The following is a 245,000-nucleotide window of genomic DNA, read 5'->3' on the forward strand; positions in this document are numbered from 1 at the left end:
GCAAAACTTCTGTTTGACCGAAATCCTACCATCACCATTCAGATGGGCAAAATCAGAGCAAATTACCAAAGCATGATAGCTCAGTCAGGCAGAAAGTCATACAGTTTACTGGAAACTGAGCTTACTGAGAGTTTAACAATATAAATTTGTGGTAAATGAATTTACTGAATTTCAGATCCCAGATGAACCTGAGATATGCGACAGTTAGGTTATACAATTCAGGACACTTTTGTGAACCTGGAGTCGGACCTTGGTAAGGTCGAAAGTGAAACACAGCAAATAACCCTATTTGTATTCCAGATAGGTTGGTGGGTGGTGGGTAGGTAGGTGATTAGGGAACAAAATAACAGAAAAGAGAACTCATGTTATGTCATGTCATCCTCCTATTGAAGAATTAAAACTGGCCATTACCAGACTAGGAGGGCAGTTTGGGGAGCAGCAGCTAACCACCATCAGGTCCCTGTGGACAGTGAGCAGGGACCAGCTCCCCATATCCGACTCTGACGGGGAACAAAAACAAAACACACACACAAAGTCAAACCAGGATTTAAAAAAAAATATAAAAAAATTTCAACAGCACAATATCTCAGAGCAAAGAAGACAGATGAGACCAGAGGAGTTGTTTACTCACTGGAGGTGAGGGATGTGACACTGCCTGTAGAGGTATCAATCAACAGAAGTTCCTGTGTGACGAGGAGTCCAACAAACAAACAAACAAACAAAACAACAAAAGAAAATTAAGCCTTGAACTATGAAAGTATAGTTCAGTTAATAGATACGGACACTTCTCAAAATGTATGGCAATCAGCAGTCTGATTGGGTTCCACAGAGTATGTTCTCCAGTACGGAGGTCCTACTGTACCTTTCGGCTCCGCTGGGGACAGGACACGAGGACACGCTGGCTGTCAGCCGACCAGCACATAGGAGACAGCATGGAGCTGTAGATCCCAGTGAAGCCATCTGCCAACACACACACACACACACACACACACAGGGCAGAAGAAAGAGACCAAAATCAGAGGACTAAGAATATTCAGTGGCTGTCTCACTATCTATCAAGGCATTGACAAAAACAGAAACTTCATATACAGAAGTGAAATAACTACCTTCCCCGGGTCTGTTAACCACATCTACAATGATGGAGGTCTTCTTAGTGTACCAGTCATACTATGAGGGAAAAAGATCCAAAAACTCAAACAAATTTGATATGAAAAAAGCCTTAACATACAGTGTGCATGTACACTTCTTTGCATCAACACATATACAGTATGCGCTTCATCCCATAAAAGTACATACCGGTATCCTGTATATGCCAGACAGGAAAGAAAATACACATACATGATAAGGCTGTGCAATTAATCAAATCAATTAATCGTCAATTATGACTTCCAACAATTATGAACACAATATGATCAAAATACTGTATAACAATTATCTTGCAGCATTCGGTTTTGCACAATGCTCTTGTTTTATCCAGCACATTTTTTCCACAAAAATAAATCACGCTGAAAGGCCTATATGATTCTAACTGTCTCACTAAATTGCATTATCCACACTCAATTCTCACTGGTATCTGCTAGACAACAAGTACCAAAACATGATTAGTTCATAGATTTCACATGTAAAATTAATTTTATACAACCCCACCCCTATCTTGCCTGTTCATAATTCTGAGAAATTCTTGAATTGTGTGCATGTGTGCATGTACACGTTTATGTTTATGTGTGTGGTGTGTGTGTGTGTGTGTGTGAGTGTGTGTGTGTGTGTGTGCATGCTTGTGTGTTTGCCTGCGTATGTGTGTTTGTGCATGTGCATGCATGCGTACATATGTCTACTGTGTGAGTATGTGTCATACGTATGATTACTGTGAATGTATGTGTGTGCGTGTGTATCTGTTTATGCACATGTGTGCACATGGAATGGGTTAACATGACCCCTGGAGGCAAACATACAGAAAAAAATTGGTCATCCTAGGCCCCACGGTTCTCAAGATATTCACAGAAAACTGTGTCTGCCCTACCCTCCTTTCAGGGGTCCAGTACAGCGGGGGGCTACAGATCAAAACGAAAAACGATGGTTCCATGCTATCCATGTGGGGTTACATGCCCACCAAGTTTCGGTGGTACCCGGTCTTTTCAGTGTCCCGGGAGTCCTTGTTGGTGTACCGTCACTAAATGTACACATAAATTATTTTATTGTAAGGCCCCCCATGAACGAAAGTTCACAAAACTTGGCATGCATTCCGAGGGTGTCATAATGATCCTACACTTTCAATTTCGTGCAGTTTTGACCATGTCAGCCGATATTGTGAGATATTGTGATGAAAACACCTAATTTTTTGCTTTTTAATTTTTAACTAGGTGGCGCTATACATGAAATAAGTGGCAATGGGATGGGTTGACATGCCCCCTTTAGACCAACATACAAAAAAAAGGTGGACCTCCTAGGCCCTACGGTTCTCGAGATATTCACAGAAAACTGTCTCCAACCACCTACAGGCCAGTTGGTGTATAGTAACATAAATTAATTTATTGTGTGGCCCCCCATGAACGGAATTCCACGAAACTTGGCGTGCATTCAGAGGGTGTCATAATGATCCTACACTTCGTGCAGTTTTGACTATGTTAGGTCACAGATACCTGCGATTACAACACCTCATTTTTACTTTTTTGTTTTTAACTAGGTGGCGCTATACATGAAATGAGTGGTTATGGAATGGGTTGACATGGCCCTTTGAGATCAACATACAAAAAAAAGGAAAACGACATACAACATACAAATCCAAAGGAAAACGATGATTCCATGCTATCCATATGGGGTTACATGCCCACCAAGTTTCGTCTACCCTGGTCTTTCAGTGTCCCGGGAATCCTTGACGGAAATTTGGACATGCAAAAAAGAAAAGAAAAAAAAGAAAGAAAAAATCTGACTAAAAACCCAGAGACTTTCTAATGTGGAGACACAGCACTCCATAGAAATGCATGGGGCTAGTTTGTCACGCCAATATGGCCGTTGTCTACACATATCCCACCCCTTCCTCTGCAAAACGTCGACATGTGAATACATTGAGCCAATCATGTGGTGTGTTGTGAAGACATCGTGCCAATCATGTGTTGTGATCTCGCCCGCTGGAGCAAGATTGGTAAATGGAAGCCTTGGCGACGAGCAGTTTGACTCAAAGACTGTGCCCGATGAGTGCCCATAATTCGTTGGTATATGGCCGCCGAGTGGAGGGACTTGCCTAAAAGGACTTTGCTAAACCTATTTGACCGCCGCTTCGCTGCGCGGTGGTCATAATAATCATGATTATGAATTTTGCCATGATCGAGCAGCCCTAATACATGATGACTCACCATGCATAGCCTGCAGCACTGTTGGTGCGGTCCATACACTCCACACTCAAGGTAAACAATTCGGCAGTAGTCAGGGCTGAGGCGAGGGGAGCACACTGCACTGGAGTCGGACAGCTGATCTGGTTAGACAGAGGGAGGCAGAGGACCAGAGTCATTTCTGCTTCAAGAACCTACTGCGATTCTAATCACTAAGAGACAGAGGTCAGTACTGAGATACCTACCACACTTTCCACTTGTCAGATCCACATAAAACAAGGACGACCTAGGTGTGTATAAAAGCATAGGAGAGAGTTGTTTATCTTCATGACTGACTTAGTAAAGCTACTTAGTAGTAATTACTTCATGACAGAGTAATATTGTAGTATAGTTACTGTAGTAACTATTGTTAACTAGCCTCAGCTAGTTAGGGACATCTGAAGGCCCATATAATAAGTGGTAAAAATACAAAATCTCTGAAACGCTCACTCCTAAACAGACACACACATACTTTCTGTTGGGGCAGTATCTCAGTCCCAGTCGAAATGGTTCATGCCACCATCCCACGAACACCACGCCCGTATCCCCAGGGGCCCAGAATGCCTAGCACACAAAAAGCACCATTACCCTCAGACATGACCTGACATGACATGATAACACCACAAGACATGAATCTTGAACACATATTTAAATCTTAATCTGAACACTTTCTCTGGATTAAATATCAAAATATTTTATGAGATTCAACATGGACATTCTAGAAGTCAGTGGAGTGACTTTTGAATAGAGGTGTGAATCGTCACTGATCTCCCGATGTGATTCGATTTATGATTATCATGTCAGCGATTCAATTCGATTCATATAGGATATTTGACTTGACGGAATGCATTAAGATACTGTATAGTTCAATATAATACAGTTTTCTATATTACTTCATATGGTTATGTTTTCATCCAAAAATAAAAGTAGTAAGATAGAAACAATCTTTTTTTATACAAAGTCTGAACACAACAGACAGTACTTGTACAGTAAAACAAATTTCCTGAGTAGGACAAACTTCACATGGAACTTCTATTTTCATATCATCAAACATTGTAAATAGAAATGTTGTTAGGCCTACATTTAGCCAACACATCTTTACAATTTCATGTCAACACTAATTACCATATGTCTGTAAAGAAATCAATTTTACATTTTCTACATAAAATTACATAGCACAGCATATTATAGGCTATATTGCCTGATGAAAGTGGAAAGCTAAAAGACATAGGCTACCGAAGTTGTGTGCAAGATCTGCTCCAGTGAAATCTATGTGAATGGACAGACAAGTTAATCAATCCTAACACTTGCGTGTGCACCAACCAGCAGAATATTCCACATTGTCAGATTTCGCTGGGCCTAGGAAAACAGCTACTACTACTTTTATAGTTATTGCACATCTGAAATCTCTCCATGATCTGACAAAAAGGCTCTATGGACACTGACGAAAAATAACATTCTCAGTAGCCTAACTAGACTCTAGATGAAACGGGTTAGGCTACCGAGAATGTTATTTTTCATTTGAATGTTTATACCACGGCCGGAAAAATTAACGAGCGACATCATTGCAATTATGGTCGGCCACTGCATCAATGCAGCATCGTCCATGTCCGCATCGTGATGCATCGATTTTTTGATTAATTTTAACACCTCTACGAAGAGGAACAGACATATACTAGAACAGACCTGTCCAGGAGAAATGTTGTCCGGAATGCCCTCCAGTACAGACACATTGCTGCCCTCGATGTCCAGCACACACAAAACTGGAGTGCTCTTGCTCACCAGGGTCTCTCCCCAGTCCTCATAATACACAAATTGGTCCCCCTGAAAGCACACACACACACGTGAATACATTTACAGCTCAAAACTCCCTGCCGTTCCATTTCCTAATGTCAACCCCAAATGCAGTATGCATCCTCCTTACCTTTACAGTTTCATCCTTCTTGCCCACCTTAATTCCCTCCTCCTCATCCCCTACAGGACTTGACTCAGGAGACTCTGTCTGAAAGTGTACATACAAAAACATTTCTGTTTTACATTTTTGTTACAGTGTACATGCACTGTGTAGATATTGTAATTACATGGGGAACATCTGTGGCTACAACTACAGTACTGTCTGAGACGCTTTAACACACATCAACCTGAAGACTTTATCCCCTCCGCACACAAACTCTGAATACTTACTTTAAATATGTGGTAAGTAAGGAGCCACTATTATAAGGTAACAGAAACAGTGCGGCATCCCAAACAGCATAGTATAAAGAACGGACCTTGAAGAAGGACTCTGCCTTGGGTCTTCTCTTCTCCGCCACATACAGAAGGTGAGTTTCAGAGTGGGACCAGACCAGGCTGCCAAACTGATCTACGGGAGGGACACCACAATCACTCACTGGGAATATCTCTCACTGAGAGACACAGCAAAACAACTTGCATCAAACCACATCAAATTAGAATAGTTTGAGCAGGGAAAATTTTTTAAAATTTCTGCCCTAATGCCCTGTGATTAACTATTAAATTGGAAGGTGTATGAACAACACCACAAACAAATCTATGTGTAGGCGTCGACTTCTCATTTCCTATTTCTAGGTAACTTTTAACTTGTGTCCTGAAACCTGTTGCTGGTGGAAACACAGCGATCAGGGATTCCTGTGGTTCAACAGGTGGAGTAACATTTTCAATACCAAGGTCAGATGTCCAATCCCTCGGGAGCTCAGCAAACACATTAATTACCTAAATAAAATAAAACACCATAAAACGCTAGGCTTCCGTATCACTCAATCACACACTGCAGGGACTGTAACACATGAACTATAGCTGACAAGAGGAATTGACTCTCAAGGTACTTTCCAAGTTCCAATATAGCTTATATATTAAATAGCTTTGTCAAGAGTAAATCAAATCTTAACAGTGTGTTAAATAACAATGGGGGGCATCTTCAGCTGGAAAACTTTTAACTCTGTCAAGGTAACCTTTTACAAGCAACTTCTGCTAGTTTCTACTTTTTGTAGCTCTTTTCTTAAATAAATGGGTAACCCCACAATGACTTAGCCTGGAAAAAAGTGAAGTCTGGTGACTCACAAGTGGGATTTGTTTCCAACACTGACAATAAACAGCATCAACAGTCAGGAAACAATGTATGTGGGTCTACCTTTGCAGTGAATACATTTCTGCATTTTTCCATTTGTTTTATGTTTGCAGGTGTTGCTGCTACTGTTTATCTCAATAAGTTTCGGTTTCGTCTTCCCCTCTCTATTGGCCTGACATTTTTCTTGTTTGAGGGTAAAGTGTTATGATATCCAGTGTTCCAGACTAGAACTCCTTGAAAGAAGATCTAGGTGGGCGGGGCCAGGCTAACAATGACTGTCAGGGAAATGCCTTTTGTCATTTAGTTCCATAGCGTTATATTCTACAAAGGCAACATACTGTAACAGGGCGATACCATTTACCATGCAGCTCTTTTCTGAGCCAAAGCAGCACTACAAAGTTGTGTCATAACTGAAGGGTCCATTGAGCCCAAGTGTGCATTTAATGTACACTGTGTGTATCTCACAATAAACTAAACTTCATTTTGGAGCAGTTCAATGAGAAGCTCACCGTCTTCATAGACTTTGCCATGCTTCTTCAGATCTGTGAGATTGAGACACTTCACCTTGCTGTTCTTGTGCCAAATCTGTCCCAAAGAGAGAATGAAACAGCCACAGGTCAGGGAAACTGATGATGGCCTACAGACAGGGTGCAGTCAAACAGTAAGTGAGAATAAGAGTTGTGTGTGTGTGTGTGTGTGTGTCTGACCTCCAGGAACTGTTTCTCCTCTCCTTTGATATTACATTCTCTGACCACAGCTTTCATGTCCCCTGAGGGTGAGTCTCTGCTTAGCAGCCTGAGGAAAGAGACATGGGACACTCGATTCAGACATACTCCTGGTTCTCTCTGGCAGGACACCGGTTTCTATGTGTGTGTGTGTGGGGGTCTAGGCAAGATAAAATACCCACACTCCCTTGATCTCTGTGCAGTTCCCAGATGGTCCAGAGAAGACAACGGACTGATCATCGTGAAACACAATGTACTGCCGGCAAAACTTCACCTGTTCGTTTCTCTCTAGGTCACGCTGACTCCATTCTTTAAGGAAGAGACAGACAATTTCTCAATACAGCCGCCAATGAAGGTGATGGATCAAGAAGCAAGCCTATTTGCAAGCCATCACTGCAAGCCTATTTGCGCTATATTGTGCCACTCAGCACAGTCAGTATAAACAGAAGACAGTTAAATTATCATCTATAAATAGAAGAATTGTACTTGAACATCATGAAAGGCATGCAGTTGAATGAGGACTTTTAAGTCAGGGAAAACAATTATTGGCACACAATAGTAAATGCAAACCACTAGTTTAATCCCCCCCCCCCCACACTTAGAAGAGATCAATTTTGGGCTCCACCTGTGTAGATGTTGCTGTACTTCCCGCCGTACTGAGTCGTTATCACTGGACCAATGTCAGCACGGCTTAGAGATGGAAACTGGCTTTGCTCCCGGAAGAGCTTGGCGATCTCATCAGGGTTCTTCATCACCTTACCATAAAAACGAGAAAGACTAGCTAAGCGGCTCACAGACACAACCCGTCTGGCGTGAAATGTTGCCATCCTTATCACTCCCTCGATCAACATAATTTGCTATAACCCTTGGCCGATTTTTGAAAGTGCACACTTGTCATGCCTTATGCTGGCAGTAAAATGACCCCTAAGGTGACGTAGGCTACCAATAGACTGTGCAATGTCTTTGGAGGTATCAGTCCGATAAAACGTTATTGCTTGCTAACTACGTGTTACTATTTCTATTTCAGTTTCTTGGCCTCTGCTTTACTGTCCAAAAGCACACATAAATTACAGTGGGCGACACAGGCCGGTCAAGTTCACGCAAAACCACAGGCGACAACGGGGCGTGGCATGGATAATGAAACATGAATAAAGACTAGCTATCTTGCTATTTACCAACTGATAACATTGCAAGACGAAAGGCATCTACCAATGTTACCAAAAATAACAATTAGTGTATCATAACACGAAACACCGACGGCACCACTATCACGTCACATAATGTTACGATAAAATGTGTATGGCTTGCTAGTAATACGCTAACGTTACAAAGAAAATGCCAGTGTCAACAACACCCAACAGGTAATGTTAATTGCTGACCGACATAGCTGCTTCGGCAACAACAAAATACACCAAACCTATTGTCTTGTGCTGGATTAACGCTTCTAAATAAGATACAACAGGCAATTCGCTATTGTATTGTCAAAGTTTTGGTCCTTGAGAATCTCAACCAGCGAAGAGCGTAGCGGAAAAGGATTGTAGATATGTGGAGCAGCGTAAAGCTCCCTCGAAACTAGACTATGGGTTCTGACAGCAATCTAATAGTCTCAAAAATGAAGGGGAAAAAATGTTTGTTTTTTTTAACTGCGGTCGATTGCAATTTCTATATTTACCTGGGTTGTCATGCTGCTGAAACCACTGCCACTGTCAACGATAAACTTTTCCGCCTCACGTCACCTAACACGTTCTGATTGGTTTTCGGGTTACAATATTTTTCCTGAATGCTTCAAAATAAAAGACCTATGTTAACCATTATTTACAGTGAATGTGCTGCTGCTTAGAGAACAGAAACAATCTGATTAATTTATCAGGGACCTTTAATAAATGGTGTATATGTACTTAACAGTTTCTGATAACATTGACCCTTTAGCCATCATTCGTTAGTGCTTTCAACCCTGTATTTTATTTCACAATAAAACTGCCACAATATATCTGTGAAGGTTCTCTGTGAAGCTACAACGGACCTGAATGTGTTCACCCAGTTACTTTACTTTTTACTTCAAATGGAACAACCGACCCATTATAGCATACAGGTCTCTTACATGAGCCTTGTCTATAAGCTTGTTTATTAAGTAGAAAAATAAACCTTCCTGCTCTAAAATTCCATGCAAATATATTAGCTTGTTTTACCGTCACAGTGCCATGGGTGATACAGTATTTAGCAAAATGTAAAACTAATTGTTTTGTGCTAAGACTGCTTGAAAAGTGAATCAATTAGCTGTGATACACCATGTTGATTCTTGAACCAATATCTTGACTAAGGGCCTGTTAGATGTTAAAGGAATTATCCGGAGTAAAATGCACTTTAGATCAATTTACGGATGATTGGGAGTACATACGTTGAGTTGACATCAAAATCATGTCATTCGGATGTGTTTTGAGAAAGTTCGATTTTACCGTTTTTAGTCAAAGCTTGTTAGCCTGGAAGTGACCAGGGCAAGTCATTTCGCCACTACAAAACGCTATTTTTATACCTCTTCTACAGTTCCAAACAACATTACAGTTACGTGGTAGTGAGTAGAGGGTCCCTAAAGCCAAACCGAAGTATCCCGAGCTACAAAACACTATTTTCGAAAGAAATACTGGACTATGTTTAAAAATAAAAAAAAAAAATTAAAAAAAACGCAACGAAATTGTGAATTTCCAGAGCGTGTTACTCCACACTTGGCAATCGACTCCTACGGACTTTCCCCTAAAGACGCCAGCTGCAGCAGCAACATTTCCGGAAAGGTACTGGCTTGATGAAATTCGTTCTGGACTCTATCCGACCACATAAAGACCCGGGATACCGGGTTTGTTTTTTAGGGACCCTCTACTCACTACCACGTAACTGTAATGTTGTTTGGAACTGTAGAAGAGGTATAAAAATAGCGTTTTGTAGTGGCGAAATGACTTGCCCTGGTCACTTCCAGGCTAACGAGTTGACTAAAAACGGTAAAATCGAACTTTCTCAAAACACATCCGAATGACATGATTTTGATGTCAACTCAACGTATGTACTCCCAATCATCCGTAAATTGATCTAAAGTGCATTTTACTCCGGATAATTCCTTTAAATGCCTAGAATGACATTTAATTTATACGCATGACAGTACCCTTTAAGTGTAATTTACCAACAGACCTAGTTTTATAACTTTACAACTAGTTTTAACTTCCTTATTACATTCCTTGCATACATCTACTGTGTGCACATACTATCAAACTGCAGACATGAACAAGTGAATTCTGAGGTTTTGAGCAAACCATCCTACTTGCTGATCAAACATTACACTGCTTCAATGATCGCATACAATATTTCAGTCTGAATACATACACGTTTTACTGAACAATGACCCCATGTGTCTATAAGTTAGAATTACAACTGGCATACAATAAATGGCACACTGCAGACAAAAAGCTATATCAAAACAAAATGCAAAGTGCACAAAAAATAAAGCCTTTAGGAGAGAAATATGTTTAAACATGGACAAAATGTTACCTATATTCTGTGCCTGCAACTTCTCCCATCCCTCACACCTTAACCAGATCAAGAATGAAGAACAAAATTGGACAGTAACACACAGCATTTACAAATGTTTTCCCGACTGACCCATCATAAGAGGATGGGTCAGTAAATGATTTTCAGTTGACTTCAAACCAAATGTTACAAGCCACAACATACTTTTCATTCATACTTATACAAAAATAATATTGGCTTTTGGATAAAGAGGCTTCTTCCCCAGCTACCTGTCAGGGTGAAGAATAAAAGTCTCTATAAATGATATACATGAAAACTTAGAAATAAAACTCACCCAATATGTCCTTTCAATAAGATGAGTAAGACGCATTAATATTAAAATAAGTTTCTGTACCGTTTGCAAATCTCAAAAGAACCTCAAAAGCGTCAATAATATCTGCAGTCATAACCTGCCTTTAAATGCCCATTTACAAGGGGTTCAACAAATGTTCATAAGTTCACAAACCATGATACTCTTCCGAAAGTTCATTATTTAGTGTGAACTGCATCATAAAGGCGGGAGCACAGCTAAATGAAAATGTACATTTTTTACATAAAATCCATAATGACCAGAGGCAACAAAGAAAACTGTTATGCAGGACAGGCCCGAGTGTTAGGACCAGTCTCAGGCGGCGGCCTAGACAGAAGAAGCAGAGAGAGTGGGAGTGGGAGGGGGAGCTGGAGAGGTCGTGAGCCTCTCTAACCCAGCTGCTTGCGTTGTTTGATGTGACTGATCAGGTCCTTTTGCAGTAATTCTTGTTTGGACTTGTCTGCCAGGGTCTGCACACTCCTATAATGAGAAACACAGATATGACTATGATTGTAACACACAATCCAGTGAACAATTCTCTTCATGCCATCATCAACATTGGTTTAATAAACATTTGTTTGTTAATGTGTCAACTACTTTGTGGCTGTGGTATCTAAACATAACACATGGACTGATTGACACACACACTTATCTAGTAACCATGACATTATGCATACTGTGAATAAGAACGCAACACTCCATAGATTCAAAACCACAAGTGCAATTTGTGTTAACACCACATCCGATCTATGTGTCATATCTCACACAACACATGTTAGCATATATTATATTAGCATATATTAGCATAACAGTTAATACAGGTCGCTGTCCAGGTCATTATACACTCTCATTAGCAGTGAAAAACATGAATTTTCAACCTTTTATCACTCAATACGGCTCTGTTCAGTATTGTACTGTATAACTCATGCATTGTTAATGGAGAGCCAAAGGCTACACATGACTCAAAGGTTATTGTAGGGTCAAAGCATAGTCATGCAGTACAGGCAAATAATACTAGGACACTACAGTCTTTGTCTAAGACCATCAGATTAAGAAGAATGCGCTAGGGGGGAAAGGAGAAAAGAAGGGAATGACTGCAGAAAGGTGAGGAGAGAGATAAAGAGGAGCTTCTGATTCAGCTATCTGAGTAGAGTTGCTGACAATAACAGACTTCTAAAAGGCTTTAAGTGACATAGAACCCAGCTATGCTCCCAGTTCTCAAGCCTGATGAGACGACAACCCTGACACTCAGCTAAGCCGGAGATGGTCCTGTCTCAGATGTAAACCTAATTTGAGGCAGTGGTGGGCTCCTGACCTTTCCGACCGCATCCCTTGGGAGCTTCCGAGACTCAAATATTCAACCACTGCCATCGTTCAACCTTTGATGCCTGATTTTGCGCATCTACACCAAACAAACAAATCTTGAAACTGCATTAGTAACCACATCAGGAAAACGAGTCAGCATTTGGCACCACACAAAAGGGACCATGCCAGAACACATCACACTGGGGCGCGTTTCCCAAAACCATAGTTGCTAACTAAGTTAGCAACTTTGTTGGTTGCAATGCAATTTCCCATTGCCAACCAACCAAGTTGCTAACAGGTTAGCAACTATGGTTTTGGGAAACGCACCCCTGGCGCGTAGGCCTTATAGGCCAGGTACCTACAGCCCTACTCCTCCTGAATGTAGGTCTGGCGCTGGGTGAGGACCTGAGACAGCTCTTTCTGGAGCTGACGGAACTTTTGGTTATCGGGCAAAGACTCAATAGATCTGACAAAGACAATGGAAAGAAAGGAAAGCTTACAGAGCTGACACAGAAAAACAGCAGGAAAGGGAAGAGGGTGGGAAACCTAGATGTGTAAAAAGGCTGCCACAGACTTTGGGAAGTGATTCTAGAAAATAATAAATTATATACTGAATGAAAGCAAAACATAATCAATACAATTTTTTATAGAAGTTTAAAAAGTTTGAAAAACATGTCATTAAATCTCCTGAAGTGTAGTTGATCTGCCACTATACTTTGCCACACACAATCATTTTTGTTTATACACAACCATTGTATTTCATGCACTCTTAGCAGGTGGACTAACCAGGTAGATGATTCAACATGATGAATAACTCATCCCATCACCAGTCATAAGGTTTTACATGCGCTTACCTGAGTCCATTGACAATGTCCTTCGTCTTGCCAAAGTAGATCTCATTAAGGGTTGAACGAATCTTATTTTCCATATCCTGAAAAGTTGGTTCAAAAAAGGTTTGAGAAAAAAGTAGTTTACAGTTATGACATTAAAAAAAGAGATGGTAAACACAATGCAAGTAACACTGCATTGAGATAAAAAATTATCCTCTTACTTCAACTAGACGCCCGATGTTAGCAATGTGAGGGGCGGAATCTCCGACGTTGTCATCTTTCTCCATCTTTGTGGAACCAAAAGAAAGATAAGGATAACTATAAAGAGCAGCTCAAACCAGTCCACAGAGCTAAATGTAACAGTCTAGAAACACATGACCTATTCTTGCACACTAAAACCAAAACATTTCCTTAAGTTGTGGCACGTTTGACATACAAGTCAAATTTTTCAGTCTAGTGCCAACACAAGGGATTATATGAAAGTATGTCATGTAATAACAGTTTTATTCTTTATTTATGAAAGTTTATACAGTCTGTTAACTTTGAGATAGTAGGAGAATATGCCTTCAAGAATGAGACATGATTATTTGAGGCGGTATGGCGTCATTGTTGATAAAGAGAACATTTATTACAGCTAACATTACCAAGTCTTTGGGCCATTTCCTTTTCTGTATGCAAATAATGTACATCTAGAGGTGTGGATGTCTGTAATTATTTTTGCACACATCCAGTATGAGATGTTACCTGTCTCGTGAGACTTCCCCCAAGGTTCATAGTGCCAGAGCCAGACTTTGTAGTCTGAAGCCACAACATTACTGTTGAGGTCAACTTGTAGTGGGCTGTGCGTCCACCGGATTTCTCCTGCCAAAGTGGAAGTGGCAAACAAGGTCAATACAACTTGCACAAGACTAGCGGAGTCTTACCGGCTCAAACATGTCTTAAGCAATAGACAGTAGTTTCAAAATCTACCATCAGCCGATCACGCCCTACCTGCACCTCCACGACGTGGATGGAATCCCAGCAGCCTTTGATTTTTTTAGACCCATCACCAGCCTTCTTGATGAGAATCACACCTGCAAAACCGTGATCCAAATCCCACAGATAGACAGATGATACACCTCCTTCAAAGTACCTGAAACATACAGGTGTTTCTTAGATTTGAATGAACTTTGAAAGAGATTAAACTTAATCCAAACAAAGTTAGTAGATAAATGAAGTAGGAAAGAAATCTCAGTCTGTGATTAAAGGTAGGGTAAGTGATGCTAGATGACGTTGCGTTGTTTATTTCTATGTTTATGTTTCTAAGCAGACGTTTGAAATCGCTTACCATGGCTAACCCTACCTTTAAAAGTAAAGGCTAAACTCTAAACTTGACATCCAATTGCTTTGTATAAAGCATGTATTAACCTTAGTAATGTTTGTAAATAGTTACTAATGACAGTTGTGTGTAAAATTGCAATTGGCATTATAAAATGCAAACTGATGGGCTATAGCTGTTGACTATTAAATGCATATCGAGATCATTGACAAGGAATACTCACAGATCTCGGTACTGATCAAAGGCATTGTTAGCCTCCACCTCCAGTTTGCGCAAGCGAGCAGATGGCATAGCACCATCTTCAATTGGTGGTTCATATTTATTACTCCACGGAGACCTGTGACATGAGGAATGAAAGGTTGTTGTATGAAATGTTCTGCACAAAAAAATATGTTTAACAATAAAAGTTACTGATAAAGATGAATAGGAAGAAACCCAAATCAGAGCCTGACACTGACCTATAGGAATCTCCATCTCTGTTGTAGTCACAGAGTAGGTAATCCTTGCCCACTGTCTTGTCTCTGGCAATCTTAAGGGGTTGGTCTACAGAGGAAAGGAGATCCTCACATAAGCTGGGCACCTGAATAAACAAGAGAAAACATTCTGAAGTCAGGACAGTTGACCACTAACAGAGTCTACAGTTATGGACAATGTATGTTTTAATGCTTTACATCAGGTCAAGTTACTTTATTTGTACACCTAGGTTTATTTGGTTGTTCACACAAAACCCACGGGGCCTGGGTTTGGCGGCGATATAGTTAGCAGAAAGCTACATCAAGGCGGGGACTCTGGATGAGACCGATCCATCTATCTTTTATTAATTAACTTCGGCACGACTCTCGGCCCTGTCATGTACCGGTATGTTGATGTTAGAATGTGTGTTTCAGTGCTGACTCATTCCATGACTGGTTAATAAAGTGGGATCCGGTGCTCTCATCCTTGTGTACTCCCAACTTCTATGTAGGGACGAAACCCGCTCCCTCCCTTTTTTAAAAGACGAGCTACATATAATTATGCCCTGGAGAAACACAGGCATCAGTCCTCCCCTCCCAAAACCAACCTTCCACTGAAGCATGAATCAGGTCTTGAATCACTAAATAGAAACCAAAACTGTGTGAGATTACTGTCTGGGGTCCCAGGTTTCACTATCTACAGGAGAACTGGAACCCCTCTTGCAAGTGGAATAACTGTCAGAGATTATCTTCAGAGATTTGCAGCTGTACAGTACGTGTTCTCTGGTCTTGTGTAAGATAGTTAGTTGGAATAGGAGAATGTCCATGATAATGCCATTAACTGTTGTGCATGTAAAGGGAAGTGAGTAGTTTTGCAATCAGAATCACATAAAGTTTGTGTCCCTATATCACTGTGTATTCTGAGCTTCCTGACATGGCTTTTCTTTTTATTTGTGTGTACATTTCTATATGTTTTTATGAGCCTTTTATATTGTCTACAGATGCAAAAAATCAATGTTCCTTTGATGTTGCCAAAGTAAGGAATATTCAATTTATGTGCATTTCTAATACTAATTTTTACAACAAACACGAAAACAAGAGATGACAGAAACTGTGACACCTCAATTTCTTGATTAAGTGTAATTACTACAATTCTTTGGAAAGTGTCTGCTGTGGGGCCCTTCATTTTTGTTTGGTTCCTTATTTTACTCACCAGGTCAATGAGATCACTGAGGTTCTTTTCAATTTGTTGAGGAGGCAGGCGCCTCATCAAATCCAGGGCGCAATCCAGCTGTTGATCATTCTGAACAAATATAACAATATTCTCAGCAGTGGAGCCAAGGGAGAGCTGACAGTTGAGACAAATCCATTTTTTGCTGATTAAATCAGATAGAAGACCGTATTGTACCATTAGGCTACCCAACTTGGAGACAAACTATTTACTTAAAGCTAACCTTCAAAAGAAATGCTATGCTAAGAAATTGCTATGCTGAGAAACTATAAAACATAGCCTACACTAGAGGAAACAACCGTATGTAATACTTAAATCATCCTTAACCTGCAAACAGACTAGAAAGAACGGGACGTTATATAGGACAATTTAGGTTATTTTTCTGATCAAGCAAACGTTAAATTTGCAATTAATTACATTCTGGCAACATTGACAACACTGCATAGTTCACAGAAAGGTCATTTGAGATGTGTATGTTTCAACAAAAAAAGGATTTCCCTAGCATGTAACGTTAGCTTATTTTATGGCAACATGTAAACGAACGCGCTGCTTGATACATTTTACAGACGTCCATACCAGAGGGTTAAAGATCTTTGTCCATACTGCATTGCATGTGTTTCAGACACCAAGTACAGTAACTTAAACTTTGGCTGCCAAGTTTGCGCCCACTCCTCTCATAAACGGCACACAAGCCTTACCATCTTTGCGGTTGTTGCTGTTGTCGTATCGAACTTGCGGTACTGCGATCTTCTGCAACAGATTCCCGTACGAGTTATTCTTGTATATTTGACAACTTGTCAACTCCGCACTTCAAGACCCAACCCAAAAGATTCACTTCCTCAACAGTGTGAAAGCGGGAGAGGTAAGGGTTAAATCCGGGTAACTAAATACTCAATATTTACTGACCAATCAGAAGGCATTAAATAAAGCATGGCCAAGTATGGAAGCAAGTTTACATTTTTTTAAAACAGTGCTTATGGGGCATACGATGAGGCCTTGCGGGCAGTAACTCTGCCCTGTTTATGTTCAGAAAATTATATCAGTTCAGAAATAATGACCCCCGACTTGTTTGGCTATCTAAGATGGTGAAATCAATCTAGAGACCTCATGCAGCCTATATTCTCCTGTAAAAAGTAAGATGGCAAGATGGCACAAAAAGGAATTCCCAGATATTCTGACATGCTTAATTTGAACTCCAATTTCAATGTTCCATAGTTCTAGGCTGCAACATAAATATATTAAATGCTGCCTGCCACTGCTGTTATTGGCTTCCCAAACGGCAGGTGGCAGCAATCTATCGGTGTTATTTCCATCATTTCTTCGGAGAAAGACAATGATGATAAAACCTTGGTTGGCTAAACTGGGATAGAGCTACTCCCTTTAGGCAGTGCTGCAAATATGTCTGAAAAAGAACTTGGACAAAAGTGGGATCGCTGTCTCGCCGACTGTGCTGCTAAGATTGGTAAGAGCTGCATCGATTATTTTCTGAAGTTATCGGCATCTGATTACAATTCGCGTCAAAACAGTGACGTGAGCTGGCAGGTAACTGTTAGCAATTTAGCCCATCTAGCCTCTAAGGGCACTCAGTTGAGGTCATGCATAGTCATATCAGGCGGTACTGTATAAGTACTGTATAATTGGTTTACGATAAGTTGACGGTACAGTTATATTACGATGGATTGTTTGTGTGTAACTAAATTCAAGATTAGTCAGACTAATGTCGGTTTGGCACCAAATCCATTTACCATACAACTAGTAGTTCTCTCCTGATCAAAGCTGTCATGTTCTAAAGATTTAGATGACATGAACATGACATTTATCAGTTGATATGGAACAAATAATATGCTAGTGATGGTTACTAGTCATAACATCAGGCAGATATGAATAGAAGAGACACTTGCATTACTTTTTATTTTTTGTTTGAACCATCATTTAACCAAAAAACGATGCTGAAAGAAGTGTTGAGATGCAGTTGACACCTGTGTGTGTGCCCAAGAGGAATAAAACTTTGATTAAGCTTAATCATTTAAGACTCTGCTAACAGAGGAGCTAAATACTGAAGAAGACTGGTTTGAAACTTATAGGTGGAGCCAGCAATAGTTACGGTAAACTCAATAGGCAAACAAATCCAGTCCGTCCAGCTGCATTAGCTGCAACAGATTAGTTGAGAACCATATCATTGATTGGGGTTATTCTATGCTACTTTGCTTATGATGAGTCATGTCTCTGGGCAGTATACTATTGACAGAATTTGCCTGAATATTAGAATGTCATGAAGTAGGCTAGTCTGGATCAGTTGTACCATTAGTACATTTGATCACAAATGTCCTCATTTATGTTATCATCTACTAATGAACTACCAAATTATTGCCAGGCTCATACGTCAAAATTAAGCAGTAAACAGAAATCCAGGCTGGAAATCCTTTTCCTATAAGTTAGTGGTATTCAACCAGTGTGCCGTCAGGCATAGTGAGGTATGAGAATGAACACCCCTGTTATAGCCTATAATAATGTGTGTGGAATAACATTACTTTATAATCAGTAACCATAAGTCAGTGTGCCATGCCTTGGTGTTTTGGTTTGCTCTTTGGTGTGCCTTAGCCCTAACAAGGTTGAGAATCTCTGCTATAAGTCCTTGCCTGATTAAAAATGCTAAATGTTGTTGAAACATTGATTTTGAATGAATGGTGAAAGAGAAAGAGGAGTGTGCAACTATTTTCTCCTTACTGAAATGGTCCTGGCCAGCACTTCTATTTGGGTGTGTGCACGTTCCTTCACTGTGTTAGTTTTACTATGATGACCAGCTTGTTGTACATTGTCCCTAATTTGAATTTTACATGTAGGCTGTGTAGGTCTCCTTATGATTAGCACTAGTTGACTTCAATACAGTTTGCACCATAGATTGCACCATATACCGGTAACCATGGTTGCAGTCACACGTCTTTCTAAAAATGTGCTTAAACAAGTTCCTTTTTTCTCCTTGTAGGAGCTGGTCTTGGTTTAGGAATCGTCTTTTCAGTTGTTTTCTTCAAACGTAAGTTACGCCCTACAGTTTCCCATTTAAGAAATGTTCTGGCAGTTATGACTAATGCAGTACCCTGCAACTCCCAAATGTAAAGCATGTACAGTATATCTCTTGCCAGATAATATTATAGGTCGCTATATCATACCATTTATAATTTTCTATCATATTAAACAAATTAACTGCAAATAAATTCCTTCAGGTCGCACATGGCCAATTGCATTTGGCACAGGAGCTGGCCTTGGCATGTCCTATTCAAACTGCCAGAATGACTTGAGATCACACTATCTCCTTTACAACACCATTCTGAAGGTTGGTGGTATGAAATTGCTTTGATAGTGACTAAAATGACTTTCTCTGTCATTAAATGATAACATTAATTCTTTTATTTTGGTCTTGTCTGTTTCTACAGAAGCAGTAGCAGTTGTTCCTCAAGGCGGTCTGCTATGTAATTTGTTTTTTGATCTCAGAGGCTAATTGTCATGCTGTGTACTGATCTGCCGTTCAACCCCTCCATGTGCCTGAGCAAGACAGACATTGTTTATTTAATACAATGATTTTTTTTCTTCTGAAAAACACAAGGACCACTGGACATATGCAATGTTATTTAGGTCAGAAATGTAACCAAAACGATGAACATATTGCCTGCTATGGTTCCAGTTTTACCTGCCAATAACATCATAACAGCTTGACCAGCTGTGAATGCTATTTTCTTTCTTCATTTGATGATACATTGAGTGAGAACTTTGAGTATGTGTGTGTCTGTTTGCATAATTGTACGACTATATTAAGTAATTCCAATTATTCCATCCTATCGTCCTGCACTAGAAGAGATGTTGAAGCTCTACACACTCCTCCATTGAATCTGTGGGGAAAGGAGGGATCTAGAATGCTATAATGTTTGTAAATAAAGGCTCTATTTCTCTCAAAGGATGTGGTCTTGTTCTGTTGCCTTAACTAAATGAATGACTACTCAGATGGATTTCACCAATGAATTTATTTTGATGTTCTCAGTTCTTACTTCGACGCATTGTAACCCTATTGAAGCCGGCATATGTAATAGTTAAACATGAAAGAGACCAATTAAAATATATATCCTAGTCTGTCTGTGTTGGAATGGCAGTTGTTTTGGAGTGCTGGGTTGCTTTTGATTAAATCAAACCCATGATGGATGATGCAATCTGGTTGTTCTAAGATTAATGCATTGATGCATTTTCTCACCTTCATCAAGACCATTCAGATAATGTTAAATTAATTAAAAGTTAATTAAGATGATGTTTTCTTTCATCTTTGCCTCATAGCCAAAGGAATTTATATTATGTGATACATTTTTTAAAAAGATCTAAGCCTATCCCAGATGGTTTGTCATGAAATTGATTGTATTTTTAGATTATTTCTTATATGACCAGTTTGTTTTTGTGAGAGACAGGTCGCAGTAAACATCTGAGGATTATTAAGAAGTTCAACTAAAACAGATGTGTACATATAAATGAAATTCCCAAAGTTAGTGCACACACCTTTCAAAACACAATATAACTTGCTCTTTTAAGTATAATGGTGTTACATTACTGGTGCAATCACAACACAAAGCTAACTAGTGATCAGTTGTGCACAACGTTTGCAGTTTTATTTTGAATGGCTTCATTTTCTGACCCCTTTAGGAGACATGTTGGCTTAGGTCCACACTGAAGTGAATGAATGTTTTATCGTACAAATTGACAGCAGCCGTGTACCAAAAAAAGCTCTCTTCTTGTAATGAAGAATTTGCATTGTTAGTGAATCCTCATCTCAATCCTCTCCCAAGTATGCATTAAGAGGTGGATGCTCAGACACGCTCCAAGCCCAAAAGCAGGGCACTGATCTTCCAGGCACCCTGAAGTGGCAGACACAGGGATTAGGGGGCCAGAGCGGTTACCAGGAAAGCCACATGAACGCAAGCCACCCATACCTGTAGAGCACTTGTAGGCAGAGGCACAGATCACAATTAGCAACATACAATGGCATGTTCTCTCAGTATCGGCTCAGCAGAACATCTTAGCTTTGCACATTTGCGTACACATTTTGAAGTGATAGGAAAGGGGAAGAAAATGCAAATGCACACAAACACACACTCACACCAAGCAGCCACCCACAGAATCACACTGCTTAAATTACCCGTTGGGTTGCAAAATTAAAAATTACTTGATTCTTTCCCACTTGTTTCCATTCAGCCTACTTCTCCCTCCCTCCTTCCCTCCCCTTCTCCTTGTCTTTCTCTCTCTCTTTCCCTTTTCATTCTCCCTCTCCCTCCCTCTTTCATTCTCTCCCTCTCCCTCGCCCTCACTTACTGTAGCCCACCTCTCTCGGTTGCCCTCCCTCAGTGAGTGTCATCGTGACACGCTGCTTTGAAATACACTGACAGACACCGAATTGCTCACACTGGTGCTAAGCCACGATGAAGCCTGACTACTGACAGGGAAGAGCTCCAATCTTTCTGACTGGGAGCAGAGCGCTGGAGAGACAGACAGTGATGCACTCGCAGCTCCATCCTTGCAAAAAAAACGGGGGAAAGAGACAGGATTACCAAAGCGTTGCCTCACTCTTGCTTTTTAGGAGTGTACCTTCCAACCTGTACAAGGACCTATGAGATGACTCATTTTACCTCAACTCCTTGAAGTAAGCCTGCCAGTTCCCTGGGGACCAAAAAACAATTGTTAGTTAAAAAAAAAAAGAATTTGTCTGCCCTAGTGAGTATTTTTTGCGACAGGAGAAGACATCCTTTTAAGAAAAGACAGGATGCAATAAAGCCTTGGTGAGAGAAGACAAGGGGAAACAGGCAGGCTTGTGTCTAATGATATGAGTGCCTCCACACTGCCTCGAGTCGAGGCAGCCTCAGGAGCAATCGGCAACCCTTACGGCAACTTCAACGACAACGCAGTGGCCGGCGGTGGCGGCAGTGGGGACTGGAGCATCAGTGGCAGCGGGCCATGGCTGCTGGCCGTCATGCTCTCCCTCATCATCCTCATGACGGCGTGCGGCAACATCCTCCTGATTGCGTTGGTCTTTGCACACCGTTCGCTGCGCTGCACCTCCAACTGCTTCCTGGTGTCCCTGTTCCTCTCCGACCTGATGGTGGCGCTAGTGGTGATGCCGCCGGCCATGCTGAACGTGCTGTGCGGGGCCTGGGTTCTCTGGGTAGACTTCTGCCCCGTGTGGCTCTGCTTCGACGTCATGTGCTGCAGCGCGTCCATCCTCAACCTGTGCGTCATCAGCCTGGACCGCTATTTGCTCATCATTTCGCCGCTGCGTTACAAGCAGCGGATGACGCCACCGCGCGCGCTCCTGCTGGTGGGCGGTGCCTGGGGGCTGGCCGCCCTCACTTCCTTCCTGCCCATCCGGATGGACTGGCACAGCTTGGGCCGCGGGGAGGGCGACCAGAGTGCGGCGCCAGGAATTGGCGCCATAAACGGGAGCTACCCGGACCCGCACTATCCGCCCTCGTATTTCCAGCACCTTCCGTCGTCTGGGGGTGTTGCAGTGCAGTGCCGGCTGCGGGTGACGCTTCCCTTCGCCCTGGTGGCCACGTGTCTCACCTTCTTCCTGCCCTCCACAGCCATCTGCTTCACCTACTGCCGCATCCTGCTGGCGGCACGGAGGCAAGCCCGCCGCGTGGCGGCTCTCACACACCCCGCCTATCCCCAGCACTCCCCGGGGGAGCCATCGCGACCAGCTTCCCCTGGGCACGCCGTCGCGGACGGGGACGACTACAGCCAGCCAGACCCACCTGCCTCGCGCCACGCACCGGTGAGCACTGCCTATGGGGAGGTGGGAAGTAGGGAAAGAGGGGGCATGGTGAAGAAAGGCTAAAAGGACAGATGCAAGAGAAGGAGAAAGAAAAGAAAATGTGAAAGAGTTTATGTGCGCCTTCTTGCCCGACTGTTTTGCACTTGAGTTTGGCCTTGCCTTTATGCTTTCAATTATCTTCACAAGATCCACAGCAGAGTCACAGAGATCACCTCATGAAAAATACAACTGTCCTTCAACTGGTGAATAAAGGCAGGAAAGTATACAGCCAGAAGTGAAAAAGCTTTTAACATAAATCTGTTTTGAATAAAAACACATCTCTGAGGTCACATGCAAAGAGAGTACAGGCAGCCAGGGCCATTTAATTGAAGGGGAAAAAAGTAAAAATAAAAATATGTTCATCCTTTATGCAGTGTTAGAGAGAGATGAGTGGTGGAGAAGATTAAGATCTTTTAGGATGGAGGGAGCACGATGGCAGTCATTGAGGACAGAAGAGAGACCTTGTAATGTATTACTCTACCAATAAATAATCATGGTCGGCTGGTGGGGTAGGGTACAGGGTGGGATGTTGGATATATGGTTCTGAGATGAATACAGCCCCGCCGTGGCACTGAAATCCCCCTGTCTGTCTCACTCTTTAATTCTTTTCCCTCTCTCGCTCTCTCTCTCTCTGGGTCCCAGCTGTCGGTGAATAGCGAGCGCAGGCTGGCACACCGGCAGGGCAGGAGGGCATTAAAGGCCAGCCTGACTCTGGGAGTCCTGCTGGGACTTTTCTTTAGCACCTGGCTGCCTTTTTTCATCACCAACATGGCCCAGGTAAGTGGCTGGCTTTAAGGCAACAAGGTGGAAGAATGCATTTTTGCCCCCCTGAGTGTCAACATTCATCACTATTTAGCAGTTCACAGTTCGTCAAAAAAAGACGAAAAAGGTCATGATCCTACCCGATCAACATTACATAGCACAATATCAAGCATTCCAGACGAACATTTAAAATGTCAGACACCATGTGTAACACCAAAATTAGTTTGAAATTGTTATTTTAAGGTCAAAGAACTGCATTGTGCTGCTTTTACATGTCTAAACACACACAGACGAGCTGCATGACAAAAACGGCTGTGCTCCTTTAAAGACAGTAGTTTTGCCTCGGCAGAAAATATCTTGAGATGTCTCAACCATGCTTGGTGTTTACTGTTTGTGTGATGTGCTGATCCATCAGGTGTGCGTGTATTGGTCCCTCATCATTTCTTTGAGGCTGTTTCCTATGTTGTGGCATGAGAAAGGAAACACAAAATCTGGTAATCCCGGATTACGAGGATGACCTTCATCTCGTCTTGTTAGCGTCTGTTTGTTTCTTCATTAGTACGTGCAAAGTGATCCAAACGGGGACGAATAAGCATTAGGCATGAATAGGCAGCTATTAGATTCTATAATTACACCCACCCCCTCCAGTTTTCAACGATCCAGTCATATCAGCTTCCATCTGCGTCCCCCCCACTCTCTCTCTCTCCTCTCCCACAAGATGAATCTCTCCACCCATCCTTCACAGTCAATGTGCTGTGTGAACGGCACATACACCCCCCCCACCTCCTTTTCTGTGTTGCAGTCCGTACTTCCTTCCCTCATCATTCTCCTTCTATCCCTGCTGTGAGCACATAGTAGGGGGGCCTATGTGTCTAATTTGAGGGCCTGTGGGATTCGCATGTTAATTTTTGGAGAGTATTATATCTTTGTTCTAGGGGTTTTGAAGGACCCAAATCAAAGGTCAAATTCAGAAAAGGTCAAATTTGGTGTTTTGTCCATAAACCTCACATTGCTGGTATTATAGCATAGGGTTTGGTGTCAAAAAGCAAACATATTCTACAAGGTAGTGTGCAAAAGTGAGCCACATAAACAATACAACATTACAAAACATTTTTAGGCTGATGATTGATCTCTTTAACAAGAAATTGTGCCTAAAATTCTCGAAATTGTCCGCTTAAAAAATAATACTTCAATATCCAATATCCTTGAGTGTAGGCCTAGCCTGCTTTGTCAGTTCTTGTCTACACCCATTCAGAGCACAAAGTGCAGAGATCTCTGTTAAATCAAATTTAATAAACTTTTACATAGTATCAGCTGAAGTCTATAAGGCCTTCCGTAGCCTATGTAAGTGTGAAGAAAAGAAAGGGTAAAGGATCAGATAGACAAACAGACAGGTGTGTGTGTGTGAGAGAGAGAGAGAAAGAGAGATACCAGCATGGACGGATTATGAACTTTCAGGCCCCTGGGCCCAGATGTATTAAGGGCCCCCCACTAATTGTTGTGGGGGACATTTTTTTTAAATTTATTTGATGTGATTTCCTGTATTCTGGTGCATTTTGGGGATGGCCAATACTTTAGTTCAATCAGATTCATGTGTTGATATGATGTGTTGATATTGAGGCAATGATTCCATGCAATGGCTTGGGCCCCCTGACTCCTTGGGCCCCTGGGCTTGGGCCCGGTAGGCCCGTGCAGTAATCCATCCCTGACTACCAGTGACAGTTGGCTGATGATAGCTGGCAGTGATAGAATTTAGAATATCGAATAACCTGAAGCACATAGTGCTCTGTTCTTCATGGTTGGTGATATTAGTGACCTTCTAGACTCCTACATTTGAGCAAGCACATTTTCATAGTTCATGGTGGCACATATTAGGTTATATTCTGAGGTACGTCTTTCTGTTAGTCAGGTGATGGCACACATATTCTAAAAGAAACAGATTTTGGGCTATGTATCCAATGGCAGATATGTGTAGACTGGTGAATGACCCATCACTAGAGACATATGCCAATTTTCTTGTTTTTGTCCATGAGAGAGTATGGAGATGGGGATCACAGATCAGCCAACGATTACATTGTTATAGTGCAGTTATTTTACAACAGAACAAAGCAGTTTGGCACAGGAACTGCTACAAATCCACCTGTAACAGTGATCATCTGCAGCATGCTAATATTCGCTACTAGAAATCATGTGAAGCAGGCAGGACTCAGTGTCTTCAGAAAAGACGTGATAGACCATCTTCTGAACCTGCAGCAACACCTGCAACTGCATCAAGTCCATCTAGAGGGACTTTGTACACTTGTTCAGCAGCAGCTGCTGCCAGCATAGATAAGTGCTTCTTCTGTCAGAAGCAGACAAAAGAGTGTCTTCATGAGGTGTCCTCTCAATCCAGGCAACCAACCAAGAACTATAAGTAATATTTTGAAGTCAATGACTTAACAGGTAGCCAGTGTAAAGATGCTAGGATGGGGGAAATATGTTCATATTTTTTTGTGTGTGAGCAGCTGCACATGAATAAGCTGTAAGCTCTTTAGACAGGTATTATTACAGCCAGCATAATAGCATTGAAATAGCATTGCAATAGTCTATCCTTGAGATGACAAAACATTAATTTCTCAGCGTCTGGTAAGAATAATGACTTCCTTATCTTTGAAATGTTCCTTAAATGGTAAAATTAAGTTTTGGTGATCTGTTTCATGTGATTACTGCTACAGTGTTAATCCGGCCCTGCCCCCAACGAACGCAACTTTCCACCTCTGAGACAGCTTAAAAGAAGTCTAGAGGACTCCTAACTCACTGACCTTACTGTAGGCTGCGCAAACCACAGGCCTTTTTTTTTGGGCAAGCCTGCATTCGAGGCAGGCCTTCTGTTGAAGAATTTTATATAAATCCTGCGCTAACAGTAATCCTCCAACCCCTTACCACAGCTGTGGATAGTGTGGCATGCTCACTCTTTGTCTCCTTCTTGCAAACTAGGCCTATAGCCCAACCATTTACGTCTTCAAAAAATAACAACTTGCCAGATATGCCTTCATATCTTTGGGCTTCATTCAGCATTTTGTTCTTCCACTGAAAATGACTCTTCTATATTTGCTGCCTGCTGCATCCTTTCTGTTTGTATTGATTAGAAAAGGTTTGACGTCTTGAGTTAATGCATTAAACATTGTTTGCTGGTAACCAGCCACAAATAGCCTACAGATTCTTGCGTGCGTACATTCTCTATTCTCTCCAAAATGTGCCCGTTCTATAGGCTGGCCAAGTGAGTAATTCTGCAGCATAAAGCAGATGTATTTGTTTATTGTACAGAAAAATAAAAATAACCTGTCAAGCAGTCAATTGACTACATTGCAGTCAATAAGTAGGGCAAATTACGAAACCAAAACGTGGGTCATAGTTGTCTAAGCCTCTGCTGTGAGGACAAACCCATGAACAAAGACGCATTGATATCTACAATAGAGGGGTTTTTTTTTTGGCGAAACAAGCTCACAGCCGAATGAGTCATAGCACTGAAGGGAGAGGCAACTGGCATGTGATCTCCCCACGGGCCAATGGATGTACAAGTTTTCCCCTGTGCCTACGATATTTAATCCAGTGTTTTGTCAAGTTGCAAAATGCTATTCGTTTTAACAATTTTTTATGATAGTATGAAGTACTTTTTGTATAGGGTTTCTTAATTGTTTTATACTCAATACTAACAAGTATTGCGTAAACTAACAAGGACCCCCCAATGAAAATCAAAGGCTATATTCTCAGCTGACTCGTCAAAAAGTGCGCACCACCTTATTATTATCTGCTGGTGTGTGACTTTTACTTACTTGCACATGGCTGCAAATTGACTTTTAATTTATGTATTTTCTGCCTGGGGCATTTTAAAATATGGATGTATGGTGGTTAGAAATATAAATATATGGAATGGTTGCAAATTATTAATTTTCAAACAAATAAGGCGTCAGTGGCGTCTTTGACATGAAGATCCCTGGAACTATGCTTCTACTAGCATTCTACCACACAGAGAGGTGTAGTTGTAACTACACAACTTTACGATAGTGGTTGCGAACGTTCGTTGCTACTATGGTTTTGGGAAACACTAACGTAGTGTAACGATGCATTGGACTAGGTCTATGTAAGTTCCAAATATTAATGTAATTCTGCGACATAAAGCAGATGTATTTGTTTATTGTACAGAAAAATAAAAATGACATGTCAAGCAGTCAATTGACTACATTGCAGTCAAGAAGTAAGGCAAATCAATTTACGAAACCAAAACGTGGGTCATAGTTGTCTAAGCCTCTATAGAGTAGCCTGTTAAAACGTTGCAGAAGCCTACCCAAGGCTACAGATTAATTCTGAACAGTTATTTCTCTACTGGCTCAATTATCACACCACTGTTTTGATTTGCGTAGTTGCTTAACACTGATAATAATGTAGACAGCAAATTTCGATTACGATTTTCGTTACCAGTAGTCAAGCCTTAGGCCATACCCAAGTAGCCTAAATCGAGGTAAATCGAGCTTTTTCAGAAGGGGCGGCAGGCAGAGCGATGTACAGTGGCTGAAAGTGGTAAAGCTTCACGCAGCTTCACGCCTTAATGCGCGACTGAAGTGGCCATTTGAAAGCGATGCCCACTGTAGGTCTTGGTCAATTATAACTCCCAGGTTTTTAACACTTGTGGATGTGGTCAGTGGAAGATCCACTATATGTAGCCTGTTTTGTGGATAGGATATCCCTAATCTTTTTGGAACCTAATGACTTCTGTTTTATCTGAGTTCAAAAGCAGGAAATTATTCGTCATCCATGTCTTTATATCTCTTATACATGTGTCAAGTTTGGCTTTCATCAGGTTTTATGGAGAGGTATAGTTATGTATCATCTGTTAAACAACAGGGGCCCCAGTACTGAGCCTTGAGGCAGTTTATTATGGACCTGTACAAATTGTTGATGGTTAGGAAGGTATGATCTAAACCAAGCGAGTGCGGAGTCTTTGATGCCTATCAAATTTTCAAGCCTAAGTAGTATGTCATGGTCTATGGTGTCAAAGGCAGCGCTGAGGTCCAGGAGGACCAGTATCGATACAAGGCTAGGTTTTTTGAGGGAGGGCTTAATAACAGATTAAACAACTTAAACAACTGCGGTAGCTACATGCCCTGATAGAATTATTTATAATCCAGAACAAAACATTATCCAGGAAGGGGAGACCAGTCTTAAGAAGGTGAGTAGCCTACAAATAGGGTTTAGTAGACTAGTTGTAGATTTTGATGAGGAAATTGTGGAGGTGAGATCTAATATGTTGTGTATATGTAAATGAATTAAATGTTGTTTGAGGTCTCATCTGTGATTTTGCTATCTTTCAGAAATGGAGTATGTGTATTTGGTGAAACTGATTGGTTATTGATCTTATCTCTAATTGTTTGACATACAATCATAATACTGACATACAATCATCACTGTTGAATCATCAATCATCAAAAAATCAATCATCACTGTTGAAAATAAGAAAATAACTGGTTTTGTGAACTTTATTCAACATAGCCAGTGATTAAGGTGAAATTTATGGTGTTAATTATAGTGAAATATACAATTTCACAAAAAATAGCGTTAAAACAGGTAAAAAAAATGGAGACATACTTTTTCTCCATGTTCGATAGGACAGAAAGACCACCACTCTCCAAAAATTAACATTTCAATCCCACAGAAACCACATAGGCCCCCTGACTAACATTACCTTCTCGCATTTGTCCTCATGCTTTGTGTCCTGTTGCTTTGTGTTCATATGCGTTTGTGTCTGTGTATGTGCATTTAAAAATACATCTCAAGGCCCCATAGTCTTGACCTATCCCACTCCTCCTCCCCATCACTTACCTATTGTCCCATCCTGCTCTCCATTCTCCTCTTCCCTCAGGCTGTGTGCGAGTGCGTCCCCGCCACCCTCTTTGACGCCATCACCTGGCTGGGCTACTGCAACAGCACCATGAACCCCATCATCTATCCTCTGTTCATGCGCAACTTCAAGCGCGCCCTGGGCCGTCTGCTGCCCTGCTGCCCGTCCTCGGCCGGACGCGTGCCCCGCCGGCCCTCACCGCCGCTCTCGCTCTCGCTGCGCAACTCGGGCGAGCCGCAGCTGCCCTCCGAGCCGGCGTCGCTCAGCTCCGACGAGCCCCTGCAGCCCGAGCCACGGCCACCGCCACCGACGCGGTCAACCTGCTGGATGCCGAGCAGGCTCGCATTGAGTTGCCCTTGCTGCTGCCCAATCAGGTCGACGTGCTGGATTGAGGGGAGGGGAGGGGTTGGGGTGTGTGTGTGTGTGTGTGTGTGTGGGGGGGTGGGCCCGGATGGATAGAAAGCTAGTGATGTACAGAGAGGTAAAAGGAGTAGAGGACAGAGAGAAGATGAGGTGGCCCTAGCCTCATCTCTTCCCATGACTGACTGGGACTAAGGAGAGTGTGTGTGTGTGTGTGTGTGTGGAAGGGGAGGGGGGGGCTAACTGGGAAGTCTGATGGTCGAGAGAAGCTGAGATGGACAGTGGGGTGCGAGGGGGGTTAGTTGGAGGGGTCTGAAGACAAACATAGGGGCTTTGTTTTCCTTTTTTGGGGGGATGATGTGGTGAGGTATCCAGTTGCCGTGGCATTATCACACCAAGACACGGGGAGGCAGGGGGGCTAAAAATGGGCTGTTTTTAAAAGATCTGCTGCCTTACTGTCATTAACATAACAACCACATAACCACACACACACATGCACGCACGCACGTACACACACACACATAAAATAGCACATACTTGTAAACGCATGCACGCACCCACACACCCACACACACACACACTCACACCCACACCCCACACTCAAGTCAGAGCAGGGAAAATAAACAGGCTGAAACCGGGCAGACAGCACTTACCACTGTGTTCACAAAAGGGCAGCTCAGTTGTGGTTTGACAATCTGTAATTACCACTGGCAGTGTGGTACACTGGTCCTCCTATGGCATACAACTACAACATAATACTGACTGTTCACATTACATGGCAAGGACTTTTGAAATTAAATTGTTGGCTACACATATAGTTAACTTACAGTACAGGTGATGATTTGTTTTTTTACAGAAATAAATTAAATTACTATAAAAACACACCAGGATGTTTCCCTGAACTATTGAATATTGTCATTTGTGTCTCGAGATGTCTTCACTGTGTGATCTGTCATTGGATGATGATAAGAGTGAGTTAGCCCAGTTCCAGCCAATGGGTGTGGGCGTCTGGCAGGTTTGCCATGGGGCATCTGGTCACACAACTTGTGTGGAGTTTGTGTTTGGTCTCCGTCATTGCTGTGCGAGAGTTCAGCGGTCCAGTTGGTGGTGTTCCAGTCCCAAGAGTTCTGTTCAGAGTCCTCCGCAGCCTCCCCTTGACTGGACGAGGTCTCTGCGTCACACGGGGTGTCCTCGTGAATGGCATCCTCGGTTGGACAAAGTAAAGAGTCATGATCGTCCCTTTCAGCACAGTGCAGGATCTCACCGTCCTGGTCATTGAGGGAGTCCAGCAGGTCGGAGATGTCTGGTATGTCCCAGCCATCCTCTGTCACCTCTGCGGCTTCACTCGGCACCTCACTGCCTAGCGCTGTCGTCGTTGTCGCGGTCCCCTCCTCATCCTGTTGCTGGTCTGTGGTCGCTGTGCTGCTCGTGCCTTCGCGCATCTCCTCGGGGCCTTGTCCACTTACTGGGTCGGACAGGGCCTCACTTGCACCAGGAACCCCCTGGGTCATGCCCAGGATCAGCGACTGAGACCCTGGCATCCTGCCTGCCCCCTCACGCGTGGGAACCCCTACCGCCACCAAGATGGTCTCCATTTGACGCATGTAGTCCAAGTGACCTTTCACCTGGGATGTAGTAGAACACACAGAAGCAAAAATTACAATAAATCAGTTATACACTGATCACATTTTACATTTCCATTCTTTGCCGTCCTCCAAGTTCTGGGTGCTACAAATCTCTCTTTTTCATAAAATTTAAGCCATTTAAGCCTTATGTCAACTAAATTGAGCTAAAATTATTGTTACTGTTATTGTAACAATCCCACAAAGGAATGTTATCTGTGCATTTCACAGGGAAAGAGCACTCAGTGAGCAGAATTTGTCATCGGGGTACAGATCAAGGTCCCCTGGCCTGGCAATTTTATGAGCCTGTGTTTCCTGCTAATAAAGCCTAATGGAGTCTTTTGTTTATGCTGAGGGAGTCACGTGATCTGTCTCACCATGTGCTGGCCTATGAGCAGGATGGAGTGTCCAAGCGGGGGTGTGCGAAACGCAGCTGAGAGCAGCTGTGCTGTGAACGGCAGCGGTCTTTAATTTTATCTTCCCCAAAAACGTGTAGTTTCGTGTACTGGTAGCGAATTAACTGCTTGTTTGTGTGTGTGGGTGTGTGTGTGTGTGTGCGTGTGTGTATGTGCAACACAGAGAGACGTTAAGAATCATATAAACTGTGAAAATGCCAAAAGTCTGGGATGACTGGACTATGGGGCTATATCAGGCATAGCTGAAGTCATATTAGTATGCAGCGCATGTCCGCAGTTGCCAGCGCAGAGGCACTTCACTTAGTCATGCCATTCACAAGATAACATTTGAATTACCCCTCATAGATAACGAATACAATGCAAAAGCTTTCACCTATAGAAAAAAAACAAGGACACGAAACAGGGCTATTGTAGCGTACACTTGCACTAACATTTGCCTTGCAACATCAGGTACTGAAAGAATTCACAAATGCTGAGAAGGTTTCCTGTGACAAACCAGAAATTAGTCATTTCTATATTTCATGAGTTGATTCAATCATCAACCAGATCTGTCACAGGCTCAGATAGAGAGGATGATGTGAAGATGCATTATTGAAAATTTTGCTTAATTCTACAATCCTGTTCCAAAAACAGGGACACTGTAAATAAAAGCAGAATGTGATAATCTGCAAATCTCATATGCCCATATTTACTTATAAAATGACTTGGACAGCATATCAAATTGTGAAACTGACAAATTTGACTATTTCATGAAAAATATAAGCTCATTTTGAATTTGGTGCCAGCAACATGTTAAAATACAACAAAAGGCAAAAATATATCAAAACAGAACAAAAGGCTTGGAAATTAGATTAACTGGCACCATAATTTGATATGAAAAGAGCATCACAGACAGACAGAGCCTCTCAGAAGTAAACATACGGAGGTATTCATCACTCTGTATAATCCTGTGGGCAAATAATGCAACAATATAAGAATAATGCTCTTCAATGTGACAATGCAAATAATTTGGGAATTTCATCTAGTGTGGTGTAGCCAGCCAGTCTGGTACAGTAGTGGGACGTGACTATGGGCACTGTCAATATCTTGTACAACAGAAGCGATGGCAAAATCTAAACGTCTAGCTTCTCTAGTGACAGCCTTTTTGATTTAAAAAAACTCAACCGAAGTGCGCTCAGGTGAGGGGAATGACTAGGCAGTCTAGACAAGTAGACAATACGACTCATTCTTCGTCATTCAATAATGAGGCAACAAGCGCCCTTACCACCCTTTAAAATGTTTAAAATGTTTCAAATTCTTATTGCTAAACACACCATCTTGACATAGTTTGAGACAGACAAAAATACTAAAGCCTGGCCGGTCTTCTGTCTGACTCACATCAACATTATCCCATGCATTAAAGGACTACCACATTTCACCGCTTGACTCAATGAAAAGCATATAGGCTACCGAACATGGACATCATCATAGATTACTTGAGTCAGGTTGACAATGAAGAAAACATTAAGCATATGCGTGGTTTCAGACAGAAATGACGTTTTGTGCCAACATGTTTGTAGGGGCACAACCACAGGCAGTCTTTTTGCTGAACGGAGGTGCATATCCCTTTCTTTAATTAATTATAGCACATGTTCCACCTTAATCATAGTCTATCACTGCAAGGGCATGCCAAATGTTTTTTCTTCCTTTCAAACTGTATGGCGTCACACACAGAGAGACAGCAGACACTGATACCGTTAACACAAAACTGAATTAAGAACGCACTTGCCACAGAGATGTTTTCAACTGCTGTTTTTTTAAGATTCAGGTTAATATTTAGCTTCAAATCTTATTTTTAGCTCTTAAAAAATGAGGTCTGGACCTCATAGCTGGCTATGAGCCTGCTAACGTGCATATGCACGGATCTCCTTGTCAGCTTAATCAAAAACTCAAAAATAGGCTACGAAGGAAGCCAAGATGAAATGTTGATGAAAAAAGGCATGTGTGGCGTGAGATACTGAGACATTTGTCGATTGCGAGAGTTGGCAACCTTGGTGACACTGTAGCCATCGAGCTTAGCCACAAATCACTATTGGGTTAAGGCAATAGTCGTCCAACTAAGTCATGAAATTGGTACATGACAATATCAAATAAAATGGCCATTACAATATGAATCACATACGATTAAGCTGTACACTGCTGTACTCTGTGTATGACAATACGTGTGCGCATTGTTAAAAAATCTGACCCCAAATTGAAAACAAAATCGATACAATGCAAGGCATGACATGACCTGTCCCTCCCTTTCTCGGGCATGATGCCACTTTTGCGTGAGAAAAAGGACTCTGCCAGAGACCAGGCCATTACTGTTGGGCTTGGAGCGCTTGCTGAGGCCATCACTCTTGCATGGTTCATGTTTCAGAGACCCAGCATCCGCTCACTAAATGATACAATCAAGAAGACAGCAAAACAACACCAACGGCACAGACATTTATCACGTGTCTGGGAGATCCGAATCGAGAGTCCCGTGGCCTGTGCCTCGCTGGCTCGCTCACTCACCACGGACGACAGGTCCACGTTGATGATTCGCGGATCGCTCAGGCTAATGGGCTGCAGGCCGGCCACCGACAGCTGGACAGATGAGCTCCGGTAGAGAAATCCAAGAAGCCAATCTCCCCTGCCGAGAAGAAATCAGACCGAGGAGATAGACAACCTGAGCTCCCACAATGCACCACCACTTCCATCTCACATTCTCTCTCTCTCTCTCTTCATTTCCCATCCCCCTCTCTTACCTGCAGTATCCGTTCACAATCTTCCCCGCCACTACCCTGGACAGCTGCTGCCACGCCTTGTCCGATCCGTCCACAGGAGCTCCCAGCAGTACCACGTCCTCCACAACACCTTCACTTCCTGTGGGATTAAGACACACTTTTATTCCCACTCTCTTCCTCACTCACGAAAAGGTTAGGCCCTCATTTGCAGCCCACATAGTGTGCACAGAGAGAGTGAGAGACAGTGAGTAAGGCAGAAAGAGAGAGCGCGAGAGAGAGAGAGAAAGAGAGAGGAAAGGATGGAGGGAGAGAGGGAGAGAGAGGTTTGGACGTGAAAAAATAATTGTCTTTCTCTCTAATTCGTCTTTTGTTCTTTGACATAATTTTCTTTATGTGAGCCAGCACATACGCACCTTGGTCGTTGGCCAGCTCTTGTAAACAAAAGTAGATGACTCTGGCACCTAAGCTGAATCCAATCAGGCTGACGGGCCGCTTCCCCTTGATGGAGAGAAGGCAATGGAAATAAATAGGGAAGCCATTTTAAAAGACTTCAGTCATTAAGAGCACACACATGCTCTACAAGCCACAGTGAATGCTCATATTAGAATGATTATCCATCATAATTATTCATTAAGAACAGTGGGAAGCCATGTGTGCAGCTCAAACAACTAAACCCATGAATTCACAGCAGGAAGAAGAAAGGCATGTGAGAACTTTAGCGTTTGGATCGTGACACTTTTTTTCCTCCTTCTCTGTCACTTCGGCTCTTATTCCCGCAGTGATAAAACAGTTGTTAGTCCCTGCAGATCACACTGACAGGGCTTTTATTGGGCTCGGCGGCACATCAGAAACATGCACCGGGAGGAAAAACTATTCCGACTGCGGGAATGCTAAGCTTGTGGGTGGTGGGTGCCGTGACAAAGTGTGGTGAAAAGTGTTATGTTACACAGTTACATTTGTGCTAAACGGCAGGAGTGGGGTGAAGGCTGCCATGCAGCATTTGTGAAAGACTTGGCAGTTTTGAGGGAGTGTTAGGGGCTGGAGTGAGACAGTCTGGGCATTTGTTGGCCTTGCCCACCACCCACCACCCCCCTCCCTCCTCTTCCTCCAGGCCCATCCCCACCCCAAACGTATCACAGGGTAAGTCTGTGTCCTTGCTGGCTGCTCAGAGAAGTCCTGAGGGGAATCAGAATAGGCCGTGTGACCTCCCACATGCTACGCTCCCATGACAACCATCATAACTTAACAGGAGCGAGGGGAAAAAATGAAGAAGAGGAAGGCCGTCTCCTGAGGAGATGAACGAGACGTGAGTGCGTCCGCATCAGCCTCGTTTGGTGCGGAAGCCATGGTGTGACAGCAAAATGTTAAAGAGGGAGGAAGAAAAAACAGACAGGAGTAGCTGAACAGAGTGAGTGACAAAAAAATAAATGAATAGAAAATAAATAAATCTATTCACTAAAGGTGGGTATTCAAGAGTGTTGTTATTGGAGTGCACCGTGGTTTACCTGCTGCCTGCTCCGAAGCACCTGGGCCAGGTGTTTGCCCACCTCGGCTGAGCGACTCAAACACACACTCCAAGGGTTGTCAATTCACGCTCGCCACAGCCAGCAGCGACGCAGGCCATGTCAGCGCAGTCACTATTCCTAAACCCACAAACACAGACACACACACACACACGCACGCACATGCGCACACACAACCAGACAGGAGATAAAAACCGACAGGATATCACTCAGCCAGCACCTGCAAGGTCTGGAGACAAAAGGAGCACAGCGCACCAGGATGAGATGTTCCGCCACGTTATGAGAAAAGGTAAAAATCAAGGTGACGCCTCAAGTGCCGGCACCCGAGGCAGTCGCCCTGCCTGCCACCGTTACATAATTGCCATTTTTTCACCACTCTTTTTTTCCCTCGCTTCCATGACAACCCTTTCGAGGCACTATGTCGGCTGCAAAGCCCACCTGACAGTATGGTGTATTTGAGAGCCTCCTGCGCCACGATGCTGACCAGGCCATCTACGATGGTGTCCAGCGCCGAGCCCAGGTCCCGCAGGAAACGAGACTCCCAGGCCAGGCAGTACTGCTCCCCACAAGCCCCCAGGTTGGACCAAGGGGCCTGGAATGAACCTGGGAACACACCGATATTGATATTGATCAGAAACATTATTTATAAATAACAAAAATATGTATTAATTCATTTTATTTGCATTTTATTTTATTATATTTGCATTTATTGTTAGAGAAATTTCACTGGAGAAAAATCTCCATTTAAAGTATTAGCAAAGCTGTGATTTCAAGGATGGCTATGGCATTGGTGAATGTAGAGACTCAAAAAGAGTGCATATTTATTAAAGAACCCCTATGCAACAATTTTAGCAAAAATGACATTAATTATGCAGGTTGAGAGTCGTTCTGATGGTTCTACAACACTTTTTGGGTCGTTTGGTGGGTGCTTCGTCTCCCCTTAGTGCTTTTCTGCGGAAAAACTGAATATGCAACTTTCTGGTTGCGCTCCGAACACATCCAGATGTAACTCAGCGGAAGTATCCAATCGCGCCTCAAAAATGTAGTCAGATTCAGATTCAGTTGTAGTCAGAGTTTCTAAGAAGACTGCAAAATGGACTCCGACTTGGCTTTGTTGCTGTTGAAATTGTAAGTAGCCTACCCTTGGGTGAACTTCGTTTTTGTAATGTGATTTGATAGTCTCTTGAACAATGTGTTTGCTCGACCGTTTTATTGTGAGCCCTGTATGTGTTTAGCTTGGTTTTTTGATTTCTAGCTCGTTAGCTAGTGGGGGTTTAGCGTAGCAGTCACTTGCTACCGAAGCTGCAGGGGGAGCTATGTTGTGAAAAATGCGAGCCCAAATCAGGCGAAAACCCAGAAACAGCAAAGGAATAACCAGACCTGCATAGGGCTTCTTTAAGCTAAGAGCCTCTGTTAAAATGTCTGTGAATATACCTAAGGCACCATTAAAAACTGTACAAGCACTGCTACCACCTCACAGGCATCTGTGCTGCTGTTTAGGTTAACCTTCAAAAATAAGGCTTCCACACTTGAAGCAATTTATGCACCTGGGTGTCCTTGCCCAGATGGGGACATGCGAGTGCCTCTGCCTCTCATGAATACTCTATGCTAATTAGCTGCCATGTAAACATCTGCCCGTCCCGACCGGCGGGGGTTCATCAGGCGGACACTCACTGTATTTGCCGCTGCACAGCCAGCCAGTCACAGCCACAGTCAGGTGGAGGTGCTTCCCCTGGCTCAGCGGCAGGAACTCAAACTCCTCGATGGCGCCGACACGCTTGTTCATTTTGTAGCCTAAACATAACAAAAATATTAACAACAACAACAACAACATCATCATCATCATCATAATCATCACCATCAGCAAAACACATTGGACACATAAAAAGGCTGTAAGACTGACCATGTTTTTAAACTGACAGAGGAGGGAAGATGTATGGAGAGACGAAGACTGATAGAGTAACCTAGAGAAATATAGTGAGAGGTGAAGTGTCTCTAAGAGTGGCTGGGCTCTGAGTCCGCTGAGTAGGCTTCATGGGGAAATGGGCGAGGAAAGATGAAAGGAGAAGAGAGGGAAGAAGGGACCCGTCTTTGTTGAGCTTACCGGTAAGTCCTGCACCTGCTGCGCCAAACAGGGACGCCATGACGGCGATGCCCGTGGCTGAGCCCAGCGCTGCCGCCCCGCCAGCGCCCAACACGGCGCCTGCACCTGCTGCCACTAGGGGCGCCGCCAGTCCACCCGTCACACCTCAAGAACACACACACACACACTGTATTTTAACTTCTTTATCCAGCAAATGCTTTTATCCAACCCAGAAACAACATTGCAAGGTTAAGTACACATGCTAGGCTAAGCACACATTTTCCCTTTAAACAGCCCAGCATCCTTAAACAATCACATATGCACAGAAGCATGTGTAAGAGTTCCAACAATCACACATTACACACACGTGTGTCCAGTGACAGGGCAATGATGTAACCGAAGTATACACAATATGAGCTTTAGCTGAGCTGCTCACAGAATAGAGGTCACGACGCCTGCCTATGGCTGATATGAATCTTTAATCTTAAGTGTGCACTGCAAACAGTAGTGAGACAGTGTGTAGGACTCTAATGCTCACCAATCACAGTGCCCCCGCCAACAGTAGCTAGACCAATCAGCAAGTACCGTCGCAGTTTACGCCCTCTCTCTTTCTTTTGTCGCCTTGAAGATTCTTCCCTGTCAAAAAAAGAAACAGGATTCAAGGGGGGAAGAGAAGAGGAGATGATGAAACGGCTGAACATGCACAAGACGAAGGCTGTCATTAGAAAATAAGACAATCACTTAATTGGGCTTCCAGAAACAAGCCAAGAGGCACACAACAGCCCTAAACCACTAATACTTACAGCTGAAGCAAATCCTCATGGAAAGCAACAAAATCACAAACAACCACAATTTAATTCAAATGAAACACCCGCGATTGCACAGCTACAAACATACAGATAAACACATACTGTGTGAGGGTAAATCAATTTGAACAGATATCACAACAATTGCACTCTATCAAAATGCTAATGAGCCATCGCCATTCTTGAAAGCACAGTAGCAGTTTCATGTTGTTAGATGTTGAAAAATAAAAATGACACCACACTGGCTATGAGGCACTATAGCAAGCACACATGAAAAGCGCACCAGAGCTGTCTGAGGAGATTACATGTGCTGTCTGAAGGTTGAAAACAACAAATATCATTAAAAAAAAACCACATATATTGAACCCGAATCCCCACTCCTCGCTCTTCTCATAAAAACAAACCCACATATATTGAACCCGAATCCCCTCTCATCACTATTCTGGAGACGTCTTTGCTCTCACTCACTCGCTTTCTTCTCCACTCTCCCGGAGACGTTCTCCTATGGTCTCCTCAAAGTCTTCCAGCTGCTGCGGTAAGACGCGGAGCAGGCAGCTGACGTGGCGGATCAGAACTCGGGCCCTGGCGTCATACAGACCTGAAAGAGAGAGGCAGCAACACGTCAAACAATACTCACCTACCTTCAAAATGCATAACAAATTATTAAAGCCTTTAGAGAGATTATGGACGGCACACTATTTCCATGTTGGCTTCATAATTCGCTTACCATCTTTCACAGAAAACGACACCAGGTCCTGTGGAAGATTGAAGACACCATTGATTTACAATTAAATACAATTCGTACAGGATACAAGTGACTGTAAATGTACATTTAAAAGCTGATAAAAAAAATACGTACTTAGTGTATACCACTATTTACAGCCACTTACAATATATGATATAAAATGTATAAATTGAGATCATGCTAATGTGAAAGAGGTCAGAGTTTTGGTAGGCCGGGCCACCTGAGTGATGGGCAAGGCTCCCGTGCTCAGCAGGGGCTCTTCCTGCAGAATGGAGAGGAAGGTGTCGCTCCCCTCGAACCCCAAGCCAGACAGAAAGGCTCCCATGACTGGCATAACAGACTCATCCAGGCCAAGCCATTGCACCAGGCCTTCCAGAAACTGCTCCCGGAAGCTCCTGAGACCACAAAATGCCACACACCAACACCAATATACACCCTCCACTGCAACCCTTTAACCATGCAGCTCAGTCATATCTTTTTTACAAGCCTTACATGGCCATGCAATGCAAGTAGCTCAGGTGAAAAGGGGCTGGGTTACTATGTAAAGTGTAGCAGCCAGTGAGATATTTTACCTCTGATGCGGTCCAGGGAACAACTTGCCCAGGGACACTCCGCACAGACCAGCATATGCAAAGCGCCCAGGTTCACTAAGTTGCCTGCCAACTACCCCATCTGATCCTGAGAGAGGCTGACTGCTATGATTGGGTTCAGCTTCCCCTGAATCTGTCAGAGAAGGTTGACAAATGGCTGTAAGATATTGATGTCCTGCTTTGATTGCAGGACATGTTGTGAGGTTAGGCAATACATTTGAAAACGTCAACAGATAAAGACAGAAAGAGTGAAACAAGTAACTAGCCTAATAGAGGACATGCATGCATAGGCGTGAGAAATTTAAAAAGGCAAGCAGGAGTATGCAAGTACCTCACAACTCTCAAAAAGTAGACTCCTGTTAGGTTAGGTCCGCATATTGACAGTGCATTCACGTGGTGTGGCAACTTATCATTTGGTTTGGTTACACATTAGCTCATTAGTTACATAACTCACTCAACTTTTAATCAAAACGTCCCTGTTTCACCGTTGATGGGTCTGTCTTTGGCCAAAGCCAGAGTGACAGATGGTTTACATTAACATTATATCTTCAGCCAAACATGACACAAATAACACACAATTATTCACACGTTTAATAATATCACATATCAAATGTTTAAGAAAAATTGTTGTGAATGATGACACGGAAAACATACGCCAACGTTCCAAATGTGCAAACCACAAGACTGAACGTTCAAGCTTCAATCTTTCGCAACTAGTCATGCCTTATAAAATTGTGACCATACCTGCAATTAATTTTGGATCAGTATCTGTCCTTTTGGGTGAATTCATTTTAAGCGAGCTGGGCCTGTTGATTACATTCACAATTGTTGATGTGTCCCAACATTGCAATAACTAGCCCCTTTGCTAACTGAACTGAACTGTAGCGTCAGCGGGGGAAGTTCATCAGAAACTTCGGCACCCAGCTTCCTCCCCTCGAACTTGAAGCCCCACCCCCTTCTTTGTTGTCATTTGGTAGCCTACGTGGTGCTGCTGCGGTAGACAAGAAAACAGTTTCAGTACATTTTCTGATTCGCCTACTTTGAGCTTTCTTGCGGTGGGTTACTTTATAGGCTACTTTATTTATATATATAGGCATTACATTTTTAAATTTAATATAGGCCTAGCGTTACCAATAACGGCCACCAGGTGTTACTAAAAGTCTTATGTGAAGATGTGATGTGCACGCGCTACAACACCTCATATGTTTTACATCTGAGACTTCAGAAGCACCAGGACTGCATAGCATTATTGCCTTGGTGTAACGAAGACCTATCGCCACAGAAAAAAACGCAATGTTTGCAATGGTGCAAATGAAGCAGAAACTAATTGTTAATTTATTGGATACAATGGAATCTAAATATTACAATTACTATCAGACAAACATAAGTTAATTGAAGTTTGTAGGCCTAGTCTAATACAATGTCAAACATTTCTTTCTGTGATATTTGGAAGTAAACAAGCCATAGATACAGACACATAACACACATTTTATATGTTTAGCCATCTTTAATTTCAAAATGGATTATCTTGTTAGGGCCGACTCTTTTTCTGAGAATCACCCTGTTCTTCTTATCAATGACATCCATCCTCATATCTGGCACCAAACACAAGTATGGGTGCTTGGGTAGTAGGATAAGCATCCAGGTTTGATTAAGTATGCACCTCATATATGGGCCCACATTCCCTCCCTGGAGCTATCATAACATCAATCTAGCAGTGGAGCTATGTGCTATGGATGTTTTGACATGTAATCCAGATGTGATCTAGCAGTCGGCCACATTAAGAGCATGCTCCCTTGGCAGTGTGGTTTTGTCTGAATAAGGAGATGCACATCTGAAGGGCACTGGTGACTCATCCTGCACTGCAGTCTAACCTGCCCATGTTATGTATTCATTGGGACTGGGACTGGGAGGCCATATATCTCTTTTGAAATATACATAAAGAAAGAGAGAATGAAAGAAATAAAGAAATAGAAGAAATGAACACAAAGAAATATAAAGAAAGACAGAAAGTCCCCAGTCATTTAAAATGATTTCCTATCATTTACCCCTGCCCTTTGTCTTTGGCTCTGACTCACTAACACCAGTTCCTGCCAGGCACTATCTCTGCTCTCACAATAATCAGCACCCTGATTGGCGTAAGGGAGTATATGGGAGGCATGGGGCCAACCAGAGGGGGATTACTGTGGAGGCGCAGCAGGAATCAGTACCACTAGTGAAGATCTGAGTGCTTTGCCAAAATAATTTACCGCATTGTCAGTGCAGGACTCCCAGCCTACACTATGTTTATTTAAGTTTCCATTGTTCATCCTGTTTGAATAGGGACAGCTCATATTATCCCTTCCTGTCAATTACTTCCATTGTATCTCAATTTAGAAACACTTTTGATATATCCTCCTGTGCTGTGTGCACAGCAGCTAACGATGAAAAGTCATAGATATTGCATCGCCACTGAGTCTTGGTTGAGAAGGCAGGGCATCTTTAGTGCCTCTGTGATCCCATTAAACTGCTAACTTACACGTACTGTAATGTTGTTTACATGACCTTCATATCATTGTTTTAGGCCGGAATTCAAAACAATACTGTTTATGAAGACTGGGCAATTAATTCACATATGAATATACAGTGCCTGTAGAGGTTTTATTTGTGGTGTGGCCTACTGGTTTGATGCTGTTAAAATACCAGGTGGGTGAAGCAGAGTCACCCCAACCATATATGTGTCCATTTGTTGACTCACAAAATAAAAATAACAAAACTACTAACACTTGCTTTTTCAGTATTATCATATCATCTCTAAATATTTTTACAGGCCGACTTAAAAATAGAAATGTCTTTCCCAAAAGGTGCTATTTAGATATTCATTTTATCCAAGCGCAATTCATCTTTCCTCAATATGAGAATGCTACACAGGCTTGTTGCCACACATGCTGTAGTGGTGAAGAGACCCAGCAGTTGTGTAAACTGTGTATCTGACACAGGAGGTCACGGCTGAAATATCTATTTCACAAATCTGGCTCCCGTCAGGTCTCATCTTTATCTGCCCCCGCGCATCATCCACTCTGTTGTTTATTTCCATTCCCACAGTAAACATAGAATGTCCAGCGCCCAAAGGGCAGGACGCTCGCCCCGTTCTCTCATCTCGTCCTCTCTGGGGAATAAAACTGACAGATCCCAGCACATTGGACTGTGCTGAGCTGTGCTGTGCTTTTTCTTTGGGGGGGGGGGGTCTATTCCCTGACTTCAGACATGTTGTAGACAGAGTTACTAATACTGGACAGGCCCGAGCATGCCCCCAGAAGGTTGACACAACCACTGTCAGACACAATGCCTCTCCTCTCCTCCCCTCTCCCCTCATCTTCTCTCCTCCTCTCACTTCTCATCTGTCAGCATGAACAGAAGTGGGGCTGGATGAGTCAGGTTATAAAGATCACCCCAGGGGCACCAAGAAGGAGGTATCGGTGAGCAATAAACACATACACTGTAAAAACGACAAGTCAAAATTGTTCACCTTACTAAGATTTTTGCATTCACTGACAATAAAATTGCCAGTAGGAACTTGAACTGTCTGTTGTGAGCCACTTGAACTCACTTTCAGAAGTTTCTGATGAAAAGTTCATCTTATTTTATAAATTAAGTTGATTTTACTTTGAAGTTGTAGTTGACACCCAGTCAGAGTGAGGTCAACTTATCTGCGCATGCTCATTTCAAATTTGTCATGGCAACCGGCTGCGACGGGGTTTCCAAGGATTTTCCCAGGAGCTCCCTTCGAAAGTTTGAATCCACCATCTTGTCACTTTGCTGGCGGTAACTTTCCCTGACGTCTCGTCGAAGAGAAGACAAATGTCCCTTCTAACGGGTAAGGTAATCATGCATTTTATATTTGTATTATATTTCATTGCGGGAAACAAAATCGATAAATCATAACCAGGCGAGGCGTTTATGACAATACAAATGCCCCCCACTAGCTAATCGGTTAGCTTATTTTGAACAGCTAAGCTCAATATAATTATTGTCCACATATTAATTGAAAAATGTGTGTTGCCGTTATGTTTGTTATACTCGATGAATGATTGCGTTGCTTTATGCACGTCTGCTTTGCTCATTGACATGAAAACGAAGCACCGGCGGTGGTTATAGTTTACATTGCTGCTCGTGACCATGCGCTGCAACCAGGGTAGTTTAAGTTAACGTTAGCTCTAACGTGCTATAACTGTGATGCAAAACTTCGGTTTGATACGGTAATTAACTAGATAGATCTAGCTTCTAGCATGCGACTTTTTGTGTGTTTAGCTCTGAAGCTCAACAGCATTAACGCGTGAACGGTTGAAGTATGTCGCTGTGTTCATTTTCTCCTCTTATTTTTGTCCTAGGTTTTCTATGAAGTGTTGCTTCTGCAGCTTTGCCAGCGCCAGTCAAGAGCGTCTGCTCAGGCACCATCGACTCAGGCACGGAAGAGGAGCTTACTGGCCCGTGTGTTTACAGTGACTGTGTATGTACTTTTAAAACACCTGGCCTTTAAAGTCACATTTGACTAGATCACATTGTAGGACAGCCAAAATACAAGAGAAATTCACCTTTTTTTGTGATCTATGTGAATTCCGGGAAATCTGCACACAGCAGTCTTTCTTCACTCACCTTGGACGCCATTTAAAAAAACATGAGACTGTGTGTTGCCCCTTCTTGAGATGTAGTTTTAAAACAAACAATCTAAAGACTTTTAGTTCACACAAAAGTAGGAAACACAAGCATGGTGATATCAGAACCTGTTTAAGAGCAGACTTAGAAAATGAGCCTATTGAGACAGATGCCTCTGACCAACCATTAGGTATCTGTAGTGAGGAAGATGCATTTCCAAGTAGTTCTGGAAATTCAGATGTCCAAGAAAAGGAGGAGAAAGTAGATGCTGAGACTCTTGAACACAGGGCTGCTGGGTTTTTCTCATTATGCAAACTGAATTACATGTTAGTAGGCAGCTGTACAGAAAATAGTTGAGGGGTTTAATGACATTTTACATCTTTCAAAATCCCCTCTCAACAAGGTATCAAAGCAGTGCTTGCAGAACACTGCATTGAATTAGATGATGGTGTTCTCAATAAGATTAATGATGCTGTCTTGGAAACAAATCCATTACTTGTGAGCACTGAAGGAAAGGGTGCATTGGCCACTGATCACAGGAGGAATCTTTTTTTTTTAAAGAGAAGTTCCCTGTAATTCAGCCTACTGAGTATACATATAAAAGAACCCATAAACAAACATTTGTTTATGTTTCAATCATCCAGGTTCTTGAAACTTTGTTGAGACAGCCAGATTTTGTGGAGAAGTTGGTGTTTAGTCAGGGGGACAACCCAGGTCAATTTTGCTCTTTTCGAGACGGACAGTACTACAAAGACAATGGTCTTCTGGGTGTGCAAGATGCAAGTATCTCTATAGGACTTTACATAGATGACCTGGAACTATGTAATCCTTTGGGATCTTCAAGAAAAATCCATAAAATTACAGCTGTTTATTGGATTTTGTTGAATTTACCAAGCAAGTTTCGCTCTTCTCTCCCCCTAATTCAACTGGCTTGTCTTGGAAAAACTGTTGATGTCAGACAATTTGGGTATGATGCCTTTCTTTATCCTTTGATTAAGGATCTTGGATTTCTTGAAAAGTCAGGAGTGTATATTGAGGCCCTAGATACGTTTGTAAAGGGAACAGTGTTCTGTGTCTGTGCTGATAACCTTGGTGCACATAGCTTAGCAGGTTTTCAGGAAGCTTTCAATGTCGAAAAATTCTGCAGATTTTGTTGCATCAGTCGAGACCAAATTGGAAATTGTGAGCCAAGGAACTTTCCACTAAGAACTGTGACACAACATGATTCTTTTGTGGAACAACTCAAGTTGAGTGATAAGCCTAAGCCATGTGTGAATGGGGTTAAATCATCCTGTGCTTTAAGTAAGTTGTCTTTCTTCCACCCAGTTACTGGATTTCTCCCTGATCTTTTGCATGATCTATTTGAAGGTGTTGTCGCAGTGGAGTTATGTTTGTGTTTGAAAGAATTGATTAGAAAAGGTTTCATTACATTCGATGGACTGAATAACCGCATAAAACAGTTTCCATATAAATTCTCTGATTTGGTCAACAAGCCACAGCCAATTACAAAGACGAGCCTTGCATCTGGAAAGGTAAACGGTAACGGACATGAAAACTGGGCACTTTTACGTTTGCTACCTCTTTTGATCGGGAACTATATACCTGAACAAGAGCCGTCATGGGAAATTTTAATGGACCTTAAAGAGATTGTGGAGATTTCGGTGTCTACTACGTTATCAGAGGGAACATTATGTTACTTAGGGGAATAAATTGTCTGACCATCGACAGTTGATCACTGGCACCTTTCCTGAATTTAAGTTGAAACCAAAGCATCACTTCATTGATCACTATGTGCATCTCACACGGTGCTTTGGGCCATTGGTGGATCTGTGGGCGTTTAGATTTGAGTCTAAGCATAGTTTTTCAAACAGGCAATCAATGATGCTCACTGTTTTAAGAATGTACTACTCACCCTTTCCACTAAGCATCAACAGCTCATGGCATATCTTCTTGACACCCAGCAATTGTTCAAGCCAAAATTGCATGTTGGTAGTGTAGATAGAGTGAAAATATCATCTTTAGATGAAAAGCTCAGGACAGTAATAGAAAAAAGTACCCAAATGAAGATGATGTGTCTCTTGCCAAAGAAGTACATTTGTATGGGACCCAGTATGTGAGGGACATGATAGTGTCTCTTGGGTGAATGCAGTGGACTGCCAGAATTCTTTAGAATACTACACATATTGGTGGACAAGTGGTGGAAAGTGTATTTTGTCACCACAAGGTTATCATCTTGGTACATGGAACATTATCGGTCTTACCAACTCATTGATAACTGTTACTCAGATTTAGAGATTCTGGATCCAGAGACTTTGAACGATTACCACCCATTGGCTGCATACCAAGTTGCTAGAACTTTGATGGTGACCCCAAGGACTTGGCTACTGCAGTAACTTGAAATGGTAAGCACCCTTCTGTTTGTATGTTTTCTTTCTTTGTATGATAATTTTATCATGTGTTAATGACTTGTTTTTAAGTGTTCAAGATACAAGTCATGGCCTAAAGTATTGGCACCCCTCGGATGTGTTGGTTTTCGAAGCGAAACTCACAAACTTTTGAAGGTGTTTTTATAAAATAACCAAACCAGGATATTTTCAATAGCTCAACAGAACTGAAACAACAATTGGTCGCCTCAAATTCAACACAAAATATCACCAAAATGCTGTGGGAAGTGAATACTGCACGGTCAAAAGTATTGGCACTCTCAATTGTGTCTTTGCAGTGTCTTTTGCAGTGATAAAAGCACACTTTTATTGTTAAAATCTACAGCTAAGGTTATGGGTAGTCAGGCGTCAGCTGTGCATTCCTGAGAAGTATAAGCCCATAAAAGGATAATAAACTCGATTCTACTTGAAGAAAACCTCATACTGTCCATATAAACCAACAGAGATGTATAGTGAGTAAACTGGAGATTTTTGTCCATTAGAAATGGGCTTATATTTCTCAGGAGTGCTACCACAGCTGATGTCTGACTACCCATAACCTTAGCACTTGATTTTAACAATGCAAAGTGTGCTTTTATCACTGCAAAAGACACCTGTTGTGAAACGTGCCAATACTTTTGACTGTGCCGTATTCACTTCCCACAGTATTTTTGGTGATATTTTGTTACATTTGGGGAAACCAATTGTTTCAGTTGTATTGAGCTGTTGTTATTTTATCAAAAAACCTTCAAAAGTGTGTGAATTGAGCTTAAAAACCAACACTTCTTGAGAGGCGCCAATACTTTTGGCCATGACTGTATATGGTTTCAGTTTAAAGTGTCGTGCAAATATCTGTTCTTCTTTTTTGTCCTCACAGGCTTTGTTGCTTCTGGTCCACATAAATCCCAAACTCGTCCGTAGAAGATTCGGCTGACCAAAGCTCCTGAAACTTTAGAGGAACTGTACAATGAACTGCGTCAAAACTTGAACTTGTGGGTGAATTCTGTATACAGTATGAAGACTCAGACTTTGGCCAGGCAGTTTGCAACCTGATTGACATAGCAGAGTTACCTTCAGAAAAGGCTGTCTTGCATATTCTGTGGAGCAGTGAGGACATGCCATCACCACCACCTCCAACACCAACTCGGTCATCCTCCATCTCTTCCCTTGACACAGCCAGCATTGGATCTCCAGACTCAATCCACAGCTTATCTTCAGTTGTGCGGACATATAGGAGGAGCGTTTCACAGTGGCCCCTCCGTTCGATACCATCATTCTCATATGATGTTGAACTGATACTCCGCAAGGGGGAATGAAACGTTTGAAATATTAGGGAAGGGTTTACATGTAACCAGAGATGTGAAAACGGAGATTCTGGACAAGTTGGCACAAGAAATATTTACTGTGAAAGCCTACCCTGACAAACATGAGTTCGAGACTGTTGCTGCTGAACTTGTCAACAAACATCCCTGCCTCAAAGAGCCTGGTGGTGGTACTGGATATGCGGGATGGACAACCAGCATAAAGTACAAGATTGGGAACTACAGATCAAAACTACGTCAAGCTGGATGTAATGAGGTTGGTGTCAACAGGAGAACAAGAAGAGAGGTGGTGGATGATCATGGTGTCAACAGGCGAAGAAGAGATGATGATGGGGATGGTGGTCCGGAGGGAAGGTTTTCTTTGAAAAAACCAAAGCGAGGTGAGGTCAACCATGTACCAGATCATCCTGAAAGCTACACTGAGGATGACTTGGAAGACCTTGAAGAAGAAAAACAAGGACATGGAGTTCATCAGCCAGAAGATGGACATCACATTCTCCTTTAGGAGAATGGAGATTGTAGAGATGGAACCCATGGTCTCAGAGGTTCTGGAGAGGTGGTCCGGTCTATTTCTTGAAGAACAGGTAAGGCATCTTTTTTTTTTTCTTGTATTTGCTGCATTTGTTTACATTTGTGTTATGGCTTTTTCATAATAGTGTTTGAAGGTTAATTTGTATCATGGCTGAGAGTTTGCAGTCTTAATTATAATAATGAAAGCACACAATCAGCTTGTTGTATTTGTAATGCATTTGTTTCATTCAGATTTGTCAAGAGTTCACTCGTGTGACCACCAAGGACCTGATGGGAACATTTAAAACTGCCCTTGATATGTTCACCCCTCGTCTGCTGAAATTATATCGTGCCAGGAAGGGCGCCTTTAGTCGAGAGATGGAAACCCTTTTGGAAATGCTTGACAAACAGGTTATTATATTGACTACAAGGCCTTTTGTTCAGTTTGTCCACTAATATTTTAAAACCATTAATCAAGAAGAATTATTTTTTTTGCATCAGCTACATTGGTGAGTTCCATCTTCATTGACTATTTAATACAGTAATATACAGTAAGGTATTTGTTTGTCTTTATATTCTTCCAAAACAGACATCTGACATCACAAGTCATCGCAGACAGGCAGCTGTGGAAGGTCTTCCCATATTTCTGCGGGAGAATACTGAGAAGCTTTTCTCTAGATGCTTGGTGAGTGCAGCTTGGAAGACCTTCAGCTTTTAATAATGTGTTATATAGCAAAGAAGAGGCCATACACAAATAGACATCACACTTTATTGACTAGTTTTCTACAGGACATTATTTCAGTGGTGTTTTTGTTTTGTCAGGCAACTGATTTAGATGAACAGACGAAAGGCATCAAGATGGATGTCCTCACAGTGCTTGATGATGATGACGCAGTCATTAATATTGCCCTCGTGTTGGAGGAAACCATTGTCCTGAAAGATATCCCAGACACCCCGACTGCGCTTGCGTATCTTTTTGGCCTGCTTTATGCCCTCAACATGGAGTTCCCAAAAGACATCAGGTATACCTTTGAAACTATCCAGCACATTTTCATGGAAATGTCCACCAATTGCTCACAGCGTGTCCGGAGCTTCAAGACCAAGCTGTTAAACCAGTGATTCATTTTCCATGGGGAAGATTTCTTTTATCATGTCTGTTCATTTATTATGTTTGGATATTCTTCACATAGACCACCGTATAATTTTTTTGTTCCTTTTGATTTCCCCAACTTATTGACATGTGCCTTATTTGCTCTGGACACAAGAGCTTTATTTTGACGAAAAACAAATCTTTTATTTGTAGCTGTCATAACTGTCAACAGACTTCAATATTGATTGTTCAGTAGAAGCTGTGTTTCACCATTACTGTTGAAGCCTGCATGTTTGCATGTTTGCATTTGTTTAAAGTGTGGTTCAGATAATATGCCATTTTCAGCTGTGGATTTACACACTTGTGAATACTTAGGCACTTAACCGTTTACCTGTCATCTTTGGCAATATTGCATTATTTGTAAGGTCTCAACAGGAGTCGGAAAGTAAAAAAAACAAAAACTGCCCATATACTGAAACCTGATTTGCTTTGGGCATAAGATTACTTGTTTACATTGTGGAATTGTAAAGCTGTTTCTGCCGAAGTGGTTCAAATAAACATGCATAAATTAACTGGTTTACTGTCAGTGGATGATTTAATGTGGGGGGTAATTTAAACTCAAAATAGTAAGTTATTACAGGGGATGGTAATCTGAACTTAAAATAGTAAGTTTTTACAGACTTGAAAGTTCCAGTAACTTGAATTAAAAAAACTTAGTTGGCAGAACTTGAAAAACTTAGCTGACACAACTTAATATTTGTAGTTCTTCAAAACGTAAAAAATTAAGTTGATGCCTTCAACTCAAAAATTCTGTGCAGTCGGTTGCCTTGAAATTTTGAGTTGAACTAACTTTTTCTTTTTTACAGTGTATACTCACACAGATACGCCTACACACATGAGGAGAGAGAGAGAGAGATGAAAAGGTATGCAGTGATAGATGGCACTGTGCAGCCAGCATATGGCCACATGCACACACACACACACACACACAAATGCAGAAACACACACACACATACAGACGTGGCTATTTGAAGTTATCTGACATGTGTTGTTTTAAGAAACTGGGATGTTTTCTGTAATCACATTTGCAAATGAATCTGTCTGGACAGGTCTCTGCTTTGCCACGGAGGGCCTGAGCGAATTTGGCAACCAATGAAAGGCTGTTTAAAATAAACACTGTCTCTTCTACATCCGTCCATTCATCTCTGGGAAACACACAAAGAAGATCATAAAGGGCGCTCACAGGTGCTCGTCGGTATTATATTTGGGGCATGCATATACAGTGCTTTCTGTGAGCACGTTCAAATGATGCTAAGAATTCAGAAGGCATTCTTGCCACTTCTTCTCTCCCACTGTGGTGGTGTGCATGCTGTGGGTCCATATGGTATGGAAAGGATTGCACACATGTGTTTGTAAGTGTGTGCATGTGTGTGTGTGTGTGCTTGTGAGGTGTGTGTGTGTCTGTGTGTGTGAGAGAGAGAGAGAGAGAGAGAGAGAGTGTATACAGTATGTGTGCCTGTGGGTGCGTATGTGTATTTCTGTGTATACGTGCATGTGGGTGTTTGGAGGAGTGCGCTAGTGTGCGAGTATGTGAAAGGCAGCTGTATTCTACTATGGGGAATGATGGGGGTGGGTGGTGCAATGAGAAAATGACTACAGGAACAACATGACTAAGGGAAAAGTAAAGGATATTGCAGCTGTACAGTATTGCCGCCAAGTCGATTCAGGAGCCGGGAGAATAGACGCACACTCACAAAACCCAAAAGGAGGACAAAGAACAGAGGGAAGAATGAAAGGGGAGAGCAGAGATCCGTGGCCTTATAAAAAGCTGCGCGCATGGAAACGACTGCAAAGAAAAGGAGGGCAGGAATAAAGAGAGAGAGAGAGCGAAAGAGTGCAGGAGAGAGGCAGGGAGGAGTGCAGAGTTGCATGCACCCCAAAGGAATTCAGGCAATGCTCAGACTGATGTAAACACTTCCAGTGACTGGGAAGCTTTACTTTAAGAAGAGAGAGGCTTTTGGTGTATGGTGTTATTAAAAAATCTGCTGCTGAGTGTGAGACTCTTCAGTCTGAATAGGGAAGGTTGATGTGTTTCTGACTCTGATGATTCATGTTGTTGACCTTTCCCTCAAACCGCTGGACACTTTCAGCTCCAATCACGTACCATTCCAAACTGGAAGCTACAGTAAACGTTTGACACTTACAAAAACAAACAAAGAAACGTACCAGAGTTCAGAACCTTCAGAAGCTTGATGAGGAGTATTTCTGTAATTATACTGAATATTTCTGTAAATAATACTGTTATTTCACTGATTCTGAAATTCATTATTCGTTGTCACTACGTCATAGAAACATTAGCAAATAGGGATAGACTGAAACTCTCCCAAAAAGACCGACAAAGGACTGTTTGTTGGAGCTCTTGAACCCTGGCTACCCCCTGTGCAGCACCAAAAAGCAATAAATCCAAATCTATCAGAAAAAAACAATGGCTCTGGTCTCCCACAGGTCACAACTGAAATGATTCTCTGGAGAGGGAGTCAGCTTCAGACTGAGTAGAAAGAAAACGCGAACACAAGGGCCACTGAGGAGCACTAAACTGTACTATATTTCATCATGGAAAGGTCTAATGCTACGCAGAGGGTGTTGGCCCCTTGCATGTTGGAAACACTGAGCGAGCGCTGCATTTAGCTGAGCACATTTTCCTGATCATTTCAATATGAAAACTTCTCAATGGCAACTGTTACACAGGCCTCTGTAGCAACACAAAGAATTAATTGTTGCTGTACTACTCTCTGACGTCAGATACGGATTGGTTCACTAACTTAATCTGAAATGTTTCATTATATTAATAATGGACAGTGGAGTCTAAAGCATGATACAAAGGTACAGGCCCGTTGTGGTCAGGGGGGAAGCATGTCATAATATATGGCTTCCCCCTCAATCTGTTCTGTTCCAGTGGCCCCTGGCATTCCAAGCTTAATGGGATATCCTGTCTAAATAGTCATGTCTGTACAATTCTTCGGGAAAAGTTAAGTCATTAATGCTATTCAACACTATTCTTTTTTTTTTTTTTTGTAATTAATTGGAAAGGTCTTTGAGTGGTCATGGTAAAGGGCTTTGGTAACATGCTATGTTTGGGTGTTGCTAGTGTGTGTCCATATGTAAAGTGGTGAATGTAGGGGGGAAAGGAGGAAATAAGGTTAAATAAAATAAATAAATGAAGTTTTAATCAATCAATTGATTAATTAACAAACAATCAACCAATCAATTCAATCAAACAAATAAACAGATAGATAAAGACAGAGAAGGGGGCAAGGAAAGGGGGGAGAGCTTGGGGTTATGGTTTTGTTGAATTTAAAAATGATAGAAAGGGAGACCAGATGATGGGATTCTGGAGTCCAGGATGTTAGATAGTGCCTCAGTGATTGTGACCCAAAAAGAGTGGACAGGTTGACAGACCCACATGGCGTGCAGATAGTCGTCTGTGCTACCTAAAGTGCATTGTGAACAAATATCTGTGTTTGTTAAGCCCATTTTAAACATTTTACTTTGAGTGATGTGAGATCTATGAATGACTTGTATGTGAAATACTGTGTAAGCTGTCAATTTGTGTTAGTGGTCATGGAAAATGTGTTATTGCAGATTTGTTCTCAATAATCAGGGTTGGGAGAGAACGCCAAGTCATTTTCCCACTTAGTTATTGGGAGTGTTATTGTTGTTTTTAGGTTTGTGATCAGTGTATATAGCTGGGAGGTTAATTTTTTGAAGTTATTAATTTTCATAATTTTTTCTACAAGTTCAGATGGTTGAAATGTGTTGTTGGTGAGGCTTGTTTTATCTTTATTGATATTGAATCATGAAAAATATAAAAATCATGATCCCACTGATGTCTATTCCATTTGAAACAAAATCTTCATTTCAACAACTCACGGTCACGTGGTGACTCGCCGGTATTCCGACACCTGGGGACCACATGTACACCCACTGGCCCCGTCACAGTATGGATGGGTGAACCTTGAGAGGAGGAAGGTGTGGACATTAGGGCTGAAAGAAAGGGAAGCTGTGGTGACGCAGGTGTGCAGGGGGTCAGAAGAAAGCAGGAAGACTGCGGGCATCTCGGAGGTAGCTAACGAGCACGGAGTCCGCTGGCAGGAAAACTCCCCTGAACTTCCCAACTATTTATAGTTTACTTGGACATTCTTTGTTTATGTCTGTTCCTTTGGCACATGAAGAAGGAGGAGGCTAAAGTGTTTATCCTTTCATGCGAGCAGAGATTTTGGTTTGTGTTACCAGATAAACACATACCCCTCCACACCTGTAGTACTTGGGCAAGCCACAACAGACAACCCAAAAATCTGTTCTTACCTCACTCTAGCAGGGCTGTAGTGGAGGCTAAACACAAGTAAATGCAGTTAATCCACCTCTGACATTACAGAAACAGAGTGTATCCATCTCTTATTAGAGTTTATCCACCTCTCCAAAAAGTTTATTCACCAATTGGAACTTTTAACATTCAAAAATCACACTGTATTATCCACATTCAAAATATGTACACTCTAAGAACCATCTAATACCACTGGTATTGTTATAAACATTGGACAATAACCTTGACCATCATCAAACATGTTCTGAATGCCTTTTTAAAAAAATCCGATGTCGCATGGCGCAGTCCACCTTACTGTGACCACAGAATTCATACTTTACCCACCTCTTATTTTACCACTACACCCCTGCATTCTAGTGTCCGTAATCTCTAATGGCCTTTTCGTGTTTTCTTGTAATCTTCTGTGTGAGATTGAATGAGACTGACCTTCACTCATGTTTGCTCATCCCTTAGTTTTATTTCAAACAAAACTGCAGTGGAATGCTTTCCTACCACCATCCCCAAAATCACATCACACACGACAAACAAACACAGCTAAATAAACGATCTGACCAAACAAATCCTAAAAAGCTCATTTTTATTAAGGTCTCAGGCTATTCTCCATATTTGTAAAGCCAAAGTGATAAGAATGGTTTTAGATGAATGATTGTTTGTTTGACAAATAAATGTGCTGCTCAGTATAAAACTTCATGTAAGAACTTTAAAATATTAATTATTACTGTTTTGTAACATTTTAGCTTACTTTATGTCTATTATTTGCTCAAAATCTGTAACATGAAAACACAACCATTAAAGCGATGTCCCATTTGCAACATGGCTTTTCAGAAATGATTCCTGCCATTCCCTACCCTGATTTTCCATTATGCCAGGGCAAACATAATTGGGCAAGGCCATTCCCTGGGGTCCCAGCACCATCCCCTCCTTACCCTGTCATACCCACTGGCAAGCACAGCCACTTTGAGGCCAAAAGCCCTTATAAGTGCTTCAATTAAAACAATGCATACTAATTGTTATCTTAAATGCATGCAATCAACCCCTATAATTAAGTTTGTGAAAGCATCTTCACCTATCAGATTAAGTGTTTAACTCTGGTGCTAATTGTACATTGTGAACACCATCTCCGTCTTCTGTTAATGTTTTCTGTATGTAACAGAGAAAATAGGGTTACACTGACTTTCTCATCCTCTTTCTCAGACTTAACTTTTATTCTTACCAAACGTATTCATTGCAATGGCATCACAAACCACCACGTGAAACAGGACAAAAGACGAGAAAATCCATTAGACACTTCTATATGTCTCTCTCTCTCTCTCTCTCTCTCTCTCTCTCTCTCTTCCAAAAGTTTATCCAGGTGCAGAAGAGCAATTGATTTATGCCTTTTGTGTGGCCTGCTCATGTCATGTACGGATCTGCACATATGATGTGAGTCACATGTGAGATGGGAGCTGCGTGTCAGCACAAGTTCACCGTGAGGAAGACCGCCTCAACAGCTCAGAGTTGTCTGGGTGGCCACTTTCTAGAGCATTCAATGAGTGTCATGCAGGTTGCACCTAGAAATAAAAAGGCATACTTTACATACATAATTACTGACATGAGTTTGACAGTTGTACTGGGGACAGCATATGCAGTATTACCCAACAGCTGCCGGATTGTACAATAAATGTTGTATTACTCATGGTGGCCTTTGTTGGTAGGTAGTCTGTATTTGCTAACTAGGTGTGTGGTCGGGTTCTGCTCCCAACACTAGCTGCTGTGCTGACTCAGCAGATGCAGAGATGTTTAAATCTCTTCTGGTCTTGCATCACTTGTAATTTCTTCATGAATATAGATTGACAATATTCCTCAATATTCAAATAATAGCCTATACTTTCAGCCTTTTAGTGAAGTGATTTAGCGAATAAATTATTCCAATTTAATTCAACCTTTAAGACACTCCAAATGTATTATTTACACCTCCTGAGAATATAGGCGCTCTATTTTTAGTCACAGAAGACACACGCAAGATCCTATTCGTGGTCAGACACCAAGACTACAGATGGAAAGATTATTTCTGAACGCCAAATGCACAAACACTTTATGTTCCTCAGTCAGTCCGGCCAAAAACATTACTCTGTCATGTTAACGACATGGATGCCTTCTTATTAATTGAGCCAGATGGGTTCAGATGTCCTTTAATTATGTACATTTTGAGGCGATGAACTTGGACGATAGCCTGCTGTTCTACGGTAGGCTAACGAGTTTAAGTTTGCCTCGTGCTTCCATTAATAAAGTATATGAAATAAGATAATGACAATGACCAACAACCTGGCACATGTCCAGACTGACGACGCTTGGCCACTGCCCTTTCTATACTAAGACGAGAGAGGGAGCGAGAGAGAGAGGGAGAGAGAACGGGTATGAATGGGTCGCGTTCAGTAGCCAAGGAGCGCACGAGAAGTTATGTTGTTCGTTTGATTCAAAGCGAAGGAAGGAACTTGGACAATCAGCCCCAGACTTCACAGAAGATTCATTTTATGATATAAAAAAAAAAGCTATCGGCAAAATACAACTCTTACGGAGTCATTAAGACTGGACTACTCAGCACTCTTCTGAAAATCCTGTTATGGTTTTGAAACGCACAATGTTTGACGGGGAATGCACAACTATGCTCTGAGCTGAAGCGACGGTTCGGGCAATGAACGTTTTGTCGTAGGGAGCTTTGTGGAAAATATTCTACGTCTCTGAAACTCTCATATAAATGGCAATGGGTTTTCTCACGCTATTCTTTGCCAGCGTATTACTGTGTAGGACTAATTCACAAACAGTACCTGACACAGGTGAGTCGCTTCAGGTCGGCTGGGTGATCGTGTGTGAGACTTTTTAACATGCCAGCATGCACTAAGGTGAATTATTCTATGTTCCATTCATCAAGTTTAGTCGAGATAAGAAAACAGTTATTAATTTGATTAGATTCTTCAGATTTGTTTCAACATAATGATCAACAAAGATAGCAGACGACTACATTCAGATTCAGTAAATACAAATTATGTTCCTTCCAAACATCTTCAAATAGGATTCCTGTAAGTTTGGGTGGTGCTGATTGGGTACCCCTGTGTAATTGAACTAATGTTGACATGAGATGTATCATCTCTATTTCTGTAAGTGAAAAATAATCCTAAAATATGCCATGGTGCTCATGAAACGGGTATGCTGTGGGCCAAAAATGTATACATACTGTAGACAGGGACCTTTAAATATTTTTATCAGACTGATGTGTGGTCTATGACTTTAAACTGTAAACACATACAGTATGGGCTATGGGCGTTTCCAAAACCTTTGGGCATATGTGTATACACATTTGTGTGTACACACACACACACACACACACACACACACACACACACGCACACGCACACGCACACACACACACACACACACACACACACACAACAGAGAGAGAGAGAGAGAGAGAGAGGAGTAAACAACTCACAGGTCCAGCCACTGTCTTATTTTGTAAATTGTCTTGGTGACACCCTGTCACAATAGTGGCATAAGTCTCCTCTCCAAACTTGCAACAGTGTCCAGTTCTCTGGGGCCCTCTGGCTTCTGCCTCGGATCTGCTCTACACAGAGATAAGCATAGATCTTTTCCCTGCAGTATTTCCCATTAGCCGTGACCCTTCAGAACACATATGCAAAGGTCAGTGATACCTAAAGGGCCGTTCTACATGATTAGCTGTAGATCACCGCACACTCCCCCCAAGGTACAAAGTTTGAAAGGTTAAGGACAGAGTGCACGTGTAAGGGGGCTTTTCCTTTGCGAACAAAAGGTTATGAAGGCCATAAAATTGTGGAATATTTCCAAAGGACCTGTTTCCCTGCACACTATCAAATGAAATAGTGTGATAAAGGTAGATATGTCATCTGTTGAGAAAGAACTGAACACAGCACAGGACCATTAAAGGAAGGTATTTGCTCTTTAAAGTTCCTCTGGAGTTCAAGTTGCATTTTTCCTCCTGGCTAAAAAGCACATAAATCAGGAGATTGCTAAATTGCATTTTATTTTCACATCCTACAATGAAATCAGCTAGTGCTGACTGTCATGAGGGTATTATAAATTTAATTTTCAACTTGATCCACATTCTGCTTTTGGATAGATGTTACTGTAAGTTGGCCCAGAAACAAAAGGGTGACTAATTGAATCCAAATGACCTCCCCTGAATTTGTATCCATCTTGTGAACCCAGATTCAAGACTACACACAAGTAATAAGGCTGTTAAAAAAGAGGCCTACATTTACTAATGTACACTTGGAAAATCTTGTGCATATTCAACTGTCAATACAAGAGGCATAGCAATGGGGCTGTCTGAAAACAAACTAAAATAAGACATTGCCAAGATTCCCGTGGCCTAGAAGATGCCCACTTGGCACTTTTGCCTGCAGTGCACCAGTGGGCAGAATGTCCTGGTATTTACCCTGCTTTTACGTAACTCTACCCACCAGCTCCCTCTTTCGTCCTGCCTCACTCTCTATTCCTCTCTCTCTCTCTATCTTTCCCTTTCTGTCTGTGTTACTATCGGGATCAGAACTGGAATAGTAAGAACATTCCATCTCTTCTTGTGTGGAACTGCCAAAAGTCACCTCCCTTGTCCCTCTGTCTTCTCTCTCTCCCCCTCTCTCCCCCTCTCTCCCTTTCCCTGCTCTTTCCTTCCCCCTCCTCCACACACCATTAATATCCAGTAGTCCTGCTGTTCTCCCACTCCTGATCCCTTTCACCATCTGTTTGTGTTTATTTTCACCTCTAATGTAGAGGCCGATTCCTGCCAGCAAAGCCATGAGACTATACAAAAAAATCACTATTGCCTTTACAAATATCTTCAATTCATCTTTCACCCCTCACTGCGCACCCTCTAAATCTGACACTTTCCCTGTCTTTATTTTTAGCATGTGTCTGCCCGCCTCTGATCCTTCTTAAATAACCTGTTTCCCACTCATTTCCGTCTCCCTTTCTTTCTCTCTTTCTTTCTTTCTTTCTCTCTCTCTTGCATTGCTGTTGCTTTACCTCTCCTAGCCCCTGGATTTTCCCTCCTCTAACGCCCACCCCATAAAATTTTAATGACTTTGTGACAGTTTTGTTCCAAGGAGGTAGAGGGTGAGAGCAAAGGAATCTGGCTGCTGTAGGAAGCTTATGTGCATCGGATTCCTGGTGTTTGTGGAAATGTGTGTGTGTGTGTGAGAGAGAGAGAGAGAGAGAGAGAGAGAGAAAGTGTGTGTGTGTGTGTGAGATAGAGAGAGAGAGAGAGAGAAAGAGTGTGTGTGTGTGTGTGTGTGAGAGAGAGAGAGTGTGTGTGTGTGTATGTGTGTGCATGTGTGGAAGGGAGGAGAACACTGGAAAATAAGGAGAGCAGGCATGAAGGATCTGGAGACTGTACGGAATAAAAGCAATATCTTTTTTTCTTTTTAAAAAAAAAAAAAACACTTACAGTATGCATGTGCACGGTGCATTGTGGGAATGTTTGTAGTGTTGTTTATATGTTTTTACACAGTAATAAGTGAGCGGATATTATGCACAACATTCCTGTAGGATAATGTTCCCATGCCTGGAGCTGCACATAAAACCGCAAACTACCCTTAAATGGCTCACAACTTTCCTACCATTTTACCATAATGAAGAGGCTGTAGTAACCTCCCTTGTTAAATACAGCGTGTTTGTTGTAGGCTGGCCCTATCCTCTGTCTTCACTCTCTCAGCATTATCTCTCTTTTCCACACCTTTCTCTCAACACCCACTCATCTTCCCTGTCTGCGCCCTCAATGGGTAGCGCTCAGTAAAGTCCATGAAAATATTATTACAGTTGCATAAAAATATGTGACTTTTTCGTGTTAGCTGCATACTTTCCACATTGCACACCAGCTACTTTATTTTATTGAAACTTTTATTCTGCTTTACTGTGGCTCACAAGCGCATGTTGTTTAGTGCTTTTCAAGTTGTTTATACAATCAACAAATTATCCAATGTAATGGGCAGTTAACGTCCATTTGTGTGCAACTGGCAACTTAACCTTGGTCTCATTTCTTCATCTTCGTTTCTTGTTTTCGTCTCCTTCTGTAGTGCTGAACTGCTGTGAGGGAGATGTGTTGATCTTGCTGGATGCGTCCGGCAGCATTGCGTCCTATGAGTTCTCGCACATGGTCAGTTTTCTGGCCGAGCTGCTGCAGCCTTTCTCCCTGGGCCCTGAGGAGGTGCGCTTCAGCCTGCTGCTGGTCGGCACCGAGCCGCGCGTGGAGTTCGGCTTCGAGACCCACCGCACCCAGCAGGCCTTGCAGGAGGCCCTGCGCCAGGTCAAGCAGCTCCGCGGGGACACCAACACTGTGAAGGCCCTGGAGATAGCCGGTGAGCGGCTGCTGCCTCAAGGGGTCCCGGGCGGAACCAGGCCCAACCTGCCCCGGGTCCTGTTGTGGCTCACAGATGGCGTGGACCCGGGACAGGTCAGCAAGCCCATGAAGGAGCTGCGCAACGAGGGTGTGGACGTGCTCGTGGTCTCCACGGGGCACGGGAATTATCAGGTGCTACGCGAGGTGGTGTCCGCACCTGTGGAGGAGCACCTGTACTTTGTGGACATCGACGACATTAACATCATCCTGGAGGACGTGAGGAACGCCATCATCGGTAAGTTCCTCAGGGTGCATGACTGCAGTGGGGTGAGCAGTGGAACTGCACAGAGAAAGCCTTTGATGTGTTTTTGTAAGGCTGTTCAAGCTCTGCGCGGCCACACACTGAACTCAGAGTCTCTGGAAAGTAGGCCACTGTGCTCCTCCGATCTGACGCTAACTCTTGGAGACAGTGAGACAGCGAGACAGTGAGACACAGACACGCGGAGACATGGAGACGCAAGGGGAGGCAGGCACATGGAGAGTGGCCCTGAAAAGAGAGAGAGCGAGGAGGTATTAATATAGAAATTATTCAATCAGCCACTCTTCCTTCCCATCAGCCCCCTCTCTCTCTCAGCCCCCACCCCTCCTGCCCCCCACTGTGCCAGACAAGTGTATTTATAGAGAGCATTTTCTCCTTGTGGAGATTGGATAACAACCAGGCCACACACATAAACACTTTCAAAAGATTTGTGTCCTGTGTACTGGGCAACATACGTACATAGTAAATTGTTTACATGTGCATTATTTTTAGGCAGAAGGTAAATATGGTATTGACCGCCTAGCAATGGCCAGAGTTACTTATTCAAGTGACAGTGAAACCCCTCAAGAGACGGTAATTCATCACCAAAGCATCCTCTGACAGTCTTGTCTATTTTGAGATGTGGGGTTCATGGCATGGTGTTCTGAATGCACTGCAATCCTTGTGTCTGACTACCCCCCCCCCCCCCCCCCCTCTCTCTGCCACACTTACTTCCCTCCCCTCACTCGCCCCCACTCTCTCTCTCTCTGTCTTATGTTCTTCTCGACTGTGTCTTCCCCCTTCTCGCTGTCTGTCAAATTTTCTCACACACACACTTCTCTTATCCCTCTTCCCTCACTCCCTCCCTCTCTCTCTCTCTCTCTGCTTGTTTGTTTGTGGCCACCCCCGTGTCAGAGATAATTAGGGCGGAGCGGCTGCAGGTGCGAGATGTGTCCACCCGCAGTGCTACGCTGCACTGGCGGCCCGTTCTGGCAGGCTCCGGCTACTATGACATCAGGTTTGGCCCTGTGCCCTCTGGAGCTGAGACTGGCCCTGCCGGGGGCCCCGGCACAAGCCCCGGAACCGGCGCCGGCCACCACCAGCGCATCAGCCGGCCCGGCGATGCCAAGACTGCCCAGCTCACGGGCCTGAGGCCGGACACCAAGTACAAGGTGACTCTGAGGCCGGAGTCGAACCTGGGCATCCTGAAAACCCTGACCACTTACTTCACGACGCAGTCAGGTGAGCTGAGTGGGAGACAAGGCTGTGTCCAGAAACACAGAGTGGAACAGGGAATGCTCAGAGACACAGGAAATACATAATAACGTATAATTGAAAACACATGGAATGGATTATTTAGCCATCGCTTTCTCTTGCTCACTTCCTCTCTCTTCCAGTTTAATGCTCACACCTCATCAATATATTTCTTTTCCCCATGCAGAGGTGCTGAGTCCGGCTACAGTGACCGTGTCAGAGTCCACGTCGAACAGCGTGCGGGTGAGCTGGGGCCCTGTGCAGCCGGACTCGGTACAGAGCGTCCAGGTGGAGTACTCGGCCCTTCCCGCCGGCAAGCTGCAGATCGCCAAGGTCAACAAACAGCAGAACTACACCGTGCTCCGGAACCTGGAGCCGGACACGCAGTACCTGGTGACCGTGAGCGCCAAGCACGCGTCGGGCGGCGAGAGAGCCATGTCTGTCAAAGTCTGCACCCAGGAAGGTACGCAGGGAGAAGGAGTAGTAGACCGCAGTAGCTTAGGCGAAATCGGGAGGCGAAATTCTCAAGCTGAAATGGGTTTAACCTCCACCACGCCTTTAATGTATTTTTGCTTGCTTCCCTCCCTTTTCTCTCTCCCTCCCTCTTTTTTGTTGTTTGCTCTTTCTCTCTCTCTCTCTTCTCTCTCTCTCTCTCGTAGTGTTGCCAGCCCTTGCGGATTTGCAGCTCACCACAGTAGGAAGTGACTCCGTCCAGGTCCAGTGGAAGGGAGCGGAGGAGGGGCTGCGTGGTTACTGGGTTACGTGGGAGGGAGATCAAAGCCGGGTGAGTCAGGCCGCCGCCCGATCCACCCTGTATCTCCCGCCCAGCTCCCTGTCCACCACGCTCAAAAACATGCCGCCGAGCGCCCGCGTCTGCGTATCGCCCGTCTACCGTACGGCCAGAGGGGAGGGTCTGTGCTGTACAGCCCACTTCAAAGGTTAGTGCAACTCCTCATCACCAAGACACTGGTGTTTGAATTGCAAGTTTCAATACTAGTGTGCTTTTTAAAAATCTATTGATGAATAGGATAAATGGAAGCATTATGTATTTAGCTGGTCAGTTCAAAGTTCATCAAAAGTCTGCACAAGAAAAATATCTTTAACTGTACATGTAGCTGAAGAATCATACATACAAACATAACATACGAAAAGATAATCAGACACGAGCCAAAACAAGTTTGTAATGTGCATGTGTTTGTGTGCAGATGCATTGACCTGGGGCTACAAATCATAGCCCATAAGCCCTCTTGCAGAAGCCAGCCAAGCATCTTGACATGGATGGGAGGACAGGGCTGGAGACGGGAGACCAGACCCCAGAAATCACTGGAGCACTTATCGCCAGCAGACGAGGCCTCTCCGTCCCTCACACAGCCGCACACATGCCTACACGCACGCCTGCGCACACACACACACACACACATATGTACATGCACACACCCACCCACGCACGCACGCACACACACACGTTTACAATCTGTAATCTGTTGCCTTTGACTGAAAACAGACCCTCAAACCTCAGAACTACCACTGGCATTTACTTTGCGTCACTTCAAACACACACTTATCGCACTACTGAGAGGTTCCGACTTCAGTAGCTATAGGTGCTCTTAGAATTTCTTTTTTTCGCAGGGAAAGGGGAATGTACAGAAAATGAAGTCTTATGGAACAGATTAAAAGAACAGAGTCTTTTGAATAATGTTGCCACAGTTAGCCAGAATACTCCCCATTTCACTTTTACCCACTTTGTAAAGGGAACAATGAGCAAAACCATGTTTAGAAAATCCTGTTCACACGACAGAATAGTAGCACATATGAAGGGATTGAAAAAAAGACTAGGGCCGCACATTTTGATGCCACTGTGGCTTTCCTGCTCACCAAAACCTCAGCACTTAGTGAAATGTCAGGGGTGGACAGTGGTTGCCCTCTTTTGAAAAACAGCTTGCAGATGTTCTTAGCCTAAAGATGTTACAGATGTTGTGTAGTAGAGGAAGGCCCTTGTTCCGTTACCATCCAGGCAGCCAGGAGCTAAGAACTAAATCAGTGGTCACTCATTCAGCTTCGTGTATATATATAAAGCCACAGAATCGTCTCCTTGTTCTTATGGAATATAAAGTTTTCAGCTGAACTGCAGGAATTGCTTTCTCATGTGTTTACAAATCTCTACTGCCTCCCTGTGGATTTGGCCATGATGTACTTTTTTTTACACCTTTGTAAATGTTATTAACTCTAGATACACATACACATACTACTGCTACACTAATCTGCTAAAATATTAAGAAAATTTAATTTCAAAATATTATGTTTCTGAATGTATAAGAGAATTAGCTCCTGCAAAAATCCAAATTCAAAAATGCCTGTTTCAGGGAAACAGCCTTGAGTAATGGGAAACTTCTGACTAGTATATGAATGGTCAATTCAAAAGGGAAAAAATACCTAGGAACAGTGGTGAAGTTGCTTGGCTTTTCCAAATGTGTTAATTGTAGGACTGGCATTGTTTTGGCATGCTCTTGTTTGTTACTGTCCTGCTATTCATAGGTTCTTATTATTTGCTGGTGCTAAGAGATATAAAAAGTCATACTTAAAATCATGGAACAGTACTAGTTGAACACACCTGTTTGGTTTTTACAAAGTAGAAGCTCTCATCACAGTAGTTTCACCTTCATTTTCTTGCATTAAACTTGACTGATGATTGCCTTTCTAGTGTGTTTAGAGTGCTTACATTAAAATACAGAAATGTGTGACTTGGGTTAGTGTGTACACTGTAAACAAGTGTTTAAGGAGTTGTTGTGTTTAGCTCATTCTGTCTATACATTAACTTAATGTTAACTCATATTTCATTTTGTGGAGTTTAATGTTAACTGGACTAACAAGCAAACTTTTCTATAGAAGTTCTCACATTATATGTGCAGTTAGTAGTAAGAGCATTTGTTGCTTATTTCCACAAGATCGAAAAACCACAGGCAGCTTTTGCCTTTTTGTCAGTGTGCTGTTAAAATGTCTTTTAACATTTCTTTGAAAGCTCCTCGATTAGATAATAGAGGAATCATATCTAAACTTCAAGCCAGGGACAGCCCAAGAGACTTGTTTTCCATTCCGCAGTCGGTTTTCTTCATGATAGCCGACATGTTGTAAATACAACAAAACAAAAATAAGCGAAGGAAAAAAAGAAAAAAAAGTACAGCTGCTTCTACAACACCCACGTAAAAATGGACATAAAGACATTCATAAAAATGCTGATTCGGTATTGCCAACATTCTTCTTTATTGTCAGATTGTACGTCATTCCAAAGAAGAGAAATGATTACTCATCTGAAGAGTCCAAACAGAAGAAAAGCCTTGAGGTTTGAGCTAGTTAAACCATAAGCACTTGCATGTCCGCTGGAGCATGCAATGAAAAAGTCCTGGAGGTAGGGCAAAAGCCATGACCGTAGCTTAACTGGGGATATACTCTAAATAATTGATCGTTCCCATCTGAAACCACCATTATGCAAACACATTCTTTAAATTCCCTTTCAATTTCTTAAATTCTTGCAGATTCTTTGGCTGAAATCAGGCAGAGAAAACTCTGATTGAAGAAACGGGAAGGAAAAAAAGAGAAGAGATCTGATTTTTAAAGTGCTGACTTTATGCAGACAACACTAGCCTGCCTGTAGCTCCACACAAAGCAATGAGGCCAGGCGAATACACTCTAAATACCAAAAATAATTCACACCATTCTCACTAGCCCTCACACATACGCACGCGCATGCACACACGCATGCACACACGCATGCACACACGCATGCACACACACAATTACACACATGATCTCCTGAGAGAAGCAGCGACTGGTCACTCCTCAACCTCAACACACACATGAAATCATCTTCCTGCACCTCGTTCTTTATGGGTTCCACATGGGAGGAGAAAAAGAAAAGAACTGGTCTCAGAGCAGCTGTTTCCACGCCTCGTGAGTGCGCTCGTAATCATTCAGCCATTGGCTTAGATGCTTAGAGTGTTGAGCGCGGGCACCAGGGTGACCTGCTCAGGTAAGTTCTGGTTCTGGTCATGTGACCCTTTGCCCTGCTGGACCTTCTGACGATGCCGCTCTTCCTGCCTCCTCTTCTTGTCCAGACGTTGCTGCTCCTTCCTCTGTTTGTTAGACACCTAAGGGAGAGTGGGTGGGAATGTGTGTGTGTGTGTATGTGGGGGTTTCGGTTAATTCAGGACTAATGGATACATTATTATTTTCAGGCAACAGAGCAAGTGGTTCAGTTATATTTCCTCATGGTTGCTCCTCAATGCCTCATTGTTTACGTTACTTGCTAAATTACAATATTCAGAGTATATCCCATAACAGGAATCACACACACCAGAAATTACTGCTTTATAATATAATGCAGAAGCAGACCTCTTACAATTATTCATTGGCTCTCAGCAACATGTAGTACAACATTCAAACTTGAAAGTGATACCTTGGCTTTCTGCACAGTGCTGCCATCTGGTGACCCCTTCTTCTCACTGCTCTCGGTGGCCATGCAGCGACACTCGGAGCCCTGCGCCTCACTCCCCAACTCACAGTGGGCAGGGCAGCCCTGGTTCCTGAGCTCGGGCTCCAGCCACTCGGCATGGCGCGGCTGCGTGGTGGCACTTGAGTGACACAGATTCTCTCCTTGACCTGCGATCGAAATGACATGCGAGTGAGGAGTTAAGAGGGGGGGGGGGGGGCGCCCCAAGGGCACGCCGCGGTGCGTTAAGGGCCGGGCTGACAGGCTGATTGACTAACCGTTGGCACTGGCGCTCCTGAGAGAGCTGAGGATCACATCCTCGTCCTCGGAGGGGGAGGGGGAGGCCGGAGGGCCCGTGTGCAGCTCGCCCAGGCCATCTCCAAACTCACGCTGCCGCCGGGTTTTATTCAGGTTCTGCCATTTCACATGCAATGAGGAAAGACAATTTAGGTCAACTACAGGGAGTTAGAGACAGTTACAATGGCAACCAGAAATCCTATCACAATCAGCTAAACTCCATACCTACACCAATCCTTGATATGGTTTTTGCATACATGTCACTGATTTTGATAGATTCTATACAAGCACTACAGGAATGGATACAGAAGGAACCAAAAAAAAATAGCAAGGAGAGATGAATAATAAGCAAAACATTCCATGGCTACGGACCTCAATACGTAGATGAGATGGGCTTTCAGAGTTGTCGCCTATGTGCCTCACACTGTCATAATGGTCTCCATACCGATAGGCAATATGAAGTTCTCGACAAAGCTGTTTCTCCGAGCCATTTATCTAAAAAAAAAAGCAACTTGATTAAGTCATAGATGTTACATATTCTAGCACGGTTTGGAATTTAAACAAAATGGTGCAAATATGAAATAAATAAAATAATGCAACATAAAATGTATCACAGAGACAAAAAGCGACAGACAGGCGGTGATGCTCACCTCCCACAGAGGAGCATTCAGCTGGTGGATAACGACTTTAACCTGCTGGCTGCGAGCAAAGGACACTATGGCGTCGTTCCCTGCAAACATCCCCGGCTGGGAGAGATTTGACACTACAATACAAAGAACACATCATCATCGTCGTCGTCGTCATCGTTTAGAGGTCTTTCATTTCTGGTACATTTCATCCCACACTCTCACAATAGCCCCTGTAATCTCACAGTGTTGGGTGAAGGGCACCTCGTCCTCCACAAAAGGTTCAAAGTCTTGCCGGTGGTCCATCATGTACTGAACGGTCTCCTGCCGCAGGCGCAGGTGACCTCGCGAGTGTCCCTCCAGTTGGTCCCCAAGAGCACGGAACAAGCAGTTCCTGGGGGAGATTGGGGTGGGTAGATGATTGACAGATTAGCAAATTAGCAACCCAGGAAACCCAAGCAAATCTTAACCATGGCACGGAAGGAGCCATCCTTTACTCTTACCCATCTCCAGGGACCTCTCTCAGCTTCAGGCCAAGGGCTTGGAGCTGGTTGGAGAAGCTGACAAACTCCTCGCCCTCATCCGCCCCTGGCGGGCGGTTTTTCCTGTCTTTGGCTAGAGCCCGGCGGGCCGCACGCTCATCACGCTTCCTCTCCAAGTCATACTTCCTGTTTCCTCTCACCGGCTTGGCAGACTGCTTCCTAGACATGGTGCTGCTCTCAGCCAATAGCCAATACTTGGAAATTACTTATGCACTGGGACAACCAGTAGAAACCAGGAAGAAATCACTCTGTCTCAGTCAAGTAATGATACAGGCAAGTAACGATAATGTATGGAAACCTAGAGGAGAGAAGTGGGAAGTGGAAATCAGTGAATTTACTAACTACACACCCTTTACATATGCACAACCTACCTCATTACTGCAAACAGTGTTCTGAAAGTATGCTACAAGTGGTATGGAAAAATAATAATATTATTTGTAGGCTATATCCTGAAGAATTTTATCAGGACGAGTCAAGTGTAAGAAAAACATGTACAGAAAACGCTACAAGGCAGGTGCAATTTCTGTACGCTATAAAACAATTTTAGATGCTTGCTTTGTGGAGTTAAAGTTTAAAAGATGACGACTGTTGACTGAATACGAACCACCTTGGTAGTGCAATTTCCACATGATGCAGCATAAACAACACAGCTTATACTGGCTCAACAGAAGGCAACTTGTCACTGAGTTGCTAAATAACAGTTCAGGATATCCGTACAGATGTGGCCTGACGATCGTACAACTAAGTTACTAACCATCTACGTACACAGTACAGTAGGCCTACACATTTCTTCTGTTTGCTTACCAGCTGTTATACTACGTCACAGAGATAAGTGAAACAACGTACGATACCAAACTTCTTTCTGCTACGATGTAGCTTAGGCCTGAATACGCTTACCTTAAATTACCATCCCCCTATTCATTCTCGTGTGTTTCTAATGTTAAATGTGGAAATGCATCTACTGTTGACGAAAACTATATAAACATGTTGTTCAGTCAACAACCCTGACATGTTTCAGTGCTGACGTTAGGCTTCTTGCTACATGACTAGCAACTTAGCTAGCTAGCTTGGATTGCTGTTTGGAACTGAAGTACTGCAAATAAAACACAGAATTCACACTGCCAATATACTTGACAGTAAATACAATAACAATAGGTCGTAGCAAATTAAATCAATTAAATATGATGAAAACTCACATTCTTCGACGAAAGCGAAGTCGCAAACAGTCCTGACGCAAAGTTCCAACTTGAACATGAAATCAGGCCTACCTAACTAGCTAGCTTGTTTTTAGCCACATACCAGAACTTCCGGTATGATTACGGTGGCCTCATTTGAACAATTTAAATAAATGGGTTAGGCTACATATTCGGTCTTATCTCTCTCGTTGAAGAGAAGGGCTCTTCAAGGAAATAATAACGAAAAACATACCATGTAATAAGTTACCACATATAATTCACATTTAATCACATCATCAAGGCCTATCAATTATAGGCCTATCAAAAAGACAAAATGGAAGAAAAACTAGGGATATTAACCTACCATTGCCATTTTACTTCAGAATAAAGTGATAGCCTAAAGTTTAGGCTATTATCTACAACTAGAAGCTACAAACTCTGTCTTTATTGTCGTCTACACTGTGCTCATCTCAAGTTTTGCATTGCCTTTAACAGACATGTGCCAATCTGACCCAGTCCTGTCTGAAACCTCACAGTGCTTACAATTATGGAAGAATTATGAGTCGAAGTAATAAAGATGCCTGGTTCAGAATATGCAGTAAGCCTATTTCCTCTCACTGAGTCGTCTCTGCACATCTTAGCCCTGAGTCCTCTTGACACAGAAGTTGGACGGCAGTTTGTGGGATACGTGCGTGGGTGAAAACACTTGAGGGGTTTTAGGACAATTCACTGATGGAAGCTAAAGAAAAGTAAGGCTATGACCATTCTTTAGGCTACATTCAGACGCGAAATTAATGTCATAATATAATGGGTAAGTTATGGGCTAGGGAAGTCATTCTCGTATTATGAGCGAAAAATAGCCTGACGAGCCAGACCCACATCAAGATGTGGATGCATTTAGATTTCTAGGCTAAGCAAGAAGGGGAAAAACGGAGGAAATAATGGGTCACTGACGTAAGGGGGGGGGGGGGGAGGGGTTAGGGGGGCTTAGCAGGTGCTCTCCAGGGTTCTGAAAAGTGTTGACGGATCATTTTGATTATACATTTGAACTAATGTTCAGTTGAAACGTTTTTCTGCACCAACTTATTTCAAACTTTGAACTCTAGTTTTACAGTGTTCTGGATATTTTGTCTTTTCATTTGATAAACATAGCCTACATTCCACATACTCTGACCCTGAAGAGCAATATCTCATTTTCAGGTAATGTGCATAGTTTGTTTGAGCAACATGTTACTGCAGTTGCCATTTTTGATTGAAGGCTATTTTTACAAAGATGCTGAAAGAGCCTCTTCCACTTCTTAAAATGTATCCAAAATAACTATTTCCCAATAAAAGGTTGATGCACATAGTGGTTACGTTGCTGCTTTGGACTAAATTGGACTGGAAAATTAGCTCGGCTCTGAATAAGCAGAACGAAATGGCGCAGAATCCAAACCAACTGCAACGAGAGAGAGATACTTGCAGAAGAGAGAGAGAGAGAGAGAGAGAGAGAGAGAGAGACAAAGGGGACACAGGGAGAATCTGTTTCCGCGTTTTTGCAAGCGTTTTTTTACAAGCAATGTGTTTTTTATTGCGTTTACCGCTGAGTCTGACATGATGTTGAAGCTCTAAAAGTAAATAAAGTAGCCACTCCGAATTCTTGCTCACTCCTTCATCCACCAACCCCGCCCTCTCTTTCATTCTATCGTCTCTCTCACGCACAAACGCACACATACACGCACACTCACAGCCAAACGATAGAGAAAGCCTCTGGCTGTGATGGCTAAAATAAGACGGTTTAATCATGACTCTGGCTCTAGGCGGTAATGCAGATGCGGATGCCTGATCTCAACTGGATGCAAAGGAGGGAGGATCTCAGACTCATCCTCCGGCATAATCAACATTCATTTTTCTGAAGTAGCGTACATGACGCGAAGATGCAGCGGCAGACATGAAAACGCTGACCCTATAGCCTATTCTTGAAAACCTCTTCTACAGAAATAGCATTGCGAATCAGTGGAGTTATAACCAAGCATTTGATAGGGGCCTGTAGCCTACTGGACACTCCATGCTAACCACTTTAAGGACCACAGGGAAAATTGAACTGACACCGGCTCATCTGTGTTTCCTTTTTAAATTTTGAATAAATTTGGAGCACAACAAAAAAATACAATAATCGCGCATTACTAATCAGGGTAGGACCAGTCTTTCCAGCTCCCTCCCACGACGTGCCCGGCACAGGACTACAGAAGCAGCGGTACGGCAGCATCAAGCCAACGCATATCTGGATGGGGGAGAGAACCGTGATCGCGAGTGTAATAAAAGGGGGACAGTGAGACCGGGCCACTCCAACCTATGCACCGTACGGACGTTTTCCAATCTGGCGAGCTCAGGACTGAGAGTCAGGTGCAGTGAGGGCGCATCAATGAGCGTCTCCTCTCGGGACAGAGAGCTCTGAGCTTATCCAGATCCATTGAAAAGACGCGGGCACGCAGGGGAAGAGGCAACGGCGAGTTAGGAAGTTTTGATGCATATGATCACAACCACCATGATTTTCATGATCCTTGGTGCCTCTGTTGTAATGGTAAGAGAATTTCCTGTATGCGCTTTTACCCTTTCACATAGAAATGCCCACCCGTTTGTCATTTTTTCAGTTTAAAAGAATTCAGCAGTCAATTGGACGGAATAGCCTAACAGAGAAGTCATGTGGCAAATAAATAATTAGCCAATGTGTAGGAAATACATTGGATCTCTATAGGTACACAGTAGCTTACCTACATCAATAATTACCTTAACTATAAATAAATAATCAAGTATCTTCCCTTCAGTATTTTTCTGTTTGTCCATTTCATAAATAATTTCTATATGCGTTTTCTGTAACTGTCCCCATGCTATAGCTGTCTATATAGCGGTTGTTCTGTTAGAAATAGTGCTTGTCATGTCCCGGTTGACTCGAATGGTTCTTTGCAGGCGATAGCGTGTTTAATGGACATGAACGCACTACTGGATCGCTTTCACAACTACATCTTACCGCATTTACGAGGAGAGGACCGGGTCTGTCATTGCAACTGTGGAAGGTAAATTTCAGATTATTATACGAGAGGGCCTACATTTTAATTGAACAAATGTTATCATCAGGCGCAGTGGCATTTCTCCAGCCAATAATAACAGTTTCTATAGGCCTGTCGCCGGACGATTCCTGGTGCTGAACCGTTTTCTCATACACTCTAAAGCGAACATGCATCTTATAGGCTACACACTGCAAATTAAATGTAAATCCACAATTATGTAGGCCAACGGACAGTAGGCTAAAAGACTATGATGGAATGGTTATTTAATAAAACGTCAAAATGAAGTCGGAGACCGGGATTTATTTGGCCTTGGTGTTTAGGAATGGGAATCTTCGTTTCTCTGCATGGGTTTTCTGCGTATAAAGGTGTGTTTTTCTGAGGTTGCTTCACGGATATGGTACAGGCATTTCGCACTTATCTGTTTGACAAGATGAGGGTTACGCAATATTGAGTAGGCTATTGAAACAAAATAGGAAAATATTTGCACCTATTATATCACAGGCAAAGGAATACGACGAGGCTAAAGAGTAGCCTATAGGCTACCAAGCGGAGTAGCTGTATGCAGGTATTAAAGCCTACTTTACAGAAACAGTTGTCTACATATTGATGAATAGGTAACCAGTGGATATGAAGAGTGAAACCTTATTTCAAACGACAAGACGGGTTGGCTATGTGAGTGCAGTGGTTCAGAGATAAGAATCATGCGTATAAACATCACTTTTCAGGGATTATGAGCTGGCTCACCTAAACTATTATCGGTTAAATTGTGTCATGGCATTCCTTGAATCTCCTATTAGCACTGTAACGATATATAATTAGGTACATGGCTAGTCTTTTTTGTCCAATAACCTTAATTTGACAATGCCGACTTGCACAAGTGGCGGTCAACCTCATTTTATTTTTACAGAGTGCTTAAAGAGTGCTACTTTATTACCTTAGTTTTAAAGGTAATAAAGTAGGTAATTTACGTTATAAATATGTAAGTTAACTTAATAAGGATTAATCCGGGTCATCCTTAGTAGTTTCCCAAAGAATGCCTAGATATTCTGTCAGTAAAACAGACTGTTATCAGAATAATGACTATATTGCTGGGCTGGTGCCTTCTTGATATGGTTATTGCATAATGGATGCTCTGATTTGATGAGTATTCACACAGATGGTGTTATACACTGCCTCACATGTTTGCTCCTTGTGTGCTTACTGACTGGACACAATGAAGCAAAATTGCCTGAGGTTCACAGATTTGTTCCAAAGTGTTTCTACTTGGGTTGGCCTAAGCTCAGAAAGTTCTGTATTCTTTATATTCTTGATCAAACGTTATCTATAGCACTGTTTTTGAAGCCTTAACCTGAGCTCAAGCAAAAAATCAAGCAATAGCCATACATAGCTCAGTATTAAGCTGTGCTGTCAGGTCAACTTATTTAGCAGATACTATTCAAACCCTTGTCTTTATCAGAAGGTGTGTTTTTCTATTTTTACAGTACAGTGTATATGACCTTCCAAATATTCAGCTGCTTATACATTTCTGTTTGACTTGGAGACCTGGACCTGGACTTTTGAGATGGATATCAGAGATGTGGGTCTCTGCTGTGTAGCTTTATGTACAGTAATATAAGTTGTTTCCCCCTATTTGATGACCCTGGCACAAAACTATAGCCAGTATTATTGGCCACAGATGGAAGGCCACTGAATTAACCCCTACATAGTGAGGTCACATTGTGCCTTAAAGTCACTATGACTATAACATGGCGAAGACATAACATTATGGTGAAATTCACATAATTGTCACACCCAGTGGTTAATAACAGAATTCTCTGACATTTACCCCTCTTTAAGTTAGAGGTGAGAGGGGGATTCCATGAAAAGTGGAAACCCTGTGCTTACTTTCTGTCCACATGAGGAAAGAAATAGTTAACACTATGGAGGGAAAAGTAAAAGTGCTTCTTCTGAAAGGATTTAAAAGAAAGGAACAACACCTTTTTCAATTCTATTCTATATTCTATAGAACTATTTAGCAAATCAGAAATGACAATGACTCAAAGCTTGATTAGGATTTTATGCATCATTTCAAGCAAAGAATATCTCCTTTTTACACAATGTTTTTACTCCAAATCTGGAAAGAAGGCATTGAGCATCACATAAGCACACATGTGTCTTAAAGCACACTGCAGTCTTAAAACACTACACTTCTCATTCTCATTCTGAACCTAATGAAAGAAAGAACATCTGTCCCATCAAATACTAATGTACTGCAAAAGCACCATCTTCTATTTAGAGAGGAGAAGAGGGGGAATGGGTCTTGGCCCAAGATTGCAACATCTCAGTCTTTAGTTGGGAGGGGTGGACCACACATACTAGGGAGTTTATTGAAATATGCTCTGCATAGGGTAATTCTATCAGCACTTCCCACCAAATTTCAGTGCTCAGTATATCTGATATGAGTGAAGGTTCATGTATTTGTGTGTGTGTGTGTGTGTGTGTGTGTGTGTGTGTGGGGGGTAGCTTCATCAGTAGCTCTGTGAGTTTTATGAGAAAAGTGACGTGAGCGTATTGCTCAAATCTGTGAATTGTGTATTGTGTACAAATGGATGTAGTTGGGTACACACACATGTTGTTGTTGTATAAGTATGCAGTCAGCGACAGATGTATCTTTACCCTGACACAGCCTCACACATGTTTTGGTTGAGACATTCTGTGTGTCACTGTGTGGAAACTCGTGTAGTGGAAACAGCATAATAATGTATATTAAGGTATAGTCTCAGCGAGCCTTTAGTTGTAAAAATGTGAGTTTGTACAGGTCAAAGAAAACTGCAACAGAGAGATAAAGCAACAGTTTCTGCAAAAGTTGAAAGTGTTCAGCAATTCATGACAAAGCAAACACGATCGGCAAGCAGTGACACACATTTGTTACATAACATTCTTCAAAGCTTTTAAAAGAAATGCTTGCGTTATTTTGTTACACTTTATACTATCGTAGCCTTTAGTAGTTCTGGCTCCAAGCAGCAGTTCCGGGCACACTTTGTTCATAGTTTTCTCTTCATGCTTCATAGGACTCCTCTTAACTGGTGTCTGTGTCTGTTTAGCTTCCTCTCGCTAAAGACTCGGGAGTATCTGTAACTTCTCATCCGAGAGAGAACGCTGGCTTTCTGACACAAGCAGATTAGTGTTTGTACCTGTCCTTAAAACCTCTCTCTTGCTCCTCTTTTCCTCTCAGTCATTTCAACATCTATTTCCTTGCTAGCCTAAACCCCCTTCAGTCCCCTCTGTGATAAATCACCTAGTCGTGTAGTAGTAGTAGTGCCTCTCAACTCCTCCTAACATCTCCACTCTCCACACATTTCAGGCACCATGTTCACTATGTGATACCGTATGATGGCGACCACTCCCTGGTGGACTCGTCGGAGAACTACTTTGTGAGCGACAGCGTGACCAAGCAGGAGATGGACCTGATGCTGGGCCTGCTCCTGGGCTTCTGTATCAGCTGGTTGCTGCTGTGGCTGGATGGGGCTCTGCACTGTGCCGTCAGGGCCTGGAGGGCCAGTCGCTACTACGGTGGGTGAGCGTTCCCGACGGGGTGGTGTTGGGGACAGACATGCTCATGGAGGGCAGAGACACACTAACAGGTTTTAACTATACTCCGGCTCTTTGTTGGCAAAAAGAGAATATTTCTCTCAGAGGTGAGAGTCTATGAGCTTTATCAAAGACCCTCTTTAAATAGCAGGTGAAGCTTTAAGGGATACTGTTTATATTCAAACTGATAGACTAGACCCTATAGGGTACAAGATTGCATACTTTTATGTTAGAGTGAAAAAGAATGGGGATTTACAGACTTGGATAAATACACTGCAATCGAAAAAAAAATACAAAAGTGAATTTCGAAAAATACAAAAGGACATTTATAAACTATGCAGTCAGAGAACTTTTGGGTTGTGTGCGGCTTATGCAAACATGCAAAACAACCTATGGATTGTGGCCGTTCTCTTCCGATATTATTCCATGGCTAAGGAATTGTTGATCACTGATCACTTGATGTTGACTGATGCTAGCTAGCCATTATGGAGAAAACAACATTGGACCCTTTCGTCATCAAACTGGTGGTTTCATTAACATTCACCACACCAGCAAAAACATCACTTTGCTTTAATTAACCTTCCACTTTGCGGCATGACAACTCACATGATACACAAGGCGCGAGACCGCAAAGAACAAAATGTTGCCAGGGTCTTTGTAACCGCATAGTCCTTCAGGGGTAAGGTGATAGCCATGTTGAGACTGGGAGCTGAAGTAGAGCTTTTAGAAGGAAACACTTTCAGATTTACCATGTTCAAATATCCCACAGGGAGCCGGTTAGAGGGCTGCGCAGTCCAGATACCGAGAGATGAGAAGAGGGGCAACCCACACCAAGAGAGAGAGAGAGAGAGAGAGAGAGAAAGATAAATAACAAGCAGATTGATGTGCAAGAACAACACAGTCCCATGACAGATTCTAGTTCAGCATATAAGGGGCAGCTCATAATATCCCACATGACAATGCTCAGAGGTAGATTGATGTGCTTATAACCATATTCAGCACTTTAAACACTGCAGTGAGCACATGCCTATGCATTCTATTCATGCATGATAAGAGCTAGCATAGCAGTATAGCATTATAAAATCACTATGCACCACTATACATCAAGCACCATGCTTTTGACGGCGTCAGGGAGTAACAAAAGGTCGGGGACTGGTGTGGAATGTGTCTCAGAAGGGATGAGGGGGATACCCCTGAAGTGGTGCAATCGCAGCAGCCTGGGAGAGTGTGACGTTGACGGCAGGTCAGGCTCATTTAGCCTCTCGGAGATGGGGAGAGAAGGTGAAGCTGATGGAGTACGATGTGGAGGCTGAAGGCAGGTGGGGGTAGGGAGAGGGTGCGAGTAGGGGTTGGGGGTTGTGGTAGCGGCGAGGGGAGATACCGCCATACCCCCACCCCCAACACCTCCACCACACACATGCACATATGCACACATCCACACTCTCGCCTGCACCCTCGCTCCTCTCTGGGTGCTATAAATAGATTGTGAGCAGCTGGAAAGAGAAGGCGAGCAAGGGAGAGACATGTGTGAGGACACACACACACACACAGCCGCAGATTCTCTTTCACAGAAACACACATACATACATACTGCATCTAGTGGAACACATTGATTTCTTTACCCTCTCTCAGTCTTGATTTGCATACTTTCCTTCTCCATCTTCTATACCATCTCCTTCCCATTGCAGCATATCCTTGACATAATAGAAATTGATGACTTGGCGCAAGTGCTTGTCCATCTTGTATTCTCCTATTTGAACAAAGGGTGTTTAACCCCACCCTGTTTCCTGCATTACATTACTGTTACAATTCTGTTTGAGTCCATCTCCATCGCTTTCTTTTTTCATTTCATCAGGGTGGAAGTAAAAAAAGAAGAAAAAAAAACTTGCCCCCTTATTCTGTTGCTCTCTGGATACCCTTCACAGCAGTCCTTGTAGATGGCATACCCATTCACTGCTATAAATAACTCTGCCCCCACCCCCACCCCCCCCCCCCACTCTCACACACACAACCTCCCTGCCTGCCTGCAACTCCCTCCTTCCACCACTCCCCTCCCCACTTCCATCAGGGTGATGTGTAACGGGCCGTGTTGTCTGGGGAGCTCTCATCCCTCTCTCTCTTTCTCCCTCTCATCCCTCTCTCTCTTTCTCCCTCTCATCCCTCTCTCTCTTTCTCCCTTTCTGTCCCGCCACTCCTTCCTGTCAGTCTAAAGTCCCCGCCGGCAAAACTGGTGCTTTCTGTACAAGTTAAAAAAAATGGACACCTCAAGAGCGAGCTCACCACTTGTTAACGATTTTTTCCTGAAATTACGCCATAAATCTAAAATATACCATTTTTATAGTCACAGCTCAAGAGGAGGTTGCATTCCATTTTCACAACTATAGTACCTCTTACACATCTATTTAATTAACTGCTCTTCCTCTCGCCTCTACAGCAAGCTACACTAAATTGATATGCAAAGATTTATATGAAAGTAACCATGTATTTATACCTATTCCAAAAGTTATAAAAGTAACATTTATAAAGTGTAACATATAAAAATTAAATATGGACTACCCCTTAACATAAAAAAAGCAGAATGACAGGCATCTTTAGTCTGGTGGAAGAAAACCCTGAGGTCTAAACAGCAAAGAGTATTATGCCCTTTATAAAGTCTGCTCCATTTTTTGGGTGTCCTACTTCTGATGTCTCGCAGCCTCATTTTGTCTCCTTTTTTCCCTGCTTCCAGACACCCCTTCCTGGTCATGGCTCCCGCAGTTCTGTAACCTGCGAGACCTGCGCAGACGTGCGCAGCTGCGGCAACTCGAGGACTCCAGCGGCAACATGGTGCACATCAAGCAGAAGCTCTACCACAATGGTCACCCCAGTCCCCGTCACCTCTGACTCTTGACAGCGTTATTGCCAAACTGCCCCATTACCAACTGCTGCCTCAGAGACCCACTGTCACTGGCCCGACACTGTCAGTACCACCTCCTGGACTCTACAATCCCCCCCTCAACACGATTCAGTATTTGAAAAAGAAAACGTCAGAAAACTAAAAAAAAACTTTAAAAAAAACTCAAGAGGAGAATTAATTGCCACCAAAATTCTAACCTTGTGTCCATGTCCAAATATGTTTGCAGGAACAAATGATTTTTAAGGGTCTCTGTTGTACATTTTTTCCCCCTTCCTTCATTTGTTTGTTGTTGAAAACTCAGCATGCACTTTTAGAATGGGGGTTGGGGAACAGGCAGTTTCCAAATGGGGCAATGAGACTCGGGTTTCAGGTTTGTTTCTTTGTTTTTTTTTAATTTTCCATTGAGTTTTTCCAACAGAGGGTGGATGACCTTTTTTGGGGAGGGAGTAATAATTTGGGTCTGGGTTGGTTCCATGGTTTTGTGATGGCATAGTTAGAGATAACTGCTCATGTAAATAATTATAAATATGGTTTTATGGGATTTCAAAGATAACACAGGGTTGGGGGGAGACGTAGTGGGGGGAAAGGTCACTGGCTGTAATGAACAGCGTGGGCATGAGAGGAATTATGGGGAAAAAAGACTGTGAGAGAGCTTGAATAAGAGTGAAGTGATCTCTGTTACTGACTGACAAATTAGCTTTGTTACTTAGTGATAATAAATGAATGTATTAATTTTATCTGTAAATACCCGAGAGGGAAGGGAGAGACAAATTGGTGGTCAGGGTTCTCTGCGCTACATTGAAAGTTATGAAGTTTGACCCGTCATGAATTGGGAAAGAGTTCAGCACTTGCCTTGTCTTCCCTACACTGTGTCCAATAGCCCTTCCTGGTTTGCTATTTAATAACTCCATATTCAACAAGAGCAACCAGCCTGCCAGCAGAGAGAACCCTGACCTGATTTCCCCTTCCTCTCAATGTCCAGACATTGCTGTTGTGAAGATAAAATGTCTGTTTTATTAAAAGTGCCATTGAAGCACAACAGTGACACCTGTTGTTGGGACAGGTTATTTCTGATGCACTATAGCAGAAATGAAGCAAAGGAGGGGTGGAGGTGGTTAGTGTTGGCTGTAAAGACATTTATTTTCAAAAGAGGCAATAATTACATTTTATCAAAACCATTTAGACAAATCAGTTCATACCAGAAAAAAAACAATCAAAGAAAGGCACAAATTATTTTCTGAAATCAGAAAAACACTAACATCTGACAATAAACACATACAACCATCAATAGGATACACTGGTGACCCCTTGAGAAAAATGGAATTGAAAATTAAACTGTAAAATCAGTTTTCACATTATGACAGAACAAAAGAAAAAATCTGTTGTAACAATGAAACATACATTTCAAAGTATGGGTTTCATATAATACATGTAATTTTATCACATTACTTATAGTTACCATGTAAGGGTAACCATGACACAGTACATAACTCAAAAAGGGCCGACTGAAAGAAAGTGAGAGAGAGGAGTGAGGAGATTCAGACAGGTATAAATCACAAAAGGTGCCATGAGGGAAACGCTGACAGTGAAACCCATAATCCTTTCTGAACAGCATAAGAAAACATGCCTTCTGGATACCTTCCCTACACTAGTAGCTGGCAATATGGCAAAATGTTTCCATTTGAAAAATCTGCCTTTCCAACAGAGTAAGAGTTTCAGGCCCTGGTAAACCCACCAAGCATGTTTACATCATTTTTCGGTGGTAGATGACATTCACTGAATTTCGGAAGGCACACTGGTTTCATGTCTACTGGTCTAGGATAAAGTGGCTCATTTGTATTCAACACATAAAAAGAAACTTGGAAAAAAACTCAGGCAGTGCTGTATACGTCTGCATATATTTTCTATTGTATGCAGTAGGCTTTGATCCATGAGATATTTTGTATATCTTCCAAGTCAACAACAGTGAGAGGGGCCATTTAAGTCAGTGTTGCAATCCCTGTGTAAGGAACACAGGTAAAGTTTATTTTGAAGTGTTAACCAGGCAAAACAGGCCTCTTCCTTTCATTTGGCTGACTATAAAAAACAATATTCACATGGACCCCAAAACCCAACATATACACTCATCACCCCCCATAGTGAACAGACAGGTAACAATTAAACCATTTATCACCCTTAAATCAGTACCACTTCACATTCCCCAAATTATTTGTGTTGAAAATAACTGTTCTTCACTAAATCATCTTACTGCATTACCCAGTTTCAGAAATTAAAGTCTCTATTTATGATATGGTGCATGAGCTCTTGCCTTTATCCTTTGGTTTGGGCTTGTTTTTGTCCTCTGGTTCTGTCTCAGCAGCAGGGGAAGCTGGGGTTGGTGTACCATGGGCTTCCTGAGCAAGGGCAGTGTCTGTGGAAGTTGCAGCAGCTGAGGATTCCATTGTGACCTCAGCCCCTGGAGCTTCTGCCTCCTTTGTGACCTCAGCCACTGGAGCTTCTGCCTCCTTTGTGACCTCAGCCACTGGAGCTTCTGCTTCCTTTGTGACCTCATCCACTGGAGCTTCTGCTTCCTTTGTGACCTCATCCACTGGAGCTTCTGCCTCCTTTGCGACCTCAGCCACTGGCGCTGCTGCCTCTTTTGCAACCTCAACCACGGGAGCCTCTGCCTCCTTGGCAACCTCAGCCACTGGAGCCTCTGCCTCCTTGGCGACCTCAGCCACTGGAGCCTCTGCCTCCTTGGCGACCTCAGCCACTGGAGCCTCTGCCTCCTTGGCGACCTCAGCCACTGGAGTTTCTGCCTCCTTTGCAACCTCAGCCACTGGAGCCTCTGCCTCCTTGGCGACCTCAGCCACTGGAGCCTCTGCCTCCTTGGCGACCTCAGCCACTGGAGCCTCTGCCTCCTTGGCAACTTCAGCCACTGGAGTTTCTGCCTCCTTTGCAACCTCAGCCACGGGAGCTTCGGCCTCCTTGGCGACCTCAGCCACTGGAGCTTCTGTCTCCTTGGCGACCTCAGCCACTGGAGCTTCTGCCTCCTTGGCAACCTCAGCGACTGGAGCATCAGCAGGCTTGGCAACAGCAGCCACTGGAGCCTCTGCCTCCTTGGCGACCTCAGCCACTGGAGCCTCTGCCTCCTTGGCAACCTCAGCCACTGGAGCCTCTGCCTCCTTGGCAACCTCAGCCACTGGAGCCTCTGCCTCCTTGGCAACCTCAGCCACTGGAGCCTCTGCCTCCTTGGCAACCTCAGCCACTGGAGCCTCTGCCTCCTTGGCGACTTCAACCACTGGAGCTTCTGCCTCCTTTGCGACCTCAGCCACGGGAGCTTCGGCCTCCTTGGCGACCTCAGCCACTGGAGCTTCGGCCTCCTTGGCGACCTCAGCCACTGGAGCTTCTGCCTCCTTGGCGACCTCAGCCACTGGAGCTTCTGCCTCCTTGGCGACCTCAGCCACTGGAGCTTCTGCCTCCTTGGCGACCTCAGCCACTGGAGCTTCTGCCTCCTTGGCGACTTCAGCCACTGGAGCTTCTGCCTCCTTGGCGACCTCAGCCACTGGAGCTTCTGCCTCCTTGGCGACTTCAGCCACTGGAGCTTCTGCCTCCTTGGCGGCTTCAGCCACTGGAGCTTCTGCCTCCATGGCATCCCTCAGCCACTGGACTTCTGCCTCCTTGGCAACCTCAGCCACTGGAGCTTCTGTTTCCTTGGCAACTTCAGCCACTGGAGTTTCTGCCTCCTTTGCAACCTCAGCCACTGGAGCTTCTGCCTCCTTGGCAACCTCAGCCACTGGCGCTTCTGCCTCCTTGGCAACCTCAGCCACTGGCGCTTCTGCCTCCTTGGCAACCTCAGCCACTGGAGCATCAGCAGGCTTGGCAACAGCAGCCTCTGTGGCAGCATCGATGACAGCTGGCTCCTCTTTACTTAAAGGAGCAGTCTCCACTTCCTTGACCTCTGCAGTGATGTCTACCTCCTGGACAATGGGAATGGCTGCAGCAGCCTCTTGCTCCTTGACAGCAGCAGCCTCGGCCTCCTGCACCAGTGATTCAGCCACGGCACTTCCGACGGGCGCCTCCACCTCTTTGGCAGCAGGAGCGGCTGTTGCTTCTACGACTGGGGCTGCCTCAGCCGCCTTCACTTCAGCCATGACTGCCTCCATTACTGGGAGAATTTGCTGAATAACTGGAGCAGAGTCCTGGGCAGGTGGAAGGACCTCCTGATCCGCAGTGAATCCTATCTGACCGGGGATATCTGCCACAGCCTCTTTTGGCAAAATGACTCCCACCTTGCCAAGGCCCTCTGCGGCCCCTCCAGTATGCAGCCAGTCCATCTTCTGCATGTGTTGCTGGACTGCATCAGCGACCCGAGCATCAATCATGGCTTCTGTCAGGACCCCAGTCTCCGATGAGTATGCAGCCGCCTGGCAGGAAAAGCAAGGAGAATTCTCATTACTTCTCAAGTGCATGTGTCAGATAAGTCTTCCCGGTAAAAGCATTTTGAACTCCTAAATCTGACAGTTTAGTCAAAGACAGACACACACACAAACATCGTCTTACCTGCCAGGCCACACCAAGTTTCGATATTTCACGGCCTGACATACCATCCGTCAATTTAGCAATATCCGTACACTTCTGGCCATAGTCAAACTGTGCCAGCTTCATCCTCCTTAAGAATGAACAGAGGAGAGAGATTTATCACTTAATTGACTTTTTGGTTTGACTTTGTATGGATGTGAACTTAAGTTTCAACTGACACACTTTATTTGATCATTTTGGCCATCAGCCTCAAGAGTATAATTAAAGGCAAAAATGCAACCACTGTGACATATAGAAAAACAACAGTTCTAAATCCACAAGGTTTCAATATTAAACAATCCTTTACCTTGTTGTATAGATATTCCTGTGTCAAACTACAGTGGATACATTTTAAAACTTGGTTGATTAACTGCCTTTAACACAGAGTTAGCAGTTTGTGTAAACCGGCTCTCCCATGATACACCTAAAACATGCCAATTTCCTAACATATAATTTTGAGAAATACCTGGAACGTTAATACAGTGTACTGTACTGTCTTAAATGTTGGTGTGCTGCTATGTCGGCTAAATCTAATCAGTAATCTAAATCAGTAAATCTAATCACTTACTGTCTGCCTGTGGAGGCTGGGCCCAGCACATATCTATCAAAGTAGAGCCGCACCAGCCTCTCCCTCTCTGATAGTCCAGGAAGGGCAAAGTTGACAATCTCATCAATACGGTCGTTTATGGCCCAGTCAAACTGTTCAGGCTGGTTACTGGCCAGCACCAACATAAATCTGAAGGAAGAGAGTGGCTGAGTATGTTAACACTGAAACCTGGGGAGGATTATATGCTCCTTGAGGCTCTCTCCAAGATCAAAGAAGGTCAGGACACCCACTTGTTGCTCTGCTCTCCGGTGCGGTAGAGGAATGCGTTGAGGGTAGCTCGTAGGTCCTCGCTTATCTTTTCCTGTAACACAAGCACACCAACATGAGCATGACCAGTGAAACTTCACGCATGTGTAAATAATGAGAGCAACACACGGCCCCTGTGCACTTGATTGGCCACACTCTCAGCTGACTCACGGTCGATCGCTTGCGCAGGAAGGCGTCCGCTTCATCCACAAAGAGCAGGAGGCTGAAAAAGGGGGATGGGAGTAAAATAAAGAGCAATGCCTCACAGATTGTGTGCTGCTTTAAACACAGTTCACTAGGCACTGCATATGTATTTTTAACATTTGCACAAGATACAGAAAATGAAGTCCAAGTCCCATGCGCACATCCTCGAGGTTCAGTGGCATGTTATAAAAAGCATAGGACTTCCTACTGCCATTTTAGGTAAGATACCCAATCAATGAGTAAAATAAAGTGGTAGTTGTAGTCGCACACATGACAAGCGAAGACTTAGAAGTAGTTTCTGCATAGTGTCACCATCATAAATCTTAAGGCCACATCACATTAAATGAAGCATTAAAACATCTACAGAGATTATTAATTAGTGTGTGGTGTTCTACTAAAGGGTCCCTCTGTGCCATCTGCTCTGGGGAGCTGTGATTTAATGCACTTGGGCGGAGAGGGGGCTTACCCACGCTTGCTTGTGTTTGCCCAGTCAAAGACTTTATGCATAGCAGTGACACCCTCTCGGCCCATGGGTGCCACGTCTCCGCCAGTCATGATGGCGTAATCCATCCCAGAGTGCAGAGCCAGTTTCTGAGAGCCAACAGCAGAGCGCAATGAGTCATTTAACAGAGTGGACAACTAGTCACTCAAGCACAGGACACACTACACACAGACACATCTTGGTTCATTTTTGCTGTTGTTTTTCTATTTGCTTGCTAATGTTAGGTTTTCTAAAAAATACCAAAACATATATTTTTATACGGGCTATTTAACAACATTAAATACAGGTGAGTTTTACACAGAAATACCTTTGCAAAGAGGGTTTTGCCAGTGCCAGGAGGTCCATACATGAGAATGTTTCTGTAGAGACCGCGATTCTTGCGAGTGTTGTGTGTAGCAATGGCAATGTCACGAACACGCTCCTCCAGGGTAGGCTACAAAGCAAAAGGGGAGAGAGTAGGTCATAGGTATTAGAAATAACCTCTGCTTCTGGTCTTCCCTTGCTGGATTAAAAATAAAATGTTTTATATCTGTATAAAATGTGGTGATGCTGCCGTTTTCTGGCCTTGACTGAATACTTACACTCAGCACAACTCCCTCCAGGGCATCCTGGGCCTTGCTGAACATGCGCTTGGTTGTCTGTGAAGAGAGCAGAGGCTCAGGCTGTCAGCTGTGGCCTTTCGAGCATTTTTGTAAATAAAGTCCAATGTGCGATTTACATGGCCCGCCCTGCTGAGAGGGAGGCTTCCACTGATGCACGCTGGCCCTGCTTAGGGGATTACCTTGACAGGATGCTTTATTGCCTCGCCGGCACTAATCCTGGAGGTCTCGCGGACCAGTGAGGGCTTTCCCAGGCGCGCCTCGATGTAGCGGGCACCCACCCCTGTGGCGTTGCGAGCGGAGTAAATGCCCACTGCCAGCAGAGACAATCCTGCCACCTACAGGACAATGAGGGAATGGCAAATAAGGGTTTTTGGTGCCTCTGATGTGTTAAGTAGGAAACTTCAGTATGAAGTCAGAAATAACTTCAATGCATAATATGACTTAGCTCTTACAGTAACCGTGACTTTATCCCAGTCTGTCACAAACGCTTGAAAGCCTTCTCCAAACACAGCACCTGCAGTTCTAACGAAAATTAATTATAATCAATAAAAATGTTAAAAAGGTGAAAATATTTTATTCAACAAAGAATTGGATGTAAGATTCAGGCATAGTACTCAGATAAGGACCACTATGGAGAATAACAACTTGCTAAACATACAGTAGGGGAGATTAGAGGAAGTCATTCTGGTCAGTCACAAACTTCAGGCCGGGGAGTGTGTCCTACTCACTTGATGGACTCCAGCACAGTCTGCCTGTGCTCGGCTGCCTTCAGGCGAATCTGCTCACGGATGATGTCGGCATTATCCCGCTCCACTTTGGCGCGAGCCTGGGCCTCCGCCTCCACGCGCATCATCTCATTCTTGTGTCGGAGTTCCATCTCATGCTCAACAGTGGCTGAGAGAGAGCGAGAGAGAGAGAGAGAAATAGGGGGAGAGAGAGAGAGAGAGAGAGAGAGAGATCATGTTAATCAACTGCCCATGGCTTTCAAACAGCCATCTCAAGCTGCATTACAAAGTAGTCCTCTGCAAATAATGTAGCTGGGACTATCTGATTAATTAAGATTAATTCAACAGTAAAATTGCATTGTTCGTAGGGTGTCCTCTACGTGGAATTTTGCTGTTGTGTTGACATGCTGAGCTTTCTATACCTCTTCGCATTGCTTCCTGTTTTTGGACTGACTCCTCCTGTTTGCGAAGAGTCTCATCATTGAGGAGTTGCTGTGATAAAAAAAGGAGAGAAAATCAAAGGAGTCAAACAAATCACTGCATTTTTATAAGCAAAATTAATTTCTCCTTGTAGGTTTCAGTGAAAGAGATGCAGAAAGCCTGCAGCAACTTTAAAATAGGCTTGGACCACTAACTGTAAAATCTGCAGATACAACAGCTCATACGGTGACAAAAGATGATCATCACTAGGTTTGTCAACGACAAAAAAAAAAAAAAGAGGGTATAGCCCTTCCTAATAGTAAGGTTCTCGTAAAAAAACAAACAAAACAATTTTGACAACATCAGAGAGGAAAGTGTTACAGTCTGATCCTGGACCAGCAATTTAGATAACTGTAAATTATTGCAAAAAATAAAAAATAAATAAATAAATATTGACCAACACAGATGGACAAAAGCTGAACATGTCCCTCTGTGTTGGTCATTGGCTACCTCAGAAAACTGAAAATGCCGCTACAACACAGCTGGCAATCCAGTGGAAATATATGAGCCTTCTGTGCATAAACCGACCTGTTTGTGAATTCTTTCCTAGAATTCCTCTAGGTACACTTTCACAACACCATCACACATAATAAGGATCCATTTCAAAACAATGTTCTTGGTGAAGAAAAGCAAACTTCACCTGTTGCCGTAGCTGGTCATCATATCTCTGTCTCGCCAACTTATCTTGATACTGTGCTCTCTGGAGGAAAAAGAGACAATACGATGCAACAGTGACAAGAGTGACAACTTTAGAGGATGTTCATATTTTTAAAAGACAGACAAATCAGATTGCTCACAGCTTGGTTTTGCTTGGTCTCCTCCGCAAGGGTCTTCCTCCTCTCCTCTCCCTGGACACGGATTTGTTCGGCTTTCAGTTGCTCTACTGCTGCTTCATATTCCTGGAGTAAAAAGGCTCCTGTCAAAATGATAGTCTCCTCCGTTTCAACAGCATTCCCAACAGTGACAACAGTTATGGAGTGCTACAGGGCATTACATATGGAACATCATCCTGTTGGAAGACTAGGATGTCGGCAAAAAGTGAAAAATTAACAGAAAAGTGAAAAGTCAATGTCTGGATTGGCATTATCATAATGGACTTGGGACTAACAGTTACTGAAGAAGATTAACTGTAAAGCAGGGGTCTCAAACTCCCGGCCCGCGACGTATGTCAAAATAATAATGTAATCCGGCCCTTGAGGGTATTTTTAATTGCGACAAACAACGATACTGATAAAAATAGACGATAGATCCAAGTACGGTGACAAATCTAATTTGTAGGCTACTCTCCTCCACTACTACGCGAGAAACACGAAGACGTGCATTTGTAACGACACTATGCAGGCCATAGTTTTGCACAAAATGAAGCAGAAATAGGCCTACACCAAATGTTGAAAAACGTTCACGTGTGATGAAGTCTTAGGTAGGCTATGTTATTCACCTATTCTGATTCTGAAGGAGAATGTCCTTTTGGAGATTATGATCGATCGTCTATTGACAGTGATAGTCACGGTGCGTCTGTGAATGGAGGTGCGTCTTTGCGTGTAACTTATACAAAGGTGTCCACTAAGCATACCATGCTTATTTCGACACTCTGCCCAACATAGCTTGGAGGCTGCAGTGGTAATCGATAGTGTCCGTAATGGACATGGTACAGACAGCAGGGCTAGTAGAAATAGGGCTCTGAAGAACTACAAAGTCACCCTGGATAGGAACTGATTTGACCAGGTTTATTGTAGGCCTTGTGGTTAAAGGCCAGTAATAGTTTACTATTGTTGGTATAGGCCTACATCTTAGGTGTTTTCCTGTTAATTTGTTATGTGGGTAATATGACAAAAAAGAAAGTAAACCTGCTCAAATATGTTCATCCAGTATTTACTGAAAGGTGCATAATTTGAGGTGCTTGCCATCCAGTGGCAAATTAGATGGGTAAATGTACCCCCTTCATAAACTTGTGTTTATCCTCAAAGATTTTTACATTTACAGTAGGACTTTATCTCTGACCACTTTCAAGCCATGGCCTTTTGAAATTTTGATATAAAAATCCAATGGTGTTGCTTTCTTAACCCTGACGCCAGGTTTAAAAAAGTTAAGAGAGGAAAATATTTTTATTTGGTATGAAACACACACACACCTACCTGTTTTTATGCTTTTTTGTTTGTTTTTATAATTTGTATTAATATATATTTCATCATTATTTTATTTATAAGCTACAAGGTTGCTAGCACAGGTGTCTAAAAATAGATACAAATACTTGCACTTTCTGTTTGTAGTTTTGTGTTTGAAAATACAGTATTTGGAAAAAACATTGCATTTTAGGAAATAGCTGTTCTTTTTTGTATTATTCTTTAACACTGATGTGGCCCTCCAATCAGATGACATTGGCAGAAGTGGCACTCAGCTCATTTGAGTTTGAGACCCCTGCTGTAAAGTATATCTTTCAAGTGAACAAATTTGGGGAAAGGGGAGAACTAAACTACTTTTCTAATCTTGCTATTTTCTAATTTCTAATCTTGCTATTTTCTAATCTAATGGCATGCCCACCTTCAACTTAGTTTGATGATCCAACTGGACTGTTTGTTCTTGCATGCGTGCCAATGCCAGTGCATCTTTAGCGTGACCTTAGGAATGTTGAACAAAGAGAGATTAATAAACACATTTTTATTACATTATTCATTTACATTATTGTCAGCACACGCTGAGACTGGGTATATGATATATTAAAATTCAAAGACAGATTAAAGAGCTATATTGTGAAGGAAAGTGTGTACAATCTACTATGCTAGAAAGCAGAGTAGCGTGCAGACCACACGTGGGCTATATATGACCCTGACGACTTGTGACACATGCATGTTCCTGCCATGGTTCCTGCCCATGCAAAGACATAGGCTATAGGGTACACACTAGCGGGTGGAATGTGTCTGATTGAACAAGAGAAGCAACCTACTCCATTCAGCATGTGCAGAACAGTTTGTTCTCTCGAGTCAACCAGACACGCCCACTTGAACCCCTCTGCATCTTATGCTGTCAACCAATCCGTGCGATACCGGTTACTTTACATTAAACTTACCTATGTTTTGCATATGCATAACAATGCATAGGTTATCTTTTGTAGACCTAAACTTTACATATAGTCACATATAGTCAAGGGAACACGCTACAAAGCTTGAAAACATAAACTGGCTACCAGCAAACAAATCAACTCCATTCACATTCAGTCCAAAGTATTCCTATCTTGGAATGTATGTTAGTTGTGAAAGTCGGACTTCTTACGGGATTTATCGAGGTCTCTTGCAGCTTTAGCAGCCCTCTCCAATCCAGTAGGGTCGAAGTTACTCCACTTGTCCTTGGGTTTGTCGCCTCCACCGCTGCCCCCCGACCCCCCCTCAGGTGCAGATGGTGTCTCTTCTTCTGGCTGGGGTGTTTTGGAGCCTCTGCCCCATCCAAAGAGCCAAGACATGGTTGCACTTTCGAGTCTTGTGTTGCCGGGGGTTTGGGTCTGTGCAGCCTACAGCCCAACCAAGCGTGCACTGTTGTTTGCACGCGTGCTCCACTATTGGATTCGACGCAAGCGCAAAAAGAGGTAGGTGGGCACATTCTCTGGCGCATGTCATGGGAAGAAGGCTGGTTCGCGAACGTCAGGGCTGCACAGAGCGCAAACTACACTGTGTAAGTGACCTATAGAGTACAGAAACTCATAAGAAGGTCATGGTGGTGCCCCTGTGTCTTGTCTGGATTGATGCCATTTTGCAATGTTATACATTATGACATCTATCTCTGTTTTCCATGACCATATGTTTTGACTGCATACAGTTTTATGACACGGTGATGAACAGACTCAGACTCATATATACCAATATTAGGGCAGTGTGCCACTCTTTATTACATCTTGGTTAAAGAGAAAATAACATTATTATTAATGTATAAAATAAGTATAACAGAGATTACACATCAGAGTAATGGAGAAAGCGGACAGCATTGGACCTAAAGCATTTGGCGGTATTGCCTATAGGCTACTAAAACAACTGCAAAAAGGTTTCAACTGCAAAAAGATCACTGTGACAAGGCAATTAAATCATGGAATGTTGGTTAGTTAGTCAACAAAATTTGCTGTCAGTTCTGTTTGTCAGTGTGAGACTGCATGTTGACCTATGCCCTCTGACCATGGCCTAAAAGTAGAATCTCTATAGGTTAACACCCACAGTTCGTTATCCAGTAGGCCTACATATAGGCCTTACATCACAATATAAGGAGATTGTCCAAAGACTAAGTAATTTACATTTTTTCAAAGATGCACTTCACCATTCTGTACGTCAATGACGCTCATCTGTGATGCAACTAGTTTGATAATTTCTCTGATGTAAAGAGTGAAGTCCCAGGCCTCCAGTAGGCTAGGGAATTGCTATGGAGTGGTGACTGTTTGCCGATCGCTGATTGGTGAATTTGTGTGACGTATTTGAACTATAAAGGAGAGGTGGTGGGCTTCATTACAGTTACACATCCCAACCAGAGTGATGTTCTTGTGGACCCAGCCAACGGAAGTGTAACAGTAACGTTGTATTGTAACAATTTGAAGATGTCGATTGCATGTACTCAACTTGGTCGGAGCGCCTTGGCAGTACGCGGCTGTGGGGGGATGATGGTATGTAGGCTACTGACAAATAAACTAGACAGATAGTTTGGCTTTTAATAATGTACGAGTCATTGGCTATTGGCTATCTGTAATGTGGAATCATCAATGCCAAGTGTCTGGACATTTAGCAGCTAACGTTAGAATGAAGAATTGTTTGTGATACCTAGGTGTAGACCTATACGGTGCTTTTTAAGAAACACTTTTTTTAAATTGAAAACAAGTCGAACAAGAAGCAGCATTGGCCACTACAGTACTGTGGCTATTTTTGTACACAAGTATTGGATTGTAACACTCTGATTAAGACTTTAGGACTACAAGAATGAACAAAGGGAATATGTCTATATAGCCCCCATATTGATAGATTCGATTAGTTAATTGTAGAAGGACAAAGCTGGAAAGTTTTGTCATGGTAGCACTCATGGGTTGCGCAACAATAGCACCTGCCACACATCTGTTATCTTATTAGTTCTCTAAATGCCAAATGCTGCTGCTAGTCTTAGATAGACGTAAGAGAACAAATTATTTGTCTTCAAATACTCCAGACTGTTTATTGTATTGTGTACGAAACGACCACCCTGGTAAGGTGAGTTGAGTAAGAAAGGCGAAGTGATGTAACTCAGATATGTAACTTGTCGTGTAGGTTTGTCGCCACTAGAGGGAGCTCAATTCACACAGTTAATGTGTCTACTACTTGTCCTCAAGAAGTCATTGCACTCCTTAATTCCATACACACTCTTACATAGGCCTAAAAAGAAAACTATAGCCTTCATGTTGTGTTCCTTTTGTCTTGAAATAAAGATTAAAGTTGAAGAATATCAATATCTCTCATCTGTCAGATGGTGCGTTATGCACAGACAGCTGCGGCCCCAGCCCCACAACCGAGGATAAAGAAGTTTCAAATCTACAGGTGGGACCCTGACACACCAGGGGACAAACCACGGATGCAGACATATGAAATTGACCTTAATGCGTAAGTGAGGTTTTCAACTTCTTGACTGCAATTGCAATTGCAATGTGCTGCCTGTAATATATTTCATGCCATAATTTTAGCCATTGCTGTTCCCCCACTCTACTCACTAAAATACTGTTAACAGATGTGGCCCAATGGTATTGGATGCTCTAATCAAAATCAAGAATGATATGGACCCCACTCTAACTTTCAGACGCTCCTGCAGAGAAGGTGAGGGATAGGTTGATGCCACACAGTAAGACAACTGTGCAGTTGTCATAGATGTTAAACTCTAAATTCTGTTAATTTCTGTCATTTTGATGTTAATTGTTTTCTTGTGGATATTTACACAGGTATCTGTGGCTCTTGCGCGATGAACATCAATGGGGGCAACACATTAGCATGCCTTAACAAGATAGACACAAACACCAAAGTGACCAAGATTTATCCTCTTCCACATATGTATGTCGTCAAAGACCTAGTGCCTGTGAGTATAATTGATGTACATTTTTTAGAAATGTATCGTGACACTTATGACACTAAGTTGGTCATAAGTGATTTGTTTGTTCTGTCATTTGCCCAACATTTACTGGTCTATATCATTTTTCAGGACATGAGCAACTTTTATGCCCAGTACAAATCCATTGAGCCTTATCTTAAGAAAAAGGATGAAACCCAAGAGGGAAAGCAGTACCATCAAACTATTGAGGACCGTCAGAAACTGGTAAATATGACATAAGGGTCAACCAACCCACAGTAATGGCTATTATACTGATGCACCATAAGAAGTCTCTTGAATGTCTCTTGGACTGATCTTTTGAACTGATGTCCACTGTCCTGCTATTTAGTAAATGTTGCACAAGGGAAAAGATGAATGCTCCATATATTAATTTGATATTGTCCACATCCTGTTTGTTTTGTACAGGATGGTCTGTATGAGTGCATCCTCTGTGCCTGCTGCAGCACGAGCTGCCCAAGCTACTGGTGGAATGGGGATAAATATCTTGGACCAGCGGTGCTCATGCAGGTATCTATGCTTAAAGATCCTAAACCTTTTACCATTGTTTTTTTTTTCTTCCAGAAAACAAATATGCTACCAGGAACCAGCTATTTTCAATCTGGCCTGATCTGTGTGTGCTGAGATGCTGAGATTAGAATGGCACAGAAGTCACTCATTAGAAGAAAACCGATCATGGTTACTAGCTACATTTTGCATGCTCTTTTATGGTAGAATAGTCAGGGTGTCATTTAACCGATGTTTTCCTCCTGTTCTAGGCCTATCGCTGGATGATCGACTCCCGTGATGACTTCACAGAAGAGCGGCTTTCTAAGCTGCAGGACCCATTCTCCCTGTATCGCTGCCACACCATCATGAACTGCACAAAGACATGCCCTAAGGTAACACCACAGACCACTTCTCAACTGTTCAGTGGTAAAGTAACAGAGGTGGAAAAAAAACTCATGTTTTAAAGTCTTGCACAGAATATGACACCTTCAGTCATGTTACAAGACTGTAATTAGCCATGTCTTGATACTTTTCTATGTGGATTGATTCTTCGGATTATGTGTTGATCAATTAATTTTTTTGTCCTGCCTTTTACTCCACTCACAGGGACTCAACCCAGGGAAGGCTATTGCAGAAATCAAGAAAATGATGGCGACATACAAGGAGAAAGGGTTGTCTGCCTCTTAATTTGCTGAATCTCTGGAATTCAATGGAAAATAGTGTTTTAATGAACAAAAAATAACGTATTGTAACGTAGGAAAATACAAGCAAAATGACAGTGATTATCGGAACTCACAATTTTCTTTTAAGAATGCCAGCTTTTGTCAAAATAGTACAGGGGCGGAGTGGGACACAAAATATTACCAGGAGATTTCAGATTCCAGCGGCCCCCTCTGGAGGTGTTGATGGGAGTATAACCTAACTTGGCCTGATTCCTATTTAAGGGGGGAAATCCGGGGCTATTTAAACCATGTCACAGTCACTCATCTAAAATCTTCAGTAGTCTCTGTACCCATCTCATAGGCGTCTCATTACCTGCATGTCTGGTGATCATAGCTGTTACCACGTTATTACCATGGCTGTGGGGAGGGGCAGCAGGGAGACAGTGTGAGTGGCTGTGATCGCACAATCCAGGCTGCTGGAAGGCGTAGCAAAGAACTTATACAAACAGTGTTATCATGCCCTTTCTAAGATCACAACAGTCAGCCCGGCCTCAAAACATTACTGGTTGACTGGAAATTCTCCTGATTCTTCCAATTACCACTCCGCTACTGATTTAGTAGTTATAGTGAATTAAAAGTACCAGGAATTATTCACAGGAAAATGGAGTTTGTATGTGGGTGGGTTAAGATTCAAATGGTGTGTATGTAAGTCAGACAGAATATGCCAGGAGGAAGAGGAAGCTATAAGGGGATAGATTTGAAATAGAATTGAATAGATTTGAGCCCTTATGCCACAGAGAGGCCCTCATTTGGGAAATGTATATTCTTTATTGCAATGAATGCATTGCTCAGTGCATCAATGTAATAGGTTGGTGCTTGTTTATTCAGTGGATACTGTGTATATTATATACTTTGTACAGTGTGGAATGGCACTGTGTAATTTATCATTTGAATTGTAAATGTACCTAATTGTCTGATGTTCTGAAGAGGATGAAGAGTCTCCCTTGAATGTAAATATTGATGGGTGTGCTATGGATTTGTGTGTGTGTGTGTGTGTGTGTGTGTGTGTGTGTGTGTGTGTGTGTGTGTGTGTGTGCGCGCGCGCGTGCGTGAGAGAGAGCTTGTTACCCCAAGGTAAACAGTCATGGCTGTTTACAAAACATTCCAAGAAATTACTTCACCATGATCAATAAGACTAAGTACATAGCCTACACAACTTGTTTTGATTGTACTTGAATGTATGCAGAGGTTTGTTGACATCTTACTTACATTGGGTATTAAATATTTATTTGCTTTTCGATTGCTGATACATAAGGCTAAACACAATAAAAAAAATTCTCTCCTAAATGTTTTTGGGTATTTACTTCTGCTTGGCGATGTGAGTCCTTGTATGCCATGAAGTATTTTATTAAGAATGCAGAGATGCCTATATTGTGTAGGCCGAATATCCGGCATTAACCATTATGTTCTTGGTTTTGCGGTGGTAGCCTATTTTGGGGCTCAGCTGAATGTGCTCGTGACTGCCAAACAACGGCACAAACTCAGCTGATTTGTTTCATTTCCCCTCTCTTGTTTGAGAGTTTAAAAAAGTGCATGGGAAGAGTTAAGACCATATCCGACTGCTATATTTTGTTATGATTTGTTTGACAGACGTTGCCAGTGTTACCTCGGGAGTCAACAGGGAATTATGAAGTGGTGAGAAATTACTGATAAAAGTAGCTAGGCCTAAGTCTTACTGATGTGGAGTACTAGTATCATAACAGCTAAGAAGTTGATTGTAATAAGATACATTTGAAAAGACACATAAGAAGATTACAGTTTCAAAAGATTAAAGGATTAGACCACATTTTAGGTCAAACTATGCCAAAGTATTAATTTATTACAGAGGTGTAAAGGTCTAGTTTATCCATGAATAATGGGAGCAATTGACAAAATAAACTGAATATTTTTGAGCATGTGCTTCACTTGTGATGTGAAAAATGCATACCTTGGGCTTATCTGCCTTGTCAGATAACCTGATTCTCCTTCACTTTTGTGTTAGTGAGCAGTATTATGGCTGTTGGGCTATTGCTCATTTCATCAGAATAATAATGTAATGGGTCTTCTTTGTCTTCTTTATGTGGTCTTCTTTATGTGGAATTCTTCATTTTCGCTATCCCTAAGTAGGCTACATGAGCATATGTAATGCTTAAAATAGTGTAAGTTATTATGTTGTTTTTACTTTGATTGTTCAAGTCAAGTCAAGTTTATTTATATAGCGCATTTCATACACAGAGGTCATTCAATGTGCTTTACATAAACAAAACCAAACAATAATAACAAATAAAAGCATAGAAGGGCAATATAGTCAAAGAATAGTTAAAAGGTAAAGATCATAATAAAAAAAAAAAACATAAAACACAAGGTAAAAAATCATTTAAAAATAAAGAATAATTAGTAAGCAAAACAAAGGCAAAAGTAGTAAAAAAAAGTAATAAAAGACAAGGTAGAATAATTATCAAGGCAGATTCAGAATTTGTAACTCTGCACAGTTAGCAGAAAGCATCTGAGAACAGTTTGGTCTTAAGTCTAGATTTAAAACTGGCTACAGTTGGGGCCTTTTTGATGTCATCCGAAAGTTGGTTCCACAGCTGAGTCGCATAGCAGAGAAGCTGCTTCACTATGGTTAGTTCTAACTGTGGGTTTTACTAGCAGGTTTTTCACCTGGGACCTGAGAGGACGAGAAGGTGTGTACTGCTGAAGCATGTCTGACAAGTATTTAGGTCCTGCTCCATTTACTGATTTATAAACAAGCAATAGTGCTTTAAAGTCAATTCTGTGACTTACTGTAAGCCAGTGCAAGGACTTAAGAATTGGAGTAATGTGGTCAGTTCTTTTAGTTTTTGTTAGAATCCTAGCTGCTGCATTTTGTATCACCTGAAGCTGTTAAATAGTATTTTTAGGAAGGCCTGTGAACAGTCCATTGCAGTAATCAACCCTGCTGGAGATAAATGCATGAATGAGTTTTTCTAAGTCATGTTTTGACATCAGCCCTCTAAGTTTGACAATATTTTTGAGGTGGTAAAAAGCTGATTTAGTTATCGCTTTCATGTGGCTGTTGAAATTTAGATCACTGTCAATACACCAAGATTTTTAACAGTCTCCTTTGCCTTCAACCCTTTTGTGTCAAGGAGAGTGGCAACCCTAAGTCTTTCCTCCTTTTTACCAAATATAATTATTTCAGTTTTTTCTTTGTTCAGCTGAAGAAAATTTTGAGACATCCAGGTGTTGATTTGTTCTATACACTGACACATAGATTCAAGAGGGCCATAGTCGTTTGGTGATAGAGCTAAGTAAATTTGTGTGTCATCTGCATAGCTATGATATGAAATCAAATTATTTTGAATGATTTGTCCAAGTGGGAGCATATAGAGGTTGAATAATAGTGGCCCCAAGATCGACCCCTGGGGAACACCACAGGTCAAGGACGTTGGTGTTGAGGTACAGTTTCCGATGGCAACAAAGAAGCTCCTTTCTTGTAGATTTGATTTTAGCCAGCTGATAACTATGCCTGTAAATCCAACCCAGTGTTCTAGTCTGTGTAGTAAAATATTGTGATCAACAGTGTCAAATGCTGCACTAAGGTCCAGTAGCACTAGGACTGATGTTTTACCTGAATCTGTGTTGAGGCGTATGTCATTGGAAACTTTAATGAGAGCTGTTTCAGTGCTGTGATTTGCCCGAAAACCAGACTGAAAGTAATCAAAATACCCATTTGATGTTAGGAAGGTGGTTAATTGACTAAAGACTACTTTTTCAATAATTTTGCCAATAAAAGGTAGATTGGATATGGGCCTGTAATTGTTTAGCATGGAGGCATCCAGGTTATTCTTCTTGAGAAGTGGCTTTACAACAGCTGTTTTCAGTGACTTAGGAAAAGTGCCAGACAGCAGTGATACATTTACAATTTGAAGGACATCCGCCGCTATGTGAAAAAGAGTTTTGAAGAAATTGGTAGGCAGAGTGTCTAAGACACATGTGGAAGAGCTGAGATTCTGTACCGTTTTTTCAAGTGTTTCGTAGTCTATCAAGCTGAACTCTGACATCAAGTTTAGTTTCCCTCTGTTTGTTGCTGGAAGTTCAGGTTGTTGAATTTGTAATTGAGCAGATATGTTGAGTCAATTTTACCTTTAAAAAAAAGTTGTTGTGAGTAAATGGGCACATTTGTTGACCTCTTTTTGGATGTATATTGAGGGTGTACTTTCTTTGTATTTTATTAGTATCATTACAATGTGAAGTAGCCTGTGTTGATTTAACTAAATGAACCTGAGGTACACTGTACAGTAGCAGCACTTCAAAGAAATGCCAAATACTGCCTGCAGAAAATTAACCTTGGCTATCATAAGTTGACTCAAACCATCCTTCCAACACTGTAGATTGAAAGTGCACAATAATTTATTTGCGAGTGTTTTAGATGGGTCAGAGGCACTAATACCCTTTTAGACACTAGATGGCGATGTTTATTTTTCTGTCGATGTGTCACGTTCACCCAAGCATCCGAGGAAGATCGTTTCTACTCGTCACACACACACCGAGGAGGAGGAGAATAAGAGATAACAGAAATGATACTTGCCTGGGTCTGGCAGACTCGAATACTGCTGAATGTGGAAAGAACACAGTGTTTCTCACTGGCTTCACGCTGTGCAATAAACGCAATGACGAGAGGATCCTGTGTAAATCACTGCCTTCTCTGAGAAATGGAGACTTTTGGTAAGTCAAGCGGCTTAGGCTTCAGTTTGACGGCTCTCTGGGTAAAGAAGAAGACCCTCTGAAATCCTTTCCATAAAAACTAGTTAAAGCTCGAGACTAAGGACTGGCCGTGAAAATGTAATGTTGTTGTAGCCGGGTGTTTCAAGCCTTGTGCTTGCTCTGTCAGACCTAAACGCAGTAACGTGCATAGTGTTCCCAGCATATCGCATGCTCTCGCTCGCTTGAGAAACAAAGTTCTTCAAGGCTATGGATGGTAGGTAGGCCTACGACTTGCAAGACAAATTCAATGCAGATAATCAAATCGGTCATGATTCAAGCATTCTGTAATCTGCGTTATAGGCAGAGGTCGACAGCTCAGTGTCCTTGTCAAAATAATAAGCTTGATGATAGTGATAGGTATAGTGATAGTGTTGTGCGTAACCTGGGTCAGTGCAAAACTTGCACCCACGACAACGACATATCTAATCATAAACACTATGACATTACATGACATCGCACAACAAGATATAAGTGTGGTAGCCTACATTAAAAGCATACTTTATTTGTATAGGAAAGTTGTTATTATTGGGTGGTCACGGAAATTAGATGGGCGGGACTTTGCGAGGTGTGTCTCGCTGCGCACCTGCCTCTGATCCAGTCCTCCAGATCCAGCTTTGCGACTTACTTGAGGAGGAGGAAGAGAACCAAACTACCTGGCCAGGTTATTTGTCTAATCAGATGGACTGGTGACTTGTCTGCACTTTGATTGCTGTAGGGTAGGAATGGCCTCTATATCTCTTGATTGAACGCATTATTGGTGTTGGGATAGCCATGTAGTCCTAAGAGAATCCTATTTGGGGATGAATTGTTGAAGCCGTGGTGACACGCAGGCATAGCGAACTGTGTTGCCAAGCAGGCATGGGTATGGTGGAGAACTTGAAATGTATGAAAGACTATCAAAGATCTCATCCTTAGAATTTCGTTTTATTTTGCCACGACAACACCTGCCGGTTTGCTTTGTGACATTTCAGTGACGTTGCGGCCAGCCTGTTAAGACCACTCGAATAACTGCGGAACACTTCCCTTTAAATTCCATTTTCATATCTGGCGATGTGAGTCCTTGTATGCCATGAAATATTTTATTAAGAACGCAGAGATGCCTATATTGTGTAGGCCGAATATCCGGCATTAACCATTATGTTCTTGGTTTTGCGGTGGTAGCCTATTTTGGGGCTCAGCTGAATGTGCTCGTGACTGCCAAACAACGGCACAAACTCAGCTGATTTGTTTCATTTCCCCTCTCTTGTTTGAGAGTTTAAAAAAGTGCATGGGAAGAGTTAAGACCATATCCGACTGTTGTTTTGTTTGACAGACGTTGTCAGTGTTACCTCAGGAGTCAACAGGGAATTATGAAGTGGTGAGAAATTACTGATAAAAGTAGCTAGGCCTAAGTCTTACTGATGTGGATTACTAGTATCACATAACAGCTAAGAAGTTGATTGTAATAGGATACATTTGAAAAGACACATAAGAAGATTACAGTTTCAAAAGATTAAAGGATTAGACCACATTTTAGGTCAAACTATGCCAAAGTATTAATTTATTACAGAGGTGTAAAGGTCTAGTTTATCCATGAATAATGGGAGCAATTGACAAAATAATCTGAATATTTTTGAGCATGTGCTTCACTTGTGATGTGAAAAATGCATACCTTGGGCTGTTTTTAACTGGGTCTGATCTGACTGCCTTGTCAGATGACCTGATTCTCCTTCACCTTTGTTAGTGAGCAGTATTATGGCTGTTGGGCTATTGCTCATTTCATCAGAATAATAATGTAATGGGTCTTCTTTATGTGGAATTCTTCATTTTCGCTATCCCTAAGTAGGCTACATGAGCATATGTAATGCTTAAAATAGTGTAAGTTATTATATTGTTTTTACTTTGATTGTTGTGAGTAAATGGGCACATTTGTTGACCTCTTCTTGGATGTATATTGAGGGTGTACTTTCTTTCTATTTTATTAGCATCATTATACAATGTGAAGTAGCCTGTGTTGATTTAACTAAATGAACCTGAGGTACACTGTACAGTAGCAGCACTTCAAAGAAAGGCCAAATACTGCCTACTACTTGTCTAAAAGATTAGTTTAGATTAGATTAGAGTCATTATATATTTACTTATACAATATATCTCCAGTACAGGACTACATTTTCAGAACACTCAACCCAACATTGTCTACAAACCATAATAGTAGCAGTGCAATAGCTCCACATTGTTAGAGAACTGCACTCTCCCAAGTGTTTAAACATTAAGTGTGTATCCAAAACTGGATATGTACAATAAGGGTGTATCCTATAACTGAAGCCTGCCCATAGAGATCTTTCAGAGGAATAATAGCTCTCTCGATGCAGGCGGCAGCAAGCAGGAGGGACGCAGGCTTACCCTGCCTGACCCTGGACTTCGATCTCCTGAGCCGGACCTCACATCCCCCTGTTTTGCACTTCCATGTCAGACGGCTGTCTCACATATGGTATGTCTAGCATATTTGCATGTGTCTTTCCTTGTTCTGACTGAAATCGTGCTGGAAATGAAAGTAATTTCACTCATCTAGTCTGTATGTCCATCACGTGCACAGTATGCTGATGTAGAATGTATAGAAAGAGGTTTCTCAATTCTACTTTGCTCCTACTCCTGTCTGCAGACATTGGTGTATAAATAATTTAAGAATATTAGACATATTATGCATTGGTTTACCCCTATTCTTGTGTTCAATCCTGGCAGGATGTCCAGGGCTACAAATGGATCTGCTGGCGAGTGTGGCTGTGCTACATTGGAGCAGTCCTTTCCCTGGGCCTCCTGCTGTTGCTGTTCAAGTGGCGTCCACGGTGGGGGGTGCTGGCTCGCTGTCGGCAGTGTCCACTGCCCATGGCAGACATCATACTCCTAAGAGTACGACTTTTCTCAGACCTTTTGACTGTCTGTCACAGTTAGATGTTGTGTGTCTATTAGAATCCGTGTCTTGGCATTGCGTTGTGAGTGTAATAGGTATATCATTTATTATATCAATTAAGCTGATGCTGTTGCCTCGAGCAACTTGCTGTGGAGTTAAAGCACATTTTGACTTTCAGGATGACTTTGGGGAGCAGCATGTCCTGACAGTGCTCACTGAGGAGGTTGATGAGGAAGGGTGAGAAGCACCTTTTGTATTTTCTTCCCTGTTCCCTCCTTCCCCAGCCATTTATATTTAATGTGCTGTCCCTGAGCCAGTGTAAATGAGAATAGCGGGATGTTTTTCTCCTCTTGCAGCCTGGGCCAGACGACTGGAGAGGGCAATGAATATGAGTGGAGAGATACAGTGCAGCTGCACAAGGAGGAGGTAAGGACTTGTGGTGGGTGGATGAGAACAAAAGGGAAATAGGATATTGTGCCAAAGACGTGATTTGTCCTACCCAGCACTCTCTAAGCTTGTCTCTCGTGTTTAATCTTCTAGAAGTTGCTGCTCCGGTACTACATGTTTCAAGGCATCCGCTATGTATGGATGGTCAGGAAGGGAGCTTTCTGCAAAGTCAGGTGAAACAAACAAACAAAAAAAAAATGAGGACAAATGTAGCTTGCAGGATTGTGAGCTTTATATTACTCTCTCATAGAGAGAATGTTGCAGTGAGTCTTAGAGTTTAAATTGTCCTTTTCCTGTAGTGTCCTGAATGATGACTGGTCCTGTGCTGAACTGCACCAGATGCAGCAGGGACTGAGCTGCCAAGAGCAGAGCAGCAGGTGAGTAACTTCTGCAATCACGTCAACCACTTCCTCGTGGTTGGTTAGGCTAGCAGTTTGAACCATATCACTGATTTACATTTTGGGGTTAAAGCCAAAGGGTTGCAGAGGGTCCCATAAAGGGATACAGGGAAAAAAGACACACAAGTCTAGTGTCCAGCAGCTGGTTGTACACAACTGTATACATGCCTCCTCCTGATCCTTATACTATATAACTTGACTCCAAGATGTCTCTCCATGGCGTGTACTCCTGGTCTGTCTGTTTGGCTCTCCTAACTGACAAGTTGTCACCCTGTCTCTTTTCTTGCTGTGTCACTGCAAAATACTGTGTGGTTCTCAGTTGACTCATAAACTCTAGTTAAATGAAGGTAAAGGGAAAAAAAGACATTTCCAACCTCCTCTTAATGTCTCTCTCTCGCTCTCTCTCTGGGTCGGTATCAGGAGGAAGGTGTACGGCCAGAACCTTATTGATGTCCCTGTGAAATCCTATCTGCAGCTGCTCTTTGAGGAGGTGACTATCTGCAGGCTCCCTCTCTCATCATCATCATCTCTGTGATGTAATTATGTAACTATGTGAGTGTTCTGTGGAAAAACCCATTGGTCCCCCTAGTCATGCTTAACCTCGCCCTGGTCTCTTGACCCCTGCAGGTGCTCAACCCGTTCTACATGTTTCAGGTCTGCAGCATCATCCTGTGGATGTCAGACAAATACTATTACTATGCAGCCTGCATTTTCATCATCTCTCTTATTTCCATTGCCATCTCTCTGTATGAGATACGCAAGGTGAGTTAAGCAGTGTTCTTTTTTTATGTTGACAATGCGCAGTGCAAGTGAAAAAAACGTATTTTTATGATTTTATGATTCAAGTCTCAGAGTGATCTCTTGTCTCTGCACATTTCTGTAGCAAAGTACTACTCTGCACAAAATGGCCCAGCTAATTGTACCTGTGACCGTACGGAGAAACACAGGAGGTGAGCTTGTTGGTTTTGTGTCATGGTGCTTTACAAATGTCACTTCCTTGAGATTAAACTCTTACACAAGTGTTTCCTCTTGTGGTTGGATGCCGCTGCCTGTCTTATCTGTGCGCTTCAGAGGAGGAGAGTGTGAGCTCTGTAGACCTGGTGCCAGGGGACTGTATATTGATCCCACCGGAGGGGCTGCTCTTGCCCTTTGATGCTGCCCTGCTGGCCGGGGAGTGCATGGTAAATGAAAGCATGCTGACCGGTGAGTCTGGGTTAACTACTGACCCATCATTAGTGACCATTAATGACTCATTAGTGTTGGTATAGTGCTAGAAACAAGTAGGTCAGGATGGTCTGTTGTATGGATGCAGATGCAGTATCAAACGTTATGAAATTAACCATAAGTTATTAAGTAAAAATTACCATGTGTTTCACTTTGAAGGTTGCAATGGATGTTGATAGACTTATGTAATGTGACCTCATCTGAACTGTTTTTGTTTTTTGTCAGGTGAGAGCATACCTGTGATGAAGACTCCGCTGCCTGCGGCCGGGGAGAGGTACTGTACGGAAGCCCAGCGGAGACACACGCTCTTCTGTGGCACACAGGCCATTCAGGCCAAAGGGGGCTGCCCTGGGGGAAGAGGGGCTCTCGCTGTCGTCGTTCGCACAGGTGATCTGCCCTGATCAGTGGTGTTCAGATTAACTGTTAAATGGATTCCCCAGTTTACTATGTAGAATAATGTAGTCTCCAGCACTGCTAGACTTTCTCACAACTATGCTATTACCTTGTGGTGTTAAATTACTTAATCTTCTTTCTGAGATTTTAAGGCTGCAATGTAATGAGCTGGTTTCTGTTCCATGTCTCTTTTAGGGTTTTTCACAGCCAAAGGAGATCTGGTTAGTTCCATTCTCTACCCACAGGCAATTAACTTCCGCTTCTACCGGGATGCCATTAAGTTCCTGCTGCTTCTGGGAGTGCTAGGTAAACATGGCTCTTCCGTCACACTGTTTGCTTATGGCTTTCCAGACTATATGGCAGGTTGTCCATGGAAAATCCTGTTACATGGACCGGTACATGCCTTGTTTATCCAGATGTCAAGGATACATGTCCTCAATATGCACGCTTTGAGCATAACATACTTATTTCTTTTGTTACAGCTTTGGGGGGCACAATTTATAGCATAGTGATGCTGAGTTTGAGCAATGTGAGTACCTCAATTACAAATGTATTACGGATTGTCACTGTTATAATCACTATTATTCTATAATGGAACAGCCATGTTACAAGCATATAATGGTCTGATAATGGATACTCAGTTGGTTGCACTAGTTCTGTTTTCTGAGATGGTGTATTTGCCATAGCAATTGATTTACACAAGCTGTGTGGCTTCCCTTCATCTCCCCCAGGTTCCCAGATAAGGCTGAATCGATTACGACACCATATCGTAACACTGTATTACCACAGTTTCTCCCAAAGAAATGTGTTTTTGCCAGTTAGAGGCAGATAAGAACTCCTTGTCTCGGAGTCTGGTTCCATTTTTTTTTTTTAAGTGAGCCTGTTGTGCTTCCTTTCCAGGCCACCGTGGTTGAGATTGTGATTCGCTCGCTGGACATTGTGACCATAATAGTGCCACCAGCTCTTCCTGCAGCCATCACCACGGGAACCATCTACGCCCAGAGCCGGCTGAAGAAACAGGGCATCTTCTGTATCAGCCCACCCCGCATCAACGTCTGTGGGAAGGTCTCCCTGTTCTGCTTTGACAAGGTCAATATACCACGAGTAAATAAATCTGTTGTTATTGATGGTAATGTTGTCCTGATTGACCTGAGGTGAGAAATAATGTATTTGTTAATGTATATGCCTTTTTAAGTGAGTACAAAATATGTAATTATAAAAGATAAGCAGGACTGGTTGCATGTTTCAGAGGTGCTGAGGTTCTGCGGACAAGGGAACAGGGACAATAAAGGAAACCTAATCCTGGGGAGGAAAAAAGAAAAGAAATCTTGTTAAACCTGTTTTGCGAAACTGAGTCTGTCAGGGTGTCTTTAATGTTTGTGCACGCTAAAGAAGCCGAAAGCTTGATGCATAGCCCTGAGGTTAGAAAACCGTTGGTCAGAGGTTAGAAATAGAGTTCTGAATGAGCTTGTGATGTGAATATAAACTGTAAATTCCTGTAGTTCAGTAGAAATGAATGGGAGAACTCTTATATAAGACAACAGAAATGCATATATGTTTCACACTAACAGGATAGGAAAATATACCTGATATGACCAAATTGCAACATGTAAGATTGCTGGACATTTGAGCCAGTATTTTAATGTATTCTCCCAAAAGTATTACTGATGTGTGTGCTGTGCTGTGATTGTTGAATATTTAAAGTACCCTCTGTAAAATATCTACATAGATGGCCCATATCTTTGCTGAACTCTTCATGGACATGGGTCAGTTCTGTGTAACAAGTCTTTTAAGTATCAGATCATGTTTGGTTCAGGGTTATGTTCATTCTCGCTTTCGTCCTCTAGACCGGCACGTTGACCGAGGAAGGTCTGGATGTGTGGGGCGTGATGGAAGCCACAGGCAACACCTTCTCAGAACTGGTTCCAGACCCACGTCTCCTTCCCCCAGGACACATGCTCACCAGCCTGGCCTGCTGTCACACTGTGGCCCTGCTGGGAGGACAGCAACTGGGAGACCCTCTGGAGCTCAAAATGATCGAGTCCACCGGTTGGGTGAGGACATCCTCTCTGCTGTTCACTCTCAATCACTCTGTCGCATCATATTACACTGTATAGACACCTGTGTTTACTATACAGCTCATAATTAAGTATCTTTGTATTGTTTATGATTAAACACATTTTAAAAAATGTGTTGCTAAGATACCACTGAATGTATATGACAAGTCTTGCAAGAAAATATTGATTAAATGGCTCAGAATATAGGGTCAAAACCTGAGAGCTTAAATATGCTTCTATCACACAATAAATGGAATCTTATAACTCTAATCTTCAAATATGTGTTCTAAGTTACAATCAACATTTCTGAAAAGACATTTTTAAAATTGAGATGACTAGCTGAGATGCTATAGAATATATGACCAACATCTCTAGCCTAACTTAGGAGCAAAACAGTGGCCTACTATTTTGCTGTTGACTGGAATGGTCCTTTTTGTCATATGCAGGAGCTGGAAGAGCCTGAGGGGGAAGATGAGCGGGCGCATGCAGAGTTTGGGGGCCGCAGAGTGCTGGCAGTGATGAGGCCCCCTCCTCAGGAGCTGCTTCCCCAGGACATTGTGAGTGAAGGACTCGGAGGAGCTTGAAAATGTGTAGATGGTGTAATGTGAACGGGAGGCCAAATCGTTACAAAAGTGTTTCAGATTCAAACAAAAACACTATAGTGTAGACGTACCCTATACGTCATCCGATATTACAGCCACAAAGCGTTGTCTTGCATTTTGTGCAAATGAAATGAGAGCTTGTTTTGTAGCTCGAAGCTCTTGTGAGACCTCGGCACATTTCACTCAGGGCTGCTGCACTGATTTTGCTGGCTAGTGAGCCATGGGGAAAGCTAAAGAGCTGTCAAAAGATTTGCGTGAAAGGTAGTTTCTAGCATCATCAGTAGATGTACAAGTAACACTAGTGTACTATTTTCAACCATTGAGAAGTTAACAAATCCCACCTCACATTTAGCACCTGAACTTCTCTCAAGTAATATATGCAGTGAGTTTGCATCGTTTTCAAAGGTAAAATTGACAAAATCAGACTCTGATCTTCTCAATTACTAACTCAAGATCCAGAACTTCTAGCTATAAAGGGAGGGAAACTTAACTTCACAGCATTAAAACAGCTCTTACTAAGGTTTTAAATGGCACACTCCCCAATACAGATGCAGGTAAGGCTCTCTTAAGACTACATCAGGGTTGTGCAAAATTCCAGAATTGAATTGAAACTGGCTCTTAAATTCAAATTCAACTCTTGAATTTCACTTGCATTTCAATTGAGGTAGCAAACAGGAAGCAGAATTGCAATTCGAATTTTGCACAACCCTGGACTAAATATCCTATTCACCTGTTTCCTCTGCCCACAACTGTTTCAAAATAAAAGTCCTTACTGCAATAATTCACTATTAAATAATGTAACTATTTAAACTATCCAACTTTTTAACTGTTCAGCCATTCCAACTTTCAGTTGTCATCACCTATGACTCCCGCCAACTGTTTCCTTTTCCCTCAACTGTTTCAAAATAAAAATCCTCACTACAATAATTCATTATTAAATAATTTAATCATTTAAACTACTCAACTATTTAACTGTTCAGCCATTCCAACTGTCAGTTATCATCAACTATGACTCCTATGACTCCTGCCAAATGTTTCCTCTGCCCACAACTGTTTCCAAATAAAAGTTTGTTTTTGCATTTTATGTTAATATATTTTTGCATTTTCATGCACTGGTAATTCCTCGGAATTACATTTTCTAATTTGCTATTAGGGCAATTCCACGGAAAATTGACTTTTTGTCACATCCATAACGCCAGTGAAATGCCTTTGCATTTGTATGATGTGAATAAAACATTCATTTTTTTGTGCATTTTTTCTCATGTACATTCTTCAGCCAAAAATAGCAAATGCTCAAATTTCATGTAATCATTCACATCATACCATACCATCACATTTTATTGGCGTTATGGATGTTACAAAAAATGTAATTTTCCATGGAATTGCCCATTACTGTTTGCTTTTGTTTATGTAAAGCACATTGAATGACCTCTGTGTATGAAATGCACTATATAAATAAACTTAACTTGACTTGAAGTGGAGAATTAGTGGTTGGTTGGTATGCAAAGAAAAACCCTCAAGCTACTTGAACCTGAAATACAGGTTTCACTGCAAGAAAGTGGTGCAAATTTTTCAAAGAATTTTCATGAAAAAGAAAAGGAGGCACTCGCACAAAAATGTGCTGCGGTCAGGTTGCCAGAAAAAAAAGCCATTGCAGTAGCCCTGTAACATTTAAATCACAGCACCGTGTAAGCCTTAAGTACTGTAGCAAGGAGTTTATTTTAAATGAATGAATGGCAGCTGCTGCAGGAGTGTGGCATTTTTGTTGGTTACTCAAGTTTCCATGTGGCCACGTGGGCTGATTCATCATATCTAATGGTAATTTGGCTCTACGTCTGTGTGGCTTCACCCCAACCCCCAACCCCACACACACCTTTTTTTTTACAGTCCATGAGTCAGGCAGTGGCCATTATCCAGCGCTTCCCCTTCTCCTCGGCACTGCAGCGTATGAGTGTGATCACGGTGGCCCCCGGAGGCCAAGTGGCCGCTGCCTTTCTCAAAGGGGCCCCTGAAATGGTAGCCAGCCACTGCATCCAGGAAAGCAGTAAGGACACATATACTGTACCAAGGGCTCACTTCAGAGGTTAACTGACGCAAACTTGTGTAGCAATGAGAGTTGCTTCACCTAGTCTGATTTTTTTTTTTTTTATCCACAGTGCCTGCTGAGTTCTCTAGCACCCTGCGTAGTTTTGCCAGTGAGGGCTTCAGGGTCCTAGCACTTGCCTACAAGCCACTTGATGAAAAGACAGACCTAAACTCCATGTCACGGTAAATGTCTCTGGGGACTGCTGTCAAGTAGACTTGCTAAACTGTTGAATTCCAGTTTGTGATTAAGTGGAACAAGGGTGATGAATGATACAGATGAATGATACAGTTGCTTCCTCCTGTTGTAGGGACAAAGTGGAGAGAGATATGTGTTTCCTAGGTCTGCTGGTGATGAAGAACCAGGTGAAGCCTGAGAGCCCAGAAGTCATCAGCATTCTTCGTCAGGCCAGACTACGGACTGTCATGGTAACAGGTATGAGCAAGCAGCATTTTTCAGAATACTTGGTTTATGTGACTCACAGTATACACTGATGCATTTCCTCATATTACTTCTGTTATCCTAAATGATTTTGCTGGTTCTTGTTTGTAGTCTAATGTAGTTAATGATACAGTGAAGTCAGGTCATTTTTTTATAATTGTCAGTGCTGCTTCCAAGATAAAACGAGGATAATTACAATGCTTATGGTCATGAATTAAGTGGCAAGATCAATTTGTCTCACTTTCTCTATATTGAGAAATGCAATCAAAACATCCCCTTGAGATTCAAAGTCAAACAATCAGTGCGTCATGGTCTACCTAGCCCAGGGGTGGGCAAACACCGGCCCGCCAAGCACGTTCAATTAATTTGGTTATCTGGCTGCTCGATATTTTTTTCCTGCGATAGAGACTACGTTGGTTAGCTTTACTGCAAACTGCTTTTCACTCTCTTTAGAGAACATTTACAATGTCAATGTCAAAACATCATGTTAAATAGAGATGATAGGCCTAGTCTTAGTTATCTCCTTTGCAGCAGATCTAACGTGAACGCTATCGATCGCTACGATCTATTTAATTAGTCTGCACTCACGAGAGGGAGAGGGAGCGGCAGATTCCAGCTGGCTTGTCATTGTTGATAATTGATATTTTCTTTATATAAGAAACTTTTAAAAGGAAATCATGAAGGCAACAGTAGTTCCCACTACTGACCATTTAAAAACTGTGACGGGGCACAGCCATAGGTACAGCAGTAGTCATAGCGGAGAAGGCATAAGATCATTGAGAAATAAACGTGAAAACGTGAGTTCTTAAAGCAACAGTGCATAATTTATACGTTTGTTAAACAGCATCAAATTAGCAGTAATTTTTTTTCAAGCCATTCATATTTTAAAACAAATACTTTTGATACTAAATGATAGGCCGTTGTGCGGCCCGGAGGCCAATTTTCAAAACCCAATGTGGTCCTTGAGCCAAAAAGTTTGCCCACCCCTGACCTAGCCTGTTCCCATGTGTCAGGTGACAACATTCTCACTGCGGTGAACGTGGCTCGAAGTTGTGGCATGGTGGCCTCCCACGAGAAGGTGATCTTTGTCCATGCCTCGCCCCCTACTGGTCAGTCGCCAGCAGTGCTGAAGTTTCATCTTGGAGAGGGAGGGGTGGAGGCGGACGCATCACAACAAGAAGCAATGGACGTTCTCTCCCAGGTCTGTAAATACCACTGACCCATGTGGCCTTGCCGCATGGCCTGAGGATAATTTAGCTCATGTTGACTATTTATGGAGGCTCTGCTTTCTCTCCCTCTGTTCTCAGGGGCTTTACCAGAGTGGTGTGAGCTATCACCTCGCTGTCAATGGAAAGTCCTTCTCTGCCTTGTGCGACTTCTTTCCTGAGTATATGCCCAAGGTAATACCACTAGAAATCAGCCAATGAGGTTGTAGTGAGGCCTTCCTTATTTATTCACTTTGGAGGTTTTTATGTTGAGAAATGCAAACTAGGATGACTGTGTTATCAAAGGAATCTTGACGGACTTCAGCTCAGAAAAGTTCTGGCACTGGCAGTAAAATAGCCCTTAAGTGCATGAAAGAATGTGCTGGCTGTTTAGTTATTCTGTTTTTTTTCCCCATCGTTGAACTGTAGGTTTTGATGAGGGCCACTGTTTATGCACGCATGGCTCCTGACCAGAAGACACAGCTGGTGACTGCACTTAAGCAACTCAAGTAAGAAAACAGTCAACAAAGAATGGGGGTAGAGGAGCGCCTCTTGGACTCTACGGTGCTCTTTGGATGAAAACTTCAAGGCACTCTCTATTGAAAAAGTTAAAAAGCCTTTATTATCATGGCTTGGTCAAGTTAACCTTCTAAAAAACTCCAACGCGTTTCGGCTACATGCCTTCTTCTGGGAGTTAAGCTAACTCCCAGAAGAAGAAAACAGTCAGTTGTGGAAAAATGGCTTGTAAGACTATTACTAGATCAAATGACTATCCAAAGATCTTGACCATCGAAATGTGATGTTTTGGTAATGTACTGTGTAACATCATATTACTAATATTGTATATATTTTTGCTCATCAACCCATCACACTAACAACATCTTTTTTCTCTCTTCTCATAGCTACAGAGTGGGTATGTGTGGGGATGGAGCCAATGACTGTGGAGCTCTTAGAGCGGCTGACGTAGGAGTGTCCCTCTCGGAGGCGGAGGCGTCTGTGGCATCTCCCTTCACATCAAAAACTGACAACATAAGCTGCGTGCCTCTGCTGATTCGGTGAGACACCACATGGTTATTGTTGTGTTTCCTATTTGCCCATTTACATTCCTGAAGGCATTTCCGGAATGATTTGAATGCACAAGAGGAAGGACTGTTAAACTACAACCTGTTATGCAGTGGAAACTTTTTTGACTGATTGAGGTCTGGACTCTGGCTGGGCCACTCTAAAATGTTGACATTGCTCTCTGTTAACCATTTCTTGCCTTGTTTAGCTCTATGTTTTGGATCATTGTATGGTTTAATGGTCCAATGATGCCTATTGGGACAGGTCTCTTGGCACACTGCTTGATCTTTTCCTCCTGAATCTCAGTGTAGCCTCTTGCTATAGTGTTACCGTTTACTTTCAGAAGGTCACCAGGTTCCCCTGGTTGAAAAACATCCCAAAAGAATACTTTTCTAGCCCTCACAATTGAAATGGACATGGTGTCATTGGAATTTAATTCTTATTTTTTTATACCAATCTTAGGCCATGTCCCTGGGTCAAAAAGAAATCCAGCGAAAGCTAAATTCTTTGTCCAGGTGTGCCCTTATAAAGGTTAAGCTGAGTTGTGCATGTTTGGAGAAGAGTGATCCATGATCAGCATCCAAGATGACTAAGTGATCCATTTTGAGATGGAGTGAAAATTTCAACCACCAAAACACCATCCACAATGTGGAGAATAGCTATAGAAATGTATTAGTTTTGGGTGTTTTTCAGACAATGGAACCTGGTGAACTTCTCAAAGTAAACGGTAACACTAAAACAAGGGGCTACATTGAGATTTTTGGTGGAAAAGATCAGGCAGTCTGCCGAGAGACCTGCCTCAATGGGCATCATTGGACCATTAAACCACACAATGATCCAAAACATACAGCCAAACAAGGCAAGAAATGGTTGACTGAGAACAATATCAACATTTTAGAGTGACAGAGCCAGAGTCCAGACCTCAATCCGTCAAAAAAGTGAGCACAAGGCCAGAGTGAAGGCAAATAATTGTTCCTGACTGAAAACCCGGATTGCTGTTAAAAAGGTGTGGTTTAGAATCATTGTGGAGACATGGAGAGGCTTGGTAGATATTATAAGAATCTTTTTGAGAGTTGTTAATGCAAATAAAGATGTTTCCATTGATTATTTAAAAAGGGTATGAATAATTTTGGACTTGCCATTTTTCATAAAAATGTTAGAAAAGATAAAAACGATTATTTTTTTGATTCCATGTTTCTACCACATTGTCTTACAACCTTTTGGCATGTGGCAATGTCATTTACAGTCAGAACAAACATATTGGTCAAAAGAAAATCAACATTATATCAATATTTGCCAGGGGTATGAATCATTTTGTTCTTAACTGGATATTAATATTTATAATGGTGCACTGTCACTTTAAGAACAATTCACGTTTAGTTCTCAATCTTCTGCCAGCTCTGCTCCGCTACGGCAAGTGCTGTGCCTATGGCTGTGCCCTTACAAGTTATAAATGGTCAGTAGTGTAAACTACTGTTGCTTTCATGATTTTCTTTTAAAAGTTTCTTATGAGAAGGAGATATCAATTTTCAACAATGACAAGCCAGCTGGAACTTGCCGCTCTCTCTCCCTCTCGTGAGCACTGAGATGCGTTCCCAATTAAATGGAGTAGCATAACGTTCAAGTTAGATCTGCTGCAATGTAACATGATGTTTTGACATTGGCATTGTAAACATTCTCTAAGAAGAGTGAAAAGCAGTTTGCAGTAAAGCTAACCAACGTCGTCTCTATCGCAGGAAAAAATAGCGAGCAGTCTGATAACATAATTAAATGCTCAGCAGGCCGGATTAAAGTGCTTGGCGGCCTGTAGTTTGCCCACCCCTGCCCTAAGGGGTCATACGCACCAGAAGTGTAAAGGAATTGTTTGTCCCTTTTGTACAAATGAGAGTATGCTTAATCTTGTGTCTTGCCCCATCAGAGAAGGGAGGTGTTCGCTTGTGACATCCTTCAGTCTCTTCAAGTACATGGCATTGTACAGTCTGATCCAGTTTGCCTCGGTCCTTATCCTCTATACAGTGAGTATCATTATATTTGCACAAAACAATGTACAGCCTCAAGGCCAACATGAAAATGATAACTCTCAACTTTTTTTTTCATGCACCCACCTCTTTATTTGTTCCCAAGGTAAAAACAAACCTGGGTGACCTACAGTTCCTTTTCTTTGACCTGGCTCTGGTCACGCTCCTGGCCATTGTGATGGGGAAAGGAGGCCCTAGCAACGAGCTCCACCCTCAACGGCCCCCGGCCAGCCTGTTTGCTCTGCCGGTTGCACTAAGCCTCCTGCTGCACACGCTCTTTCTGATTCTCACTCAGGTGGCAGCTCTGCTCATCACATACTCTCAGAGCTGGTAAGGGAAATATCTGTTACTTAATGGATAATTGTGGTTATTTCTGTTATATCAGGGTAGAGGGTCATTCACACTAGGAATGATGACAAGAAAGATAACTGTAACTATAACGATATGAATGTCCACAACGATAAGGAAAGTCTCTTTGTGTTGATGAATGTGATGTCTAATGTGATGGATTCTGATTGCTTGTCAGTTTTTTAATCATTCTCAAAATCATACTAAAAGTGATCCCTGACGATATAGTTCTTTGTGTCGTTTGTGAGGACATTGTAATTCATATAAGCTAGAGTGATACTTTTTACCATTACTGTTATGGTAGTCAAAAGCAAATGGGATTTTCTTAACACTACCTTTGGATCTTGCCTTGCAGGTTTGTTCCACTAAACTCCACCTTGGCAGGAGCAGCAAACTTGCCAAACATGGAAGACACAAGTGTCTTTGCAGTGTCAGGGTTTCAATACATCTTCATCTCCATCATTGTGACTAAGGGATACCCTTACAAAAAGCCACTGTACACCAATGGTAAGACAGGGCAGGAAGTGTCCAAACGTATTCGATTCTACCCCAGTATGATTCATCAATCCCTCAGTCGGTTTTTAGTTTCAGAGAATTCTGTAGGGAGAGAAACTCAACTCTGTCATGCTCCCTTCTCCTCTTTGTCCTTAGTGTTGTTTGTGTTCCTGCTGCTCATCTTGTTCGCTGCAATGTTTTTGTTGCTGCTGTTCCCGTTGACCATCCTTCACCGGATATTACAGCTCTATGAAATCACTGACATGAACTACAAGCTGCTGCTGCTGGCTTTGGTTGCACTCAACTTCTTCACTTGCTACCTGCTAGAGGTAAGAAACCCAAGTACACAAATTGGATCATAAAGTGTGCATTGAAAATATGCTGTTTTTAAAATTCTCTATAAATAGAGTCTCAGATAACTAGTTTATTTTATATCCATTATACATTTTAGGCTTTAAAAATTAAAACACTGAGCTGATTGTTTTGTTATGACCATTCTCAAGTCATAACTGGTTCTGTTTTGCACAGGTTTTGATAGACCATGGTGTCCTGAACTGCCTCCGTACACGAGGACAGCACATGTCCAAAAAGCAATACAAACGCCTTGATAACCTCCTATCCGAGAGTCCATCTTGGCCTCCCCTGGACCAACCACTGTCTTCACCACAGTGCACAGTCATTGGGCTTAGCTAGCATTCACTTCAGACCGGTCCTTTCCATTGATCACTTTGAGCCAAAATTGGATCTGTTATCATGTAACACATGGCCAGGGAACCAGGTCCTATAAAGACGCCTATTATATAAGGCACAGTGGAATGTTGAAACACACAGATGCATGCATAACCCACAAGCTGTTATTTGTATGGTGCTGTGATGACCGTACTACTATGTGAAAAGGTAAAACATGTATTAAGTAATGTGCAATAAAGGCGTTTTGTTTTTTACTAATTAAATGGATTAGATTTATCTGTATGACCCATCGTGGGAGTAGTGTGAAATTCTACTTAAACATAACAAATGTTTCACAAATTTCAACACATTGTATTTTAAAAATCCTTTATTAAATGGCCATTTTCTTTAGTATGTACAGGCAGATTTGTGTGTTTGATCAGCATGTGACTAACTCCCCTGGATAAAATCGATATAACTGGACATTTTAAAAAGTCCCTGTGAGACAAAACACAAGGGCAGTCCCCTGATAAGGTCCTGGTAAGTTGAGGACAAACCAGTGAGGACTGAATAGATGCTGAGAGAAATGAGGGAAAGGCAGTAGATGTGATATTGCAAAGGTACAGCAACATTCTCATTTCAATTGCACTGTGGAGCAGAATATAGCCTTTTTGTGCATGTTCGGAGAGACTTTATATAGGTCCCTTTTATGAAAAAAAAAAACGAGCTGTTCAACAGTGTAGGGGGTACAAATCCCTCAAGTCTTTGGAAAGGTTTACATCTCTCCTCCTTTGGGCTTTCACTCAAGAGGTGAAGGGTTAATCACACCATCAGATATAACTTGATAGTGTGCCACCAATTAATGTGAATATTCCTAGTTTAAACACCCAAATTTCATTCAGCTCTCTTGGAACACCAGGGTTCCTACATGAGTAAAGCACATCTGAGAGAATTCAGCGGACAGCAGATATGAGGAGGGAAGAGTGGATGAGAATGGATTAACCATATCCCATACACCACTTCCCACAGGTGCTTTTCTGCACAAGTTTAGAATAACCAATATTTACAGGACAAAATATTGTCATTTTCATGTTTTGATCAGTTTTAAAAATATGTATGGATCTAAAAGCCACTACCATTTCAAACCATACATAAAAATGCAGAAAGCTACTTAAAAATGTATTTTCATCCTGTTATTTCCTCCATCAATTAATTTCTCTTTGCTGTTTTCTTTCATATAAATAAAAATTAGGACAGCTTACAGAGGACATAAGCAGAAGAAAAAGAACAAAAAGCTAACTGTAAACAATAGAACTTCAACTCAACAGCAACAGGTTTTACCAAAAACAACCTTCCTACCTTCCCAATTAAAAATGTATGGCAATTGACAGACTTACTCAATAACCGAAAACTTAAGTAAAACAGTAATGTCAAGACAACATTGAAGGACACATTTGAGCAGTAAGGAGGACTGACTGATTATCAAGAGTGCAACAGGTGGTGTTATTGCTGGGAGTGGGCAGGCATCCTGTGCCCTTCCTGATGTCAGGACTATTCCATTTCTCTATCCTCACCCTTCCCTCAATAATCTTCTTCCAATTCATTCATAGTCTTTTACACAGACCTGTCTGTGTCCAACATCCATGTCAGTCATCTGGCGTGAAGGTTTCTCGTGACCGTTTAGGTTCCAGGCACCGTTCCTTAAGCCACGTGGAGAGAAGGAATCGTTTTGTGTCATTTCTTTCTTCGATCGATGCAAGAGTTTGGGCGGTGGCTGGGGCAGGCAGGTGTACTCTGGGTACATCACAGTGAGTAGTGTCTGTAAGGAGCAATGTCCTCATCACAGTGTACAATGGAGAGAACAGAGGGCGCATTTCCTCTGCTGCTCCGAAAAGTCCCCAACAACAAAAAACGCCATGCGGGGTGGTAAGAGACCACGCATTCTTATGTTACAGATAAATGTCAAATTCTCCTTTTTAAAAAAACAAAAAGCCCTTCCCCAAAGATCCTGAGCCCTCCCCCCAATTTGTCCTCCTCGAGTCTCCTTAGCAGAGATCTGTATTCCTATCTACGCTGCCGAAAGCCTTGTGTACCATCTGGGCCAGCTGGCTGGCGGACCACGTGATTGTTTGATCGGGTGTCGTCTGACGGAGTGGTGTTTATTCTTGGTGATCTGATGGTTGAGAGAGGTCAGAGTGTGCATGTGTGAGAGAGGAGAGGAGCCCAGGTAACACATTATCCATTAAAATAGCTGTAATCAGTTAAAACAAATACAAAAATCTGCAATATCGAGCTGTTACCTGTCAGCATTAGGCCTTTCCTGTGGTGTGTCGTCGGGGGTGGCGCTGCCCAGGATTCTCTTTCGAGCTTCGGCATATTCAGCTTCCCGCTGGGCTAGAGACTTCACCTGTGGCGCTGGGCGTGTCTGCGTCAGTGGAGACCCCAGGGATCCGTTGCTAGAGGGACGCTTAAGGATTCTTATCTGAGGTGGCGGAGCGGCTGGCAGGGAGTCATCTTGGATAACAATGGCTGTTTTCATTGGAGACCGCACGGCATTCCCACCCGACATCCTAGGGAGGGAGGGGGGGGGAGGGATACATATATTTTTAAAAGGTGGATACAGAAGAAAATCCACACCACCTGTGTGCATCATTTCAGATCCATATAGTTTAGTTGTCAGAGCCTATACCTCTCTTTTTGGCTGATTCTTAGCTTCTCTTCCAGTCTTCTCTCCATTTCCTACAAAGAAACACATTTATTGCATTAGGAACTGCAGCAATCAAGACTACAGGACATGTTGAGTGCTCTGAATGGGACAGATGGGAACATGTGAGAAGGTCTCAGTTTCAAAGTTATTTATACATCGCCAGCATAGCAGTTTAAAGGTCCAGTCCATGATTCTAATCCCACACACTTTTTATCAAATTCAGTGAATTGCTAGCGTGTTCAAAAGTATTCATGCCGTCCTGGCTGTGTGTAGAAACAAACGACCGAGCCATAAACAATCCGAGCCCAATCAACAGGATGCTTAAGGAGCACGGACAGGAGAGGTGTAATTTGATAGGCTGTGCTGAGCACAATATCAATAACATTTTGCGAACTGCTGACTGTATATTTTGGTAATCTTGGAAATGTTCGTACTGAATTGAGAATAATCGGTGAAAAATCATACGGTTAACCCTTACAACATAGAATGGATGCTTACTACACTAGCCCTTTGCTAGCTGAGGTCTAACGTTATAGTTAATCATCCAAGCTCTTTCTCATCAAGTTGTTCTCAAACTCTTCAAAGCGCCGTCCTGTCCCATGGGCCGTCAAACTAAATTTAGATGACAAGCAGGGGTTAATTAGCGCAAATATAACTAAGATAGCCGACATGGACAGCATGATCCTTTCACGGAATAATATGGCCCTATGAAAGTTTTAGAATATGGTATTGCAAGCCATTTTTGCTGTCAATCTGGATAACGTTAGTTGCTAGCCCTCAAGTTGTCTAAACATAACTATAGATAGCTTGTTTAAGCGTTCAACGTCCCAAAGTGCCATGGGGCAAGACCTATGGACAGGAGTCTACACAGTACTAGATGCTGCTAGTCAAGACTAAGTAACGCTAGCAGCTAAATGTTGATTTCAGTCTTCAGGCTAGCTAACCTTCATAGCTAGCCATGTTGAGTTGCCTAATGCCTATCCTTACCAACACCCAACACCAAGTTAAGCTAGCTACAAGTGGCCTTTACAGCGGCTACATACACCAGAAAATAACTTGTACGGTGACAACTTATATCGGCAGACGCAGGTATGCTCTGTCTTACCCTTAAAGCTAGTTTTAGATTGGTCTATTAACATAACGTTAACTCCATAACTGAGGTAGCTGCTAGCTGCTATCGCTGAGTTTGCTTGATACATTTCGTTAGCTGGTGAGCTAACATTAGCTAGCAAGGATGCATTGAAAATAATGATCGTGTTTCTCCTAAGTTAATGGCCGGACATTGAAATCAGTTTACACGTATTAATGGTGTTCCATAAAAAAAAAAAAAAACAGACACCTCATCCTGTCGTCACGTACCTCTAAAGAGTAAAAGTGCCAACTAAGTCTTAAAATAACTCTTCAAACTCCATTCCCCTTTAAGTGGCGGCCTACTTCCGACCTCGCCGTGGAACCGTGTTACCCCTTTAGCAGCATTTGGCTAGTTACTTTATAGCTAATTGAAAGACCAGTTTAGCTACTATGTATTCCGAGAAAGTGTCTAAGGACAGACGTGTTACACTATATTACCTTGTAACATTGCCATTGAACCCATCAAGGTATCGATCTTACCCCACTGTCTGCTGCCTCCTCCCAGCTCTCGGCAACCTCATCATCATCCATGATTCACTCTCTTCGTCAGAATGGGGTTCCCCCAACACAAGCAAATCCGCAGTCTTCTTCTTGTATTCTGGTCATAGACTGTGGTTCTGGTACAAGAGCGCAGTACTGGCACCTACTGTACTGGGTGTGAGAGCTAGCTTCAGCTTCCAAAGATGGATAGCGTAGCGCCAGCTTGTCACCTTCAAAAGTTCTCTCATTCATTTGAAAGAAATGCACATTTGTGTTCTACATTAATTAAAAAATCATGACAATATGACAACAGACCAGGGTTAGCTATATTGGCTTTGTGGACCTCAAATTCAAAGGCTGACTTAAGGCATCACACTTGCGATTTTTCGTCACTATGTTTTGTACAAGATTATTTTAGATTAAATCGTGTGTGTTAAAAGCTGACTTTCAACAGGCTGGTGGTGCGACGATGTAGGTCTAGGACATATGTTCACAATGTACTTTGAACTCCAGTTTATTAACATCACGTGAAATTCTGCAAGACGAACCTCATCTGTCAGCCAGGGTGGTTTCGCACATGCAATTTGAGGTAAGCCCGAATTACTGATCTCAAATTACTAAAAATAGGCTAGGCTTAAATTGAAATGGAAGGATTGTCATAGATGCCATCGCATGGAGGCAAATATTAGTCCTGAAAGCAAAGCTGATTGGGTTGGTTTAGGAATTGGTGCAGGCTTTAAATTCCTCGCAGACGTCATTTTTTAAATATCAGTTTTGTTGAGTGATCTTCCAAATACAGAATCATGAAATCTTATTTGTGAGTGCAAGAGTTGTTTGAGTAAGTAAGGGTCTGAGATTTTGAAGTGACTCAGTTATGTGATCTCTAGGCTGCTATGGAATATCAAACTCGTTGTCCACTGCTGGAAGTGCAGGGGATACCATTGCTAAAGCCAATAGTTGCACACTGGGAAAGGGTCGAGAGATTTAGAGCAGAGCCTGGTGACCTGCTCATTGCCACTTACCCTAAAGCAGGTGAGTAGGCCTATAGGCTACACTGGCAGTTAAACCAACTAGCCTATAGCAAATATGGACAGTTAATACAAAGTTGTGAAAATGGTTTGGACTGCACAATGGGGTCATTCCACGTCAGTTCAACCAGGGCCCACGCACTTAGGTCTCAAAACATTCTGAAAAAATTACCAGGTGTACCTGTTACCCAGGAGACACACTGTAAAATTACTCTTATGTAAGATCAATACTTTCCAAGATACAGCCAGTTTTATAGGGGGAGGGGGTGTCGATTTTGCTCGGCCTCTTTTTTTTGTCAAAGTTCACAAGCCCACAGCGCAAGAACTAAACCATGTAGGAGGCTCAAATTGTGCATCCTGGTACATAAATAGGAATAGTATGTAGCAAAATCGTCACGTTTGGTCTGTATAATCCTGCATGGTCATAGCTGTCCCTCAAAGTTGATACAAATTTTATTGGAGTTTTTGTCTGGGCTCTGTTTAAGCCTTCAGAAGACATATTTTTACTCAACATAGGCTCTTGATTTATTTTCCTTACTGAGATAAGTAGAAACACTCTCACAAAAACAATGAACAGAAAATAAATCCTTTCAGGGGTCTGAACAGCAGACCTCACAAGTCCTGAAAAATCATTTTGGTTATCATTTTCAGAGCACCCAAACACCTTGTGGGAATATACAAATTTTTTTAAAAGTTTTTTCTTTATTCTCCATGATCCCTTCTTTTGAAAACACCAATTTGACTTGTCTTATGCAAATCTTTTTTTTTTTTTATTTTCCACCCTGAACATGGGCAAAATGCCCCATTGACATCAATATGTTTTATATAGAGTCACCACACTGCCACCTGTGGTTGTATAGAGTAACCTGTGGTAGCTCTATACAAAACATATTGATGTCAATGGTGCATTTTGCCCATGTTCAGGGTGGATAGTGAAAAAGAAAGATTTGCATAAGACAAGTCAAATTGGTGTTTTTAAAAAGAAAAGATCATGGAGAATAAAGAAAAAAATATTTAAAAAATCTTTGTATATTCCCACAAGGTGTTTAGGTGCTCTGAAAATGAGAACCAAAATGATTTTTTAGACTTGTAAGGTCTGCTGTTCAGACCCTGAAATTATTTATTTTCTGTTCATTGTTTTTTGTGAGAGTGTTTCTACTTATCTCAGGCTCTTGATTTATTTTCCTTACTATGTTGAGTACAAATATGTCTTCTGAAGGCTTAAACAGAGCCCAGCCAAAAACTCCAATAAAATTTGTATCAACTTTGAGGGACAGCTATGACCATGCAAGATTATCCAGACGAAACATGACGATTTTGCTACATACTATTCCTATTTATGTACCAGCATGCAAAATTTGAGCCTCCTACATGGTTTAGTTCTTGCGCTGTGGGCTTGTGAACTTTGACAAAAAAAAGAGGCCGAACAAAATCGACACCCCCCCCCCCCTGTAAAACTGGCTGTATCTTGGAAAGTATTGATCTTACATAAGAGTAATTTTACAGTGTGTCTCCTAGGTAACATAGGTACACCAGGTAATTTTTTCAGAATTTTTTGAGACCTAAGTGCGTGGGCCCTGGTTGAATTGACGTGGAATGACCCAATGAGAAAAGTTGTTATCTTTTCCACAGGAACAACATGGACTCAGGAGATAGTTGACCTGCTTTTAAACCACAATGACTTTGACAAGAGCAAACGTGCTCCAACTCATGAACGCATGCCCTTCCTTGAGATGACCTCCCCAAATCCTACACTGTCTGGTCAGTGAATTTGAGCTCACAATATCATCTTACATTTCTCTCCTGTGAACTGAATTTTCTCTGAAACAATGTCCTTATCACAAACCAATGATGCAGGTATAACCAAATTAGAGACAATGGACCCTCCACGAGTTATTAAAACACATTTGCCTATCCAGCTTGTTCCCACAACATTCTGGGAGGCAGGTTGCAAGGTGAGACACAGTCAAATATAGACTCATGCATGTATGTTGCGTGCCAATGAATATTATTGCATGTTAAATGTTTTCTAAACTATAGCTCCCAGCACACATAGGCCTAATGAAAGCATAATTTGCTCATTTTTATGTGTTTCTATGTTATAGGTAATATACATGGCACGTAATCCCAAAGACAATGTTGTGTCATATTTCCATTTTGACCGAATGAATCTAGTACAACCAGTACCAGGACCATGGCACCAGTACTTAGATAAGTTCATGAAAGGACAATGTACGTATGTATAAGTATAAGTATATATATTCTTTTGATCCCGTGAGGGAACTTTGGTCTCTGCATTAATCCCAATCTGTGAATTAGTGAAAAACACTCAGCACACAGTGAACACACAGTGAGGTGAAGCACACACTAATCCTGGCGCAGTGAGCTGCCTGCAACAACAGCGGCGCTCGGGGAGCAGTGAGGGGTCAGGTGCCTTGCTCAAGGGCACTTCAGCCGTGCCTACTTGCAAGTCCGAAACGCTAACCAGTAGGCCACGGCTGCCCCAAAGTTGCTGCTGAGCCAGCCAGGAGTTTGGCTGTTGTAGATCCATTGTTACATGGGTAGTGTATTTCTGATTTAGGATGTTTGAAATATTTTCATTAAGTCTTTTTATATCATTCTCCACAGTGGGATGGGGTTCCTGGTATGATCATGTTAAAGGATACTGGAGAGAGAGAAAAAAGAAGAATATACTTTATCTGTTTTTTGAAGACATGAAGGAAGTATGTTTGTACTCATTTTGCCTTTAGTTAAACTGAGCTGACATGCCATTTTATTGATATAGGTGACGCTTAATGCTTTTAGATTGGCTTATTACTTATTTTCTTTCAAATTACTTTTGCACACCAGAACCCACACCAGGAGGTGGTACGCATTGCTCATTTTCTTGGACAAAACCTGTCTAAAACACTGATTGATGAGGTAGTACAGAAGACAACATTTGTTACCATGCGTGACAATCCTATGGCCAACTATTCATCTGTGCCCAACACAATCTTTGATCGGCGAGTCTCAGAATTCATGAGAAAAGGTGAGAAACAGGAGAAGGGGTAGAAGAGCTCAGTTAAGCTGTAGAGACTGTGTTCTCTGAACTTTGTTTTCCCCTGTGTCTACAGGAGAGGTTGGCGACTGGCAAAATCATTTCAGTGCTGAACAGAACACCATATTTGAGGAGCACTATAGGAAAATCATGGAGGATGAACCCATTCCCTTTCGTTTCTTGATCTGATTCTATCCTTTGTAAAATGTGTGTTTGCTTTTGGCAAATTGATTGTGTACTTATGTTAATATTGATGAAAACAATACTGGTCATACAATCTTTAAGCTATTTACATTCCATAATGTTACTAGTCTGAGAATTATTTTTTTAAAGTAGTCTTCTAGTTGCGGTATAGTGTGTAGCTACATTGCAATACATTTAAGTAGGTTTCTCTGGGATTACTTTAGAGAGGGGTGAACCACTTCTCTAGTGTGTTTTGTCCTTGGTTAATATGTAATGTACATTGCGGTCAAGCGTCTGCTAAGAAATGTCTGCTAACTAAACATAAACAAACTTGATGTCATGCACAATCAAGGACTTTGCCTTTAATTACAACACTGGGCTTCTGCTCATATTCTTAAACCCATTTTCCTTAAGTGTCATTCTTACCACTCACTGTTTCAATGAATAATGCACGTGCCTATCTTATAATGGCATTTGAAAAATAAGATTGTTATTATGAAATAAAACTTTTATTCACTTGAGCCAGTGTCGTGGAAAAACTAGTCCACTTTTGAATCCACTAGCAATTTATCACTTGAATATTACTAATTAGCACTCTGGGACAAGGCGTCCGAAGGAGACAGAACAGACAGGAGATCTCTGAAGAATGCTGAATCTTTATTCACTGTATTGCAGTGATAATCCAGTCTAAACGATGTTCAGACCAGGTGTCAAGCAATAGGGTGAGGTTAGATGTCATCAGATGGTGGCCCCCGATGAGATCCGAAATCAAAATGGCTGCGGCCTATCTTTTTATACTCCTTAACCTTGAAGTTGGGCCTTCTCGCCTCCCTCGAAAGACACCTGTTGACCTATCAGCATCCACCAAGGTTACGGATATTGGTGGGACCCCTTGTCATATCATGCATAAAAATGATATGCAAAACTGTCTGATTCTGTTTTTTTCCAGTTTCCATTACCTCATCCTCTCGCTCTTGACCGTCTAGGCCCAGTGTCACTGTGCACTCATTCACCCCACTCTTTGACACCTGGCCTGGTCTGCTTAAGATGTGTCCAGGCCTTGAAGTCTCATAATAATTGCAGTAATATCAAAGTTTATAAAAAACCATACATGCATCCTTTAAGTCATAGAAATCCACCACACCAGTCTTGCAGCTTTGCTTGCATGATACCATTGCTTCCTAAACAATACCTGCTGTAGATATTAGCCTACTGTAGGCAGTGGGCTAGCCTAATCAGCACAAATTCTGACAATCCCAACCATTCTGGGTGCTATTCTGTATGTAAATGTAGTTTCCTCGAGCATGGAACGCCTTTCCCTGTCAGGTGAACAGATAAATAGTTTGCTTACAACAGGAGACTAAACAGCACGCCAAATAATATACACACATATATAATTCAGTTATGGCAAAACAAATGGTTGCTTTAGTTTGGCCATTAATTTGATGCGTCATGAGTCTTAACGATAGTGGTGTGTCAAAAAGTATTGCCACATTGGATTGCCTTGACCTTTGAAACTCAGCAGCAACCGAAACAAAGTGAGAATTGACTTGCTAGATTATGTATGGATGGCTCAAATGTTAATTGTGGTATATGCGTACTCTAGCCCAGTTTGGAAAGACAATCCGTGTCGGTTGACTGCTACATTATTTTTAGGTTACCTACTGTTGATTATTGTAACGACTTAAGTAGGCTATACAAAGGGGACGAACTCATTTTAATCCTCAGAGAACGGCGAAATGCTGTCTTTTTTCACTTCTTTAATTCCGTCTCTACCGAGTTGGTTACTGTTTGAAACAAGTCCTGTCGATAGTTTTATGCAAGGTGAGTCGTCAACGTTTTCTGCTAGACATTTCTGCGTTAATCCTAGCCTATTCGATTTTTTATTACTTTTGCTATATGAAGCGTATAGGCTTCATGGCTACTTTCAGACTAATTTGAAAGCGCTCATACTTTCACATTTAAAACAGGAATTGTTGGAGCATGTGGGATCTCAGTGCTTTGCAGTCTACTGAGAATTCACGTATTCATTGAGTCAGAGAGGTGAGAACAATTTTCTAATCGTCATTGTGCGTTGCCTATTTAATAAAATCACAGTGCCTTAAGCCAAACCTTTTAATTAAACTCGGTCGGATTTGAGTGCATTGTGCATGCCATTGTTTTATTGATATAAACTCAGAAGTTAACCTTTAACCCAGATAAGGTCACCTCTTGCCTGTAACCTGTCAGTAGTATTTCATCAGTATAAACAATATATTTGTTTGACTCTAAATGAGCATAAGTGGCCTTTACAGATTATGGATAGTTTTGACCTTTCTAAACTTTTATAAAATATATTTTGTCCAATTATATTCAGAAATGAAAATGACAAAGGTAATGAAGGGAAATCAAAACCAAGGGCAGGCCACCTCAAGTGGCTGTTTGGAGCATTCCAGTTTTGGTTCCTCACAGGGATCCTTGCTATTGTGGGGTCACAAGTTGCATCACTGGTTGTTCTTGAATTCATACTGAGAGTGATTTCAGCACGAGTCACTGCTGGACCAGTAAGATTGTCCTTTTTTTCTGCATGCAATTAAATACTTGTAACTTGTTCTTGTATTCAGGCCAGATATATAATGTTATTATATTTCCTCTTTACAGGATTCCCACACTGGGTATACAGAGAGGTTACTTGTTCAGTGTCAATTCTCTGTGGGATGTGCACTAAGCTGCAGTCTTCATTTTCTCCACAAGGAGGCACCCCATCGCTGGTTGAGTCTTCTGCTTGCCACAGCACTGAGTTGGTTCTTGGCCAGTCAGTGTTCAAGACTATATCAACATGTGAAGACACTATTCCATTTGCACAGTTCACAGCGCTACTGTGGTATCTGTATTGGACTATTAACCTCAGGATCTTCCATCCTAACCTTTTTATGCTGTCTTCTTATTCTCACGTTCACTGTGGCTGCAATTGCTGCTTTAATTTCCATCAATCAGCAGTTTTTGTCAGCCAAAGAGGCTATTCGGTTCTGGACACCCTTAACAATCTGCTATACACTGCTTGTGGTGTCTACACAAGGTGAGTAGAATCAGAGGATATGGGATGGGTGGTGGTATAAACTAAACAATTTTACATTTTACTTTATCCCCTCAGAACAACAACGGCAACCCACTAGCCAGACAGCTTTTCACACAGTGGTGGTACGACTCGGAGGCCTATTTCTGCTGATGCTGACAGTGGGCCAATGGGCAGATATGTTCCATGTCCTCGTGTGTTTCCTGGGAGAAGCAGCTTGTTTAATTCCTACTGAAGACCTACTGAATGCCAGAGAAAATGTGAGCATGGCCCATAAGCATTCCCCAACCCCCATGTGCTTAAATGAAAGAGTGCAACATTAAACTATACTGTTTTCTTTTGCAGGGTACAGCAAAAGTTCACAGTAACCAGGATCTGAAAGGATACAACAGAAGACATTTAAACAAAAATGAAAGTAATTAACACTATAGCTGACTGCCTTTCTGTACTTTTTTTCTAATTTCTTGTTATAATTTATACTTTTGTTATCGTTATGTATTGTTACTTTAGGTATATGTGGGACTTGCAAGTAAAGAATAATAAATGAAGGCTAAATATCATGTTATTGGCAGTAGTCTGCAATGTACTGTATGGTAAAGAAAAGGCCTACTAACATTTTTCAGTGTTTGAGACACAAAAGCCCCTGATAACTTTAATGATTTCACATGGATCATGATGCCCACATCATGTGATGCCAAATGAGCCTATATCAAATGTTACTGGGCCTAATAACTCATTTATAATAATTACACTCATGTTGTTGATAACATGTTGTACCAGACCAGACCAGTCCGATTTAAGGTACAAAAATACTCTGCTATTGCTAATCCAGCTGATATGCTACTTAAAGTGGTGAACCATTGGATTAAATCAAGTGATCCTGAACACATACCATCTAAAACTTGCAGACCACCACAATGTGACTGCTCGCCATAACATTTATTTTTAGTTTTGCCTGACATTCTTTGTAAGAATTAATCGTCAGACCTCAAGTATTTCAACTGAGGCAACAGATTGAAATGACCTTTAAAACTACACATTAAAAGTTAGTGCCTTTCAAGATTGTGTGAATACTCTAAAGTTACAACAGTGGGTTATGATGACAGACAATGACAGCTAGCCAAACAGGCAAACTGCACATCAAGTAGTCCTAAATGATAAAAAAAAAGGCGTCTGCCAGAGAAGAACTGCTCCAAAATATGTCAAAACACCTGGCTTGTCTGATTCTTTGAGGTTTCGATTGTTACACACTTTCTTCCAACACTGCTTTCCCCAATGGCTCCTAGATCTAGGCCTTTTAATTGTTCACATCTATGAACTAAAAAACAATTAGGATGCTAAAAAATCTGTTTCTAATGCTAACTTGCTCATGCAAATAATTAGCCATAGCGACTCATGATGCGATCTGGGAAAACCCTTCACATTATGCAATTTTACCAACTTAAGATTTTGGATCCAGGATTTTGCTATAGGGGACAGTGTCCAGAATGTGGATGGTGTCAGAATCTTAAGTTGGTGAAATTTACCAGAGAGGGTTGAAACAAAAAAAAAAAAAAAAAACAAAGATTTTTGAGTGCACCATGTGAAGGGTTTTCCTAGATTGCATCACATTTTAGTACCATTATGGCAAACATAAAATTTGATGTCTGAGAATGTTTAGCTTGCATACAGCTCTGGAAATAATGAAGAGACCACTGCAAAATTCAGTTTCTCTGATTACTATTTGTGTTTGAATAAAAGGTTCAGTTTTGTTTTTTTCTGTCAACTACTGACAACATTTCTCCCAAATCCCAAATAAAAAATATTGTCATTTAGAGCATTTATTTGTAGAAAATGACAAATGGTCAAAATAACAAAAAGATGAAAGTGTTTTCAGACCTCAAATACTGTAAAGAAAACAAGTTCATATTTATTTATAAACATTGTCAATCACAGTTTTCATGCATCTTGGCATGCTCTCCACCAGTCTCTCAAATTGCTGTTGGGTGACTTTATGCCACTCCTGGCACAAAAAATCAGCGCAGTTTTGTTTGATGGCTTGTCACCATCCATCTTCCTCTTGATCACATTCCAGAGGTTTTCAATGGGGTTCAGATCTGGAGATTGGGCTGGCCATGACAGGGTCTTGATCTGGTGGTCCTTCATCCACACCTTGATTGATTTAGCTGTGTAGCATGGAGTATTGTCCTGCTGGAAAACCTAATCTTCAGAGTTGGGGAACATTGTCAGAGCAGAAGGAAGCAAGTTTTCCTCCAGGATAACCTTGTACGTGACTTGATTCATGCGTCCTTCACAAAGATGAATCTGCCCGATTCCATTGCTGAAGCACCCCCAGATAATCACCGATCCTCCACCAAATTCACAGTGGGTGCGAGACACTGTGGCTTGTAGGCCTCTCCAGGTCTCCGTCTAACCATTAGACGACCAAGTATTGGGCAAAGCTGGAAATTGGTCTCATCAGAAAAGATGACCTTACTTCAGTCCTCTATCGTCCAATCCTTATGGTCTTATGCAAACCTTAGCCTGGCTCTTCTTTGCTTCTCATTGATGAAAAGCTTTTATCTAGCTTGATTTGCTACATGATTTGAACCTTGCCCTTAGGAATTAGGAATTTCGAATCGTTCTCATTGTGCACTTCACCCCATTTGCCACTCTTCTTGTAGGTCTTTTGATGTCATCCTATAGTTGCTGAGTGGCATTCAAATGAGTTGACAGTCATCCTGCAGGCTTTGTTGACCCCACTGTCTGCTGCTTGACCTTGTTCTTATGAACCGCTGTCTTAGAAATTTTAAGGATGGAAGCCTGACACTCACTGTATCCCTCTCTCAGTAAAGACAGAATTGAACCCTTCTTTTCCTCACTCAAAAGCTTTCTTTTTAACTCTTTTGGCATGGTCAATAGTCATTTTTTGTTTCCAATTACTTTTGACATACTAGCATTGTTTTTGCCATCCATCCTATTGCAAGACGGTAGTGATGACCACAGCAGAGGTTTTTTATACTTTCCCTTACAAAACAAACTGCATAGGCTACTTCAAGTATCAAAATTGTTTTGGAGGAAATATTTGTGTTTCTTATGCAGGAAATGCAGTATTTTGTACACATAAAATGCATTTTACTGTATAGGCTACTGTATACTTTACTGCAGAAATGCAGTATTTTGGACATGAAAATAGTGTACTGCACTGTACTGTAGTATATAACGCTACTATAGGCTACGAAAAAAACTGCCTGTTTTTTGTAAGGGTTTCCTCGTTACATAAGATTTGATTCAGGTTATCACCTAGGCCTACCTTATTAAGTAGAATGAGGTGTGCTTGTGTTGGAATTCAACAGACACTGGAATGGAATGGCTGTCATGTAGCCTAGAGATGCTTATTTCAGAAAAATTGGCAGCTAGTGGTCTCTTTATATTTTTTTCGTCAGCTAGCTTATGTGCAACTGTTACAATTTAACAGTCAACGAAACTGTTACAATGTTAACAAAAAAGAGTAGGCTACAGAGTTCCTCTGCAACACGCTATAATCATACCAGACTTAGACTCCGTCTGAAATCTCAATTAGACGGACTCTCGAGCGTCACAAAATGGCCGAAACGTTGAAATAGTTTATTTTGGACGGCCAAGGAGACAAAATGGCGTCAATCTGAAGACAAAGCAACAAACACCTCATTTGAATGATTTGTAAAAACACTCATTGGGGAAGATTTTTTCTTAGAACATCTGACAAGAATGCGCTGCAATCCGTTTGTTCTCTAGCTTCATGAATCCATCGAATTACAGACCCTGAACAATAAGACATGGGATTTATATGAAGAAATATCGATTCATAACAGATTACTCCCAGCGAATAAGAACGCTGAAGGAGCACGCCTATGATGTAGGCTAGTATATCGACATAGTGGAGCAAAGTAATTCCTTTAAAAATGATACGGTAATAATCCGGTCCAAACGTGCTTTGCTGGTGCATAGCCAGTTATCATCTCCTTGGGATTCGCTTTTCTGGCTTAAGTTGCAGACAAAAATCTTAATTGTGAGAAGCGTGTAACTCCAAACCCACAGAACATTCCCACTGTTTATCTTAGTGGACCTTTTTCGCCTATACACCAGGCAGTCTACATTGCCCATGTCTTGCCTAGGCTGCTAGATATTCAACCACTCGACAGAACCAAATTTCACAATCCGTCTATGTCTTTGTGGGCGTTTCTTGCGCATGCGTTTTGGACTCGCTGCAGTCTTGCCGCATTTTACCGCGTGCGTGGTTTACATACAGAAAGAGAAAGAATGACACCATTTTATTGGGAATCGTTTTGTGAAGGATTCCTCTTTGCACATGCAATACCTTATGTCATGAGACCTAAAGTCTGTGTGTGATTAAAACATGTTGAATGTTGTTTTCTCCGTAAAGACTGCACATGTACGGGTATTAATAAGCTTGGACAATGTGTGGAGAAGATTGTGATTTTTAAGAAGAATTTTGTGGAGAAGATTTAGATTTTTAATGTCATTGTAAATTAAATAAAAATATATATTTTAATAGAATTAGACAACCTTATTAAGCTATGTGTTGACTATTGCTAGTCATCTCAAGACCTACGCAGTCTGATAGTCTAACCTTAGGCTACCTCTGATTGATTTATTTTAACAGGCCTTAGCCTAGGCCTACTTTTGCAAAGTTGGACACTTTAAGGTTTTTCATTATGTATAAAGTTGGTTCTGTTGCCTGTAGGAGTGTGTGTGTTTGTAGATGTAAACAGTTGTGGCGTGTGTCTGGCAACTTGTGTCTGTTTGCATCAAGAAAAGACAAGAAAGACTTATTATTTACTAAAAATGTTCGAAGGTGCCATGGCAAACAGCATGACACAGGCGTCACCACTTCCTTGGGTAGAGATCGAGGCAAAGCAAAGGTCGCGTGAAATCAGGGGCGCGCCTGGTCACGCGAACAGCAATGGAGCGCGTTCTTGACAGCGCGCGCTCTCCTAGACAGCAGAGAATCAAATACATCGTCCAGGAGCAAGCATAGAAGCAAGTCCAATGGTGGTGGGATCCAGTCGAAGCTAACTGTCGATGATTCACTCACAAGATATCGCAGCGCCTGGATTGCAACGTACACAATCATTTGGTCTGGATTAAAACATATACAGTTATCTGCATGGTCGGGGGACAAGATTTCGCAGTATGGTCCGGGAAACCAGACACTTATGGGTGGGGAATTTACCAGAAAATGTACGAGAGGAGAAGATTATTGAACACTTCAAACGGTGAGTTAGCAAGCTAATGTTTACAGCAAATCTGACTGAATAAGTATTCTGTAGTGCATGCATGCCTGTAAAGTAACTTAAGTTATAGCATGATTTACGCATAGTTAGCCAGTTAGGTAACGTAAGGTAGCAAGATCTAACCTAAGTTAGCTAGCTAATGTTAGTTTACAACCACCAGGACAAATAAAACAACTAAGATTTCTTGCTAACGATAACTATCTGATTTTCATCCACTGTATTTTCTATCAGCGATGTAAAGCAACTGGGCAGCAATTACACCTGGAAAAAGTGCGTTTAGTGAGTTGGCAGACGTTAGATGTTTAACAGCTGCACTGTGTCACGTTAGCTATGTTGGTTAGCTTGTTAGCTATCTGTGTGGTGAGTTTTGGTACGGTAGTAACATTAGCCATATTTAGGTATCAGAGTTGGACATGGCAAGCTAACGTGCTCAGTAGAAACACACGGACGTCAGTAACGAATTGGCTGAAGTTTCTGAATGGCTTGTTATTTACCCTGGATTTAACCTTACTGATTAATAACAATGTTCCGTGTTGGCTAACGTTGTTGCAGTAGCTTTATTAGCAAAGCATAGCATACATGATCTTTGCTTCTCATTAGCTAACGTTAACTTTTTTCGCCTTGGTTATTTGCGAGCCAACGTAACTTAGGCAGCTGTGCTAATATCGACATTAATTATGTTGACTTTTAGTGTAATGTTAACGTTGTAACATTTAGATAGTCTTAACGTTAGTCAGTGAAGTTATTGAACAACGTTGCCAGTGGTAGCATTACTCTAACATGGGGCGACACGATCACCGTGTCCGCCAATCACTGTCAGTTTTAAGCAAGCCTTGCCAGATAGTTGACGTGGTCCGTGTCATTGGTAAGTTGGATTGTATTTAGGAGAACTAAATTGACCAGCTCCATAGCTTGAGCATGGTTGCTGACAAAAGTAACATTAAGCCACAAAGTATTGCATGCGTTTACGAAGTCACCGCAACGCTACTGAGGTTGTGCAAGATTTGTTTCAATGTATTTTAGCAGGACTGATTAGATATTTTTAACCCTCTATTTTGCCAAGTTCCTCAATGTATCTAAAAGGAGAACCAGGCTTGCGCTATGATAGCTAATGTTAGTTAGCAACCTAACCTGGTAACCATAGTTACTAGATCAGTGTTGGCTCCCAGCTTCTTCGATCTGTGACTAATAGTATTATCAGAGAATGTCTTATGTTAACTTCCTGCCAAAGAATGTAAAAATCTGCAGGTGGACATCGAAATCTAGTAGCCACTGCAGGGTTTGTGGAAGTTTGCCTCAACATGAGTCGTGGAACTTGTCAGATATCATGGACTCCTGTGTCAGACAAGTATCCGTTGTCGAGCATGTGTGAGATGATGTAGTGGCCCGACATGTGTACGGAGTAATCTTGAGGTGGTAAAGAAAAAGACTTTACCAGATACACACTGTAGATGTATGTTTACTGTACGTGGGATCGTAACCAAGTCATTTTAAATCGACTTGAATGTGCCCAGAATTATAACTCGAAAGATGCATGTTCATTAAACAGCTATTTTAAAGCCATGCTGTCGGTGTAAAATCCAGAAGAAGTCTATTTAAAATGTTTTTTCTGGTCGCATATTTGGAATGCTGCTGTCTATTTTACCGAATATACTCTGATCACTGCATGTCAATACCATGACGGTCATATACATTAAAATAGAGCGTCTACTACATATTAAATGCAAAAGATCACATTGCCATCATGGCTGGTACTTTAACAAATTCCCGCTCATTGCATCCTTGTGAAAGTCGCCAGTGTGATCCCAATCGTATCGACATTGACCATGAATGCTGGTCATTATAGAGTACCTTATTTTTCTGGTAGCCTTGTGGTTGTAATGATAAAGGCAGCCATATAAGTGTTGCAATTGCTGGCGTGTAACCATTGCCTTTTTCGAGTGTCAAATGTCATTAGCATAAATTGTTACAAATCTAACGCTACTTCACCTAATTTACTTGTTTAACTCGATGCATATATATCTGGGATTGTAGTACAACGTTTACTATAAGGTTATATGACAGAAACATTTTACGAGTGTGATTGTGAAACGATAAAAATGTTACCAAACAGCCCCCTATGCTCACACGTTTTGGTGCCATAGCATGGCAGCCCAATGCGGGAGAATCTGTTGAAGATTGGGACGGGCGAATGAGTAAGCAGTGTGAATATATTTGTAAAATGGCGACGAAGATTGTACAGTCAATGTGGGAACTGGCATATTGCGCTGCACACCTCACACAATCTGTTGAGACGCGTGCGAAAGCGGGTGTTTTTTTTTTTTGGGTCCTCATATGGAACACATTGTTTTCAGACTCAATAGGCTCAGGTTGTAGCCTACGCCTCCTTAGAAAAATGTCCTGTGATTCCAAATGATTTAATCTTTTCGGTCTCGTGACAGAACTGGCGCGCTACTCGCTACTGGAGCGCTACGCGCTACAATGAATACTTGTACCTTGTACCTGTGGTAGGCTACATGAAAACATTTCCGTATTTAGGTGTTAAACGAAGTTCAGTCGATCTGGACCACGTATCCATCATGCAGTTGTCCTCGTAATACTTGCTCCACAAACAAATCTACAATGCAGATAGTTCACTGGCCTCCCCTGAAAAGAGCACGTATATTCTGCTGTGTTCATGTAGATAAGGGGTGCAGTTCCATGGGGGCGGGGACACTCTTAGATGGTCTCACACATTACCATATCGTTTTTTTGTTTGAGGTTGGTGAAGTACATTGTCAGGCAGATTGCGAAATCTCATGAAATAAAAGACTCACCAAGAGATACTAACTAGTTTCTCCATGATTTATTTTTTAATGAACCCTCAGATTGACCCCCCTCCTTGTGTTTACCCATGAGTGCTGAAATACGTTTATAATTTATTTCTTTGACTTTGACTTTGTTGTTCTGTATTGCTACCTGTAGGAATATGATGTTAATCTTATTAGGCAAATTACATGTTATAAAGGTACTTAAATCAACACTAGGCTCATGGTGTAGTAATATAAGCTTAGTCATCTTTTGTTCAAGTCAAGGAAGTAGTTCTTTCTGCCTGTATTTTTGTTAGAATCAATCACATCTAGAGTGAGGTACTGTACAATATAGCATGAGTGGATCCATGCAAGTTGGTATTTGTGAGCTTTCATTGCTACTGGCGATGGCTAGACATTTTAAGTTCTTGGAATTGTCATGTGGTAAAAACAAGAGGGTTCCTGCCTTCACTACCTAATGATATGTTTTTTGTTGTTGTTGTCCTTTGTCTTTATATCAGATATGGACGTGTGGAGAGTGTCAAGGTCCTGCCGAAGCGTGGGTCAGAGGGAGGAGTTGCTGCTTTTGTGGATTTTGTGGACATTAAGAGTGCTCAGAAGGCACACAACTCCATCAACAAGATGGGGGACAGAGACCTGCGCACAGATTACAATGAACCAGGAACAATCCCCAGCGCAGCCCGTGGACTGGATGATAGCCTGTCCATAGGCTCTCGTGGGCGGGATGTATCAGGGTTCACGAGGGGGGCGGGGGGCCCTGTGTACGGGCCTCCTGCATCACTCCACAGCAGAGATGGACGCTATGAACGCAGACTAGACGGGTAAGTGGACATAGTTTCTCTGAAGGCAGGGGGACATTTTGTTTCTTATAGAAAGCCTTTTCCCAGGCATCAGGCATTCTCTGATCATTTAATAGATTGTTTTTTGGGGAAATAAACAATGCAAACCAAAAACACTGAAAAAAGAAAGGGAGAAAAGATACAAATGAGGAGTGAAAAGGAATTCACACAGTCCTGTTTCTTCAGGCGTCCCATTATGTCCTTTGAACCCCTTCGTTGCTCTTGGAGTCATACACTTTTAGAGATCCAAAGAGAGCAAGTTCATGCATCGCGAACACACATTCATTATGTATTAAGGTATTTAGTAATGGGTTATAATCCATTTTGAAAGTAAATCACCATGTGAGTTGGATGTAACATTTTACGGAGAATCCAGGGCATGTTTTGGATGTCATAAGATTCCCTGGGATTTACGGATGCGGATGTGATTCTGTTCCGGCGGCAATACCTGGGATCATCCTGATCTGGAGTACAGTACCGCCCGTGGTGGATTAATATCTTACCCTTCTTTACTTTGAGTTATTTTACATCTATTTATTTATGACACATTAAATAGTAATTGGATTTCTTTAAAAAAAAAAAAAAAAAAAAAAGAGTGTTGCATATGCAGTGATTTTCCTCCACAGTCGGGATCCTATGGATAAAATACTCAGGATATGAATCCCCCCCCCATTGGATTAATACTCATCAAACACATGGATATTGTGTTACTCGAGGTGTTGATTTTCTTTGGTTTTCTTTTTTCTTTCTTTGGGATTATATGTGGTATCAGGGCTCTGCTGGTAAATACTTTGGGAGACATCTGCCGACAATTGACAGAAACAGTGAGCAAAACTTTTGGTTTCCTTTTTTTTCTCCTTTAAATCATTTTCATTTGGTTTTATTTCTGGTTTGAGGCTCTTTCTTGCTTTCGTTCTCACTCCTGGAAATAACTACAAAATCTTAATGGTGGACGTAGGAGGAGATATTTGGGTATCGACGGAGGACTATTTTTCGACCAGCTGCATAGAGCATGCCCATGGAGGGTTTATTTTGTGCTGGGGCTGAAGAGGACTTTCCAAAGTTTGGATACAGTATTGACTCGTCTCACTCTGAAAGGATTACCCAGCTCCCATCACTGGATGTAGAAACTCGACGACCCATGGATTTTTTTTTTTTGATGAACAATACATGTCTTGCCACTGACCAACCTAATATGAGTGGACTTATCTAATGAACCATCGTCTGGAGAATGGGAGCTTTGGTGGAACAATAACTTTTGATGATGTGCTGAAGGTGCCTATATTGACCGTTGGATTTGCTCTGAAGAAGGGCCATTGTGGATTATGGCGACCGTAGGACTGAGTGGTGTGTACAACACCAGCTTTCATTCCATGTGGATTTCTACAAGACTGAACCACTGTTGTGGATGTTTTTTGCGAAACATAATTTTATATAGGCCTATTTATTTATTTATATTTAGATAAAAATGCAATGGCGCAGACATCAAGTTAGTATTAATATTTGAGTTACTGGAATGCACACAGAGTCGTTTACCCATGGACTTAAAAGGAAGTGGAACTAGCCTATATGTGATGAAGAATGCCATATGGATTTATTATTTGAGGACTTAATGCGTTTCATCTGCTAATTTAGGCGATTTTTTTATTTATTCTTAAGAATCTCCAATGGTGTCGTATAGAAAGACAAATCAAGCTCTCCACTATGGATACTTTATGTAATTAACAGACTTTTATTTATTTTTGTTTGAAGACTAACTTTTGGGGATAACTTTTTTGCTACAGCCTACCAGCCCCTCCAAGCAAAGGATTACTACTTGCAGCATTCGCCATTTTTTCCCACCTTTTTCAGTAACATTCTACATTTTTTAAATCCTTTTTTTTTTTTGCTCACAAAATTCTGTCTCCCTAGATTGTATTTGGAATTGTAGGTCGGTCAAGTTACTGCTGTCCAAAAAGGTTGGTATGTCTGCCCTGTGTATTTTAGCTGTCCTTTCTAACCCCTAGTTTTAACCCTACCCCTACCCACCCCATCTCTCTTTCTGCATCTGTCCCTTTCTATCTCTTCTTCCCTATATCTCCCACTAACAGTAGTAGCTGGTAAAAACAGGCTGTATTGATAGCTTGTTGGCATTTGCAGTTATGTGCCTTTTTTTAACCCACTCTGCTGCCCCCCAAACCTTCGTTCTCACACTCCCTGGCTCCTTGCCTTTCTGTTCTCCTCGGTCTGTAATATGATGTTTCTGAGGGGGGACAGTGGTATTATTTTGTTCTCTCACTCTGAAAAGGAAAATAGCAGCAGCAGTTTATTGGAAACCTCAACGTGCAAAGCATTGCATTATAGCTCTGTAGAAATGGAGGAGAAGGCAACCGAGCTAAGGAGTGAATGTACTGATGCAATGCGTCATCTCTGTGTGTTTGTCAGACCCTGTAGCAGCTACAAGAGTGGAATCTGTAATGCGTTCCATTGGTTAATCACACTCAAGTTACACAGCACTGCAAACCAGCAGGGAATCAAAGGTGAAATCAAAGTCAGTGCTTAGTAAGTTACAGTATCAGAGATTCAAGACTCACATAATTCATCTTTACACCTGGATATGCAGTATCAAAAAAAAAAAAAAATTACAATAATTATTTAGGCCTTTATATTCATTAGGCTGTTTCTGAGGGAATTGGTACAAAAAGTATCCTGAGTAAACATAGCAAGCCTATGAAATGGGCAAACCTATTGCTGGGGGCAGATAACATTGGCTAAATAAGCATTAACATAGTTGAGGAGGGGGGCAAAAAAAGAAATTCTTCAGTCTGCTTTAGTATATCATGTACAGAGCTAAGAGGTGTGCTTTTCCTGTGCCGCCCGCAGTCCATTTCCTCAAGAATGTTTTTAGTGTAGGGTCATGTTAGGCAACCAGTATGTGGGTGGAGTTCCCACGCTGTAATGTCCATTGCCTGAATAACTTTCCTAAAGCAGCAATTTCCCACAGTAGAGAGCCATAGTGAAGTCACTTTTCACATACTGCTTGTGGCTTTGCACTTCAGCACTAGTCTTCAAAGCATTTTCAGGTATAATCCTGTAACATGCAAATTGTTTGTACACAAACACAGTTTAGCAAAAACACAAGATTGGACCCATTCTTTCCAGATTTTTTTTTCACAAGGCCAGAACTGATGCCTTTTAAACCCCACCAAACTTTGCTCTTTGCATGGCATGAATGTTTGCTAATTTGCAATTTCAGATTTCAGATTTTCTTCAGATTGTTTGTCTTTCAGGAAAAAAAGCATATTAAACTGCAACATTATTTTTATAGGCATTATTTTAATTTTTAACTCACTAATTACACACTTTTAGATTAGCCATATACTCTTCACTACTAGTGCTTCAATGACTGACTTTTGGGGTCAGATGTAGCTTTACCACTTAAGTAATGTAACATTATGTCTAGGGACAACTGTTTCACATTGAGAGTGGAGTAATTTCTGCAATTTGACAACACCTTCTGACCTTTGCTGTCCCACTACTTCATGGATTGCCTTCATGAGCTATTGGATTAGTTTAGGATATTTCTAAGGCTCTAAGAACCATAATTCTTTTTCTGTACACATAGATAAAATTCCACAGACAAATTGTTGTCCCCAGAGATATTGCGTGATCTAGGGATTTAGGCTACATCTGGCTCCATAAGAAAAGTTCACCAAGTAATGCGGAAACACTTCAATAGATGCTGAAAAGCCCAGTAACATTAAGACTACATGTTATATGAACTGACAAGCAGACCTAGTGTCTGAGATGCATACGTGGCTATTTGATTTCATTCTACATCTGACAGTGCTAGGAAGGCTTAAATTTGAATAGGAGTGAAAATGAACACATGGCTTATCCTGAAGTCTTGTGAAATTAAAGCATATAAATATTTGGTTAATATTTGCAAAATTAAGACACTGACTCATGCCTTTTAGTTTGATTTCACCCTGTGTAACTTGGAGTGCGAAATGCCATTACATGTATGACCTCAGTCATGCAAAACAGCTGCTTTCTTCCATTAGATGTTAGATGTTTTGACAAACAAGGATTTCTTTAAGAACCTAAAAAGTCATGTTTAGCTTTATTTATTTAAGATAAAAAAAAATGTATTGATGCATCACTTCCGTGGTGTCTTTGTATTTTCAGAAACTGCATTGTTGCTTGAGGGCTAATAAGTATGAAAGAAAGCAACACATGATCTTACAATATGAATGTCAGAATGTTGATGAAATGCATGAAATTCCTTTCAACTCAGTGCACAGGTGCAGCAACAGAATGAAGTAACCCCCCTGTCTCTTTCATCTTTCCCCCTGCCATCCTCTCTTCCTCCTGTCGTCCTCCCTCACTAGGGCTGCCGAGGTTCGAGAGCGCGCGTACGATCACAGTGCCTACGGACACCATGAGCGCGGAGGAGGCAGCGGGAGTAGCAGCAGCAGCAGCAGCAGTTTTGAGCGTCAGCGGCACTACGATACAGACTATTATCGGGACCCACGGGACCGCGCCCTCAGCACCGGTGGGGGTGGCTCTGCCTCAACCAGTGGCAGCAGTGGAGGTAGTGCGGGGGCAGGTAATGTGGGGGTGGTCGGCGTGGCTGGAGGTAGCAGCAGTAGTGGCAGCAGTAGCGCTGCCGGAGCTGGAGTGGTTGTGGTTGGCGGGGCGTCGGCGTCGGCGGTCACGGCAGGCTACTACGGCTCTCGCAGCCGCAGCCCCAGTCGCTTTGACGCGGCAGAGACTCGCTATGAGGCGCGGGGCGCCCGCGAGCCCTTCACCTTGGCCAGCGTGGTACACCGGGACCTTTACCGTGAGGAGCGGGGCAGGCGGACAGAGCGGTCGTACCACCACAGCCGCAGCCGCTCACCGCACTCTTCTTCACAGTCACACAACCCCTCGCCACAGAGGCTCTCCAGTCAGGCGTCACGAGCCCCGCGCTCCCCCAGCGGGTCGGGATCCCACAGCCGCTCTTCCAGCTCCGACTCTGTCAGCAGTACCAGCAGCAGCAGCAGCGGCAGGTGGGTGGCCTCACCACAATTCTCTACATCACTCACATCCTCCTTGTTGGCATGTGGCCAGTAGTTTTGAGGAACCATGGTTAAAATAAGTCAAAGCTGTGATCTTATTACTTGGGTACTCAGCAATTTGGTAGGCTAATGCATTCCACATTAGGCAGTTGTTATTGGGCTAATATGGAGAAGCAGTGAAGTATTTTCAGAGGAAAAGTGGAGAGATTTCAAAACTTCAGGAGTTGATTAACATGCTGCTGCTAATCACAGCAGTGGGAGTTTGGGTTTCTGGATGATGTAATATATGAAAGACTTTTGCACCCTGCTCTCAGCTAGTTTGCCACATTGCAGTGTCTAATGTACAGGGTTCCCATGGGTCTATTCCAGGGCCTATTCCAGATATGGAAAGTCAGGGAATTGTATATTATTTGCGGCAAAGTCAAGGAATATCAGGGAATTTTGTTGTAGCAGTTTAAAATTTACTTGCCATTAATATAAATATTTCCACGCAGAACTGGTGTGTAGCTGATTATTAGCTTTACTGCTTGCTTGAGTAGCCTAACTTTGTTTATTCAGTAGCCCATTTATTCATCGCCCGCTCTAAAAAAGTAAAAGATTCTTGAACGCTACACCAAAGATCCTTGATTACTAGCAAGATAGAGCAACGTAATTCGTTACTATGGGAGCAAAACGGGACAGTTCCGGTCTGCATAAGTGGGAGTGTCACCTTACGTCACTAAATAAACTTTCTCTCTTAATAAGCAATAAGAACAGATAAACCTAATTGTGTTCACAGTATTATTGTCTATAATCATGTATGATACCAATGAATCATTCTGTAGGACATGATATAAATAATTCAATTAGTCATGTGAACCGAGCTAGCTAGCTAGCTAACGCTAGCTTAAAATGCTATACAAGTGGATGGGAGTAGCTATGGCAATACAGCGTCGCGCTAACAAGTGACTAGTAGTTGAAGGACTTCGCTTAAACTTAATATACTGTTGCAAATTCATTTTGAGTATAAACTATCCACTTTAACTAATGTAAGTAATGTTATTCAGCTAGTTGTCATTTCAAAGAAATTACACTTCTCCGCTTAAAATTTTACCTTAGCTAAGAGGATAGCTAGCATGCTAACAACCGACACTAACTGGCAGCAGCATGGTCTGATATTAAGTTATTTTATCACAAACCAACGCTAAAAATTACACTTTTAGGCTTGAAATGATCCCAAACACTTACAGATTATGACAAAAATTTCCAAAAAACCCTCAACAAATCCAGAAAGACATAATGACCAATTTATTGGTAAAATTCCACAAGTCTCCATTGACATTAGTGCAGCGAGGGTTTACTCTGGTCTGCATAAAGGGGGATTTTCCCCCCTCCCCCTTGCAATAATCGAACGCGGAAATTGTCGAACGTTTGCGCCTCTCGCTCGGCTTTAACCCTCTCTGGCTACACGGCTGGTCGGTATATTACATAGTAAGTCATGGAAATTCAGTTCTTTTTGTCAGGGAAAGTCAGGGAAAAGTTTTACATTTACTTAGAGTGGGTACCCTGAATTAGGGCTGCACGATATATCTAAAATCTATCGTTATCGCGATATCAACGCTTGCGATGGACATACCGCAAAGATGACTTAATTTTCGATAAATGTCGATACATTTTCTGTGCCGTGCACATTCCATACAGTCTATGATACATTCACATTCTGAATGTCAACATATTTTACCAAACCGATGCTGTCATGCTGCCCTAGAAGCCCGTCCCCTACCAGTTTAGGTGTGTGATGTTTCAGGTGTTGAGGAGGGAGCTAATGTCGTGATGGCTGAAGATAGTGAGTCGAGCGAGGTAGGCTACACTTGGGTGAAGAGGAATTGGTGACTAAAAGGAAAAGCACGTCTGTTATATGGAAATATTTTGGTTTTATGAAGGATGACGTGTTACAAACACCTTCTCCACCGTGTTAAAATAAACAATTTATTTTGTTATCGCTATAGGATCAGAAGATATCTGTCTTTCACTGTAAGGCTTGTAGGTATTTCATGATTTGCATTTAGCAAAAGCCCCAGACAGCAACAGAGAGGTAATCAGGATTCGTTATTTGTAAAAGTTGTTTAGCCTATTTTGTTGGACTGTGTGATCGCAGCCCCTTACTTTCACTTTCTGCTGCACTCGTAGTCGGCATGCCGGCCAGTAGCCTAATAACGTGGGATGCGCAGCGTATGAGGTTACAGACTGGGCTACTTAAGATTTTAGATAGAGTGACCGCCACGATATAGCTTAAGTAGCTTTTTTGCTAGGACCAGCGAAGGCTGGCAATGTGGAATATTCCGCTGGTTGGTGCACAAGTGTTCAGATTGGCTGTCTATCCATCTTTTACGAGGATTTTCTTGGAGCAGATCTTCCACACAACTTCAATAGCCTAGTCAGTAGGTCTCTTAGCTGTCCACTTTCATCAGGCCATATGTAGCCTAGGTTACATCATATTTTATATTGTTTATGTAGAAAATTATACATTTATTTCTGTAATTATACATTTACCTCCCCCCACCCTCCCAATCCTAGCCTAGAATGGAGAAAAACATTAAATATTTAAATATCGCAAGTTATATCGATATCACAGTACTCAATAATGTTATCGCATGTTTTCCTAATATTGTGCAGCCCTACCCTGAATGTACTTGTCTGCACCCATGCTGAGGCATCAAAGACAATTCATCTCTTGCAGTATCCATAGCATTTGCACGACACATCAGATGTATGTGATTTTGGTTAAGCTCTGATTACTTTGGTTAGGCTTTTGGTTTTCCCTCTGTTTTGGTATAAATTATAATGTCTATCAACCCCAGCAAAAGGATAGAAGTAATGTTTGCCACTGCCTGAGAGAGTTCACTGAGAGTTCATGTCAGATGTCATGTCAATCACCAATAGAGTTTCAGATCCTTACGAAAATAAATCCAACAAACCAAAAGTCAATCAACACAAACATCCCATTAGACTTTCCTGTGGGTTGTATGCAGAAAAGCCTATAGGTCACTCAGAGACGAGTCTCTGCTAAGAATGGTGCTATGCATTCTTTTGGTGCTGCTCTGTGCCGTCTGTTCTTTTACTGTAATGAAGCTTCATGGTGTCAAATTGAATGCATCTCCAGTTTAGCCATAAGAATGTGATAGGATTGTGTGTTGTTGGAAATGATGAAGGGCTTTGGGAGATCGGGGTAGTGCTGTGTTGTCCAGTGAAATGATGCTTGAGGAGAGAGTCCTGCTTTGCGTTCATATTTTTTGCTCACTACTCTTTAAATGGGAACACTGCTCTAATCCAATCATCTGGCGCCCCAGACTGTTTTTTTTCCCCAGTGTATCCGTACAGTATAGTGATGGGATGTTTGAAATTGCTTGAGTTTTATTGCAAGTACCATATTTTCCGGACTATAAGTCGCTCCGGAGTATAATTCGAATCAGTCAAAAAATGCGTCATGAAGAGGAAAAGCTCTAGAGCAGGGGTGTCAAGCATAAGGCCCGGGGGCCAGATCTGGCCCGCCAGCAGGTTTCATACGACCCCCCAGATGTTCTGGCTAGGAAGGGGAAATTAGAAAAAAAATGGTGTAATAAGCAATATCTCTATGATACATTGATTAAACCTAGCACTACAAACCATCCTCCAGGAAGGAGGAGGCCAAAAAACTGACATGGAAGTAGGTTATTTCAAGAGAAAAAGAGCGGTATATGACGGTAGTACATGATTTGTACTTCTTTGCTTATAAGTAGGTATGGTAAAGGAGTATATCAAACAACACTCATACCCATGCAAAAAAATGATAACTACGTGCTACGTGTGGAAAATGGGAAAGTGTACTTTCAACGAGACATGGCTTGTTGAAAATCGATTTCCGCTTTTGGTTACAAGTGGTAGCCAGCTCCAGGTACGAGGCTCGCTGCAAAAAAAAAAAAAAATATTAAATTAGGAACTCTGGGTGTGAAGACGCTGGAGTCACACACCAGAGCTGAGAAACATAAGCTAGCTGCAAAATGCCTCACCCCTGCTGTCGTCCTCCTCAATGCCTGGTCCCTCCGATCTCTAGCACAATATCATCGCACCTCTGTTGAACGACCTACTACACACGTTGACTAAACACCACTCATTTAAAGGAATTATCCGGAGTAAAATGCACTTTAGATCAATTTACGGATGATTGGGAGTACATACGTTGAGTTGACATCAAAATCATGTCATTCGGATGTGTTTTGAGAAAGTTCAATTTTTACAGTTTTTAGTCAAAACTCGTTAGCCTTGAAGTGACCAGGGCATGTCATTTCGCCGCTACAAAACGCTATTTTTATACCTCTTCTACAGTTCCAAACAACATTACACTTACGTGATAGTGAGTAGAGGGTCCCTAAAGCCAAACCGGAGTATCCCGAGGTCTTTATGTGGTTGGATAGAGAGTCCAGAATGAATTTCATCAAGCCAGTACCTTTCCGGAAATGTTGCTGCTGCAGCTAGCATCTTTAGGGGAAAGTCTGTAGGAGTCGATTGCATCACGCCGTTGTGTAACGACATCACGCCACGGACATTTCAAAATTCCAACCTGTTAGTAAGCTAGGGTTTGCTGTTGCATACAACTTCATTTCAATTTCGAAAGAAATACTGGACTATGTTTAAAAAAAAAATCAGAAGAAATTGTGAATTTCCAGAGCGTGTTACTCCACACTCGGCAATCGACTCCTACGGACTCCTTACAAATAAAACACGACAGAAACTGTATTTCACTACGCTACTTGTTTTGGAACATCAACGAACACCACTAACCACTCGGTGAGTTGCACAGTTTTGAAAACGAACGTTAAGGGTTGTTTTAGGACATGTTTGAGCATGCCTGTAGGCAGGGTGCGATTTGTGTAAAAACCAGAGGGGGGGATGATTTTGAATAAGTTTGTAACCCCCCAAAAAAAAAAAAAAAAAACGAACGAACGATTCACAGCCTAGTAATGTCATGGCTAATAATACCCTATATTATTTTTGCCACCTTGTAACATTTTAGTTTTAGTTTACCGTGGTGTATGACTTTAAACAGCGAGTGTGCTTGGTATGATGATCAGCTCCTCTAATGCAGGGTAGGACTACGTTTTGACAAGCATACAAATTCACCTTGTTCTTGCCCCATCTGAAATGACTTCCCTACTTTTGCTGCCTCCATCCTTTCTGTATTTGTTGTGTAAAAAAACGTTGTACATGATGGCACTGAAGTCTTAAGTTAGTGAATTGGCTAACAGTGTTAGTTGGTAACCAAATAGCCTACACATTGCGCTACACGCTGCGTAGACTACGTGCATTCTCTCTCCTGCTGATTTGGCACTTGACACCGATGTTTTTCCTTGAGTATACTACAAGTGAGCAATGTCAAAATCAATTGGGTTGTAGACGTTGTTGGGTGTGGAAGGTTACTAATGTGATTTATCAGTAAATGAAATTAATGCTTTTTCAGTAACTGAATTCATTGAAATAAAATTATTTTTTCAGAATTTCTTCTGAAATATTTCTTTGGTAATGCGTTGTGTAGGTCTTAAATTTCAATCTTTATGGTCTTAAAATGTCTTAAAAAGGTCTTAAATTTGGCTTACTGAAACCTGCAAGAACCCTGTATTTTAGAGACTGTTCATAAGTCTTTCTTGACCAGTAACCTATGGACATTTAATCTGAAAAGGCAAGTTTATTCAACTCACACAGAATGTGACCAGACGTCCTGGTTTAACCGGGACAGTCCCGATTTTGAGTTGCTTGTCTCGAGTCCTGACTAAAGCCTGTCGGGACGCTAAAATGTCTCGGTTTACACCAATCACTATTAAAGTGTGGTCTTATTATAGCCTGATCATTAACTAAACCCATGTAGAAAGACTAGCCTAAAGCGTCTGGCGTATGATTTTGATAATGTGTGTGCGCGAGTGTGTCAGTCAATCGTAACAGTCTGCATATTAATCTTTGCAGCCAACCTTACAGTGTATCTCTGTAAACATTATTGCAATGCCTCGTCATATATGCCTCATTTTAACGGTTAGGACAATGCAGAAGAGAAAGTCATCATTCTCAAAATAACCTATGCCTGTGAGTTTTGTTTTCAAATGTTTCCATGCATGTCTGGATAACGGGTGAGGAATGTTTAGGAGACAGATACAGTAAATCCTCAAATTATGGCTGGGTCTTTTTTTATTTATTTAGGCTGCGCAAAGCACAGCACCTTTATTTGGGGCAGGCTTGTATGCCTTGCAGCAACAATTGTGTTTAAATGTAGGCTACTGCTTCAGCCTCTGGCAAGCTCAGAAGGCGGCGGCAAGCGACTGGTAGCTTGAGAGCGACGTGTTGGAGACCCATGGTGTAGGACAACAACTTTTCATTGGCAACATATTAAACCAACCAACAAATAAAATATTAAGAAGAGCTCTTTTATGAGGTAAATTGAAACAATGTAGGCAATTATTACCGGCCTTTATTTGTCTGAATCTGAGGCCCGGCTATAAATAGAATCCCGGCCATAATTTGAGGATTTAGGTATGCACGCATGTTTCAGGCATAGTGCAAGCACTAATCTCTGACTGAAAGTGCGCAGAACTTTTGCATTTACATAACAATATTTAATACATTTTCCCGGGGGTGACACCCCCAAACCCACCGAAAAAATGTCTGACTTGTCGCTAGCCAAGCTCACGATTTCATTCCACAAGCCTAGATCGCTCTCTCGCGGCTGTCAGTTCATATGAATTAACATTTAAAAACATGTTCAACTATATATATTTTCATAATATAAGTTGCACCTGACTATAAGTCGCAGGACCAGCCAAACTATGAGAAAAAGTGTGACTTATAGTCGGGAAAATATGGTATGTGAATGCTGTTTTTAAAAAAATGTCCATACCATATGTGGAAGATTTGAACTTGGATGCATCCCACTAGAACTTATTTCCTATCTTATTTTCCACTATAAATATACAATGATGTTGGGGAGATGATTAATGTTTTGTAAATCCTCCTTCACAGGGCAGTGGGAAACCATTAATGATACATAAGTTACTGTAGTTTGGGTTTAATTCAGGGCACATTGACATGTGCAGGATGTGAAGGGCGCTGCCTCCTTTAGGTGGGCTTACTTTGGGAAAGTGAGTACCTGGTAATTGCACTGAAAGGTGCATGATGGCCAGTTCAAGACAGATTGTTGCCAACAGAGAACATTCCCACACTATGACTCAACTCAATTGTAGGAGGCCAAACGTGTATTGTAGGTATGTATGTGGGTGTATTTGTTTGATACGCTCATGCTTTGGCACACATCAGTAGGTGTCTTCTCTGAGAATCCTTAGGTATCTTAGAATTGTATTTTAAAAAACAGCCCCCCCCCTCTCCTTTGCCGTTGAAATACATATTCAGTAATGACCTTTCAGTAAAGCACCCAATTCCGTTCCTCTTGGATTTTCCGTTTCCCTGTACGGCACTATACTATACAGGGTTTCCATAGGTCAAGGAATTTCATGGAATATCATAGAATTGTAAAAAGTCTATTCCAGACATGGAAAGTTAAGGGATTTGATCACTTTTTGGCCAAGTCATGGAACATCAGGGAATATCGTTTGTACTAGCGTGTCTAAATTTACCAAGGCATTTCTTAAAAGTCATATTACCATGCAGTATTTTTCTTTGTTGTACTTGATTTTTAGCGCCCATTATCCCCCTCTTGTTCGTCAACAACTTGCAATCACTTCAGGCAAGGCAATAATGCATTAGGTCATTATAAGGCCTAGATGTATATACTCATAATTATGTACTGCAGGGCTTAAAATTCATTTTTCAAAATGGGGGGGAATTCCCCCCTTAGATTATTCAAGAAGGGGGATTTACACAATTTGGGGAGGAGGGGGGGTCGATTCTGATACCAAGTGAAGAATTGCGATTTCGATACTTCTTCGATACTTTTTTAAAAATGTGTTTGATTTTGGGGCCCCCACCACCCTGACGTCATCAGTAATATATACTGTAGTGGGATCATTCACAACAGTGGACATCCTAGATTCTGCTTGACTCTCTCCATACACACAAACACACACTGAAAATGATGGCTTACGTGATATGTTTCTATTTCATATATTTTTAAATTCATATAGAGTGTATTTAGTTAATAATGTATTTTTTAATGTATAGCATTTTACTAGTAGCTAAACATATTTAGTAATTTGAATGCTTCATATTGACGTTTAAACTATAACACTTAGGCATATCTTGGTAACACTTTACTTGACGGGTGAGTTCATAACACATTCATAGCAGCTGTCATAAACTGCACATAAAGCATTCATGACTGTTTCATGAGACATGACTGAACATTCATACCAAACCTTTCATGTATGTGGAAGACAGAACAACGAAAACTAATATAAAAGTCCAACATCGTATTTGTGTAACCCGGATACCATTAATTTAATCTCTCCAGCCTTTGTAAATATTTCATGAATATCTTATGAAGTCTACATCAATGTCACTTTACTATACAAGTTGTGAAGTATTCAGTAATCACTGAGTTTAACACTGGGAGGTAAACTAGCTAACTAACTACATTCAGCTGACCCGTATTTGTGTAACCTGGAACAGTTGAACATTCCCAGAAGCAAAAGATGAGAAATCATCTGCAAAGGTTACATCATAAAACAAATACATTTTTATGAAACAAAAATTATTTGCTTGACCATGTTCTGTCTTTTTGGTACTGGAGTAGCCCATTGACTCAGATGTGCTGTGATCAGGTAAGAGGTTTGGACCAAAAACGACAATGCTGCTTTGTGACTTTTATTTTGACAAGCTCTCGTCATTCTGTCTTCCACATTCATGAAAGGTTTGGTATGAATGTTGAGTCATGTCTCATGAAACAGTCATGAATGCTTTATGTGCAGTTCATGACAGCTGCTATGAATGTGTTATGAACTCATGCAATTCAATTCATGCAATGCAATTCATTATGTTTTCTATGTCATTAGATAAAATAAATGTTCAAAAAACTAACAAGTCGAAGACAATCTTTCTGGGATCAAGTGTTGACGTGACCTGAGCTAGCAGGATAGTTACCAAGGAGCTCTTTCCACATGTAAAAGTTTGCCATGGTTTAGAGAGCCTATTTGGCGTAAAGCGCAAAGTGGTTCTTCTCTCTCTCCGCGGTGTGTGTCGCTGCATGAGGCTATGTTCAATTCAATTCGGTAGTTGATCCGTCCGGTCAATAGCACCGCGATTCACGCCACTTCATGATTATGTTAACGCCATCAGACAGGCTGTAAAAGTGTATCGCGGGAATTTCTCGCATTATGATGTCTAGAGTTGCGGGACTTGAACAAATTATGCGCAATACCCGCAATCCCGCAGTGAAATTTAAGCCCTGTACTGTGTTTAAAGGGACACCAGGCAAGCCTGATGCTTTTTCTCTACGAAATTCCCCCTCGCTCGGTCTGAAGCTCTTTTCCTTTTCTTTGCATCTTCCGTCAAGGGTGTTCGCTGCTTCTTCGCCGGCTCTGCCATTATACACACCTTTGCAACAATCGCTAGCATTTCGTTAGCCTGCCTCTGTGCTGTGGATGCAGGATGTAAACTGATCCTGCTTCGGTCAGCGGGTACGATACACTGAACTTGCAAGCGGGATATTCTTCTTACAGGCAGTAGGGGCGGGCGAGAGAGTCTTCATTCGCCCTGTAATGAGTCATTTAACCATATACCGACTTACGAAGATGAGTAATTAACACGAAAACGTTGCCTGGTGTCCCTTTTAAGTAGTGCAAATTTTAAGTTAAAAACTGAAAATGTTTGAATTGGTGTATTTAATACGGTGGCTGGTTGTTGTCTACTCAGAACAAAGGTAGCCTGTTTTTTCTGTTAATGAAACCCTCCACGTACTGTATGTAGTGCCATAACTGTCTGAAAAGCAAACGGTCTCACAAAATTCGGTCTTCCGAAGTATTTCCCCAAAAGTCTCTCTTTTCCTCAACATCTTCATTTCTTCTTATATTTTGAAATGGGGACAAAAAATAACATACAGAAAGCCAACCACTTTGAAGAATTTTTGTTTTGTTTCAGGTGTACACCTTGGGTGTCCATAGTCTAATACTCTGTTGTGGTATACACACTTTCTTTATGTGCTTAGCCCCCCCCTGTCTTCCAGAGCCAAGAGGCAGTTGGTCAGGTTTTGTAGGCTCTGTACCTTCAGTGAAAATCTGGAACTAATATGATACAGCAAACACTACAGTTCACTTTTCAGTTGCCAAAATGAACTAACCTTACATTGCCTAATCTTTGGTGGACATAACATGTCCACGACTACCATTATTCGGTATTGTACAAGATGTAAGAAGATGGCCAACATATTTTATTCAAACTCCTTTGACCTCTGACGGTGACCAAGTCAAATGTGACATTTGCAACACATTATGCAAATTGAAACCATTCCCTTCTGTGCCTATATATATATACATATGATTTTGTAGACAACAATGCCCCCAGTCCCCAGTACAAAATGATGATGGCAAGTACTTGTGCTCTCAGGAAATTGTATTAAAATGGTTGTTTAGATGTGTGTATACAAGTGCACACAGTCGGTATTGAATGATAGGCCTGCATGCTGGTAGACTTAATTAGTGAAAGTGGCCAAATAGCTTGAAGCTTGAATGTTATTCCTCATTTTTGTAAGTCACTTTGGATAAAAGCATCTGCTGAATAAATACATGTAAATGTAGATATCCTCAAATTGCAGAAAATGATTGTACTGGTCATGTTGACATTACTCGGGTGTCACAGTTTGTCATCTGAAATCTGCAGGGAAATTTGCCAGACCTTGTGTTTTGCCAATCCTAATATTGTGTGTTTATGCAACACTAATTGATTCTGGTAGAATCATTGAGCAGAGAAGAGATGGAAAGGGATTATTTTCTCAGGTAGATGAGTATGACATCAGTTGGAATTGGTATAAATTGTGCATGTCCATTTTTTGAGATGTCAATATGTAATATTCTCCAAGAAATATTGCAGCCCTCTTACATCTTGCTGATCTAGCATCATGAGCTTGGTCTGAGGAGGAGGCGGCGCTCAAAGCATTTTTAAGGGACGACTAGCTTATTTTTTCCCCCTCACTGGCCACCTCTGTAATGTGGGTGTGAGTTCCCCCACCCCCGTCAGATCCAGTTGGAACTGGAAATTTCTAGCCACTGCTGGCTGTTTGCCCACTCCCACAGACCAGTCTCTGTGCATAGCACTTCCTGGAGAGAGACTGTGAGAGCGCAAGAGTGAGAGACAGCGTGTGTGTGTGTGTGTGTGTGTGTGTGAGAGAGTGAGGGAGAGGGAGACAGCCGTAGAGAGGCCGAAGGGTGAGCGCATCGATGTAAACAGTCTTAAATGGATGAGTGCCATGGGAGTTAAGGGGAGAGATTTCAGTGTGTTAAATAGCAGCTTACGTTTCTCACTCTAGCCTTTTGTCCACGTCTCCTCTTCCACATGTGCACACACAGACACACACACACGGAGATACACACACACACACAACCCAAGAAAGACTTCTACTATAATACTAGCACAATTAGAACAGGAAGATCCTAAATTATGTATTTTCTTTACTGTAGAGATTGCTGGAGAGATCAGAAATATTGAATTAATCACTGTGATCAGTATCAAAGCAGCTATCTTATCAGCCAAATCTGTCTGGCATGGTTGCATAAAGACTAATGTAGGTTCTGTCTGTCTTCAGGCAGTAGTCTGTGGTTAAGCATTGACATTGCATTTTATTGACCAATTTTATTGAGTGATTAAAAACCACCCACTCCCTTTTCAACGTCACCGAAGGCCTATGTATTTTTTTGTTTTTGAAAAATAAAAAACAAATTCTGGTTCACAACACCAGCAATTCTGAAGCTGTTTGGATGCAAACTATTGTATATGTATTCAAGGAAACCGTTGTTCTTGCAGATCTTTCCAGCAGTGGACTGCATACCACATCTTAAAAGGCCGCTGAAAATATCCTTTTAGCAGAAGTTGCTGACACAAATCTGCAAGAATGTATGGGTTGGCAAAATTGTTGCTTCTGTGATGCAAGGACAAAGAGCAGTGTGTATGACCCAGGAAAACTGGGACAGTCTAAACATAGCAGAGCTACTCAGCATCGCCGTAAAATGTCAGATGGGTTTAATAGCGGCAGGGTCAATAACTTGGTTCTGCGTGTCATGTGTTTTTTTGCCTCTATGTTTGTTAGTGTTCACCATAAGCTCTAAATACTGTTATTTTATTTTTTACTTTTAACACAGGACTACTTTGGCCGATTAAATGCTTGCCTAATTCCATTTTAATTCCTGATCGGGGTGCTGAATCTTGGCAGTTCAGTTGCAGTGCAAATATAGCAGACAATGTTGAGAATATCTCTGACAATATAGCCTTTTATGTGGGGATATGTCAAGTGGATATGAATGAACTTTGGTCTTAGGCAGCCCGGTGTTACAAGTGTTTTGTTGTAGCTAATTAGCAAGCTGACCTTCGGCTGTTTTTGCGTCTGCCCCCTTTCCACCCTTGATTTGAATAGACCATTACATTTGTCTCTCAGGGAGCAACCTTTGGTGCCTAAACCTAACTATTCCAATGGTAATATTTGAGATTGCAATCACATAGCACATTGACACATGTTAGCTGGGTTTAGTATTAATGCGCCAAATTGTTATCTTTTGCAGACCTGTGTGCACTTTTCATTTTTTGCTGAACCTCTCTTTATACCAGCCGCTTTGAATGAAATGGATGCTTTCATGTAAGCATCAGGTCTTTCCCTTTCAAAGTCTTCCTTATTAGGCAAAATGTCCTACCCATTCTTGACGGCCTGTCAGGAGCCTTCCACTGTAAGTTGTCACATGTGACTGTGTGAAGGTTAAGACTAACTGGAGGTGAAATGGCATTCTAGCGGTTGAGGAATGAGAATCCCTTTAGCTGTCTATTAATTTCAGGCTTGATGTCACAGAACGATAACGAGTAGAAGACGAGCATGTCTGCAAAAGCTTTGTTGCGATAGATGCATCAATTATTATTTTTTAGCAGTGTAATCAAGTAAGGCTCAGCCAAATGCAACCTATGCCACTGCAGCGTTCCCTTCTATCCCTTTTCTGTTGTCTACAAAGCAGCTAATTTCCTTGATCTAATAAGACTGAGATCTCATGTTGTCGTAGTTTCTAGGATACCTGCTGTTACAACTCTTATGGCTAGCATAGCTATGATAGTCAGCAAGAGATCTTAAGCAGGAATACAGCCAGGTTGAATTTATCTGTGTTGTGGGGGTTGGGTTTCTTTATTAAAACTTGGGTATAGGGTTGGAAATTCAGGTGTAAGGGTTATAACATTCGGTGCATTTCACTGTGGTGTGTGCACATGCATTCTTAATTGATTTTACAGTTTTACTGTGGACTATGGAAACCGCACTAGTGGGCAGTAATAGTTGCTGTTTGTATTTATGAATTCATTTGAATTGTTAAGGAGTGCCTGCCTGCCTGCTATTATGTTGTAATGTATTTGTGCAAGGTTAGAAAACATGTCCATTGCTTTGGGCAAGGATATGTTGCTTGCGATTTCTTTCTCAATGAAAAAACATCAGTTCTCAACAACTTTTTGAAAGTGCTAACAAGACTGTTTCTTCTTCACTCAAAAGAGGACATTAAAGCGAAGACAGGAAGTCCATTAGTTGTTGGTTTCGGAATTGCAGACTTTTGAGACACAAGTGTCCTTTGTGTGTGTCTCTGTCTCTGTAGACTAGTTCAACTTTTGTATTCTGCTTCCTGATCAGTAATGACAAGCATACTTGTGCTACTTGTATACTCATTTTATGTCTAGGCTTATGTATTGCCTTTCCCTCTTAGATAGATTTCCATACAGGCAGTACACCCTTGGTTTGTTTTTGTTGCTCTGGCCATATATCAAACTCCTCAGTTTTCCTAAATTATCAGGGTTTTTTTTTCCCAAACAGATGTTATTCTTTATGAAATCATAAATTAGATTGTGAAGCACATGTAAGAGATTAATGGTATGGTTTTCAAAATGAAACAATTTACCAGATGCCTAGAAGCTCCATTCCTTCCTATATCTGAGACAGTAGTGCCACCGTAAGGTTACATCAGGTAGTGCATGGAAAGGTCCTCTGTTTCCTGTTGTCATATTGTTATTTCTGTCTGTCTTTTTCTCCTTTAGTGAGTCCAGCAGTAGCTCTAGCGATGAGTCCCCAGCACGGTCTGTGCAATCAGCTGCAGTTCCTGCTCCCTCTGCACCGTCACTGCCCTGCCTTGACAAGGATGAGCCTCGGAAAAGCTTTGGCATAAAGGTCCAAAATCTTCCTGTTCGTTCAACGGGTGAGATCAGTATTTACATTTATACTCTACTGAAAGAAATTTGCAAATAAAGTCAGTCGTTTTTTTATTTTATTTACCCTGTCCTGCTTCTGGGATATATAGTACCTTGACATTTTGCTGTACTGGTACTTGGTTAACTTTTTGTGTAATTCCACTACCAGTTTCAAGGGATGTTCAATATTACATTATTTTTTAATTGGTGAATTATGTGTAGTAATTTGTGTCTCATAATTTCTGTAGATACAAGTTTGAAGGATGGTCTATTCCATGAGTTCAAAAAGCATGGGAAAGTCACTTCAGTGCAAATCCATGGGGCATCAGAGGAGCGCTATGGGCTTGTGTTCTTTCGCCAGCAGGAAGATCAAGAGAAGGCTCTCACTGCATCTAAAGGGAAGCTGTTTTTTGGCATGCAAATTGAAGTCACCCTCTGGAATGGTCCTGGTAAGTAATTGAGTAAACCTACTGTTTTTTGTCTTTTTTTTTTTTTTTTTTTGAAAACTCAATGCTTAACATCTGATTGATTGACACCCTCCACCTTTGTCCCACTCTCTGGGTTCTCCATCAACAGAGACTGAGAGCGAGAATGAGTTCAGGCCTCTAGATGAACGAATAGATGAATTTCACCCAAAAGCTACAAGGACATTGTTCATCGGCAACTTGGAGAAGACAACCAGTTACCACGATCTACTCACCATCTTCCAGCGATTTGGAGAGATAGTGGTATGTTGATGTTCATGTAAATTTGACAATGGAAGTGGCCTTCAGCTAAGAATGCGAAAATCTTATCTGATTGTTTATTTATGATATCTATGTTTTATTTATTGGTGCCACTCTGTTTTTTCCTCCACAACAGGACATTGATATCAAGAAAGTCAATGGTGCACCTCAGTATGCTTTTCTGCAGTATTGTGATATTGCCAGTGTCTGTAAAGCCATAAAAAAGATGGACGGTGAATATCTTGGCAATAACAGATTAAAGGTGAGAGAAATGTAAACATGCTATAATACAGTGGTTGTTCTCAAACTGGGGGTCGGCAAAAATATTGGAGGGGTCGCAAAATTATTTGCAATCTGGATTAAAGACATTATTTTAAAGGCTGCCATTGACATAATGCCTTTGATGTTGACATAGCCTACCTATGAGATAAGACATTTTCTGCCTCTGCTTCTAATGCCCATCTCATAACATTTCGAAACCAAATTCCGCTGGTTAGAGAGAAGGGGGTCGCGAGACTTGGCCCATTTTTTTTTTTTTTTTTGGGGGTTTAGAACCACTGCTATAATAGACCGGAATCAGAATCAGCTTTATTGGCCAGGTTATGATACAAACAAGGTATTTGACTCTGGTTGCTCTTTGCTCTCAAGTACACAATAATCACTTTACATATAATAATAAAAACAGAAAGGATAGTAAGAAATATGCAAAAAGCAAAAATACTGTTAAAATATGTTTGAACACTTATTGATGGCTATGGGCTTATTCTCTATCTATTATGTTTTGTGTCTTGCAGTTGGGTTTTGGGAAAAGCATGCCTACAACATGTGTATGGTTGGATGGCCTAGCATCCAGCATCACAGAGCAGTACCTCACACGCCACTTTTGTAGATATGGACATGTAGTGAAGGTAACGCAATGTTTTTTCTGTCTTGTGTTTGTCCATTTTCAGTTTATGGTTAAAGACAATTATGAATTACTAAAAGAGAATTATGAATAACCAAAATAGATGACTTGCTATATTTCTGGACTTTTTTCCTTACAGGTTGTGTTTGATAGATTAAAAGGGATGGCTCTCATCCTTTACAACAACATTGAATGTGCGCAGGCCGCTGTCAAAGAAACCAAGGGGTGGAAGATTGGGGGCAATAAAATTAAGGTAAATAAGTTACATATGGAAAGAGTTACTCATGTTGAATGAGGGTCATTTTCAAAAAAAGATTCGAATGATGGTAAAGACATTCTTCCACTTACTTGCGCCTCAGTATTTATGATGAAAGTGTGTGTGTGTGTGTGTGTGGGGGTCAGAAAGAAAGGATCTCAGGCCTTACATTTGGTGAAATGTTGAAAATGAAGACACCATAATGGTAAAGACAAATAATAACTACCGGTAAATCATCAAACAATGTTTTCAAACATTTTTTGCTGCTCTGAAGAAAGCCTCACAGCCATGAACCACCCATCCTTCAAACAATTATATGATAATGAAAGGAAAAAGACACTGGTATGATGGCTAATCTTCATTTATTTGCTCAGTTGTTGCATTTCAAACACCAACACCCAATTCTATCTTTTTTTTTCACTATTCACTATCTTCGCACAAATCCTGAGATAACTAAAAATCACACAAAACTTCAACTGTAGCATATTTTTGGTGCGTTCACGTTCACCAGCATGTCTTTATCAGCATTTGCACCTTTTTTTTGGAAAATGGCTTGAATATGGCTTGAAAGTTTTAATGTGATACTCTATAACTACTTGAATCAATGTTTTAAGTCTTTGCTTTTATACATAGGTGGATTTTGCCAATCAGGAAAGTCAAATGGCTTTCTACCGTTCAATGCAAGCCTCTGGGCAGGACATTCGAGACTTTTATGACGTTGTACCTGAAAGACGGTGAGTAAAATTGTTTACACATACGTAATATATTTATACAATATATAGTAATAACTGTATTTAATTATCTTCCTAAACAAACATGCGTAAATGTCTGTTTGCAGAGATGAGCGCAGGCCGCCATATCATGAGTTCTCTGCTGAGCGGGCATACTATGAAAATGTGCGAACACCTGGCAGCACCTACACCGATGATCCTCGACGGAAATACGCAGCTCGAGGCCGGGAGTTCTACCCAGAGTGGGATCCCTACCAGACGGACTTCTATGATGCACGCTACTATGAGGACCCCCGCGAGTACAGAGATTATCGGGACCCCTATGAGCAGGATATACGCAAATACAACTATTTACGAGAACGAGAGAGGGAGAGAGAACGTTTTGAGACGGACCGTGAGCGTGACCATGGGCGTAGGACTATGGAGCACAGCCAAAGCCCATCTCTCCCTCGACGTCCAGCAAGCCCCACAGCTTCACCCTCACCCTCTGATCGTTTACCAAGTGATTCTGAACATCCCATATATAGTCGGTCATCAGAGAGAAGTGGCAGCTGCAGTTCTCTTTCACCACCACGCTATGAAAAGAGGCCGGATCGGTACACTAAGACGGAGAAGGCCGACAAGGAGAAACCATTGTTCGAATCTGAGCGACTTGGTGCAGGAGAGAAGGAAAAGCGTTCTGTCAGAAAGGAAAAGTCTGACAAAGATCGCAGTGAGAAACAAAAGTTAAGGAAGCTGAAATTGGCCTCACCTAGTGTGCCATCTTCAGAGACAGATCCTGACCCAGAACCTGACAGGGATGGCAGCCCAGATGGTGGCCAAAAAGCTAAGGGCAAAGGATTTCTTGGTAAAGAGAAAGAGAACAAAGGGCGTTTAGATTTACCACCATGTGTAGTGCAGCTTACACGGGTTAAAGAAAAGGAAGGCAAAGTTCTGGATCTCTTCCCTCATACAGTCACAGAAAAACAAAGACTGAAAGCTTCAACTGACTCTGTTAGGTCTCCCCCTCCACCTCTCTCTGCAGCAGAACAGAGGAGTTTCCCTCCCCGGATGGAACTTCAAAAGGGAGAAATTCTCAGGCATGTAAAGGTACCAAAAGAGAAGGGCTTGACAAGTCAGGTTGAGTTGGTGGATAAAGACGGGAAAATTAAAGCTAAAAAATACTTGAAGTCTGACCCAGCACTTGAGGGTACCAATTCCTCTGTAGATGTTGACCGTTTAGCTGCACGAAAGAAACGTTTTGAGGAGGCATCTGGAAAAACTGATAGGCTTAAGAGGATCACTGAGGAGGAGGAGGAAGAGGGTAGACTTGGCTCGAAGAGGCCAGTTGATGGTGCTCTGCCAAAAGATGCAGACAGTGATAAGAAACAGCTAGTTAAAGACATCTATAAGAGAGAGCATCGAAAAACTAAATTGGAAAGACTGGTAGCTGTTTGTAGTAGTCCTACAGACAGACAAGAGTCTGAGTGTGCAACACTTAGTGTGGACTCTGGCCTCAATCTGCAGTCTTGTTGTGGAGAACCAAATGAAGGGCCAACAGATGCTGTAGAGTCAACAGATGCCTTCTCTAGTCAGAAGCTGGGAAGTTTTGGTTTGAAAAATCCCATTCGTCCTAGTGATGGAAGCCATGATCAAGAACAATTTGGAGAAAAAGAACATCTGCATATCAGCAACCAAGATCACTTTGTTGAGAAAAGCATTACAGTGCATGATGTCCAAATATCTATGGACATAGACCACTCCCAAAGCTGTAGAAAACAAATGGAACAAAACCGCCGACTTCAAAAGCAGCTGCAAGAGCATGACAAGTCAGATAAATCTGAAAGTCCTGTTTGCGTGGATTCAGATGATTTGGAGCGGCGCAGTCTTGTTCATGAAGTGGGAAAGCCACCACAGGATGTCAGCCATGATTCTCCACCCAGCAAACGTAAAAAATTAGAGACCCTTGACTTTGAATTTAATTCAAAACGAGAGTGTGACTACAGAAGCTCTAGATCAGCTAGTGAAGATTCTGACAAGAATTCAATCTCTGTTGCGCCATCAAGACAGTTAGTATATAGTGAGGAAGAGGCTACTGTAGATTCACCACTCATGATGTCCAATAAAGACTCTAAAGATAAAGAGGATAAGGTCAGCAATCGCTTAGATGTCTTGAAATACAGCTTGGACTCCTCCACTGGGAAAATGCTTGCTACACAAACAGAGCATTCCAAACTAAAGGCAGTTTCTCAAAGAGCTGAAGGAGAAATGCGCTGGGAGAGCAGAATAAAGCAGGACACACTGCGCATGGACATGTCTTTCCCAAGTAGCGTTGTTAAACGGGATGGAATCCGTAAACGACCTGTTCGTGAGCTAGAGCCAGGAGAGGTTCAGTCAGACTCAGATGATGATGGTGACAATAAACGTCTCTCACCCAAATCGAATGCCTCACTCTTGTGCTTGCAGAGGGAACGAGAAGACAGACATTTGGATATCAAACTATCTGGTTCACTTGAGAAAAATAAATTTTATGAGTTTGCCCTGGATAAGACTATAACACCAGACACCAAGGCTCTTTTGGAACGAGCAAAGTCTCTCTCCTCCTCAAGAGAGGACAATTGGTCATTTCTAGGTCATGAGTCACGGTTAACTACCCTGCGCAATAGTTCAGACAAGGAGAGGGTTGAGCCAACACCACGACCTATTCCCTCTTGGTATAAAAGGAAGTTTAAACAAGACTCTGAAGGCAAATTGGATGATAAAAAGGAGATGCCCAAAACTGAGAACTATGAACGTCAAGAGCTTTTTGTTTCTCGCTTTCTTCACAGCTCCATTTTTGAACAAGATTCACGTCGTTTGCAACATCTTGAACGCAAAGATCAGGATCCTGAATATGGTGCAGGTAGACTTGTGAGCCAATTGAGTGGCACTGAGGGACATGTTGGGACTGGAGGTGAGGACCGTACACAAGAGCCAACTGTACTTTTTCACAGTCGTTTTTTAGAGTTACAGCAACAGAAGGGCAGAGATCACCAGCCCCACGAAGAGAGAACTAATGTGCCCGATGGAGATGAGGATGACAAGCCAAAAGAAGGGAACCAGGAGCAATGTCCCAAAGTGGATGAGACTACACAAGACATTAAGCCAATAAGTCCTGTTTCAGCTCAGTCAGTATCAGTACCTGTCCCATCTAAGGAGTCATCTCAACTAGATGATAACCTGCAGGATAAACCAGATGTGTTGTTTTCCACAACAAAGTTGGCAGTCCCTCAGGTAAAGGTTGAGGATATGATGGACACCACTGAAATGTCCCCTCTTCAGTCTAAGCAAATCGAAAAGTATCAAGTTCCTCCAACTGTTGGTGTTTCTCCAGCTGATCCTATATGCAAAGAGGAGGCAAAAGATGAACCTAAACAGGAACCTCTTGAGACTAAAGTAACTCCTGTAAGTACTCTGACTGTGGAACCTTCCACCTACACTGATGTTAAGCCTCCCACTCCTGGTGCCTCGCTAAGTGTTTTAGAAACAGAAACAGCTGAGGACCTACAGTCTCCAAAGTTATCACCCAAACCTGTCACAATTCAAGAAGCCCTCAAGGAGGAAGAGGAACCTCAGCCTGAAAAAACACTGCCCTTAGACAGCCATTCACCCAAGAATGTAGATGTGCCTCTTGAAATGGCATCGTCCACATCAGATGCTGAAGCAGAAACAGCTCCTCCACGGAAACAACTTAAGAGCAAGAAATCTAAGCTCACACCAGCAGCACCTCCAACTCCTCCACACAGTCAGCCAGCAGGAAATGAGAAGCCAGTAACTCGCAAAAGTGAGCGAATTGACAGGGAAAAGATGAAAAGAGCATCATCTCCGAGAGGAAAGTCACCAGTCCACTCAACGGATACCGAGCAAGGGCCTGAGTCCGATAGAGTCATAGGCAGACGCCGGCGCAATGTGCGCTCTGTTTATGCTAAACCAGCTGGAGATGAGGTTGTGCAACAATCAGGAAAAGATGTGGTTGAACCTCCCCGCCCTACACGAAAACGGGGTGCTGACAAAGACCCGGTTCAGCCAGATTCTACTCCCACTCCTACTGGCAAAAGAGGTCGCCCCAAGACCCGTAAAGGGGGAAGAGTTGAAGATGTGTCACCCGTTAAGGGAGACCAGCCTAAAATGTCTGAGGGAGAAGACAGCGACAACAAACAGTCTAGTGGCAGTGACATTTCTAAGGTTTCAGAGGGTTGGCGGTCTCCCAGGACTCAGAAAACACAGTCTTCACCCACTACAAGTACACAAAGTAAAAAAACAGGCAAAGTTGAAAAACAGTCTGAGAAAATGGATATCCTGTTTGATAAGTCAGAAACTGATGGAATTGTAGCCTCCGAATCTCAAATTAAATCAGTTGAAGAGCCACAAGAATTGGCAAAGTTATCAGAGGATGCCAAACAACAAACTAAATCCCAGAAAACGGATAAAGGGAAAGAATTTACAGAAACTGCTGAAAAGAAATCTGAAGAGAATGAGGAAGAGAAGCTAGATGCCTCTATTGAGAAACAGAAAGTAGCTGAAAAAGGTTGTAAGACTAAACCACCAAGATTGACTCGTGGCTCTAAAACAGGAAGTGAGGACAAGTCACTTAGTCTGAAAAATCTTGTAATTCATTTAAGTGTGGATGATGTAATAGGTGTCCTCCGCTCAGGGGAAGATGAGCCTGAACCATTTCAAGATTCTGTAAAGAAAGCAAAACCTGAAATGTCTCCAAAAGAAGATACTACAACTAGTTATCTTAAGGATGTGGATGACCTCAGCCCAGATGAAAAAGAGGACACTGAATCTGAACCCCCAATCGACCCTGCTGCAGCTCTCCTGGCTCGTCAAATGGAGCTTGAAAGGGCAGTTGAGAATATCTCTAAGTTTACTGTAGAACAGCCTCTCCCATCCCCATACAAAGAACCACCTGCTGAGCCCCCAGTCCTCTTACCACCAGTTCCAGTTGAACCACAAGATGAGGTGGAAGAAGAGAAACCAGCTAATCCTGCCAGTGAAACAGAACTTGCTGCAGCAATCGACTCAATTACGGCCGAGGATATCTCTGCAGATGCAGATGCATTCACTGCAACCCCATCCTACCCTCTCCAGCTCCCCACACCAGATCCAGTAGTTTTACCCATATCCAATGAAGTAATGGAACCTGAGACTCAAATGGCTTTCAGTAATGTCATGAACACAGATTCAGAAATTGGTATCGTCACAGAGCCTAAGCCATCTGAAGTAATCAACACCAAAACCACAACCCAAGAAGAATCTCCGGTTGTAGGAACACAAAAGAAAACAGGAAAAGCCAGACCGAAAACCCCGAAGAAGGCTAGAGGTCGAAAGACTACTGCAAGTAAGAAAGGAGAGATGGAAGAGCCTGTTTTGGAAGCAGAGCCAACAACAGTAAAGCTACCAGATTCAATTCCTGAAGACATGAAAGCTGTTAATCCAAAGGCAGTTACTACAGCAGCAGCAGCGACGGCAGCTGTAGTCACTGCAGCAGCTGCCTGTAAACATGATGTTACCTCAGCAGTAACTCTTGACACGCCAAAAGAGGCCGAGCAACCTGCTGTAGAGCAACCTGAACCACAAGAATCAGCTTTTCATTCAGGCAGTAGCAGTCCTGTACATTTTAAATCACAACCACCACCTACTGACCCCATTGCCCCAGCTCTCACCCCTTCTCCAACCCGATTGAATGTACCACCTGTACGCCCAGGAAAACTGGCAATCTCATCTCCAACTTGGCTGAACAGATCTGAAGAGACATCTCCCTTATCTACACCTGCTCCACAAGTAGTGGTAACACCACCCACAGCACCTATTCCAAGTATTGGAAGTGTATCAGGGAATCCACCCTTACCCCCTGATACTAAGGCATCTGATATTGATCCCAACTCTAGCACTTTACGTAAGATCCTGATGGAGCCAAAATACGTAACTTCAAACAGTACCTCTGTTTCTAGCATGGTTCTCACAACTACATTAGTGGAGCCCCGTGTGTCTGAGAATGAGAATTCCTCTGACCCTTTATCAGCGAAATCCTCTATTCCCGAAGATAGGCCCTTGCCTCACACACCACATGCCATGCTCCCGCACCCAGCCCCATCTCAACCCCAAGAGAATCAGCACATTTTCAGTGAGAAGTTGGTGAATTCAGTGATTTCTTCTGCTACCTCAGTTATAAGTAGGATTACCCCCTTTGATTCTGATGAGACTCCTCATATCTCTCTTAGTAATCGCAGTGCTGGAATGTCATTACCCAAGCAGAAGTACAGAGCTAGTATGAATGAAAACAGTTTGCCACGCTACTCTGGATTGTCTATGGCAGAAGATGGAAGCAATGTAGGCCGGCCAGTAGTGGATAACTCTACTTACAACACAGGCCCAAGCCCTGGATTAAGGGTGAACACTTCAGAGGGTGTGGTGGTGTTGAGCTACTCTGGACAAAAGACTGAAGGACCTCAACGGATCAGTGCCAAAATTAGCCAGATCCCACCAGCCAGTGCTGTTGACATTGAATTTCAGCAGTCAGTATCTAAATCCCAGATAAAACAGGAGTCTGTCACTCCATCACAACCCTCTACTCCAAAGGGATCCCAGACACCCACAGGTTATGGACACACAGGTGTGGTATTAACTGGCCAGCCGTACAATACTCAGCCTGTTATCTCTATTAACCAGGGAAGCCCTATCTCTGAGAAGTCTGAATCTTTATACCACAGTGGTTCCCAAGGCGGTCCTGTGAAAATGTTCCAGCAGTCAGTTAACAGTCCCCAAGTTCTAATGTACAATCAAGTAATGATGCAGCAACATGCAAAGAAAGGGCCTGGAGCGGAATCCATAAACATGAAAGTTGAGGCAAGTAAGCTTATACAACCCTCCAACCTGAGTCCAGTCTTGAGCTCACACCATTCCTCTTTGTCTGGTAACCCCAGAGTTTCGAGCCCAACGACACCTACTGACAGATCAGGTCAACATCTAAAGCAAGAGCCTCACTCTCCACGGACATCTGGCCACTCACCTTCACCTTTCCCCAAAGTGTGTCCTCCCGGTAGCTCCATCTCTCCAATTGGTACCTCAGTTGTTTTAGGCACAGGCAGCCCCATCTCTCAGTATGTCTCCAGCATGCACCACCCAGAGCAGTCTGTTATAATGCCTCCTCACAGTGTTTCCCAGTCAGTATCAATGAGCCATCATTCTCAGGGAGATGTAAGATGTACTCCTCCTCTCTCTGGAGTAAGCTATGGGATGCGTGCCGAGTCTCTGGCCTCTCCTCGGTCTGGGACTCAGCAGCGGACCACCACACCTCAGCCGGCAGGAATCCGGGACATGGTCTTGCAGTCGCATGCCGGCGCTCCGGGATCAGGAACAGGAAGTGGAGCTAATGAGGAAGAATTGAGACACTTTCATCAGGGCCTGCGAAGACCTGCTCCCTCCCACCTTCAGCCAGATGTCATGGTGGTCCCAGGTGACTACAGGGGGTTGCATCATGGTGCACTACGTCTAGATCAGTACAACATGGCCCCCAGGGATGTGCGACTCCTTATGCACCATCAGTTAGGGGAACACCCGTCAGTGGACTCCCGTAAGTCCCGCACTCCAGAGACCTCAATGACCACCTCACACATCTCTGCAACTTCTTCTAAAACTCCCCCTGGCAAAGCAGTACAACAATTAGGAAAGGAAACATCAAAGGCTCTAGAAGTCAAGATGCCAGCATCGCCCCATACAGAGAGTAGAATTATTGGGCATCCTCCTGTTTCTGTAATGATGCCACCCCAAGGTGTCCAACTTGTGCATCCTGGCAGTGCCACTTCCATGTCAGAGTACTCAGCAGTGTACCGGGAGATGCGGGGCTTCCACCCCCAGTTTCCTGGTCACCCTTCAATTGGCATGAACTTGGCACAGCGTACCATACCCCCTTCTCAGGTGAGACATTCTGAGAGTTCTTTGTACAACTATATGATGCTATTATTCTTAAACATATATTTTTTAGCTGTTTGAACATGCTCCTCAATCTTTTTTTTGTCATCTGTCTCTGTCCCAACAGGAAGTAGATCATCCACACAGGAACAAGATTTCCCCAGTGCAGCCCTCTGGAGCTATTGCTGAACTGAAAAATGAAAGCTTGCACCTTCGTCATCCAGCCATGGAGTTGTCACACGTGTCCAGGGTTCAGCGAGACACCCACTCTCCTTCCTTTGTGCCATCTTCTGCAGTGGCCCAAAGGACAGAAATGGCCCTGTCACTTCATAAGGGGCCTCAAGCTGTCATCTCTGGCCCTCTCCCACTAACTGCCTCAGGCCCCTCTCAGATGCGACCAGATTTGAAATTTGAACACACAGAGCACCGTTCAGTCGACACGGTGAAGCTTTTAACAGTAAGTGACCACAAAAACAAGATGTTTAGGGGAAAAAAATATAATTAATTGTTGAAATGTATACTTTAGTGAGTTGTTTACTTTTGTAACATTCACTTTCTTTCTTTCTTTCTTTCTTTCTTTTTCTTTCTTTCTGTATTCCTTTCTTTTTGAGCAGAAGTACCCAATTGTGTGGCAAGGTCTGCTTGCTCTGAAAAATGACACTGCTGCTGTCCAGCTGCACTTTGTCTCAGGAAATAACATCCTGGCACAGCGGTCTCTTCCACCAGTGGAGGTCGCTCCAATTCTTCGCATAGCACAGAGGATGCGGCTGGAGGCAGCACAGCTTGAGGGAGTGGCACGAAGGATGACTGTAAGCTTTCTGTTTTGTGTTTTATGGGTGCAAGAATAGGGAATGTCACTGTAATGTACTATGTTTTTTAATGCATGCAATTATATTAGTTATGTACAATTAGTGTGACACATATAGCTATCATTGATGTAAATAGAAATTTGGTTTCAATTCTGTGTAATGTATCAAGTGTAGCAAAAAAGATTCAAAATGAAGTTGTAACTAAAATTGTTTGCATTGCAGTCTGATGTAATGCTTCCTCACAATGTCTGAATGATGTAAGACAACTGCTTTAAAAAATCCTATCTCCTTTTTTTGATTAGGTGGAAAGTGATTACTGTCTTCTGTTGGCTTTACCTTGTGGGAGGGACCAGGAGGATGTCCTTGCTCAGACTCATGCTCTTAAAGGTGGATTTATTACTTACCTGCAAGCCAAGCAAGCTGCTGGCATCATCAATGTCCCCAACCCCGGCTCTTACCAGGTCTGTGTACACATTTTTGACCTTGTGTATGAAAAACCTGTCTATTGAATATATTGATGGCAGCAAAAGACAGTGTGTCCTAATTTATTTGGTGGGCAAAGTGCAAAGTCTGTCAGCAAGTAAAAGTTCTCATGCATGAAATACAACTATTTTATGGCATATGGTAGCATTAAGCTGACTCATCAATGTTTGCGGTTCAATGTCTTGCCCATGGTGTTTATCTACCAAATTGATTTTACTTTTTCTAGCTTTTGAATTAGCTTTAGTTAGACTTAAGACATTGCACTTTGCCCATCATTCAAATTAAGGCCCACAGTGTAATAAATGGAAACGGTTGTAAGAGTTGGTTGTTGGTTTTCATGAGAATCTGTATTGTTGAGTATATGAAGTCTGAAATAAGTTTTCATGTTTGTTTGTTTGTTTGTTTGTTTGTTTGTTTGTTTTTCTTCTCAACTGTAGCCAGCCTATGTTGTCCAGATTTTCCCACCCTGCGAATTTTCTGAGACCCACTTGTCTCACCTCGCCCCAGATCTTCTCAACAGTGTCTCCAACATCTCTCCTCACCTCATGATTGTGATTGCCTCTGTGTGAGAGATGGACATCTTCTCCAAACCCACTGGATATCAACACCAGCCTATGGGACTCAGCCTTTTTTTCTTATGTGTGTGGACATGAATATGCCTCACTGCGGAACTTGATTCAGTCTTTTTTGCATCATGCACTCATTCTTCTTTTTGTTATTTTTTTTCTTTTTCACCAGATCCTTAATTCATCCTCTCACCTCAACTTTCACGTCTATGCATCTCTAAGGAGAAGGCAACAATGGGCGTAACTGGATTTACAATGATCAATTATCTGATCATTTATTTTATTTTTTTGTCATTGATTAACACACAGAGGATTTTCTTTTCTTTTTAGAGCATCAACAAAGGGGATGAGTTTAAAAACTTTTGGGAGGGACTGTTTAACAGTTTTGTTTTTTCACTGATGATGATTGTGATTTTGTTTTATTTTTTTTTAGAAGTTCTTAAAAAGATTAATCTGATCAGTCATTGCACTATGTTGGATAAATCAAATTGAGAATCAAGTACTTTTACCTTTGTACAGATTTGACATGATGCTTTTAAAAAAAACATGCTCTTTTCACCAGCCTTCTCTGCACAAGAGACAAAACTGAGCTGGTGAGATCTTTTTTTTTTCCTGGGATTTCACCATTTGAAGAATACATGAACAAACACACACTGACTGACTGGCACGTAAATATCAGCTCTCTACAGACTTCTCTGCAACTACTGTTGTGTCTTGCCACCTTAATTCCGTTTTTTTTTTTTTTTTTTGTATTATTTTCCTCTCTATGTACCAGGCCCTGGAACTCCACAGGGGATTCTGGAGTTGTACAGTTTACACTTGATGCCTCAATGTGGGACTATAAGATAACTTTTGCTCAACTTTTTCTGTCTCTTGAAGACTGAAGGCGCAAAGGGGTGAATGCGGTAATGTGTAAATATTATAAATATTTAAGGACTTACAATGGACAAAAAACAACAAAAAGCTGGGAGACCAAGTGGATTACAGCATATCATTGACCACAGATGATAAATTATGTCAGGAATGTCCTAAGGGGAAGCTGCTTCCCTTTTACTCTGTCTAGAATAAATTCTGTGCCAAAATACCTTTTAAAATATTTCAAAAGAATATGAAAATGGAACAAAAAATGGAATTACAAAATCAAATATTATTTTCATACTTTTTGTATTTGTCACATTGTTGTAATTATTTGTTGACTCTGCCTCATTTTTGATTGTTATTGTTTCCCTCTTGTTCAGTCCCACCTAATTCTTCTCCTGGAATCTAGTTCATTTTCACTCAGACATGATGTGGTGGTGATGTTGGTGATGTTTGAGGCCACTCCCCTGATTGTGTAAATCGCAATATCTTCTTTCTTTGTTTACTTGTTTGTCTGCCTCCATCTCTCTGACAACATGTGTGTCTGACTAAGAAATCTGGTTTAATTAGCTATGCTATGCAGTCAGACATGTCTGAATGAAATATTAGCACATGGGGGGGAAACAAATTGAATTCAAAAAGAATTTTGGGAATGTTCTCCCTCTTATACTTGTCTGTCCACTGTCTCCCGAGCCAAGATGTAAATAGTCATTAATTTTATCTCTGAACTTGTTTATTTGCGCTCAGATTGTCTCATTTCAGGGTCCTCATTTTTGTTTTGTATGACAAAACAAAGCAGTCTGAAGAAGACAGAACTAGGTGAAAACCCATGCAGAAAGTAGAACCATGTTTCTCAGTTTTGTGGTGCGACTATTTGTACGACTGCAGGCTGACTTTTTTCATGGTTATGTTGAAGGCACTTATAATTTTTGATACAAATTAAAAAAAAAATACCAAAAGTAAGAAAAGAATCAGAACTGTTAATCTAAAAAAATGTCTTTCAATTTATCTCTATTTCATCAGTTTGTACTTTTGCTGTTCCTCTATGAGGACATTTTAAAATGTAAAATAAATTTTGTTCTTCGGATCATTAAAATGGTCATTCACTGTTTCACTCTTTAATCATTTGCTTATGGGACATTTCCCTGACATGCGTCCAAAGCCAGGGTTGAAACCTCTCCGTGGCTACACAGGCACTCAAGAGTTTGGCCACATGATGTCAGCAAAATCTCATTTTATGAAGAAGTTCCAGGGATAGAATTGCTGCGGTCACTTCTTTTCCAATGTGTTGACACTATATGACTATTGTTGGCAACATTGACCTTTTTTACTGAGCAAAAGGCATTATCCTTATGCAGAGAATAATGAATTATGACATTGACCACCAGTAGATTGCACAGTAACCACAGTTTGGCTTTGAAATATAATTTGTCAAAATTGTCCCTGCTCACAAACTAAAAACATCACATCACTCTTACTGGGTTAATGCTCCGAAGTCTCTCATTTTAAACATCTGTTTTTCTTTTGTGAAAATCATTCACAGTAATATCTTCAAAATACTGCATTGGTTGGCCTTTGACATGCTTTGTGCTAATGAAATGGAGAAGTAGCATTTAAGCACAATGTCATATTGTCTCACACCAAAATCAGATATGGAGAGACTTTCTGGCACTTTGAGGAGTATTCTACACATGCACATGTGTTACTGGGATCGATTGCCACTTTCACAGAAACATTTAAGCCCCCCTTAATTTGCTAAGCTTGTGCCTCATAGCCCCAAGAGTATGTTCTTTTTCATCTAGTAATCCTTTCACAGCACATGCCGTTAAAACGGGATCTCTTCTAGTTAATGAATGCCTCCATGCAAGTGTTTGAAACATCAGTTTGTGGTGAGGAATCCTAAGGACAGCTGTGCACATGCCTGGAACAGACTGCTGCTGGGGGCCAAGGCTATGGGAGGGATCAGTTGGAGGATAGGCAGGCAACTGGTAAGCAGTTGTAGGCCTCATAGATTCAGGAGTGAAGTATCGCATTCTGTATCTCAAATATTTATTAAAAAAAAGTTCTCAGTTTAGTCTTTGCATTGCCTAGGACATATGAGTTCAGAATGGAAAAGCAGCAGAAGTGGTGGGTCTGATGTTTGACATGCTAGTTTCCCACAGAGAACAAACAGAAAGACCATTGAGCCTCACTTTGTCCTTTTTGAATAATTCCAACAATTATCACCTCATTCCTTGCAGATCTGAGCCCCATAAATGTCAGCGGCAGACATATTTCAATCTGCTCTCTATGTCAGAGCTCGGTATGTGCGTGTGTCCGAGCCGTTAGATATGTGCACCAGAGTGTACTTATGTGGCCAAGGTCCTGGCGCTGTGGCCACAATTTTAGTCCACATCCAAGCCACCCCTCAAAGGTTTGTTTCTGTGGGGATGAGGGGGTTTGGGGCATGGGTCTAGGTCTTCTGTGCCCAGCCATGTTCAGTTTCTTGGGGTTTTGGTCCTGCGTGTGTCCATCTCCACAGGGAATGCGAGGAATCCTCAGGCCAGTGTTTTGGTGGTGGAGGCAATGTGATGCGGCTCCTTTTTTTAAAAAAAAATTGAAATCGGTGTATGTGGTGACTGAGTGGGCGGAATGAGTCGCGGACGACTCTTATATCATGAGATACTCTTCTCCCTTTGCCTCGGAGCCACTTGCAGGCTATTTAATGTCCTGGTATTTATCTCCTTCCAGGTCTGTGGCTTGCTCTTGAGGTCTATCCATAAAAAAATGTTATTAAATTTAAATGGATGTCAACGCTCTTGGTGGCCCATGCATGCAGAGAAGAACAGTTAATGCCCTTGTTTAACTCCACAGGCCACCATTTACTGGAAGGTGCTGGAAAGCCAAAGCATCAGCATTTAGTGTCGCCACTGTGAATTAAAATGGAGATCAAAGAGGGTCAAAGAAATCTAGGACCTAGGACCTTCAAGAAAGAGACTGCTCTTTTTCTCTCTCTCTCTCTCTCTCTCTCTTCTCTCTCATTCTCTTGCTCTTCTTTTTTCCCTAGCAGGCATGTTAGCAAGAAAAAGAGGTGAAGCACAAGAGATTTACAATGCCATGACAGGCCAAGACCAGGAATGTTAATTGACACTCCAACTCCCAGAAATAGAGGAACGCAGTGGTAGGAAGTGTGAGTGAGGACGACAGAGAGACCAAAAGGAAAACGGCAAGATAGCCACCTCCCCTAACCCCCCCAACCCTGAAATTACAGGCCTCGTGTTTAGTAAAGTGGCAGCGCTCTCGGTTCAGCGCAGTAGCAGCCAGGGCACACATTATTATGTGCACTCGCCTCAGGAGGAGCAGGCACGTCATGCAAAAAAGAATATTTGATTCAAATTCGTGAGAGGGAGGACCTTTCAGTTCCCCAATTGGAGCCATGTGTGACCTGCGGAACCCATCAGGCATGGGTTCGTCATCAAGGAACAATTAAGTCACGTGTTCTCTAATGATAATTGACAGACTTGGCTCCACTTTAGTTGTGCCTCTTGTTGTACAAAGTGACATGACTAATTGATAATTAGGGAAATTATTTATTGGTGGCTTCGTTTGTGAATGGAATGATTTAAAATGTTTTGCTTGGGTTAAAATGCCTTTTAATGGGGTTTTTAGTGTAGGTTTTGTGGAGAATATGCTGATCATGCTGAGGTTGCTTGCTGGTATTCAATCAGTGGAAGAACATCCAATGGTTATACTTGTCTCTAAAGAACTTTGTTTCTCAGGAAACAGGAATAGACATCTTCAGAAGAACATTTTCAAAACACACTTAGTTTTGTGTGTGTGTGTGTGTGTGTGTGTGTGTGTGTGCGTGCGTGCGTGCATTCATCAATGTGAATTTATGTTTTATGCATGCATATGGAAAGTAATGCCTTAGATGTATCAAGGGAATATTTATTGGTGGGCCCCTATGACCCTGTCAGTTTTTCTTCAAATGTTTCATCATGTATACCTATACTGCAGATATGGCACCAGGCCAAGTTTTACCATCTTACTGACACCAAGACAAGCATGTCTGCCTGTGTCAGGGTAAACTTCCTTCCTCCACAAAATCTAGACACATTATCCTCCAGTGAGGCTCATAGCATTCAGTAAGTAGCTTGTGTTGTTTTTAGGCTAACATACAGGTCTTAATACTATCCCACTTGAGCTTACAATACAATACAACTACCAGAGGGTGACAGTGCAGAAGTTTGTACTTAAACTTCTGCACTCTTATCCTCCTCTGGTAGTAGTATTTATTATGACCGCCACGCAGTAAAGCTTTCTTCTAGATAGTTTTTTTTTCTTCAGTAATTTTGTGTCAACGATTCCCGGGACACTGAAAGACCGGGGTGCACAAAACTTGTTGGGCATGTAGCCGTACAAGGATAACACAGAACCCTTGTTTTTCGTTTTGATCCGTCGCCCAGCAAAGCAAAAACGAGCCATTGTAATCGCAGGTATCTTTGGCTGACAGGTTCAAAATTGCACAGAATTTGAAGTGTAGGATTATTATGACACCCTCTGAATGCATGCCAAGTTTTGTGGAATTCCGTTCATGGGGGACCATACAATAAATGAATATATGTGTGCATTTAGTGACTGTACACTATGCAAGCACACATACACACACTCATGAGCACACACAAACACACACATAAAGATACATGCACACACATGCAGGCAGGCACACACACACACACACAAACGCGCACACACACACACACACACACACATAAAGACACACACACACATACACACACAGTAGTAGGCATATGTACGCACGCACATGCACACACACAGGCACGCACGCACACAAGCACACGTATACACACACACACACACACACACACACACACACACACATACACGCACACACACATAAAAACACACACATGCAAGCAAGCAGACGCACACACACACACACACACACACACCCTATTACCCCCCCACACACACTCACAAGCAAAAACAAACACAGAGAAGCACACATATACACAAAAGCAAACGCACACATGCACACACTCATTTACATACACAAAAGTTGCAAAAGTAGGGGATGGAGTAGGAGATGGAGACAAATTGACAAGCGTGATTTATTTTTGCGGAGAGAATGTGTAGGACTGAGCGGCGGTCATTGTAGCAGTGTTTATTGTTACCTGAGGTGTCCTTTGCAATATAGCTTGAATATTATAACATTTTGTATGTTGCTTTGGATAAAAGTGTCTGCTAAATACATGTAAATGAAAGGTTACCCACATTTTGGGCCATAATTTGAAAGATTGGGACTAAAGTATAAGTATAAGTATATATACTCTTTTGATCCCGTGAGGGAAATTTGGTCTCTGCATTTATCCCAATCCGTGAATTAGTGAAACACACACAGCACACAGTGTACACACAGTGAGATGAAGCACACACTAATCCCGGCGCAGTGAGCTGCCTGCATCAACAGCGGCGCTCGAGGAGCAGTGAGGGGTTAGGTGCCTTGCTCAAGGGCACTTCAGCCGTGCCTACTGGTCGGGGTTCGAACCGGCAACCCTCCGGTTACAGGTCCGAAGTGCTAACCAGTAGGCGACGGCTGCCACAAAGGTAACTAAACTAAAGTAACTAAAGGTAACTAAACTAAAGGTAATTTAATAACTAAGTAAAATCAATTTGCTAATTTAACACCATGTACAAGACCTTAAGCATAAACATTGATAAGTCAGCTCAATGCTCCCATATGCCGCAAGACAGCTGTAGTTTACCTGCGGAAACTTTGTTGACAGAATTTGCACTTTGCCCCCGATTAAATTTAAATTTGGCCCTTTGTCTTCTTTTACATTACACCACAAATTTAACTAGATGTACCGCATAGCGGTACAAAATATGACCGCCGCTCAGTCCTGTACATCCGATCCGCGAAAATAAATCACACTTCAATTTGTCTCCATATTTTACTCCATCCTCCACTCTTGAAACTTTTGTGTATGCTTGTTTGGCATGCCTGAGTGTGTGTGTGCGGCTGCACAGAAAGTAGCCTACTGGTGCTGAAAAGGTGAATAGATTGTAGAATAGCCAAAGAAGATGTAGCATTGTTATAAAACCTTTAAAATCTCTAAACAATCACAAGTAGGGCAGTTCATCACAGTTCATCCATTGCAACTGGATTGATGAAAGGTCACTTACACCTGTAGGCTACATTGTATTTGGGAAAAGCAAAAGGTATCAGCATAATGTTATTTATTTATTTATTTATTTTTTTTTTATGTATTTATAAACAAAAACATCTCTGTCAGTTCCATGCCGTTTTCAACAGCTATCAAAAACAAAGGTCATTTTTGGATGGATGGATGGATTTTTTGTGAATATTTCTTCTTCTACATAAGATTTTAGTCATCTTTAGTTCATGTAATACTTTATTGTCAATGCACAAATTAAGTAACAGTAGTCTGAAACGTTATTGTTAATGCACAAATTAAGTAACAGTAGTCTGAAACGAAATGCTGTTTTACATCTAACCAGTGGTGCAAATAACTGACATGTCCAAATGGGCCTTGATGAAATGCGTCGCTAGACTGTTCATACACATTTTAACGGGCCAAAGTTGAAGAGCTTTTGTCCGTTATTGTTCGTGCAAATATAGGCTGATTCATGTTCCCTTGCATTGTGTAACTGAGGTCCATGGCTAGTCTGGCTTTCATCAGACCAAGCTCAATCTTTTAAGAAATCAAAAAAATAAATAGCGGGCAGATCAGGCTGGGTTCACCCAGCCTAGTCCATAGGCACCGATATTGTTTAATTTTCAGATTGAGATATACACGCTCTGGCTATTCTAAATGCAAAAATGCATTAGGGAGTTATGACAAAACTGTAACTAACAAACTAGATCCTAATAGAAAGCTGTTAGCTTCCTAAGCTACAGGTAGGATTATAAGGTAGGCCTATTTACAACATAAATTGTCAATAGGCTATGCTGGCGACACAAATAAAATCTCCTTTGGAAACCAATGGCTTACGACTTACAGTATCAAGCGGACTTAAACTGCCATATCGCGGGCGAAAAGTTGTAATAACATTCACGCAGCTCCATGAGTCAAGGAAAGCCTTGAATGAAGTAGCCACTTCTAAATGGGACCCACTACACATAGCTTAAGGTGTGTTGCTAAAAGCAGCCATAATGAAATGAAGGTGTCATTGTTTGGATACTTCACACACACGTGCTTTTTAATTTCACAGACTACAACTACCAAGCTGTAATCAAAGCACATCGATTCCCCCTCTCACACCCTGCACGCGACTTAAAACTAAATAAACAGGCGTCTCAGTCTCACGCGATGTATAGGCAAAACTGTATCAGACCGGTGTAACGTTGGTAAATCTTCCATTGCACAGAATGATTTTGTAGCACGTGCAATAAATGACAGTCGAAAGATACAAACAGTGCTGCTATCAATTTGCTTGGTATAACCGCATTTATAGTTTTCTACAAATGCAATCAATCAAATGGGCCTCTACCACTCAACCAACGCTAACGGTAACATTACCTAGGTCCTTATTGATATTACAAGATTAACGCATTGCCTGCAGTAAAACCAAGCATGTCCGATAAACATCCTCAGATTTATTTCGGCTTCAAGAAGAAATGGGAATTAAACTTCATGTGAACATCGTCCTGTCCTTATTAGATGTTCGCTGCGGTAAATTACAGTCCTTGTAGGAAGTGTCCATTGTTTTCCCCCAACCCACTTTTAACTTCCAACAAAATTACGTCTCACTGCAACGATGCGCCATCTAGTGGACAAACGACTACTTATCGCCAATACTGAAAATGCAGCCATGATGATGATGATGAATATTTATTTTGGCTTTCTTTTTGATCCTACTGAATTTGTAATTATGTATCGGCCGTTCTAATACCGATAGTATGTGGGTGCCTGTGTGTGTGCATGTTTATATGTGTGCACCGCCATTTACAGGCCAATGAGTGTACAGTCACTAAATGTACACATAACCTAATTTTTTTAGACCCCCCCATGGATGAAATTCTCTTAAACTTGGCATACCCCCAGACCCCAAGAGAATGCCAGGTCAATCATACACATAAAATTTGGTGCAGTTCTGAACATCTTAACTGAAGATAGGGGCGATTAAAGCAGAATAATATTGCATTTTCATTTTTTACCGGGGGGGGTGCAAATCACAAATGAGTGATTATGAGCCAGGTTTATGTGGGCCCTTGAGACCAACATACCATAAAAGAGAACTGTGTCTGCCCACAGAGAACTGTGTCTGCCCTACACTCCTTTCGGGGGGTCCAGTCCAGCGGGGGGGCTGTCGGAGGGTGTCATAATGATCCTACACTTTTAATTTCGTGCAGTTTTGACCTTGTCAGCCAGAGATATTGTGATGAAAACACCTAATTTTTTGCTTTTTAATTTTTAACTAGGTGGTGCTATACATGAAATAAGTGGTAATGGGATGGGTTGACATGCCCCCTTAAGACCAACATGCAAAAAAAAGGTGGACCTCCTAGGCCCTACGGTTCTCGAGATATTCACAGAAAACCATGAACGGAATTCCACAAAACTTGGCGTGCATACAGAGGGTGTCATAATGATCCTACACTTCCAATTTCGTGCAGTTTTGACTATGTTAGGTCACAGATACCTACAATTACAACACCTCATTTTTACTTTTTTGTGTTTAACTAGGTGGCGCTATACATGAAATTAGTGGTTATGGAATGGGTTGACATGGCCCCTTGAGATCAACATACAAAAAAAGGTGGTCCTCCTAAACCTTCACGGTTCTCGAGATATTCACAGAAAACTGTGTCTGCCCTACCCTCCTTTCGGGGGGTGCAGTCCAGCGTGGGGGCTACAGATCAAAACGAAAAACGATGGTTCCATGCTATCCATATGGGGTTACATGCCCACCAAGTTTTGTCTACCCCGGTCTTTCAGTGTCCCGGGAATCATTGACGGAAATTTGGACATGCGAAAAAGAAAAAAAAAAAAAAAAAAAAAAAAAAAAAAATCTGACTAAACCTATATGACCGCCGCTTCGCTGCGCGGCGGTCATAATTAGTCAGTCCTTTACACACACGAACAAGAAAAGTGCAAAATATAATAAGTAAATAAATCATTCATCACACAGGGACTGCTGGCTAACCAGCAGTGCTCTTCTACTGTGACCTGCCGAATAGCCTAACCAATGTGAGAATATTAAAATGTTTGTTGTTGCCTACCCACATAATCCAAATGCCCACCCAAAGATGTTATCTTGGTTGCACCTCTTGGATGAGTGGGAGTGTTAGTAGAGTAGTAGTAGGGTGAGAAGTAGTGTCTCTGACTATTTGTACACTTCTATGCATGCCCATCTAATCATATAAAATATGAATTTCTAGTCACGAGTATACTGCATATCTGTGTGTGTGTGTATGTGTTTGTGTGTGTGTGTATGTGAGAGTGAGTGTGTGTGTGAGAGTAAGTGTGTGTGTGTGTGTGTGTTTAAACGTTCCATTGTAAATGCCATGGAAAGGCAGGAGTCCCCCCTTGCCATCTATGTATGTGCTGACCTTCATAGTTTTTTGTCCTCTATAATTCTAGATACACATATTGCATTCCAAAACACCAGAATAGAAAGAAAAGGAAAATGTGAAGAATGCTGAAAGTACTGGCCTTGGTTTTCTGTTGCTCTGATAACTATCTGTTTTCTGTCCAGCTGTTTTGAATCACCGGACACACAACCAATGCAAATGACTTATGAATTATCATTTTTAATGCATATTTGTGCTTCGGCTGTACGCACAAAATACATGTGAGGACCGGTCCCCCCCCCCCCAAGCTCCCAGCCTGCCTAGAAAAAAATTGCCCTTACAGACTTTCCACCGGGCCCAGAGTAATCCGTCCTGAAGAGAGCCAAACCACTATCTACACATCTCGAATACTAAAATGGGATAAGATAATAGCTGCACGGCTGTTTATAAATGGATGTGGTGGTTGAGAGAGAGAGAGAGAGAGACAGAGAAACAAGGCGAGAGTGAGAGAGACGCGTGTGTAACTTAGTGGCAAGGCACAAACACATGCTTCAGTGGGAGTTGATGACTCGTCAACCATGTTGATAGACTACAGGGTCTACACACAACTATTCCAAAAGCATCAAAATAGCTCTTTTAAAAGGCGAAAATCCCGTGGGCGGCTGTGGTATCGGCCTCGGGCACTAGAGAAAGCAGCTTCAAACCAGAAAATGAATGGTGAGGGGGATCTGACCCCTGTTTTGATGGGTGGCGGCGACTGCGCCAGCACTCTCGTTGCCTGGATGTGCTGTATAGCCGCGGGAGTAAGAATGCTGCTGGATTACTTCCTCCTCCACCACCTCCTCCTCCCTTTGCGTGGGAGGACTTGATAGCAGGGTGGTGAGGAACATTTTCTGGTGAGTTTCTCTGTCCCAGGCCTACAAAAGCAAGGCTTGGTGTTCAGCATATGCCCCCCCTTGCCCCGATCCCTTCCTCAACCCCTGCAGTTTCATTGTGAGGGTGGTTTTCTTTCCACAGCCTCACAAAGTTAAACTAATAAGGCAGGCAATGGTGACATTAACATCCACATTAAGGTGGGATAATCACTGATCTAAGACTTACCACAATGTTAATTTTATTTTCACCTGTGCCGTTGCTTCTTGAATCCTTAAACTCACAGCAGTAAAACCTGGAGCCCTCTGTGAAGCCTTTAATCCTGGAGACTTACCACAAATTGAAGAGGGACAGATGACAGACTGCATAAATTGACTTCAACATAAATACGGGATAACACAGCTATGGATAAGCACACTTAAGTATATACTAACCCTGATAAGTTTGATGTGTTTATATCTAGGCTCATCCACTGGATTCACTCAAGATCTTCTTTTCACCAGTTTACATTTTCTCTCTCCTTTTTTGTTTTTTTTTTGTTTTCATAAGATATATGATGTCCCAAGCAGCTCAGACTAAATGTTGATATCTTGACCTCCACTGTTTTGGATTCACGGCAGAAAGGAAGCACAGTGCACTGCGGCTGATGTCATGCATGGGAGAGCGCCTGCCTGCCTCGCTGGAGCAGAGTGACCACAGGCTATGTTGCGGACAGGGCTCGGTGTCACCGTGGAATTGCTTACAAAATAGAGCAATGAAGGCAGTGGGATTGGATATTGCTCCTCTTTTATGGCCTGTGTGGTCCACACAAAAGGCACAGGATGACAGGATGAGAGACTGAGGGTGCTGCCATGGATCAGATGGCCTGCTGGAGGGTGGAGCTGCACTCTGCCTGATTAAAGGCAGCCACAGAGATGTGACAGAACTCACCTGGTGACATCAACCCCCCCACACACATCAACACACACACACACACACACACACACACACACACACACACACACACACATACTCACACAGCTCCCATGCCCAACATACCCCACCACCAATACCACCACCTCTTCATCCAGGGCCCACACCTAACCCAAAACACGTCAATCTAGGCCTTACTGTACATCATCTTAGCTGCTCTGAGGCTGCAACATGAGCCGAGTTGCGAGTAACAACCAGCTCTATGTATAATTACACTTCGCCACAGCCGCGTTGCTCTTCGCCTCCTCCTACTCACTGCTTATCTGTGGCACGGGCCGACCCAGCTGCTGTTTTGGCTTGAGGGGGGTGAGAGGAACGACAAAAGGTGAGTCCGCCTTGCTCACTTTTCTGTCGCAGTCACGAGACGAGGCGTCGATTGGCTTTTGGGGTTTAGGGTAAAACATGGCAACCCCCCCCCACGCTGAGACCAAGGCTCCAGTGGCTGAAATCAAATCTCCCTGTGATCACGGGAGAATGTGTGAGTGGGTGTGCAAGTGAATGTATGTGTGTGTGGAGGTCATGTTTTCAGTAGACACACGGGTCACGGATTAGGGTTGCTCCCCTGTTGCGTCGGATAGTGCGGTTGGAGCCTCGTGATTCAAAAGTGCTCTCCGTCTGCCCAAACTCAAGGCGAGGGTAGGGCAGCTGCCAGGCGAAATTGGAGGGATTTAGGCAGCTTCCCTCCCTGCAGGGGACCTATGATCGGGGCTTCTGAATTATACCAAATAAGAATCAAAAACCACACACTGAAAAGAGGGCAGTAAAACCAAACAAGACAGGACACAATAGATGGTCTGTGCTAGTGCCATCTGCTTCCCTCTCTTAGCACTGGAAGGTGAGTTAGCCAGTTCCACAGAGGAGCCCATAAAGGAATTTTTCCATGATGAGCTCACAGGGCTAGAGACGTTTCAAAACTTGCACAGTCCGGTATTTGACGGCCAATAAGATAATATTGTTCTGAGGTCTTCGGAATACGGAGGGTGGGGATGGCTCGGAAAGGGCATGGGTGAGAGAGAGGGGGGAGGAGGGGGGAGGAGGGCATTGTGTTGGAGGCCCCACGACTGTCTGGCATGACTCAGTGTTGACATTTACAAAGAAAAAAAATCTGTCTGTATAATTCAGGATGTGATTGGAACTGGAGACACCGAGTCTGATAAGTTTGGTGTGGACTTTAATTAGGCTTTTGTTGACTTTCTTGTTTGAAAAGCAAATATGCTCATGCTCTTCCCCCCCAGGAAGCAGATATGAACTTTCTCGAACTTCACGAACGGCTTCATAGAAGAAGTACTTCTGATCTCTGATCAGATGCCCATTTCAGAGTCTACACGTGTACACTGTAAAATATACATTTCCTCACGCAGAGACGGTTTGGAGAGTTTGGAGTGAGCCGTGCTGTCTCCACTCCCTAATGAACATCTCAGATTGCAATTGGGGGGATATGAAATGCCGTAAAAATATTTTCATTCTCGCCACTGCATCAAATCTGGAACTGGAGAGCGGGATGTTTGAGAAAAAAAGGGAAAAAGTTCATAAAATAAAACTTTAGCTTAGAAAAACTTCCAAAAGGCACAGCTCCTCTCGGGTGTGTTGGCTGATGGTGTCTGGATGTGGGCTGCAGTAATTCAATTATAATCAGCCAAGTGCTTACGGCTGCAAACCAGTTTTCATGCTGTTTAGCTGTCCATGTATAAACTACTGGAAGTTGCGAAGCTGTGAACATGAATTGTGAAGTTGTTAATGTCCCTGTTTTAGCACTGTGAAACTATGATTTTCATGACTATTACATGAGTGATTTCTTGCATGTTTAAATGCTACATCCACTACATTTATGTTTTGGCAACCTCACACCCATAAATCTTAATTTTACTGCAGGCATAGGCCAACTTCTAGTTTGGTTGGAAGGTTTCTTATACTTTTATATAATCAAAAGTTATGACTTGAAGCAGTGTGAGAGGAAAAAGTAGTATCTAAATTAATGTTGTTTGTATTTATAAGTATAAGTATATATACTTTTTTGATCCCGTGAGGGAAATTTGGTCTCTGCATTTATCCCAATCCGTGAATTAGTGAAACACACACAGCACACAGTGAGGTGAAGCACACACTAATCCCGGCGCAGTGAGCTGCCTGCATCAACAGCGGCGCTCAGGGAGCAGTGAGGGGTTAGGTACCTTGCTCAAGGGCACTTCAGTCGTGCCTACTGGTCGGGGTTCGAACCGGCAACCCTCCGGTTACAGGTCCGAAGTGCTAACCAGTAGGCCACGGCTGCCAATATATTATATGTGGTAATTATAATTTATGGCTGGCCTTACATCATTTGGAATCCAATACTTCACAAAAATAAGTCTCACAACATCTGGTGATTGGTATTGAGTTACATAAAATGGGATTAAATAACCTCTAAATAAATGACATTCATGGGAATAAATGCTGTTCATATTTCAGGTAAGCATGGTCATAATTACTGGGTTATGCTTACAATTCTTGTAGTGACTTGAAGCTCTCAATAATTAGATATGATTGCATACCTGCACATAGTTTTAGAGGCCAGATAGGGGATGCCATGCCATTTGTGAAATACCTGCAACTCTGGGAATGTCATGCCCATGTTTTAAACAAGAAGGTTTTTTTTCATTCATTTCCTTTCTTTCATTGATCCAATGCTATCTGGGGGGAAAATTACCCCATATTTCCTTGTACTGCTCTCCCCTGTGAGTTTCCAAAAAAAGAAATGGTGACTGAGAACGACTTGAAAGAACTCTTTGAGATCAAGAGATTGCCTACATTTCTTTCCTGTCAAAAGAAGGAAACCTGCAATGAACCAAATCAGAAATGTGATCAAACACCACGGTACTATTCACGATGGATCACGATGGACATGCATGGTCATGCAAGGGAAACAACAACCAAAAACAGCTAAAATGGGGGGAGAAAACTCCCTGGTAAGAACAAAGAGAAATCAAGGCATTGCATAAGTCATTCAATCCCTCTGAAGATCTCCTGCAGCCAAACACACCCTGAACGCACCTTGCTCACTTTTCGCACCACCATGACTGTGGACTTTTTTTTCTTTTTTCTGCAGAAGCCGAGGCTGAGTCTTCTGAGGTTGGGGAGGATCTGCTGATGATGGGACAAGTACGGGCAGGTTGGGATCACAAGGGATGGAGGAGTAGCGCTCACTCACGCAGGGCAGGAGCGAGGAGGGGACGGGAGGGGAGGGCCATGGCGTGCTGGAAAGTTCCCAGTGTGGGCCAGCTGTCAGATGAGTTAAGCCTTCCTCTCTATCAGGGGTACCTGCTGACCTGCTGACCCACTAGGCCTTCCCGTAGAGGCAGAGAGCACCTGTTTGCATTATGGCCCCCCACTCCTCTCTGCTAGCGTGGGACTGCAGCTGCAATGCGGGTGTCTAAACATTGTTGTCTCTTCAGTGTTTTCTCTCGTGAGAGTGACTGAGTAAGTGTGTGTGTCTGAATGCGAGTGTGCGTGAGTGAGTGTGTGACTATCTGAGTAGGTATTTGTGTTGTTTGGAATGTTGGTTGGAAAATATGCCCCAGTTGCCTGAACATTAACATTCTAGAGAACTTAATTATGTGACATACAGATTAACAGACTAATTATCAGATAGTATTTCATTATTTCATTCATTATTTAAATCTCTCTCTCTCTCTCACACACACTCACGCACACACACACACACACATACACACACACACACACACACACACACACACACACACACACACACACACACACATCAGACACGTCGACGGACACTTGCCCCACCCTGCCTCCCAACACACACACAGTCCATGCAAGGCTGATGGCACAGTGATTCACAGCAGAGTGGGACTCTTGCCCTGGCAGAGAGTAAACAAGGAAGCAATTTGCAGGCCTCACCTCCACCCACAGATCATGTGTCAGATGATTTTCAACGACTAATTACTCCTCTACATCGAGTCCTCCACCGAAGGAGATGAAAAGAGAGTCCAAACTTGGCTCACCGCAATGTCTTTCCCCAACCCTCTTTGAAGTCTGAGCTCGCAAGAGGGTGTGACGCGGTGTGCATGTGTTTGCTCTGTGTCCCTGTGTCACCTATCTGAAGAAGTGATTTCATTTTGAGATGCCAGAAAACCACAGCTGGGTAGTTTCATACCCCAACGTTGTAGGTCTCTCCCCCTATTTTCCTGGGTATTATTCTTCAGGGATTACTCTGTCAAGACTATAGATGTTCCAGTACGAATATAAAGTTCAGCAGTAATGGTTCAAATGGAATGAATAACAAATGTATATCCTGCTTTTCTCCACACTCCCTGCACTATTCTTTAGGTTTCTAACGCTAATCTAAACTTTGATCAGTACTCCTTTTCCGTTTGCCCCAATGGAGGGGGGTTGGGGGTTAAAAGGTGGGGGTGCAACTGTGTGGAGTGGAACAGCAGACTGGAAAGGAGGAGGGGTGGGGTGGGGGGGTGTGAGTGGTTTTCCCCGACACCCTGGGTAATGTGCACAGCTGTCCACCACTATCCCTGCCCTGTTACAGAGCTCCCCCACGGCCCTGTGAGAGAGCTGGTGGCCTGGTCAGCTGGAGAAGCGTTTGGTCTGACGTGCTTGTCGTTCTTGCTGCCTACCTCAGCAATCAACCCCCCTTCCCTCAAGGAGGAAGCAGAGACTGTGGGGACAGGTGCCATGGGCATGTTTGACAAACACAGGTTTCTGTGAGACAACACTGAGGGCCTGAGGAGCAGAGAGGTGGCACTCTTAAAATAATCTTGGCATTAGGTGCGTGGGCTGGTGTACGTGCCCAGATCCATAAAAAAACACACACACACACACACACACACACACAGAGAGAGAGACAGACAGAGAGAGACAGACACACACATACACAGAGTTTATCACAGTGTTGCTGTAGAAAGAATGATGAAAGCAATTATTAGCCCACTGCACACCCACAATGTACTAACTAATAATAATTTCCTCTCAGACAGCTATGCTCTCTCTCACTCCCTTTCTCTCTCTCTCAGTTCAACTTAAATTCAATACAATTCAACATGCTTGAATGGCATGACCAGTAAGGAAGAGAGTAATGCCAAAGTACAGAAACAGTGAAAAAACATTGAAACATATAAAATACAGAATCATAGAATCATATATAAATGTAGTCTACTGTACATGTTCATCTCTCTATTTCACCCCTCCTGACTCTCTGTCTGCTCTGTCTCCTGCCAAGCTCATCTGATATAATGCATGACTGAACTCATTCAATGCTGGGTGGGTCATGGGAACGTATTCAACAGGTGGCCATTCATCAAAATGTTTATAACTCTCCTGAAAGTGCTGCTGCTGATCAGACATCTCTAGGTATTAACATTACACCCTCACACCACATATTGATTACATGTGACCTTTGCGTGTCAGACTGAAAAGCCACTTTTTTACGAGGAGTAAAAATAGTGGATACGCTAGTTTCCGTGGATGAATTCCCCCCCGCAGATGAGGTCATTCTCCTCCAACGATCACCTGACACATCCCTCTCATTTCTTTGTTGTGGAGTCAACCTTGAGCGTATCTAATTTGAACGGGAGGAATAGGAGCTATGTTCCGAGTCACAGCATCGGAATGCTGTGATAAGAAACGGATGAACCTTTATCCGCCCAAGTGAAGATGTGCTATGTTCCCTAAAATGGCTGACGGGACTGGGTCAGGCGCTTCGATAGCTTTCTGGTCCACTGTACTCGCTGACACCAAGAGTCACACACTTAATAATGCCCAGGTGTGTCTGCAGGCCGGCGCTTGCTAGCCTTTCAAGTTTCGTCACCTCTGGGATTTGTGGTAACACATCAGACACTGTTGCAACCTGTGGTCTGAACGTAATACATTTAATCATACACATTATAATCTAATTGTCAACACAAGTCTGATTGAGGTGTAACACAAATGCAAATGTGGGAACAACACAGCGTGTGTGTGTGTGGATACTGAAGCACGACTGCGTTAAAATAGATCCACATCTCTCTCAAATCTGACCAGCAGACTAATGGCGACGATGACAGACACGTGGAGAGCGAAACAAAGGACTCCACTGGACCCTCCCACACCCAAAGCACCAGTTACATAAACCGAATCACCCCAGATATGCTGAAAAGTTGGAAAAATCGGTCTGCGGACTTAATAGACCCGAGGAATTTCTCCTTCAGGCCTCGTCTCTGAGCCGCAGAGTCCCTCTCTAATTTAGGGGTACGGCAGCAGTGGCACCATCCTCTCTCCCTCATGCAAACCCCAGGGCTGCGCTCGCAAAGGCAACCACACACTGTGCAGTTTACATTACATTTCAGCCTCCGGCACTCTAGCGGCCGATCCCGGGGACAATATCCTGTCCAAGAGGCCTCAGCTACTAACTGAGCTTATTTATGTGCTCAGTATAATGTGTTGGGTGGTTATGCGAAAAGCAACAACAACCAGAATAGCTGAACAAAAGGTAGTGCATTGTTACTTGGGATGCGAGTGCTTGAGTGTGAGTATTCATCTAGCCAGCGCCATTGCCCCTGCCATCTGCCCAGCCCTAATCAGGGGTGTTTAAGTGGCCTATTACATGAAAATGTGCTGCGTGTGTGCCGCCATTGGCCCATATGCAGTACCCCTGGTGATACCTTCATAAAACTTCTGCCGGCGCGATTCATGTGGCTGGCTGGCTGGCTGCTCCTGTCTGTGTGTGGTCCACGGTGCTGCGTCACCATGTCACAGCTGAAGTCTTTAGAGTGGCTGGAGTGTGTGTGTGTATGTGTGTGCGTGTGTATGCGTGTGTGTGTGTGTGTGTGTGTGTGTGTGTGTGTGTGTGTCCATGCATCCACCATCTTTAATTTTCTGAGAAAGAGGTAATTTAGCAGTAGCACAAAATGACAGCTTGAAGATACTTCTCTCCAAACAGTGACAGTGGGAGTTTATGAGAGTACATTGCTGTAGGAAAATGCTGTTGCAGAGTAACACATTTATAATGTGCTTTTATTGTGCTGTTGGGAAACAGAAATTATCTCTCACAGAGCTTCTGCACTTAACACCTGATCTAAGGGAAAGAAGAGTGTGGTTTCAGTCAAACAGAGAACAAAAGCCCAGCTACTTAAAACCTCACTATCGTACAACTGGATGAAAGCACTTATAGTTGAAATTAGACATAATTACAGAAAAGACCCAAAACAAATGACTTCACACTCTATGATTGTGAATTGTGACTTTATCATTTGGAGAACTTGTGTTGGTGTATGAGCCCTGCCCAGTTAGGGCCTGAACAAGCGCTGTGGGGAGAGGCCAGTGGCCATAGCACTGAATGCATATGCCGAGGCATGCATATGCTCACACTTGTTTCCTCAGCCCACACTTGTCGCTGTATGTTGATGGGCTGGCAACAATGAGCCTGCTGTTCCCCTCGAGCCTTCTGCTGGGTAGACTCACACCTGTGCCTGGCTGGCAGCCCTCCCATTTAGCTCTTTAGCTCACCCCCCCCCCCAACACCCCTCCTCCTCCACGTATACACTTCATTTCTTCATCTCTCCTCCTCTACGTCTCTCTCTCTGTAGTTCAGAGTATTTTTATATGGGGGCTGTATTTTGCTATGAACTCTCTCTCTCTCTCTCTCTCTCTCTCAAAGGACACGAGAGAAAAGTCCCTGAAGTCCCACAAAAAAGGGCTTGGCCATTCTGAGAAGTGTGGTTTGTGGGCATTGGAAAAGGTTAGAGAATTTATTTTTCTTTATTTTGCTTCTTGTTTTTGCTTCACCTTCACTCGTTCTTTTTCTGTCTTTGTGTATCCATAATTTCTTTCTTTCTCTCTCTCTCTAGCCATTTCTTTCATCTGTCTTTTTAAATATTCCTTCTCTGTTTGCTCCATCCCCTCCATCTCCCCCTTTTAGTCTCTCTCTGTCTCCTCCCTCTTCTACTCTCTTGTTCATTCCTCCCTCCCTGCCCTCTTCCTATCCCCCCATCCCTGAGTGTTGATATGCGTACGTGAAGAGAGGTGTGAAGAGGCTGGGGAGAGGACGTAAAGGAGGTGGCATTGTTATCTGAATGGAGGGTTGAAATTCTAGGCTTATCCTCCTGTGTAAGGGGGCTTTGTGGAGATGGTGGCCGGTGGGGGCAGTTGTGGGAGTGGGAGTTTGACTTGGCTAGAGTTCCACAGTAGTCCGACCAACTCTCCGTCATAAGTGTAACAGGAGCAAAAAAAGTTAATGTGTGCATTTGGTGCAATGATTGTTTTACTTTTTTTTTTAAGTGGGACCGTTTCTTTCATAATAATGGCATCCACATATGTGGTGGTTAAAATAGTTTTCACATTATATTTCATATCACGCACTCGGCACAATCTATTATCATTCTATGAAAGTACTGAAGGGAAACACTCTCTTTGTGTCTCTGGCTCTTTTGTTTGGGAATAATTATATACTCTTTACTGAATAAAAGTTCAAGTTGCATGAAGTTGATTCAAGTTGAATTTGGAAGCACTAATTCACAGAAGCACAAAAACGTTGTTGCTCTCACTGTTGCTTTCACGTTTGGCAGCTCTCACTGTGCGGGTGACAGTTTAGTCCCTGAAGTGGTGATCTTCACATAGAAAGTCCTTGACTCTAAAATTCCTCCAAGTTGCTAGGTGATACCATTGTTGTAAATTCAACCCCACATACAGGGTCCCTGGAGCACACCCTCCCACTCAACGTCTCCAACCAGCACAATATCCTTGTAGGAGGAAACAATGTTTGCTTTATCACATTCATGTCTTTTTTTTCTTTTGAAAAGTTTCAGTCTCCATCCACCTACCAGGATGTATTTTGGATAAGTCTGAAACAAGCTTACAATTTACAGACTTCAATAAAATATTTTTGAGATAGGGAAACAAAAAAACAGAGGCCAAAAATATGTGATGCACAGACAGCATAAATCTAGGCATAGCCGACAATATAGAAGGACACAAAGAAAGAAAGAAAGAAAGAAAGACTTTGAATAACTTTCCTCAGCGTTTGGCAGGTTGTTATCTATACTGTACATAAACTGGAACAATGACTTACCTTACATCCACCGGTAATTGGCACAGGTGGGTTAGACTTTGATATTGGGCGTATAGTTGCAACAAGCGAAACACACAACCATAGCAGCCATATACCACACCTCCACCCTATAAGGAATTCGACAAAATTCCGACGGGCGGAGCCCATGACGCCGTGCATTTCTGAATGAGTCCTCGGAGAGCCGAACTACTAGCAGTGCAGAAATCAGTACCACCGAGGAAGAAGGCTGCCAAGAGTAAAACGGACTCGAAGAGGAAGAAAACGTTTCAATAAAATGGAATACTGGGGATTAAAGTGCATTTTGTTTTTTACCATATTTATTAACTGTATATTTATTTCACAACAAAATAAAGAAGGTGAGTAACCTACAATTTACCTAAAAGTTATGCTAAACTAACTTCCTTTAACATCATAGTCAGGTAGCGCGTGGTGTAAGTATGGGTGAATACGAAAAGTATGCAGTTGCATTTCAATTTGCAGGTTAATTGTCATTCATCTGAAACCAATTTAAATGAATTTGAAAGCACCTTGCATTTATACATTTATCGTGTTAGGCTATTTACTTTTTGGGACTGTTTGTCTAATTCTAGACTAATGCTCAGTGCTATTTGAGTGGTGTGGTATATTTCAGAACGTGTGCTGTTGAATGTTGGATTGGTAAAGGTTTTTAGATAATTGATGGTCTTCGCATTAAATATTATTATTAGCCTACACATTTGCGTCAACAGCTTACTAAAGTCAGCCAGCTTAGGCTACTTTTGATGGTATATTTAAACTGCTCTGTACAAAGATCTCACTCATCACAATAACTTATGCTGTACAGTTCACTTGTTATAGGCTTGTCTTGTCATGTAAGGGCAGAGTTAAGAGAGGAATTTACTGGAAGTTATCTTTTCCTGGCTATAGATGCTATTTATTAACACGAGCAAGGCTTTCAGGAACGACCAAATAAATGGTTCTTTCAGAGCGCATAAAACTGAAACATCTCTTTTCTGGTCTTTCACAGAGGTGCTCTTGGACATGGTTGCATCGGGATCGGAGCTGGGCTGGTTGAAATGGCCAGACGAGAACGGGGTGAGTAACTTGGAAAAAAAAGAACGTTGTCACTCTCGACTGAGTGCCTTTACTAGACAGTTTCTATAGGAGAATTCTATTTATTTGCTTTACCAGCGGTTCTTAGAAGTCAACGCTTGAGTGGGGGAAATTACATTTTTCAGTTGTTCAGGGTGATTTTTAGAGCGCATGTCTTTAATGTGTTATATTAAAAAAGGATTTAACAGTTTACTGGACAGAGTTTGAGCTGTTAGACAGAAAAAAGTTTGAAAGATAGCCTAAATGCTGCAAGCTTTCTGCGTGGAGAATACTTGTGGCCTCGTGTGGTTTTAAAGCCCTGTCTTCAGGATTTTATAAGTAAGGGTGTAATTAACATTTAAAGTTAGGACCATGTGGTGTTTTTTTTTTTAGACATGTAAGTTAAGCACTTCAGTGGAGCTGTCTTTTTACACTCGGGTTTTGTAGCTGGAGTTTTTGTGGAATGGTTTTCATTATTTCAACTATTCAAGTTGGACGAAAAAGGCCTGGTGCATTGAAAACAGAGGGAATTAGTTTAGTGCGCCTGCCTTGCCTGGCTGCAGTTAGCAGGTTTTCTTTTTCCTCTCGACTTGACTGATCTGGAATGTCCATGCAAATTACTGTCCGTAAGGTGATGGTGGTTTGGTACAAGTTCAGACAAGTTTCCCTTTGTGAAGCTTAGCCACAATATTACAATTCACAGCTGTAAAATGTCTGTCATTAAAATAATAATAATCAAAAATAATTCCCTGATGCCTGAGATGATGTATGTTAACAGTTAACATGTGTACAACTGCAGTGTACAAACATATTAACAGCACAGGAGATTTAATTTAAAGCACCCTGTCTAAAAAAGCACATATGTCAGCAATGTTTGGACCTCATGTTGGTAAAAATTACAGTCTTAATGAGCTACTGGGGTTTTAATGAGGGTATAAATTCCTTTTCAACTGGTGTAAGGACTCCGAAACAGTATGGCCTATATATTTTTTATGGGGGCATTTGTTCTCCAGTTGCATGATATCCCCCCCCTCATTCCTATGCCACACACTGAGCAAACAATGCAACACTCTTATAATTAATAGCCCAGTGGCAGCATCTATAGCGAGAACCGCATACTGCAGCTCCATGCAGAGCACAATGAAAGGGAAATGTTCCCCACTGTCCAGACAAACTATATCAGCAAACATGGCTGACCATGGAGAAATAAGAACCTCTGTGGATATTGCTTGAGGCTGGTGATAAATCCTGTATGGATGACTTGGTGATTGTTGCCTTCCTGTTCAATTGTGTGGTCAGAGCCTTTGAGACAAATCTACCACAGTAAGGCATTCATGATCTGTGTGCTCTGCTCTCTTTTTTCCATTGCAGTGGGAAATGGCTCAGACTGCTTTTAATGGGTCTTTGCACTACAACTACTTTGTATGTAATGTGGAGTCACCTGCAGGCCAGGACAACTGGCTTCGCACCACTTTCATTCAGCGGCACCCGACGGCCTCCCGAGTGTTTGTGGAGCTGCGGTTTGTGGTGCGGGACTGTAACTCCTTTAACGGTGCCTCACTCACCTGCAAGGAGACCTTCAACCTCTTCGCCTCCGATTCCGACGTGGACATCGGCACCAACTTCCGCAAGAGCCAGTTCCGTAAGGTGGCCACCATCGCCCCCGACGAGATCTCAAAGATGGGCGGGCTGAAGATGAACACGGAGACCCGGGTGGTGGAAGGCCTCAGCCGCAAGGGCTTCTACTTGGCCTTCCAGGACATCGGGGCCTGCCTGGCCCTCTTCTCAGTCAGGGTTTACTACAAGATCTGCCCGGCCACCATCAAGAGCCTGGCAGCCTTCCCTGAGACCGTGGCTGGTGGGGACAAACAAAACCTGCGCAAGGTGGCGGGCGAGTGTGTGGAGAACGCTGTGAGTGCCAACCAGCCACTCATCTACTGCACGGCGGAAGGCGAGTGGGTGGTGCCGGTCGGGCAGTGCCAGTGCCGTGAGGGATACGAGCCAGAGGGCGATGCGTGCCAAGGTAAGAGATAACTTCCCCTCTGACACACTCTATAGTCTTAACGACTGCGGATGCTACAGGAGTTGTTTGGAATTGGAATTAAATGGCTCATAGAGCAGGAATTCCGTCCCCCTGGGTACATTGACTCCCATGAAAAGGAATGGAATGCTTCAACTGCCTTGAGCAAGTCACCGCATCTCTCTGTGACCATAAACACAAAAAATGCTCATAGTCATTTGGTGATTTTGGCCACAGGTTGCTTAGGAAAGATAGGAAGAAGGGAAGGAACAGGTCTGCTCATATCATAATAATAGTCTCTCATTTTGTTGTCGTCTGACTGAATCTGCTGCTTATCTCTTTGATATGTGGATAGGAAGCTTTCTTTTGGAAAGAGGCAGTGGTGTGGAAATGAAGTGTAGCTCTACTCTTTTTACCTTTTATGCATTCATTTACTTCTTATTGCTCTGAGCCACCATCTTGGGGAAATTCAGGGAAAAGCTTGTTAATTATTTCAGGGATACTTTTTTTCCCTTGATTTCTGTCCTCATGCATTCCTTTAAGACTAACAGGCTCAGAAACTGTAGCAAATGATTGTGCTCAAGGCAAACGTTTTCCATGGATGTGTTCACCGCATGCCTATAAAGGACATGGTATTACCTGGGTCTGTTGGGCATGTAGCATTTTCTTCCTGACCTTGTTCTTTCTCACGGCGCATTCTGTAGGTGTGAGTTAAGTGGCCTGACATTCAGGTGTTTTGTGACTCAATGTGTGTGTGTGAGTGAGTGAGTGAGAGAGAGAGAAAGAAAGAGTGCAGGCATGTCAGGGCCCGTAAGGAGTTACAACATTACAAAACCCTTCAAACGCCATCACTTTCAGCGCATTTTACTTTCCGCACACGATCTTGCCGAGACAAGTTAAATGAGCAGGGAATGTATACAAACTTGTCTGATTAAAAAGCAGTTTGCAAACACTTGCAACACTCGCCTCACAGGTAGATGGCCTTGGAACAGTTTACTTGTTTTGCACAAACACTGAATACGTGTGGTTAAATATGGTGTTCCGTTTCTCCTTGTGTGGAACCTGAAGTCAAACATTCAGCAGGATATATTTGTGAAAGCTGAGAACTGGAGTAGGCAAGAGGGAGAAGGAGACACAAACAGTGTGAGAAAGGGAGCTAGAGAGAGGAAAAGGAAGAAAAAAAAAATGGAGGGGGCATTTTTAAAGAGGTGGGGAATGGAATGTAAAGGTAGTAGAACAATGCGGCGCTGTGTTTGCAGCCAGAGATATTGGTCCCTCTTGCCCTCCCTCTCCTCTGCAGCTCTCCTCTCCTCTCCTCTCCTCTCTTCTCTTCTCTCCAATGCATTCCTCCCCTGAGCTTACCGAGGAGCCTCCCTGATTACAACAGGCCTGAGGAATTCCCACGGGGAGTGCTGTGGGCCCTCTCTCTCTCTTTCTTTCTCTCTCTCTCTCTTTCTGTGATGGATATATGGATGATGGAGGCCAATCAGTTGGCCACGTAGTCAGAGGAATAGAAAAAGGCAGCATGAGTGCGATGGAGAAAGGTGCGCGACACTTTGTACATACCATCTCCACGCCCTCATAACCATTGGAAGCCTTCTTGAAGTAATTGCCCAATTGTGTTTTCATAAATCTAATTGTTTGTTTTTTTTGTCTCACCTCACCTGTGGGTCAGTAAACACTTAATCTTTGTCTGTCAGTGTGCCAGTTTTTTTAGCTAGATGAGTCACTTTATTCAGGATCTGTCTAGTTTGTATTGCAGTTCTGAAAATAAAGAATCTCTCTTTCTTTTTCTCATTCTCGTTCTCTCTTTCTCTCTCTCATTCTGTCCATCTCCCTCACACCACACCCACACACACACTGCACCCCCACACACACACCCACACACACACACACACACACACACACACAGACGCACACACAATATACACACACAGTCACAATCTGTACTCTGTCCCTACTTGCATTGACTCACTGTTTACACTGACACAATTTTCCTAGCTATAAAGAAGTGCCCCTCCTTCCTCATAATCTTCTTGGGCACAAAGGCGCACATACCTCCTCTGACCACACAATGGCACATTTTGCTTGACCTGTGCTGTGATTGGGCAAGTAAAAACCTCATGCCCACGCCCTGTGCCAGCAGAGACACACAGAGAACACATAGCACAGTGCAGTCCAAACCTGGCCAAATGCTGGGCAACCATTTGTCAGGCATAAAGGGTTGATCCCAAATACATGAGAGTTGAGAGCTGTTCTTTGGAGGGGACTGGTGTGGTGATGCTGGACTTTTCTTTCCTTCTTTCCTCTCAGGGAGGCGTTCCCGATTTACTGTAATCTCCTGTTTCTTTTTCTACCCACTGGCTGGAACAGAAACTGTTGGTGACTGTTCAGGCTGGTGTGTGGTGGTGAGTGACTGACTAGGTAGTAATTGACTTGGGTGTGTGTGTGCTCAAGAGCTGTAAGTGCTGGTTAGGCATCTTATTTCTCTTTCTTTCTCCGGGCTGTTCCCTCTCCCTGATTTTTCTCCCCTCTTCCTGTTTCTTGCTCTTATTACATCCTTGCTTGCCCCTTTTTTTGCTTGTTTTTTGGCTTTTGTGTAGGCCTTTCTTACCTTTTACTGTTTCTCTTTCTTTCTCTCTCTCTTTCGCTCTCTCTTTCTGCCACTCTTCTCTGTCCACTCTTAGTCTATCTTTTTTTTTTTTTTTCTCGCTATGGGTGAATGTGATGCAGCCTTTTGGCCCTCTCGGTCTCCACTGGGGCTTGCTGCCCAGTCCTCCTCACGCTGATACTGCTCAAATGTTTTTTGACGGGTTTGTTACTGATGATGTTGTTTTTGGCCTGGGAGCATGGGTCATGGAAGCGACACGCACTGAGACTTTAAACATCCAGTTTCACACGGCCTCGGACGAAACCTCACGGAGCCCGATTCCCCAGTGTTGTCTGGTGTCCAGTAAATAAACATGCCCCCCTCTCCAGCATCGGTCGCCGTTAAAGATAAATAGATGCTTAACATCGATGGCCTTATTCATGTGTCACCAGACGACTGGTCACATCAGTTGCTTCAAAATGTCCATTTTGAAAATCCAATGTATTTTGACCGTCTTGATAAATCCAGATTAAGACCAATTATACTCATCCCCACGTCTCAAGAAGCTGACTAACACTGCGAGCCTTGATCACGTTATTTGACTAGCTTTACTTTCCTTTCATCGGTATCCACACACACAACCCCCTTGAGCTTGACTTGATTGGCGCATGAGCTTTCGGGAGATGAACAGCTTAGGAGATACACAGCTGAGTGGTGGTGGGTGGGGTGGGGCGTGAGACCTCGGCGCACCAGCAGGAGAGAGAGAGAAAGAGCTTGATTAAGAAATCGGCACACTGCTGTGTGAGAATGGGCCGTGAAACTCATGCTGTGCAATTTAGTGAATTTGCTGGGCCGGTCCTCCCCATTGTGTGCGGCCCATTGGAGGTTACTGGGTGGGAGAGTCCCAGTGAGGTACCGACAGAGAGAATGATCCTGGCTTTGAAGGCTTTGTCTCTCTGAGCGCAACACTGAAACTCGACCATAAGTGCTAGCCTCCCTTGCCATGTTGGCTAAAGCGCTCCCGGGCCTCTTTGATGGAGGGCGTGCTTAGAGGAGAACAAGGAGGCTGCGGAAATATGTTTTAAATGTGCGGCTGATGTTAAGCGCTGAAGGTTGTTTCACCCTGTGTGACCTATAATTACTCCCACCTTTACTTCAAGCTAATTTTCTTGGATTATGCCGTTTTTCCACTAGTCGCCTGAATTGTTTTCTCTGTTCTCTGTCCTGCTTAGGCTTTTTTCGGTGAGCTGTCAATGTGTTTCCACCCCACCCCCCAACACACATCCCCCAACCCAAGTTGAGTTATGCGTTCAAGACGGCACTTTTGTCATAATGTTTAGAGTATTTGTGAGATTCAGTAGACGGTGGATAGATTTGTTGTCCTTAAGTGTAAATTTAACGTGACCTTGTGGTTTGGGGTTCTCGGAAGTCGGGCGGTTTGTGAAGGGGAGGAAAATCCAGGGCACCGGTATCTTTTCTTAAATGACTCAGGCATGGGAGTCAACGGAATATTTCCACCCAAAAGAGAGAGGATGCCCACATCAAGCACAGCTATGTTTGTCTGTGGAGAAATCCCTTTTTTCTCTCCCCTTCTCCTTTTGTAGGAGTGAAAGAATGTTTTCCCCTGCCAGAGTTTGAGGGTGTGAGCGAGTTAGTGTCTGCATAGGTAGATGTGTATGTTTGTTTTGACCGTAGCCATAGTTTCTGCCTCGTTGGTGCCATGCTGTTCACCGGCGCTGGCTCCCGTTTTATGGCCGACTTAGTCCACGAAGCCATGTTGGTGTGTGTGTGTGTATGTATGAGGGGGGGGGGGGATATGTTTCCTGTGCGTGGCATTCCAATGATGGAGGGCCATAGCTGGAGAGGGGATGTGTTGAGTGCATTGTGAGGCTGGTGTGTGAGGTCAGCACTTTCCTGCCCAGTATCGGGGCAGTGTCAGACACACACACACACACACATACAGGACGAGCGGCGGTGCAGACCGGAGGCCTGTTAATCCTCAGTGACCCTCCAACTCGTCGGCTCAGGGCTTTTCATTGTTGTGCTCATTCACTGGCCTTCATTCACTCACTCATTTTCCACATAATAAGGAATTTTGTTTATTGGTTTACGTGGCCTCTCTAAGCGGAAGCAGACTTGCAACAGCACCTGAATATGGGGAAACTGGGAGGGCAGGAAAGGCTCAAAGGGCACGTGCTTGTTTGTGATGAATATCACTGTAAAATAATGTGGTTTGTCCAAAGAAGAAAACAGAAACACTCAAACGGAATACATGGCTCTTCAAATAACAGGAGCTTAGCTATTTCTCTCTTAATATAGAATTTCTCTTCCTATCCTTTTGTTTTATTTTCTTTTCAGCCCTTTTCCCACTTTAATCTGCATTATTGTCTTTAAGGAGGAGGAGAAAAGTGTGAAAAGACTAGGATTACAGCAGTTATTGTCGTCCGTTAACGACTAGATGAAAGGATGAGTAGAATTGTAAAGCAGAGATGTAATTCTCTTACAGCTGTTCTATAGGCCTGGTAATCCCTTTGACTAACTTGGTCCCCATACCTAGATCATCCCCCTCCTACACACACACACACACACACACACACACACTGGCCCAGGGGCATCGTGTTACAACTGCCCCTCCACCCACAGTCTCACGCATTGTTGAGCATAGCCACAAGGCCACTCACTCAGACAGACAGGCTGTCAGGCTGTCACGCACTCCTCAAAAAACACACTCTCCACACAAAGCATCAAGAGGCTTGTCAGCAGAAAGAGGGGACAGAGAAACAAGAAAAAACTGCAACAATTTGACCAAAGGGGAAAGAAAAGAACAAAAAAAAAGGCCAAAGACGACATGTTGATGGATGTTTTTTTTTTTTCCCTCTCCTCTCTTTTTCAAAGACCCATTCCTGCAGCGGCAGGTTTTACTCTTGATACCAATCTGTGTTTCTAATGATGCTTTTTCTCGTGTGATTTGCGTTTTCCCCCCCTTTCTAGCGATCTCCACGGACACTACTTCTGGAGTTAACCTCTCAACCCCTCTGAAACGAGTCCCGGGCTGCTGTCCTCACTCACTGCGCCGCTCTGTTTGTTTTGCTTGGCCATCAACTCCCGGCAGACCCGGCCCTTTAACTCACTGCCGCCCAGACCCTGAGGCAACCTCTGCCTGCTCGCTTGCAGGCTAATGACTTTAGCTTGGCCTTGGTTTTTCTTTCGCTCTGCCTATGAGGACACCAACACCAGCACCCCCTCCCTTCCTATCCCCTCCACCCCCGTTCCATTTCAGTCCTCAGTCCGCTCCCTCTGACTCACTCTTAGTCCTTGAGGGATTCCTCATGTCTAGCTGTTATGTATGCCTTTTATCCATCCATCCACTCATCCACTCATCCATCCATCCAACCATCCATCCATCTGTCTATCTGTCTATCCGTCGGTCTCCTCATTAGCTCCGCTCCCCCGTCTGTCGTCACCCTTCTGTCGACAGGCCCACTCGACCACTGTGGGGGCCAGGCGGGTCACAGGAGAACAGGAGATCTTGCTCTGCTCCTCACAATAAACAAACACGCACTCCCAGGCCTCTAAGAGCCTAATCCCCTCAACACTGTGCAGGAGACCGGCTCTTCAGGGCTCGGCGCTGAAGTCGCTCAGCTGGTAATGTCAGCGGCCCTCAAAAGTCAAATGCCACAATTTTTTTCCTTTTTTTCCCTCTGCCCCCCCCCCCCACCGGCTGTTTCTTTCCCTTTGCTTTAAAACCAACCTCAGCAGTGTTTCTCTCGTTGGCTCTTGTTCCTCGCCTGCTTTGATTGGCTGGCCTAGGAAGGAAGCCGAGCAGCAGCCTTGCGGTTCCTGCTTCCTGTTGTGTCCGGCGCACAAAGACAAAGCCCTCGGAGTGCACAGGCGCATTCCTTTTGGCCTGTGGGGCTGCACAGATGCGAGACTCTCAGCTGACGCTTTCCTCACTGCTTCGCCACATTCACAGCAACATTTTGGAGATTGCAACACACACACACACACAAATCACCTAATCTCTCATTGCATGTCAGCTACATTCCTCAGTTTGGCAGCTGAAATCAGTAGATATTGATTCCCTAGTAGTTAACTATCAGATCAGTTAATTGACCAATTTGTGCTTTTCTCTTTGATCGAATTCCAAGGCCAGTACAAGATGATCACCTCCACCCATTCCAAATTGATTAGTCTCCTTTTATGTCTCTTTTTGTCCCTCAGTGTTAAGAGGCTTGTTCCCTTTGCTCTATTGGCATGTGGTATCTCCACCCTTCCCCAACAAGTGTTGGTGGCAAGCTGAATTGAGGAGTCTTGTGTGCCTGTTGTCCCGGGTGAATGGCCCCGCTGAATGCAAGACGGACCCTCACATGTGGCTTGAGGGGCGAGGGAAGGGACCCCAAAGAATCTTGCGGGGATTACGCGAGGAGGAGGGGGGTGGGTGGGTAGATGCGTGGGCATATGAATTGAGGCTCACCGCAGCAGCTGTTAAGACCTCTTAGAAGTGAATGGAACAATTCTCTCTCTTTCTCTGTCTGTCTGTCTGTCTCTCTCTCGCTCCTTTCTCGCGTTCCCTCTGTCTCTGCTTTCTCCTTTCTCTCTGGCCCCAGCAGGAGTCATTATCCCCCCCACCCACCGACCCCACTTCTGTCTCCACTCCAAGTCCCTCTGTCTCTCGCCCCTTTCCCCTCGTGTCCGCATAGGTCGCGTTAATGAGTTGTAGTAAAAATGTAGCCGCAACAGCTGGCAGAGAATAGGCGAACGGGGCTCCACTTGAAAGGGAGGCATGAGTAACATGCAGGCCTGTTTCTCGGACTCTCTGCCCGAATTCTTTTCATGCTAAGACGTTTGCTTTTGAAATTGGAGCGTGCATGTTTCTCATAGACTTAAAGTAATGTATACCTCTCCCTGCCTCTCCTGTTTTACAGCAAGCACTGCAACCATAAACAGGGGCCTACTTGAAACAAAGCTTTGGTCCGGGAGGGGCTCCTACCCTATAATCAGTTGTGTTGGCAAAATATTCTCTTTCCGGCAACCCAACCCGAAACAAATAAGTGACCCTGTCATCCAGTGCTCCATCAGTTTTAGAAGTGTGACTGCGTCCCCCTCTCAAAGCAGTGTTTTAGATGAGTGCACTGGAGGCTAATTTCATCTGCTCTGACTATTGTTCCAGACTTGTTCTAACTTTTCCTTTCCTGGCTTCTGACACTGAAACCGCCTCTGATTCTTCACATATTTCACCCTGTGGCACTTTTCTACCTCCATTTACACACATGCACTTGCAGACAGTTTTATCGCATTGTTGATCTCAACCCCCCCCCCCCCCCCCCCCCATCCAATCGCACGCACATTCAATTTCTGTGATTCATCAAAGGCGCGCCGCACGGGTTCACCATACTTTTCGGGCGCCTTGATCAAGTTTCACGCTTCATCTGACGTTCATAAAGCCCATTAACAAGCCCAAGCTGATATCGGTGGGTTCCTCCCTCAGCCAGCGGAGGCGGGTGGAGGGGTCGTGCTAAAGGAAGAGGGGAGGGGGGGGGCTGGTGGTGATTGGTGGGTGGAAGTGGACGGAGGAAGGACGTGACCAACGTGTGCTGGAATGTTTCTGGACAGATGCAGGGGAGACCTTTTCATTTTCTCCACTATATTTCCTGTTTATTTCCGGAACATGTAACAGAATGACGAGATCCAAAATATATGTACATCCAGAAATGTCACAAAGAAACACTCATGCTGTATACAGAGAGGACTACTCTGTTGTGCCATTGTGTTTGTTCAGGGGTGCGCTGTTGACTTCCGTACAGTCTTGTGTCTGTACAGTGGGCCGGGACGACTCATTGTTTGAGTTCTCTCCAAACCTGTTTAGTCTTCTGGTAGATGCAGTTTTAGCTTAGCTCTTTCTCTCTCGGTTTTGTTCAGTTCACTGTCTTCTTTCTTTGCTCTGGTGTGTGTGTGTGTGTGTGTGTGTGTGTGTGTGCGCGCGTGTGCAGTGCTTGACTGGAATGTGGGATGACTGGTCTTGTTTGTAAAGAAGAGAGGCAGAAGGTACAGAAAGAAGAGTAAGGAGTGTGTGCATTTGAGCACTCCCTATCTACGGGGGAGGGAAAGAGACAGACACTTCAAAAGGAGTTGCTTTAGTGAACCTCTGCATTTGTTATGAACTTGACACGAGCTTTCAAAGCCCAATCTTTGTTGTATGTTTCTCTTTCCTCCTCTCTCCCTCTGTTCCTTGGCCAACTCCCGTATGTGTGGTCTCCTTGCACAGAGTGTCAGCCGGGCTTTTTCAAAGCGGACGCATCCAGCGAGGCCTGCCAGCCGTGTCCAGCGAACACCCAGCCATCCGAGGCAGGAGCTCTGGCCTGTCCCTGCGTGGATGGGTATCACCGTGCCTCCACAGACCCCTTGTCCGAAGGCTGTTCTGGTAAGGGCAAAAAACACCCACAATGCCCTTGTCCGTCTCATTTTAGTTTTCTTTTCTATTCTATTGGATTAATTGCTAGTTATCCTAGCCACAATCCGTTTTTTCATACTCTGTTGTATTCTATTCTCATCTTGAAGGCTTGCCCTCCGAACCTGTGGATCTGGCCACAACACCAGTCCTGGGCGCTTCGGGCAAAGTGACGCTGTCCTGGAACCCCCCCGAGGACACGGGCGGCCGCTCGGACCTGACCTACCGCGTGACGTGCGAGCTCTGCGATGAATCGGCCTCGGCCTGTGTGCCGTGCGACGAGCACATCCGCTTTGAGACCGACTTGGCGGACACCAACGTGGTGATCGGCCTGCTGGAGTCTGGCGTGAACTATACCCTCAGCGTGGAGGCGCGCAGCGGTGTGTCCCAGTTCAGCACCCAGCGGGCAGTCAGCTCCATCACCACCATTTATTATGACCGCCCGCCTTAAGCGGCGGTCATATAGGTTTAGTCAGATTTTTTTTTTTTTTTTTCAGAGCATGTCCAAATTTCCGCCAATGATTCCGGGACACTGAAAGACCGGGTAGACGAAACTTGGTGGGCATGTAACCCCACATGGATAGCATGGAACCATCGTTTTTCGTTTTGATCTGTAGCCCCCGCTGAATTGGACCCCGAAAAGGAGGGTAGGGCAGACACAGTTTTCTGTGAATATCTCGAGAACCGTAAGGTTTAGGAGGACCATTATTTTTTTTGTATGTTGATCTCAAGGGGCCATGTCAACCCATTCCATAACCACTCATTTCATGTATAGCGCCACCTAGTTAAACACAAAAAGTAAAATGAGGTGGTGTAATTGAAGGTATCTGTGACCTAACATAGTCAAAACTGCACGAAATTGGAAGTGTAGGATCATTATGACACCCTCTGTATGCACGCCAAGTTTTGTGGAATTCCGTTCATGGGGCCACACAATAAATTAATTTATGTTACTATACACCAACTGGCCTGTAGGTGGCCGGAGACAGTTTTCTGTGAATATCTCGAGAACCGTAGGGCCTAGGAGGTCCACCTTTTTGTATGTTGGTCTTAAGGGGCATGTCAACCCATCCCATTACCACTTATTTCATGTATAGCGCCACCTAGTTAAAAAAATTAAAAGCATAAAATTAGGTGTTTTCATCTCAATATCTCTGGCTGACAAGGTCAAAACTGCACAAAATTAAAAGTGTAGGATCATTATGACACCCTCTGAATGCATGCCAAGTTTTGTGTACTTTCGTTCATGGGGGCCTTACAATAAAATAATTTATGTGTACATTTAGTGACATACACCAACAAGGATTCCCCGACACTGAAAGACCGGGGTACACAAAACTTGGTGAGCATGTACCCCCATATGGATAGCATGGAACCGCCATTTTTCGTTTTCATCTGCAGCCCCCGCTGGACTGGACCCCCGAAAGGAGGGTAGGGCAGACACAGTTCTCTGTGAATCTTTTATGGTATGTTGGTCTCAAGGGCCCACATAAACCTGGCTCATAATCACTCATTTGTGATTTGCCCCCGGTAAAAATGAAAATCAGTAGGATTAAAAAGAAAGCCAAAATAAATATTCATCATCATCATCATGGCTGCATTTTCAGTATTGGCTAGAAGTAGTCGCTTGTCCACTAGATGGCGATCGCTGCAGTGAGACGTAATTTTGTTGGAAGTTAAAAGGGGTTGAAAAACAATGGACGCTTCATACAAGGACTGTAATTTACGCGAGCTTAACATCTAATAAGGATAGGACGATGTTCACATGAAGTGTAATTCCCATTTCTTCTTGAAGTTTAAATAAATCTGAGGATGTTTATCGACATGCTTGGTTTTTACTGCAGGTAACGTTAATCTTGTAATATCAATAAGGACCTAGGTAATGTGTTTTTAGCTTGGTTGAGTGATGGAGGCATTTGATTTATTGCATTTGTAGAAAACTATAAATGCGGTTATACCAAGCAAATGTATAGCAGCACTGTTTGTATCTTTCGACTGTCATTTATTGCACGCTACAAAAAATCATTCTGTGCAATGGAAGATTTTACCAACGCTAATCGGGTCTGATACAGTTTTGCCTATACATGCGTGAGACTGAGACGCTTCTGTTTATTTTGTTTTAAGTGCTGCAGGGTGTGAGAGGGGAATCGATGTGCTTTGATTACAGCTTGGTAGTTGTAGTCTGTGAAATTAAAAGCACGTGTGTGTGAAGTATCCAAACAATGACACCTTCATTTCATTATGGCTGTTTTAGCAAAACACCTTAAGCTACTGTGTAGTAGGTCCCATTTAGAAGTGGCTACTTCATTTGGCGCTTTCCCTTGACTCATGGAGCTGCGCGGAATGTTATTACAACTTTTCGCCACGATATGACAGTTTAAGTCCCTTTTGATACTGTAAGGCGTGAAGCCATTGGTTTCCAAAGGAGATTTTATTTGTGTCGCCAGCATAGCCTATTGACAATTTATGTTGTCAATAGGCCTACCTTATAATCCTACCTGTAGCTTAGGGAAGCTAACAACTTTCTATTAGGATCTAGTTTGTTAGTTACCGCTTTGTCATAACTCCCTGATGCATTTTGCATTTAGAATAGCCAGAGCGTATATCTCAATCGAAAATTAAACAATATCGGGTGCCTATGGACTAGGCTGGGTGAACCCAGCCTGATCTGCCCGCTATTTATTTTTGATTTCTTAAAAGATTGAGCTTGGTCTGATGAAAGCCAGACTAGCCATGGACCTCAGTTAAACAATGCAAGGGAACATGAATCAGCCTATATTTGCACTAACAATAACGACAAAAGCTCTTCAACTTTGGCCCGTTAAAAATGTGTATGAACAGTCTAGCGAATGATTTCATCAAGGCCCATTTGGACATGTCAGTTATTTGCACCACTGGTTAGATGTAAAACAGCATTTCGTTTCAGACTAGGCTACTGTTACTTAATTTGTGCATTAACAATAACGTTTCAGACTACTGTTACTTAATTTGTGCATTGACAATAAAGTATTACATGAACTAAAGATGACTAAAATCTTATGTAGAAGAAGAAACATTCACAAAAAAAAAATCCATCCATCCAAAAATGACCTTTGTTTTTGATAGCTGTTGAAAACGGCATGGAACTGACAGAGATGTTTTTTTAAAAATAAATACAAAAAAATAAATAAATAAATAACATTATGCTGATACCTTTTGCTTTTTCCCAAATACAATGTAGCCTACAGGTGTAAGTGACCTTTCATCAATCCAGTTGCAATGGATGAACTGTGATGAACTGCCCTACTTGTGATTGTTTAGAGATTTTAAAGGTTTTATAACAATTCTACATCTTCTTTGGCTATTCTACAATCTATTCACCTTTTCAGCACCAGTAGGGTACTTTTCTGTGCAGCCGCACACACACACTCAGGCATGCCAAACAAGCATACACAAAAGTTTCAAGAGTGGGGGGATGGAGTAAAATATGGAGACAAATTGAAGTGTGATTTATTTTCGCTGAACGGATGTACAGGACTGAGCGGGCGGTCATATTTTGTAATCGCTTATGCGTACATCTAGTTTGTTTAGCAGATGCTTTTATCTCAAACATCCAGATATGCTTTCTCATTAGTATGTGTGTTCACCAGGTGTGTTGGTATTAGCACCTGACTCTAACTGTTGAGCCACAGGAAGCACTTTTAATTGTTCTTACTGAAACAAGAAGTGGTTGGGATGAGATCACTTTTTTCACCAAAAGACCGATGTCCCCAACTGTTACATGTGAAGCTACACCCATGTTTGCATAGTAGTATACTTGGCAGTGGACTAAGGGTGTTGTAATGCTGTTTCTAGTCTTGTACCGTGACCTTCAACCTCTGTCCTCCTCCACAGATCCTCTGAAGGTGACGACCATGCAGCTGGACGAGCGCGGCCCCAATAGCCTGTCCCTGTCATGGACCGTGTCCCGCAGAGGCAAATTGGCCGCCCGCAACCGCTACCAGCTGATGTACCGCAAGAAGGTTAGAGCAGGACACAATCTTTAGCACCGCTCACAAATCACTGACCGGTCATTATTCAGCTCCGAGAGGCGGACCCTCCAATCGCCTTAGTGTTGTGTTTGCTTTTATTGGCTAATGTCCTGTCCTGTCACTTTCGCTCCCTGTCAGGATGGCGAGGGCGAGACCTTCTCGTCTGGCACCACGTACACTGTGCTGATCTTGGAGAACACCTCGGTACAGATCCCCGACCTGGCTCCGGGCACTGCGTATCTCTTCAGGGTCCAGGCACTGAACGCTGACGGCACCCCCGGGACCGACGTCATGGAGCACGAATTCACCACCATGGCAGAGGGTAAGAGGGGGAAGGAGTGGACATCACTGTGTGTGTGTGTGTGTGAGAAAATGACTTCATACTTCAGAGCTGAGTAGGCCTGTTGCAGTGCAGTGAGTGTGTGTGTGAATGTGTTTTTTGTTTAATTCTCTTTCCTAATTCTTCTCCTTGTTTCATCCCCTCAGCTCCAAACCAGGGCAACACCTCAGTGATTCTGGCTGCAGCGGTGGGGGGAGGCGCCATGCTGCTTATCGTCGTGGTGGTCCTGCTCGTACGCAAACGGTCAGCACTCTTTCTCTTTCTCTTTCTCTCTCTCTCTCTCTCTCTCCCCAGTCTTTTGTCTCCCCCTCAATACTTACTTTGTCTCCTCCCCATCCACTCCCTTCTTTAACGGTCCCTCCTCTCTTTTTCTTTTCTTTCTTTTTTCTCCATAGCAAATGATCCAAAAGGACATCTTCTTCTTTTGCATTCATCACTGCTCCTCTCCTTACCCCCCCTCCCTGCCTTTCTCTCTCCAGTTTAGCTGCTTTCAGGCCCCTTGTATCTGTTTCTGTTTCCCTCCAGTGGGGAGGAAAGAATTGCCCCTGAATGCTCTCTGTGGCTCCTCAAAGCCGGCGCTCTAACAAGTAGCAGGTCTGAAAAGGGCCGAATCAGAAGGCCACATTGTTTCAGATAAGAGGCGACTGGTTCTCTTTGAGTCTCAGACATTAGCAGAGGGCTCTGTGAAGGTGACCCCCACCCCCACCCCACCTCACCCGGTCCCCACCTCCCTCCACCCGCCAGCCCTGTCTGTCTGTGATAACCCGACCTCCTGTCACCACTTGGCAAACACAGGCACCTTTTTCATTTGAAATCAAAGCCCACACTCTGAGAACATCTACGCTTAGAAATCATTAACAGAACATTCGCAGCAGCATGGGAAAATCGGCACAGAGGTTGCCCTTCTAACCAAAGGCTTGACTGGGATATATCCTGGTCTTCAGGATTTAGGTTTTTAAAAGTTTTTAAAATATATATATTTCTCTCTTTCCTCTGCAGGAGAAGAGGGTCTCACACAAGACAAGGCCCAGAAGACACCTACTTCAGCCCAGGTAAAACACAATTTGAGCTGTTCTGAACCACGTTATCCTCCACGTTACTGCTATGGCCCCCTGTGGAGTTGACTTTATGTACGTTTTACGCACCTTCGTCATTCGATCTGTTTTTGCAGAACAACTGAAACCCCTGAAGACGTATGTCGACCCCCACACGTATGAGGACCCCAACACAGCCGTGCACAAGTTCACAAAGGAAATCCACCCCAGTCACGTCACCAAGCAGAAAGTCATCGGTGCTGGTTAGTAACCTCCTCTTGAATCAAAAGAACACCCTACACCTCTCTTGGGGCGCAGTTGAGACCCTGGGAGAGATAAGGGTGTTTTCCCCCCCTCTCAACATGTGAAGGCATTATTTATTTGGAGTTACGTGAGAGGCACAGCTCACTGCCTGGAGTGACAGTCGAAACACAGCTCAGATCAGAATCTGCACATTGGGATTCTTGCACTACATGTTTGGACATATTTCAGAGTGGCAAGTTGTTCCCCCAAGAGAGCATTTGTTTTCCAGAAGAAAAAAAGACACTTCAGCCTGATCTCGGCTGTTTGCGTAACCCTCTCGGTGCTCCCATTTCTCCTCCCCGTCATGTTTGTTTTCCACTCCTGCTAATTGAATCCAAAATAAGATGTTGCACCCCTTTATTAAATAAACAGCGACTTAATTGAAACAGTAAGCTGGGTTTTTTGAAAGGATGTACCTCATTGGTCGGCGGTCGCTGACCTGTGGCTGGGTGGATTATGGTGCAAGAGTCACCTTTACCCTTTGTCCACCCCCACAGGATTTCCCACGGCCCGCCGCAATCCTCGCCAGGGCGAGACAGCTGATTCCCATAACTAACCCCCCTCCACTCACACACACACACACACACACACACGCACACACTCAAAAGCACACACACACACACACTCCAACATTCCCCCTCCCCCACTCCAGGCAAGCCACTGACCAGCAGTGTCCAGTTAACCCTCCTGATTGATAACCTGACCTTAAGGTGTGCCGAGGCCATGTGTTTTTGTTTATGCTCGCCTGTCTTCACGCCCTCATTCTCTGTGCCTATGTGTGTGAGCCTTGATTATCGCCACAGCATCTGGTTCACAGTTTATTCCCAGCCCCTATAAGCGCTGTAGTTCAAACACACGGCATAAAGTGTAGTGTGGCGTGGTGTGTGTGTGTGTGTGGTTGGTTATCTCATGCCCCTATCCTGCTCTGCTTCGCTGTAGGGGAGTTTGGGGAAGTGTACCGCGGCATCCTGAAAGCGCCCGGGCGCAAGGAGACGGCGGTGGCCGTTAAGACTCTGAAGCCGGGCTACACGGAGAAGCAGAGGCAGGACTTCCTGAGCGAGGCCAGCATCATGGGACAGTTCACCCACCAGAACATCATTCGCCTAGAAGGGGTTGTCACCAAGTGTGAGTGCCGGCCTTTCTCTCACTTTCTCTCTCTTTCTCCCTCTCGCTCTCACTCTCTCCTGTCTTTCTTTCTCTCTCTCTTGCTCTCTCCTGTCTTTCTCTCTCTCTCTTGCTCTCTCCTGTCTTTTTCTTTCTCGCTCTCTCGCTCTCTCGCTCTCTCTCTTTTGTCTTTCTCTCTTGTAGATCTTGTGAACATTTTTATAATGCTTTGAGAGTGGTTCTGGCAGTACATAGATATTTTTGTTTTTCTGTTATTCATTTGGCTTTATTTGCCCATTTCAGTCAAACATGCCATGATCGTGACTGAGTACATGGAGAATGGGGCCCTGGACAAATACCTAAAGGTGAGTCATGTACCTGTCTCAAACATTACCATTGTGGCTATGACCTCAGCTTCAACCTCTCACAATGGTAGTTTACACAATGTACATTATTCAGGGTATGGAGCTTATAAATGTAATAGAAAAATATCTAGGAATATATACATGTACTGTATGTTAATATTTGTTTCTTTTTTCTGTCTTTTCTTTTCAGGATCATGATGGGGAGATGACCTCCTTTCAGGTGGTTGGAATGCTTCGTGGGATAGCAGCAGGAATGAAGTACTTGTCCGACATGAGCTATGTGCACAGGGACCTGGCTGCCCGCAACATCCTGGTCAACTGCAACATGGAGTGTAAGGTGTCCGACTTCGGCTTGTCCCGTGTGTTGGAGGACGACCCAGAGGGGACCTATACCACCAGTGTGAGTTTCAGACCTATTTCCAGCTCCCGGTTTCATAGCACTTGTAATTTTGTCGTCAGACTATTATTTCGATGTGAGGAGCATGAACGAATGCCCTTTCATTGTCCACTGACCTTTTTGTCTGTGTTTTTACCACAACAGGGAGGCAAGATCCCAATCCGCTGGACGGCTCCTGAGGCCATCGCCTACAGGAAGTTTACCTCGGCCAGCGACGTGTGGAGCTTTGGCATAGTCATGTGGGAGGTGATGGCCTTCGGCGAGCGGCCATACTGGGATATGAGCAACCACGAGGTAGGCCACCAGAGTTCCGTCTGATGCAATGAAATGTAACGTTATGTGTGGGTGGACCGACCAGGGAAGGGCAAAGCATGGAGAAAAGGGAAGGAGTGTTTTTGCTGTTGTTTCATGCTGTGGTTGGAAAAGTTCTCCTAAATATAGTCACGCATAGAACATGAGGACGTTGGAATGCAAGTAGAAGGCAGAAGGACTCAAAACGAAACATCTGGACACTAAAGTCACCGTTTTGATTGTTTGCTTGTCAGGTGATGAAAGCCATAAACGAGGCCTTCCGCCTGCCCGCGCCCATGGACTGCCCATCAGCGGTGTACCAGTTGATGCTGCAGTGCTGGCAGCAGGACCGCTCCAAGAGGCCCCGCTTCCCGGACATCGTCAGCATCCTGGACAAGCTGCTCAAGAGCCCCGAGTCCCTAAAGGCCATCGCTGACTTCGATCCCCGGTAAGACTTCACCTCGGCATCGGTGTTCACTTGCACGCGATGGCAAACGGTGTGAGAAAATCCAGAGATGCTTGAGGTTCTTTTGGTTGGCAGGTAGTATCAGTGTTGGTATGCTGAGATGTTGGGACATGCACTGCGTACTGCTGAGCAGAGTGTCAGCGATTTAGTTAGATCTTTATCATAGTATTTGCGTGCCTGGGGAAAAACAAAGGGAGTTAGGGGCAAGCGGAACTGCCACACTCTCATCTGTTATCTGATGATGAAACCGCACAAACTGGTCTTCCTTAATAAGTACAACAATACAATAAAAAGATAATAGTTGCATGCAAATTGTGTGTGTGTGTGTGTGTGTGTCTGTCTGTCTGTCTGTCTGTCTCTTATTGTTTTTGGCCTCTGTGTCCCATCAGTGTGTCCATCCGGCTCCCCAGCACCAGCGGTTCAGATGGCTCTCCGTTCAGGTCTGTGTCGGAGTGGCTGGAGTCCATCAAGATGAGCCAGTACAGCGAAAACTTCTCCTGCGCTGGCATCGTGTCCATGGAGCAGGTGCTGCAGATGAAGAGCGAGTGAGTACAGGGGCGCGCACACACACTCACACACACACACACCGTCCCGCTCCTCCAATCACACAGACTGCACACACACCACCGCTGGCGCAGGCAGCCCAACCTGCCCAACGTCTGCCGGGTACCAAAACTATAAACAGTCACCCAGTTGATGAGGTAGCACGAGATCATATTTATAGGCAAGTTAGTATTTTGGCCTTAATTCTGAAACATATTGAAACATGTTTTCCATATTTCATCCCCAAAAGCCAGTAATTTAATGACCCGAATATGTGTGTCGGTTACGAGGATTACCAGTCTGGGCCACAGACCAGCATACTTTACTAAATCTGGCAGGGATGGTTATAATGCCATATCATAAGGTGTAATTAATATTCGGCCGTCTAACAAGGTGCTTACTCACTTTTATTGTCCAATAAAAGGCCTGAATTGCCGTGAGTCATTGTCGTTGAAGTTACAAGGGAAGGCAAAGGGAAAGAGGAAGAAGGGAAGAATAGGCTCTTTCCCCCCTCAGCGGCCTGGTGGTGGTGGTGAGGTGGTGGCGGCTTGCGGTCAGCCTCCCTCCCTCCTTTCTTCCATCCCTCCCTTCCTCCCTCCATCTCTCGTATCCCTCCCAAGTGCCCGCAGCGGTCCAGCGCAGGGCTGCCTGGCTGCAGCCAGAGACCGCCATTTCAGCTCCGGCCTGGGACACACAGGGCTGTGTGGCTTTCTCTGCCCTCCGTGGGGAGAAGGAAGGGATACAGAGAGGAGAGGAGAGGAGGTGTAGAGGGAGGGAGGGAAGGAGAAGGGAGAGAGAAGGACTCAGCTCAGACAAAAAGAGGACGATTAGACCGCTGCGGAGGGAGGCCGAGATTTGGAGATTTTGTTTTCCGGGAGGGAATGGGGGCAGCGGGGGCGCTGTCCCATCTTTAGCCTTAGTGGGGTGAGAGTTCAGGAGGGGACCTGCAGAGAAGAGGCACAGCTTTTTGGGAAAGCGGGGAGGCTGAAGCAGAGTTTTGACCACACTGACCCCTGGCTCTCTTCCCATGTTCGCTTTTAGCTCTGAAAGCTGGGTAAACTATGTGCAGGGAGGGGACAGAATGCGAAATAAATCCCTTTGATGTGTTTTTGTTATATTTTTCTGTGTGTTTTGTTTGACTTTATGGCCGTATGTTCCATCTGTTGTCATCTGGTAGTACTCTTAAAAAGACCAGCAACTATTTACAAGGCTCCCACTTTCCTTGCCTGCCAGGGGCCTGGTTCATGGCAGCAATGGAAGATCCTTGTTAAGTCATTAAGACCCTAATTAAAGATGTAATTAGGCAACTGGATCCATCCGCGTTGCATGCATGCGTGAGTGGCTTTGCTCAAAAAACACCCTTTTCCCGTTTTTTGGCCTGTCAGCCTCTGGGTGGAAAACTCTCCTCTTGCAGCCAGGGCTGAGATTTGTTGCTCTGGTCCCTCCCTCACCCTCTCTCTCTCTCTCTCCTTGTTCTCCTCCACAGGGACATCCGAAACATCGGCGTCCGGCTGCCCGGGCATCTGAAGCGGATTGCGTACAGCATCCTGGGCCTGAAGGACCAGACCAGCACCCTGAGCGTGTTTGCGGTGTGAGGCAGACGCCCTGACACACACGCGTGCGTGCACACACACCCGCTCATGACCAGCGAAGTCTTTGAAGCCCAGGCCCCCAGGCCCCCAGGCACTGACTGACTGACTGAACTCCACACTACCCCTCCCCATCACCACCACCACCACCCCCACCCCGAGCTGCAGGGACAGCTCCTGACTGGGGCAGACCCCCCAGCCCCACCTCCACCCCCCCAGCCAACCCGTGATGGACTCCTGGCGGTGTGACATGCCGCAGATTTGATAGACTTGATATCAACGAATGGAGAAGAGCAACGGTGGGAAGTGGGAGAAGAAAGCTATGAAAGCTATACATTGGACCATGTATAAAAGATATATATTTTTTGATATTCTATTTTTTTTAAAACATTCTAAGTTTTGTTTGGTCTTCTTACATGCATGCTTCTTTTGGAAGAAGTGTAATCAGATTAGTTGTTAATGTTTCTATTCTGCTGTGGCTGCAGGATCTGGGAAACCCAAGCAGGCATATGGATGGTAATTCTTTGTTGGCATTGCAACGTCTGTTAACTGTAGAGGGGCCCCATTCACCAAAGGGCACGACTTTTAAAAATCGACTTTCCTAAGGGCTTGATCTTGCCGTTATTTAAAGGGAGGGCTATTGAATGGTGTAAATTGAAATGGGATTTCATTTGAAGCTTTGAAGTAATTTCGAATATAAAAAGCACCTCAATTCTTCTGAAGATGAAAGTCCCTTCAGGAGAAGTTACGGGCGTGGAAATTTGTATAAGCTGGGAAATTCTTGTTGAACCATTGCTTGTTCCAAGGGTATTCTAGGGTGACCTGCCAGGGCATGTTGAGTGACGTCTCTGTGGAGTGCGCTGGCTTTAGAGGATGACTTTGTGGCCTTACTTTGAAATTTGCAGTGAAGAACCTCAGCACCAGCCATCAACAGTTTTGGGAGCCTGGAAGGTGTGGGGGGGGAAGCGAGCGTTTATGTTGTAGCCATGAAGCGCCTGAGGAACTTGGAGGAGAGTGCTTAGAGGGAGGCCACAGACAACCCAGAATAGGGAAAAAATAGCACTTACGAGGAAAAAGAACACACACACACACACACACACACACAACACACACACACACACACAACACACACACACACACACACACACACACACACACACACACAGAGAGCAACAATTCTGAGGCGGCCGGATGGTCACAGTTGAAATGGCAGGTTTGGTATCCTGCTGTAGCCTTGTCTCTCCTAATGAAGGGGATGACATTTAAAAACGGAACCGAGAGGGAGAGAGAAAGAAAGAAAGTGGAACGGGAAGCTCCAGTTGGTGCCGACTGGAATGTTGCTGATCTCTAATTGGAAAAAGTGGAAAAAGCCTGCAGTGACAGGGCAGTGGTGATTGCTGCATCGAGTACACAAGGCTTGCGCTAAATGCAGGCAAGGCTCCCAGCGCTGGCAGACTCCCCGAGACGAGTCCAAAGCGTTCGTTCGTCAAACAGCAAAGAAATGTAAATTGCCAGTAGACATCCAGTTGATGGGCTGTTGGTTTGTCCGTTGTACTGCACGTCAGCACATAATCAACTTCTTTGATGATCTTGAAGATTATTGTAGATTAGCAGTGCCAAATTGATTATGTGCTTGGAGATGCCAGATGTCTTATGTGGGGGTGAAAACACTATGTGCTTTTCTTGTACATGTTAACCATTCCTTGGGCTTCTTTTCATTCTGTTCACCACAAACCCGTCTATAGAGAAATGACTGAAAAAAACCTCCACACCACCCACTGTATAGAAGAGGGAGAGAGGACACACAGTATACTCTCTGACCCTGGGTGACATTATGCCTCTGACTGTCTGGGCAGTCGCTGAGGATTTTCCTAGGAAATCTGTCTCACCTCAGAGCTCAGCTCATCTCATCTGTCTCCATCGCAGTCTTTCATTTAATCATGAAAGCCAAGGAGTCTTTTACTGAGGATTTCACTTAGATATTTTTTTAAAAGGAAAAAAAACATTGGTGAATGTTTAAATACAGATTGTTTTTAATTACTTCATTTTCTTTCTTATATATAAATATATGAATTTGTTCTTCACGGTCCTCATTATGATTGTCTTGAAGCAGATGCCTAACGAGTGAGGTTGTTTTGGGACTGGGTCATTGATGTGTAGTGTTGTTTTTTTGCAGTGGTTGCCTCCACTGTGACAAAGGGAAATATAAAAAAAGTGTAGTTTGTTAACCCTGTCTACCTTTATTTCATGTTGTAAACAATTTCTCTTTGCAATGTTTTTTTCCTAATTGCAAAGAGTTTTCCCCACACAGAGATTACAGACAATTTGGCGCTCTCTCAAAGGAAAAAAAAATACAACACTATTTGGCCAATTGTTTTGTACTTAATTTAATAGCCTATTTATTTTATTCTTTTATTTATTGTCATAGTTACACTGAGATGGGATTTATTTGTAATTGAAGTTCTTTTTTTCAATCACAATAAAGTCTTTGTAGCCAATTACTGCTTTGAGTTTCTTGTCCATTTTTTTAGTTAATGAAAAGAAAATGTAGCATATTGTTAATATAAAATTTGTAAATATAGCATATTTTGTGTGTACTGTCATATACCTGAACCTCTAATAAAAATCCTGATCAGAGAAGTGTATAAGATATGGATCTTTTCCACAGAAGGGCAAATCCATATTAAGCCATGCAGCTTTGTCATTGTAGACCTCAAGCACACTTAGTGAGTTGACTCAGCTAGGCATACAGTAAACATATAGTACATATACTGGTAGTAAACATTCCAAACAATAGGTGAAACTACATGACCATAGAGTATTGTACCCATTTGTACAATGACTGGTCTTCTGGTCCATGCTTTTTGCCTGATTAGCTTGTGTCGCACAAAGACAGTCTGTTTATTTAACTTCTTAACTCGACTCCTCTGGGTAATGGCTTTAAGCATTGTGTCAAGTCTCTGCTCTAAAGCCCTGGATCAGTTTAAGTGAAACATAAATACATGCGCGCAGCAGACCGAGAGGCCTCAAGGCCATCCGGTACCTACTAGGGCCTATCTGCGTAATACATTAATTAAAATAATTACTCCGACTAAAGGTCAACTGTATTTGAGGACAAAAAGTTTCGCTAATGCTTATTGGAGGTTGACCTCCAAACATTGAGGACGGCCCACATGGTGAGAGAATCCTCTCTTGGGTTGACTTCTAGCCTTCCGTGAAGATTGCGCTCTGCTCTTTTCATTTCGACTGAACTTGAAAAGGGATGGCTGCTTTGTCTGGTGCCTATTATCAGCTGGTTGCTGGCTGAGCATTGCATGTTGCACAAGCGCCTAATGCATTCTTTAGATAAGATGGGAAGTACCAGGTTTGAAAAAAAAAAAAGGAATGCAAATATTTGGCCGCTTGGATCAACCTGGCCCCGGCAGTAGTCTGGTAAACAAAGAAACAACATCAAGGAAGACAATCAGGTAAGAGGGCGGCAGAGAGAGCATGGGAACCAGAAGAATGACTGCTGGGCCTACAAAGTCATAGCATTGTGTCTGTGGGCCTATCTGTGACTCTACGTCTCCTTTGTCCCTGGTTAAGCCTTGCTGATGTAATCGAGCCTAGAAAGGGCATTTGTTTAGTGCGGCCACCAGCCCCAAAACCGAGAAAGTGTTGAGATTTTCCGTCCACTGCCTGTTGGTGTGTGTCATGTGGTCGAGCAGTGGCCATTCTTCAGAAATGAAAGCCCTGAATTTATTTTTTTTATTTTAAAAAAAGAGAGATCCAACTGGTGTTTTGTTGTTTGATGCCTTTATATGTGGTCTCATGTCAACAAAGGCTTTTTGGTGCCTACCTATCAATTCAAGTATTAGCAAACCATTTTGTTTCTTCATGTGCGTACACATCTGTGTGTGTGTGTGTATGTGTGGGTGTGTGGCTTTGTGTGTGTGTGCTCTTGTGTAGGCTTGTATCCCATCTATCCTCTGGTTGAAGCCTTCAGTGGCTTGTGTCGAATCCCTTCATGTCGTACACATGGTTTTGCTTTCTCTGTGGATTCTGCTGTGTGGGGCCTGTGGCTTTCAATTTTTAGGTTTTCCCCTTTCTAGTGGCTTTTTAAAAACGCCTCTTTTCTGTAAAGGAAAAAAAAAACGACTTCCATTGTAAAAAAAAGAGCTCATGCTACTGTTCATGTATGACTCCTCTTCCACTCCGTCCTTTTCCTTTCTGTAGTTCTCGTTTCCATCTGCGCCCTTACAGGCAGGCTCATTTTGGAATTTGCATCGTGGCTAATTTTAGAGATTGGTTCTTGACCGAAAAAACACATCCTCCAATTTGCGTCTATATTGGTCGTCTTCTCTCTCTCTCTCTCTCTCTCTCTCTCTCTGGCCTCTGCTCTGTTCTTTCTGTATGGCTGGCAAGCCGTTTTTTTATTACACTCTCTCTCTTTCTCTCTTCATCTCATGGCGCGTTACCCCATCTTCTTTTCCCCTCAATCTGCCTTGTTGAGTGATTACGAGGGAAGGAGTTGAGGAAAGTTGTGGGAATTTTTAGGGGGCTGAGCTGTTGTTAAACCTTTGTGTCGACTGAGTAAACAGAGTCAGGCCAGTTATTTTCAGTGCAGAAAAACTAGAAAAGGAAAAATAGGCCTTGCAAGTTCAGTTTATTGTTAAGTGGGGAGAAATGTATACATTTTGACAGGGCGAATATTTAGTTTCCATGTCTGAAAAAAAGAAGGTTAACAGTGAAATTAAACAAAGTTTGGTAAGATTGCTTTCTCTGGCATCTTGTGCAGTCGCACAGGAAAGCCATACTTGCCCAACTAGATGTTGACACAAGGAGAGACCTTTAAAAGGAGGAACATGTCGTGGAGGATGACTTTATAAAATATACCCCTCATTCCTCTTCATTGTTGGGTTTCTTAATGAGTGTTTTGTTCACAGGCGGGACGTTTCCATGGAGACTAACTTTTTGCACTTTATCAGTCACTTCCACACATCTGGGTTGCTATGACTGGCACCTTCTGCCTGAGGTGCCCTTGACAACTCTCCTGTTGACTTTGCCTATCTTATCAGATTTTTTTTAACCCATGTACAATTACGTTTATGTTAGAATCAACAGACTTGGCAGGCTGTGTTTTGTTTTTGGGGGATAGTATTCCTGGTCTGCTTCTTTACCCAGTGTGTTTAAACAGGCAGGCACACAAAGCTGCTGGAAGTGACCTCTGTGGGCAAGAATTCCAGATCCTGGCGCATTCTGTGTCGGAATACACTTCCACACAACAGGCGAGGGTATTCCCGCAAGCCAGCCCTGAGAGGCGGAGAACAGTCCACTTCTCCGTCCCGCCAGCCTGTTTTCTTTCGCCTGATCAAAACGCGCAATCATGCCCCCCCCCCCCTCCTCTTTTTCCTTCTTTCCTTCATTATTTTGACCTTTTTTCCAGCCTTCTGACGTTCTTGGCCACATCGACCGTGACAGTCTTTTCAAACTTCATCACTTCTCTCTGTGAAGGCATTCTTCTCCCCTGCCCCTCCCCCAGCCCCTTCTCGGCCACCCCTTCATTTCCTCCTGTCTACATGTGTTTCTGGGGCCATTAATCGTTCCTCCCTGCGCAACGTGAACCCCAGCAGATAATTACAGTAATTAAACCAATTAGGGAGCATATGGAACGAGGGTTTGCTTGGCCCCGGGGCCATAAGGGCCTGCTCTATATCCCTCAATGGGCCACAGCTGAGGTGGTCCCTGTCAGTGGCCCTGCTGGAATCACTGGGGGGAAATTGTTTCAGCCCCATTTTGGATTAGCGCAATTTCCCTATTTTTTCTTTTTTCTTTTCCGAACGGTCCTGGACATGCCCAGGGAGCTGCAGGCACCAGGTCCAGCCTCTGCAGCTCTGTGTGTCTGGACGACAGAGGAAGGAAAGCAGAGAGAGAGAGAGAGAGAGAGAGAGAGAGAGAGAGACAGACAGACAGATAAAGAGAGAGAGAGAGAGAGAGAATCAAGGATGTGAGAACTGGCAGGCGCTGGTCTGGTCGAGACAACGTGATTGATGCAGCCCGTGCCATGGAGGCGACCTCTCCACGGACGGGCAAAAAGTGACAATAGCCCCTGTGTGTGCAGCACAGGTGGGCCTGGGGCAAACTGGAAGTCACTCTGCCTCGCGCACGTGTGTGCTAAATTCTACAGGCTCGCCTTTATGGCTCGAGCCATCACTCTTCTTTTTCGTCAAATGAGATTTTTTTCCTCCCTCACTGAACACATATTGGTTCACGCCACATACTTTGTGGCGCTGTAGTTTGAAAGCACCACATAATGAAATGTGACGGCCATAAATCGGGTGAGCCATTAAAAAGTTAGCTTAAGGTTGAATTGAAAACACATCTGAAAAAGCCTTGCATTTTCTGGCGCGGCAAGACCATATTAAAAAGTGCCCTTAGTTGTTAGACATGATGATAGAATAAGAATTGACCATATGAAATAAATGCAAAAAACACAACAGCAAACCAAAAAAGTCCCTGTGGGCCTCCGCAAGTTGTTTATTCAGCACAAAACAACTCCTGTGAACCGGAATACTCGCAGAAATATATAGTCTCTGAGATCTAACTCCAGCATCTCCGACATTGTTCACCATGACATACCACTACAGAGATGCCAGTTTATTTAGTCTACATTTGGCCAAGTGCATTTTCACAAAGGGGGGGTTGGATTTCTCTAACACACATACAGAGCGACCCTTTGTCTTTTTCACACACACACACACACACACACACACACTCATGCATGCACACACACACACACACACACACACACACACACTCACACACACACACACACACACAAGCTGCACACACACACACACACACACACACACACACACACACACACACACACACACACACACACACACACACACACACAAGGCTTGTCAGAGCAGGACATCCGACGATAATCTCCCCTATTTATAGTTCACTCCTGGAAGTGCAGTCTCAATACATTGTCTAATCGAGGTCTTCCTGTGCTTGGTCCACTGTCTCAGTCCTGGTGGCGTCTCTGATGCGTCTTTAGATGACTAATTTCCCCCATCAGCCCTGCTACCTCCAGCAGTCTTATCTATGGAAGCTGATAGCTGGTTAGTTCACACCAGGATTAAGGTTATATAAGGCTGCTCCTTTGTGGTGTCTATCTCAGTATTGATCTAAAACATTGGCAGTGGCGGTACTGGTTTGAGGTGAACATGCTTTAGGTATTTTGTTTGCCTTTGAAAGAGCACCTGTGTGTTTATAATGTGGAATTCACTCGGCACCGGTTTGGTAGGTGCATCCTGGTTGGGTTATGTGTGTGTTTGTGTTTGCGCTGGATGTGGGAATGTGCATTTAAACAAGGGTCCGATGACGGCTCATGTTCCCACACTCGAACTGTCTGACCAAGTGTCTCTCCTTAGTGAAAAAAATGTGACAGTTTATGTCTAATCCACTCACACAAGACTCAGTGAGATCTCGATGATATGAAATGTAAATACATGCAAACACATGGACAGGCCTCAGGGCATTCTGGAACCTGCAGAAGCATTCCGCATATCAGATTAATTTAAGTAACTATTTTAGAGGCATATTTTTTTTGTCCCAATATTAACAACTATACCTCTGGGAATTCTAAATAATCATTACATATATAATCAAATAACCAGCTTTAATTTAAATAATGATCATTTTGGGTCATCTGTATTTGCTGTCGTTTTGGTTGTTATAGCTGGCAGAAGATTTGTTGAATTCGCACGCAGCCGTACACTGGTTTTGTAAAGAATTTGTGGGGAGGTGTGAGAATCCTCAACAATGTCAAGACTCTTGAGAACGTGCTCCGCGGGGGTTGCTGGAGATAATGTGCAGTCCAAAACAGACTAATTCAGCTTCTCATTTATCGCATAAAAAATGTAGGCAGGACTGTGGGAATGGGTTGCTTCCACTTTTTTCAGGACTTTTGACGAAATGACATACAATTAAGACTTAGAGGATTAAGCGGTTATAATGGTTTCAAATTTCTATATGGCAAGGGCACTGAATTTTTGGAAATACCCAAAAAGCCTTGAGGACTGATGAGAGATTTGAGAGGCATCTATCAAACGTGTATTAACTTGCTGGGGTGCACGCCTCTGGTGGTCATAAAAAGAATAGTTTTGGTGTTCAAACAGGATACAATGACTCAGGTTTCTGTTTGGGCCTGCCATGAAACTCACATTTATATCTTTCCACATACAATACACTTAAAATGATTAACTGCACTTTAAGACAGAATCTTTCTATAAAAGTACTTACATGCATCCAAACACCACACGCTGCAAACTTGTGGCAGTCTACAAAAAGTCCCTGTAGTAGTTTTTTCCTTTGCTTGCTTGATTATGGATTACTTTTTAATTACGGGTTTTTATCAATGTCGTCATTCCTAATAAATCTTTCAGAGCATTGTCCTTTTGAAACCCCTCGATATCTCCCTCGTAAATGTTTTGTTTCTCAACTGTTTGGTCCCTTGTCACTTGCTCATGGTCTCTTGCCTGAGGTGTTGGCAGACTAAGGAGCTACTTGATCATGTCTCCAAGAATCAGAGAGTCATAAATAAACATTTGACTCTTGTAAAAAATAAAAAGTACAGATTCCATCTGATTTCAACAGGGACGCCAACATTGTGCCTTTCACACGATTTCTGTCTGCTAAGGATCATGTTTATCGGTTAATCTATCTCCCTCTCTCCCCCCTTCTCTCTCTCTCTCTCTCTCTCTCCCTCCTTTTGGGTAATGACACAGCCACTGAAAAACAGATTACTGCTATACAGCCATGATATTTATGGTCACGCAAATATGTAAACAGAGTGGAGCTGGAGTAGAGAAGCGCTCTGGAAGCCTCAGACCCTCCTCAGCACAAGCTGCCATAGGCAGAAGAGCCGGGCGTCTCTTCTTAAGAGGGACATCTTTTCATTTTCATAAACTTTGCTCAGAGTTATCTCCTGAGGAGGCACAGAGGCGTGTAGAGTAAACATGATTTAAAAGGTGGATTAGTGGTACAGGCCGCAGAGAGATACTTGTTCAGCTGAGACAAATTGAATTACAGTTTTTCTCAGTCGCTTTGGTGCTTTTTGCAGATCAGAATGAAAATTCTCATAACTATTAGTTCAACCTCCACAAAATTTAGTCATTTGTGCACATCATAGTAGCAAATTCTCCTTCCTCTAAACAAATTGCAAATGCTTTTGGACATGTATCAGTTGCTTTCATACAATTCTCTGCTGTTTTTTTATCATTTGCTTGTGTCATGTCAGTCAAAATGAACTATACTTATGGATACTGAATAGTCGTTCCCTATAAAACTAATAGTCTTCATTTCATTGCTTGAGTCATTACATACAAAATTGTTGAACTAGTTATCAAATTCTGTCACAATGCTGTAAAATTGCAAAGAGCATACAGTAAAATGTAATGTATTCAGTGTCTTGTACTCACTTACTCCCCTAACTACAGCAATTTGTAACTTTACTGTAGTTTTCAAATGGCTGTACAAGTAGTAGTGCTGTCTTGAGCATGTTCAGGTAGTGTCACCGAGTTCTGCCCTTTTTTTGCAATGGAAAACAATGAGAGAACTGTTATAATGAAAACATGACAAAGCCATTTGACTATCTTGTTCATAAACGATGGTGTCAAGACTTCTCATTTTGATGACACTGACAGTTTCATTGACATGAATACCTGCTTTTGAGGAATGGACTATCCATTTTGAGCAAGTGACGCTTTTTTGCAGGTCATCCACTAGGTTTTGCAGTTTGCACTAATTGTTTTGAGAAATGCACTAACTGCTGTGCAAATGTTAATAGTGATGTGAGAAAAGCACCAAAGTGACTGAGAAAAACTGTATCATTTGTATTCGGCCTTAGCTAATGCCACAAAGAGAGAGATATGACCCTATGAATGTCTGACTGTGATTCCTGACTCTGTGTGCTCTGCTGAATCATTATGCGGCTGTTAAATCTCAGGGTCCTCCAGAGACTCAGAACACAGAGAGAGAGTACGGAAAATGGGCAGCAGTTTATCGTGGCAGAATGCTGATTGAATACGACGTGACATTGAATTTCCTGCTAGAAGGAGGGATGGGGAATGGAAGGGCGCGCTGGTAGATGATGATCTCACAAGAGCCATTGCACCATCTTGTGTCATGCAGCCTCTGACGTCTCTTTGATGTAAAAACCCTGGGCTGGACACAGACACACACACACACACACACACACACACACACACACACACACACACACACACACACACACACACACACAGACTAACACACAAAGACTCACACACAGAGTGGCGCTCAACCTAAGCTATTTGATCCCGCCTGATTACCGGGAGTGAATCACATAATGCAGGGCATAGTTCTCTGCTGCCGTTGAGCAGGATAATTAGGGGGTGTGGGGGAGTTTACATGTCAACAAAGCAGGTGGAGGAACTGCCCTAATGCAGATAGCTGTGGAAACCTAAGACTGCTATTTTCCATCTGATTGGCCCTGCTGAATTCCCCATCCTGTCAGTGGCCTGGCAACAAGGGGCAGAACAATGAGTGGAACCACACTGTGTGATTGGAGGCCCTATACGTTACCCGGGTTTGTCCGTTGTGAGGTTCTGTGACGTTGGGACTAAAAATCTGCACGCGATCAGAGATCAAAGCGGTGCCTGACTCAGTGCAGGATGTGTCAGGTGTTTTGGTCAGTGCCGGAATAACACGGTATAACCGTGAAAGGGTCTGTTAAGTCCCGCTTTGAAACGGAGAAAGTGAAATGAAGGCGTACAAGAGAAATAAAAGGAAGGGGGGCACAGAGTAAGAGGGGAGGAGAGAGAGAGAGAGAGAGAGAGAGAGAGAGCATGAGAGGGAAGGAGAGACGGAGAGAGAATGAGAGAGAGATCACAGTGAACTTTTGGCCTCCACTCTGTTTCGCTACACCCTCCCATGCCCCCCACACCCACTAACAACCCCACACCACACGGACCGTGCCGGGGCACCAGAACCCTGTGGCGGCTCCTCTGCGAGTTCTCCCATGGCCCGCCTTATAGTGTCACAGAGATCATGCCCTCAATTTTTAATTACACCCAACCACACACACACATTTGCTCTGGTCTCTCCTTTAATTAGAAAAGACGCACTGACACTCTGCTAAGCATGAGGATGTCAGTAAATCCCTCAAACCACTCCACTCCACACCTCTCATGCTCTCCCCCTCTCTCTCTCCCTTCCTCTCTTCTTCTCTCTCCCTCCCTCCATCTCTCCCTTTCTCTGTCTGTCTCTCTGAGGAAAATTGTGTGTTTTTCATCGTATAGTGTCAGAAAGTTCTGACACGGATTATGTGACATGAAATGTGGAGTGTTGTGAAAACACATTCGCACAGACGCACACACACACACACACACACACACACACTGACACACGTGCATCTTGATCCACTTCAAAGGACATTCAGCAGCGGTCAGCTCCCCGCACGTCCACGTGTCCATGACTAATGTCCTGTATCAGTCACAGATCACAGGGCTGTGAGAAACTCGAGGACCAAACCAGTCTGACTCAGTCGTCCGTTTGCAGATAGTCAGCCGCCCTCACATTCTCAAGGCAAAAATTAATTCCAGAGAAGGTAAACGCAAAGGTCACCTGTCTCTCTCACCTTTCAAGGCACAATTATGGCATCTTTCACGGCTATTGTTACTGTTTTGTTATTCAAAGTGGCACATAGTTTTGATTCTGTTCCCATTCTCATACCACTGGTAATTGGTAGCCGGTTTCAGTGCCACCTTTCGCCCTTTCTGAATTTGCGGCCTGTAACTGACATGTGAGGGACACAGATTAATGGGCATCTGATGTATTTGTCTCTGAGGCCCGTGGCTTAATTGTTCAGAATCACGTCATGGTTTGGGAGCCGAAGCGTTGATGGAGGGGCAGAAATAGACTCTGTGGGAATGGGCAGGAGCAGGCGAGTGGAAAATGTTTAGTGGCTGTTAAACACAGAATGAAATTCCAGTGCACACCCACAAAAGTCAGACCAGACCCACACTCACACAAGAGCCGACACACAATCTCTCTCTCTGGTTTTCCCTCTTACACACACACACACACACACACACACACACACACGCACACGCACACGCACACGCACACAAACAAATGCACACCCACACACCCAACTTCTCATACCCAAACACACACACACACACACACACACACACACACACACACACACACACACACACACACAGACACACACACACACTGCTTTCCCTGCAAATATGATAGGGTTATGCAAAGCAGTACTCTCGCTCATCCAGTTTTGTGGCTTGTCATTCATTCTGCCATTGAACTCTAAGTAGCCTATTCCAAACCAGAAGAAACGCGGGACTATACAGATTCCCCACATTGTATATCAAACTGTCAACATTCAAAAAATCCTCTCGTCGTTGGATGATCCCTGGGAATGCAACATGACTATAATTGCTGTTCCTCTTTCTCACTACCATGGGGAGTTTTGACTGAATACATTGTTTATCTATGAAACTGATGCACAAGTGTCATCGTCTGGTTCCCGATCTAAATGATTCGTGATGGAGATTTTTTTCGCAGAGGGGTATGAAGTCTGTGACAAACGTCCTCACTCATCCCCACCCTCCTCCTTCTCCTCTTCCTCCTCCACATCTTCCTCATCCCCCCTCCTCCTGCTCCTCCTCTTCCTCACCCCCCCTCCTCCTCCTCCTCTTCCTTCACCTCCTCCTGTCTTCCTGGATTTAGAGAGAAGAGCGTGAAAGCACTAGTTAGTTGCCATGGGAACAGGGTTTCCCCTCTTTCTCCTGTCACCAGGGCCGCCGGTGGTGCTTTGACAATGATGTCACCAGTGAACTGTTCAAATTATGTTTGCTCAGAAAGATAAGAGATCGACAGGGAAACATTGCAGAGAAGAATGTCCTTCCAAGGTTTCAGGTCATGTGCTGCTCCCTCCTCGGTGTATGTATTGCAAGTGGTATGATGGGGGCATTGGGTGGAACAGTCGTAATTAAATCTAGCATTTCTTTTTTCATGGAAAGGAAAAAACAATCATAAATCTGTTGCTTTTGCTGTGGTGTGGTAGATTCTTTCTCCTATTCAAAACAACCTTCAATCCCCAAACATGGCATAACCATAACATCTTCACCAGTGACATCAAAATCATAACAATATGAGTTCACATAGCAATACATAATAATGTTATTTAAAGCTATTGCTTCATGCGACCCATTTAATTTTAATCTGTTGTGGTACAGATGGTTCATCAAACTCAGTGTCATGTTGTTCTATGTGTAATCTCTGGAGGTATTTTTTTTAGAAATTTTAATACTTGCCCTGCCAAGACCCATAACACCAAATTAGACCTACAGCACATTGGGAACTAGAACCCTTGGGATGCAACCAGGGATGAGTTATGGACAAGTGCTAGAAGTTTTCCCTATTGCACAACAACATGCAGTGCACAGATTTGACAGCAGGGGGCAGTGCAAAGCTGCAAATGTTCTCTTATGAGGCAGACTTCAGGATGCTGATTTGTTTTTGGTTTTTTTACCATCTGAACATGTGTTTATATTTCTGCAAAGATGAAAAAGGTAAACTGAACTGTAACAGCATTCCATTATTTTCTGTTCTCTGCACAGTATTTCAAAATATGAAATTATTTTGCTTGAGACATGGGTCACATAGGTTCATCCCATCTGTGAATCCAATTTCGTATCTCTCTAAAGAAAAATGACTAGATTTCCTCTCAGACCATTCTTCTGCTCCAGTCTCAGGTGTGAAGAGCACACAAATGGTAGAAGTTGAAAAAAACGGAGAGAGACGGGGGAGGGGAAGGAGAGGAGTGAAGTGGAAGGGAGGGACCCTGACGAGGCAGTCAGTGTACATGTTCATTTTTTTTTCACTCCTCCCTTCCTCCACTCTCTCTCTCTCTCTCTCTCTCTCTCTCTCTCTCTCTCTCTCTCTCTCTGTGCCCTCTCCTCTTTTGGTCCCACAATCGACAGGCACTGCTGCTGTAGTGTGTGGACACATCGACCCTCTCTACATTAGCCTCCAGCATCACTTGGACTCTCAGTGCCAGCTTTCTTTTCTTCTGTCTCTTTTGTCTCTTCTTATCTTGTTCCCACGGGGGTACCCTCTACTCAACCCTCTTCTGCTTCTCTCTCTTCTCTCTTTCTCTCTGTCTTTCTCTTTCTCTGTTTCTCTTCCTGTCTCTCATCTCTGGTTCTCTCCATGCCGTTCTCCTGCAAACTCCTCTTTCAGACAGCAACATGGTGAACAGATAAGCTGGCTCGCTGGTGATCACCATGGGCTCGTGCCTCTGCAAAGGTCAGAAAGGTCAGTGCCTGTGTGTGTGTGTGTGTGTGTGTGTGTGTGTGTGTGTGTGTGTGTGTGTGTGTGTGTGTCAGTCTCTCCATTAGTCCTTGAGTCTGTCCGTAAGCCTGTCTGTTCTGCCGGCTGTCTCTGTATGTGCTGACCCGTAGGTTCTACCTCTCTCTACCTCTGTGTATCTGTGAACTGCGCTGGTATGTGTTTGTGTTGCAGAAATTGCAGCACATGGACACACTGTTTACACTCATCGTGCCTCTGTGCAGTTTAGCTTCATTCGTGGCTCTCACTTGATGCAATGCATTCACTGTTTATTAGTGCTTTACTGGTCAGAAGACTGGAAAACTGTAAGGCAAAGGCAAAGGTTATTGCTTTTATTCAAGCAAATGGCATGGAATGAATGGCATGAATGCCATGTTTTAATTGCCCAGTGCATGTCACTGTAGCATATACAGATGTCTCTCTCTCTGTCTCTCTCTCTGTCTCCCTCTCTTTCTCTCTCTCTCTCTCCCTTCACACACACCATAAACTGTCTCAGAGGTCTGATTAACCCCATTAGTATAGCTTAAAAACAGTGGACATCATCACCATGACAGCTGGAGCGAACTAGTGTAGCCTACTGCACGAAACGAAAGTGGTCTATCAGGTAGTCAGGTAAGTCAGGTAGAAAAGGTGGATGTCTGTGTCTGTACGTGGATCCCAAAAAAACATTCTGTATATGTCATCTTCAAAATCTGAGAGATGGTCTTCTAGTTGTTTGTGTCGGAAAATATTCTCTTGATTTAAATCAGTTTTCAAGTTCAATGAAACATGATATACAGTACATATTTACCTGTCTGTCTCTTGAGGTTAGATTAAATATAACTCCCCATAAAGCTATATCTGTATATGTTTCTTTATCAATGCTATTCTTCAGAACAGTATAAGGCTGTAGTTGCATTTGTGTTTGTGTTGAGACCGAGAGGGTTTGTAGCTCTCCTAGCGTTATCTGGCTGTGATACCACCTGATGAAGATGGGGATTCCACTCTGCGCTCTGGGTCCACGCTTATCTCCCTGCCCGCCTGTCAAGGGGGGATCTAATCTGGGATGAGGGCTGCGAAATGAACCTCTCAGGACGGCCCATCTTCCCTCTGAGCTCAGAGAGAGAAAGAGAGAGGGATCTCACACCTTAACCTAGATTGGCTTTGAAGGAAAACGGAATCTGTCCAATGTGTGCAGGGGGTGAACTGAAGAACAGTAGGTGAATAGAAGTCTAAGAGGTCCAGGGGCACTGAAATATAATTTATGATACCACTGGTGCGTGCATGTTTGTGTGTGTGTGTGTGTGTGTGTGTGTGTGTGTGTGTGTGTGTGTGTGTGTGTGTGTGTGTGTGTGTGTGTGCCTGACAGTGGGACCCACATAAACAGGGCCAGGGGTCCTCTGTGGGGTATCCTTCACGCTCTGTTAGCACCAGGCTCAAGGCTGATCTATAATATATGAGCGACAAAGACACAGATGAGGTGACGGGTTGCATGAGGAGCTCAAAGATGTTGTCAGAGATTGTAGACACACAAGGTCACATGTCTGTCCATGCACGCTAGTGTGTGGTGTGTGTGTGTGTGTGTGTGTGTGTGTGTGTGTGTGTGTGTCTGAAGGGAGGAGAGGATGATGGTTGACCTGGGGGTTTAGATATGAGATGACCTTTTCTTATGGGGCCCTGGGGCAAATGACACGCAGCACGGTGCAGGTTGTGATGACGAACAAATGCGAGTTCACTTTGGGATTCCCCTGGGGATGTGTTGTCAAGACAATTGGCTGTTGCCATGGGAACTGTGACATGCAACAGATGGGGAGTGATTCCAATCCATCCCGTTTAATATTGATGCAAACTTTTTTTGACAGACTATGTAAATAGGGCGCTGTGTGTGGCCACACACACACACACACACACACACACACATACACAGACACACAAATTCAATGTGATCATTTTTGGTCAGACACTTCTGTTCCTTGTGAGCAGAGATGGAGGACCACACACACACACACACACACACACACACACACCCAGAGGGAGCCCCCTTCCCTCCACCAAAGCCATTTATCAAACGCCTTGAGCATAACATTTAAAAAAGCCCAATTTAGGAGAAAATATGACACAAATCCTCCGTAAGCTGAGTACATCCCTTAGAACAGTATACACACACACACACACACACACACACACACACACACACACACACCAATAACAATTGCCACTAACCATTCTCTCTCTCTACAGAGCTCCAGGGTACTCAAATGTGTCCCATGGGAGACCTTCAGACGTATGCGGAAGGACAGCCCATTAACAAGGTGTGTTTAAGCAGTCATTTCACCTGTCTGCCTCACAGCTAAACAACCCTTAATTGCTAAACCAGGGAAAGCGCTTTTCCTCTCATCTCATCACCTGTACATCCTTCTCAATCACATTTCACCAAAGCAGAGGTAGGAAGTTGGTGTCAACGCAATCAATATTGCAATCACTCTCGCTTTCGCTCCGTATGCGCAAAATCTATAAATGAATCTTGCCATTCTAATTATCGCCTTCGTCACTCATTGGAGGAGAACATGGAGTGTGAAGAGAGAGGAGGGGAGGGGAGTTGTGAGCGCACAGGTGTGGGCTTAACGCTCCACGTTTGTCAAAACAGGTTCCATGATGGTGCACTTTGGGGGAATATGTTTCAAACGCATTCAGTCCAAAAGCACAAAACCCAGATCTAAAAGGGTGGTTTGTGTCATCTTATGCTGACAGTTGATGACTAACAAATGTCCTTGTAATGTCCATGGAAATACTTCTGTTAACAGCCACAAGTACGCTGTAATGTCTTTGTAATAGTCTGTGGTCTCCATGTGGTCTGTCAGACAAATGCAGTGATCTTCAGACATCCTGCCACAACAAAGCTCTTAATAAAAGGGTCAAATAGATGCTTAGCTGCAATCCCCTTTGAAAGAAAAGGATTGTCCCGCTATGTATGAAATTACATTATCCATCTGTGCAGGGTATTCATCAGCCTTACAATGGAGGCTTTGCTGATAAGAAGAATGGCAGTGGTTATAACATTGGCGAGCTGGCTACGTCCTCTCTGCAGGGTAAGGCCAGTGCTTGTGATGGACAGAGATGAGTCTGGTGATGTGGTTGTTGTTTCTGTGGTTGTTGTTGTTTTGCTCTGTTTTGTTTCAATTTGAAATCATTCATATGAGAAGGCGAAGTCAGTCTGTCTCCACAGGAGATTGCTAATGTAATTTTCCTCTCACTGTGCATGCCACTCTGACATAGACTCACACATGAGAACTCTCGGGGGCGCAAACATATGCACGCACACACACACACACACACACACACACACACACACACACACACACACACACCCACACAGACACACACACACACACACACACACACACACACACACACACACACACACACACACACACACACACACACACACACACACACACACACACACACAGACACATACACACAAAGTGCATACTCAGAAATGCAGACATACTGGCACACTAGCACACAATATATGGATTATTGAGATAGTTCTCACTCAGTATATTGACATTACCAGGTACTCACAGTTAACACTCACACATACATGCATGAGGAGCACAAAGGGGTTGTGAGGGATTGTAGACACACTCAAGGTCACCTGTCACGATGCATTGTAGTGTGTGTGTACGCGCGCGCGCGTATGTATGTATGTATGTATATGTATGTATATGTATGTATATGTATGTGTGTGTGTGTGTGTGTGTGTGTGTGTGTGTGTGTATACTGTATGCATATTCACACACCAGTTCATCTTCACCAGTTCACCTCATATACAGTATGTGTATGTACCATTGCCATTGACACACACACACACACACACACACATACACACCCTTTCTTCTCTTATCTACCATTTATCTTTCTCACACATTTGTGCCCTTTCCTTGGCAATGTGCACCTGTTCTCATTTTGCCTGGTTTCTCCAGCCTCCTCCAGGAACTTAATTACAGAGGATAATAATGTGTGTAATTTTTCCAAAGGAAAGGTCTTTTAATCCTGACAGTTTAATTATTAAGTCAATCAGGCTCCAATGAATATATTACAGGAATGTTGGTGGTGTTGGGCGGGGTAAGCCTCTCCTTGAGGATTCTGGCAAAGAAATAATCAGAAGAAGCAGTGACCGTACTAACATGGGCTGACATTAGCTGTCAGGATCTGAAAAACAATCGTCCTTGTGATACAAAATGTAAAACGAGGTTCGTGGCCATCCATGGATGAATGGATGCTGTGGTTGTCAGCTTTGGATATTGCTGGCAAGTTACCTTGGAGACATTTGTCTTCGTTTACCTTGGAGACAATTTAAACCAGGTCTCTCAAAGCCAAATGTTGTGTATATATTTCTAGTCAGTCTTGTCCATTTAAAGGAGAAATCCGGTGAATTTTCACATAGATCTATCTGCTGGAACTAGCAACTCGAGCTAGGTGAAACCGATTTTTTTATTTTATTTTTATTTTGTACCGACAGTACTCAGAGACCTCGAGAAACTGAGATCTATATGAAAAATTGCTGGATTTTATCCATAATGAGCTTTTGTCAGAAGTCACAAAACAAATTACACTCAAAGCTAACACCAGCCATTTCAACAATAAACAGAGACATACAATAATTATAGACTAAACTGTTGCCATAGACTGCAACAATCACGAATAACCACAGAGGCTACAGGACATCGAAAATGCATCGTGACGTGCCATTGCATGGCATCAAAGCTGTCCCCAGGGCAAACACACACACACACACACACATGCACCGCGTTTGCGCACAAGTCTGGGGTGGTAGGAAATCAGAATGTACTGTAGGCTGCAGTCTGTAGGTGCACACAAGGCATGTAATGGGGTGTGAGCTGCTTTTGGTTCATCCAGTCTGTGGCCTAATTCCCCAGTGCCACAGGTAACTCAGCACTCCAGTAGTGTTCAAAGGCAGTGGAGTGTATTGCAAGTGATGAAAATCGACCCTGTGACAAAACAAATATGTCTGTCAATAGTCAGCTCTATCCAGTCTCCACTCGCTTCAATATGATTTTCTCTCTTGAATGATAATTGATCCTTCACTATTATTTTCATTCCTATCTTCCCCCCTTGCTCTTTCTTTCTTTCTTTCTTTCTTTCTTTCTTTCTTTCTTTCTTTCTTTCTCTTTGTCATTCTCCAATCACTTGTGTGTGGCCCCAGGCCTGGTGGCTACGATAAAGGACCACATCACCAAGCCCACGGCGATGGCGCAGGGGCGCGTGGCTCACCTGATCGAGTGGAAGGGCTGGGGGGGTGACGGCGGCGCCGGGGGCAGCTGGTCTGGCTGGAACCAGCCAGGGGGCGTGGGCGCCGCCCTGCAGGAGGATCAGCAGCTCTACTCCCACCTGACCGATGAAATCAAGGAGGCACGCTTCGCTGCGGGTGAGACACGCTGCCCTTTAGTGACCAGCTAGAAGGTCTAGAACAGTTCACGTCTGCATAAGAAAACATGTAGTTTTTTTCTGTGAATAGTTTTGGATAAAAACATTAAATGGAATGTTCATCCTTTTATTGATTTAGTGTGTCATTCACTGTTTTCTCTTTAAGCGGTTGAAATGAATAGCAGGAATTGTGTGTTCAGAACTGAGGCCATGCAACCCACTTTTATGTCTGGCTTCAGGAAAACATAGCAACTGGCTCTCAATCCCTCTATGTCAACTCGTTTCGATGCCTCTCCTCTCTCCCCTCAGGGGTGGCCGAACAGTTTGCTCTCGCCGAGGCCGCCTTGAACGTCTGGTCTCCCCACGTCATCTCAGATCAGCCCACAGCTGAATCCGTCGCGCTGCAAGGTACGGCACAGCATGGCGTAGCCTGTTCTGTGAACAGTGAAAACACTGACTCATAAGTACCACATCCGCTGTCTGCTGCGAAACAACACAAGCTGCTGTCAGCTCGTGTGGCGAGGCGTGGGACTGCCCGCGCTGAGGATCTCTCCCGGTCTTCGCCTCGGCCCTCGGACTCGCATAATCATTTCATTGAGAAAGAGTAGGCTACCCACAAGGGCCAATTAGAGAGCTTAATAAAGTAAAGGCCTACTGGTCGGGGTTCAAACCGGCAACCCTCCGGTTACAAGTCCGAAGCGCTAACCAGTAGGCCACGGCTGCCCCCGTCTCAAAATGAATACAGAATCCATTATTAGTGATTATACCAATTTACAGCCTGTGATAATTGTTAAGGGGACCATTCAGTCTTCTAATTACAAATGTGCCAGTTTAGTGATGAAGGTGTTTTTTTTTTTTTTTGCTTTCGTCAGGCGCGGAGGGGCTCTTCCTGTCCCAGTTCTTGCTGGATGGTGGGAGCGTCGGGGTGCCTCAGCACCTCTACAGTGTTCACGTGGAGCCCAGCCCCGACGCCAGGTCCCTGGGGGTCCCGCCCCAGACTCGGTCCTGCTCCCCTGGCTCCACTCACATGCCCCTCTCACAGGTCCCGAGGACTCCCCAGGCGGAGGATAGGGTCCGGCACGTGGACAGCACCTCTCTATCCGAGGACGAGGTTTTCTACAACTAGGACTCTGACTGAAACAAGAGAAAGTTGAGTTGAAAGGACCAACGGCTCTGAGAAAGGTGGTGACACAGGACAGGAAATGTACAGGAAGTTGTGCGTTTCCGTGACGATCTCTCAGTTGGTGCACAAGTTCAGAGATGAGGTAATTCATGTTCAGTGACCCGGACAAGAAAGCGATTTTGTTAGTTCGAGCATGTGTGCAGACACGCTACCAATGCCAAACAGTTTTCTGAATAACGTCCTTGACAATGTTTTTATTGCTGCTTTTAAGTGTGTCAAATCCAGATTTTGATGGAAATCAGAATGTCTTTTTTACGGACTGTATGAAAAACTGTAAAATATATCTGTGAAGGTGTAGTATTAAACTAAATGTATTAATTACCCATGCATTCATTGTCAAGATTGTATGTGTGTGTGTGTGTGTATTTGTGTGTTGAATATTTGTGTGTGAAAAACTTGAAGTCCATGAACAGTCAGCCTCGACATTCAAGAGGCCAAGAGTGCTTCAACTTGTTATCCTACAGCCAGACACTTTTCAGACCCTTCGTCTGCAGCACTTCACTTGCATTCACAGAACACATTTCCTGCCAGGCTACCGTGCTGAAAGGAGGCCTGTAAAGACACAGCCATGGACCAGTGAACGGAATCTGTGCCTGCTCCTGCAGTCACATCCATCACCCTCTAAAATGGTTGAATGTTGCCACTTTTGAGGGCTTTGGGTTCACAGTTCAGAAAATTGTATCAAATATCAATATCACATATCAATGTGTGTGTCTGTGTCACTGTGGTGGCCTTGATATACAGACAACAAGACAGTGTATATATATATTGTTTATGTCTGTCTCCTCATTCATCTGCCCTTCTTTTTCCATTGTGTACAAAACCACATGGCTGTCTGTTTGCTTTGTATAGCGGAGACGTGATGTTGTTGGTTGTGGCTCTCTGCAGAGAGTAGCACCATTCTAGGCTCTCTTCATCCATTATGAGATGAGCCAGACAGGGGCAGGAATAACAATTATCTGTCTGCTTCCCTTCCATGATTAGCCTTCATTCACACCTAACTGGCGTCAGTAGGGGCACGGAGGAGAGAGAGAGAGAGAGAGAGAGAGAGAGAGAGAGAGAGAGAGAGAGACAGCAGAGCAAAATCAACAAGCGATAAAAGGTGAATGTGTGTGTGTACTCTATATGCAAGAAAAGGGGGGAGGGGGTTGAGGAACAATGGAACAAGACAAAGAGAAAGAGATGAGATAAAAAGAGAGAGAGAATAAGTGTATGTATATATGAGACAGAGAAAGAGAGAGGGAGAGAGCAAGTGATAAGTGAGTGAGCAGCGGAAGAGAGGGCAACACTGGGATGAGGTGAGGTGATAAGCGTCGGCCGCTGGATTAGTGTTATCTGCTGGGCCCCCTGGCTCTTTAAATAACGGACCGCCAAGTGCCACCACCTGCCTTGTTTCTCACATCATGTGGCCTTGATTTTGTAATACAGACAACACTCTGAATAGACTTCAATTGAAGCTATGGTGTAAGGCGAGAGATAGAGGGTCAAGGATGCTGGCGAGACATGATATAATCCACAGAAATGCCATATCAATGCCATATTTTACTGTTATGCACACTTTGTAATGACACCACATGATACAAAATGGGGGAGGTGGTAGTGTAGTGGTTAAGGAACTGGGCCAGAGTATAGTAGCCTAAAAGTTGTGGGTTCAATTCCCAGCTTCCACTGTTGTGCCCTTGAGGAAAGCATTTAACCCCAAGTTGCTCCGGAGACAAGGTAATCCTTTGTAATACAGTGGACATATGCAAGTCACATTGGACAACATGTGTCTGCTAAATGAATACATGTAAATCTACATGTGCAAGAGCTCCCCTAGAGATAGTGAGTTAGAAAGAAAGGTCAAACACTGACATTGAGGATTGATATACATAATTATTTGTGACTGTGCTGTTTATATATTCACTCTACCTCCAACAAACTCCTGGGTTGTCTCCTCAGGGACACAGGGTGGACAGGGTAGTCAAAACAGTGACAGTGTTTGGTTTGATTTCATCTACACAGTAATGTAGCTCATTTGTAATATTTTTTCCTGGTCTTCCAATCAGGTCTGTTATCACTTCTGTGTATTCATTAGACTGACACAGCTAGGGAACAAAGATAATGGCATCCAGTGCTTAATTTGTAAAGTGCGGGGTGGATCCGGCGACTCAAAACGGGGATTTGAGGTTACGGACCAACAACAAAAAAACCTGCGTACATAGCTGACTATAAAAAAAACTAAACAACGCGGTGTGTACACCAGGGCAATGTTTATTAACTTCAGAACTTGCAACACACTACACTGCACTGCATGGTGTAAAATGTAAAAAAAAAATTGCAACGATGACCACCCAGTAATCAATAATCAACTAGATACAGCGTGGAATGATTAGTAATTTCTGATTGACACATCTGAATACCTATCTGAACCCCTATTCCCCCCCGGACACCTCCCCCCAATCAAAACACATCGGAACTGACACATAATATGACACAGAGAGGGAGCCGAGGGGTATTTCACAAAGGCAGAATTAAGACATCCAAGATAAGTGATAAAGCGAGGTTTGACATAGCGTTGTCTGGTCATCCTAGCTAAACTCGTTTCACTAACGCCAATCCAAGATGAGTAGGAGCAACTATGTCAAGCCAGGTGTAAGTAATTCAGGATGTGTGCGCGTTCTCGTTTCTGCTCCAAAATGCCCACGGTTGGAATAAAAAAGACGCGGAAAATAGCGTCATTCACACAAAGTGAACAACCGCTTTTGATATAGACTAACAATGAAGTAAAGTTGTCTTTTCCTTTTGGAATGGGGAATCATGGCTATTTCTGTAAAACAGCGGGAGTAGGCATGGTAGACCAACTGAATGCAAATTGACGTACCCACGTGCGAGTGCTTTCTTGTCTCGGCACGCAACGTCATTAAGAAAGCGCTTGCCTCTGCAAAGATGCACATAGTATGATATACCTTAATATTATAGTTGAAAATACCTCCGAGAACTTGCCCCTCCACTTCCAATCAACTACAGTAGGCTATTCATCAAACGCCTATCAATAAAATAAGCAAACAAAGAGTACCTAGGCCTATGTTAATAGCCTAATTATAAGGCTATCACAATTAAAATAATAACTATATGGTAGTAGGCACACAATCTGTTTTGTTTTGCGAGCAAATACAATTAGCAAATAGTTTATAAATGGAATAAAGCTCCTAAAAAAATAGCACGGAGGTCTGATGTGAATGACAGCTAGCTGAACCAATAAGACGACATAATTACCATTAGAATTAACTTAGGCTGTTAGCCTGTGGGGTATACTACGAAGCACGTTAGTCATATCTAGGCTATGTAGACATATCGAGGCTTGACAAAGCCTTGACTCAGGGGTATACGTTAACCCTTAGAACCCTAAGCTGTTTTAGGGCATTTTCACTACCTTTATTCTTAAGGATTTATTCTGGTCATTTTAAGTGCCACACACACATATTACATATAGTTTTTTTCAGCAGAGTCTAGGCTATTCAGATCTGCCATAATGTCATGTATTAGTAATAGCATTGATTTTATTTCGATTTTTAAAGAATTAAAATACAAAAAGCATATTATAAAAATTATTATATTTTGACTTCATGTATTCATGTATCTCACCACAGCAAGCTCATAGCTCTACGTGCATTTCATGTGTGTGTAGGACAGACTGTCCTGAATCAGGCAATATAATTGCCATGTTGGATGGATACTCTGGGGCTGAGCAATTTACAGAAATATATGGTGTGTGATTTACAGAAATAAATGCCATTTTTTATTTAGTGATGAAAAATTACCTTTCTGCGCTCCATATCTGTGGCACGAACTGATCTGACCTGACTTGACCCGAGTTTGCGTGTTAGCCTGCGTGTGGCTATGGTGTAGGCACTCATAATGATTCTCAACTTATTACTGCATTGTCATGAACAAAGTAAAGGCAAAAAGGTGTTTCTTTGTTGAACAAATTGGGATGCAATGTGAGCCTTGAATTGGATGCCATGCAGGAATTTGCTAGGATCTCAAAACCGGATTATGAACATGCTTTGCCATAGAGAAACACACGATAGCGTTGGATTATAAACATGCTTTGCCAAAAAAACAGACAAAAACGTGGGGTAAGTCCAGCTATATGAAGTTATTATTTTGCTGTCACTTCATCTGTTTTATAACCCAGAAGGATGTACTTGGTATCAAATGATAGCTCTGTGTCTCCTCTCTCATCTGACATGCGTGGCATATCTATCCGATCACGGGTTCGCGAGTAATTCAAACGAGAGTAATGGGTGCGCAGGTGAACACAGAGAAGTATAGACAGTTAATATGATGCAATTTAATTTCATGATTTTTTTTAATTTTCATACTTGATCGTACAGACAAGTGTGTAGTCTCGTTGGAAAGCCCCACTTCTACGGTTCCGGAGCAATGTGACCGAGAAGAAAGGGTGTGTTTTTTGACGCACTTTGCGTCAATCGGGTTCTAACGGTTAAGTAATACTACGATTGCAGTTATATGATATATTTGTCAAACTAGGCTTTCAGCTCAGATCTGTGCGCGTTCTCGGTGTTGGGATGACTTTGGCCAATCGTGTAACGTGGAGACGCACAAGACCGCCTCTATTTAAAAACAATTACTTCCGCATTCATGAGCGATAGCTTAATCAAAGATGGTTGATTACGAAGATACTGCATGAGAGGCCATTTCCTGTCCCTGGAAATTTATGCAAATAGGGTAGCAGTACACGCCCGCGCACATTTATGCAGTGATTGGCTCTCTTTTTAACATTGAGGTCTATGGCAGAATCCAAGAATGATTCATTATCTTTGGCTTAATCTACACTGCGGTCATTTTTTGTGTCTAACCTATAACATCAAATAAATCAATTGTCATCAGTTGTTGTATGGTATGCACGTCCATAGTGGGATATTTGCACACACTGCCCTATTAAAGCGCATTCGAGATCCAAAATGTTAGTAGAGGCGGAGCTCCATGCACCTGTAAGATATATGACAGAATCCTACACGTGAGATAAACTTAGTTTTTAAGACAATTGATTGGTCAGTGTGTGGTAGATTACACGATTTGAGCTATAACTTAGCACATAACCTCCTCCCGACCAGGTTTGGTTGACAGCATAAGACACCATGGTGATATAGCGACACTAAAACAGATCCACTTTCGTGTCACAGCATAGCCTGGCTTTGAGCGCAACATACCTCGCTAACCCACTAATCGAGATTCGTAGTACACCCCACTGGTCGGGACCAGGCTAGGTGCAGAGAATAAATCCCCATGGTAATTTATGTGCCATCTCTTTTGTGAAACCAAGTCAAGGCTAAATTCATCCAGGATAACCTAAAAATCCCAGCTTAATCCCTTATCTAGGTTTTGTGAAATACCCCTCGGGAGACACAAACACTCACGCGCACACACACAAACACCCACAAGCGCACACACAAACACCCACAAGCGCGCACACAGACCGGGAAAACAGGAGATACAGGGGAACCAACCAACAAAACAGTCCAACAAGGGGCTAATAGCCTCGGCGCTAAAGTATGCTATATATTGCAATGATGACCATCCACACCCAGTAACCAATGATCAACTAGATACAGCGTGGAAGCGCTATTTCTTCCTACCGTAGCCTAGGCCTACTTGTCCAAAATGGCCCATACAGCATCCAGACCCCCGGCCTCCACTACCCTGCTTCTTTCTCTACACCCATGTCCTTTAGAAATCCATGACCTCGCGAAAGGGGTTGAACCGGGCAAGCGGCGGGCCGACAAGGCAAATGGGGAGGAGATGGTAGAGGTGGTATTCCCTGAAAGCCCTGATGACATTCCGCGGGCTATCGATGCAAAACTGCTGGCAGAGCGTCTCAACTTCTCTCTCCCCCAACAGCGCGTCACCCTCTTGTGGCCAATATTGTGGATAAAGTATAGCCTGGCGAGCCAGACCCACATTAAAATGTAGGGTCTGGGCACTCACTGTTCGCAGTGCTCAGTCCGAGGGGCGGGATAATCAGTTGTCTTTCAAATTCCCTCTGCACCAATAGGGACGAATCTGATATTTGTTTTCAAGTAGCAGGGAATTCAAGCCAAACCGTTGCAACTCTGCCATCAATCATTATGTTAAGCCCACCAAACGACTCTATACACGATTTCTGTGCCCTGATTAAGTTTCGATTTCTGGAGCTCACAAGCCAACGGAGAGTTGCTAGACTAGCCCTGGCAGCTGCCGCTAGGGGCGCGTCTAGATTTCTAGGCTAGATAAAGCACTTTCATATACTCGATTAGCTTGTTGTATCCTGTTTGGTCTTCCCAATTTCTAAAGACTAATAAGAAAGATATCAACATTGAACACTACATAAACAGTAATTTATTTATTTTTCGTTTAGGCGATTTATTTTTTATATTGACGTAAGAGTTGACGGATCCAATAAAAAAGGTTCCGGATCCAACGTCGGAGGTGTTCCGGCTCAAATTAGGCCCTGGGCATCCAGTAATAAAAAGTATTTTTTTTAATCTTATGCATCTTATGTGCTGCAGGCTGCAGAGATGCACAAATGAATGATATCAACCCACATCTATCAGCAACCGTATGGCTAACCCCCGGAGCAATAAAACAGAGAGAGATGTAAAGGGTTGACTGAGTCATAACACCAAATTAATCGACAGCACTCTCATCTGTTCTTCATCTAATTAAAAGATCCGAGGCAGAGGCACAGTACGGATCAATAGCAATATCAACACTTAGCTTGGATGGAAATTATTATTATTTTTCTCTGTCATTTTTTATTTTTTAAGAGAGCCCTTAGGGGGAGAAATTATTTCTCTATAATAATCGCAAGATTGTGATTGGATTTCATCCTTTTCAGCCATTTAGTGTTTTGATGTGTCTTTGGCGAATTCTTCTATTATTCTCTTTATCTATGGGGGAGAAAAACATTATGATTGTTATGGTATATTTTGTGTTACAAGAGTATATGTATGTATATATATATATATATATATATATATTCTTTAGTTATAATTTATTAGTTAATTAGTTACATGTAATATAATATGAAAATGTGTGTGTGTGTGTATATTTACAGAAAGCCTCACTCGTCACCTCTGACCATGTGATGACCCCAACCAGCCTCCCCCTCTCGGTCACAAACAAACACTGCTCACGCACAGCTCCCAGCACAGAATAGGCCTGCAGAGATGTAGAGTAGACCCAGAGTAGACACATCACCTGCTGTTTACTGCGCCAGCTTTCCCACACAGACACTCTCATTGAACTCAGTCATTAGCATGCTATCATGTAGCTCACCTGCTTTATCGTGGCCTCTGTAGATAGCTGGATTTTTACTGGCTGAAAAGTGCATTGATCCACCAGTTTCTTATCCAGTCCCTGAAAAACAGATATTTTTTGTTTATTCAACAGAGTAAAACAAAGGGAACGAAATCCTTTCTTTATGATTACAAAACCCGTAAGCAGCTTCTGTCTTGCGTGAAAGAGGTGAGTTTGTTATTGTTTTTGTTATGCTATGTAAGTATTGATTTGCTCCTCTCACTTCAGTAACACATGAAGAAAAAAAACAAGTCCAAAACCTTTCCTGCACTTACCCGTTCTCCACGGCCATGCAGAAAAGCCTCCAGCTGCATTCTGCTCACAGAGCCCAGCAACACACCGCTCTCTGGGACAAAGAGGGGAGCAGGTGACCAACCGCGATAAGCACGAAATCTCCACCGGTTACTCAGACTCTCATCTACCTCCCTTCCTCTCTCCCGTCCAGCCGACATGGTAAACAGCAGCCATGACTGTACTGCTGTTTCACGCTAAGGTTATTTCTTTCTTGTCCTGTGTGGGTCTGTCGGCTGTCTCAATTGGCTCTAGCTATTTCTTAAAATGGCTCTCCCTTCACTATATCCCAGATGCCTTCACCAATATACTGTTTTTGTTGTTGGTGCCAGTGTCTAGATCCCCCAGAGCCAGCCTCTTCTGTTTCTGACAGATGAAATGGGGTGAGGCTAATTTGGAGATTAACTGACCGTGAGAGTCCACTACTGGAAAAATCATCTCAGTGCTTGAGTGAAGAAGCTTCTCAACGCTGGTTGCCCCTTCCTGGCTCTCCAGCACAGCTGTGGGGACTTGCACAACCTGCCCCAACTGCACAGACAACAGCCTAGAAAAGACAATTGTTCATGAAATCAATGTCTCCTTCAATGTGACAGTTGTGAAATGGTCTCTTTTGTGGTCAAACAACTATGAATTTGGGATTGATGTCTTGTGTATTCTTGCATTCAGTACAGTGCAGAAATAAGGCCCAAAACAACTAGTAATGCTTACCTGATGAGCTAGTGGTTGGGCTTAAAACCACTCTATCATTTTTGTCTATGTGTATGTATTACAATTCGATATTAATGTTTGAGGCACATGCTTTGGACAGGTCCTAAGCAGTGACAGCCAGGAATCGAACATACAAACTTTCTTGCTTCTGCATGCTAGCCCAGCTCCTTAGCCACTACCTTCTCCCTACAACACACTCATTTTGTCCATCTATTGTTTAATGTCTTGTTTTAATTTGATATCAATGTTTCAGGCACGTACTTTGGACAGGTCCTGAGTAGTGAGGTAGGGTGGGGCAGCTTCTTAACGATTGCGATGGCATCGTAGAAGGACGGGCAGTGGCGGGCACGAGCTAGTGCGTTGGCCAGCAGTGTGGCGAGCAGGATGGGCACGGCGTGGGTGTGCTGACCGGTCAGCTCCAGCGCCAACAGGGCGGGCGAGAGCGTGTGAGTCACGGCTCCCGAGAACGCCGCGGCCCCTGTTGACACACAGCATCCACGTGGTTGTCAAGGACAACCACACACACACACACATACACCACACACAAATACAGATACACTCACACACACCATACACACACTCACAGCAACAGTTTCCCCGGCTGTGCGCCTTGAGTCATCGGCTGGCACTCGATTTGTCTGAGGCCAGTCAGGATAAAATGTGTGTTTACCGGCTAAAGCGTAGCCCCCTGGGTTTATGTTGCGCGCTGTCCCCTGTGAAGAGGCCCCATTTGTGGAGGCGTGAGCCAGGCCCTCACCCATTAACCGCCCCACGGCAGCACCTGCAAAACAAAAACAATATAAACATCGTCCAACCCCAGGGGAACCCTGTCAGTGACGATTTGGGTCATTTTGAACAAAAATACATATTTTATGAGCGTGGGAAGTGACAGTAATGAAGTCAGTATGATAAGCATTGTGAGTAAAATGCTGTGAACACTGAAACAGTATTTACAGTTACTTCTTGCTTACCATAGATAAAGACAGGCATGAAATATCCAGCGGGAAGAGGTAAGGTACAAGCCAAGACCAGCATCCACAGCTTACCCCAGGCAGAAAGACACGGTGTCATTCCATAGAAACAAATCATGTGGGTAAATTAATCAAATTTCATAAAGTGTCATCATCAGGTTTCAGTGTTGTGTGCAAATAGTTGACTTTGTGCATTTCATGTTCTGGCAATACCTTCATGAAGAGAAACACTCCTAGCGTGGCATAGATAGTGGTTCCAGATGGATTCCATGCTTGCCAAAGAGAATCTCCAGTCCCCTGTGGTACTGTTGCATTCTGGGAAACCATGTACCACTGTGTTTCTTCTAACAGTGAAGAAAGGAGCTGGTTCATGGAGAGCTGAGATGTATGGGGGGCAGAGAGATGAAAGAAGATAAAAGAAGGGTCCCCATACAGGCATGCTTACAAATAGACACACAAAAACACGCACACACACAGACAGAGAGAGAGAGAGAGAAAGAGAGAAGAGAGGAGGTAGAGAGAGAGGGAGATGAGGTGTTTTTTGTCAACTTGGTTCTGCAAATTCACCTTGGCAGCCATGAAATGTCCAGCAGACAAAGGGAACGTTACAGACGCCAGGAGGAACACTACACCAGCAGAATATAATGCTTTCCTAGCAGACAAAACACACACACACACACACACAGAGAGAGTACACTAACTAAATGAAAACAAAGTCAGCAGATTTAGTTGATTTAATCTAGCTGCCATGGTTATATTTAGGAGCTTCTGTCAAAGGTTGCATATGAATAATTTCTGGTGAATTCATCAAAGATGTAAGAAGATGCTCAACTCAGTGGCAATAATTTTGGAGAGGACTGCGTTGGTTCTGGTAAACTGCAGGATCCAGCGATGACAGAGCAAATACACACGGCTCAAAGCACCACACAGCATCCTGAACCGACATGAGGGGAAAAAAGCTTGGAAAGTGAATAGAGTCCCCTGACAATATCCAGTTGTTGCTTCAGGCAGACTGGAGTCTGTAATGCAATTCAGGAAATTGAAGACAGAATCTGACACTTCCTTAATAAAACTGTATAAACAATTTATGTCAGGAGGGGTATGGCTCTGAGCCAAAACAAAGTAATATTAATAATGATAAGCATTCACTAAAAGCTGCTACTTTACTGTGTTGAACAGGAGGTTTGACATTGGAATAGAGAAGTGAACCCGGAAGGGTGGGGTGTTTTGTTTGTGGTTCTCTAGACTTACCCCAAAACAGCAAATGCCAGTATCTCAGCAGGTTGGAAAGGCAGGTGAGTGGAGTAAGTGGTCTTAAACAGGGCCTGCACCGTCTCTGCAAAAGGCACCAAAAAACACAGACGACTTATCGTCAGCGTCTCACCACAGCCATTCCACCCCCCTCACCTTTTAAGAGGGGGGAACTGTAATAAATGATGTGATTATTTTCAATTCAATACAGACAGAATTCAATTAGGTTTGAACCCCTTCAGTGTTTCATTACAGCCTCTGGGGAGATGAGGGCCTGTGAGCGCTGATTCGGTTTCTGAAATGAGATTATGCCACCCCGGCACTTTCAGGCCATCCGCCCAACAGGGGGCGCAGTCGGGCGAGCGGCTCCGGAGGGGGGAGGCGGGTGGTGTCCTTACTCACCCTGCTCCCCGCTGCCGACAGACAGCAGGCGGAAGGCGAGCGCTCCACAGGCGGCAGCCAGCATGCTGGGGTAGTAATCTCTCAGCGCGTAATGGGTGCCCGTCACCTCCATGCTAAACAACACGCCTGGGATGGAGAGGCAAAGATGAGGGATGGGGAGGGGGGCAGAAGGGGTGTGTGTGGGGAGGGGCAGAAGGGGTGTGGGGGGGGCAGAGGCCAGAGGGGCAGTGCGATGGAAAAGAGAAGAAGAATAGATGTGGAAAGAAAGAAAGAGAAAGAGAGCGAGAGAAATTGGACAGGGAGAAGAGAAAGCAGGGGAAAATGCAGAGAAGAAATCGAAGCAGAAGCACATAGTATTGCATATCAATTTTACACATGATTGACCACCAAACTGATGGTTGACATCAACAAGAAGCTTCTCTGAATTCCAACGAAGAGACAGACCCAGCACTTCCGCTGGGTTCACTCAGTCCTACCACTGATGGGGGCGCCGAAACAGCTGGCCACGCCTACAGCAGCAGCCACCACCAGCATCTCTTGTTTAGGTCTCCCCTTAGGAAGGAAAGAAAGGACAGGTAAGGGCATTTATGTGCAAGAGCAGAGGCATTTATCGACATCATGGATGCTGAGTTTCACACTCTCGCATTGCCATTCCTTTCAACAATGTGTTTGTAATGAATACCTCTTTCACTCCTGCAGCAGAGGCACACAGACGGTGTAAATATGCGCCCAGCATGGTCGATAAGTGGACAAATGGACCCTGGTGAGAATGGCAGTGGGCAGACGGAGCAGAATTGGTGGAAAATGGGAAGGTAGTGCAAATAAGTGGGAAATAACAACTCAATTTTAAAAAAATGTCTTGAGTGCATGTCTGTGTCTTTATGTGTATGTGTTTGTTTGTCTGCGTATGGCTGTGAGTGAGAAAGAAGAAAGCAAGAGAGAGAGAGACAGAGAGAGAAAGAAAGAGAGAAACAGTGTGTGTGTGTGTGTGTGTGTGTGTGTGTGTGTGTGTGTGTGTGCAG

The 245,000-nt window shown here is 43.0% G+C and overlaps 19 protein-coding genes and 1 long non-coding RNA gene across 40 annotated transcripts in view; 13 read left to right on the top strand and 7 right to left on the bottom strand.

The window, feature by feature from the left end:
• Positions 1–8,947, bottom strand: part of apeh (acylaminoacyl-peptide hydrolase) — a gene marked incomplete in the record, with an annotated part of 17,881 nt that extends 8,934 nt beyond the window's left edge. The window contains 15 exon segments of the mRNA XM_048241929.1: positions 412–500; positions 632–683; positions 863–960; positions 1,107–1,167; positions 3,354–3,472; positions 3,575–3,615; positions 3,841–3,932; positions 5,055–5,192; positions 5,293–5,370; positions 5,639–5,730; positions 6,963–7,038; positions 7,161–7,248; positions 7,361–7,487; positions 7,804–7,933; positions 8,851–8,947. Of these exon segments, the coding sequence (XP_048097886.1) occupies positions 412–500; positions 632–683; positions 863–960; positions 1,107–1,167; positions 3,354–3,472; positions 3,575–3,615; positions 3,841–3,932; positions 5,055–5,192; positions 5,293–5,370; positions 5,639–5,730; positions 6,963–7,038; positions 7,161–7,248; positions 7,361–7,487; positions 7,804–7,933; positions 8,851–8,862 (1,293 nt within the window).
• Positions 8,948–10,531: 1,584 nt separating this feature from the next.
• LOC125293735 (F-actin-capping protein subunit beta-like) lies at positions 10,532–17,047 on the bottom strand. 3 transcript variants are annotated; one of them, XM_048241827.1, is made up of 10 exons: positions 16,878–17,047; positions 16,162–16,251; positions 14,955–15,076; positions 14,720–14,833; positions 14,169–14,310; positions 13,923–14,039; positions 13,400–13,465; positions 13,203–13,279; positions 12,711–12,814; positions 10,532–11,523 (listed from the first exon to the last, which is right to left on the bottom strand). In XM_048241827.1, exons 1-9 carry the CDS (start codon positions 16,878–16,880, stop codon positions 12,715–12,717), a joined length of 831 nt encoding a protein of 276 aa, XP_048097784.1. In that variant the 5' UTR covers positions 16,881–17,047; the 3' UTR covers positions 10,532–11,523; positions 12,711–12,714. The 3 variants fall into 3 exon arrangements, with proteins under 3 accessions (XP_048097784.1, XP_048097786.1, XP_048097785.1); XM_048241828.1 differs by having other exon boundaries at positions 11,447–11,523; positions 12,707–12,814; XM_048241829.1 differs by lacking the exon at positions 12,711–12,814.
• Positions 17,048–17,407: 360 nt separating this feature from the next.
• Positions 17,408–20,134, top strand: micos10 (mitochondrial contact site and cristae organizing system subunit 10). The gene is made up of 4 exons (XM_048241830.1): positions 17,408–17,641; positions 19,166–19,213; positions 19,404–19,513; positions 19,614–20,134. The coding sequence occupies exons 1-4, from the start codon at positions 17,578–17,580 to the stop codon at positions 19,620–19,622; spliced, it is 231 nt and encodes a 76-aa protein (XP_048097787.1). The 5' UTR covers positions 17,408–17,577; the 3' UTR covers positions 19,623–20,134.
• Positions 20,135–21,539: 1,405 nt separating this feature from the next.
• htr6 (5-hydroxytryptamine (serotonin) receptor 6) lies at positions 21,540–30,062 on the top strand. Its single transcript, XM_048241647.1, is given in 4 exon segments — positions 21,540–22,984; positions 23,666–23,800; positions 29,685–29,951; positions 29,954–30,062. Coding segments are annotated over 4 exon segments (1,452 nt in total). The 5' UTR covers positions 21,540–22,036; the 3' UTR covers positions 30,056–30,062.
• A 641-nt stretch (positions 30,063–30,703) lies between these two features.
• Positions 30,704–41,442, bottom strand: tmco4 (transmembrane and coiled-coil domains 4). The gene is given in 15 exon segments (XM_048242067.1): positions 30,704–31,648; positions 34,600–34,717; positions 34,833–34,950; positions 35,225–35,309; positions 36,317–36,400; positions 36,402–36,454; positions 36,773–36,937; positions 38,009–38,128; positions 38,439–38,582; positions 38,956–39,053; positions 39,692–39,821; positions 39,951–39,978; positions 40,189–40,363; positions 40,541–40,691; positions 41,303–41,442. Coding segments are annotated over 15 exon segments (2,238 nt in total). The 5' UTR covers positions 41,349–41,442; the 3' UTR covers positions 30,704–30,925.
• A 3,586-nt stretch (positions 41,443–45,028) lies between these two features.
• LOC125293629 lies at positions 45,029–48,536 on the top strand. Its single transcript, XR_007193384.1, has 3 exons — positions 45,029–45,047; positions 47,480–47,595; positions 48,494–48,536. It is a non-coding gene; the product is annotated as an uncharacterized LOC125293629 (long non-coding RNA).
• An 850-nt stretch (positions 48,537–49,386) lies between these two features.
• LOC125293616 lies at positions 49,387–51,073 on the top strand. Its single transcript, XM_048241617.1, has 4 exons — positions 49,387–49,522; positions 49,701–49,859; positions 50,038–50,133; positions 50,271–51,073. The coding sequence occupies exons 1-4, from the start codon at positions 49,400–49,402 to the stop codon at positions 50,565–50,567; spliced, it is 675 nt and encodes a 224-aa protein (XP_048097574.1). The 5' UTR covers positions 49,387–49,399; the 3' UTR covers positions 50,568–51,073.
• A 6,208-nt stretch (positions 51,074–57,281) lies between these two features.
• On the top strand, positions 57,282–65,520 carry vwa1 (von Willebrand factor A domain containing 1). The gene is made up of 6 exons (XM_048241613.1): positions 57,282–57,738; positions 61,012–61,569; positions 62,488–62,814; positions 63,014–63,289; positions 63,486–63,764; positions 64,032–65,520. The coding sequence occupies exons 1-6, from the start codon at positions 57,660–57,662 to the stop codon at positions 64,058–64,060; spliced, it is 1,548 nt and encodes a 515-aa protein (XP_048097570.1). The 5' UTR covers positions 57,282–57,659; the 3' UTR covers positions 64,061–65,520.
• A 543-nt stretch (positions 65,521–66,063) lies between these two features.
• otud3 (OTU deubiquitinase 3) lies at positions 66,064–70,105 on the bottom strand. 3 transcript variants are annotated; one of them, XM_048241614.1, is made up of 8 exons: positions 69,974–70,105; positions 68,739–69,075; positions 68,481–68,629; positions 68,260–68,372; positions 67,982–68,104; positions 67,591–67,726; positions 67,280–67,482; positions 66,064–66,971 (listed from the first exon to the last, which is right to left on the bottom strand). In XM_048241614.1, exons 2-8 carry the CDS (start codon positions 68,942–68,944, stop codon positions 66,807–66,809), a joined length of 1,095 nt encoding a protein of 364 aa, XP_048097571.1. In that variant the 5' UTR covers positions 68,945–69,075; positions 69,974–70,105; the 3' UTR covers positions 66,064–66,806. The 3 variants fall into 3 exon arrangements, with proteins under 3 accessions (XP_048097571.1, XP_048097572.1, XP_048097573.1); XM_048241615.1 differs by lacking the exon at positions 69,974–70,105 and adding an exon at positions 69,675–69,868; XM_048241616.1 differs by lacking the exon at positions 69,974–70,105 and adding an exon at positions 69,382–69,605.
• A 1,453-nt stretch (positions 70,106–71,558) lies between these two features.
• On the top strand, positions 71,559–80,513 carry tmem240a (transmembrane protein 240a). The gene is made up of 4 exons (XM_048241263.1): positions 71,559–72,515; positions 72,902–73,008; positions 76,346–76,554; positions 79,301–80,513. The coding sequence occupies exons 1-4, from the start codon at positions 72,459–72,461 to the stop codon at positions 79,453–79,455; spliced, it is 528 nt and encodes a 175-aa protein (XP_048097220.1). The 5' UTR covers positions 71,559–72,458; the 3' UTR covers positions 79,456–80,513.
• A 70-nt stretch (positions 80,514–80,583) lies between these two features.
• On the bottom strand, positions 80,584–90,949 carry LOC125292983. Its single transcript, XM_048240580.1, has 17 exons — positions 90,665–90,949; positions 89,936–90,012; positions 88,192–88,293; positions 88,035–88,094; positions 87,337–87,406; positions 86,918–87,083; positions 86,642–86,711; positions 86,369–86,524; positions 86,169–86,225; positions 85,895–86,020; positions 85,552–85,676; positions 85,053–85,104; positions 84,866–84,936; positions 84,597–84,764; positions 84,011–84,119; positions 81,777–83,874; positions 80,584–81,467 (listed from the first exon to the last, which is right to left on the bottom strand). Exons 1-17 carry the CDS (start codon positions 90,849–90,851, stop codon positions 81,448–81,450), a joined length of 3,714 nt encoding a protein of 1,237 aa, XP_048096537.1. The 5' UTR covers positions 90,852–90,949; the 3' UTR covers positions 80,584–81,447.
• Positions 90,950–91,878: 929 nt separating this feature from the next.
• Positions 91,879–95,988, top strand: LOC125293388 (succinate dehydrogenase [ubiquinone] iron-sulfur subunit, mitochondrial-like). Its single transcript, XM_048241262.1, has 8 exons — positions 91,879–92,033; positions 92,861–92,994; positions 93,119–93,204; positions 93,327–93,460; positions 93,584–93,697; positions 93,899–94,000; positions 94,249–94,371; positions 94,586–95,988. The coding sequence occupies exons 1-8, from the start codon at positions 91,968–91,970 to the stop codon at positions 94,664–94,666; spliced, it is 840 nt and encodes a 279-aa protein (XP_048097219.1). The 5' UTR covers positions 91,879–91,967; the 3' UTR covers positions 94,667–95,988.
• Positions 95,989–99,201: 3,213 nt separating this feature from the next.
• On the top strand, positions 99,202–116,040 carry atp13a2 (ATPase cation transporting 13A2). 6 transcript variants are annotated; one of them, XM_048240760.1, is made up of 29 exons: positions 99,203–99,390; positions 101,781–101,899; positions 102,151–102,318; positions 102,498–102,556; positions 102,676–102,745; positions 102,860–102,939; positions 103,066–103,143; positions 103,585–103,654; positions 103,792–103,926; positions 104,048–104,114; positions 104,236–104,367; positions 104,614–104,775; positions 104,977–105,087; positions 105,264–105,310; positions 105,682–105,870; positions 106,629–106,835; positions 107,285–107,395; positions 109,328–109,484; positions 109,597–109,708; positions 109,834–109,958; positions 110,978–111,165; positions 111,272–111,364; positions 111,599–111,678; positions 112,072–112,224; positions 114,150–114,246; positions 114,356–114,579; positions 114,953–115,104; positions 115,249–115,421; positions 115,621–116,040. In XM_048240760.1, the coding sequence occupies exons 1-29, from the start codon at positions 99,378–99,380 to the stop codon at positions 115,783–115,785; spliced, it is 3,537 nt and encodes a 1,178-aa protein (XP_048096717.1). In that variant the 5' UTR covers positions 99,203–99,377; the 3' UTR covers positions 115,786–116,040. The 6 variants fall into 6 exon arrangements, with proteins under 6 accessions (XP_048096721.1, XP_048096717.1, XP_048096718.1 ...); XM_048240761.1 differs by having other exon boundaries at positions 103,819–103,926; XM_048240762.1 differs by lacking the exon at positions 99,203–99,390 and adding an exon at positions 100,021–100,145.
• A 91-nt stretch (positions 116,041–116,131) lies between these two features.
• On the bottom strand, positions 116,132–120,227 carry szrd1 (SUZ RNA binding domain containing 1). Of its 3 annotated transcripts, none has more exons than XM_048240768.1 (4): positions 120,080–120,227; positions 118,451–118,500; positions 118,062–118,331; positions 116,132–117,934 (listed from the first exon to the last, which is right to left on the bottom strand). In XM_048240768.1, exons 1-4 carry the CDS (start codon positions 120,128–120,130, stop codon positions 117,826–117,828), a joined length of 480 nt encoding a protein of 159 aa, XP_048096725.1. In that variant the 5' UTR covers positions 120,131–120,227; the 3' UTR covers positions 116,132–117,825. The 3 variants fall into 3 exon arrangements, with proteins under 3 accessions (XP_048096725.1, XP_048096727.1, XP_048096728.1); XM_048240770.1 differs by having other exon boundaries at positions 120,038–120,121; XM_048240771.1 differs by lacking the exon at positions 120,080–120,227 and adding an exon at positions 119,828–119,994.
• On the top strand, positions 119,184–124,851 carry sult1st5 (sulfotransferase family 1, cytosolic sulfotransferase 5). 2 transcript variants are annotated; one of them, XM_048240766.1, is made up of 9 exons: positions 119,184–119,557; positions 120,534–120,668; positions 120,967–121,111; positions 122,740–122,868; positions 122,965–123,062; positions 123,213–123,339; positions 123,736–123,830; positions 123,958–124,138; positions 124,224–124,851. In XM_048240766.1, exons 2-9 carry the CDS (start codon positions 120,657–120,659, stop codon positions 124,334–124,336), a joined length of 900 nt encoding a protein of 299 aa, XP_048096723.1. In that variant the 5' UTR covers positions 119,184–119,557; positions 120,534–120,656; the 3' UTR covers positions 124,337–124,851. The 2 variants fall into 2 exon arrangements, with proteins under 2 accessions (XP_048096723.1, XP_048096724.1); XM_048240767.1 differs by lacking the exon at positions 119,184–119,557 and having other exon boundaries at positions 120,364–120,668; positions 120,952–121,111.
• Positions 124,852–125,812: 961 nt separating this feature from the next.
• tmem82 (transmembrane protein 82) lies at positions 125,813–127,945 on the top strand. Its single transcript, XM_048240209.1, has 6 exons — positions 125,813–126,154; positions 126,301–126,373; positions 126,687–126,873; positions 126,971–127,388; positions 127,464–127,645; positions 127,731–127,945. Exons 1-6 carry the CDS (start codon positions 126,070–126,072, stop codon positions 127,806–127,808), a joined length of 1,023 nt encoding a protein of 340 aa, XP_048096166.1. The 5' UTR covers positions 125,813–126,069; the 3' UTR covers positions 127,809–127,945.
• A 4,417-nt stretch (positions 127,946–132,362) lies between these two features.
• spen (spen family transcriptional repressor) lies at positions 132,363–170,086 on the top strand. The gene is made up of 15 exons (XM_048240473.1): positions 132,363–132,643; positions 135,972–136,292; positions 140,681–141,340; positions 155,570–155,727; positions 155,968–156,168; positions 156,296–156,447; positions 156,581–156,706; positions 157,239–157,352; positions 157,488–157,601; positions 158,238–158,338; positions 158,443–166,276; positions 166,398–166,727; positions 166,885–167,079; positions 167,382–167,540; positions 168,000–170,086. The coding sequence occupies exons 1-15, from the start codon at positions 132,561–132,563 to the stop codon at positions 168,129–168,131; spliced, it is 10,680 nt and encodes a 3,559-aa protein (XP_048096430.1). The 5' UTR covers positions 132,363–132,560; the 3' UTR covers positions 168,132–170,086.
• Positions 170,087–189,582: 19,496 nt separating this feature from the next.
• Positions 189,583–212,119, top strand: epha2b (eph receptor A2 b). The gene is made up of 18 exons (XM_048240948.1): positions 189,583–189,777; positions 190,428–190,495; positions 191,864–192,515; positions 201,368–201,523; positions 201,661–201,980; positions 202,400–202,407; positions 205,419–205,551; positions 205,699–205,882; positions 206,047–206,143; positions 206,900–206,952; positions 207,072–207,197; positions 208,177–208,362; positions 208,645–208,706; positions 208,897–209,106; positions 209,248–209,397; positions 209,649–209,842; positions 210,250–210,405; positions 211,890–212,119. The coding sequence occupies exons 1-18, from the start codon at positions 189,696–189,698 to the stop codon at positions 211,996–211,998; spliced, it is 2,946 nt and encodes a 981-aa protein (XP_048096905.1). The 5' UTR covers positions 189,583–189,695; the 3' UTR covers positions 211,999–212,119.
• A 13,869-nt stretch (positions 212,120–225,988) lies between these two features.
• fam131c (family with sequence similarity 131 member C) lies at positions 225,989–234,091 on the top strand. 2 transcript variants are annotated; one of them, XM_048241632.1, is made up of 6 exons: positions 225,989–226,356; positions 228,619–228,689; positions 229,376–229,466; positions 231,608–231,829; positions 232,138–232,236; positions 232,701–234,091. In XM_048241632.1, the coding sequence occupies exons 1-6, from the start codon at positions 226,335–226,337 to the stop codon at positions 232,952–232,954; spliced, it is 759 nt and encodes a 252-aa protein (XP_048097589.1). In that variant the 5' UTR covers positions 225,989–226,334; the 3' UTR covers positions 232,955–234,091. The 2 variants fall into 2 exon arrangements, with proteins under 2 accessions (XP_048097589.1, XP_048097588.1); XM_048241631.1 differs by having other exon boundaries at positions 225,990–226,365.
• Positions 231,220–245,000, bottom strand: part of clcnk (chloride channel K) — a 16,675-nt gene continuing 2,894 nt past the window's right edge. For 5 of the 8 annotated variants that reach the window (XM_048241624.1, XM_048241628.1, XM_048241626.1 and 2 more), the window contains 17 exons: positions 244,661–244,738; positions 244,455–244,530; positions 243,979–244,104; positions 243,577–243,661; positions 243,158–243,259; positions 242,893–242,977; positions 242,539–242,703; positions 242,326–242,395; positions 242,025–242,135; positions 241,616–241,832; positions 241,057–241,190; positions 240,631–240,701; positions 240,335–240,415; positions 240,131–240,217; positions 232,050–232,263; positions 231,676–231,882; positions 231,220–231,392 (listed from right to left, as the gene is read on the bottom strand). In XM_048241624.1, the coding sequence (XP_048097581.1) occupies positions 232,195–232,263; positions 240,131–240,217; positions 240,335–240,415; positions 240,631–240,701; positions 241,057–241,190; positions 241,616–241,832; positions 242,025–242,135; positions 242,326–242,395; positions 242,539–242,703; positions 242,893–242,977; positions 243,158–243,259; positions 243,577–243,661; positions 243,979–244,104; positions 244,455–244,530; positions 244,661–244,738 (1,557 nt within the window). In that variant the 3' untranslated portion in view covers positions 231,220–231,392; positions 231,676–231,882; positions 232,050–232,194. Of the gene's footprint in view, positions 231,393–231,675; positions 231,883–232,049; positions 232,264–239,213; positions 239,947–240,111; positions 240,218–240,334; positions 240,416–240,630; positions 240,702–241,056; positions 241,191–241,615; positions 241,833–242,024; positions 242,136–242,325; positions 242,396–242,538; positions 242,704–242,892; positions 242,978–243,157; positions 243,260–243,576; positions 243,662–243,978; positions 244,105–244,454; positions 244,531–244,660; positions 244,739–245,000 lie in introns of those variants that run through there. The other 3 variants (XM_048241625.1, XM_048241630.1, XM_048241629.1) reach the window with 3 other exon arrangements.

This window comes from Alosa alosa, chromosome 4, assembly GCF_017589495.1.
Source record: "Alosa alosa isolate M-15738 ecotype Scorff River chromosome 4, AALO_Geno_1.1, whole genome shotgun sequence".
In the NCBI taxonomy this organism is placed as follows: Eukaryota; Metazoa; Chordata; class Actinopteri; order Clupeiformes; family Clupeidae; genus Alosa; species Alosa alosa.

What these genes read in the sequence shown, in the direction of transcription:
- micos10 (XM_048241830.1), top strand. Translation starts at nt 17,578, where the DNA reads ATGTCTGAAAAAGAACTTGGACAAAAGTGGGATCGCTGTCTCGCCGAC. An exon ending in CGACTGTGCTGCTAAGATTG is followed by an intron (nt 17,642 to 19,165) that starts GTAAGAGCTGCA and finishes TTCTCCTTGTAG; the next exon opens with GAGCTGGTCTTGGTTTAGGA. An exon ending in TTCAGTTGTTTTCTTCAAAC is followed by an intron (nt 19,214 to 19,403) that starts GTAAGTTACGCC and finishes AAATTCCTTCAG; the next exon opens with GTCGCACATGGCCAATTGCA.
- spen (XM_048240473.1), top strand. Translation starts at nt 132,561, where the DNA reads ATGGTCCGGGAAACCAGACACTTATGGGTGGGGAATTTACCAGAAAAT. An exon ending in CACCCTCTGGAATGGTCCTG is followed by an intron (nt 156,169 to 156,295) that starts GTAAGTAATTGA and finishes CTCCATCAACAG; the next exon opens with AGACTGAGAGCGAGAATGAG. An exon ending in TTGGGGGCAATAAAATTAAG is followed by an intron (nt 157,602 to 158,237) that starts GTAAATAAGTTA and finishes TTTTATACATAG; the next exon opens with GTGGATTTTGCCAATCAGGA.
- LOC125293616 (XM_048241617.1), top strand. Translation starts at nt 49,400, where the DNA reads ATGGAGTTCATCAGCCAGAAGATGGACATCACATTCTCCTTTAGGAGA. An exon ending in GTCTATTTCTTGAAGAACAG is followed by an intron (nt 49,523 to 49,700) that starts GTAAGGCATCTT and finishes TGTTTCATTCAG; the next exon opens with ATTTGTCAAGAGTTCACTCG. An exon ending in TGGAAATGCTTGACAAACAG is followed by an intron (nt 49,860 to 50,037) that starts GTTATTATATTG and finishes CTTCCAAAACAG; the next exon opens with ACATCTGACATCACAAGTCA.
- LOC125292983 (XM_048240580.1), bottom strand. Translation starts at nt 90,851, where the DNA reads ATGTCTTGGCTCTTTGGATGGGGCAGAGGCTCCAAAACACCCCAGCCA. An exon ending in ATGACCAGCTACGGCAACAG is followed by an intron (nt 87,407 to 88,034) that starts GTGAAGTTTGCT and finishes TTTTTATCACAG; the next exon opens with CAACTCCTCAATGATGAGAC. An exon ending in CCAGCCTCCACAGGCAGACA is followed by an intron (nt 84,120 to 84,596) that starts GTAAGTGATTAG and finishes TTCATTCTTAAG; the next exon opens with GAGGATGAAGCTGGCACAGT.
- tmem240a (XM_048241263.1), top strand. Translation starts at nt 72,459, where the DNA reads ATGCATATGATCACAACCACCATGATTTTCATGATCCTTGGTGCCTCT. An exon ending in TTGGTGCCTCTGTTGTAATG is followed by an intron (nt 72,516 to 72,901) that starts GTAAGAGAATTT and finishes GGTTCTTTGCAG; the next exon opens with GCGATAGCGTGTTTAATGGA. An exon ending in GAGGGCCAGTCGCTACTACG is followed by an intron (nt 76,555 to 79,300) that starts GTGGGTGAGCGT and finishes CCCTGCTTCCAG; the next exon opens with ACACCCCTTCCTGGTCATGG.
- szrd1 (XM_048240768.1), bottom strand. Translation starts at nt 120,130, where the DNA reads ATGGATGATGATGAGGTTGCCGAGAGCTGGGAGGAGGCAGCAGACAGT. An exon ending in AGAATCAGCCAAAAAGAGAG is followed by an intron (nt 118,332 to 118,450) that starts GTATAGGCTCTG and finishes CTCCCTCCCTAG; the next exon opens with GATGTCGGGTGGGAATGCCG. An exon ending in GAAAGGCCTAATGCTGACAG is followed by an intron (nt 117,935 to 118,061) that starts GTAACAGCTCGA and finishes CTCAACCATCAG; the next exon opens with ATCACCAAGAATAAACACCA.
- sult1st5 (XM_048240766.1), top strand. An exon ending in TCTGGGAGGCAGGTTGCAAG is followed by an intron (nt 123,063 to 123,212) that starts GTGAGACACAGT and finishes TCTATGTTATAG; the next exon opens with GTAATATACATGGCACGTAA. An exon ending in CTCAGAATTCATGAGAAAAG is followed by an intron (nt 124,139 to 124,223) that starts GTGAGAAACAGG and finishes CTGTGTCTACAG; the next exon opens with GAGAGGTTGGCGACTGGCAA.
- LOC125293735 (XM_048241827.1), bottom strand. An exon ending in GGGGAAGTCTCACGAGACAG is followed by an intron (nt 13,466 to 13,922) that starts GTAACATCTCAT and finishes GGTTCCACAAAG; the next exon opens with ATGGAGAAAGATGACAACGT. An exon ending in GACATTGTCAATGGACTCAG is followed by an intron (nt 12,815 to 13,202) that starts GTAAGCGCATGT and finishes TGTCTTTGTCAG; the next exon opens with ATCTATTGAGTCTTTGCCCG.
- LOC125293388 (XM_048241262.1), top strand. Translation starts at nt 91,968, where the DNA reads ATGTCGATTGCATGTACTCAACTTGGTCGGAGCGCCTTGGCAGTACGC. An exon ending in TATGAAATTGACCTTAATGC is followed by an intron (nt 92,995 to 93,118) that starts GTAAGTGAGGTT and finishes TACTGTTAACAG; the next exon opens with ATGTGGCCCAATGGTATTGG. An exon ending in TCGTCAAAGACCTAGTGCCT is followed by an intron (nt 93,461 to 93,583) that starts GTGAGTATAATT and finishes ATCATTTTTCAG; the next exon opens with GACATGAGCAACTTTTATGC.
- vwa1 (XM_048241613.1), top strand. Translation starts at nt 57,660, where the DNA reads ATGGCAATGGGTTTTCTCACGCTATTCTTTGCCAGCGTATTACTGTGT. An exon ending in CGTGAGGAACGCCATCATCG is followed by an intron (nt 61,570 to 62,487) that starts GTAAGTTCCTCA and finishes CCCCCGTGTCAG; the next exon opens with AGATAATTAGGGCGGAGCGG. An exon ending in CTGTACAGCCCACTTCAAAG is followed by an intron (nt 63,765 to 64,031) that starts GTTAGTGCAACT and finishes GTTTGTGTGCAG; the next exon opens with ATGCATTGACCTGGGGCTAC.
- tmem82 (XM_048240209.1), top strand. Translation starts at nt 126,070, where the DNA reads ATGCTGTCTTTTTTCACTTCTTTAATTCCGTCTCTACCGAGTTGGTTA. An exon ending in CACGAGTCACTGCTGGACCA is followed by an intron (nt 126,874 to 126,970) that starts GTAAGATTGTCC and finishes TCCTCTTTACAG; the next exon opens with GATTCCCACACTGGGTATAC. An exon ending in GCTTGTGGTGTCTACACAAG is followed by an intron (nt 127,389 to 127,463) that starts GTGAGTAGAATC and finishes TTATCCCCTCAG; the next exon opens with AACAACAACGGCAACCCACT.
- otud3 (XM_048241614.1), bottom strand. Translation starts at nt 68,944, where the DNA reads ATGTCTAGGAAGCAGTCTGCCAAGCCGGTGAGAGGAAACAGGAAGTAT. An exon ending in TGAATGCTCCTCTGTGGGAG is followed by an intron (nt 68,105 to 68,259) that starts GTGAGCATCACC and finishes TTTTTTTTTTAG; the next exon opens with ATAAATGGCTCGGAGAAACA. An exon ending in CATCTCATCTACGTATTGAG is followed by an intron (nt 67,727 to 67,981) that starts GTCCGTAGCCAT and finishes GTGAAATGGCAG; the next exon opens with AACCTGAATAAAACCCGGCG.
- fam131c (XM_048241631.1), top strand. Translation starts at nt 226,335, where the DNA reads ATGGGCTCGTGCCTCTGCAAAGGTCAGAAAG. An exon ending in CCTCTGCAAAGGTCAGAAAG is followed by an intron (nt 226,366 to 228,618) that starts GTCAGTGCCTGT and finishes CTCTCTCTACAG; the next exon opens with AGCTCCAGGGTACTCAAATG. An exon ending in AAGGACAGCCCATTAACAAG is followed by an intron (nt 228,690 to 229,375) that starts GTGTGTTTAAGC and finishes CCATCTGTGCAG; the next exon opens with GGTATTCATCAGCCTTACAA.
- atp13a2 (XM_048240760.1), top strand. An exon ending in TGCAGCTGCTCTTTGAGGAG is followed by an intron (nt 103,655 to 103,791) that starts GTGACTATCTGC and finishes TGACCCCTGCAG; the next exon opens with GTGCTCAACCCGTTCTACAT. An exon ending in ATCACATACTCTCAGAGCTG is followed by an intron (nt 114,580 to 114,952) that starts GTAAGGGAAATA and finishes CTTGCCTTGCAG; the next exon opens with GTTTGTTCCACTAAACTCCA.
- epha2b (XM_048240948.1), top strand. Translation starts at nt 189,696, where the DNA reads ATGGAATACTGGGGATTAAAGTGCATTTTGTTTTTTACCATATTTATT. An exon ending in TTCACAACAAAATAAAGAAG is followed by an intron (nt 189,778 to 190,427) that starts GTGAGTAACCTA and finishes GGTCTTTCACAG; the next exon opens with AGGTGCTCTTGGACATGGTT. An exon ending in CTTGTCCGAAGGCTGTTCTG is followed by an intron (nt 201,524 to 201,660) that starts GTAAGGGCAAAA and finishes CTCATCTTGAAG; the next exon opens with GCTTGCCCTCCGAACCTGTG.